This window comes from Neofelis nebulosa, chromosome 2 (genome assembly GCF_028018385.1).
Source record: "Neofelis nebulosa isolate mNeoNeb1 chromosome 2, mNeoNeb1.pri, whole genome shotgun sequence".
Taxonomy (NCBI): Eukaryota; Metazoa; Chordata; class Mammalia; order Carnivora; family Felidae; genus Neofelis; species Neofelis nebulosa.
This window is the reverse complement of record NC_080783.1, coordinates 208438842-208715777: the sequence shown is the minus strand read 5'-3', so window position 1 is coordinate 208715777 and position 276936 is coordinate 208438842. Positions and strand designations below refer to the sequence as shown.

The 276936-nt window shown below is 50.9% G+C and overlaps 2 protein-coding genes and 3 long non-coding RNA genes across 13 annotated transcripts in view; 1 reads left to right on the top strand and 4 right to left on the bottom strand.

Moving 5' to 3' along the window:
* Positions 1–41586, bottom strand: part of IFFO2 (intermediate filament family orphan 2) — a 50314-nt gene extending 8728 nt beyond the window's left edge. Inside the window, exons 1-5 of one of the 2 annotated variants that reach the window (XM_058718894.1) lie at positions 40660–41582; positions 7540–7600; positions 5981–6076; positions 4613–4753; positions 3319–3458 (exon numbers count right to left, since the gene is read on the bottom strand). In XM_058718894.1, coding sequence (XP_058574877.1) covers positions 3319–3458; positions 4613–4753; positions 5981–6076; positions 7540–7600; positions 40660–41321 — 1100 coding nt within the window. In that variant the 5' untranslated portion in view covers positions 41322–41582. Of the gene's footprint in view, positions 1–3318; positions 3459–4612; positions 4754–5980; positions 6077–7539; positions 7601–40659 lie in introns of both variants that reach the window. The other variant, XM_058718895.1, reaches the window with a different exon arrangement.
* Positions 41587–84768: 43182 nt separating this feature from the next.
* On the bottom strand, positions 84769–91793 carry LOC131505384 (uncharacterized). The gene is made up of 3 exons (XR_009258379.1): positions 91035–91793; positions 88095–88223; positions 84769–87487 (listed from the first exon to the last, which is right to left on the bottom strand). It is a non-coding gene; the product is annotated as an uncharacterized LOC131505384 (long non-coding RNA).
* Positions 91794–122692: 30899 nt separating this feature from the next.
* LOC131493670 (uncharacterized) lies at positions 122693–123865 on the bottom strand. The gene is made up of 2 exons (XR_009252794.1): positions 123520–123865; positions 122693–122999 (listed from the first exon to the last, which is right to left on the bottom strand). It is a non-coding gene; the product is annotated as an uncharacterized LOC131493670 (long non-coding RNA).
* A 16707-nt stretch (positions 123866–140572) lies between these two features.
* On the bottom strand, positions 140573–274671 carry UBR4 (ubiquitin protein ligase E3 component n-recognin 4). 8 transcript variants are annotated; one of them, XM_058718883.1, is made up of 108 exons: positions 274457–274671; positions 265882–265979; positions 264552–264655; positions 263658–263787; positions 263406–263545; positions 262799–262901; positions 262536–262677; positions 262255–262379; positions 258984–259108; positions 258326–258385; positions 258051–258241; positions 253916–254015; positions 253643–253780; positions 252486–252603; positions 251256–251443; positions 250148–250307; positions 249942–250027; positions 241812–241981; positions 240207–240489; positions 239406–239541; positions 238403–238482; positions 237812–237940; positions 236808–236990; positions 236533–236655; positions 236214–236443; positions 234128–234249; positions 232782–232879; positions 231636–231793; positions 230667–230876; positions 229503–229604; positions 229100–229200; positions 228660–228858; positions 228082–228270; positions 227378–227441; positions 225715–225906; positions 225086–225156; positions 224846–224993; positions 224166–224393; positions 223310–223480; positions 221410–221592; positions 220301–220459; positions 219581–219733; positions 218903–219130; positions 218450–218607; positions 217347–217518; positions 216864–217065; positions 215547–215710; positions 214889–215105; positions 213677–213893; positions 212884–212916; positions 211673–211736; positions 211101–211235; positions 209911–210085; positions 209123–209206; positions 208893–209033; positions 207898–208019; positions 207106–207217; positions 205207–205337; positions 204908–205085; positions 204340–204444; positions 202643–202780; positions 201622–201796; positions 193915–194011; positions 193148–193255; positions 192578–192694; positions 191464–191673; positions 189581–189730; positions 188137–188364; positions 187301–187379; positions 186543–186788; positions 185618–185786; positions 185022–185166; positions 184345–184430; positions 183556–183643; positions 183100–183293; positions 181204–181443; positions 180689–180827; positions 180065–180190; positions 179856–179984; positions 178716–179059; positions 177108–177198; positions 176716–176800; positions 176427–176554; positions 172708–172837; positions 172428–172585; positions 171361–171470; positions 170524–170665; positions 169820–169901; positions 169329–169502; positions 167118–167239; positions 166032–166229; positions 165237–165317; positions 163009–163096; positions 162377–162504; positions 161260–161367; positions 160656–160775; positions 159722–159912; positions 159127–159300; positions 158652–158751; positions 154821–155039; positions 153834–153947; positions 152805–152947; positions 152259–152384; positions 150567–150761; positions 147565–147789; positions 143761–143851; positions 142909–143071; positions 140573–140959 (listed from the first exon to the last, which is right to left on the bottom strand). In XM_058718883.1, exons 1-108 carry the CDS (start codon positions 274630–274632, stop codon positions 140895–140897), a joined length of 15663 nt encoding a protein of 5220 aa, XP_058574866.1. In that variant the 5' UTR covers positions 274633–274671; the 3' UTR covers positions 140573–140894. The 8 variants fall into 8 exon arrangements, with proteins under 8 accessions (XP_058574866.1, XP_058574871.1, XP_058574870.1 ...); XM_058718888.1 differs by having other exon boundaries at positions 167118–167233; XM_058718887.1 differs by having other exon boundaries at positions 172428–172579.
* A 79-nt stretch (positions 274672–274750) lies between these two features.
* Positions 274751–275623, top strand: LOC131505381 (uncharacterized). The gene is made up of 3 exons (XR_009258378.1): positions 274751–274947; positions 275271–275442; positions 275513–275623. It is a non-coding gene; the product is annotated as an uncharacterized LOC131505381 (long non-coding RNA).
* The last annotated feature ends 1313 nt before the right edge of the window (positions 275624–276936 follow it).

The window sequence follows — 276936 nt, the reverse complement described above, 5'->3', positions numbered from 1 at the left end:
ACTTGACTTCCTTTCTAGCGATTTGTATCCTCTTCTGCACAACTAGGAAAAGGTTGCTATTGTTCCCAATTTACAGATGAGGAAACTGCAGCTCAGAAAGAAAACCACACTTGTCCAAAGTCACACTGCTTGCTTGTAACAGACACTGGGGTTAAAAACCAGATGTTTCCCACAGCGTTTTCCTCCCCAGGAAAACACACCGAGCACCCATATGTGCCGGGCACGGAACGGGCCGCTACGCCTCTATTAAACTGCATTTCATTCCATCCTCACGACGTTCCTATGAAGCAAGCATAATTATTACTCCCATTTTACAGATGAGGACACTGAAGGCTGCAGGGATTAGGTAGACTTCTGGACCAACACACACTGGAAATCGGGTTTGCATTCAAAGCCCAAGTAATTTCAGAGCCTCCCTATTCACCGGGACTAGAAGTAGTAACAGACCATACAGGCTGGCCTGGGACTGAGGGGTTTCTGGAGATGCCCGGGCTCCTCCTGCTGGAGGGGACCTCAAAAATCAGATGGGAAGGCTGAGGTCTGTGGGGGTTAAATCATTTGATCCGTCGAATCAGGCACAGAAGAGAACCGTGAGTCCCGGGGCTCTCCTTCAACTCCTCCCTGGATTCTCCGGGACACTGCTCCCTATTTTCCCAAAGGATCAGGCTGGGGGCCACCAGGCTGGGCCCCAGAAGAACTTCCGGTTAAAAACTACCTAGAGCCCCCCCTGGAGCCAGGTTCCCCACCAAAATGCAGTTCCTGCTGGATCCTGTAGGTGGCTCCGTGGGTCCAGGGACCTGGGACCAGGGACCAGAGCCGGGACCAGGGCTGTGTCGGAAGGCAGTGCTGGCCTGGACTAGCTCCAAACGAGCCCCTGGGGTCCACCGGCACCGCAACACATACTCGACTGCTGACTTCACTTCCTTTCTAGCGTCTGGAATCTAAAGGAAACCCTGGCTGAGTAATGGGGAGCCAGAAAGGATGGGAAGATGGGCAAGAGAGGAGGGTCAGACGATCGAGAAGGCGGAGCCAAGGAGCTGGCCCCGGTGCAGGGAAAGTAGCAAATTCCTCCCCTTCTCCTTGGTCTGAAGCCCAAGCAACAGATTTTGATCAAAACAAAACAGCCCTGACACGGGCGCATTATTCAAAGACATCAGTGGAACCGGCCGGGGGGCAGCCTCTGGCTTGGGTCTCTGCCCAGTCCATAGCGAGGGGACACGGACATGTCAGTGGGAGGGCCCGGGGCCCTGCCGAGGGTGGGGTCAGCATGGCCTCGGCCAGGACTGCAAGGGTGGAGAGGGATCAGAGGATTTTTTTTTTTAATCTAGGCAACTGTACAACTGATAAATCTAATTAGATACTGAACCTAGTTCAGACCTGTCAACACCAGGCACCCGTTTTTGCATTGGAACCTCCTTTGTATACACAGTACTGCTTCTGGTGGAGCCCCCAGACCCAGCTCTTGGGACTGTCCCTTTCAGCTCACCCCATTCCTGGGCGGCCTAACTATCCCCTGGTGACTTTCTGAAAACGGGGACAAAGCCCCTGAATCCATGCGAATGAACCCAGCCTGGGCCTGGGGGGCGGACAATGCCCAGCCTAACATTCAGAACAACCGGATCCAACCAAGAGTTCTCTTCCAAAGCCTCTCTTGTCACCAAAAGATGAGAGTATGACATTTGGAGGGGACGTCAGAAGATGATATCAAGAGTCCAGGAGACTGTCACCCTCAAACAGCAAACCCCCAAAACACAGCCCACCTCAGTTCTGTGTCAAGAGAATGACAAGTACAAGGAAGTGGCAGGCAAACCCATCCCTGCTCGGTTCTGACTCCTGTCTCCCTGAGAGTCACCTGGCTCGGCCACAAAGGGACCAGGGCAGGGATGATGTTGCAGGAGGGCAGAGGGAGACATCTCTCTGAGCACAAAGACAGCCAGTCGGGGACAAAGCACTCGACCGAGAGTCAGGGACCGCGCTCTGTTCCAGCTCCTGGCAGGCCCCTCTCTTATCCTCGGTTTCCCCATCTGTACGTGAAGGGCTGGGCTGAGTGACCCTCGGACTCTGTAATGCTAAGCCAGCCCCGGAGCTTTGCAGGAAGCCATCAGGAGATGGCTGTGCCCTGGCTTCTGAGCTGAGTACAATGTCACAGGCAACTGCGAAAGACACGTGCCCCCTCTGGAGGGGTTCTGTGCGGTTTTTGCGATGGCTCAGGAGAGCCAAGAGCTCAAACGTAGCCCTGCTGTTGGAAACCCAGAGCCCTGGGGAAAAGCAGAGCTCTCAGGGCTCGGGTGCCCCACTGCGAAGGCCTCCAGAGAAACAGCAGCCAAGAGCAGGCCCGTGGGGCAGGAGGAAACGTGGGCCCCAGAGACCCTGTCCCAGCCCAGCCCTTTGACTCCAGGCCCATAGGAGGCCACAGCTGCAGCCTCCTCTCCCCTCCCCCTCCCCACTTTAGGGCACTACATGAGTCAGAGTTAAAGATGGATTTGGACTGAGAATATGGCACTGGGCAGGCCAAGGCCATACACAGTGTGTCCCTGCCCTAGGCGACTACGGCCGGTGGGGTTCTAGGAAACCAGCTTTCCACAGGGGAGGGGAGAGCAGCCCTGATGGAAAGTATTCGCCAGTTTCCCAGCAGGGCAGATTTGAAGCGACTTCCCTGTGCCGTCACTGAACATGGAGTGGGCAGACATGTGTGTGATCGCTTTCATGAGCTGGTACGAGCTGGCTCCAGCCCACCACTGACCACAGCCAGCCCCGGACTCTGCCACTGGCCCGCGGCATCTCACAGGTGACATGCCTGACTCTGGATCTCAGCTCCGCCACGTTATCCGTGGGGTAGTCTTGGCCAAGCGGCTTCCCTCCCGTGAGTGTCAGTTTCCTCGTGTACAAAAGGGGAAACGGGAATCCAACCCCCCTGGTCGACTGTCTGGAGTCCCCGAAGTCACACTTGGGAAGCACCTTACAGACACAGGATGCTCAGTGGACGTCGGGAGCCCTCCCCCGGCCAGCCTGGGGGGCCCTGGTGCGTGGATCGGCTTGGCTACCCTCCCCTCCCCGCCGCTGCCCTGCAAGGACAATGGTGGGAGCGGAAGGCTTGATCTGACAGGACCACCACTAACCACTTGGCCTCTTCTGAGAATGTGAAACTCCCCAAACTGTAAAGATTGAAAATAAATCTAAATTCTTTCAGAACACCGTGCCGGCCACACAAAACACATCTGCAGGCTGCTTTCAGCCCAGCAATCTGGGGAAACTGGAGAGGAGAGGAGCCCCCCCCCCCCCCGCCCCGGGGAGGGCTGGGGCAGTGGAGATACTCACAGCTGGTTAAACATGCGTTTCATCTCGTCCGTGATGTTCATGGAGCCGACCTCGTCATCTGAGAACCGGTTCACCTCCCCGTCCTGCTCGGAGATGTCATCGTCAGAGGCCACCTTACGCTCTTTCTTTTTGGGGACCACCTGACCCGGAAAGGAAGAGATCGAGGTAAGTGGGAGGCTCTGCTGGGATGGGCTGGGAAGGGAGCCGGCATCCCACGGGATGGATGGAGCGTGGCTGGGGTAGCCACTGCCAGGAAGGGTGCAGAGCTGAACTCCTCTAAGAAGCAGGCAGAGCTAGCAGGGAGCGTGAGGCGGAGACATGCAGGACAGAGGACAGACGGCCTGACCCTTCCCTCCCCTGGGGATGGGCCGGCCCGGCTCAGCCCTTCATCAGAGCAGTAGCCCCATGATCTGGGGGAGAGGGATGGGCCAGCCCGGGGCACAGAGTCACCCGGGATGTGTCAGAGCCAGCCAGAGATGGAGAAACCCCTCACAGGGGCCCAGAGGCCCCACACTCAGAGCCCTCCTGCTCGCACGCAAAGGTAACGGGCAGGCAGCCCGAGGTTCACCAAGCTTCCTCCACTCCAAGCAGACAAGACACGAGCAAACCAAACAAAGCCTGGAATGGCCACCCCTGCTCCCCAGCAGAGGCGGCAGCAAGAAGGCGCGGAGGTGGACGAGCCCGGATTTCTCCCGCTACGTCCGAAGTCACGCACTTAAAGCGACGACACACCGTATTGCCCTGGGCTCAAGCACAAAGCCAAACCACAACCCAAAATTCAAGAAGCAGCCTTTGGAGAATGACGCGTGCCCTCTGGGCAGCTGGACAAGCCCCCAGGGTACTGACAGAGGCTCTTCGGTGGAAGCGGAAAATAGAGACCAAAAGCCCCTCTTGGGAAATCTTAGACTCAACTGCCAGGGCTCCCACAGCCTGGCCAGGGCCCTCGACCTCGTCGATGGCGCCCCGTGGGCCGAGCCCTGAGGGGTGAGGAGACCTGAGATCCAGTCCCGGCACTTCCTTTCCCTCCCTGAGCCCGTCGCGTCACCCTGCCCCCCTCCGGGCCAAGTGGCCTCTTCAGCCGCAGGATGAAGCACTCCGCCTTGACGACACAGCCTGAGGGGCCTACGAGTGCCTGATTCTACCTCGTCCTGGGGAGGCCAGAGGGGTGGGTAAACGCTACCTCTGGGGTGAAGGGGAGTGGGCAGGGCTCGGGGGGAATAGGGCCATGCAGGGTGGAGGCCAGGCCCTCTGGGAGTGGGGAGTGGCAGCTGGTGAGCAGGGCGGCCCTATTCACCTGGAAGATCTTGGACACGTCTTCCGAGTTCCGCTGCTGTGCGACATCGCACAGCTTGGCCGTGATATCGATTCGACGGCAGATGTCCATGTCCACCTTCATGGCCTTTTCTTGGATCTTTGTGTCCAGGTCTGTCATGGGCTGCAGGGAGGACAGCAGGGGGGTTACGTGAGCGAGGGCTGGAGCAAGCACAGGGGGGCGGGGGAGTCGCTCCCAGGCTCCTGAGGGGGCGGAGGGGCGTGAGGCCCGGGGTCCAGAGTCCGAGGGGGCCGGGGAGCTTCTCCTGGGCGTCTGGGGTGGGGCCGGCGCTGCTCAGGTTAGGGGAGGGGAAGGGGGGGTCGTAGGAGCTAAAGGCTTTGGCGCTGAGTAGACAATGTGAGACCCTGTTTGGCGGCCTCCCTAAGGGCTGCTGGAAGGCATCCCCTCAAGAGACACGGTGTTTATTTGTTAGAGCAAAGGAAAAAGAAAGACAGCTCCCGCTGTTGAAAGACTTCCCTTCTTTCCCACCCCACGTGCCCCACCTGTCCCCCACAGAGGGTCCTGCCAAGTGGCACTCTCTCCCCAGGACCCCCCTCCCCACGGCTGACAGCAGGGCATCACCTAAGACAAGGCGGGGGGGGGGGTCCCCCAGGACCCCAGTGAGGGAAAGCCAGGTGGCCTTCACCTGCAGCCCCCAGAGGCTTCTTCCAGCCACACCCAGCTCCACACCCCTCAGGACTAGAAGCCACACCAGGCTGAGTCACCCGCGATCGGGGCTCCTTCTCCTTTCTGGCGGCCCTCCCTACGTACGGCCCGCTGCTTGAAGGTGGCGGGAAACCCGGGTCCCCAGCAGGAAGGAGGTCTTTGTTGCCAACAGCTCCCTGCACCCGTGGTCGCTCAGAAAGGTTCCAGTCGCCAAAAGGATGCACACACTGGCCTTCCCCAACATTACAAAGCAACCCTGCTGCAGGCCGCTGGCCTGGGGAGCCTCTCAGGCTGGCACGGGCCAGACCCGGGGCCTCCTGCAACCTGCCACTGGGCCCTCCCCGTGCCCAGACAGCGAGGCCCACGGCCACCACCTGCCCTCAACGTGGCGAGCTGGGACGAGTCGGAGCAAACGCAAACAGACCATCAGAGGAGCCCAGGGGAGGGCGGGATGGGTTAAGCAGCAGATTAATGCATCTCTACTCAGACCAAGGGAAGCAGAAGTGAGGGGTGGGGGCTGGTCTCCGATGCATCCGACATCCTCACGGGGCAAACGCAGCCAGCCAGGACTCTAACTAGAAGCCGAGCTCTGGAGCCTCGGAGTGAATGAAGCATTTTGCATGATGGGTGGGGGGGGGAAGTGGGGTTGTCATGACGCCTGGGGTGGCGGCCGGTGGCACTTACGTCACTCATGAGCCCCTTAAACACCACCAGCTCGGCCTTGAGCCGCTCAATTTTCTCGTTCATCTCCTCCTGGATGGCTTCAGCCTCCTGTGCCGCCTGTGGAGGACAGAGATGGGGACGGGCTTAGGGGGCCAGGCATCCTGAGGGCTAGGAAGGGCTGGGCACCTGGGTCTACAGCCCTGGACGCCTGACGTTCCACCAGGCCTGGCACCTGCATGCCAGGAAAAGGGTGCCGACGACCTCACCCCAGCCTGCCTTTCCTGAGCCCAGTTCACTTCAGGGCACCACTCGGCTTAAAACACTCCTCAAAGAAATAGTCATCGTATGGAAAAAGTCCCCGGCAGATATTAAGAGAAGAGCAGGTTAATATAACAAGAGATCCCAATAGGTTAAAATATGAGGTCGGTCCATGTGAGATTCCCAATGGTTAACCATCTCCCATCTCAAAAATGGCAACATCATGTGTGTTAACCTAATCAAACATATACGTCTAGAGTCGCTGTGTTTGCACAGAAAAGACCAGAAGGCCACATGGCAATTTGTTAACTATGCAGGTGTAGAACTGCAGGTGGGTTTTATTTTCTCCCTGTACTTCTCTGAATTTTCCAAATATGTGACCATGAACACGTTATGTTTGTAAATAAAAAGATTTCTGTTATAAAAGAAAGGGAGGGGGCAGCCATTCATCCTTTTCCTTCTACATATTGACATTATTTTATTCTATCTCTTATAAGATCAGTGCTTTAAATATCAGAAAGCAATTCCTTTTTAATGTTGGAAAGAACTTTTCCTTGCCTTCTCCTGGGGTCGCTATTCAAAGGCCAAGAAGGTGGAGTTTGCTGCCCAGGGTACCCAGCAGGTGGGTGAGAAGCAGAGCCACAGACACAGAGCCAGAACCGAAAGGGAACGTTCTCACCTGGTGACACGGCCACCCGCCCTCTCCGAGGCATTCCGCCCCAAGTCAGTTCCCTTAAGCTGGGGGCTGGGCAGTTCAAGAGACCATCCAGTACTGGGGCGCCTGCATGGCTCAGTCGGTTAAGCGTCCGACTCCTGATTTCGGCTCAGGTCAGGATCTCACGGTTCGTGAGATCGAGCCCCGCGTCAGGCTCTGCGCTGACAGCACGGAGCCTGCTTGGGATTCTCTCTCTCCATCTCTCTCTGCCCCTCCCCCACTTGTGTGTGTGTGTGCGCTCTCTCCCTCTCCCCCCCCCCCCAAAAAATAAATAAATAAGCATTTAAAAAAAGAGAGAGAGAGAAACCATCCAATCCTGAGCTCAGGTGGGGAGGAGGTGGGAAAGAGTTACTGGACCAACGTCACCCAGCAAGCAGGGGTCAGCACCGGGACTTAGACCCAGGTTTCCCAACTCCTGTCCCGGAGCTTTTCTGCAACACTATGCCAGTCCCTTCCTAGGTCTGAAGCAGGGGACAAGGCAACAGGAAACAGCACAGAGCAGGGGCTGAGCCAGGAATGGCCTCGGGCTTTGTGCCACCGCGACAGTGCCCCTTGGCCACACAGTTCCCGCGAGCCTCTCCCGGTCGGAACCTCCGAGGGCGCTCACCTCCTGCAGCGTGTCCACCACGGTCTGGAGGTTCATGCGCTTGGCAAGCTCTTCCTCCCACCTGCAAGAGTCGAGAAGGACAGGTGGTCAGAGGGTGGGCTCCCCGTGCCAGTCCAGCCCTCAGACACAATGCCAGCACCCACCCTGGGCCTGTTCCCAGGCCAGACAAGGAAGGGGCAGCAGTGAACCCATCCCGGCCTGCCCTCCAGGAGCTCCCAGTCTAGGGGTGGGGGGACGGCCCATAACCATATCAGACGGTGGTGACATGTGCCACGTGCTGGCACCAGCACCGCAGGGAGGTGCAGGCCGGAGGGACCACACTCTCTATTTCACACACGCTGTAAAGTGCCGTGCAAATGCCACTGTTCCTGCTATGGTTGCCTCACACGGGACAGCACGGGAGCCCGGCTGCAGCCAGCACCCGATAGGGGCTCTTTGCACCCGTCAGAAAGAAACTTTTATTGTACTGATCGTTGCGATCTTGGGTTCTTGTCGTGTAGCGACCTTCATCAGCAGAGAAGTCTCCTACACAGCGATCATCCCTAGCTCACAGATACGGAAACTGAGGCCCAGAGAGGTTAAATGTCTTACCCGGAGACGCTCAGCTAGCTGGCGGGTGGGGCTGGAATTCAAACCCAGGTCTGCTTGGTTACATTAAAACAAAAACAATAAATATAGCTCTCACTTATTCAGCGCTTATTATGCGCCAGGCGCTGTTCCAGGGCTTTCTGTGTATTGTCTCATTCGGGCACACATTAGTTAAAGCTGGACAGGAAAGAACAGAGGGCACCCAGGGGCTCCCAGTGTGCCCCCCAACATTAACTGGAGGCAGAATGGGATGTTAATAGTTATCACTGTAACGATCCCAGCTCAGCCTGAGTGCTTACTTGGTACCAGGCACAGTTCTATATGACATAATTCGGTCCTCTTAACAACCCTCCAGCACAGCCGTAGAGTCACCCCATGTTACGGATGGAGAAAGCAAGGCACAGAGTCAGGTGCCCAAGGTCAGGGTGAGGACAGGTGGAGCCAGGACTCTAACCCAGGCTGGAGGCTCCAGACCGAGTACTTGTAACCCTGCCAGGCCCCCTGTAGACCCAGGACCCACAGGAGCCGTAACTGGGCTCCCCACCCAGCTCCCCTCCCTCCCCAGAGGAAGCCTGGAAGAGGTCCCCTCCCTCCCGCCCTCCTGAGACACACCGATGAGCTTGTCTCTTTCCTCACCCTATGGCCGCCTCCCTACATGGCCTCAGAGCAGGCGAGTCTGGAAGCCTTTTAGGATGCTGTCGGGGCCGGCTAAAAATAGGCCAGAGGGGAAGAATGGATGAAGGGTAGGTTACGTCACTGGCTTTTGGAAACAAGAGAACACGGATACTGTTTGCACACACACAGGAAAATTCCTCCTCTCCCCTACATGCTCCCCTTCTCCCTCGCTCCCTCTGGTCTCTACCAACCCCCCTGGTGTTGGCAGGCAGGCCTAGCTCTGCCGGGTCCAGAGCCTGGAGGGCAGTGGGACTGGGGCTGGGGCTCCTGCCAGGGATGAAGGGCACCGAGAAAGCTAAGGAGAGGCAGGCAGAGAAGCTAAGGACCGACCCCAGGCCAGACCATCTCACCGAACCCCCCCACTGTACACATGAGGAACCCGAGGCCCACAGCACATAGGGAATTTGTCCAAGGTCAGCTGGTATGTCAGGAGCAAGGCCAGGAGTCCCGCCCCGGGCCCACCGTGGGAGACAGGAACCCAGGGTGGGGAGAAGTTCACAGGCTGCCCTCCACGCAGCATGGGGCTCCTGGGGCTTCTCTCAAGGGAGGCCAAGGCCCAGAACACGGGTCTGAGCTGAATCATCTCTCCTGGCCACGCTGCTCTCAGAGGGGCAGGGGGCTCAATTCCAAGCTGCCGAGCAGAGCAGGTGCAGGGAAGGGCCGCAGGCTGCCTTCTGCAAGCCGGCCTCGCTATCGCAAGGGCAGGAGTAGCAGAGAAGGGGGCCGCGAGGGGTGAAGAGGTGGGCACCCAGGGGCACCTCGCCCACACACATCCGCTTCTCAGACGGGCTCCTGGAGATGAGGCCTGGCCCCTCTCACTTTTCCTTTGAGCAACCTTTCGATGAGGGAAGTGACAGAGGGGTTAACAGACCCATCGCACAGAGAGGGCAAATGAGGCCCAGAGATTTGCCCCCAGTCGACCCAGAGCAAAGACACAAGCCAGGTCTCCGAAGCGACAACCACTGATGGGCCCGCACAGTCTGTGCCCCACGCACCGAGTTCAGTGCCTCATACACACGGGCTTCGGTGTGAATTTTTATTAACCTGCTCAATGCAAGAGCTGACGTTCAGAGAGGTGAGGGAACTCGTCTGAGGCCACCCAGCTGGTAAGCAGGGATGGGACTCGAGCCCGGACCGCGCTCTAGAGCAGCAAGAACCACGCTGCGATGTGCACAGGAATCACCCCGGGGACCTTGTTCGGACTCGGCAGGCGTGGGGCGGGGCGGGGCGGACACGAGGCATTTCTAACGGGCTCCCCTGCGCCACAGCACGCGGAGCGGCCCCACACCTCGCTGGGGTTTCTAAGCTGCATCCCGACATCGATGCCCTCGCACAGATGACTTCATGGGCCTTTTCATTTCCAAAGCCGGGCCGGGTGGGCAGCCGGCAGGCCTGCTCCCAGAAGACCCAGGGCAGACCCCGGCGTGTCAACAGCAGCTGGCTTGACAGACCAAATCTGCTGCCCACACCGCCACACCTCCCAGCTGCAGTGGGAAAACCTGGCTCTGGCGGGCTCCAGCGTTGACACTGCAGAAAAGCTTTGCCCTTCAGCCGCGCTGGCTGACGGGGGTGGAAGGACGTCGGTGATGTGCTTCTTAAGGGGCCCCAGATGCCCCGTGTTCTCTGCCGCTCGGCGCAGGAGGGAGCACGCAGCTTGACGGAACGCGGGTCAAGTTTTTTTTTTTAAGTTGTGGCCTCTGAAATGCCAACGCCTCTGTCCCGGGCACGGTCCCCTCCCCTGACCTGGATCTGCCCACGGGAATAAGGTTTCAGCAGGACGGGCGTTTCGGGCGGAGGCACCCGCATCAGCAAAGATGGGCAGCAGGGAGGCCAGGGAGTGGCCGCCACCACTGGGAAGGGGACCCACCTGCTAGGGGTCAGGGGCCAGTCCACTATCAAGTCTTTTAAGCCTTCGCCCTCCTGGCTGTCACGCCTGGCCCACCGCTGAGCAAGGGTGTTCACGTGGTACACTATAAAGCTGCAGAGAAACCTCTCCCCATTTTACGGGCGGAGAAAACAAAGGCCCGGAGCACAGAGATAACTCCAGCCGGGGCCGAGGTGGCCTGCGTCACTTTGAGCCACCCCTGCCTGCCCTGGCCCAATGGCTCATAAAACTTCCAGCTTTTCCTTCTTAAAGTGTGGGGTAAGAGAAGGGAGAGGAGGGACAGTTATTGGTCACCGTCTGGGTGGGGCTCACCAAGTTAGGCATTCATATACACGTAAAATATAAAATACCACCTAACCTTCCCCCCACCCCCCCACCGCCAAGGATTGTCCCCATTCTGCAGATGAGGATGGGTCTCAGGACCCCTGCCTCCCCCGCCACTTGGCCGTGGGACCTCATCACGCCTGGCTCTGACCCAGAGAGCCAGCCACGATGTCGGGGACCTCCAGAGAAAGTGCTCGGGGCCCAGCCCGGGCACCAGCTATGCTCCAACCACACACAGGGACCTGCTCTCGCCTCCCCACCCTGCAGACACCCTCGGACAGCAGTCTCTGAGGCCGGTTCCTCCGAGCGCTCCGATGTTCCCGACAGCCTCTGCGGCAGGCAAGGCAGACAACGATGGGGGAGGAGGAAGAGGGTAAGAACACTAGCAGAGCAGCTAATACAGACCAAGTGCACACGGTGGGCCAGGCACCCTTCTCAGGAGCTTCACGTGCATCACCTCATTTAAACAAGCCTCACACTAACCTCTAGGTACAGTTATTAAGTTTTTTTTTTTTTAACGTTTACTTATTTTGGAGACAACGCGAGAGACAGAGGGCAAGCAATGGAGGGGCACACAGAGGGAGACACAGAATCCGAAGCGGGCTCCAGGCTCCGAGCTGTCAGCCCAGAGCCCGACGTGGGGCTCGAACTCACGAACCGTGAGATCATGACCTGAGCCGAAGTCGGACGCCTAACCGACCGAGCCACTCAGGCGCCCCTAGGTACAGTTATGATCTCCATGTTACTGATGAAGAAGTTCAAGTCCAAGAGCATTACCCAAGATCGCACAGCTAGCAAAGTGGGATCGTTTCTATTTCACACCTGTACTCAGAGAACCTCCAAATGCGAAGGCCGAAAGGGACCAGCGTTCACCTCGTTCAAACCTCTGAGGGTACAGCTAAGGAAACTGAGGCCCAGGGTCACACAGGAAGCTGAAGGCAGAGTGCCCTCTGCTCTCTTAGCCTAGGCCCCAGCTCACAAGGATCAGGAGGCAGAGGGATGTGAGCCCGAACTCAGGCTCAGCCTCCCCCAGCACCCGTCTCCATCCCTCAGAGCCTGGGTCTCTCCACCGACACGTGACAGCATGGCCCCAACACACACCAGAGAACCATTCTGTTCCCACACTCTCTGAATGGTCATGCGACCAGCCCCCAGCTCCAGCTGGGCTGGACCTCAGGGTGCGTCTCCTGGCCACCCGCCTAGCCTCCTGCCCCCTGCGACTCAGTTATTCCAATCCTTCCAGAGGCCTGTGCTCAAACCCTCCCACTGCCTGGAGCCTGGAACTGACGGAGAAACCAAGATCCCGGCGAGGAAGGGGCTGATGTATGGCGCCCCTGGAGACCCTGGAGCCCAGCATGACCCACAGCACAGCGGCTGTACGGGATAGCAGACAAGGGCAGCGGCAGTCTGTGCCAATGCAAAAGACGGGCAGGGGCTCGAACCGTGCGGTGCACAAATCAGGACCCTGGATGTGCGTGCGGGCAGCATGGAGAAGCCCTCCGGCACCCATCTCAGAAGTCTTAGGTACCCTGTGCCCTGGCCTGATGGGGCACGAAGGAAAGATGAGTGAGATGCCTGTTCTAGGCGGGAAAAGAGGCTCAGAGGAGGGGTGCCGTCATACAAGTCAGCAGAGGAGTCGGGTCTAAAGCCGGGGGTCCGGCCCTTCCTCCAGTACAGAGAACTGGTTATAATTACCATGTCTGCACTCGGCGCTGCAAAACCCACCCGCACTTGGTCAGGAGCCAAACGGTTGCATGCATCTGTTGGTTGGATGGATGGATGGATGGATGGATGGATGGATGGATGGATCCAAGCTGCAATCACTCCTCAGCCCTCCTGCTCACCCCCTCCGCCCGGAACACCCTGAGCTTGCACCACCCCAGCCTCGGGGCTCCCAGGAGCAGAGTTCCCGGCAGTGCCCTCTGCTCAGCTCTGTCCACTCCAGGGAGAGGAAGGCCGGGGGGAGGGACCGCCAGGGCAGGAAGGGGGCAGGAAGAAGGAGAAAGCTTCCCTCTCCCACTTCCCACTGCCCTAGGGGCTGAAGAGGGGAGGCAGGGATGTCAGGACAAAGGACAAGGAGAGGAAATGACTCCACCAAAGGAAGCTGCAGCTGGGGCCTCGGCCACTACCTTAGCAGAAGAACACGCATGAGGCAAGGGGCCGGGACAGGAGGTGGCAGCACCCGCCCCAGCCTGATGTGGTCTCCCTGCATTCCGGAGGAGCCACCACTGCAACCACATGATGGAGGAGAAGCCTGGCGGGCCTCTGGGGGGAGGGGGTGGGCCGCTTCCCGGCCCGCCCCCTCCCCCAGCCCCTCATGATGACACACAGAGCCTCAGGAAAGGGGCCGACAAAGCCTGGCCTGCTGGGGGGCGGGAAGCCAAGCTGAAGTCACTGGCAGAGGGACTGACTCACAGATTTTTCACTTCCTGTGCCGTCAGAGAAAGAAGCCATGGGGCCCTAGCTCCAGAGGAAAGTGGGTACAGCCCCAGCCAAACAATTAAGGCTTCAGGGACAGCCCATGGGGCTGCCGGGGGGAAAGTCCTGGAGACTCCTAGGTTTGAATCCTGCCCCGGCCACTTCCCAGCTGTGTGGCCCTGGGCAAATCAATCACCCTCTCTGGGCCTCAGCTTCCTTATCTGCGAGAGGGGAAGCTCTCCATCCCCCTTGAGGGTGGTCGTGAGGACCGCTTGCGGTGGGCAGAACGGGTGAAAACACCCAGTCCCGCCCCCCGCATGGAGCAGACAATGAATAGGGGGCAGCTCCACGTGAACGGTGAATTGCCACCGCTGTGGCTCCGGCGCCCAGACCCCAGAGAGCTGGGAGGGTGCCACAGGAATGGTCCACACCTTTCCAGGGAAGGGAAGCAGCTGGCACACCCAGGCTGACTCACTCAGGTGATGGGAAGCCGGCTCAGGTGAGGATAGGCTGGAGCCATCGGTGGAAAAGCTCATTCTGAGCCAAGCGTGGGTCTGGCCTCTGGCGGAGGGCAGGTGGCAGAGACCGGTTTCCACCCGGACCCCGGGGAGCCCACCCCGCGGCAGCACAGCCGGGTGCAGGCCGCCGGGACGGCGGAGGGGGTGAGCCCACTCACAGACGCACAGAGGCGCTGCTCCCCTCCCCACACCCCTGGCCTCACTGCAGAGCTGGGGCCCAGACCAATACCCAAGCTGGGGGACAAGGTGGCAGGCCCGCAGGCAGACCAGGGGGACCCTTTGTGCAAGTGCAGTTTCACCCAAGCCCACGGGCAGGAGATCAGAGTGGGCACCTCAACAGAGGCCGAGCTGCAGGTGACGATCCGGAGCCCCTCACCCTCCTGGCTTCTGCTGAGCCCCCCAGAACTTCCCACGCCATAGCACCCCCTTGTCTGACAACGCGAACCTCTCCCGTGCTTTACTGTATCTTTGCTCTCCAGCAGAAGGAGGGCTGGGTCCCCCAGCCTGCGAGCAGAGGGGCTCCCCCTGCCCCTGAGCCCCGCTGTCACGGGTACCTCCAGGCACCGCCTCACTCGTGCTCCCCGTCCTCCTCCCCGCGGACTCTGGTGCTCCCATCTGCACTGAGCCCCCGATCCCAGGGAAGGGACCCCGTGCAGACGTGCCCACGACCAGCCCGGCTGCCCAGCTGTGCTCCGCTGCTCGGAAGGAAACACAAATTAAATGCCAACTGATTGTCTCCACGGAGGAGGTATTAATTTAATGTGTACACTTAACCAGGGCAGCCGATTCCATTACAGGCGGGCAGTAATGGCCCGGGCAGGCCGGAGCACGGGCTGTGAGCTGGTGATGGGCCGCGGCGAGCAGCCACCGTGCCTCGTGTGCACCCCTAGCTGGCAAGCTGCCATCACACGCGCACGCACGGGCCTGCTTGCAACCTGAAATGCAGCCCCGTCCAGGGAGCCCAGCCGACAAGGCTTTGCCATGAGGCGCCCAGGGCCTTCTAGAATCAAAGATGATAGGAGTCTCTACTGACCCCACTAAGAAGGGCATGGAAACGGAGGAAGCCTCCAGCTACTCTGTGATTCCTGGGGGCCTGCGTACCACTACCCAGGAGCCTCAGTTTCCTCCTCTGTCCTACCTTGCAGGGTTCACGGGCAGGTTAGACAAGCTCATGTGAGCGTCCACAGGCACCCCTGGCCATTCTTACAACTGGTGTCACCTGGGGGGGTGGGGAGGGAGAGACAGGGTGGTGTGCCCAGGACCACCTAATAAGCAGGGGCACTTCATCCTCCGACTCTGGGGATCTGGAAGCTACCGAGAGGGGTGGCACTGAAATTCAGTTGCCCGTGAGTTTCCCCAGCGAGGAGGTGAGACAAAAGCCAGCCCTGCCCATGAGCTGCATGGAATCATCCGCACTCTCCCTCCCTGTTTCTCAGTGGTCACGAGCACCCTTTGCCGGGCGGCTGGCAAGCCTCCGGGGCTCTCCGTGGGGGCCACCAGGCCTTGAAAGAGGTCGAAGGGGGAGACTGGCAAGCCCTTGACTGGACCCCGCTCCGTAGGCCCACATATCCTTAGGTAACACAGCAGCCAGGGTCATGCAAGAAACCCTGTATCTGGCCCGTCGGTCCCTAACTTGCCATGTGACCTCGGGCAAGTCCCTTCCCTCCTCAAGCATCACTTTCCCATTCTTAACGCAATGGTGTCCAGCTGGATAAATTCTAAGAGCCCAACCAGCCAGGCCAGAAAACGATTTCCACAGTCCCTAGGCAAAAACCCCATGCTGACCACAAAGCGATCTGATAAGCCTCAAAGTCTGAAGACATCTGAGACACCAGTCTTGGACCTCGAACCCAATGTGTGTAGTGAAGACAAGGGCAGGGGCTCTGGAGGGTGCTGGGATCAAACCCCAGCTATACGTCCTGTGGCTCTGTGACCTAGAGCAGGCTACTCACCCTCTCTGAGCCTTGGTAAGCCCACCTACCTCGCAGGGTTTTTTGCAAATATTCAGCGGACTCACATATGACAGGCACCTAGAACAGCGCCCGGCACACCATCATCCTCCTCACCCACGTGACTTCCCGAGGACAGATGGTCAGAGAGGTCCAGGGACTGAGAGAGCAGCCCTGGACCACACAGCGTAGGTGCCAGACTGGAACCCAGGACTGGCTGGCTCCAGAGCCCCTGTGCTGCCATAATCACCACAAAACCCAGCCAATGTCCTGTTTCTGCCCTCCATGCCCCCGGACATCCCCCAAGAATGAATGGGCACGTGCTCAGCCCTTTGTCTGTCCTGGCAAGGGCCACCGTGACGGCCAGAGAGACCAAGGCAGGAGAGGTCCCTCCAGCCAGAACCCAGCTGGTCTCACGGCGCAACCCCGACAGGCACGAGGCATCCTCACGGGCTCAGAGAAGCCCCTGGTCACCTGCCCCAATGCCAGTCTGAGGCGTGGGCTGCTTCTAGGGAGTCATCTGCTTCAGTCAGCCAGTGTCCCTGGCTGCCCAGATCCCCAGTGCCCTTTCCACCCTGCTGCCATGTACCGAAACAGGTATAGGGACCCGGGCGCTCTGGGGGTGCCTGTAATCCGGAGGCTGTATGCTGGGCAGCACCCTTCTTCCAGTGCCTCTGTCCAGAAACCACACCCAAGCGGGCACTGCCCCTCACAAACCAGATCACTTCTGAGAAGCAAAGTGTCTCAAAGGGCATCTCATGGCAAGGAGGAATCTGCACCCCAAATCGTAAACCACCATGAGGTTTCTGGGGCACCATTTCCAACTTCTTTGAGGCTTGCTACACCTTCAACACCTCCTCCAGGGAGCCTTTCCTGACTTCCCCAGGATGAGTCACTATGTCCATTGGAGGTTTCCAGTCCTGGCACATGTCCTCTTCATGGCATCCGTGAGCTGTCACTCCCCTGCCTCTCTCATCAGACTCGCTCTCCCAGGAGAAGGGGAAGGACCTACATTGCCCTGAAAATGCTTAGTACGTGCTGGCCTCGTCACTGTCCTCCCACCTAGGGTCCTCATGCCCGCTTCACCGACACGCAAACAGAGGTCCAGGTGCAAAGCCTGGTCCATCTGATTTCCAAGGCTGAGCAGCTTCTCAGCGCTAAGAGTGTCTTACCACCAGCTCCGTGAACCCCACTCTCCACCACGCCCTCCAGCACACCCCAGATTACCATCCCAGGGTCAGGTGCACAGATGTGGGTTCGCGGGGTCTCAGTCACTGACTTGGAAGAGAGCTGCTCAGCCAGGGTATTTGCTTTGCCTGTTTACTCACCTCCGAGGCCCCAGAGCTCAGGTGGACAAAGGCATTAGCATTCCACCTCCAGTGGCCAAGACCCATCTGCCTGCAACCTCGCCATCCCCCCGCCCGACAACCCACTGGGGCCAGCATGTGACCAGCAAAAGAGGCACTGGCTTTGGAGTCAGATCGAAATGGGTTCAAAGCCCAACATGACCAGCCATGTGCTTCCGGGCAAATGATTTCCTGCCCCTGAGCCTCCCTCTTTGGACATCGTGACACGGGGATCATAGAGGACCCTCCTCGGGGGCTGCTCTGGTCTGTGAAACAGGTGATAAGGTGCAGGCTCTGCACAAACGGAGGCTCTCCTTCCCTGCCCTATCCTGCTGCCACTAACTAGCTCTGAGGTCTCTCTGGGCCTCGGTTTCTTCATCTGTAAAATGGTCTCCGCTTCTTCTCGCTCTGCTGCCCTATGGAAAGCACGGGGAGAAGGCTGGCTGCAGTTTGCCATCAGGCCCCCAGGCACTGACGGCAGAGGCCTCACACCTTCCTTCCCCGGACCGGGATGTTGGGAAGGGCAGGGTTTTGCCTCTGGGCAAAGCACTTAACCTGCGCCCCAGCTTCCCCACCTTTAAGGCGGGTGCCAATGGAAGCTTTAGCTTACACTCAAGTGTATCGCGTCCGTGTGCGTTAAGCACTTAGCGTGCAGCCCAGCGCCTAGTAAACACTCAACTGACGGAAGCTCTGATTAGCCGGCCCCGCCACGGAGAACGGATGGCTCAGCTTGGGGTGACAGTCCGCTAAGTGAACTGGCCAGGGCCCCGGACACCACACCAGACAGGACGCACCTGGGTGCCAACCCAAAGCCCTGCTATCCGTGCCTGGTAACGCATGGAGCCATCGAACAAAGACACGGGAGCACCTCTCATCTCCCTGGTGTCCAAAATCCAGCACCACATCCCAGCACCCGGCACAAGACTGGGCACGAGGACGCCCCAGGGAATGAGAGTCGAGTGTCTCTGGGTCACCGAGCTCAGCAGCCTCCCAGCAGCCACTGCAGCCCAGCTCAGTCTGGCTGTCAGCTTGGATTCCGTCTTCTCTCCCCTGCGACAGTTTCAACAAACATTTCCCGAGTGCGCACTCGGGAGCCACGTGGCAGGCAGTGGCAAAGAAGTGGATGAAGAATGTCCCCCTCCCATTGAGAGAGGGAGGCCAGTCCCGGAGCTCTCTCCAAGCGGCACCTCTGGCTTCTTGACCCTCAAGTACTCAATCCCTCAACCCATAAGGCAGGAAGGTCTGGAAGCGGGGACGGAAGGGGCTGCTGATCCTGGGCTCTCAGGGCCGTGAGGCGTCTTTGCTCTGTCCACGAATGGACGGGAGCTGTCCCTGCCCGTCTGCACCCCCAGGGGCAGCGGGGAGGAAACCGAGAATCCATCACCACCCTGAAAACAGCAGTTGCTTCCAGAGAGAGAACCACGTGGCTAGGGGACAGGGTGGGTGGGAGGGAGGCTTGTCACTCTGTTTCCTGCTGTTCCTTTTTTTTTTTAAGTCAATAATAAGATACAAATACAAAATTTACCATCATAACCATTTTTTAACTTTTTTAATGTTTACTTATTCTTTGAGAGAGAGCGAGAGAGAGAGGCGGGGGGGGAGGGAGGGAGAGAGAGAGAGAGAGAGAGAGAGAGAGAGAGAGAGAGAGAGAATCCCAAGCAGGCTCCATGCTTTCAGTGCAGAACCCGATGCAAGGCTTAAACTCACGAACCGTGAGATCATGACCTGAGCCGAAACCAAGACTCGGATGCTCAACTGACTGAGCCACCCAGGCGCCCCCTTCCGCCATAACCATCTTTAAGTGTACCTCTCAGTGGCATTGAGCACGTTCACACTATCGTGCACCCATCACCACTGTCCATCTCTGGAACCCTTCACCATGCAAAACAGAAACTCTGCACCCATCAAATACTAACTCTCCATGCCCTCCTCCCCCAGCCCCTGGTGCCCACCTTGCTACTTTCTGTCTCTATGAAATGGACTATTCTAGGGATCTCACATAAGTGGAACCCTACAGTATTTACCCTTTTGTGACTGGCTTATTTCACTAATTATTAAACATAATGTCCTGGAGGCTCCCCCATGTTGCAGCCTGTGTGAGAGTTTCCTCTCTTGCATCTTTTTTAAATTTTGAATGATGTAATGTGTCAGCCAAAAAATCAAAACCACTCAGACTTTTAAGAGACAAAAATACCTGCTCACTTTCCCTTTGTTTTACGCTGCATGCGTATTTCACAAGGATTACACAAGAAATCAGGCAAGTGAAACAAAACCATTAAAACCCCACCCAATCCCCCCTCTCCAAGAGAATCACCTTCACGCTTCTCAGTGCTTCCTTATGAGAGTATATCTTTTAAAAGCGAAAATGGCGGGGCGCCTGGGTGGCTCAGTCCGTTGAGCGTCGGACTTCAGCTCAGGTCATAATCTCGCAGTTTGTGAGTTCAAGCCCCGCGTCAGGCTCTGTGCTGACAGCTCAGAGCCTGGAGCCTGCTTCTGATTCTGTGTCTCCCTCTCTCTCTGACCCTCCCCTGCTCACGCTCTGTCTCTCTCTGTCTCAAAAATAAATAAAACATTAAACAAATTTAAAAAAATAAAAATAAATAAAATAAATAAAAGCGAAAATGGGATGAGACTGTCTGCGGCATTCAAGCGTGCTTTCTCCGCTTAATGTATGGCAAGCATCCTTCTGGGCGGGTCACATGGCAGGTGGCCGTGCCACCGCTGATCTCACGGGTCCCGCACTGTCATTCCCAAGTCCTACCAATCTAAACAACACTGCAAAGAACATCCTGGTACATACACACATTTGCATATCTGTCCAGTTGTCCCAGCGGAGCGAGTGGCTGGGTCAAGGGTGCAGAAGAGGCTTTAGTGCCCCTCTGAAGTGCTGTGTGTGACAAGGGCATACTCCTGCGGGGTTCAGCAGCTGCTGGAGACTGGACGGCTGCTCAGGGAGCCCAGGAAGAGCAGGGTCCCGGGGTCCCCACCCTAGTTCGCGCAGCAACACTGTTTTGTGCCTCCGTTTTCCCACCGATCAAAAGGCTGGTGGAAGAGGACCCCGCCATGAATACCGCCCTTCCTCACCCTCACTGGGGTGACACCCCGCCCTCCCCAAGGAGCAAAGTGTTGGGAGATCGGGCTCATCTGAGCAGTGGGCCCGACACCTCTCTTCCAAAAGCGTGGAGGTTGACGAACCCTGGAGCAGGTGGCTCGTGGTAGCCTGGGGCAACATAAAACAGCATCCCCCGTGGTGCCCCCACCCCAGGTGTGCCAAGCTGCCTTACACCTCCAATGCGTGTGCTGCACACTCTGTCTAGAAGGCTCTGTTCTACACGCCCCTCCCCCCCCCCCCCCCCCCCCCGGGTCATACCTCTCTCTCCTCCTCATCTTATACCAACTTCAGGACCTAATTTATCTGCCTCTTCCTCCTCCCCCAGGAAGCCTTCCCTGTCAAGGTCTAGCACCCTACTTCTGTACTCCAAAGGCTTCACTCACTTGCTACTGAGGTTATCTGTTCCCCGGCCGGTCTCCCTACTGAACTCAACTCTTGCAAGGCCAGGCCCACCACCCCTGGCTCCCGGCTGCAACTCCGGAGCCCAGCACGGAGCCTGGAACACAGCAGGCACCAGATACATGTTTCCTGGAGAACAGGTGCCTCGAGCGTCACCTTCAGGGCCTTTCCTAGGACATCCAAGCCAGAGTCAGTGCAGCCCTGATCCACTGTGCGGCCTTGGGCATGACCTCCCGGCCTGCCCCTCCCCATCAGCCTCGGTTTCCCCAACCTCCACACTCCCTGCCAGCTCTGTTGCTCTCCTCCAGTCATCCTCTTCTGTCACCTGGTCACCCAGGCCCGCCTCCCATGGGACTGATGACGGGAAGGTGAGTTCACAGCCCTCCATCCCCAGGGCCTTGTCTTTCTGCTCAGGCCTGGCCAAGCCCCCAGAGACGCTCCCCCCCATCCCATCCCCAACATCAGGCGCTCTTAGCAGCTCTCAGACCCCGGGGCTCTCGCTGTCGCTCAACTCCAGAAGCCAGCAGGGGTTCTGGGCACCCAGGCCAAAAAGCAGGAGGCCCGGCAGGGTGGGGGTGTGGGGTGGGGTCTGTGCCCAGGAGGCTGGGGAGGCCCCACCCAGAGATATGTTTACAGCTTTGAGGGAAAACAGCAACTCCCAAGGCTATTTTGGAAACCTAATGTGCACTTTGGGTCTCCCGTTGTTTATTCCAAGTGACTGTGCCGCCCGGCAGGTAAATGCAAGGCACTGTGGGTCCGCAGCTCAGTGTAACCTCCCCATCAAAGCCACATCATTCACTGGGAGCACTTATGCACCCAAGCAGGCGTGGGCTCCCTGCCTCGGATTCCAAGTTTCCCTTAACAAATGTGCAGCCTGCACAAATAAGGGATCAAAGCCAAGGGGAGCCCGCCGGGAAGGAGGGGGCACACAGCCCACCCCGGATTTAAACCAAGGCCCTGCAGCCTTGAGCAAGTCCCCTCCCTAGGCCTTGATCTCCTCATCTGTGAAATGGGGGCAATGACCCCCACCTGGGTTATATGAGAGCAGGCAAACACAGCAGGCTCCGTGTGTGGACAAAAGAAAATCTCAGAACACGGGATCCCAGGATGTCCGAAGGGGATGCACAGGAGCCCGGGCCGTTTGTCAGTGGGAAGGCTGAAGCTCAGAGAGGTGACGTGACGTGCCCAAGGTCACACAGCCAGGCGGCAGCAGAGCAGGGACTGGAACACAGAGCCCATGTGCTTCCCGCCACACCACGGTAAGGGGAGGAGGACATTCCTGAGCAAATTACCGGGGAGGAAGGAGGGAAGGGTGACAAGGACCCAGGAAGCTAATTACACGCGGGGCTTGTGTAACTGAGAATGGGCCGGGGCAGGCACTGCTCGAGTGTGCAGCATCCTAATCCCCACAACTGGCCGGGAAGGCTCCAAGCATGGCCGGACAGGTGATTAGTCGGCGACTGTCTGCGCCAAGAGAGGGATTAGTGACTCAATACAGCTCAAGGGGACAGACTCACTGCTTAATACCAGCCTCCTGCCATCATGCGGGCCCAGCCAGTGAGGAAGGCACCGGGACACCCAACACACACACACACACACACACACACACACACACACACACACACAGAGTATCCCACCCACCCATCCTTGGTGCTGGGGCACCACTCTCAGAGGACAGAGAACCTGCTGTGACAGGAAGGCTTCCGGCAGAGACCTGACTGGAGCCTCGAGATTCCTCGTCCCCATTCTGCTGACAGGGAAGCTGAGGCTCACAGAGAGGAGGCGACTTATCCAGCATCACATAATCACAACAGCCAACGCCGTGAAGTGGTATCTGTGATGAGCACTGTTAACTCCTTCAGTCCTCACAACTGGCTTAGGAGGTAGATGCCATCATGAAGCCCATTTTACAGATGAGGAAACTGAGGCCCAGGGAAGGGTGGCAACTTGCGCAAGGTCACAGAGTTCGAAAGTGGCAGAGCCGGGACTTGAATCCAGGCCGTCTGGCCTCAGAGCCCAAGTTCATGACACCCGGCTCACCTGCCTCTGCTCCCCTGATGGTGTGACCGATGCTGGATTAGAACACAGTCTCTCACATCCCAAAGCCTTGGCTCCTTTCTCTGTGCCAGCTGGCCTCATAAGAGGAGGAAGAGGGGTCAGGAAGCGTGTACGTCAGCCTCCAGGGCTCAGAATGGACCCTGAGCCGCAACGCCTCCAAACCCCAAGAGCAAAGCGCTAAGGCTCCCCCGCTGACCTGCCACACTGAGCCCAGCGTGGCCCTGGCTGTGTGGCCCTTGAAGTGAGGTTCCTGTAGGCCCGGCCCAGCCTCTAGCACCCTCCAATGGGCAGGGAGTCTTTTAAAACCCAGATGGGGCGCCTGGGTGGCGCAGTCGGTTAAGCGTCCGACTTCAGCCAGGTCACGATCTCGCGGTCCGTGAGTTCGAGCCCCGCGTCAGGCTCTGGGCTGATGGCTCGGAGCCTGGAGCCTGTTTCCGATTCTGGGTCTCCCTCTCTCTCTGCCCCTCCCCCGTTCATGCTCTGTCTCTCTCTGTCCCAAAAATAAATAAAAAAACGTTGAAAAAAAAAAAAAAAAAATTAAAACCCAGAGATCATCCCAAGGGGGCCCCCAAGCACTGCCCGGATCCTGCCACAGAACCAGCATGGCGTCTCTTCTCAGGCTCAAGCCCCGCTGGGGCCTCTCTTCTCCCTGAGACGTGGCCCCCCCACCACACAACCCCCAGCCCAGGCTGAGCAAGAAGCCAGAAAAGGAGATGGTCCAAGACAGACAGACAAGCAGGAGCAGCCGGGGGGAAGGGATGAGGCCACTCACACAGCTCCCTCGTCCCTTACCTCAAAGTACTTTGTCATCAGACAGACAGACTCAGCCACTTCCCAAGCTGGTGACCTAGTAAAAGTGACTTCACCTCTTTCTGAGCCTCAGTTTCCTCATCCGTGAAATGGGACAGCAACAGTTCCTACCTCCTGGGTTGTGGGGATTGTACAAGATTAGGAACACTAAGCGTCATCTTAGCGAGGGGGACCCGCTTCCAGTTGCTGGGGGTGGCTTCAGGTCCAGGGTCCTGGGCTTGGCTGAGTCATGCCATTCTTCCCTGCAGGGGGTTTGTCCTCTGGGCTCCCCCTTCCCCACCCTGGGATGGGGGTGCCGTCTGGTATCCAGAGTCTCCCAAGTGCCCGGCGCATAGTAGGCCCTCAACCGGTATTCACTGGATAAATCTGCTTGTGAGCGGCCGCCCTGAGGCACAGCCGCGAGAAGGCCTGGGTACAAGTCCCGGCTGCCTGCACTGAGTCACTGCATGACCCTGGGCCTGTCCTAGCACCTCTCTGGACCCATCTGCAAGAGGAAGCTCTGACCACCCCCGGGGAGCTCAGGATCTCCCTCCTCTTGCCTCTGGGAAACTCCAGGGCAGCCTGCCCAGTGGTAGGCCCTTTCCCAACAGGCCCGGCTTCCTGGGGACAGACAGCCGAGTGCACGCCCACCCCTGCAAGCCCACAAAGGCAGCAGGCGGCCTCCTCCTGGTGACTTTGCTTTGGGACAGATGGAACACGGTGGTGTGGCTTCTGTCAAGCCAGATGGCCTGGTTGGCCTCGGGGGCCAGGACACCAGCTGGGTGTCCAGCCCCAGCAGGCAGAATTGCTTAACCCCTTCCTGCCCCAGCCACAGGAGTTGGCATCCCCTTGGCAACTTCTGTATATTCAGGCTTCCTGCCCTTGGAGATAAGTGGCCTCCCCCAGAGCCAAAAGGGAGTCCGGGAGGCAGCAGGGTGAGAGGGAGCCTTGGGGCAGGTAGGAGGGGGGGAGGTGAGGCCGCTGGGCTCTGAGGGCAGGCCTGGATCGCCAGGAATGTGCCATCCCAGAGGACAAGCAGGGGAGGGACTGATTCCTGGCTGGGGAGCCCCGTGGACCCGGCTGCTTTGCTTCCAGGACACCCATGTGGGGCTAGAAGGCCACCAGCTACCTTTATCGGGCTGGAAAACCCTCTCCCCGGCCCAAACCTCAGAATCAGCACGGCCCTGTGAACAAGGAGACCCAACTCCACCAGGCTGGCTGAATGGCCATAGTCGTGTTGCTCAACCTCCGTGGGCCTCAGTTTCCCCATCAGGAAAGATGGGGCCAGGGTGACCCTGGGTTCCAAGTCTACTTCCAGCTCAGAGGGTTCCATGACTCCAGAAGAAGGCATGTGCCTCCCTCCCAGGAACTGGTGGGGACCCAAAGGGACTGGCCAGATCCTTTCCACACAAACAGCATGCCCTAACAAGCACGCAGGAGTCAAGGGGAACTTTAGAAGGGAAGAGGGCGAGCTTAGGGGCTCAGAGGGGAGTGGAGCCGTCTTCCCCAGGCGGTGGTTGCCCACCCATTCCCCTACTCCATGGAAGGCTACACAAGATGATGCAGCCTATGGGATTATGGCTAGAGGCCAGGAAGCATTTTCCGATGGAAAGAGCTAGAAAGCACTTCCAGGGGAAGGCTCTGGAATGACCTTCCCAGGCAATAAGGTCTCTAAGCAGGATTTGCAAAGGTCCTAACCTCAAGGTGGAAGGAGGAACAGATAACCTCTGGAGACCCCTGGGGACAGCAAGCTGGCGTCTACAAGAAGTAAAGCAGGGCCTCAGGGTCTCTGCACACGGGTGCCCGGCCAACTGGTGTTCCAGACAGGGCATCATCTCAGGGCCGAGCATGGCCAGGCTCGGCTCCAGCTTAGGACCTGCACACTGGTCCAGCAGGCATCTCCGGGTGTCTCTCAGGACAGAGGCTGCAGAGGACTCCAGCAAAGCCCAAGAACACATCAAAATAGGCGAAGAGGCAAGGACTGGGTGAGAGGGCTGCCAGCCAGAAGTGGAGTCTTAGCGTGGCCGAGAGGCGAGAACGTGGGGCCGGGGGCCACACACCTGGCTGTGAGACCTAGCTCTGCCACCGAGTTGCTGTGCCACCTGGGGCAAGTCACTGCCCCTCTCTGATGTGTGTTGAGGGAGAAGCTAAACATCTGTCAGGACTCTTGCAGCTCTGATTTAAGAGTCATTTGGCAAGCTCAACTAGGAACAAGAGTCTGCCCGTGTGGTCCATGCAGCATCATCACCAGGGCCCAGGCTCAGGGCCTGAGTACAGGGGCCGTGAAAACAGATGGATGGATGGATGGATGGAGGGATGGATGGGTGGATGGATGGAAATGGTGGGTGGATGGATAGATGAGTGGATGGATGGATGGATGGATGGATGGATGGATGGATGGAAATGGTGGGTGGATGCATAGATGGGTGTATGGATGGATGGATGGATGGATGGGTGGATGGAAATGGTGGGTGGATGCATAGATGGGTGTATGGATGGATGGATGGATGGATGGATGGATGGATGGAAATGGTGGGTGGATGCATAGATGGGTGTATGGATGGATGGATGGATGGATGGGTGGATGGAAATGGTGGGTGGATGCATAGATGGGTGTATGGATGGATGGATGGATGGATGGGTGGATGGATGGATGGATGAATGGATGAAGGATGGATGGATGGATGGATGGGTGGATAGAAACGGTGGGTGGATGGATAGATGGGTGGATGGATGGATGGATGGATGGATGGATGGATGGATGAATGGATGAAGGATAGATGGATAGATGGGTGGATGGATGGATGATCAAGGATCATTTCAGGGATCATTCCTGAAAAAGAGGAACAGAAGGTCCTAGACGTCCACGGGGATGATTCCTTACCCTTGCCCACAAGGCCTCCTTGGAATCACATTCGCACAACTATAGACCCTTCAGCGCCCAATCGTCTTCTCTATCTTATACGTACGCGTGCACATACCTACCCATGCATACTTACATATGCAGCACACACTCCCAGCACGGTGGCCCAGCTCTGAATCTTGAGGACAGACGCTCTGGATCCCCAAAGCCATGAGATTTATCTGTTCCAGCCTTCCCCCCGGGTCTCTTGGCTTTCGGAAGTGTGCTCTCGAAGCTGGGTTTGAAATGAGACTCAACAGCGGTGGAACCCAGTGGAGGGTGATCTTTTAAGCCGCGGAGACCCCAGTTCACACGCCAGCTCTGCTACTTTCTAGCTATTCCAAGGAGCAGGTCACTTCACCTGCCAAGACTCTGTTTCCTCATCTGTACAATGGGCATGACGGCAGCCACCCTTCAAGAGTGCAGTGATTTCAAGAGAACACGTCCATGAAGTTTAGGACTGCGTCGGGTACGAGAGCTGCTCTTGGGAAACGGCGAGCTGAGTATTATGGGATAATGAGACCCTGGCTTCCTTCTTGGAGGAGCTGAAGGCAAGCCAAGCCTCCCAGGGCTTCTCTGCCTGGGCCCTGAAATCGTTCCATCTCCTTTCCCACCTTGGGGGGTGGGGGGTGATGTGCCTGGGCTTAAAGCAGGCAGAAGGCACAGAGCAGCCTTTGTCCCAGAGACGAAATTCTAAACCAGTTGCCCTGACGTCAACCCTGGAAAAACAATGAGAACGCGGCCTTCGACGTCACCTCTCTGCCCAAGGTCTGGGAACGCACACTTCACCCACAAGGCCTCATAGAGGCAAACTGGGGGCTGGACCAGAACCCAGAAGCCATCCTCCCATGGCGTTAGAGAGGCCCAGAAGGAGGAAGAGCTGCCCCCTTCCCCTCCCCCCAAGGGTCAGGGCCAGGAACACGCGGCCCACTGCTCCCCCTGGAACACGGACCCTGTGTGTGTGGCGAACAGTCCTCCGGGAGGGTCCGCCAGACCCAGGTTCAGATCCCAGCTCTGCCCCTGCTTCCTGAGCAGTGAGACCTCAGGCCAGGGATGGGACCTCCTGAGGCTGCCTCCACATCCATACAAGGAGTCTGGGACTTAGAGGGCCCCACCCCCCAGGCGGCAGGAACAGGGACACACTCCCCCATGCAGCAAGGCCACTGGAAGCCACAGCCTTGAATGCTAGGTCTTGCCCTACCACTGACCCTGCGCTGACAAACTGCTGGGGATGTGACCTCCTCCTTGCTGGTCAGGCAGGCAGCTCTGCTGGGGAAAGGAAGTGCCCTGAACACAAAAGGCCAGCCTGTAGCCGGAAGAGGGAGGGAGTAGGCACTTCTTACTGTATGGGGCCTGGGGGCTGGGGACGCTCGGACAGATGGGACAGAGCGGTAACAGCTGAGGGCTCAGCACCGCGCTGAGCACCTGGCATGCACGACTCCACCGGACCCTCCTTACGACGCCTTGAGCTCAGGATGGCATCCCCATTTTATAGATGAGAGAGTGGAGGCTCCGGGTGGCCTTGTTCAGGGTCAGAGCCCCACCTAAGTGAAAGCCCGTGTATTTATTACGCCTTAGGGCACGGAGAGGAACAACCTATGAGTTGGGGGACGTCCCCTGAACTTGCCAGTAGCCTGCTGAGCTAGAACCTCCGCTGGGCTAAGTCCTGGGGTTTTAAATGTTAGTATTTTCTCCGAAGGCAAGTGGAAAGCCAATCGCAACAGAGTATGAAGACTCTCCATAAAAAAACGCACAAATCCCGGGCGCCTGGGTGGCTCAGTCGGTTCAGCGTCTGACTCTTGATTTCGGCTCAGGTCATGATCTCACGGTTTGTTGAGTTCGAGACCCGTGTCAGGCTCTCTGCTGATGGTGCAGAGCCTGCTTGGGATTCTCCCTCTCCCCCTCTCTCTGCCCCTACCCTGCTCGTGCTCTTCCTGTCAAAATAAATAAATAAACTTAAAAAAAAAATAGTACAAATCCAAAAGTACGATTTGTCAGCCACAGCCCCAGACCGGGGATCTCTGTGGGGCTGGGGACCCGCCTTTCAGGTTCACACAACTCCAGCCTTCAAGGCAAAGTTCTCCGAACTTCACACTCTGGGGCCCACCCCAGAGGAAAGAGGATGGGACTGGTCCTCACTGGGTAAGGCTTATCGACAACGATGCCGGGGGTGGGGGGTGGGGGGGGTGTGTCATCATCCCATTTACACAAGAGGAAACTGAGGCACAGAGAAATGACACAGCAGAGCACACGGTGGAAGACAAGGATGGTCAGTCAGTCGGTCAACAACCCAAGGCTGCTGGCCTGAGGCCAGGGGAGGGCCTTTTGTTACAAGGTGACAAACCCACCAGGACCTCAGAGTCTCTTCTGTAGACGCAGAGGCTCATCCACGGCACAGGCACCTGGATGCTGGCTGGGGGGCGGGGTTCGGGTTCTGCAGACTCCACTTGAGGCTCTGAGGCCTCTTCACCCTAAGAGCTCCACCCTCGGCAGTTTTCAAAACCCCTCCTTAAATGGCCGTCAGACCCCAGAAGGATCCCTTAGCTCAGGGTTTCAAAGGAAACCCTACTCTGCTGTGTGACCTCAAGGGAGCTGCTCTGCTTCTCTGGGCCTGAGCTTTCTCATCTGGAAACAGTCATGGGTATGTGAGTCGGGGGGGAGAGGAAAACATAAATCACTGAGGGACGAACTCTCAGAAGGTCTTTTTTCAAAAGACACAGAGCACATCTACTCACCCGCAACGACAGGGGAATGATGCTGCCCGGAAGCAGGATCCGGATGGACTGACTGAGCTCGGACAGCCTCTCAAGCCCTCTGGGCCCAGCAGGGGTAAGATGAAGTCACAGGTGTGAGGGAGCAGGGGCAGGCAGGGTGGTCAGGCCGGGGAGGTAAGGTGAACAGCCTAGCCTCCCGGCCCCCGCACCCCTACCCATGTCTAATCCTAGGCTCATCTCTGATGGGGGCTGGGGGCCGAGGTCTCCCATGACCAGCATTGACCTCCAAGACCCAACAGCTATCACTCTCGCCAGGGAGCCTCCCCTGCCCCCAACGATGATGTACAAGGGGTGGTACAAAGGGACTGGGGTGGCCAAAGGCAGGGTCCTGACCCCGGGGGCTCCCAGTCTACAGGGTGTAGACCAAGGCTCCCAGACACACGCGTGCACACACAAAGGCTCACAAAGCCCCGGCAGCAGACAAAGAGCCCCCCGCAGCGGGCTGGCATTGGGTGGGCAGAGGGACAGGGAACAGGGCCCCCCTCACAGCCCTGCCCTGCCTCAGATGCGGGGGGGGATGGGAAGGTGAAAAAAAACAGCCATAAGGACTAAAGACCCAAACAAGAACGACGGAAAGCGGGACAGGAGGGAGGATGAGAGGCAGCAAAATGGAAGAAAGAGAGCCAAGAAGGCCGGGAGGAGGGAGGGAGGGTGAGAAGGGGAAGAAGAGTGAGCAGGCAGGCCAGGCCCGCACGTTGGCATGGCAACCTCACCACCAGGCCTTTGACCAAGCTGTTCCCTCTACCTGAAACACCCTTCCCTTCTCTTCCACTCTTACTGGACCACCGAGACACAACTCAGGCGACATCTCCTCCGGGAAGCCTTCCTTCACTGGCCCTAACCTGGCTCGGGTGCCTTCCAGAACCCCTGGGTTTCGGGCACTGCAGGGTCCCACCCAGAGCTCCAAGGCTCTCTGGTCCTGTGGTCTGACTTTGCAATAAGCTATTGCAGTCAGCCTCCCCACCCACCGCCCCAACATGGCCTTCTGCCCATTACCACAGGGGCAAAAAGGAGGTGCTGAGAGGCCCTGGGAAGATGTACCGACCCTGCCCTGAGAGGAGCCTGTCTGCCGGGGAATTTCACAAGGTCCACTTAGACCAGCAGTCTTCCCCTCCCCCAAGACGGCGAACAGGCGGCAGCCAGCCAAGTACCGTCTTAAATAACCCAAGTAATAAAAATGGCCAATTAAGAGGGCGGAAGGCAGTGTCTCCACTGCGGGGGCGTCTCTCCATCACGCAGCAGATGAGCGGGGGGCTGTGTGAACCGGGCGCATCCCAAAGTCGGAGCACGCAGGCCGGCCAGAATGCACTCAGCAAGCATCTCAGAGAAAGCTCCGAGACAGCCCCCGCCCGGGGCAGCCGAGCGGAGGGGCTCCTGCCCAGGCCGGGGTCCAACTGCCCTCCGACCCCCGCCCCTGCTCCTTTCCCCAGGACCCCCAGCCTCATTTAATAACAACGACGGCGGCTGCCAGCGTCTGAACACCACCATCCCACTGGCTTTCCCTGCCACCCACGCACAGGACTGTCCCCACTTCTCAGAGGAGCAAAGGACTCTCTCAAGTTCACATGGCTGATAAGCAGCAGAAACTCTCCCACTTCCTCTCCTCCCAGCTTCCAAGTGCCACACAAGCGCCCTTCCCCGAGCTATCTTGTTTTGCGGGCTTCTGTCCAACATCAACATCACGGCCCGTCTCGGGGATCCAGTGGGGGCGTGAATGCAAAGGCAAGGGAAGGATGGGACATCTCCTGGGGCCTCGAGGAGCCCCAGGCTGCCTGGGAAGCTGGGGAGGAAAGGGCAGAGTGTGTAGGCAGGACCCAGGCTTCTAATCATCCCCCCACGCCCCCAGGGCGAACACTCAACAGTTTATAAAGTGTTTCGGCACACATCACTTCATTTAACCTTCCAAACGGCCCAGGGAGGTCAGAGGTACTGTCCCCATTTCACAGGAGTGACAACTGAGGCTCAGAGCATGGAAGCTACTTGCAGTGGGCACACGTCCCTTCGTGGAGACAGCATAGAAGGTTGAATCTGGAGCCTGACTTCCTGAGTTGACATCCTGGCTTCCCACCTGCTACCTGTGTCTGGGCTCAGGTCCCTCAACGTCTCTGCAGCTCAGTTCCATCCTCTAAAACGGGGCTAATAACAGCACCTAATGCATAGGGTTAGGATGAGGTCACATGAACCAAAGGTTTGTAAACCGCTTTGAATGCAGCTTGACAAAGAGTAAATGGTAGATAAATATTTGTTTAATTAATGAATATTTATTGTGCCCTTACTATGCACAGGTACTATCTGAGCGGGTGCGTGTCAGGTGACATCATCACATTTGCCTGTGTCCCCAGACTCTGAGATCCCGAGGGCAGGGGCTACGTCTGCTTCCCCCCAGTGCCCAGCACGGGGCCTGGCGCACAGTGGGTGCCCAGCCACGGTCAGGAGAACAAAACCTCAGCTTCTCAGACACCCACACCCAGCGGGCTCATCTTCCCCAACGCGAGGCACGGAGTGGCTGTCACAAGTTCCCTGTACCCAGGCAAAGTTTATGGAACCAACCGAAAGCAAAAGTTAGGGAGACCCAAGCCCAGGGCGGAGGCCCGTTTCCCCGCAGTCACCAGAGTGCCGGCTGCTCTCTCCTGCTTGTCACCAAGTGACGAGAAACCCTGGCCCTTGCCCTGGGAGGGTGTAGGTGCCGGGTATGATCAAAGGAGCGTTAACTTCTTCTCTGAGACCCACATCCAGCCCCTGGCTTTGCTGTGTGGCTTAGAGGGAGTTACTCTTGTGCCCTGAGCCTGGGTTTCCCTCTGCAGAGATGGCACAAGGTTTAAATCAGGGGAGGAAAGAGCAGGGGAAAGTTCCAGACAGGTGATAATACGTGCCCCCTGACCCCCCCGCTCCTCCCCCTGCCAGGCCCACCGGCTCCACTGTGCCAGCCTCTGTGGCTGACCAGTAACTGCTCCCTGCCCAGAGTCCAGTCCCCGACCAGGATCACCTCCAAAGAGCAGGGGGGCTAGGCCGCCCTCGACGGTGGCCCAGGAGGCTCATCTGCCTGCCATTGCCAGTGACTCACTGGCTTCTTGAGAAGGGAAGACTTCCCAGCACAGCAGCCGCCTTCTGTTCTGCCACCCGTGGTGGCAATATTGTGACAGGCGCTGGGGAGACCCCACGCCTCAGCCTGCCTCCTCACCCCGGACCAGCCTTCCCCAGGGCGGCAGGAACCTGGCCAGCCCGTCCACCCCAAGGAAGAACGCTGAACTCGGGGTCTAGAGATGCAGACGGGACTTGCCACAACTGCCTCACCTGTCAGAACCTCTCACCTGCCAAATGGGCATAATTAATTCTCAGCTCTTGGGGTTGTCTAGTAACGAACTCTCACTTATTTAAAGAAGCCATCACAGGGGCACCTGGGTGGCTCTGTTGCTTAAGCATCCGACTCTCGGTTTTGGCTCGGGTCACCATCCCGGGGTCGTGGGATTGAGCCCCGCGTGGGGCTCTGTGCCGAGCATGGAGTCTGCTTAGGATTCTCTCTCTCTCCCTCTGTCCCTCTCCCCCACTCGCTCTTTCTCTAAAATGAAATTTTTGTTTGAATTTTAAAAAATAAAGACCTCATTACAGAGCCTAGCACATAATAGTTGCTCAATCAGCGGAGGCTATTAAGTCATTATGGCTTATTTTTTAAACCTCTTTCAGAACGTTCTACACTCCGTATTTGGGTTGATTTTTACAGCAACCCTGGAAAGCAGGACTCGTGAGAAAACTCCATTTTATGGAGTGACAAACTGAGGTGCCAAAGATTAAATGGTGTGCGGATCTGAAACCACTCCAACAAAGTTACAGAGAGACCAGGATTGGCAGTGCCCTGGGCCAGCCCATCCTCCCACCGCCCCCCTTCCCCAGTGGACAACCGGAAGCTCGGATCACAGCACAGCCAAGCCGGGACCACGACCCGGACTCCACGGGGCTCCGGCCGCCCCCTTGCCACCCGCCAGGGGACTCGGCCAGGCCACAGCCCCTTGAGGGAACCAGAGGCCTTCACCAGGTTTACTGCTGGGTGACAACTACCCTCTCTTGTACCAGGAACTAGGGCGAGAAACCACATCCTGCCCAGGAAGCCGAATGCCCCGTGCCCCCTGAAGGTGGGCGGGCACAGCTCTGGCGGGCAGGCGGGCAGCCTCACCAATCCTCACCAGCCTCCCGTCTGGCCCGCGCAACCCGCAATGCCCAGAGGTTACATGACACTCAGAGGCCGCTGGCGGGGACGCTGACCGCCCTCCCCCCAGCCTCCGGCCTGGCTCTTGACTTGGGCCCCCAAAGCCGGCACCACTCACTTCTCAGGGCACCCACGTTTCTGCCCCGTGAAATCCTGCTGTGGAACTCTTACAGAACTTCATTTAGACAGGGCTGGAGCTGCGTGAGCCCATTCACCCGGCCCACAACCTCGGCATAGCGATGAGGAGAAAGACCCAGAGAGGCAAAGTGACTAGGCCGATGTCACTCAGCTTTCAACCCCTGCGCCAGGAGCCCAGCATCTAGCACCGGGGGATGGGTGCCATTCAAATATGGTCCAACTGACGCGTGGGGCCGGGAGCGCGGGTCTCCCGACTCCAAACCAGCCCCTTCCCTCCACGAGCTGCGAGACCCCAGATATATAGTCTGTGGTGGCCACCGGCGTCATCTGGGCCTTGTGTCCCCTGGCCGCACCGGGGGCCTAGCACCACACAGCGGCCAGGCGCAGGGCCCTCCCTCACCGCAAAACGCTTGCTCAGCATGGACTCTGGCCAGACCCGGGTTGGGCTCGGCCAGTACACAGACCTGGAACCGGCCCCCACAAGCTTCCAGTCTGTGGGGGAGCAGACATCCCAGGCAATTGCGATTCAGGGTATGGGGTGCCGTGATGGGAGAGGTCGTGGGCGCTCAGGAACGCCTGATAGAAGAAAGTCAAGGAAAACCAATGCATCCCGGTCCTGAGCCGAGGAGACGACAGCGCCTCCTCCCCTGTCCCAGGCCTTCAGCCATCCATGACATGGGAAACAAGCAGAACACCAGCCGGGCTTCGCTTCCCCGATGTGATCAAAAGCCAGGACTCCAACTGCAAAGTCCACAGCCTCCGGTATCGTGGACACATGGCACCGTTTAAATCGATGCCCCTAGAAGTCAATGCATCTCCTTGCGGCAAGGAGCACGTTCAGATTCTGGGTCTACCCTTCTGTGTCCTTCAAATGCCGACACGTGTGCGGATGCGGGCCAAGAGCCTACAGAGACTGAGAGCGTGTGAGTCCGTGTGTGTGTGTGTGTGTGTGTGTGTGTGTGTGTGTGTGTGTGTATGCGTGTGTGCACTGGGGCGGGGGAGGGGGGCAGGGGCCTCGCATCCGGTGGCCAAGGCAAAAGCCCCGCCCCACATTCCTCAGGGAAGGAATCTTCAGCGTCAGCTGTCTCCAGGCTTCCTGCTTCCCTTTCTTTTCTGGGACCTCATTCCCCTCCCTCTGGCTTGAGGCTCTGAAAATCCCTCCCAACTGTGTTCCCAAAGAGAATGCCGGCACAGCCAAGAGACTCTAGGATACCCAGAAGCTGGATGGAGGGGGTTTGTGTGTTTCTTTCAATGAAGGTTAGAAGAAAGGGCGGGGGGGGGGGGGGGGGTGGCCAGAGATTTCCGGAGGCACAAATCAACCGCTAAGAGTAGGAAGAACACCCTCCTTAGATGCTGGACAAAGAAGTAGCCCTTTTTCCCTCCTCCCCCAACACCATGTCTGGCGCCTTCCACGGGACAGAGAGCTGCGACGCGTCCTGAAATGGGTGTGCTGGGCGGTCCAGCATTGTGTCGGGAAAGCCCTGTGAAATGAAGGGAACAGACATTGCGCGGGAGGTCAGAGAGGGGACCAACCCGGAACCTACCGAGCCCCAGGTGCCTTGTCACCGGGGCTCATTTATTCCTCCCCGATTCCTAGGGGAGCAACATTACTCCCCCTCTTTCACAGAAAGCGGTGGCTCAGGCAGCTCAGAGAGGTTAAGCAATTGCCCACAGTCACACAGAAAGTGGCAGAGCTGGGATTTCAACCTTCTTCCCACCATCCCAGGCTGCCTCCCGGAAAAACCAGAAATAAAGAATCCATATCGGTGGCAGCTTCAGAAATAACAGAAGTGGCAGGGAACGAAACCTTCCAACCAGCTTTCCGGGGCAGTCTTCTGGCTTTGGGGCACTCAAGGGACAGCAAACACCTGCTCAAGGGCCTTCCAGGGCGTGATGGGAAAAGGCAGGGGACACTCCAGCTGGCTCACCCACCAGCCCTTCTTGGAGCCCTTCATTCAGGCCCCCAGCCCAGCCCCTTCCGGCTCATGATCAGAAATAGCTGTGACAAAAGTCCCTCCCATCCCTGAAAGTAGCTTTTTAAAAAATGCCTAACGGCAGACACAGAAAGGTGGAGAGAACTCTCCCAACACCCAACCCCGGGCAGATGATGTGGGCATCACCTCAGCGTGGTGGGGAAAGCTTTGGACAGCAGGCTTCCCAACTCAGCTTTGTGGGTCAGCTCCCTCTGGGCCTCAGTTTCCCCACCTCAAAAATGAAAGTAACTCAGCTGAATCAGCAATTTCTCTTTTTTGTTTTTTCTAAGCCATAGAGCCCTGTTTTCCAATTGAATCCTCCTCAGAAGATCAATATGACAGTCACGGAAATGGAGCTTCTGTGGTTGATGAAAGCCAAACCCCAGGTGCTCAGCACCCCTGCTCACTGTCCCCAGAATTGCCCCAAGGCTCCGGGGATCCAGAGGGCCCATGTGGGAACCATCAGGATCCAATGATCACTGTGGTCCCTTCCTGACTCTCAAGGGAAGCTCCGATCACCCAAATACCAGGTTAAAACAAACCAAGCCCCTCATGCTGACTTGAGTCAGAGGCACAGACACTTAGCGACCTGCAGCGGGGAGGGAAGGAAACCAGACAGTTCCAAACCACACTGGGCCTGGGACAGGAGAGGGGGAGGCCAGGACTGCCATCCCATGAGGCAGGAAGGGCCCTGACCCGGACCCCTTGGAGTCACAGACCAAAGTGTAGAGTGAATTAGAAGGGAAACCCCTTCCTGTAAAGGTGGAGGGCCTAAGGCTCAGAGAGGGCGGCAATTGGCCCGAGGTCACACAGCGCCTAGTAGCAGAGCCAGACCTGGAGTCTGGGTCTCCTGGATGTGATGCAAAAAAACCCCCACGTGTTTAAAGTTCAGACAGATTCAGCAGGAATGTCCAGGGAAAAGCCCCCAGCCTGCAAACTCAGAACAGGATATTTTGGTGGCACTGGGTGGTGACAGGGCAGAGATGTTTGTTTTGGTTTCCAAATCAATGCTTGACAACCTTGTTGGCGTTACAGTTTCGGCAACCACATTTCACGGTAAAAAGCTCAGAGCTGGTTGGACCAAAGGGAAACTAAAAACCGTAGCGAACAGGCCAGGGGCTGTGGTTTGGGTTGCGTGTTTCCAAAGCATGGCTCCTATATCACCGATGGCACATGAGATGATCTGAGGCGGTTCACAAGTGACTCTTTGTGTTTAAAGTCTACCGACTACAGAGGTGAGAGAATAAACAAAATGTGGTCTGTCCGTACGGTAGAACGTTATTCGCCAATCTAAAGGAAGGTACTCCTGGAATTTGCTACAACATGGATGTACCTCAAAAACACTGAGTGAAAGAAGCCAGACACAAAAGACAATCTATGGTATGATTCCATTTCTATGAAGTGTCGAGAAGAGGCAAATCTATAGAAACAGAAAGCAGATCCGTGTTGCCTGGGCTGGGTGGGAATGGCGATTAACTGCAAATGGTCATGAAGGGGTGGTGATGGTTGCACAACTCTATGGATTTACTTAAAAAAAAAAAAAAAGAATCACTGAATTGTGCGCTTAAAATGAGAGGATTTTAGGATATGCAAATTCCACCGCAGTAAATCTGTTAAAGGATATTTTACACCAGGAATAATGTGGTGGTAGGAGGATATGGCCGCACATCCTGGACGGGGAACCCAAAGGCCCCCAGCTTAGACAATGCAGAGCTGCACATCCCAGGCTGCCCTCTGGGGAAGCAAGTGGGGGGTGTCCAAGGCTGTTCCTCTGGCGGGGGGGGACCAGAGGAAACCCGGGAACCTTTTCTTTCCTGGCACAGGTGCCTTCCAGTGCTCACGGCTTGGGGCTCCATGCTAGACATCCCGAAAGGATGTAAAGGCTTCAGTGGCCAACAGTGCAAGCAAACCCCGTGGTCCCATCCCTCAGACTGTGCCTTCTCTCATGGACAGGGGCCCAGAAGTGGGCCGGGAGTTCTAATGCAAGATTATACTTTGTCAAGACCTTCTGAGATCATCTAGCCCGGTGGTTTTTTAATTTTTTTTTAAGTTTATTTATTTTGAGAGAGAGAGAGAGAGCAGAGGTAGGGGCAAAGAGAGAGAGAGAGAGAGAGAGAATCCCAAGCAGCCTCTGCAGCACAGAGCCTCAACTGAGACGGGGCTCAGTCTCAAGAACCATGAGATCATGACCATGACCAATGCAGAGTCGGACGCCTAAGAGCCACCCAGGCACCCCTAACTTTTTTTTTTAAGTGGTTCAGATGCCTGCCCTCCTCCCAAGAGAAAATTCTTATGAGAAACCCAAATACAGAAACAGGTAAAAACAGAATGCTACTTGTATACATTTATATTGTAAGTTCAAATATAGATATTTCACATATAACCATTCTGAATTCAATCAGTGAAGTTGACGAGGCTATTTTGATTCATTAACACTTAGAACGGGGACTACAGATGACAGCACCACTTTCCATTTAATTCTGTTTCCAGTTTTGGCTGCAGAGTTTCACGAAAATCCTGACTCACACAGATAAGTAGCTACAAATGGGAATGGTTTTTAGCGGTTTGCTCTGCAATGTCAGAGTACTCTTCAGACAAATAGAGAAGGCAGGAGGGTGGCTCTAACTTAAGGCCAACTACTAATACGTTAGTGTGTCAGTGGACTTCAAGGAGTTAACGTGAACTTAAAAAGTGAGCACATGTTGGGGCGCCTGCGTGGCTCAGTGGGTTAAGCACCCGACTTCAGCTCAGGTCATGATCTGACTGTTCGTGACTTCAGGCCCCGCGTTGGGCTCTGGGCTGGCAGCTCGGAACCTGGAGCCTGCATCGGATTGTGTGTCTTCCTCTCTCTCTGCCCCTCCTCCCCCCCCCCCTCAAAAATAAATAAATGTGAAAAAAAATTTTTTTCAAGTGAGCACATGTTTATAACCATATTTAACATTTTAATATAATTTAAAATATTAAGTCTCATGTAATATTCAAGGACCGCCCCCCCCCCTCCCAATAGCATCTCTAAGGAAGCATGAGGCTTCAGAGAGCATGGTTCTAACCCACTCACCCCTCACTTTACAGATAGGGAAGCTGAGTCCCACAGAAGGGAGTATACTTGCTTTGGAAAAATCCAAAAACTTGAGCCCCGAATCAACTTCAGAAAAGATGCGCCTCCCTGGTTCACAAAAAAAAAAAAAAAAATGGAGGAAGGGAAGGTGCTCGTGCAGCCCAGAGGGTGGGAGGAAGGCACCCACACTCCACCTGCCTCGGCAGTGGCCATCTCATTCCAGGCCAACGCCAGAGGCTGACATCACACCCCACGCCCTGGGTGCAACTTGTACAGAGCATTGCTCAACGCCAACCTATCTCCCTTTGAGATTGGGCACGGTTTTTCCATCTCCTTAGTCGCCCGGTCCAAAAAAGCACACACAATAAAACAAACATGGCACAAGCCTGGGGCATGACGACACAATCAACAGTGGCAGACAGAAGGGCCCAGCCCTCCGTGTTTCACCATCGAGAGCAAGTGCCTGTTCCCCTACCCCACCCCGGCGAAGCTGCCCACAGAGGCAGAGGTAGCCTTCCCATGGCCCTGGCGGGCCACCAGGCCATTCTCAGGTCCTCAAGAGAAGACCAGCCCGGGAGAGGAGCTCGTTCCCCCAACGGGGTGTAAGACCTCCCCGCTGAGAGTCAGGCCCTGCCTGAGACAGACCTGAGACTTGGGCCTCTGCTCCACGCTGGCCTGACACAGTCTCTCGTCTTTAACATCAACGGATTACTTCTCCCCTTCTGCAGCCCCGGGTAGATTGTATTACGCCAGTCTCTCTAAATGAGCAAACGGGCTTCCAAATGGTTCAACAATCTCCCTGGCGGGTGATGGAGCCGGCATTTGAATCCAGCCCAGTGGAGGAAAAGGAAGGAGACCCACACCTAGCTCCCTGGGCAGACCTATGCGAGCCCCAGGACTCAAGGAGTGGAAGGAAAGATCCTTCTCGCAACATGCTCCAAACAGAGGCTCCCAATGTGGAGAGCTGCCCATGCCGGGGACAGCAGAGGGCCCTGCCCCCACCCAGGCCTGAGAAGCTACAGACAGACCCCTCTCCTCTTATTGGAAAGCTGAGCCATCAGTCCTGTAGGCCAGGCTGCAGGCAAGCAGGAAGCAGTGTCAGTGTCCCAGCTGGGGAATCGGGACCGGGCAGGAATGTGCAGGCTGGTCCTGCAGGCAGTGTGCCCCCCACACTAGCCAGAGATGGTGGTCTGGGTCCCTTCAATGTCTAGTTTTCAGCCCAAGGTCCTCGCCTCCTGTGGGCCTTTAGGGCTGAGTCTGTTGGGGCTCAGTAAGCCAGGACAGTAGTGGGGTGGGGAGAGGAGGGATGAAGAGAGGCATTTTTAAAAGCTCGTGGCCAGTCTGATGCAGGCCCCGCCACCTGGACCTTGCAGAGCCAGAGCAAAATGGCAGACTCCGGCCCTAGTGGGTAGGGACAAATCTACCCATTTTCAAACATATGGTCTCATTTAATTCAAGGAACAAAACAGTAGTTTGGTTGAGTTTTTTCTTTTCACCCGCAGAGGGAGAGGAGCCCACCCCCTACAGCCTTGGAAAATACCTAGAGCAGCAGACAAACTAGCCAAAAGTCTTTCAATTCACTAGTCGTTCAAATCCTGGTTTCACCACTATCAGCCAAGTCACCCTAGGCAAGTCACTTGCATCCCTGTGCCTCAGTTTCCTCATCTACAAATCGGGGATAAGAATGCTTTACACTCTGCGTTGGCGTGAGGATTAAATGAGATCACCTAAAACACCAGTGGTTATTATGTCACCTAGAAAGCAACCTGCCTCGACCAATGACAGCGCCGAGGTGTCCCCTATGGTAGTCAGCGCCAGCCCCCATTCTTGGAACTAGATAACTGAGTTTTCCAAGCGCGTGGAGGGCGCCAGGCAAACACAGCTCCCAGCCCACCTGCTAGGACCAGCTGGCCGCCCCCGGCCCCTCCCCAACGCACGCATTCCGCGGCCTTCGGGACCTGGACGCCCCCTCCCCGGGAGCTGCGCGGGGGAAGGGCAGTCTGCACTCACCTCCGCTTGTACTCGTCGCGCTCGCGCTTCACCTTGGCCAGCACGTTGTAGAGCGCGCGTATCTCCGGCGTGATGGTGTCGATCTGCACGCCCACGCCGTCGGGGTGCACCCACGACACGCCGGGGCCCTGCACCGTCTCCACGCCGCCGCCGCCCGTGCGCCGCACCTGCGTGTAGCTCCAGATGGTCCCGGGCAGGCGGCCGTAGTGCTGCGGGTGCGAGCCGCCGCCGGGGGGCAGGCCGCCCAGGGCCACGGCGTTGGCGTTGGCGCCGGCCGCCGCGCCGCTGCCGCTGCCGAGCCCGGCGCCGGCTGCGGGCGGCCGCAGAAGCTCGGGCCCGGTCTGCACGGCCTGCTCGCGGGAGAAGGTCTTGTAGCGCAGCCGCCGCTCGCGCTCGCTCTGCTGCTGTTCCAGCTGCTTCTCCAGCAGCCGGTTGCGCCGCTCCAGCTCGTGCACCTTGGCCAGGAAGCAGCGGAAGCGCACGTTGAGCCCCTTCAGGAGGTGGATGTTGGAGCCCAAGTCGTCCCGCAGCGCCGCCGTCACAGGCGACGGCCCCGGCCCGGCCCCGCCGCCGCCGCCCCCGCCAGGGCAGCTCCCGCCGCCGCCGCCCGGCGGGCAGCCGAAGGCCAAGGCCATCTCCCCGAACAGCAGCGAGTTCACCATGCGCCGGCTGCGTGGCTCAGGGCCCCGGGCCCGCGGCTCCAGATGCGGCTCCAGCTCCGGGCAGGGCTCCCGGCGCGGCCGGGCCAGGGCGGGCGCGGGCTCCAGCGCGGCCGGCCGGGCGGTTCCAGATGCGCGCCAGATGCGGCCTCCGCAGCGACGGCGGCCGGACCGCCCCCCGGATGTGGGCGCCGAGGCGAGGGACTGGACTCGGGGCCGCGGTGGAGGCCGCGAAGGCTGCGTGAGGTGGCGAGGGTCGCGGGTCCCAGCTCCGCGGCTGTCAGAGTCGGTGTGGAGGCTCCGCGGCAGCGGCGCGCAGAGGACTCTCGGCCGGCACTGCCCCTCTGCGGCGGGCCCCGCCCACTGCAGACATAGGCCCCGCTCCTGCCCTCGCCCCGCCCACCCCGCCTCCCTCTGCGGCGCTCCCCGAGACCGAGGCCCCGCCCCCGAGGCCCGCAGCGCCGGGCCCCGCCCAGGAGGCGGTGGCTCCGCCCACCCCCGCTCTAGGCTGCTTTCTGGGCTGGGTGGACCGGCTGTCTGCAGCTCTGGCTCCGCCTGGCTCCCGGCTGGACCACGCCCTCTCCCGCGCCGAGTCCCGCCGCCCGGCCCGGCTCCGATTCTTTGCCTGGGGACACGGACCGCAGAGCTGCACCAGGCCCGCGGTTAGCTGGAACCGCCGCAGAGCCAGCCCAGCCCCTTAAAGGGGCCGGCAGCCGGCGCAGCGCACGTTTCCCTGTTAGAGCGCCCCTGCCCCCACATCCTCTCACAAGGAGGCTCCGCTCCGGCTCCCTACTCGGATTCCCCCGGCCCCAAATTCCCACGGGGTGTCCCGGAAGGGCTGGGGAACCATAGGGTACGAAGGTGCATCCGCCCCCCACCCCCACTCCAACTTGGGGCGGCCTAGATCGACCTTCCCAGGATAAGGCAGCGCTTCCGCTGGCACGTACCCCACGCGGTGGACCAGGGCGGGCTTCTGCACCGCTTGCCCCCGCCTATGGGCGCGAGTTCGTCGTCCCAAGATCGACCTGGGCACTGGCGAGCTGCTGGTCCCCGGGTCCACTGGGGAGCCCAGCCGAGTGGGGGACGGCGGAGGTGGGGGAGGAGGCTGAGCGAAGACCCTCCCGGAAAATGACATCCGAAAGCTCAGCCTTGGGCTGCTGCTGTTTCCGGCCCTGAACGAGACCACCTTTCCACCTCTGCACACTCGCGCGCAGAGATGCAGGGGGCCCCACGCCTGGGGTGCATTTCATCCAACTGTTTAGGGGGCAGCAAGGGGGTGGAACCAGTGTGAAGGGCGGAGCCAACCCGAGAATTCAATTCATTCAGTCTTTTCTACCACCCTAAAGAACAAGCTCTCCAGCCTCCTGCTGTCTCTTGAACCAGTTTGCAAATATCTGTCATCATTTTCTTAATGCTAATAATGGCTCCCCTTATTGAGTGCTTCCTATATGTCAGGTGCCAAACTTAGTTATTATCTCCATTTTACAGAGAAGATCGCTGAGACCAGAGGAGCAACAAGCCATCCCCAAAAGCGCCTGCTGTAACCGGCAATCCTACCCTGCTGGGCTCCTGTGCATTTTCCCACTTGATCCTCTCCATAAACCTCAGAGGGGAGGTGGCCCACACCTTTGAACGCCTGTGGCTTGCACTGTGTACCAGACATGTGGCATGTTCCAGATTCTTCCAGCTGCATTTTTTGAATTGCAATTTAATTTTGTCTCATTAACTTTTGTATTTTGTCTCGTTGTGCATAAGCTTGAGGGCAGGTACCCTGTCTTACAGGGACAATGGTTTGGTGTCCTCAGCGACAAAAGAGACACAAAGGCGGCGCGGGCTTGTTCCGGGATGAGGTTGTGGCTGTTGTGTTAATCTGCTGCTTTTGATTTGGTCATAAGAGCAAAAACCCTCCCCACGTTTCCTTCCCTCAACCGCAGCTCCTTGCTCCCTGCCAAAATGGTCTCACCTTGACAACACTCAGCACCGAAACTCACCTGTCTTGAAACCTCTTTCTGCTTCACCCAACCCAGCGTGGTCAGTTTTCTTCGCTCTGTTCTCTCAGCTCTTGGTGATTTTGTTTATCTAATCAAAAGAATCAAGACCCCTTGGCCTTAAAGCAGGAGTTTGAGACCCCCTCCCCCAAGGAGGCTGTGGATAGAATTCATGACACTGGGATGGGCAAAAGTTGTATCTTTATTTTCATTAATCTCCAAATGGTATTTAGCATCTTCTTTGACCGTGAGTGCAGGCAACCAGTAGAAGTCCCTGTGATTTGTCACTAAGGGAAGTCAAAGATCTTTTCATATCGATATTACAGTTACTGTACATATTTCAAAATATGATTTAAGCTACCACAACTCTGAAAGGAAGATCACATTAGACCCACTGCTAAATCTTACTGGTGTGTTAGTGAAGAAGCACTATATCACAAACTGGTTCAAATTTTTTGTGATTGTATTTTAGTAAAAATTGTTTTATTATCCTAACGCCATTTTTTTTTTTTAAGTATTCTTAGGGCTTCTGGGTGGCTCAGTTGTTTGAGCATCCAACTCTTGATTTTGAGTCTTTTTTTTTTAATTTTTTTTTTAACGTTTATTTATTTTTGAGACAGAGAGAGACAGAGCATGAGCAGGGGAGGGTCAGAGAGAGAGGGAGACACAGAATCTGAAACGGGCTCCAGGATCTGAGCTGTCAGCACAGAGCCTGATGCGGGGCTCGAACTCACGGACCGTGAGATCATGACCTGAGCTGAAGTCAGCCGCTTAACCGACTGAGCCACCCAGGCGCCCTTTGATTTTGAGTCTTGATCTCAGGTCATGATCCCAGGGTCATGGGATCAAGCCCTGTGTCAGGCACACGGAGCCTGATTGGGATTCTGTCTCTCTCTTCCTCTGTCCCTCTCCCCTGCTCCTGCTCTCTGTCTCTCTGTCTCTCTAAAATAAAATTTAAAAAAATTATTCTGAAAAGAGGTCCATAGGCTTTACCAGATGCTCAAGGGGCCTGTGGAACGGAAAGGGTTAAAAAGCCACACCTGGGGAGTGGCTCCCTGCAGCCTGTTCCGGGAAGAATATGTCCTACCAGCAGCATTGTCCTGGAGTTGGGGTATCAGGGGTACCCAGCCCTGTCCTGGGCGCTGGAGAGATTCAGACATTCTATGATCATTAACTGAACCCTTGCGTCAGCACAGGCTCTCTGCTTATCAGAAGGCAAGAGTTTAAGGAATGCCGGGAAAGCTAATGAAGGCTACCAGAAAGACCCTCCTGAGGCATGGGAGGGGTGCGAGAAGGGACACTTGGACTGGAGGAGGTGGCTGAGTAGAGAACCAGAAGCTCTGAAGGAAATGGAGGAAATCGTACCCAGAGGGATTTCCAACTCAGCCGTAGAAATATACGTACAAACAAAATGGCTACAAAATGGTGCTGTGGCCATAAAGGAGCCAAAGTGAGATGTGTGTCTTGCTTTTTATGGGTAAGATGAGAGGGGAGGCTAACCTGATGTCCTTCCAGTAGAGTGACCAACTGTCTTCATTTGCCCAGGACCCAGGGTTCCCCTTGATGCAGGACTTTCAATGCTAAAACCAGAACGTTTCAGAGAAACCAAAACAAGCCCTTATAGCTCTGGTGACTTCTCAGGCCAGAAGTCTTGGTCATCAATGTCAGCCAGATGGGGCTCAGAAAGAAGCCAGCCTAGGGGTGCCTGTGTGGCTCAGTCGGTTGACTCAGGTCAAGATCTCACGGTTTGGGATGACAGCTCAGAGCCTGGAGCCTGCTTCAGATTCTGTGTCTCCCTCTCTCTCTCTCTGCCCCTCCCCTGCCCATGCTCTGTCTCTCTCTCTCTCTCTCTCTCTCAAAAATGAATCAATATTTTTTAAAAATTAAAAAAAAAGGGGGGGACCTGGGTGGCTCAGTCGGTTAAGCATCCGACTTCGGCTCAGGTCATGATCTCACAGTCTGTGAGTTCGAGCCCTGCATCGGGCTGTGTGCTGACAGCTCAGAGCCTGGAGCCTGCTTCAGATTCTGTGTCTCCCTCTCTCTCTACCCCTCCCCTGTTCCTGCTCTGTCTCTCTCTGTCTCAAAAACAAATAAGAACATTTAAAAAATTTCTTTTTAATTAAAAAAAAGAAAAGAAGCCAGTCCAGTGTTCCCAATTTACAGACAATAGCATCAAGGTCCAGAGAGGGGTAGGGACTAGCCCCAGGTCACCTGAAAAAAAATTGGTGGCAAAACCTGGCCTAGAATTCTGGTCCTACCCTCTGTCCAATGTTCAGCCCTCCCCCAAGCTTCTCAGTGAGGTCAGTGCTTCCATCCGTTCAACCCTGGACACCCTCACCTCACCATCCATCATCCAGAGAGAACACAGGTGACTCTTTACTGGGTGGGGGGGTCACCCAGACAGACAAAAGGAATATCCCCAAGAGGGATGCCAGCCTCCACTCTCTGAATTAGGATCGGTTTTCTCCTCAGTGAGGATGGGCATAACTTCACCCACGGGGCCCTTTTTGTAGTCTCTGCCTCCTTGTCACAGCCACCTTGCCTGCCCTGTCAAAGTGCTGGGGACACCTGATAGGCTCTCAATAAACAGTTGCTGAATGAACGAATGAATGAATGAACTGATAAATGAATGGACAAACAACTTCATTCTCCCCACCCCATTCCCTTGGCATTTCACCTGGTAACTATCCCTCATCCTTCAGATTCCAACCTCACGCACAAAACCTCTGTCCTCCCAGCACCCTCCGGGTCAGCAACCTTGAGCCAGGAACAAGTCAAATTCCCTATAGCCCCACACCCGGGCATGATGCCCAGCACATAATAGGTGCTTCACAGAGATGAGTTCAGGCAAGCAAATGTGCTGTTAATACGAGAGAAAACTCCCATCAGGTGCAGAGTAGGTGCTCAATAAATGTCAGATTTTTCTCACTTTAACTACAGTTCTTGGTTTTACAACCATCGAGCCATAGTTTACTTATATCATTTGCCCATTTCAATGGATTTTACTAACCTTACCAAGCTGCGTGACCATCACTATGAATCTGTTTTAGAATATTTCATCTCTCCCAGTAAGATCCCTGGTGCCCTCTTACTGGTATTCCCTGTTTCCACCCCCTGCTGAGGCCACGGCTGATCTACCTCCCGTCTCTGTGGACTGGCCTTTTCCGGTCATTTCATATAAATGGAAACATAAAATACATAGCCCTCGTGGATCATTCCTTGTTATTGACAATCTCTTTTTATTTTTGTTAATTTATTTTAACATTTATTTTTGAGAAACAGAGAGAGAGCGTGAGTGGGGGAAGGGGCAGAAAGAGAAGGAGACACAGAAGCCGAAGCAGTCTCCAAGATCCCAGCTGTCAGCACAGAGCCCGACATGGGGCTCAAACTCAGGAACTGTGAGATCACGACTGAGCTGAAGTCGGTCGCTTAACCAGATGCCCCGACAATCTCTTTTTAAATGCTGATAGTTGGGATTTTTCTTTACCTTGCTTACCGTTCTGCACTTCTGTTCCTCATCTGGAAATAGGACCAAGTAAGACTATCTCCCTCACAGGGAGGTTGTCAAGGTTAAATGACTGAATACGTGGGAAATCGGCATGTAGTACCTGCTCAATAAATATCAGCTATTAGCAGCGTGAATTTTCTCCCATCCTTTTGCTTATGCAAATATAGAAAGCCCAAAAATGTATAAAGAGGCAGGGGGGAGAAAGCATCGCCCGCAATCCCACACCCAGGGACCCCGTCTGGCGTCTCAGTCCGGCCCTGCTGCTGGGGGGAATAAGCTGCTCCCTCTCCCCTGCGTGTTCCCCTTCCCACCCTCAGCCTGTAGCTTCTAAAACATTCCCATGAGGTTGCTTCCCGGTAAAATGAAAGAGAGCAGCAGTAAAACACGATGGCACAGAAGAAAGGGAGTGGCTGCAAGCCCCACATGATGCTGCAGGTGAAGATTAATTCTCTGAGCAGCACAAAGTCTTGAGATGTTCCGTCTCTCTTCCCAGAAAATAACAATGACAACAACGACAGCCAAAAAAAAAAAAAAAAAAAAAAGATTTGGCAGCAGGGTGACTCTGGCTGGGCCCGTAGCATCAGCGCGTTGCTAGGCCTCAACCCTCCTGGGCACCTCCGGGCTTAGAAGCGGCTTAAGCTGCGTGTTGTCTCAACAATTATTCTGGGTGGGTTTGCCTTCCTCAGAAAGGGCGTGGGTTTCGCCACCGTCGGGCGCCTAAGTGTCCCACTGGCTGCCCAGACAGCGCTGATCTTGGTCAGCAGCCTTGGGGGAGCCCCAGCAGCCTTTGGGGTGCTTCCAGCGCCTTCTCCAGGCCCCCGCAGGCCTGTCTCATGAAGGCCAGCCCGGGCGGCTCTGTATAATCTGAGCAGGGGATCCAGAGCCAGCTTCCATCAATTAACCGTGTGACCGTGGGCAAGGCAGTCAACCGCTCTGTGCCTCCGTTTCCCGCTCTGTGAAATGGGAGGGTAGTGCTTCTCGAGGTTACTATGCATAAGCGCTGGCCATCACGAGCCAACATTCCTCGAACCCCTGCCAGGCACCATTCGAGCTGGTGATATGAGCTCCTTGTGACAAGAAATCAAAGCTGTGGGTTGCAGAGACCTAATGAGCGCCATGATGGATCACCCAGGGGGAGCCATGACTTCGGGCGGCCCTTGCTTCCAGGCTTTATCGACTGACTCCCACATGACAGCAACTGTTGAACAGCTTTCATCAAATCTTTTCACCAAAACTCCACGCGTTAAAGACCCCTCTACCCTCCTTACGGATGGGGAAACGGAGGCTTGAGGGGGCGAAGGGGCCCTTCCAAGAATAGGCGTTTCATGGCACAGTTGTGCTTTGGCTTTTTGTTTGTTTTGTTTTGTTTCTATTTTTTGAGAGAGAAAGTGCAAGCTGGGGAGGGGCAGAGAGAGAGGGAGAGAGAGAATCCTTCAGCAGCCTCCACACCCAGCGAGCAGGGAGCTCAATGTGGGACTCAGTCCCATGACCACAAGATCATGACGTGAGCTGAAATCAAGAGCCAGACACCTAACTGACTAAGCCACCCGGGCAGGCGTGCCCCCCGCCAGTTGCGCTTTGAACCCAGCTTTGAACCCCAAGTCCTGTCCATCCCTCTCTGGCTATAAAACTCAATGGTGGAACATGCAAATGCAGACTGGCAGAGTGAAGCTGTTTCTGCCAACCTGTTCCGCGGCAGACACCTTCAAATGAGTGGAAGGAGGCATGGAGAATGGAGGTGCAGGAGCATCATTCAAGGAGCCCAGAGCCAAGATGAGCAGCAACCCCATGCACTCCTGCCACTGGGCCTTTGCACATGCTGGTTGCCCCTCTGGGAACACTGTTCCCCTTTCCCACTGGCCAGTTCGTACTTATCCTTCAGATCTCAGCTTTGGTAGCCCTTCTCCTTCTTCATCTGTTGTCTTGTTTTGACTTGGCATGAGGTGTACCTTACGCTCGGTAAAGTATGCAAATATTACGTGTATGGCCCAGTGAATTTCCTCAGATGCACACGCCAATGTACTCACCACCCAGATCATTCCCCACACACCTGAAGGCTCCCGAAGGTAATCAGATTCTGACTTTCCTCACCATGGATTCCCTTCCAGCCTCGTGTAGATGGAATCATACAGGACGTTTTGGGCTTCTTTTGCTCAGTCTTTTTTTTTTTTTAAGTTTATTTACTTATTGAGAGAGAGAGAGGGGGGCAGATTGAGAGAGAATCCCAAACAGGCTCTGCACTGTCATTGCAGAGCCCGATGCCGGGCTCTGTCCCAGCAACCATGAGATCATGACCTGAGCTGAAGTCAAGAGTCAGCTGCTTGGGGATCCTGGGTGGCTCAGTCGGTGGAGCATCCGACTTCGGCTCAGGTCACGTGCTCATGGTTTGTGGGTTTGCGCCCCACATCGGGCTCTGTGCCGACAGCTCAGAGCCTGCAGCTGGCTTCAGATTCTGTGTCTCCCTCTCCCTCTGTTCCTCCCCCATTCATGCTCTGATTCTGAAAAATAAATAAACGCTAAAAAAAAATTAAAAAAAAAAAAAAAAGAGTCAGCTGCTTAACCGCCTGAGCCACCCGGGTGTCCCTTGTTTTGCTCAGTCTTATCTGTGGGAGATCCATACGTGAAACTGTGTGTAGCAGCTTTCTGTTCTTTCCCTTTGCTGCATAGTAGTAAACGGTACGGACATGTCACTATCCTTTCTACTGCGGGTGGACATCGGGGTGGCTTGTCGTTTGGGGCTTTTCAGTGTATTGTAGAGAACTCACAAACCTGAGATCAAGAGTCCCAAGCTCCACTGACTGAGCCAGCCAGGAGCCGTGGTCTTTTTTATTTTCAACTTTCTGGGAGTGTGAAAGGTAGCACCGCCTGGGGAAGCCAGAGTCTGCACCCCCAAACCGGATAAGGGGCCTCCTGTTCTCCCCCAGGGCGGATTCATTTCTCTGTGGCATTTCCAACCGTCACCCCCATCTCATGGAGGGACTGCTCGTTGAAATGCCATCTACTGAGTCCTGGGAAGGGTGCCTGGCAGGGGGTGGCTCTCTGAGGTCTAGATCCCGCAGCCCTCGCAGAGGAGACGCCTCTCCTGCCTCTCTTCTCATCTCACCCGAAAGCTCCATAAAGTGCCCAACGCGTCCATAAGGCGAAGCGTCCTTCTCTGCGCAAAGCGGCGGGTCCCTGATCTCGAGGGCTAACAGGTGCCGAGAGCCTTCTCCCTGGTCCCCGTAGGGCATCTCACTCATTCGTCCTGCTACCCACTCGGGTCCGCCCCAGCAGCTGCAGTCTGCGTGCGAGCCTGGTATGCTTCGTCTCATTCTACCCTAGCCTCATCAATTCAGGGGAAGGACCGCCGTTCCCCTTTTACAGATGGGGAAACTGAGGCTTGGAGAGGAGACGCTGGATTCTTGCCCCCTTTCCCGGGCCCAGAGATCGTAGGTCTGAAGCCTTAAGTCGGGTCCGGCGAGGACACCACATTGCCCACACCCACGTCAGGGAGCCCTGCAGCCTCATGGGGGACCAGGACGAGCAGATGGTTGCCAGGGAGGCCCTGGCAGGTCCAGAAGCCGCAAGGCAGGACCCCCGGGGGGCCCCTCCCGTGTTCCGCGCCTGCTGCTCTGCCCCCATTAGGAGGCAAGCGGGGTAAATCCGTACCCACCTCACTTCTGATTTCTGGTCTGCAAACGGCTACCTCCCATGTCAGGGAAAGTCCTCACAGTCGGGCAGGGCGGGCCCTCCGCAGCCTCGTGGCCCTATTTCTGCTGAAACAGATGTCCCTGCAATGGGGACACCTCCTGGGAAGTGACTGCAAGAGAGGGGTGGCTCACAGGCCTTCTTCCCGGAGGACTGCCTGCCCCTTCCAGCCATGAAGCAAGGAATGTGTCTGAGCTCATCCCAGGCCCCGGTGACGGGCCTGGCGCCCTAATTGTCCTTAGTGCAACTGTGAAATTACTCTCCACAGAAGTCGCCGTGTCAGCCTCGGGGACTTCCCCGATGGCTGTTACGTAACCGCAGGGCCTCAGCCAGCCGGAGGCCTCCTTGGTCTACACCTGCCCTGCCCCTTCCAGCCCAACTGGAGAGCAACAGGGGACAGACTAAAGTAAGTCACGGCACATCCGTAAGAAGAAACACCCCAACCATCCAGAGGACACTACACGCTGCTGTTTCTCGGCACAGGGAGGGGACCGCCATTTGCACCGAAGTGAAAAGACACACGATACACTATAAAACCCATCTTATTTATTTATTTTTTATTATTATTTTTTAATGTGATATATCTTTGAGAGAGAGAGAGAGAGAGACAGAGCGTGAGCAGGGAAGGGGCAGAGAGAGGGAGACGCCGAATCCACAGCAGGCTCCAGGCTCCGAGCTGTCATCACAGAGCCCGATGCAGGGCTCGAACTCACAGATTGTGAGATCATGACCTGAGCCGAAGTCGGACGCCCAACCGATGGAGCCACCCAGGCACCCCAAAACCCATTTTAAAAGTGTTTATCTTCTGTCCGTGGGGCTGCCTATGTGTAAATATAGAGAAAAAGTCTGTAAGGACATCCAGAAGGTCAGCAGATGTCTCTTCTTAAAAAATGCCATTTTGGGGGGCACCTGGGCGGCTCAGTGGGTTAAGTGTCCAGCTCAGGTCATGATCTTGAGATCTGTGAGTTCGAGCCCCGCATCGGGCTCTGGGCTGACGGCTCGGAGCCTGCAGCCTGCTTCGGATTCTGTGTCTCCCTCTCTCTCTGCCCCTCCGCTGCTCATGCTCTGTCTCTCTCTCAAAAATAAATAAACGTTAAAAGGTCGGAGCGCCCCAAGTGTCCAACAACAGATGAGCGGATAAATGAAATGCGGAATAAACCTGCAGTGGGATGTCAGTCAATCTTAAAAAAGAAGGAACTCCTGACGCTACGACAGTGTGGATGAACCTGGAAGACACATGCCAGGGAAATAAGAGAAAATAAACCAGTCACAAAAGGGTAAACACGTGAGGTGCCTAGAATAGGCGGATTCATGGAGACAGAAAGTGGAGCAAAGGTTACCAGGGGCTGCGGGGGGGGGGGGGGGGGGGGAAGGCAGGGCTGGGGGAATGGGAACTTACTGTTTCATGGGCACAGGGTTTCAGTTTAGGCTAATGAAAAAGTTCTGGAAATGGATAGTAGTACAGTCATGCGATATTATGAATGTACTTAAATACCAATGAATTGTACACTTAAAAATGGCAAATTTTATGTTATGCGTATTTTACCTCCATAATAAAAATGTTTTAATGTTTATTTATTTTGAGAGAGAGAGAGAGAGCGAGAGAGAGAGAGAGAGTTCACGAGCAGGGGAGGGACAGAGAGAGAGGGGGAGGGAGAGAGAATCCACTGAGCCCGACACAGGGCTCAAACTCAGAAACCTTGAGATCGTGACCTGAGCCAAGATCAAGAGTCAGGCGCTTAACTGACCCAGGCACCCCTAAAAAATTTTTTTTAATATCATCTGTAAAAAACCCATAGGAAGGTTACGTGAGACAAGATGTGAGTCCCCTTGTTCTAGCACATTCTCCGGCAAAAGAGATGCCCCTGCACGATTCCTTGCCAAGAAGGGGCAAGAGACCCACTGAAGTTCACCAACAACAGCCACGCACTCTGCTGAGCCCTGCGGCAGGCCTGAGGTGGGAGAGAGTTCGTCCACTCTCCACTGGACCCCTGCCCTCAAGGAGCCTCCACTGCCCGGTGGAGGGACCCAGCAGGCTGCCAGTGATGCCCACAGCAGATCGAAAGTGATGAGTGACGAGGTCCAGCGTGCTCTGGAAAGTCAAGGGTGTTCAGAGGTAGGAGTGAGTACACTGGGCTGGGGGGGGGGGGGGGCGGGAACAGGCGCAGGATGGACTATTGTCCCATAAACCAAAGCCTTGAGGAATTTGAAAGTAAGGACAAGAACCGTGGGGCTGCTGGGAATCTCGGGAGGCTTCCTGGAGGAGGTGGTTTTGAACTGGGTCTTGAAGGAGGCAGATGTGGGATGCTCCGGGGAGATCTCAGCTCTCTAGCAACCCCTCTGTTTAGGCCGGATGCAGAGAAGAATTATTTATGGAACTTCTACCGGTGCCTAGCTCATCCATGCCCAACAGTGACCCTGCAAGGCAGCTGTCATTGCGCCCGTGCCATCGATAGGGAGGCCGAGGCTCAAAAGGCTGAGCTACATGTCCAGAGTCGCAGTGTGAAGACCTACCTGACCCCCTAGCCCGTGCCACTCTCCAGTACAAAACTGCTCCCAAAGAGTTACGGCAGGTCCCACGCCCCAGCCCACCTCGAGATCTGGGCTCTGTCAGCTTTGCGCTTTGCTTGCTACGTCGCCTCGGGAAATGTACTCGAATTCTTTGATCCTTGGTTTCCTTATCTGAAAATACAGAGCATGAGAGTCCTTACTCAGAAGGACTTCAGGAAGATTAAATGGGATATTGTATCTGACATGCTCAATAGAGTCCCTGGCAGATTATAAATACCCAACTGTTGATAGCTACTTTATTATTATTATTATTATTACTTATGATGGTGGCAACTGTTGCCATTACTGTTAAGACAAAGAGCATCTCTAAAACAGGGATCACTCCTTCAAATGCCTGCCGAGGCCGAACAGGCAACATGAATCTTCGAACTGGGCGGTGCACGGGGGTTGGGGGGGGGGGGTCTGTGGCAAAGGGTGGTGTGCAGCCACAGGCTTAAACACAGTCTGTGGTGTAATAAAAAATAAATATTTGGTCTCTGTCCCTGGTTCCAGGTTCCGGGGACAGAGCTCCTAAAAACCTTGGAATTTTCTGTTTCATGTACACTAATGAGATGAGTCACGGGGAATAGGGGGACAAGGTAGCTTCGCGATGGGAGGCTGGTGGCCAGAAAGCCCAAGGTACGACTGGGAGGGTTGGGACCTTCAGCCTCCCCTCCCCAGGCTCCTGGGAAGGGAGAGAGGCCGGAGATCGACTTCAGTCACCAATGGCCGCTGATTTTACTCAATCATACCTACGTGACAAACCCTCATAAAACCCCTACACAACGCGATTCAGAGAGCTTCCGAGTCGGCGTGCACACAGAGGTGCTGGGAGGGTGTGGTGAACGCGAGGGGTCCCCCATGGATCTCTTCCATTCGTCCGTTCCTGAGTCGTGTCCTTTATAACAACCCAGTAAACACAAGGAAAGTGTCTTCCTAGTCCTGTGAGTTGTTCTAGTGAATTATCTAACCTAAGGCGGGGGGTCACGGGACCCCTCGATTTACAGCCAGTTGGTCAGAAGTACAGGCGGCCCCCAGGACTTGCCATTGATGTCTGAAGTAGGGGGCAGCCTTGAGAGACTGAGCCCTGAACTTGTGTGGTCTGTGCGAACTCCAAGGCCCTTAGTGTCAGAGCTGAGTTGGGTCCCTGGTGTCAGAGAATTGCAGAATTCATGTGGAAAACCCCCACACCATTTGGTGTCACAAATGGTAGCAGAAAAAGGACACCACGTCATGAAAAATTTTTTTAAAAGAATACAGTGTCGGGGCGCCTGGGTGGCTCGGTCGGTTAAGCATCCGACTTCGGCTCAGGTCATGATCTCGCGGTCCGTGAGTTCGAGCCCCATGTCGGGCTCTGTGCTGACGGCTCAGAGCCTGGAGCCTGTTTCAGATTCTGTGTCTCCCTCTCTCTGACCCTCCCCCGTTCATGCTCTGTCTCTCTCTGTCTCAAAAATAAAATAAACGTTAAAAAAAAAATACAGTGTCAAGTGATGGGAAGAGGCACGAGGGGTCTCTGGGGGCCCCCCATGCCATGCACTCTCTCTTGGCCCGGTTGCTGGTTACCCAGCCTGCTCACCATGTGACAGACCGCTGAGCTGACTGATTACGTATTGTGCATATTTCTATCTGTATGTCATACTTCATAATAGGTAATAAATCCCAAAAGTTGCTTTTTAAAATTTTTCTTTATTTTTATTTTGAGAGAGAGATAGAGAACAAGCCAGGGAGGGACAGGGAGAGGGAGACAGCTCTGAGCTGTCGGCACAGAGCCCGATGTGGGGCTCGAACTCACGAACTGTGACATGATGACCTGAGCCGAAGTAAGAGTCAGACGCTTAAACGGCTGAGCCACCCAGGCGCCCCCAAAAGTTGTTCTTTCAAATTTTAACGATCCCGGTTGAATAAACACAGCTAAGGGTCAGAGCTGGGCCCCGGGCAGCAAGTTTGGAGTGAGTGAGGTACGTTCACCCAGATGAAGAGGGCCCAGTCACCAGATGACGGGACACATCAGGGAAGAGCTGGTAGCACTTAGATGGGGCCTCACGAGCTCGTCTGGTCCAGCCCCTTCCTCCTGCACATAAAGTATTATTATCCCCATTTCTCAGATGAAGCCACAGAAGCCCAGAAACCTCCAACGAGAGGCCACTTGTCAGAAGCCACCATCTCACTCAGGGCCTTAAAAATTCCCCACATCCTGGGGCACCCGGGTGGCTCGGTCGGTAGGCATCCGACTTTGGCTCGGGTCATGATGACCTCACAGTTCGTGGGTTCGAGCCCCACGTCGGGCTCTGTGCTGACAGCTCGGAGCCTGGAGGCTGCTTCGGATTCTGTGTCTCCCTCTCCCTCTGCTCCTCCCCCACTCACACTCTCTCTCTCTCTCTCTCTCTCAAAAATAAATAAACATTAAAAAAAAATTTTTTTTTAAATGCCCCACAGCCTGACTGCTGTCTCCTCTCCATGAGCGTCCTGAAACCCGACTCGGCCTCTGCCTGGAAGGGGCCACGGGGGTCCCGAGGCTGTCCCCCTGGCTTTTTCAGCAGGCCTAAGTTGCTTTTATATCCTTGACCTACCTTTGTTGCGATTTTAATGATCATATTGGTGATGCTTTTAAAAGACGCTCTGAGGCCTTCGGGCACTAACATCTCATCAATAGAATTCACCCACCATTTCTGTGATTAGTATTTTATTAACAATAGTAATGCCTGCTCTGGACACCAGCTTGTCTTCAGATGATTCGAAACAGTTAGCAGAGGTTGACTCACGCCCTGGGCTGGTCAGAGGCAGCATCGTTTTCCTCCCCAGATAGTCAGTGACCTTGATAAGCACTCAGGACCCCAGCACCACAGCCGGCCACGATGCTAGACCCGTAGGAGATCACATCGGGCCCGGGCCGCACGAGGCGCTGCGGCAAAATAACGCTGGCTTCTAGAACGAGATACCCTCCTGTCCATTCCTTTTCCATTTTTGTCCTGAATTGGAGCCGGAGGACGTCCCAGTCTTGTCCTCATTTGTCCTTGACACCTCTCTAACAAAAGAGAGAACCGGCCCCAGGCTCGGACCCTTGGGCTGGACCTGGTGAAAACGCAATGATGCCAATTTGCTTGTTTATGCTATTTTTACAGTCACCTTCTATTTATGTTAAGGTGTGTTTGTGTGATGTGAAGTTTCCTGTTCATCAAAGGAAATAAGTAAGTAAATAAATTGAAGCAAGAAAAGGGCAAATCTAAAGAAAGTGTTAGAGAAATCATAGTCTGGGTCGGGGTCAGCAGACTGGGGCCCGCGGGCCAAATCTGGCCCACGATTGCTTTTGTATGGTTCACAAACCGGGAATGACTTTTACATTTTTAAGTGGCTGGTGGTGGGGTGGGGGGTGGGGGGGGTTCAAAAGCAGAATACATGATAAACCCCCGGGATTCAAATTTCAGTGTCCACACAGAGTTTCATTACCACGCGGGGATGCCCGTTCATTCACGTTTCGTCTGGCAAAACACTTCGTCTGCTTTGACACTACGACGGCAGAGTTGAGTAATTGCAACAGGGACCAAACTATTTTCACAGTGTCCAACATGTTTGTTATTTTGACCCTTCATGGAGAAATGTTGCCAGCCCCTGGTGGAGGTGTTTGGCTGATAGGGCGAAGATCTTTGCGATGGCACCAGACTGAGAGAAGCCCTCGTCTGAACTCTGGGAGGTAATAACCACTTGCTTCTACCCATTTTACAGATGAGAAGGAAACAGGCTCCGAGCGGGTTAGTGACTTGCCCAAGGTCTCACGGCTGCTCAGCAGCAAGTCGGGATTTGAACCCAGGTCAGGCGGCAAAGGGCTTTAGGTAGGCAGCGCTGAACGTAACACGCACTTCGCTGATCTCTCTTCCCACACCTCCTGCCCCGTCATCCTCTCCGTGTCCCCAGAGCACAGCTGGCACTTCTGCGCCTCAGCACCTTTGTTCATACACCTCTACCTCCCATTATTCACCCCCGACAAGACGGCGCCTCCTCCAGGAAGTCTTCCCCATGGCCCATCCCTCCCAGACCCGGGGCAGGCCTCCCTCCTCTGCCCTCCCCACACTTGTACCTACAAGGCTGAGGATTATTCACCATCATTCCTGATGACATGGCTCACCTCCCCAAGCTCAGGTAAGGCCCCTGGAGGGTGGGGACTGTGACTTATACAAAGAGCAAATGATTTAGCAGGACGGGGCAGGCCCTCCGTGCCTTGAACATGGTCTATAGCCTCACCTCGCCTCTCCCCTGCTTATGCTTTATGCTCCAGCGATATGGAAACCCATCCTGCTAACCTGGGCCTGTCTACCTACACACAGGCTGTTCCTTCTAGCAGACCACACTCTGTAGCCATTCTGCATCCAACTCCTATTCATCCTTCAAAGCCCCAATCAGGCATCAGTATGAAAACCGCTGTGTATCCCACTCCTACTCCCAGCAGAGCCGGCTCCCCGAGGCTGCCTCCATGCCACCGCTTCTGGTGAGGCTATAGAGGGGGAGGCTTAGCCTCCGGGCTCCGGAGCCAGACGGACTGGGTTCAAATCTGGATCTTCTCGGTTCTAGCTCTATCACTGGACAAGTGACTGAGCCTCGCCGTGCCTCAGCCATTTTGCCTGTAAAATGACGGCGGCAACAAACAGCAGGCTGTGCCTGGAGTCAGTGTCAGGACTGGGTGACAGGACGCCCGCGAAGCCCCTACATTCAGCAAGTGCTGAGAAAATGCTCGCCATTATGACTCCACTGTCCTTATAATTGGCAGTTTCTTGGTCCCCCACCCTGCAAGGGCCAGGGGTTCCATGGAGATGGGAAGTGGCTCTCAGTGCCTGATGCCGCAGCAGGTCTGGGCTAAGTACACAGTAAAAGCGGGGTCCCTCCCCCCTCTTCCTCCTGTCCTCCACCCCAACCCCTGCTCTCAGCCAAACAAAGTGAACTGGCCCGGGGGTAAGGAAGGGATGGGGTTGGGGCCCCACCCGCCCACGTACGGGTCTGTGTTCTCACGGGGGTCCCTGACCTGAAACCCAGGGCCATGCCAAAGGCTGACCTCACAGCAGCCCTTCCAAACCCAAGAACAGGACTCCATAAACACGGTTTATGGGTCGGGAAGCAGATTTAGAGGCTTGCCTTGTTCATGAGTCAGTGGGACCTCAAAGAAGACCACACGAGCGTCCTTGTTCCCCATCCAGTCCCCATCTCTCCCGAGAGTGGGTTCCCCCGCACCATAAATCTGTACAAACACAACCCAACCAAAGACACGCCTGGATGGTGTCCTTACCACTGGGCTCAGGGCCAACGCGGCAGCATACAGAGCAGAGCGGAACCTCGCCAGGAAGACCAGACTCCCGGGAAGTCTAAACGGAAAAAAGGTGGGTCGCTGTTTGACACGGCTCCGTGAAAGGCAGGCTGGTGCGGCGACGAAGCAGTCGGGCCCTGGTTTCGAATTCAGACATCACGGCTTAGGAGCTGTGTGGCCCGGGGCAGGTCACTTTACCTCTCTGAGCCCCCGCTTCCAACTCAGTCGACTGAGGCGCAGAGCCGCTGTGAGAATAATACCTGGGAGGTACTTTGCACACAGTGCCAGGCACCAAGCAAATCTTCAGTTCATCCAGTTCCGTCATCATCTGAAGAATCCTTGGGTCCTTCTCTTTCCCTCCCTGGGCCTCGGCTCCTTCCAGGGCAAGTCTTCCCTCCCTCAGAGCAGAGTAGAGGCTGGGGTCCCGAGCAAGACGGAGACAGGCCAGCTGGGGTCACGAGACTCGGCTCCATTAGGACCTGCCGTCCCAGCTAGTGCTTCGACCCAAAATAAGGGTTCGCTGCCTGAACCCATAGTTTATCGGAAAGGTGAGCCCAGGAAATGCCAGTAGGGGAGGGGGGACATGAGATGGAGAGGGAAGGCAGTCAGCTAAGCTCTGGGCAGGTGGAGCCCAATGCGGATGGGAAAAATCTGGGAGCCGGTGTAGAACCCAAGCTGGGCAGGCTGGGCTCTTTTTTTTTTTTTTTTTTTTAACATTTATTCATTTTTTGAGAGACAGAGAGAGTGTGTGTGAGCAGGGGAGGGGCGAAGAGAGAGGGAGACCCAGAATCTGAAGCAGGCTCCAGGCTCCGAGCTGTCAGCACAGAGCCCGACGCAGGGCTCGAACCCACGAACTGTGAGATCATGACCTGAGCTGAAGTCGGATGCCTAACTGACTGAGCCACCCAGGTGCCCCAAGGCTGTGTGTGTGTGTGTGGGGGGGGGGTCTTGATACACCAACTCCTGGTCACCATTGTGATGGCAGGAGGGGTTAATTCCCCAGCACTCCACCCCTGCTGTGGATGTGCATGATTTCTCAGTCTCCCAGCAGCCTTGCAAGGTGGACATCACTGTCTCCCTCCCCTTTTCTCTGTCTTTTAAAACATTTTTTGACTTTCAATAGATCCCAGTGAGGATCCCTCCCCTTTTAAATAGCTTTATCGAGGTATAATTTGCACGCCACAAAACTCACCCATTTTAAGTGTACAACTTAACATCTTAATGTATTTACAGAGTGGGACACGCCAGTGTAAGAACATTGCCCATTTATGGTGGCTCCCATTCCCCACCCCCCCCCTCAACACCCCCACCGGCCTTAGGCATTCACACCTCCATTTTCTGTCTCCACAGATTTTTCTCTTTGGACATTTCCTATAAAGGAAATCATACAAGGTGTGGTCATTTGGGTCTGGATTCTCTCATCCAGCGTGATGTTTCTGAGGTTCATCCATGTTGTAGATGTTTCAATAGTCCTCTTTTTTATTGTCAAATAGTATTCTGCTGAATGGATATACCACATTTTGCTTTTCCATTCACCAGCCAATGGACACTTGAACTGTTTCCATTTTTCGGCTATTATGAATAACGTTGCTATGAACATTCACGTACAAGTTTTTTGGGTGGAGGTATGCTTTCATTTTTCTCGAGTAGATACCTACTGGGTCCTATGCTAACTGTGTGTTTACCATTTTGAGAAAATGTTTTTCCAAAGAGACTGCACCACGTTGGGCATTCCCACCAGCAATGTGTAAAGAATGTGTAAAGGTTACAATTCCGGACTCTTGTCCAGTGGGTGCAAAGTCTTATCCCATTATGCTTTTGATTTGCATTTCCCTAATGACTAAAGATTGGCCGAGCGGTTCTCCTGTGCTTACTGGCCGTGTGCGTGATCTTCTTTGGATGTGGATCTATTCCAATCATTTGCTTGTTTATATTAATCAAAGGAGAGTTGACGTGCAATGTTTTAGTTTCAGGTGCACAACACAGTGATTCAACATTTACGTACATTACAAAATGCCCACCACCGTAAGGACAGTTACCACAATATTACTGACTATATTCCCCACGCTGTACTTTTCATTCACCCGTTTCACCCATCCCCCTATCCTTACCCCTTTGGCAACCACCAGTTCGTTGTCTGTATTTATGAGACTGTTTCTGGGGTTTTTTCTGTTTTGTTTTTTAGATTCCACATGTAAGTGAAATCATATGGTATTTGTCTTCCTCTGACTTATTTCACCGAACATAATGCCTCAGTCCATCCACGGTGTCACAAATTCCTTTGCCCATCTTTAATTAGGTTATATGTCTTCTTCATCATGGCCCATTTACAGACAAGAAATGTGGCTCAGGAAAACAGAGCTGTTGCGGGCGACAGGCTGCCTGAGCCCTGAGCTCTCCCCTTGGCACTATTCCAGGCTGCGTCCAGATGCCCATTGGACCTCGTTCCCCAAAGGCATGTTTGGAGGTGTTGGGAGTTGAACGCTTGGTTCTTTGGAAATGAAGGGTTGGGGGGCCCCACATCTCTCCGACCTTTAGAGACCCAAGATTCCCAGAGAGAAAGGTGCCTCGCTGTAGCTCCCGCCTCTCCCCAGCACAAGGACCAGGTGACAGCACAGAACCACTCCGCTCGTTGCACAGAGTCTGAAGATGTATGTCATGGACCATGAGGCTCCCGCCCGCCTGCTCCCCACTCGCTCCCTCAGCCTCCCCGCCCTCCTCCCTCTCAGCGCTGCTTGGGAGCATGGCCTGCTTTCTCCTGACCTCAGGCTTTGGCTCTGCTCCCTGGCTGCTGTTCTTGTCTCTTCTCCGCAGTCCACTGATCCCACTAATGGCCCTCTGGGTAACACCCCTGCTGGCCTGACCCAGCTCTCCTCTAGAAGCCATAAGTCAGTCCTCTCAGCAGACACTGTCTTCGCACCTGCTTGGTGCAGGATGCCAGGGACACAGAAAGGACAGGGTGCGGTCCGTGCCCTCAATGAGGTGGACAAGGCAGAACCAGAAACAACTGATAGCCAGTGAAGTTTTGTGGGAGCTGTAACAGATGAGAAGATTCTGTACAGGGAACCAGGGGGTGAGGGGCAGGAGGCGGGAGTGAAGCAGATTCCCTGGGCAGACTCTGTTGGAGGGGTGCTCGCTGTTGGGGGGTAGAGGCAGGGAAGGGCATTCTAGGCAGTGAACCGCAAGAGCCATCGCCGAGAAGTGTGAAATCTGCTGGATGAATCTCAAGTAGCTCTGAGCTGCTGGGGTGTAGAAGGGATCTAGCGGGGCTAAAGTCATGGTGACCCTTGAATGCCACGCGATGGAGTGTGCAGCAGGGGAGTGAATGAGGGTTTCAGGCAGGGGAGGGACATGGTCAGATCTGTGCTTTAGCAAAATACAACCATGCTGATCAGTCTCCCATTAACTTCGGTCCACTGGCATCCCGTGTGTTTTGTGCTGCCCGATAATCCATTCCATCCAAATTCCTACTCCCCTAGATGACCGTGTCACATCTTCTCTCTCTCGTGGCTCAGACACCTCCTCCCCATCCTCCTTCTCAGCTGGCGACCTTCCTTCCTATTTACCGAGGAAGCAAAGCAACCAGAAGAGATGTCCCATGCGTACCCGTCACCTCATTCCAGCCTGTGTGTCTGTCATTCTCCTGTTGCTACGAGGGAACTCTCCAGCAATACCTGAGTCCCGTTCCTCCCCTTGTGCATTGAGCCCCTTCTGCTCTCCCCCACACAAGGACATTGCCCCATGAAATGGCCCCCACCTTCTGGGTCATTGCCATTGTCATGTAAATTTCCACCTTTCCTGAAAGTGACTCATCATCGTCATCATCATCATCATCATCATCACTTTGACCTGACACCCCTCTCCAGCTACTGGCCCACGTCTCTGATCATTTCCACAGGAAAATTTCACAAAAGATCGGTGAACTGTTCTCCAGCCACATTCAACGTAAAGAACTGTATCGATTAAACAGAGAATCAAACTGAACAAGGAATAAGTGATTATAAAACTGACCATGGAGATTTGAAAAAGAACCAAATAGGGCGCCTGGGTGGCGCAGCCGGTTGAGCGTCCGACTTCAGCCAGGTCACGATCTCGCGGTCCGTGAGTCGAGCCCCGCGTCGGGCTCTGGGCTGATGGCTCGAAGCCTGGAGCCTGTTTCCGAGTCTGTGTCTCCCTCTCTCTGCCCCTCCCCCGTTCATGCTCTGTCTCTCTCTGTCCCAAAAATAAATTAAAAATGTTGAAAAAAAAATTAAAAAAAAAAAAAAAAGAAAAAGAACCAAATAGAACTTCTAGGAAAGGAAAACATATGAAGCAGAATTGTCAACATCAACGGCTGGATTAAACAGCAGATGACGACAGGGCTGAAAAGATCATTGGGGAAAATGGAAGCTATATCTGAGGGAACTATCAAGAACATAGCACAGAGGGATAATGTTATAAACTATGTAATAAAGACTAAAGGCACGGGGGCAGAGACAGGGTGTAAATACACATCTCACTGGAGTTCAGTGCGGGGGGCTGAAAAATGCCTCCCCAGCCCTCCCAAAGAGATTTCCACATCCTGATGCCTGGAACCTGTGAATGTTACCATATATGACAAAAAAGGGTCTTTGCAGGTGTAATTGAGTTAAGGGTCCTAGCTAGGATGGGGAGATTAGCCTGGATTAACCAGAGTCCCTAAATGCAACCATATGTGTCCTTCTAAGAGGGAGGCAGGGGAGATTTGACAACATACAGAAGAGAAGCCAATATGAAGACAAAAAAGAGAGAGGCTTGAAGATGCTCTATGCTGGAGCCTGGAGTATGCTGCTATAAGCCCAGGGGTGCCTCCACCACGAGCTGGAAGAGACAGGAGTGGATTCCCCCCTAGAGCCTCCAGAGCAAAGCATGACCCTTCTAACACCTAAATATCAGCCTAAATATACTGATTTAAGAGTTTGGGCCCCCAGAACAGTGAAAGAATGAATTTTTACTGTTTTGAGCCACCAAGTTTGTGGTACTTTGTTAGAGTAGCCACAAGAAATGTGTACAGTGGGAGAAAAGTAATAATCAAAAGGATAATGGCTATGAATTTTTCAAATTGGATGAAAGATGTGAATTGTCCCATTCAAAAATCACAGTAAATCTCAAGCAAGATAAAAGTTCAAATCCACATCCACATAGAACATAATGAAACTTCAGGAGAGCACGATCAAAGAGAAAATACAGTCAGAGAAAAAGAGATTTACCAATCAAAAAACCCCAAAAAAACAAAACAAGTGTTTGGAAACAGCTGACCTTTCAATTGTAACAACTGTAGCCAGAGACCAAGGGAAAATAACCATCAATTAGAATTGTATACCCAGCCAAACTATCTTCCAAGAACAAGGACAAAACTTTAAAACAAGCCAATATTGGGTGTGTTACCACCGATAAAGCTTCAACAAAGACACTTTTAAAGATGTGTCCCCGGGGCACCTGGGTGGCTCAGTCGGTTGGGTGGCCGACTTCGGCTCAGGTCATGATCTTGCGGTCCGTGAGTTCTAGCCCCGCGTCGGGCTCTGTGCTGACAGCTCAAAGCCTGGAGCCTGCTTCATATTCTGTGTCTCCCTCTCTCTGACCCTCCCTTGTTCATGCTCTGTCTCTCCCTGTCTCAAAAATGAATAAACGTTAAAAAATAATAAAATAAAATAAAATAAAATAAAATAAAATAAAATAAAATAATAAAGATGTGTCCCAGCGGGAGCCTGGATGGCTCAGTCGGTTAAGTGTCCAACTTCAGCTCAGGTCTGATCTCGCAGTTTGTGAATTCGAGCCCTGCATCAGGCTCTGTGCTCACAGCTCGGAGCCTGGAGCTTGCTTCTGATTCTGTGTCTCCCTCTCTCTCTGCCCCTTCCCCGCTCACTTTCCTTCTCTCAAAAAATAAACGTTAAAAAAAATTTTTTAAAGATGTGTCTCAGGAGGAAGGAAAACGATCTCAAATGTAAGGTCCAAAATGCAAGAAAGAAAAATGAGAATAAAAGAGACAACCACGCAGGTAAATGTGAATAAATATTAGCTATATGAAATACAATTTCCACACAAATTCATTTTCACTCAGTATGGTTCCAGATGAAATCCCCAAAAGGTGTTAATGAAATATGACAATCTCTTTCTATACTTTATAAGGAAGAGCAAAAAGAGTCGAGACATTCCTGAGGAATTACAAGGAGTAGACTTTGGCCTACCAGATACCAATATGCACGATAACAAATGATCATTAAGATCACTTTTGTTTCAAAGCGTTAGTAATTGGAGTTGCGTGGGTTTGGCTCACAATAGACCAGTGCATCCAACTAGAAAGCCTACAAGCAGACTCAAGCATAAACAGAAATGTGATCTAGAGAAGAGGTGGTTTTTGCAAAATAATGCAGAAAAGGAAGTATTCAATAGACAAAGCCAGGATGGCTGCTTGTCCACATGGAAAAAAACTGAAACTGGATCCTGTTTATACAAAATCAATTTCAGGTGGACCAAAAGACCTAAATGTGCAAGATGAAACTCTCAAAAGAAAATATAAGACATGATCTCTAAGACCTCAGGGGAGGGAGAGGTTTCTTTAAAAAGATACAAAAAGCACAGACCAGAAGGGATAACGTTGATACACTCTAATATGTTAAGAATAAGAGCTCTGGAACACCTGGATGGCTCAGTTGTTTGAGCATCCAACTCTTGATTTTGGATTGTGTCATGATCCCAGGGTCATGGGATCAGGCTCTGCGTTGGGTTCCACACTGGGTGTGGAGCTTGCTTAAGACTCTCTCTCTCTCTCTCTCTCTCTCATTCTCTCTCAAAAAAAAAAAAGTGAAAAGACAAGCCACAGATTGGGAAATGACACTTGGAATGCACATAATTTACAAAAGATTAGGATCCTAATATGTAAAGAGCTCCTAAGGGACCAATAAGAAAAACACAACAGGGGTGCCTGGGTGGCTGTCGGTTGAGCAGCTGACTTCAGCTCAGGTCATGATCTCACAACTTGTGAGTTCGAGCTCCACGTCAGGCTCTGTGCTGACAGCTCGGAGCCTGGATCCCCCAGATTGGCACCAGTGTTAAAATCTGACAACACCAAGTGTTGTTAGAGCCGTGGAACAACGCAAGCTCTTATACACTGCTGTAAGAGCGTAGATTCGTACAACCATTTTGGAAAGCAACTTGGCATCATCGGGTCAAGTTCAGAGGCACACACCTTACTACCCAGCACTTCTCTTCCTGTGTGCCTCACCTGGAAACTCTTCATCTCATCAAGAGATGTAATAAATGTGGATGGCAGCAACCCTATGTCCATAAACAGGAGAACGGATTGATGACTTGTGGTTTATTCATATAATATGGTGCGTTATGGCAGCCAAAACGAATGCACTATGGCTACACTCAACAACACGGATGAATGTCACAAACAAAATATGCAACAAACACACACTCGCTGTAGGAAAATGCACCCCGATGCTATTTCTCCAAAGGTCAAAGGCACACAAAGCTAGACAATATATTGTTCAAGACTGCATCCAACTGTGAAAAAAATATAAAGAAAAGGGTAAAGGGATGAAAAATACAAAATTCAGGGTAGTTATTGCCCCCAGATGGAAGGGAGAGGGAGAGCTGAGGAGGCACATGGGGAAGCCTCAGGATTTATCAGCTCTCCCAACTTGGAGGTAGGTACGTGAGTTTATCCATATTATCTTCATCATTACTATTAATATCCTGCATGCAAGGTATATTTTGCATGGGTGAAATGGTCTTAATTTCTCTTTTTATTTTTAAGATTTTATTTTTCAGAAATCTCCTACACCCAGCGTGGGGCTCGAACCTGCAACCCTGAGATCAAGAGTCTCACGCTCCACCGACTGAGGCAGTTGGGCGCCCCTGAAATGTTCTTAATTTCAAAACGGAAATGCACACCTAGGCACACATAGGCTGGCAGCCGTGAGGATGGTGTGGACTCCGGACTCCAAAGGACAGGGAGACCCACTGTGAGGCTGTTACCTGCCTGGGGTCTTGTGAACACAAACTGGAATCACCAATGTTACGGTGTCTAAAATACTAAGCTCCATACGAATCTTTGTTCTTATGGCGACGATGAGGGTGTGGCGGGGGTGATGGTAGGGGGTATAGAGGGAAAAGAAATATATTTGAAAGATCTTTGCCACTTACAGTGACTGCAAATGAGCAGGAGAGTCAGGAGTCGACAGTGATGTTATGATTTCATCGCGCTCAGGAATACACTTTACATTTGCAGAAAACCAAGCAGGGACCAGCAGAGGAGAAGCAGTTGGGGGCAGCAGGGGTGATGGGTGTTCTGGATGCATGTTTGGGTCGTGCGGATGGTTTGGGGTTGTTTCTTTTGTTTTATTGAGGTGTAATTGACATATGCCATTGTGTTAATTTCAGGTACACAACATAATGATTCGATATTTGTATAGACTGCAAAATGATCATGGGAACGGTTACTTTGTCAACATGTCACATGCACTAGACCGAAGAAAGTAGATGGGGAGCTTGTATGAAGAGTGGAGAATCGAGGATTTGCTGGAGAAGCTGTCCCCAAGCTGGTCCTGGAAGCCACATGCGGAATCCACAGCCGCTTCAGCCCTCTGGCAAACTCTGGAGAATTACTGGTCACGTCTTGGGCCCACCACAGAAGCCTTCTATCACATGACCTTGTCCTTACCTCTTAACAATGTCCGGCATCTCGTCTGGGGAGGCATACACGCTTTGTGGGGTGGCTACACTTGGAGAGACTCTGTGTTTGTGGGCCTCGAGGGAACTTGACTCCTGACCCGGGCCCTCTGAGGGCAGAGTCTTTGGAGATCCACCCAGGGGCTTTGGCACTCACAGCCAGGTGTCCAGGTTAACCTTGACACAGTTTCCATGATTTTTCTTCTTGTCAATGGAACCTCACATCCATTCTGGGAGGGGCTTCAGAGGTCACCAGGGTGGCTCTGCCTCTGAAGATCAACCTGGACAGTCTGACAACTCCTCCGTCTCCTGAGAACTTTTCTCCCTTTGGACAAGAAGCTCCTCTTGAGGGATGTCTGGGTGGCTCAGTCGGTTAAGCATCTGACGTCAGCTCAGGTCATGATCTCACAGTTTGTGGGTTTGAACCCCGTGTCGGGCTCTGGGCTGACAGCTTGGAGCCTGGAACCTGTTTTAGATTCTGTGTCCCTCCCCTGCTCGCGCTCTGTCTCTGTCTTTCAAAAATGAATACATGTTAAAAAAATTTTAATTAAAAATAAATTAAAAAAAAAAAAAAGCTCCTCTAGAAAAACCTTGAGGCAAAGGGGACATGTTGCCCTATTCAGTCTGCAATGGCTTCCCTTTCATGGAAGGCAACTGGGCATTGCATTCCAAGAGCTTCTGGGGGTGCCTGGCTAGCTCAGTTGGTGGACCATGCGACTCTTGATCTCAGGGTTGTAAGTTCGAGCCCCCTGTTGATCCAGAAAGCTTACTTAAAAAAAAAAAAAAAAGACCTACAAATTACCATAACCCACATAGTTTCCTAACAAAATTCTCCTAATAAAGGAAAATCAGAAATATGCTGTGTCAACCACAGAGGATTTAAATATGTAATGGTAAAACCCAGCAGCATAGGACATGGCATAAAAATTTTAAAAATTAAAAAAACTTGGCTTGGGAGATTATTTAATGACATGGAAAGATGTTCACAATGCAATACGAAGTGAAAGAAAAGCAGGTCATGAAACAGACTGTTTACTAGAGTCATATTTTTATGTCTTAAGCATGGGAAAATGCAGGAAAGATCTAGACACAAAGACCTTAATAATGGTTCTTTGGGAAGTAACATTGCGGGTATTTTTCTCCCTTTCATGTTGCAAGGCTGCATTTTCAGAGGGTTTGCAATGAATAGATGTTTCAGTTTGAACTTTTTAATTACACCAGTAATGCAGGAGAACGGACTCACGGTGAGGTATGCAAGCAAGATGCCTAAGGCCAGCATCATCTTTAAGCCCTGCCCCAGTGCCCATGCCCCACCCCCCCCACCCCTCCACCCCTCCACCACCCCCACCCCCTCAGTGACCACTGTTAGGAGTCTCATGTCATTCCTGTGAATCCTTTTCCCGCGCATTCTGCACAGATCTGTGTGGACATTTAGAAATATGCAGCATTCTCCAGGTTTTTTTCTCTTTTTTTTCCATAATTGGTCTCCTAACGTGTGTACTGTACGGATATATAACTTGCTTTTTCACTTACCCAGTGGCCTGAGAGATCTTTTCGTAAAGACATCTACTTCAATAATTTTAACTGTTACGTGGTTTCTACAGTACAGATGGACCGCAGTTTGTCTACCTATCCACAACCGATGAATATTCACCGTTGCTGATGAACGCAAACATCAGTGCAGTGAAAATCCCCGTCTACGCTTACACACGTGCAGGTACATACCCATTTCTTAGGAGGAGAGTCTAAGAAGTCAAATCTATGGTCATGCATACTTTAAATTTAAATAGGGCACCTGGGTGGCTCAGTCAGTTGAGTGTCCAACTCTTGATTTCAGCTCAGGTCACGATCCCAGGGTCGTGGATCGAACCCTACATTGGACTTTGCACTGAACGTGGAGCCTGCTTGAGATTCTCTCTCTCTCTCTCTCTCTCTCTCTCTCTCTCTCTCTCTCCCCCCCCACCCTTTCTGCTTCTTTCCCCCACTCGTGCTCGCTCACTCTCTAAAATAAAAAACAAAAAGATAACCTTGAAATACCCTCCAAAAATAAGATCTGCCTGTAGGTTTTCCCACTAATGGTATTCGAGATACCTGTTTCTCCAAGTCCTTGCCAACACGTGACATCATCAATCTTTTTACTTTTTTGTGTATTACTTCAAGGATAAGGAAGAAAACAGGGCTATCAAAGGTGCCCCATTTAACCCCTCCCCCTTGACTGGGACTATAACACCATCCAAGGGGTCCACCAGGCTTTCTTGCCCACCTCAAACCCCCAGGAACACAGTGTTGCGCCCAGTGCCCTGGGTGGCCGTTGTCATGCGTCATTGCCACATCTGAAGGTGGGGCCAGGAAGGCCGGTGGGGGTGTAGATAGGGGGAAAGTTCCAGAAGTGTAGGAATCCTCTTCCATCACCAGACGCTGTTCCAGCACGATCCACTTCGACCTCCAAAATAAATGTCAGATCTGTCCCCTTGCCTGCCACCATCGCCACTGCCCCGGACCCAGCCATCCCCATCCAACATGTGAACCCCGAAGTTGTCAGCCGTTGTCCCCCATTTCGATCCTCCGGTTCTCCCGCCACCAGCTGGAGAAGTCTTTCTTGCCGCGTAATTCAGACCACATGACTCCCAAGCTCAGAAGAGTCTTGGAGCTTCCTGCTGGGTTGGGAATCACGTCGCAGCCCCTTCCCCGGCGGTAGAGCCCTGTGCCATGTGACTCCGCCCACTCCGTGACGGCATCTCCTCTGGGGTCGCCCTTGCTCACTGCAGCCCAGGCAGCCTGGCTCCCATCTACTCTGCATAGACACACACACGCCCCCAGCTCTTCCCTGCCTCAGGGACCGTGCCTGTGTTGTGCCCTCGGCTCAGGACCTCCTTCCTTCTCCTTCTTCCCATGCTCATCTTTCAGGTCTTGGCTTCCACATCACCCAAACTAAGATGGGTCTTCCCATCTTGTTCTTACGTTCCAGCCTTTGCCTCCAGAGCTTCTGTCTCAATGGAAACTCAGAAGCCGATCTGTGTGGCTGTGTTGGGCACTTTGGGTCCATCTTCCCACCAGCCTGAGAGCCCATGAAGGCAGAGACTTCTTCCCTGTATCTCCAGCACCAAACAGGGTGCCTGGCATATGCTAGATGCTCAGGGAGGAATGAATAAGTGAATGAGTGAATGAATGAATGAATGAACGGGACACCCCTGGAAAGGTGGAGGAGAGACCCTGGGTAGCAGGGAGGAGGAATGGGGGAGAAGTTAGGAGGTACAGAACATGGAAGGAGGCTCCAAGGAAGCCTTGGTTGGGAAGGAGCCCTGGGAGGCAGTGGAGGCCCAGAGATAGCTGAGGAAGGGCGTCTGATGTCACTTTCCCATTGTTTGCTGTTCTGTGACGCCATTCTCTCCGCGACCCCAAATCTCGGTAAAAGCCCGTGCTGCTCAGGTGAGTGACACCTTGAGAAGGAGTTAAAGGAAAATGAGCTGCTCTTGAGTCCACATGGGGGTGGAGAGGACAAGGGCAGGGGGTGACTCAGACCCCGCCCTTCCCCAAGAATCCTTGCTGAATTGGGCCAGGTGGGGACACCACAGGTCCTCATGGCGGGGACTCACTGACAGGGAGAGTGGCCACATGGCTAGAGAAATCCGGTGATTCCATTTTTCTAGTAGATTCACCGTCTACAACTTCCGAGGAAAAGAGGATTAGAAAAAAAAAAAATCAGAAAGGACAAAATAAAGGAAGCTGACTCCTCTTGGCGGGAGAGGTAGGCAGGCAGAGGAACGAGTCCGAGCTTTGGACTCAGCAAAGTTTGGGGTTCAAGCACCAGGTATCCTCGGCATCTCCGTTTCCTCGTATGCAAAGCGGGCACCATAGTCATCGTCTACATCCAGATGTGGACGGATTGCAAGACATAACAAATCTCTAAAGCACTTGGCACTAGCCGCTGTCCTCACCAGCAGGGCCCTTGTGTGTGGTGCGCGTGGAAGGTTGGTTTCCCGGACTCAGGACTCAGGACCCGAGCAGTCGTGTAGGACTCTAACCTCTGGGCCCTGCACTTGATTAACACTCTGCTTTCATACCACCATCTTGATATTCTTTTTTCTTTGTGTTTATTTGTTTTTGAGAGAGAGAGTGCAAACGGGGAAGGGCCAGAGAGAGAGGGAGACACGGAATCTGAAGCAGGCTCCAGGCTCCGAGCTGTCAGCACAGAGCCCGGCGCGGGGCTCGAACTCACGAGCTGCGAGATCATGACCTGAGCCGAAGTCGGACGCTCAACCGACGGAGCCACCCGGGCGCCCCCTTGAAATTCTTAATCTTGGAACAAGGGACCCTGCATTTTCACAGTGCAGTGGGCTCCACAAATTAAATTATGTGGCCACGGTGTGTGTGTGTATGCGACAGAGAGAGAGAGAGAGAGAGAGAGAAGGAGAACACAATGGAGAATGGAAGAGAAGGATGCTACTGTGGGTTGCTCAGCGAAGAGGTGAAGAGACGTTCTCATCAACGAAGCAATGTTAACTGATGACACAGACACCCAGCCAGTTCCCACGCCATGGTCCCGAGCCAACCCCACACACCAAAGAGCTAAGACTTCACCTAACAATAGCCCCTCTCAGTTCCAAACATCAACACTCAAAACAACCCCTCCTAGCCTTGGGGCTGTCACCCAAACACCCCCACGCTCACAGGCCAAGGCCCAACACCCAGTAGCGCCAGGTGTGGGCTCCCTCTGGATTTTCCCAAGGACTCAACCAGCCCCGGCGGCTGCGGGTGGTTTCCACCCAAGAGGCACGCCATCTGCCCGCTCCCACAAGCACTTGCCCCCACGCCATCCTGTGCGCACCCTAAATGATGCGTTTACTACCCTGTCCCCCCTAGGCCGGATGGGGAGCCTCTTGAGGGCAGGAGCTGGGTCAGTCTCATCTCTGTGCCCCAAGCCTGGGTGCAGTGCTTAGAACACGGAGGTGTTCAATCGGCGCATGCTGTTTGCTGATGCATTTGTGCCCTCATTCCAAACACATTGATCATCCAGTGGCAGGGATGGTCACAGACAAGATTGACAGAAAATAAAGGAACACTCCTTACAAGAATTTGAGCCTCAGCAATATTTGGACTCCCACGACCTTTGTGCTGTTTTCCTGGTTGGTGCACAATGACCTGCTCAGAACAGGGCAGGTGTAAGGTGGAATGGAGAGGCCCTGACAGAGTCAGGAGACCTGGATTCTGCTCCCGCTCAGCTCAGTGCCCTTGGAGCGCCACTCCCCACCCTGGACGTCACTTCCCCCTCAGTCTGGCAGACATATTGGCTCAGGGCTGTGCTATTCAATATGGTAACCCCTCGCTTAAAAGGTGGTTAGTGAGATCGAGGCAGTGAATTTGAAATTGTATTTGTTTTTAATTAATCTGAATTTAAAAACGGATATACAGGTCTTTAATTATTGGAGAATTCTCAAGGACACCTTGAGAATTCGCAGCACCTTGGGTATGGGAACCTACTTTTTCCATTGTAAATTTGATAAAACCTAAACACAGATCAAGTATTTCTGGGGAAAATTTCGCTTTGGGGCTAAGACGTTCTATAAGGGGGGGGGGGGTGCCTGGCTGGCTCAGTTGGTAAAGCGTGCAACTTCCGTTCTTGGGGGTTGTGAGTTCAAGCCCCGCATAGGCTGTAGAGGTTAGTTAAAAATTTTTTTTCATTTTAATTTTTAAAAATGTTCTGTAAGTACAAAATACAGATTTTTTTTTTAATTTTTTTTTTCAATGTTTTTTATTTATTTTTGGGACAGAGAGACACAGAGCATGAACAGGGGAGGGGCAGAGAGAGAGGGAGACACAGAATTGGAAACAGGCTCCAGGCTCCGAGCTGTCAGCACAGAGCCCGACGCGGGGCTCGAACTCACAGACGCGAGATCGTGACCTGGCTGAAGTCGGCCACTTAACCGACTGCGCCACCCAGGCGCCCCCAAAATACAGATTTTGAAGACTTAACATGAAAAAAATAATGTAAAATATTAATGCTTTTTATATTGATCACCTTTCAATATGACACTTTAGACTCTAGGTTAAATAAAATATATTATTAAAATTAACTTCGCCTGTTTCTTTTTTTGTTGTTTGTAATGTGGGTACTAGAAAATTTATTTATTTTTTATTTTTTTTAACGTTTATTTTTTATTTTTTTTTTTAATTTTTTTTTTCAACGTTTTTTATTTATTTTTGGGACAGAGAGAGACAGAGCATGAACGGGGGAGGGGCAGAGAGAGAGGGAGACACAGAATCGGAAACAGGCTCCAGGCTCCGAGCCATCAGCCCAGAGCCTGACGCGGGGCTCGAACTCACGGACTGCGAGATCGTGACCTGGCTGAAGTCGGACGCTTAACCGACTGCGCCACCCAGGCGCCCCTAACGTTTATTTTTGAGACAGAGAGAGACAGAGCATGAATGGGGGAGGGTCAGAGAGAGAGAGGGAGACACAGAATCTGAAACAGGCTCCAGGCTCTGAGCTGTCAGCACAGAGCCGATGCAGGGCTCGAACTCACGGACCCCGCGAACGTGACCTGAGCCGAAGTTGGAGGCTTAACCGACTGAGCCACCCAGGCGCCCCAGGGTACTAGAAAATTTAAAGATACATTTGTGGCTCACATTCTACCTCTATTGGACAGCACTGGAATGGGGACTCTCTTTAGGTATTCCCTAAGGAATTTCACCCCTCCCCCCCTTTTTTAAATTTTTTTAATGTTTATTTTTTTTTAATTTTTTTTTTAATGTTTATTTATTTTTGAGACAGAGAGAGACAGAACATGAACGGGAGAGGGTCAGAGAGAGGGAGACACAGAATCGGAAGCAGGCTCCAGGCTCTGAGCTGTCAGCACAGAGCCCCACGCGGGGCTCGAACTCACGGACTGTGAGATCATGACCTGAGCCGAAGTCGGACGCCCAACCGACTGAGCTACCCAGGCGCCCCAATGTTTATTTATTTTTGAGAGAGACAGAGTGTGAGCTGGGGAAGGGATGGAGAGAGGGACCCACAGAATCCAAAGCAGGCTCCAGGCTCTGAGCTGTCAGCACAGAGCCTCCTCACCGCCCCCCCCCCCCCGCCCACCTTTTTAAATATTCTGATATTCTTGGGGCGCCTGGGTGGCTCCGCCGGTTGAGCCTCCAACTTCCGCTCAGGTCATGATCTCAGGGTTGGTGGGTTTGAGCCCCTGCATCTGGCTCTGTGCTGACAGCTCAGAGCCTGGAGCCTGCTTCGGATTCTGTGTCTCCCTCTCTCTCTGCCCCTCCCCCACTCGCGCTCTGTCTCCCTCTGTCTCAAAAATAAATAAACATAAAAAAAATTTTTTTTAAATATTCTGATATTCTACAAGTCTATGTCCTTCTAATGCTCGGTTATCATTAAATTCTGCAGGTTAGCTTGTCTGGCATTAGCACCTCCCCCAGCCCGCTCCCGAGTGGGCACTTTGATTATCCAATGGGAATTTACCTCCGGTGGACCCATCTTCACACCAGCTGGGGGATGGTCATATGACCCAGACCTGACCAATCAGAAGAGTGCCTTCCCTTTGCCCACAGTGATTGGGTCAGGGATGACACATGACCACCAGGCAGAACCAATGAGACTTCCCCAGTTGGAAGGCTCAGAAATGAATCCGGCCTTCCCGCTGAGATCAGGGAGCAGGAGGAAAGCCTTGATCTTGAGCCTCTGAGAGAGCAGACTGCCTGGCAAGGGAGCCAACGCAGACAGAAGGGGAACTAGGAGTGAAGAGAGAGTCCAAGTCGTGTATCTAAAGCGAGCATCTATCCGTGGACCTTTCAGTTACATGAGGGGAAAGGTCCTTTTTGTTTAAGCCAACTAGAATTGGAATTCTGTCCCCTGAACCCTGAGTGACACATGGACCCTTAGCCCCTTAACCCAGACCAGGTGATCATGTTCCGAACCCCAGGCTGCCCTCAGCCTCTCTCACTGCCTTCCCATTCACCCCAGCCTCATCTCTCCGGGCCACTCTCTTACCCTCCCCTCATCTGGAACAACTTGTAGCCACATGAACCAGCCCCACTTGACCTCTGGTGTTTCCACATGCTCTTCCCGATGCCTGGAAAACCCTTTCACTCTCCGCCCCCACCCTGCCCCCTACCTCACAGGACCTGACAAACTCCTCCTCTTTCAAGTCTCAACTACTCTTATCAAGGTCACCAGTGACCCCTGTGTTGCCAAACCCAATGGTCAGTTCCCTGTCCAGCTGTTATGTAACTTCTTGACAACATTTAACACAACTGACTGTTCTCACCTTCTTGAATCCTTTCTCCTTCTTTTGGCTTCCATGGTACCTGTCCTCCTCCTCCTATCTCATTACCCACCCCTTCCTAATTTCTTGATTCAGTTGTGTATTCTTCCACGTGTTCCTTCAACAAATATTTACCAAGAGCCTACTACTTGCTAAAGTCCTATTCTAGACACCAGGCAGTCAACAGAACAAAGCCCTGCTCTGTGGAGTTTACATTCTAGGGCATTCTTTATTGAATCTCCACCTCTGCTCAGCCTCTCAATGTTAGCATGTGCCAAGGCTCACCTGGGAGCCTCTTGTCTTTTCCATCTTATCCAGCAAATTCCATCCACACGTTGATGACTCCCGTATGTCTATCCCGAGCCCTGGCTGTTTCCCCTGAACTCAGCCTCATGGATCCAAATGCCTTATTTGATTTAACCACTTGGATATCCACAGGCTGTCTCAAGCTTATCATGTTGAAAACAAAAAGTATTTATTCCCCCTCTCTTAGCCTAAACCTGTTTCTCCGCCTGCCATTCTCCATCTCAGCCAATGGAACCAGCATCCACCCAGTCGCTCAGGCCAAAAACCCGAGAGTCATCCTGATTCCTATCTTTTCATCTTGCCCCACATCCAATCTATCAGCAGGTTCCGTCAGCGCTACCTCCAAAATGTATTCTGGAACTGTGCACTTTTCTCCATTGCCCCTCCTGCCACCCTCGTCCAGGCCACTATCATTCATTCCTGGACCACTGTGATGACCTTTTAACTGGCTTACCCACTTTCACTCATGCCCCTCCTCACTCTCTATTCTCCATACCATAGCTAGAGTGATCTTGAAAAATGTAAATCAGAACATGTTACTCCTCTCCTTAAAACCCTCCAGTAAACAGCGTGGGAGAAGAGGTTTGCGACATTTAGAAAAGACAATGGTTTAGTAACTCCAATATATAAGCAGCTTCCACCAATCAATTAGAAGGAGACAGCCTTGTGGGAAAATGGCAAGGGATGTGAACAGACAATTCACAAGAGAAGAAACTCCCAAGAGCCAGTAAATACAAAATTACATGTTTAACCTCACTAGTAATCATGGAAACACAAATTAAAGCGAGTTGCCGTTTTACACCCAAAACATTGTCAAAATCTTAAAAGGCTGAAACTATCAACTCCTGGCAATGACATAAAGAAATGGGGACTTCCAGACGCTGCCAGTGGGAATATAAATTAGCACCTGAACCTTAGAGAGCCATCTGGCAACTTCCCGTAAGGCTGAAAACGCGCACACCCTTCAACCCACTGATCTTCCATTTCAGAGTCAGATGTAATCGTAAAACAGGATACAGCCCAAATGCCCATCAATGAGAATGGATAAGTATACTCACCACGTAACTCTATACAGCAGTCGAAAATTAATTAATTCAACATCTCTCAAGCGTTGTCAACTAGAAAAAGGCGGCTGTGAACAGAAATGCACACACAGCTTCCATTTGCACACACTTAAGATTCAGAAACATGGCTTCCCATCACCCTGACGGCAATATCCTAATTCCTACCCTGGGCCACAAGACCTGTGTGACATGGCCCTTGCACGGCAACCTCACCCGTCTCATGCCACACTCATTAAGTTCCAGCCACACTAGCTTTCTTTCACGCATTCCTCAAGCCCTGTATTTTCATGGCCACCTCGGGACTTTTCCATTAACTGTTCCCTCTGCCTGGCACTTCCCCTGAAGCAGGCTCATCGTCCCCTCCACACACCCCTGTGTTCACCGATTTGTTTGTTAATTTTTGTTGTCGTTGTTGTGTCTCTCCCCACTAGACTGTAAGTGCCAGGAGAGGAGGAACCTTGCCTTTTTCTTCGGTTGCATATCACCAATGGATGACATTTCACAGGCTCGGGAAGTCTTTGTTGAATGAGTAGGTGAGACTTCCTCCGGGCAGTCTCTCCTGAATTCCTAGACCAAGGAGCATCCCTCAACTCTACACTTCTACAGCCCCCGGCTTGGCTGTCTCAGCAATTTCCCCGCTATGATTGAGGAACTCTCTTGACCTGAGGCTCTTGAATGGATGTCAGGGGGATCCAGAAACATGGTAAAATTGTAGGCAAAATTTCATGTGCGTGTGCTTATTACATTTCCTGGGAAGAAGTTTATTTTTGTCAGGTTCTTAAAGTGGTTATGCCACAAAGACACAAAAGAGTTGTTAAGGGGCATCTGGCTGGCTCAATCAGAAGAGCACGTGACACTTGATCTCGGGGTGGTGGGTTCGAGCCCCAGGTCGGATGTTGAGCTTACTTAAAATTAAAAAAAAAAAAAAAAAAAAAAAAAGACTCATCATAACACTGCTGTTTTAGCTGGGATATAATTTGACCAGGTCCTCCAGGTTGTGGGCTGCTTGAGGGCAAGTCTGCCATTGTTCCCCCAAACGCTAGTGCGGGAATCTCAGTGAGATCTGGAATGAATACATAAGTGAACGAATGCATGCTTTTGGAGCCCAGGTACCAGGCCCATATTCACGCTCAGACCCTTTGGCAGCCTGAGGCATCGGGAACCGGAACAGACTGGAACAGACAGGGAACAGAGCACTGGCCTCAGAGCCAGGAAGGCTAAGCGCCCAGGTGGGCAGGACCCTAGATGGGGCTCTCCTCTGGCTCATCTTGAGCCCAGCAATCCTCACCCGTTACAGGTTTTTGATCCAGGCCCAGTGCTGGCTGCGCCCTCCTCCCAGCTCCTCCCACACCGGAAGGGGAGCCGGCTTTGGTACTAGGGGTGTTGCAGCTGAGATCAACGCAATGTTCAAGCTCAGGCAGCCCCATGGAAACCCCACAACAAGGCACCAAAACAGAGACCAAACCCTTCCTGGAAACTCAAGGGGCAAGGAGGGGTGCCTCCTTCACCGGTACCTTAGGAATCTAGAAATTCCAGCAGGGCCAACTGGGAGACAGGTGTGGGACACTCATTCCACATAAAGAAATCCCAAGCTCCCAAATAAATCCCTATTTGCCATGTGGCCAGGGTCTTTCTCCAAGGCCATCCAGGGGCACATGCTTCCCTGAGAAGTTCCTGAATGAAGTCCTCAGGTACCACCGGGAATATTTAATAATACTACTGGCTACGATTGATTGAGGTCTACCACGTGCCAGGCCTTGGACTACATGATCTACATGTTTAAAAATTTAAACTTCACAATATCGCCATGAGTCCCATTAGACAGACGACAAAACTGAGGCAGGAAAGGCCAAGTGGCTCACCCAAGGCCCCTTGGCCAGCAAGTGGCAGAGCTGAAATTCGAACTGATCACCTGATTCCTACAACCTTAACCTCCACCCTAGAGCTGCCATTTTGGTCACTCAGGACAACACCAGATTGCCTTCAGGCCTCATAGCAACCTTGGCAGGGAAATCGCCATTACATTCCCCCATTTTACAGATGAGCCACCAGAGACTCTGAGAGGCTAAGCAACCTGCCCAAGATCACTCAGCGAGGAGAGTAATGGCAGAGACCCGTACCTGTCTGACTCCAACATGGTCACTCTTAATCCCAGCCCGGAATGGTTTTCCCCACGAGGGCTGGGCTGGTATGGCCACCCCCACCTCCCCGTCCAGAGTGTAATGAAATCATTCCCTAGGTAGAATTGCCAAGACAAAAACCAGAGGCAAAAACAATGGCTGGCAATGTATGAATGAATGAACAAATAAACTAACGAATGTTGAATGAATGAATGAATGAATGGACTTCTCCTGACTGCATTTTCCCCTGTCAGTAAGAGAGAGCCTTTAATTCCTGCCGGGGAGGCAGACCCAGGTGCCCATCAGACATTCTCCCCTGGGGGCGGGGGAACCCCTCTGTGGAGCGGTATAGGAAGAGGTGTTCCTGGAGAACTAACCCTGTTGTCTGCACCGTAATCACCAACCCTTAGTTCCCAGAACATGTCTGTACACATGTTCTCATGGATTTCTCCCCACAGCCACCGGGAGGGAGGCACCACTCTCCCGTGTTATAGGCTGACAAGCCTGCAGGACAGAGAGGGGATGTGAGTTGTCACACAGGAACAGGTGGCAGAGTGGGGGTCCCCTCTCCTCTGGCCTGTCCCTGTGGATCAGGATCTGGCTGTAAGGAGCCACGGGTCAGGGACAGGATTATGGGATTGCCAGAAGTCAGTCCCTGACCCACAGCCAACAGGTCCGGGAGAAGCATCTGGGTCCTCATTTAGAGGAAAATGAAAGGGAAACAATCCCACTTCCAGGGGATGTGCCCAGAGGTCCCAGTTAGACAGCATAACAGGCTCAGAGAACTTCAGAGAGCTGCATGGCGGACTCTCAGGTGAAGTCAGGCCAGAAACCAGGCAAACCAGGGCCACCACCCAGGGTTGACAAAACAAGTCCAAGCCCGGCCAGAGGTGGCCCCGGGAACCTGGGCAGAATTGGCAATGGGCCCCTGCCTGCCCTCTGCTCATCCCTCCTGGTAGGGCACATTGTCATCCTGGATAATGGGCGAGGAGGGCAAAACGTCCCTGTGGCATGGGCACAGTGTGGTGCTGCCCAGTGCCCTCATGCCCGCCCAGCCCAGCCTAGCCCAGCCAGGCCCTCACTAGACAGCCAAGCATGACAGCTCTCTCCCTCCGGCAGGAGAACAATTCAGCCCTTTCAGGCTGAGAGCCACCAGGCTGGCATCCCCTGCACCTGTTTCTCTCTGGCTCCTGCAAGTGAATCATTCAGATTAATGACCCTGGGAACAATGAATGAGGAGCAGGTCTGAGTTCTTGGGCAGATAGAAAGCTGGGTCCCAGGCACACCAGCACCACTGCTGCTGCTGATCAATGAGGTAAATGCTCCAGGGTCACAGAGCCACACAACAGTGTCACAGAATTGCTATTGACTGTGGCCATCAGAACTACAGAAGGTTAGGTTCACGGCATCGTGGATTACTCAAGAGCTATGGATTGTTCTAATCACAGAGCCACAAAAAGCCAACATCCCCATACCATCAGTTCTAAGCCTAGAATCACCAGCTAAAGGAATCACAGACTTCCAGGCAAGCCATCAGTTGCCAGAACCCAGCTCTTTAGAGCAGGAAAAGGCCTTAGAGACCAACCTGAGGCTTCGTTTGCAGGTGGGGAAACTGAGTCAGCTGATCGAGGTCACACAGCTAGGGCGAGGACCCAGACCTCGTCAGTGCCCATTCTTGCTCTATTTCCAGGGAAAAGTGGGCCAGAGCAGCAGCAGCATGAGTTCCTGGACACTCCAGGACTTGTCCCTTGGGGAATGGGCTGGCCTCACTCTGGGGGATCATGTGACACTGTCAGGGCACCTGTGGTCAAGCCCTTCCATTGTGTCAAGATCTGAAGGCTCTGTGAGCTCTAATGTCAGGATGATGTATTTGGCAAGTCTGGACAGGCTTGGATTCTTTTAACCAATTGCTTGGTCTCCTGCCTAATAAGGGAGAACTGTGCACCCTCGTGATTTTACCTGGGAGTATGCCTACTGTTGATCACACAGAGGAGAGAGCCGGTCCTCCTGGGTTTCAGCTTGGGATACCCGTGACCTCATCAGGGTCACTTCAGTTCACTGCCACACAAGGAAACTCAGCCTTGCTTCCCAAGGGCCTATCATGTACTATGCTCAGAGAAGCCACTAAGAGAGATCATGTGCTCACCTTCAAGGCCCCTATAGTCCATTGAGTCACATACATATGTGATTATAAGTCAAGGCAGAGTATGCTGGTAATAAACACAGATGAGATGGAAATTAAGAAAGGCTTTATGAGAGAGGGGTAGCATTTAAACGGAACCATTAGAGAGCTTTTCTTTATATCAATTCCTGGCTTCTGCTTCTGGTTGTGATAGAGTAATAAGGATTAAATTCATCTATCCACTGCCAGCAACTAGATAACCAAACAAGATATATGAAACGACTATTTTCAAACAATCAAAAACAATTAAAAGGCCTGAAAGGGTATGATCCCTAAGAGAAGAGAAACAAATGAGGGGAGCCATTGATTGTCCTGGTGTCTGCATGGAGTCATATTCCAGACCATGGTCCCAGGAGAGGGATTCCAAGAAGACAATAGTAACCTTGCTGAATTGAGGATTTGGAGATTGGAGTTCAGGTACCCAGTTAGAAGCTGTGTGGCAAAGTGCTAGAAAAGAGGGAGCTGTGCCCAAAAAAGAGCTTCAGAAATCTGGATCTGACCTTCTGGAGTTGTTGCTGAGGACTAGGGTGAAGCTCCATGACACTGGGCAAAGAAAAACTGGAATGTTGCAAGCTGGACAATTCCCAGAGCTCACACAGGACAGGAAGCATTTGAGTTGCGACCAGCCAGTGTGGTAAGAAGTCATTGAAAACCTAGAACATTCAGTGGAGATTTTGTAGATATCAGGCCTTAGCTGTAAGCTGAGCTATCCCTAGAGTGAGGGCTAGTCCAGACCAGTTATAGCAAAGCTTAAAAACAGGCTTCAAAGAGAGCAAGCTGATGTGTAAGTAACCTAGTTGCATGTTGCAACAAAACCTAGCATTCTTCAAAAGAAGACAATAAAATTGAAATCCTCAACCACATAACATCCATAATGTCTAGCATCTGGTCAGAAATTACTAGACATGCCAAGAAGCTGAAAAATGTGACCCATACCCAGAAGAAAAGTCAGTCAATAGAAACGGACCCAAAAGTGACAGAGATGATGAAGCTAGCATATAGAGACGGTCAAATAGTTATTATAACTATGTTGGAGTTGTTAAATAAAAACATGTGCATGATGAAGAGAGAAATGGAAGACATAAAAAAGAATCAAATGGAACTTCTAAAGATGAAAAATATAGTATCTAAAATTTTTAAAGTCATTAGATGAAGATAACAGCAGATTAGACACTGCAGAAGCACCGATCATTGACCTAGGAGATATAGCAATATTATCTATCTAAACTGAAGCACAAGGGGGAAAAATCTAAAAAAAAAAAAAAAAAAAAATGAACAGAGCTTAGTGACCTGTGATATGACATCATGTAGTCTAATATGTGTAATTGAAAGGACAGAGGAGAGAGAAAGAGGGAGTTGGAGAGAAACAGGAAATATGTTTGGAAAAATGATGTCTGCAAATTTTCTAAATTTGCTAAAAACTATGAACCCACAGATCCAAGAACTTCAATAAATCCCAAACAGAATAAACATAAAAACCTGACATGAACATTGAATTAAATTGCTGAAAACCAGTGATAACAAGAAAATCTTAAAAGCAAAGAGAGAGGGGCGCCTGGGTGGCTCAGCCAGTTAAGTGTCCGACTTTGGCTCAGGTCATGATCTCAGTTTGTGGGTTTGAGCCCTGTGTCTGGCTCTGTGCTGACAGCTCAGAGCCTAGAGCCTGCTTCAGATTCCGTGTCTCCCTCTCTCTCTCTCTCTCTGCCCCTGCTCACACTCTACCTCTCAAAAATAAAAATAAACATTTAAAAAATGTTAATAAAAAAATAATAGCAAAGAGAGAACAAACCATGTTACTTACTGAAGAACGATGATAAGAGTTAAAGACTTCTCATCAAAAACTATGCAAGCCAAGAGACAATGGAACCTCTCTGAATTACTGACAGAAAAAACTATCAACCTAAAATTCTGGGTTTCCAGCAACAATATCCTTTAAACAATGAAGGAGAAATAAAATCTTTTCCAGAAAAACAAAACCTGAGAGAATTGGTCACCAGCAGACCTTCACTGTCAGAAATACTAATGGAAATTCTTCAAGGGAAAGGAAAATTATACTAGATGGAAACTTGAGGCTACACAAAGCAATGAACACGTGAATAAATATAAAGGTCTTTTTCCCCTCAGTTGTCAATTTCTTTAGACGATAAAAAGAATATTAACACTGTTTGCTGAGGTTGACAATGTATAACAACAACAGCAGTGAAAGGACACAACGGGGAATAGAAATGTACTGCTGTTATAAAAGCTTCTTACATGATCTATTGTCGTAGATTTGTATTGTGTCAACTCAGCTAAGCTATTCTAGGACCTTTTTCCCCCCAGAATTCCTTTCCTTGTATAATTCCAAGTTAGTGTGGGTCACGAAAGACATTTTGTGCACATCTGGGAGGTGGAATAGAGCAGCGGCCACTTGCCTTTTTTGGATTGTCCTGTAAGTTTCTCTGATCCCTAGACTAGCTGTGTGTTCAGCTTTATGATGAAAAGCCCCAGTTTCTCCTACAGGTCATTCACATCATTGAAGTTGGCACCTTGGAGGAGACAGAGAACATCCGGGTGCTGGTTTGTTCCTGCTCTGACCCATTCTTTCCCCACATTAACTCGATCTCCCCTTCCCAAGTTCCTTCCCTTCACTGTCAGTAGTATCCCAGCACCTGACACGAAGAAAATGGCCTTTTATAAGTCGTTTAGCCAGCTCCATATAATTATATAAGGTCAAATTCCTGTAATAACTCCCACGTCCTAGATCCTTCCCAGTGGCTCTATTTCTCTGATGGGACCCTAATAAATATGTGAAGTGGCAAAACATTATGCAAAAATGAGGTGATAAGGTAAGGTGCGTTTAATTAACCCTAAAGTAGCCACTAAAAAACAAAACAAAGAGTGAAAATAAAATGGAATAATAAAAAATAATTAATCCAAAAGAAGCCAGGCAAAGGAAAATTGAGGAACAAAGAAGTGATGGGACACATAGAGCAAGTGGTAAGATAGTAGATTCTTTTTACAGTTTATTTAATTTTATTCAGATGAGTGTCCTCCATCATAATTTTTTTATTAAAATTTTTTAATGTCTATTTATTTTTGAGAGAGACAGAGCACAAGTTGGGGAGGGGCAGAGAGAGAGAAGGAGACACAGAATTGAAGCAGGCTCCAGGCTCTGAGCTGTCAGCACAGAGCCCGACGCGGGGCTCGAACTCACAAGCTGTGAGATCATGACCTGAGCCGAAGTCCGGCACTTAACCGAGTGAGCCACCCAGGTGGCCCTCCATTATAATTTTTTAAATTAAGTTTTAAATTTTAACTCAGTATTGTTAGCATGCAGTGTTATATTAGTGCGGGTGTACAATATAGTCACTCAACAATTCTATACATTACTCAGTACTCATCACGACAAGTGCACTCCTTAATCACTGTCACCTATTTCACCCCTCCCCCCACACTTCCTCTCTGGTAACCATCAGTTTGTTCTCTGTAGTTAAGTGTCTATTTTTTGATTTCTCTCTTTTTTTTCCTTTATTTGTTTTGTTTCTTTTTCTTTTATAAAAAAAAATTTTTTTAACATTTATTTATTTTTGAGAGACAGAGAGAGGCAGAGCATGAGCAGGGGAGGGGGGCAGAGAGAGAGAGACCCACAGAATCCCAAGGAGGCTCCAGGCTCTGAGCTGTTTGTTAGCCCAGAGCCCGACGCGGGGCCCGTAACTCACAAACTGCAAGACCATGACCTGAGCCGAAGTCAGACGCCCGACCTACTGAGCCACTCAGGTGCCCCTTATTTGTTTTGTTTCTTAAATTCCACATATGAGTGAACTCCTCTGCTTTTTGTCTTTCTCTGACTGACGTGTTTTGCGTAGCATTATAAGACAGTAGATTTAAACTACACCTTATTGATAATTACATTAAATGTAAATTGTCTAAACACTCCAGTTTACTTATTTTTTTAATTTTTTAATGTTTGTTTATTTTACGAGAGAGAGAGAGACAGAGCGCGAGCTGGGGAGGGGCAGAGAGAGAGGGAGACACAGAACCCGAAGCAGGCTCCAGGCTCCGAGCTGTCAGCACAGAGCCTAACTCGGGGCTTGAACTCACGACCCGCGAGATCATGACCTGAGCTGAAGTCGGACACTCATCCGACTGAGCCACCCAGGCGCCCCTGAACACTCCAATTTTTCAAAGGATTGAAATCACCCCTCTGATTCTAGAGGTGGGGGGGAAAGTGGTAAGAGGAGGCAGCCGTTTTTCTCAGCTGAAAGGGAGAGAAGAGAAAGTTTCTCTAGAATGCAAATGAGTCAGCTGCTGCTGCTTACACGTGATGGCAATGGATTACTGCCGTGTGTCTTAAAACTTAACTCCTTTCAAACTAGGCCATGAGTCAGAAAGGGACGTCCATGGGGCGTCTGGGTGGCTCAGTCGGTTAGGCATCCATCTTCGGCTCAGGTCATGATCTCGCTGTCCGTGGGTTCGAGCCCCGCGTCGGGCTCTGTGCCGACGGCTCGGAGCCTGGAGCCTGCTTCGGATTCTGTGTCTCCCTCTCTCTCTGCCCTCCCCTGCTTGCACTCTGTCTCTTTCTCTCTCAAACATAAGTAAAAATATTAAAGAAAAAAAGAAAGGGACGTCCAGGCCAGTAGAGCATATGTCATTGAATGCCTGGGCAACTTTTCAAAGGCCGAGTGCCGGTAATAATGGCTCGAGTCGAGAAACAGGCCTGTGTAGAGCTAGTTGCCTAAGCTCCAGCGATAAATCCGTCTCCCACATTTCCTCTCCCGTGTCCCACAAGGCACACCAGTGCGCCCAAAACCCAGCCAACGGAATAGTCCCAGCCCCTCCTCTTTGTCCCCCTTTCTCAAAACTGCCGCTTCTCCCGAGTTACCCATCTTGGGCAACAGCACCACTCAGCCAGAAGTCCCCTCTTATCCACAGTTGTGCCTTCCGAGGCTTCAGTTATCCACGATCAACTGCGGTCCAGAAGCAGGTGATCCTCCTTCTGATGTTTTATCAGAAGGTCGGCGGTAGCCTAAAGCGAGGTCGCGAGGTCACGAGGCCGACAGCCCTGACCTCACTCCACCCCCTCACGAGGGCATTTTATCGTCTCCCATCATCCCAAGAAGGGTGAGTACAGTTCAATCAGATGTTTTCCAGGAGAGAGGCCGCATTCCCATAACTTTTATTACAGTCTCTTGTTAAAATTGCTCTCTTGTATTAGCGTTGTTGCTAATCTCTTCCTCTGCCTAATTTACAAATTAAACGAACACCAGTATGCACGGAGAGGGAAGAAACATAGTATGAACGGGGCTCGGTTTCTGTCCCTGGGTTCAGGCATCCACTGGAGGCCTTGGAACATATCCCTCGTGGATAAGGAGGCGGAGGGGATCCCCTGCCTCTTCGGTTCCCATGGTTAACCGGCCGCTGAGTCCTACAGAGTCTTTCTCTCTCACTGATCTCTCGAACACGTCTCTTCTCCTCTCCCCCCCACCATGGCCAAATCCAAGTTCTCTCTCATTTCTTACCTTGTTCTCCAACATGCTCTAACTTGCCCCAGGACCTCTGCCTTATTCTGCCTCCCATCTGTGCTATGCCCTGCACGCTAATGGAGTCTCAACTTTCTTCTTTTCCAACTTTCTTCTTTTCACTTGCTTCTTTCCCACGCAATAATTGGGGCACCTGGGTCCGACTCGATTTCGGCTCAGGTCATGATCTCACAGTTCATGAGTTCCAGCCCCGAGTTGGGCTCTCCACTCACAGTGCAGAGCCTACTTGGGATTCTTTCTCTCCCTCTCTCTGCCCCTCCCCCCCAAAATAAATAAACTTTTGGGGCGCCTGGGTGGCTCAGTCGGTTGAGCATCTGACTTCGGCTCAACTCATGATCTCACAGTTTATGGGTTCGAGCCCCGCGTCCGGCTCTGTGCTGACAGCTCAGAGACTGGAGTCTGCTTCAGATTCTGTGTCTCCCTCTCTCTGCCCCTCACCCCCCCCCCAAAATAAATAAACATTAAAAAAATTAAATAACATATAACTATTCTTCATTTCAATGACTGCCGGGACACCAGCATGTATAAATGTCATGATGTCTTTTAAAGGTAAATATCCACTGTCTTCCACTCACCCTCCTTTGATGCAACCCACAGTAGTGAACGGCAAGCTGGCAAGGGAAGGAAGGATGCCTTCCAGGAAATGCACGAGAAGAGCCATCAGTTTGAGGGAGCAAAGGTACCAGAATTTCTATTTTATAATGCATTCTTTGTCCCGTGCTTTCTGTTTTCCTGTTGGGAAAACTGGACGGCCACATGCAGAAAAATGATGAAAAACTTGAACATAAGACCTGAAACCATGAATCTCCTAGAAGAAAAAACAGGCGGCGAGCTCCTTCATATCCGTCTCAGCGATGCTATTTTTGGATCTGATGCCAAAAGCAGAGGCAACCAAAGCAAAACTAAGCAAGTGGGCCTCCGTCAAACTAAAAAGCTTCTGCCCAGTGATGGAGACAAACCATCAACGCAATGACAAGGCAACCTGCAGAATGAGAGAAAATATTTGCAAACCATATATTTGTCAAGGGATTCGTATCCAAAATATCTAAGGAACTCATGCAATTCAAGAGAAGGAAAAAGCAAGCGATCCAATGAAGTTTTTCTATTAGTGTGTGTCTTATAATGCACACGGTGTATTTGCATGGTAGTACATGTGTATAATTTATTTATAAATAAATGTCCATGTAATGGAGATTTTGTTCTCTTTATTTCAGGCGTGATCCTAGAAGGTGGGGATAGCAGCCTAACTGATGAAATATTAGCTCGTTAGCGGTCCTGGAATCTTCAGCATAGTGAAATCTTTGCTTCCCCCTCCAGCTCCATCTACCACCTCCCCCACCCCCCAGCAAGCCATACCAAACCCTGTGTGTCCCCGGGCACCCATGTTCTCCCTCCAAGCCGATTCACTAGCTGTTCCCTCTGCCAGAGTGTCCAGGCACCCCGCCCCCTTCACTTCCCGGCTGATATGTGCATACCTGTGCCTCTACACCCAGATCAAGTGACACCTCTGCCAGAAAGCCTTCCTGGACGCACACCCCCACCCAGGCTGGGTGCCCCTCCTCTCTGTTCCCATAGCACCCTGAGCTTACCTGCACAACACTGACCACATGACTGCAATTGCCCGTTTATGCATCTGTGACCTCCACAAGGTTGGAGATCGTCCTTCAGATCCGAATCCCTGGTGGCCACCCAGCCCCGGGCCTGCCGTAGAGTTGTCTCTTAGCAATCGCTGAGGGAATAAATAAACAATAACAGCAAACGTGAATACTGCACCTCGTAACGGCCGGGCACTGGTTTAAGAACTTTACACACATGAACACATCGAACACAAAAACCACCCCACAAGGCAGGTATTTCTGTTGTCTCCATTTCACAGATGAAGAAAGAGAGGCACAGAGAAGTCATGTCACTTGCCGAGGACACATAACTAGTAAATGGCAGAGCCAGGGTTTGAACCCAAGCAAATCAGCTTCAGAATCCATGTAATCGGGGTGCCTGCGTGGTTCAGTCAGTTAAGCTCTGACTCATGACTTTGGCTCAGGTCATGATCTCGTGGTTCGTGGGTTCGAGCCCTGCATCGGGCTCTGCACTGACAGGGCGGAGCCTGCTTGGGATTCTCTCTCTCTTCCTCTCTCTCAGCCCCTCCCCTGCTCGCTTGCTCTCAAAATAAATAAACTTAAAAAGATTCCATGCTATCAATCACTACGTGCGGTCAAATGCTCTACCCCCGAGCTATGCCCCCTATCAATCACTATGTGAACCACTTAGTAAAAGAATGAACAGAGGGAAGAAGGAAGGAACAAAGGACTGAACGGGTAAACAAAGGAATATGAGTAAGCAAACCAAAGGCATCATGAGACAGTGCCCCGCTGGCTTTGCAGACGTCAACCACCTGCTCTATCTGTAAGATGCTCTTGTCATTTTCCAAACTTCAGTTCGTGTTCCAGATGCTGGCTCCTTCCTCCTCACCCTTTTCCTGGCACCAACCCATCTTTGCAGTCCTCAGTAGTTCCTTCCTAACAGCGTTCAGGGTAATGAGATCTGAAGCGTGAGATCACCGAGGGTTAGAGCTGGAAGGTATATTAGAGACCATGCCATCCAACTCTCCATTTTGTAGGTGGATAAACAGACCCGGAGTCCAAAGTGACCGCCCCAGGTCACCCAGCAAGCTAGTGGCAGAGTGGAGAGTGGGCCTAGCTTCCTGGTTTCCAGTCTGTGTCTCTTTCCCAACCTGCCTCCGTTCACTGCTTTAGACTTGTCCGTCAGAAGGCATTTTGGGGCACAGGCACAGCAGGCAAGTTTAATGATTTAATGCAGACACTACCCCAAACCTGCTTCTGCATTGGTTTCAAAAGGTTGTAGGAGTAAGGGAGATAAGAAATTCAAGGTCAGAGTCCTGTGATTTCCTCCAGGCAAAGAAATAAACACCTGAAGCCATACGGATGAGTCACCGTGCACTAGATGTTTCCTTGTATTACCCCATTCAATCCAACATTGACAATTGTCCCTGTTTTACAGATGAGCACATTGAGGCTCAGAGAGGCAAACAGAGGAACCAACCCGTCCCGATTTTCCTGGAGCAGTCCCTGTTTTACAACTGACAGTCCTTGTCTCGGGGACCCCTCCGTCCCAGCTAAACCGGGACAGCCGGTCACCTGAAGGACTGGATCCCAGAGACCCAGGCCCAGATACGGTGCCAATTCCCATGCCCTTTTGGACCACCTGGTAAATGGATAAGCCTGAGAGGGAGAAATAGACAGCTAAGCAAGCAAGGAGGGAAGGGGGCAGGGAGGGGGCAGGAGGAGGGTGGGCACAGAGGGGCAGCTGTGAAGTCAGGTCGGCCCGGGGCCCGGCAGCCAAGCCCATGGGTGTCTTGCCAAGGGAAGACAGGCTGTTCTGTTCTTCTCTTCCTCCCAGGAGCAGTCTGTTTACCATGATAACTGCCTTCTTATCTCAGCCAGGTCTCTGGTTTCTTGTCGGACAGTGCAGGGGTTAAGGTCTGAGCCTCTGACAAAACCAGTCTCCCTGGGACACTGGCAGGCTGCCCAGCCTTGCCTGGAAAGCCTGGTTGGGGGCAAGGGGGAGGCGTGTGGAACACTGCAGGGCAAGAGGCTTCCCTGCTGGTGAAGGCCACGGGGAGACCAGGACCCCGACGCTTGGACACTGGATTTCCGTGTTTCCTGGGAAAGGACTTCACAGTGGTCAGCCAGCTGCCGGACGCCAGACCACACACAGCCCTTTGGACCTTCCGCTTGCCCGAAGCACTCAAGATAGGACGTGTCGCCTCCACCTTGCAGAAGGGGAAGCTGAGGCCCAGAGAAGGCTGTCCCTCGCTGAGGTCACACAGCGTGTAGGTAAACCGACATGTTGATGGCAGAGCTGTGACTCCAACTCTCCCTGCCTCCCAAGCCTGGGCTCTCTCCTCCGCATGGGGCTGTAAAATCGCGACCTGGAGACGGACTGTGTCTTTAGTGCGTGTCCATGTGACTCTCGTTTGCCACAGCACACCTGCCTGGACACTGCCCTCGGCCTGCTCCACCCGGCTGATTCCCCCTCATCCCTGGACGCCGGCTCGAGGGCCCTCACGTGCAGTCAGCATACCTGACCCCTAGGCTGGGTCAGGGTCCCGTCCCGGAAGTCATGGCAGCCTGAGCTCCGAAGGGACAGGAAATGATCCCCCAACCCCCAGCACGGCCATGTTTGTCGATGGAACAAATAATTAAATAGATTAATTAACTGCCAGATAACCTTTAGCTCTGTCTCAAGCAGGTGGCATCCCAAAGGCAACAGCCCACTTTTGAGCAGGTGCCCCTGCTCTAACCCCTCCATCCCCTACAATCCCACTGACCTTCATCCCTCCCCTCACTACTCAAAGTCTAGCGTGGTCTCCGGATCAGAAGCACCAGTACCACCAAGAGCTTGTTAGAAATGCAGATTCCCGGCACTTAGCTAAGAGCCTGCTAAACGTTAGGTTTCACTATCACTATGCGCTATCGTATTTGAACTTTGCTACAAACCCCACTCGGTACCTGTGTCCTCATTCCTGTTACTACAGACGAAGCTGGGGCTCTGGCCGGGGTGGGGGGTGGAGGAGGGAATCCCTTTCTCCAGGTTGAACAACCAGGAAACGAGACCGGTGAGCTTCAGATCTAGGGTTCACCTAACCCCAGAGCTGATGAAAATTAACCCTGATGTTCCGTCTGGTGGGAGGGGATGGAAAGCCCGCATTTATGGAGCACGCCCTACATGCAAAACCCTTTCCCTGGTTTATCTCATGTAATCTTTTTGACCTCCTCGTAAAGAAGGGGATTTTACAATTCTTTTCACAGGTGAGAATACGAGGCTCAGAGGTAGAGGGGACTCTCCCAAGGTCCACAGCTAGAAAACCGCAGAAACGGGGTAGAATTCAGCTCTGTTTGCCTGATGTCAAAGCCACAGTCTGCTCCGGACACTGACTGCCAAGGGTTTGCTGAGTCACCGCTCTGGCTCCCACCCATCCAGACTCCCACCGGAGAGAGTCTATGGTCCCGGATCATAATCCACACTTCCCTTCCCCTTCCGAACCCTCAGCCTTTGGCTTAATCGTTATCCAATTCAGACCAAGCAGACCAAGCAGAAACACACATCGATCAGTGGGTCACCAACGTGTGACATAACCTGGCAACGATTTCTAACAGCTACAGCAGGTGCTAAGAATCCCAGGGATCACCTCCCTGCATTCTTCTTACTGTAGGTCCCACCCTACCTGATCCCAGATGTGAACCGCTGCAGCAGGCTGGGGTCACAGGAAATGCCGTATGCCCTGTTGATGGCCACAGGAAAGTGGGACCAAAGAGACCCATTCCCGTGCCACCCCTGTCCCTCCAGCTATGAGACCTTGGCAGATCTCCACCTCCCTGAGCCTCAGCTTCTCCATCTCTGAAATGGTGCGTGAAAACCCAACCTTCCAGGCCGTGAGAAGTCTGAGGGGTGCGTGGAAGTGACTGGGGGTCCCCACTGTTCTCACCCCGCCAAGATGAAAACACAGCTGGGGGCTGTGTGACGGGCCGGCCGGCAAGAATGGGCTGTGCACGGGCATGGGTTTGCTTGAGTGGCTCTCGGGTGGGGGCACGGGAGGGGAAGGGTCGTTTGAAAGAAGAGGCGGGAAGATGGGGCCGGGGCGGTGGCACAGGTGTGCGTGCCCTGGGAGGAGGTGCCCAGGCAGGGACAGGCAGTGCTGTCCACAGGGAGGACGGCGTGAACGGGGCAGTAAGAGTGGTCCTTTCCATCCTTCTGCCGAGAACGCAGCTCTGTGGGCCCAGAAATGGGGCGGTGCTGCGGGGGGGGGTGGCGCTTTGGGAAACGGCTCTTGGGATGAATTTCCACATTCCTACAGACAGCACTGGCCAGACCCCTTAAGTGACTTCAAGGGCAAAAGACATTGAGGAGGAGAAGGATGGCAAAAATAAAGGGCTGAAAGGAGAGGGGTTGAGCTCTCAGGACTCGGGAGGTACACTTGGGACTCCCAGCTTCTCCGGGGGGGGGGGGGGGGGCGGGCGGTCTGCTGGGGCCAGACGTCCTGAGGAGCAGCTCGCAGCCAGACCCACTGAAATCTGGGTGGGTGCTATTAACGTGAGCCTGCTCACACCCAGGGCAGGAGAGACGGGTTCCAGACAGAGGAGGAGGTGCGGGCCCCTGGACACAGAGCTGGCACAGCCGGGCCTGCGGGCCGTGAGCCCTACAAGCTGCACTCACCCTGCCTACCCTCTCCCAGACCTGGAGGCAGGGCGAGAGGCACACCCAGGGGGACCCCAAGAAAGTCCTTATAAAGTGAAAACTTCTCGTGAGTCAGCCAGAGCCCAGCGGCCCAGCTCATTCATGGCAAAGGTATTCTCTTTCAGCTCTATGTGCAAAGCCTCTCACTGCCTGAGGTGAAGTCATTGCTGGTAACCGCACTGCCTTCTGGTAAGTCTCCTCTGAACTTCTTGTTTCTGTTTAACCCACCAGACCTCGAGGGAAGCTGGCAGCCTGCAGGGGTGCAAAGGGCACCGGACTGAGTCAGAGGCCTGGGTTCCAAGCCCAGCTCTGGCCCTCCAGCGGCAGGATGCTGGCCAAGGCAAGTCATATCTCTGGACCTCAGTCTCTCCGTTTGTAAAACGGAGTCACTGCTGTCAGAAGGAGTCTAAAGAAATATACAGCACTACACAGTCATTCAACCAACAGATATTTATCGAGTGCTTAATATGTTCAAGCACTGTGCCCGGCACAATGGAGGTTATGGTAAGGAATCATACACACACACACACACACACACACACACACACACACACATGGTCCCCATTCCCTGTCTTTGGAAGAGTCACATTCTGCTGGGGAAGACAGACATGAATCAAATGATTCCATAAACAAACATTAAAATGTAGCCATGATTAGCACTGAGCTATATGGTGCTATGAAAGCCTGTGATGGGGGTTTGACCCGGCCTGGGGTGGGCAGGGGCAGGTCAGGGATGACCTTCCAGAGGAGTAATGACTGAGTGGAAGATGGGAGACACGGCAGGCAGAGAGAGGCTGTGAGCAAAGCCCTTGCAGAGAAGCAGAACCATGGGCCTTGAGTACAGGGGTGAGAGGCAAGGTGAGTGCGGACGTAATGGGGCTGCAGGTGCAGGGAGGTGGGCATCAGTACAGAGCCTACAGTCCCTGAGGGCAGTTTCCAGCTCTGATATTCCAGGCCAGCAGTCCGCGGGTGTCTTCAAGTGGCCTTGCAGAGAACAGTAGCAAATACCAACGGGTCAAACTTAATTCGGGGGGCTAAATCAGACACCCATCATATACCTGATCATGGTGTGAATGAAACACAGCAGGTGGGAGAAAACGTGTAACCGAAAATGTTCTATCCCTTACTTTAAGTGTTCTGTGATTTGAAAGAACACTATCACGATTTGATTTTGTGATAGAAAAACTTCAGCCCAGTGCACAGAGTAGCGGTTTTCCACGGGAGTCCAGTCGGATCCCAGCTAAACTCAGCACCTGCCTTCCACAGGGCACAGCCTGCAAGGGGCCACCAGGTGGTGGCTAAGGTGGGGCAGAGAGATCCTTGGGCGCCTGCCCCAAAGAGACCACACACTGGTGATGGTTCTCTCATTTCATTCTGAGAGCACAAGAAAATTCACATCCAGGAACCTGGCCATATTTGCCTTGTAAAGAATACGCTGCTGGGGCACCTGGGTGGCTCAGTTGGTTAAGCATCCGACTTCACCTCAGGTCAAGATCTCATGGTTTGTGGTTCGAGCCCTGTGACGGGCTCTGTGCTGACAGCTCAGAGCCTGGAGCCTGCTTCAAATTCTGTGTCTCCTCTCTCTGCCCCTCTCCTGCTCACATTCTGTCTCTCCTCTCTCTCTTAAAAATAAATAAACATAAAAAAAAAGAAAAAGAATATGCTGCTTGGAAGAAAACTTAAGGGGGTAAGCTCCTTAACACTGGTCTTGGCAATGATTTTTTGGGGGGATTTGACACCAAAAAAGCAAAGGCAACAAAAACAAGGATAAACGGGTGAGGTTACATCAAATTAAGAAGGTTCTGCACAGCAAAGAAAACCACCAACAAAATGAAAGGCAAATATATGGAACAGGAGGAAATGTTTGCAAATCGCATACCTGACAAAGGGTTAAGATCTAAAATACACAGGGCGCCTGGGTGGCTCAGTTGGTTAGGCATCTGACTTGGGCTCAGGTCATGATCTCGCGGTTCATGAGTTTGGGTAAGCCCCGCTTCTCTCGCTCTCTCTCTTTTTCCCTCTCTTTGGATTCTCTCTGCCTCTCTCTCTCCCTCAGTCTCTGGTCTCTGCCCCTCGCTCATTTACACTCTCTCTCTCAAAATGAATAAGTAAATAAATAAATACACAAAACTGAAGAGCAAAAAAAGGAAAAAAAAATCCCCAAACAATCCAATTAAAAAATGGCCAGAGGAACTGACTTGACATTTTCCTGAAGAAGACACAGAGATGGCCAGCAGGTACCTGAAAGGGTTCTTGGCATCGCTCATCATCAGGGAAATGCAAATCAAAACCACAGTGAGAGATCACCTCACACCGGTCAGAATGGCTACCGTCAAAGGGACGAGAAGGCACCAAGCACTGGCCAGGATACGGAGAAAAGGAACCCTCGCACACTGTCGGGGGGGGAATGTAAACTGGTGCGGCCACTGTGGAAAAATAGTGGATGGAGGCTTCTCAAACCATTATATATGCAGCTACCATACGATCGAGCAGTCGCACTTCTGGGTATTTACCCAAAGGAAATAGGATCAGGATCTCAAACAGGTATCTGCAATCCCGCGTTCACTGCAGCATCACGAACAGGAGCTGAGATACGAAAACCACCCACGAGTCCGCCGACAGAAGAGTGGAAAAGAAGGTGATACAGTGTACAATGCGCACCATGAAAAAAAAAAAAAAAAAGGAAATCCCACCATTTGGGACAACTCGGATGGCCCTTGGAGGCATGATGCTGAGTGAAACTGGCCAGAGAAAGACAAATGCCGCTTGGTACCCCTTACAGGTGGAATCTGAAAAAGACAGTGTCAAGCTCAGAGAAACGGTAAAAAAAGGAGTTGCCAGGTGCTGGGGGGTGAGGCAAATGGAGAGAGGTTGGTAAAAGGGCACATGCTTTGAGCTCTAAGATGAATGAGGTCTGAGAATCTAGTGCACAGCATGGGGAGTACAGCTGCTAACACCAGATTGTGTAGTTGAGGTTTGCTAAGAGACTAGTGTTCTCACAATAAACACACACACACACGCACACACCTAGCGATGGATGTGTTAATTAACTAGATGGGAGGAAACCTACCTACCTACATCAAATCATCACGTTTTACACTTTAAATATATTACCGTCTTATTTATTAATAAAGCAGAAAAACAATATGCTGAATAGCGACTTCATACTGGGCACTGTTTGACGGTTAGTGCCTATCATCTCGACCCGGAGAGGATTGCCAAGAAAACCAAGGCCATCTCCTCTGCCATGGCATTCCCAGCCCGGCATTTAGCACAGGGAGGCTGGGGCTGAAATTGCTCGATCCACTTCGTGAATATTAGATATTGAACTATCTAGAATTTTTATTGCCGTCTTTAAGATCGTGGCGGGTTTATAGAAGGGCGATCGCTCTGTCTCTAAAAAGCGTTGAACTACAGGAGTAGATAGAGGTGAAGACCTCTCTCCCTCCTCAATATATTTTCTTGAAACAAGTGTGGCCACCCAGTATCGTTCCTTCTAGGGCCGGAGAGACAGAGGAAGGAAGAAAAAGGAAAAGCAAAGCGCGTGTCCTGAAGCATCTCTGAGCATCCTCGCTGCGTCCGGCCCTGTGCTTAGCCTGGGCTACCCAGAGAATAGCCAAGTCAGGCATCCGGGTTCTGAGATAATAGTAAAGCAGGACAGGTGCACAGGCGAGGGCTCCACGCATGACTTTAGCAATCAGTGGTGCGGAAAGACTCTGAGCAAGGCGCGTGGTCCACAGATGACCCTCTGGGGCTGACATAAGGCAGTCCGGCCTCTGGACACAGGCGACTTGACTTCCAACCCTAGTTCTCCTGTTTTGTCATTTGGGCAAGTTCCCACTCTCTGAGCCTGTTTTCTTGGCTGGGAAATGGGTCACCAGTAGCTGTGAGTATTGAGTGAGATAAGGTATGCCAAGAACTCTACCCCCAGCGCAGCCCTCAGGGGTGGAGAGGCCAATGTGGGCTGTGGGCATCTGGGGAGGTTTCTCCCGTGGGGCTGGCACAAGTCCTTAGAAGTAAGGGCAGGGACTGAACAGGGGACGCCTGGTGACCACAGCAGGTGCTCTGTGTACACAGGTAAGGCCGGTTCTTTCGTCCCTGCTGATGGCAGTGGAGGTGGCTACTCCCTTTGAATGATTTATTTTGAAGGACAGCTGATCACAGACTTCACCACTTCCCGCCTCAGTTTATTCAAACTTCAGCCAAGCCCTGGTTTAAATAAAGGTCACCAGGAAATGATTTCACTCCCATTAGCTACATGTTTCACTGAAACCCATAGAGCAATTCATGCACCATTAGGGACGGGGGAAAGTAGCTAAATAAAGCCCTTACAGCACTGCGGACACTGGCCCCAGACTGGCCTCCAACCAAGGAATAAAATGGCGGGCAGATGCTGGCAGAGGCTGGGTCAACTCGTGCACTCAGTCACAGCCAGAAGCCGTAAAAGGCAAAGGTTGGCGGTGAAAATATACTGAATCTGTTGCAGGGACCCCCATCGCCTTTGCCTGGTGCTTAGAATCGTGGACATCTGCTGAAAGGGGCACAGATGTTGCCATTTGGAAGCTTCTACCCGCCACCCTCCTGTTCCAAGATGGCCAGAAATTTGACAACAGCTACCAGAAGACTTGTGAAAGCTCATGCCTTTTGACCCCATCATTTCCCCATTTTAGGCCTTTTGCCTAAAGAAGTCATCTGCAGATATAACATGGTGTAGATACAAAGAGCTTGGCAAGAGAGTTCTTTATATCAGCAACAATTGGAGGAAATTAAATGTCCAACAATAGAATGGTTCAACACAACTCAGCATGGACACAGTGTCGTGTTCCTGGTTTGGAAGGTTTTCTAATCATGACGTGGGGAATCTGTGACAAAAGCAGCTGGTGAGGGGAAATAATATACAACAGACACGAATTTGTGTTTTCAACACCTTTGCAAGGAGATTATTTCCTTCTGCCTTGTGTTACAATTAACTGGTTGCCTATTTGTCCCCCGACGGTAAGCTCCCAGAGGACCACAAGGGTGAACTTGTCAGTGGACTAGAAGAGCAGATGGCTGTGTGGATCATTGGAGTCTGAGTGGTTCATTTCAAAAGAGTGGTAACAGTTTACATTTATTGTGTATTTACTCTGTGCCAAATCCTGAGCCGAGTTCTTCACGAACTTACCACTTATTCCTCACTGTATTATGTGAAGATGATGTGGGTTGGTTAGGTCAGTGTTCCCAAACTGTGGTCCCTCGGAATCAACAGTTATCAGCCTCACCTAGGAATCTGCTAGAAATCCAACCTACTGAATCAGACCCACTGAACCAGAAACTCTGGGAGGTGCGGGCCACCAATCTGTGCTCTACCAAGCTCTCTGGGTGATTCCGACACGTCCTCAAGTTGGAGAAGCCCTGGGCATGCATCCCGTGTTTCTCGAGGACAGCCTTGGAATTGAGGCTCAGAAGTTGCATCCCAGCCCGATCAAGGCCAAGAACAAGCCCTAGTCTGACAAAGCCCGATTTGTCAACCCCATGCAATGAGGGAGAACCCACACTGAAGGAACCCAATAAAAGAAAAGACAGTTACTCTAGAACTTGGAAGAGGTGTGCAATTCAAAGGAAACAGTGGTTTTTGCCTCAACGCAAAGCAGGACCATGTTGAGAGGGATCCACGTCAAGTCTGCACTGAAGGTGGACCCAGAGTCCTGTCTCCTGGAAACGACAAGGTTAAGACCGATGTGGGGTGTTCAGAAATCCCTTATCTGAAGCCCTGCGCTTGGGTTGCAAAGAGGGATGTTTTCCATGTCAAAGTGACTCACACTTCGGGGCAAAGGTGGGATGTTTCATTCTTACTTTCCAGTCTCCCCCAAACCACCCCCCCCCAAATTCCTGCTGGTAAAATTTCAAGCAGCCAAGTTTCAGGGAGTCTATGATCTTAGCATTTTCTCAACGAGTCACCAAAAGCCGTGAGCTGTTACGACATTTTACAGCCGCAGAGCATCCTGCGGCAGGAGAATATTGTTTCCCGCTTCTCAGCAGCTGGCCTTCTCCACATCTGCCATTTCAGACAGACAAATGGCCAGAGATCTGTCCTTTCTCGGTCCCAGCTAATTTCACTTTCTCAGCTCCGAGGCATTAAACGAATGCACACTCTTAAAGCATTTGAGCAGTGCCTGGCAGATAATATAAACTATCATTTTATGTTACACAGATTATACATCAATATAAAAAGAATATAATACATAAGATACGTTATGTAATTAATATAACTACTAATTACTTGATTAAAGTAGTAAGGGTTTTGGTTAGCTGGAAAAAGGAGAAAGGGTGTTTCCCTTCTCTTCAAGTGAGACCACGGAGTCAGAAAGCATCTGAGGCCTCTGATTGCAGAAATAAGAGACCAGGTCAAGAAAGACCCCGGGTTCTAGTTCTAGGCTTGCCGAGATGGAAAAGGAGATGTGTTTACTGAATGTCTGTTTTGTGCTGGGTTCAGAGCTTCCCCGTTTGCCCTACAAATTGAGCACCATTACTGTCATCTTCCCCATGAAGGGAGGTTAAGGCAGTTACCGAAACTCATCTAGCTCACCAGCGGTGGAGCGAGGATACAAACCAAGTTGTAGCTCGGCATGTGACCATTCACAAACACTTGCACTGTGGGAGCCTTTGGTTTTCCATTTGTCAAATGGAGGAGAGACAACAACACAGTTTTTAAAGCTCCTTCTCACACCAAGGTTCTCTCTATAACTAAAACTCAGTGATGACTCTCCACCCCCAGAAAAAGGCTGCATGTAAACAGATAATGCTACAAGGATAGTCATCATACATTCTTCATCATCTCAAAAATGGGAAATAACCAAAATACTGAACAATTGGGTATGATTAAATACATTATAACATATCCATACCGTGGAGGACTATGCAACTATGACAAATGAAATCATTGAAGTAAATTATGAACATAAAAGATTGCACGGTATACTGTTCACATATTCATAATATTTTATGAAAAAAGATAGTTTTTTTAACATTTATTCATTTTTCAGAGACAGAGCATGAGTGGAGGAGGGGCAGAGATAGAGAGGGAGACACAGAATCCGAAGCAGGCTCCAGGCTCCGAGCTGCCAACACAGAGCCCGACGTGGGGCTCGAACTCATGGACCGCAAAATCTTGACCTGAGCTGAAGTTGGGCGCTTAAACGACTGAGTCATCCAGGTCCCCCATGATAAAAAGATAGTTTAAAAGCAGGGTATCTCATTGACACATTCAGTGGAATCCTTACCAAAAGCCCAGTAACATTTTTGCAGAAATAAAAACTCCATCCTATGTATTGCATATTTGAAAGTTGCTAAAAGAGTAGATCTTACAAGTCCTCCTCGCAAGAAAAAAATTTTTTTACGATGTGTGCTGTTGGCTGTTAACTAGCCTCACTGTGGTAGTCACTGTGCAATATGCACACATATTGAATCACGTTATACGCCTAAAAACGAATATGATGTCTTATGTCAACTTTACCGCAATTTTTAAAAAAAGAAAAATAAAAATCCATTTTAAGACTCATGCAAAGTTTTAAAGGACCTGAATCGCCAATCTTGAAAAAAAGAGTACAAAGTTGGAGGTCTCACACTTCTTGATTTCAAAACTTACTACCAAGCTAAGACAATCAATATGATACTGGCATAAAGACTGACGTATATTGGGGTGCCTGGGTGGCTCAGTCGGTTAAGCGGCCGACTTCGGCTCAGGTCATGATCTCGTGGTCTGGGAGTTCGAGCCCCACATCAGGCTCTGTGCTGACAGCTCGGAGCCTGGAGCCTGCTTCCGATTCTGTGTCTCCCTCTCTCTCTGCCCCTCCCCTGTTCATACTCTGTCTCTCCCTGTCTCAGAAATAAATAAAACGTTAAAAAAATTAAAAAAAAAAAAAAAAGACTGACATGTAGACCAGTGGAATGGAATGGAGAGCCCAGAAATAAACTGCCACCTATATGGTCAGATAATTTTCAGCAAAAGTGCCAAGACAGGGAAAGCACAATCTTTTCAGCAAATGGTACTGGGAAAACTGGACAACCACATGCAAAAAGTGATAATAATAAAGTTGAACCCTTGTTAAACACTATGTACAAAAATTAACTGGAAAATGGATCAAAGACTTCAATGGAAGAACCAAAATGATAAGACTCTGAGAAGAAAACATAGGGGAAAACCTTCACGACATTGGATTTGGGAATGATTTCTTGGATGTGACACCAAAGGCACAAGCAACCACAACAACAAAAGAACAGGTAAGTTACCCTTTGGCAAAATTAAGAACTTTGTGCATGAAAAGACACGATCGACAGAATGAAAGGTCAGTATGTGCAATGGGAGAAAATATTTGAAAATTATATAGCTGATGAGGGACTAATATCCAGAATATATAAAGAACTCCTATAACTCAACAACACAAAAATAAACCACCTGATTTTAAAGTGGGCAAAACAAGGGGCATCTGGGTGGCTCAGTCGGTTGAGCATCCGACTTCAGCTCAGGTCATAATCTCACGGTGAGATCCAGGGTTAGGGTTAGGGTTAGGGTTAGGGTTCCAGCCCCACATCGGGCTCTGTGCTGACAGTGCAAAGCCCGCTTCGGATCTTCTGTCCCCTTCTCTCTGCCCCTCCCCCACTTGTGCTCTCTTAAAAATAAATAAGCTTTAAAAAAGTGAATAAATAAAATAAAATGGGCAAAATGAGCAGACATTTCTCCAAAGAAGATATACAGATGGATAACGAGCTCATGAAAAGATGCTCAACATCACTAATCACTTGGGAAATGCACTCAAAACCAGATTAGATACCTTTGCATGACCATTAGGATTACTATCATCAAAAACCAAAACAGAGCAAGTGTCAGTGGGGATGTGGTGAAATGGGAACCCTAGTCCATTGTTGGTGCAGCTGCTATGGAAAGCAGTGTGGTGATTCCTAAAAAAAAAAAAAAAAAAATACACAGAATTACCATGTGTTCCAGAAATTCCACTTTGGGATATATACCCAAAAGAATTGAAACAGGTGTATGTAGGCCTATGTTCATAGCAGCATTATTCACAATAGCGAAAAGGTGGAAATAACCTCAGTGTGAAACAGTCCAAGATGGATACACAAAATGTGGTTTATACATATGATGGAATATTATTCAGACCTAAATATGAAGGAAGTTCCAGCACCTGCTACAATACGAATGAAGCTCGGGGTCATTGTGCTAAGTGAGACACACCAGTCACGAAAAGACAAGTCCTGTGTGATTCCGCTTACATGAGGTCCCTAGAGGAGTCAAATTCATAGAGACAGAAAGTAGGATCGTGGGTGCCAGGGGATGGGAGAGAGAAAAGTGTTGTTTAATGGGTACATAGTTTCAGTTGGGGTAGAAGAAAAAGTTCTGATGAAAAAGTTCTGGTGATGCATGCACAGCAATGTGAGTGTATTTAATGCCACAGAACTGTTTACTTAAAATGGTTAAAATGATAAAATTTATGTGTATTTTACCACAATAATAAAGTATACATCAAATTATCCCATTTAAAAACCGTTAATGTACGTGCTTAAATATACATGAAAGAATATATCTACGACGTTAAGGGCAATTCTCTCCTGGTAATAGATTAGGAGTGATTTGAGACAGTTATCTTGTGAATTGTCTAAATATTCGTGATGAGCTTGGTTTAGCTGTATAATAAAACAAAATCCTGAAAAAAAATGCAAACGGCAAGATCTCTAGTAATGTCAGTACGAGGCCTTAAACAGTTCTCCTCCATAGAAAACAAACAAGTATAAAACCGGACCAAATTATTTTGCTAACAAAGCACTGGAAATGACCCAAGGCAGGTAACAACTTGAGTAGTCTTTACTCGAGAAAAACTGCTACCGTGACCTTTCTGCCTTGGGGGTGTTTGGGTTTCTCCCAGCAAAGGGCGGCAGGAACCCACAGCTTCCTTGGCCAACGGTGGTACACATGGTTGGAGGGCTGCGAATGTAACAGATTTTGAAAGTGAAAGAGCCATCTGTGATAGCTAATTTATGCGTCAACTTGACCAGACTAAGGGATGTCCAGATAGCTAGTAAAACATTATTTCTGGGTGTGTCTGCAAGGGTGTTTCCAGAAGAGATTAGTGTTTCAATAGTTAGACTGAGTAAAGAAGATTGTTGTCCTCACATCATCCAATCTACTGAGAGTCTGAGTACAACAAGGAGGCAGAGGAAGGAAGAATTTGCTCTTTTCGCCTGAACTGGGACATCCGTCTTCCCCTGCTCTCAGACATTGGCGTTCCTGGTTCTTGGCCCTTCAGACTCCGACCAGAACTTACACCATCGGCCCCCTGATTCTCAGGCCTTTGGACTCAGACTTACACCATCAGCCCCCTGATTCTCAGGCCTTTGGACTCAGACTTACACCATCAGCTCCCCTGGTTCTCAGGCCTTCAGATGTGGACTGGACTGCACCACTGGCTTTCCTGTTCTCCAACTTGCAGATGGCAGATGGTGGGCTTTTTAGCCTCCATAATTTGGTGAGCCACGTCTCATAATAAGTCCTCCCTTATGTATCCATATCTATATAACCTGTTGTTCTATTTCTCTGGAGAAGCCTGACTAATACACCATAGGAGGGCAAAGACAACAAATTCTTCACACGTCTTGGGCCGAATGCTAAACTAAGCATAAGTGTGAAGAACCCAAAGAACTCAGAGGAAATTGACAGCCTGAGGACACTTGAACACTTTCTCCCTCTTCTTCTTAGCCTACCTGAAACTAGAACCTTTGAATGAGCTCCTCAACTCACCCAGAGCTCAGATGGCAAAGGGTTTAAATCCTCATTGGCTTGAGATGTCAGAGCACAACCTTTGTTCAATCCGTGGCTGACCTTGAACTATTCAAACACGGGAGAGAACCCAAGGGAGCCAACTGAAAATAGAAAAAATAAAAAAATATATGTATTATTTTAGCAGAAACATTAGCAGCTCCACACTATGGGAGAGATCGTTTGCAGTTGGAGTCCAGGTAACTTAATTGCCTAATAGTCGATGCGAGATAATAGAAGAGAGAATGGGGGCGCCTGGGTGGCTCAGTCGGTTAAGCATCCGACTTCGGCTCGGGTCATGATCTCACGGTCCGGTCGGTGAGTTCGAGCCCCGCATCAGGCTCTGTGCTGACGGCTCAGAGCCTGGAGCCTGTTTCAGATTCTGTGTCTCCCTCTCTCTCTGACCCTCCCCCGTTCATACTGTCTCTCCCTGTCTCAAAAATAAATAAACGTTAAAAAAAAAAAAAAAGAAGAAAGAATGAACTTGAAGATAAATCAGTAGAAATTATCCAGACGGAAAGCCACAGAGACAAAAGATGGAGGAAAAATCAACAGAATCTCAGAAATCTGCAAGTTGGTGTCACATATGTTTCATTATAGCCCAAGAAGGAGACAGACGACAGAAGTGGGCAGAGAGACATTTGACATATAATGGCCAAAACCTTCCGAAATTTAGTGAAAAACATTGACTAACAGATCCACGAAACTCAACAAGAAAGCTAAACACCAAGAGAGTCCAACCTAAACACATTGTAGTCCAATCACTGAAAGACAAAGACAAAATCTTGAAAGCAGCAAGACAAAAATGATGCATCACATATAAAGGATTAATAATATGAAAAGTAACTGGGTTCTCTCCAGAAATAACAGACACCAGAAGACATTGCAATAGCATATTCAAAGTGATGAAGGGAAAAAAAAATTGTCAACAAAGAATTTTCTATATGGCAAAACTACCCTTCAAACTTAGAGTGAGGTAAAGACACTTCTGGCTAAATAAAGACTGGGTAAGTGTGTTTCTGGCAGATCTGCATTACAATAAAAAATAAAGGAAAACTGAGTAAAAACTTTAAACAAAAGTTTAAAACCTTGATCAAAACCTGATCAAGATCCACAGGTTTGAATGAAGACCACTGAAATTGGTGATTATGTGGCATGTTTTTTTTCTTTTGTTTTCTTAATTTCACTAAATGATACATGGCTGTTTAAGGCAAAAAATATCACATTGGGTTTATAACAAATATACAGGTAATATATGAAAACAGTAGCTCAACGGAAGATGGATGCAAATATGCTAGTGCAAAGTTGGTGGAAGTTAGTCATTATTAATTTGAATTAGATTGTGATAAGGATGCATATTGCAATGCCCAAAATCACCAAAACCCCACAAACTATCAAAAAAAGAAAGAGAGAACTAAAATCATATGTTAAAAAAGAATTCTTTAACACAAATGAAGGAAGTATAGGAGAAACAACTAAGAGATGAGACAAGTAGAAAACAAACAGCAATATTGCAGACCAACTCTAGCCAGGTCAGTAATACATTAATTATGAATGGGTTAAACCTGCCAGATAAAAGGCAGAGATTCTTTAGACTGGGTTAAAAAGCAAGATCCAACTATATGCTGTGCACAAGAAAGTAAAATGATGGGAAAGGATGTCCCATGCAAACAGAAGCATGAGAGGGCTGGACTGACCATATCAATAACAGACAAAATAGGCTTTAAGACAAGAAGTACAAGATAGGAGGGAACAAAGAGACAAGCAGAGAAAATACAAGAGAAAGACATAAGAAAAACAATGAAACTAAAAGTTCATTCACAGTAAAAAAAAAAAAAAATCAGTAAAACGGATAAACCTTTAGCTAAACTGATCAACATGAAAGAGAAAGGAGTTTCAAATTGCCAATATCAATACCAAGCAATGAAATTGAATTGGTAGTTTAAAGTCTTCCCCCAAAGGAAAGACCAGGTCCAGATGCCTTCACTGGTGAATCCCACCCAATATTCAGGAGTAAATACTATCAATTTTACAGAAACAGAAAATACAGGAAGAAACATTTCCCAATTCATGTAATGAAGACACTATTATCCTAATAGCAAAGGCAGACAAAGAAATCACAAGAAGAAAAAACCACATCAATATCTCCCCATGAATATGGATACAAAAACCTTTGACAAGTATCAACAAATCAAATGCAGCAATATATACAAAGGATAATAATACATCAGACCCAAGTGAAGTTCATCCCATCAATGCAAGGTTAACATAACATCCCATAATCAATTCATGTATTACACCATGTTATCCAATAAAGGATAAAAAGCAAACAATCATCTCAACAGATGTAGGAAAAGCATTTGACAAAGTGTGACATTTATTCTCAATAAAATCTCTCAGCCAACTAGGAACAGAAGGGGGGCTTCCTCAACCTAATAGAGCATCTGGCAAAACCCCCCAGCCCATACCAGATTTAATGGTGAGAGGCTGAATGCTTGCCACCTAAAATCAGGAACAGAGCAAGGATGTCTGCTTCACCATTTCCATTCAACATTGTGCCACTGCGCACCCACCAGAATGGCTAAAATGAAAAACCAAACACTACACCTGACTATACCGAGTGTGGGTGAGGAAGTAAAGAAGCTGATACCCTGTGCATTTCTGGTGAGAATGCCTGTTGGTACAGGCGCTTTGAAAAACAGCTTGATGGGCTTCTTTTTTTATATATTTTTTCTTTCTTTCTTTCTTTTTTTAGGTTTTATTTGAGTATCTCCATACCCAACGTGGGGCTCGAACTCGTAACCCTGAGATCAAGAGTCACACACCCCTCCACCTGAGCCAGCCAGGCGCCCCCTGACAGGTTTCTTTAAAAGCACTTTACCTTATGATCTAGTAATTCTAGTCCTAAATATCTACCTAAGCGAATTAAGAACATCTATATCCGCGAAAAGATTTGTATGCTAATGATCACAGCCGTATTAGTCATAATATCCAAAACAAATTGATCCAACCCGAATGTCCTTTAACAGGAGAATGTTGAGCAAAATGCGATGCATCCCTGCGATGGAATACTACTCAGCAACGAAGAGGAACAAACCATGAATACAAACTACAAAGCGGGGTAACTCCAAAACATTATACTAAGCAAAGAAAGCCAGGCATCAAAGATCACATACTGTCTGGTTTCATTTATGTGAAATTCTAGGAAAAGCAAAACCACAGTGACAGAAGTCACACCAGTGTTTATCAGTATTTGCAGTGCTGATCTGCAAAAAGGTACGGGGGAAGTTGGGGGTGCTGGATGCATGCCGTAGTCGTGGACACACAACCATGCACGTTTACCCAAATTTGCCGAACCACGTGTTTAAAACGAGTGAAGCTTATGGAGTGTGAATTACACCTCAGTGGAGCTGTCAAAGAACATGGGGGCAGGGAGCAGTGCTCTGCGCCATATCCACATCTGGCTGGACACCGTGTGCCACACGCCGCCGGTAACCTTCTGGGTAGGGTGGCTGGGAAGATGAGGGTCATGGAGACGGTGCCCAGTCCAGTGGGGCAGAAAGGCATGTGACCCAGTCACTGCGAAGCAATGCAATGAAGCTTCGCCAGAGTTCCCAGTGCTGTGGGCACAGCAGGGAGGGAGCTGTCAACCGCTTCTGGGCGGGGACGTGCCTCCTTGGAGCCCAGACGGTGGGGACGGTGGGAACAGTGGGGACATAGGTCTGTTGGCTCCCCTTCCCACCCACCAAAGCACCAGAGGGCTGTCATTTCTCTTTTACTTAAAGTGAATTAAAATTGATCATGGGGCACCTGGGTGGTTCAGTCGGATAAGCGTCCGACTTTGGCTCAGGGCATGATCTCACGGTCTGTGAGTTCGAGCCCCGGGTCGGGCTCTGTGCTGACAGCTCAGAGCCTGGAGCCTGTTTCAGATTCTGTGTCACCCCCCCTCTCTCTGCCCCTCCCCTTCTTGCACTCTGCCTCTCTCTCTCTCTCTCAAAAATACATAAACATTAAAAAAAATTTTTTTTAACTAAAGTGAACTAAAATTAATCTTGCCTGGAGACTTTCCTGATAATCCTTTGGAATAATTAGGGTCTCCCCGGGGCGTTGCAAAGACTGGATTGGGCCTCTCCACCTAAACTCTGAGGGCAGTCCTGGTGACCCCAGTGGGGTGGAGGCAGGGAAGGTGGCAAGGAGGAGAGTGTAGCAGGTGGAGAGAATCACCTGTGCAAGGGCCCTGCAGTGAGACCTGGCGTGTCCAAGCAGCTGTCCCGAAGTCCTGTGTGACCGGAGCGTAGTTATAGCAATGACCTAAAGGAGTCACCGAAGTCTGGGGTGTAAATTACAGTTTCCAAAGTCTTGTGGTGTTATTCAGCTCCATTCGTGTACCTAATTGTCCCAAGGGCGTTGCTCTGCCCCAGTTCCACTGGCAACCCCTTGAGGGCAGGGCCTGCGCTTCCCTGGTTTCCTTATACGTCTGCAAAGGACGGAAGGAATGTTTATTGCAAGCCTGCTGCATACTTTATGGGCATTATAGCAGTCAGTCCTTATGTGGGAGGTTCTTTCTTCTTTAAAAAAAATTTATCTTTGAGAGAGAGAGCATGAGCACGAGCAGGGGAGGGGCAGAGACGGAGACAGAGAGAGAGAAAGAGAGAGAGAGAATCCCAAGCAGGCTTTGCAACATCAGCACGGAGCCCAACATGGGGCTCAAACCCACAAACCTAGAGATCACAACCTGAGCCAAAATCAAGAGTTCCACAGACGCCCCTCTTTTTTTTTTTTATTAATTAATTTTATTTATTTATTTTTTAGAGACAAGAGAGGGGGAGAGAGAGAATCCCGAGCAGGCTCTATGCTCAGCGCAGAGCTGTATGCGGGGCTCGATCTCAGGACCCCGATATCATGGCCTGAGCGGAAATCAAGAGTCAGGCGCTTAACCAAATGAGCCACCCAGGCGCCCCCTGGGAGGTTATTTCATTGTCCCTGTTTTAGGCTAAGGAAACTGAGGTCCAGAGAGGTGAAGTGACTTGCCGAAAGTCACACAGAGGCAGAGCTGGGATTCGAACCACGGTCTGCCCTGCTTGAGCCCCAGCACCACCTCTAGTCCTGTACCAAGAGCTAAGAGGTGTTCAGAAATCCTTGTAGCGTAAAGGCATGGCTGGGCCTGGCCTATTTATTGGGCTCATTCCTTGAATCCCAGCACCCAGGAGAGAGGGCAGTAGGTTCGCAGCCTGAGGTCAGAGCCTCCCTGCCCACATGGCTCCCTGCCTCAGTTCTCCTGGGTGCTAAGGAGGGGCACGATCATCTCAGGCGTGACTAAGGCTTGAAAAATGTACTGAAAGTAAGATCCAGTGACTAAGAGGAAGGAAGGGGTGTCCTCGGCTTACCCACCCCTGCCCCACACAGCCATTTCCCAATTCCCTCTACTGGTTTGACCGAGTTAATGGGAGAGAGGGCGGGAGGGTGGAGTGGGCCTGCAGGACCTGGCTACCAGAAGCTGGCTGGGCCACAGCCTCCCAGCCTCCCTGCCTCCTACCCTGCCCTGTACCACCCAGCCCAAGAGAGCCTGCCCCTCGGAGCTCCCCGTCGCACCCCAGGACGAAACCCAGCTCCTCAGCCTGGCATTTGGCTGCCCTGCTTTCCAGGCTTAGCCCCCACAAACTCCCACCTCACAACCTTCTGCTCCCCGCAAATGCCTTTCCCGGCCCCATTTCATTCGGTCTTTGGCCATGCAGGTCCCCTCACCATCCGCTCCTGTTTTCCATGTGTTGATGTTTGACTGTTAAAATCCTCAAACGAGCCCCTTTGGTCACCAAACTGATGTGGGGCACTCTGGCCCAGGCAGTCGGCATGTCGAATCACCTTGCAGGCAGCCCCACCTGGTTCCTGCGTGGTTGTGGCAAACCCGAAGCCAAGGCTTCCTTGGAATACCCCTCCCCATCCCAGGCAAAGCCGGTCCTCCCACCCCATGAAGTGTCACCACGAGGGACCCACAGACGCACCGAGGCACTCAGGCCCAAGAGTCACGGTGACTTGCCCCAGGGATCGTCTTCCCATCAGATTGTGAGCCGCTGGCACGAAGAAGGTGCTCAGGACACGTTTGGAAATGGAAGGGGGAGAGGAGAAGGGAGGAAGAGAAGGGGGAGGTGAGTCTATGTCCAACCCTTAGGTGTGTTATTGAAAAGAAACTGATTCTGAATGCCTCTATTTGGGAAGGGGAAATGCACCATATTACTAGATTTTACTAATTTACTAATTTCCTAAATTTCAGAAAAGAAACACTTTGGTGTCTTTACTATTCTAACAATGATACATGCTCATGGCTTTTCGTTTTGTCATTTTTTTCTCCTAGACCACAGGCTGGCAAATTTCTTCTGTAAAAGAGCCTAAATAACTTCGGTTTTGTGGACCACATATGTTCTCTATACTACGCTCTTCTGCTTTTTGTTTTTACCACCCCTTAAAAATGTAAAAACCACTCTCAGCTCATGGGCTGAGACTGCAATTGGCCCCACAGGCCACAGTTTGCCAAGCCCCATTCTATACAGCCCAGCGAGATGCAGATAAGAGAAGGAAAAAAAAACCGCCCATAAACCTTCATCCAAAAATAAATGCTCCCCACATTTTGGCATGTTTCACTCTGGACTCTTTCTGGGCATATATATTACGTGTATTTGACAAAATAGGATTGTATTCTACATACCGTTTAGTAACCGGATCTTTTCTTTTAACAAAATCATGCGCACCTAGCTCCATGCCGTTGAATACGGATCTAGGACACTCTTTTCATGGCTGTGTGGCTCTGCGTTGTGTGAGCCAAACGATTTCTTTGGCATATTTACTGAGGGCAGACGAGTTACTGCCTACAAGTCCTCGTTCACCGTATTAAGAGACAGAAAAAAGACAAACAAAGGGATGAATCTTAGCGACCTGGGGACAGGGCACCCCTTCCGCAGCAAACACAAAGCAATGCTTTTGGCTGATGGTTTTATCACATATTTCTTTGCACCCGCTTCTTTCCTGCAAGAGCTGGGCATAGCGGGTGGCTGACGGAACAAAGATGCAGCACAGAGGGGCACCTGCTTTGATCCCGAGGCCCGGTCCGGGAACAGATGCCGTCAGAATGAACAGGGAGCCTGCTTGATGGCAGGCGACAGAGCATCCCTCGGGCATAAAGCGACTCGACGGTCTCTCGGGCCAGAGGGCACTGGCTCAGCCTGGCACCAGACATCTGTCCCGCACTGGGGCTTTTAGAAACTCCTGGAGACGCGGGTCCTCCTCACCCTCCAGGTGGGCGTTAGGTGCCCTGGCGGTCGTGGTCTTGGTGGTCGGGAGATGCGAGTCTTGCACACACCCTAAGGTACTCAGATAATTGGAGGCAGGCAAGGGGAGACGGGAGGTTTTGTTCGTAATTATAATATATAGCCACACGTAACTGCATCCAGGCTTCATGCCATTGCGTTCAACTCTCACACAGGCCCAGCGACCAGCCTGCTTTGCAGGTGAGGGACTTCAAAGCACAGAGCAGTCAAGTTACCTGCCAAGGTCACACCGTCAGGGACGGAACCTGTGTGGTCTGACTCAGAAGCGGGTGCTCTCCCCGGTGGCACAGTGAAACCGGGATCCCTCTGAGAAGCAGAAGAGCTTAGGACGCTCCTTGGCCTCTGTTGGCCTGCACCTCGTGTCTCTTGTGGGTGCCTCCCACTCCCCTCCATCCTCAGGGCGCCGGAGGGAGACCCAGACGAGAAGGCGGGCCTGAACACTGGGTCGTGCGATGTACGTATGGGCCGGCACGTTGCCACAGCCGACTTACGGGGGACATCATGGACGATGGCACTGAGGCCAGAAACAACGGAAGGCCATTGTCAGCCAGGAAAAGCACCGGCTGTTTCCAGGGACCAGGGACCCATCGCCCCTTCTGCACCTGTGCCCCCCGGCCCAGGACCTCTCTCTTTCTCCCCTGGACGATCCCGACAGCTTCCGGCTAGGCTTCCTGCCACCTGCCTCCACCTGCCGTCCATCCACCCCATCTGCCATGAGCATCACTGCCCTAAAAACTGATCCTGGTCATGTCCCTCCGCGGCCTCAACTCCTCCTGAGCTCACCATGAAAACTGCTCATCTCCCCTAAACCCATCTCTAGGCCCTTGTACAGGCTTTCCCCCTGCTGATGCTGTTCCTCTGGTTAATATTCTCCCTCCCCTTTCTGGCAGCTTCCAGTACAACCTTCAAGACTCACGTCCAGCATCACCTTCCCTGACCTCCGGGGCAGTCGAGTGCTGCCCCCTCAGTGCATCCACTCGGCCACGCGCACACAGCCCCGCGTGTGGCAATCTTGGGGTGCGTGTTTCCCCTGGCCCAGGAGGGACCGGGCCTTCCTCATCCTCACACCCCGGTGCCCACATCGGAGCCCAGCCCGGAGCCAGCATCGGCCAACACCTCGGCTGACCACCTGCCCCGGGTCCGGGCCCACGCGACAACCGGGGTGGAGCCGGGGTGCCGGCGGGAACTGGGCAGGCCAGGCAAGAAGGTGCTTGTCTGAGAACCAAGCCAAGGGGTGACCTCACTGCTGACTCGGCCTCGCAAACACGAAGGTGGGGGCCGCCCTCCTAGGGAGGGGCGACGCCTGGGACAGCTTTAACAGGCAAGGTGCGGGCTCAGGGGCCAGAAAGCAAGGTGATGAGTCAGGGAAGGGGAGACGCCTTGCCCTAAAAAGGGAACAGTTGCCCTCCCGCAAGTCCCTACTGAGCATATTACACTCATTAAAAGAAAAAGAAAAGAAATAGGAGGGAAAAGGCCCGAACCCCATAGCTGGCGCGCTTCCTCGGAGGTAATTAACGATCGCTTGTTAAAGAGAGGATGACACCACCCCGGGTTCGAGCCAAAAAACAAGGGCCCCAGGTGCATGCCAGGTGGACGGCCCCGAACCCAGCCCGAGCCTCCTGTGCCAAGGACAGCACCCTGCCTTCCGGGCTCAGCCCTCGCCCCCCAGCCCGTCATTCCCCAAGCATCTGCCCCCCTCCTGGCCCCCAGGGGAAGGCGTTTGGGAGACGTCCACACCTCCGAGGCAAATTTTGGCTTTCCCACCAAGACAGCTGAAAATGGAGTTCAAATTGCTGCCTCTTACTGAGCCCCTGCAGCGTCCTGGGCTCTGCTGGCTGTTCTGAAACAGCAGAAGCACGAGGCAGGCCCTGGTGACCGGACTTTGCAGGTGGAAGGGGTGGGGGAGGGGATAGCTCAAGGTTAGTCGCTGGTGAGCGGCAGCACAGGAGACACAGGCCCTCTTTCAGCTGCACCACACAGCCCCACGGCATGACCCTTTGGGATAAGGGACAGCATCGGTTACCGTTCCCAGGCCGTGGCTGTTCCCCAGAGCCCCTCCCAGGACCCACAGTGAGGATACGGAGGCAGGCAGGTGTCTCAGCAGCAGAGTGGCCAGCCATCGGGTGATGGCGGGTTATGACATACCCAGAGGTAGTCAGGCTCTGTGTCCCCAAAGAAGCCACAGTGGGAACTCTGGCCCTCTAAGGCAGGGCAGAGGCCTGCCAGCCACCCCGTCCTGGGAGCCACCCTGCCTCCTTTGGAGGGTTGCATGGGGACAGGAAGGCACAGACAAGCATCTCTTAAGGTCCACCAGCTGAAGTGAACCAAAGAGGGCCTTTCAGCAGGGATTTACAGGTTGAATGGTGTCCCCCCTGCCCCCCAAAGCATGCTGAAGTCCTCACTTCCCGTATCTCAGAATATGACCTTCTCTGGATATAGGGTCTTTATGGAGGTGACCAAGTAAAACGGGGTCGTTAGGACATGACTGGAGGAAATGTGGACACAGAGGCAGACGTGCTCAGAGGAAAGACGACACGAGGGCCTCGGGGAGCAGACGGCGATGTGCAGGCAGAGATTGGGGGGAGGCTTCTACGGGCAAAGGACGCAGGCTGTCACACAGCACAGCGGCTGGGAGAGAGGTCTGGAGTAGACTGTCCCTCAGGGTGCTCAGAAGGAGCCCGCCCTGCTGACGCTTCTAGGCTCCAGGATGATGAGGCAACACATTTCTGGCATTCCAAGCCCCCTGGTTTGTTAACAGCAGTCCCAGGGGCGGAGCTCCCGGCCTCACGGGTGGGGACCTTGCACAGGACCCTGTGCTCAAAAGGGCCCCTGCTTGGTATAGCATTCTGTGTCCCCCATCCTAAATTCTTAATAACTTCTCAGCATGGGGCCCACATTTTCATTTGCACTGGGCCCGGCTAATTATGCAGCTGGCCATGTCTTCAGATGTCCCTGGTAGGACCCCCACCTGGTGCAGATACCCCCCGCAGTCAGGGTCCCCACTCGGCACTGGCCTGTGAACTTGATGGGCCCCAGCCAGGCATGGTGGGGGGCCTGGGGTCAGGGCCTCCTGGGCCTCCTGACAGCTCGCTTTTCCAAGGACCTGTGCAGGACCCCACCTAGCCCTTAAATCAGGACTCCTGCGTTCTCTTGCCAAATCGTCCCAGCGGTGAGCCGAAAGCAAGCTGAACCTTAGATTTTGCAAAGCAGGTGGTCACCAGGAGCCAAGACTTGGCCACACATCACAGCCCCCTCCCTACAGCACTGAGACGGCCGCCTGCTTTTCGCTAACTCGGGTCACATCAGCTGGCCTTTCCGGACCCCTCCCCAGAGTTTAGCACCGGGATTCTGCATGGAATACTCAGTGCCTTCTGGGAGCTAGCCCTAGCGTGTAAGAGTCAGTTTCTATTTATTTCTTGTTTCAAAAGCAAACAAACCATCCTGGGAGGCAGGTCACCTCACGATGGGTTTTATCAGCAGCCTCTGCAGAGAGCTGAGGGCTTTGTCCCTCATGCCCAGTTGAGCTGGGTCTGCCCCCTTGGCCTGGTGGCCAGGGGACGTCCCTGGCAGGGAGGAAAGGGGGACCGAGAAGGGAAAAGGGAGCTTATTTGTCTGGGGTACCTGGGTCCCGCCCAAAGCAATATCATAGATAATCACATTAACTCCCTGCAACAAAGCCTGGAAGAGATAGACAGATAAACTAAAGCCAGGATAATTGAGGCTCCCAGATAATCCCCACAGCCGACTTTGGCTCTGAATTTCACGGCACAGCAGCCTTTCACCGTGTTGGCTGGTGAGAATTCCCCTTCTCACCTTGCCCCGACCTGGTGACCTGCTACAGTGGCTCTGGGAGGAGGTAAGGGGCAGCGTGGAGGGGGAGGGGAGAGAATGACTCCCCATGGTGCTGGCAGCCAGGGAGCCAGCCCACAGCCCTGTGGTCTCCTGACCCAGACTGTCTTTCTCCTCTCCCTCCCTGGCCAACTCCTCCAAGCATGGCCTCCTCCAGGCTGTCTGCCCTGATATGGCCGTTGCCCGCCCCGCCCTGCCTGCTCCCCTGCCCCATTCCTTCACTTAACATATTTCACCTGGTTATTCATTTACCCGTCTTTTTTCCTGACCAGAGGATGCATTCTTTCAAGCTAGAACCTTGTTGATTTAATGTTTGGCCTCTGTGCTTTGTGTAGGACCTGGTGCTGAGGAGGAGATGTGCCCTGAAGCTTCCTGGGGGAGAACTGTCTAAGCGGGCAGGAGAGGCAACTGGGAACGTAGGGAGGAAGGCCAGACAAGAAAGTGCAGTCAGACATTGAATATATGCATGAATAAATGGATTGATGAAATAGAGGAAGATCTCGGGGCCCAGGGAAGACACAAGCCCAGACCCATCTGGGAGGTGGTGAAAGAGTTTGCAAGGGTGACCGTTTTTGTGGGCAGGTGACTTTGCCCTCTCCCCTTCTCCAGGACCACACGGATGTAGAGAGCAGCCATCAGATACTGACCTGTATCGGGTAACCCCTTTGGCTCTTTTCATCCACTTCCTGGCAGCAACCGGGAAGACACCCCCCCCCCCCCCCCCCCCCCGCCAACCACCACCACCTCCGGAAGAGCTCAGACCCACCGTGGCAGCCGAGGGAAGCTGGCAGGCAGTGCCTGGAGTAAGTTCCAGTGACTCTCAAGAAATTAATCGAACCCCGAGGGGACAGGCAGAGCCTGACAGTGGCAGGGGACAACCAGCAGATGTTGCACAAGAATGTGAAATTATGCAGGTCTGCTTTGTAATCAAGGCCACGCTCCGGAATTTTGGACACTACAGAGCAGTGGTCCTGTATCCCCCACTCCCAAGACACCTGCTGTTTTATTTGGGTGCATTTCCTTCCAGCTCTTTCTACGTGTGGTTTTCTGCACAACAGAGAGGCAAGGGACCCCCCACCCCAGAAAGCCACGAAGGAGGAAGCTGTCCCACCCCCCCCCCCACACACACACACAACCCCCATTGTCGGACCCCACATGATGCATGCTGAGAAGTGTTCGGTGTCCCTGTTTGCAGAACTGTGGCCCTTGTCTTGTGGCCTCTGGGCATAGTTTTACAAAGCTGCTGGGACAGTCCACACCTGCACAGGTGTGCGCGATCCATTGTGGGGTCAGTGAGCAGGGAGCATTGCCTCCCTGAGGGTCTGCCTGCAACCCCCCACTGCCCTATGCGTTCATTCACTCAGGTGGTCCATCAGTCGGTCGGCAAACCCGGGAATCCAAAGAAAACCAGCAGTAGAGTCCCCGTCCCTTAGGAGCTCTTGTTTGCACGAGACAACCAACCAAAGAGACAACTATACGCAGGCTAGCTAAAGGCACAGGGAGCTGCCGACCCCCCAGTGTCCAGGAGGCTCCCCGAGAACAGGGACTCTGCTGCTGCCCCCTCCCCCTCCAAGGACACTCAGTCACTGTGTCTCTCCCATCCGCCCAAGAATACTAGAGAGGAGAATTCTATAGAAAGTTCCCCAAGGGTGCAGGGACGGCCTACTCAAGCTGGTTCCCTGGCAGCTGGGACCATGTGTCCCCCTCATTAGACCATTCACTTAATGAGGGTGGTGGATATAAAAAAAAAAAAAAAACACTTTGTAAACCGGAAAACACTGGATGAAGCTGAGAGCTGAGATGGTCGTCCCAAACTGGCAGCTTCCTGAGGACAAGGGTTGGTCCTCCCCCATCAGACCAGGAGCCCCTGAGTCTGGGGTTAGGCCTCTCTCATCAAACTGGAGATTCCTGTTTTAATTCTGTGGTCCCAGAAAATTCTGCATCCAGGGTGTGTCTAGTGGACTCTTGAACCACTTACGTGGACGCCAATGGACCATTCATTCACCTTCACCTTCATGCTTAGCTGACTCATCTGAACACTTTCCGCTTTTTAGAAAGAAAATCCAGGGGCGCCTGGGTGGCTCAGTTGGTTAAGCGTCCGACTTCGGCTCAGGTCGTGATCTCGCGGTTCGTGAGTTCGAGCCACATGTCGGGCTTTGTGCTGACAGCTTGGAGCCTGGAGCCTGCTTCAGATTCTGTGTGTGTGTCTCTTTCTCTCTGCCCCTCCCCCGCTCACACTCTGTCTATCTCTGTCTCTCAAAAACAAATAAACGTTAAAAAAAAATTTTTTTAAAGAAAATCCAGCTGTCCTCCGACATCTGAGAACATTTCTTACACCATTTATTAAACTGCTTACTCTATATATCGCATAGTGTACGAGGTAACTTTGACTTAAAGTTACACAAAGTGTAAATGACTCTGTAACATATCCTTAGGATCTTGGAATCAGAAGGAATCTGGTGTTCTGTTCGCAAATGTGGCTGCACATGGGACCACCCGGAGCCCTTTGGCAAATGCCAATGCCCAGTCTGCACCACAAGCCAAAGAAGTCCAAATCCCCCAGGGTGAGATCCAAGCATCCATCCTTTATCAATTCCCCAGGGTTTCTGACACATAGCCCAGTGTCAGCAGGGTTCTAGAACTGCCTCCTTCCCAATGCAGGAATCACAGCTATTTATTTATTCCAGAGATACATATAAAGCACCTGTCCTGTTCCAGAAACCAAGATTATCTTTTTTTTTTTAATGATTTTATTTTTGAGAGAGAGAGACAGACAGAGTGCAAGCAGGGGAGGCACAGAGAGAGAGGGAGACAGACTCTGAAGCAGGCTCCAGGCTGTGAGCCATAAGCACAGAGCCTGACGCAGGACTCGAACTCACGAACCGCGAGATCCTGACCTGAGCCAAGGTCAGACACTTAACTGACTGAGCCACCCAGGTGCCCTGAAACCAGGAGTATGTTAACCTCTTCTACAACTCTGTTGGTTCTCCGGGGTTTTTGGTGGGGGGGGGGGGTGATATTTCCAGTAATGGGGAACTCACTGTCTCAACAGGGCAGATCTTTTCCCAAGAGCTGGTTTTTAGGGAGTACATGGGGAGGGGAGACGCATTGGGAAGGGCAAATAAGATCTCTTGGTCCCACCATGTGCCAGCAATGGTGTGGGGTGCTTCACACGCACCCTTCCTTTGAAGCTCGACACCCCCACCCAGTGAGGCAGAGAGGTCAAGCACAGGATTACAGAGGAGAAAACTGGGGCTCAGAAGCACGAGGGACCCTCCCCCCCACAAAATCACTGAGCTCGTGTGCGAGGAAGCCAGGTCTGCACCCCAGAGTGTTGCTTCCATAGAAAGTTGGGGCTGGCTGGCCAGGCATTATGTCTGGATATCCAGAAAGAACCTTCCAGGTCTCTCACTAGCTTCTTAACCCCCACATTCCAGGCACAATGTTCCCCCCAGTTTTCATTCCCTGTGCCCCTCAGGACTGCAAGAGTCTGACAAATTCATTGGTAGTGGGCACCCGAGCTGCTGCTCCTGCTGAAAGGACTCAGGCAGGGCAATTCTCAATCCAAAAGAGTGACTATCTAATGGTGAAACTTGAACACATCCATCCTAGGCAACCAGCCTTGGCTTCCCAAATCACAGCCCAGAGGCGATGGCCCACTCTCCCCACATCCAGGCAGCAATAACAGCAGTCACCTGCTTCTTGTGTTCCTACTGTATACCAGGTGCCTCCCTCCTTTCTTCCCAGTCCTTATACAACAGCCCCAAATGAAGGATTATGTTCCCTTTACAAACCAGAAACCAGGCACGGACAACTCTGTCTCCAGAGCCTGAGTTCTTGCCCGAGTAGACCAGCATTTTTCAATCTGCAGGTTCTTACTGGTGAGAGGGGTGTGAAATCAATTCAGCAGACTATGAGCAGCATTCAGAAAACAGAAGCAGGGGTGCCTGGGTGGCTCAGTCGGTTAAATGTCTGACTCCTGATTTCAGCTCAGGTCACAACCTCACGGTTCGTAGGTTCAAGCACCACATCGGGCTCTGTGCTGACAGCATGGAGCCTGCTGAGGATTCTCCATCTCTCTCTCTCTCTCTCTCTCTCCCTCCCTCCCTCCCTCCCTCAATCTCTGCCCCTCCCCTGCTCACTTGCTCTCTCTCACTCTCAAAAATAAATAAATAAACTTCAACAAAAAAAAATAGAATAATAAATAAATAAATAAATAAATAAAATAGAAGCAGGTAGAAAGGAGTAAAATTCTAGCGCGCATGGTAAGGGGAGGTTTGTTTCATAAGCAAGGTGTATGTGCGTTGTATGCAAGGTCGTGATGACAAAGACATTTTTTACTGTGAGTTATGATCAAATACTCAAAGGCCAATGCCCTACACTGTTGTCTGTGTGATGTTACTAGAAAGTGGATTCCGCGGATGGGATGACAATGGGCTTTCGGCACCCAGAAGCGAGGGCTCAGGAGACCGCAGGGTGAGATCACCCTGCTTAGGGAGGGAGGGGGACCCGGGAGTCACCAGCACTCACCCATCCAGACGTTCCGCGCTGTCCTTACATAACGCCACCCGTTCTTGAGAAAACCCTCGGGAGCCAGCCTAAGGGGAAGAGGCCCACACGGCAGCATGAGAGGCGTGGGTTAGGCACCAGGAAGACTGATGAGAGGGTGCGGGAGTCTGGAATGAGCCAAGTGAGAAGGGTGATCGAGCCTCCACCCCAGGACGTCTTTGAAAGCAGAGATGGGGTTTCTGTCGAGAACAGGGCGGCCAGTGTCTCCCTCCAGCAGACTAGGCTGGTCACCTGGCCAACTGGGTAGGGTGATTCTCTGACATCGTGGTCTGGGCTGTGAACATGGAGGTGTGAGGGTAGGGAAGGGGCGGCTGGCAAGGGACAGACAGAGCCACAGTGGCATGGAACAGAGCGTCCCGCGGCCAGTCTCCTTATCACGCGGGGCAGCCCCCCACCCCCTCCCGAAGCAATGGGGGTCCCTAGGAAGAGCCCTAGAAGGGGACTTGGAGGCCCAGCTCTGCCAATAGAAACCCTGGAACTAAAGCAAATCACACCTCTGAGCCTCATTTGCCTCATCTGTAAAATGGAATAGTGGCCTAGATCAGCACTGTCCAATGGAAATATAACCTGAGTCATATATGTTCTAGCAGCCGTATAAGGAATGGGTGGAGTTTATTTTCATAATATATGTTATTTGGGGGTGCCCGGGTGGCTCCGTCAGTTCAGTGTCCGAATCTTGATTTTGGCTCAGGTCATGATCTCACGGGCGTGGGACACGGCCCCATGTGGGGCTCCACGCTGAGGGGAGACCCCACTTAGGTCTCTCTCTCTCTCTCTCTCTCTCTCCCCCTCTGCCCTTCCCCGTTCGTGCTTCCTCTCTCTCTCTCAAAATACATAAACATTAAAAAATAATATATGTTACTTAGCCCAACATGTCCAAAATGTTACCATTCCGAAATGTAGTCGGTATGAAAAAGTAGCAAGGAGATGTTACGTTCTTTGCTCTACAACTAGCACATCTCAACTTGACCTAGCCACAGCCCCAGGGCCCCACAGCCACATGGCTAATGGCTACCATACTGGACAGCACAGACATGCATAATCTCAAAGGCCTCCTCTAAAATTATGTGACTGGACGAGAGGCCAGGCTAGAGTCCTCATACACGTCCCTCGGGTTGAACCCCAGGGCCCCGGCTGGTGCCAGCTGCAGAAAACCGTTCAGGTGACATATTGAGGGAGTTACCTCACGTGGCAATAAAATGGGTCATAGATTCTGGAAGGACACAGAAGTGGCTTACCTAGCGGTATGCTGTGGGGCAGGGAGCCTCAGTCTTGCCCTCTGTAAAACAGGTATCATGATGATGGCTAACGTCATACGGCACTGACCACGGGCCAGGCAGCGTTCTTCTAAGTCCTTTATGGGTATTAAGTTCTCATTCAAGAGTCTATCAGGCGGCATCCCAATTTTACAGGAGGAGAGATGAGGCACAGAGAGGTTAGGTAACTTGCCCAAGGCCACACGGCTAGCAAGTGGTACTGCTAGGATTCGAACCTGGGCAGCCTGGCTCCAGAATCCCTGTGCTAAACCCCAGGCCCACACTGCCGGCCTCCTGGGGAGACAATACGCCATCAAGCAAAGGACTGCCTCGCAAGTCCCCGGCATCGCGCCTGGCGCGCAGTAGGCAGGTAGCAAACCGTTGCTGCCACCCTCGACCGGGGCAGAGGGGTTTGTGGGAAGGGCCCCTGGGTGACCTCCAAGCACCTGGGGCACAGCTGGGTCATGACCCGCGGGGAGGCAGCCCCCCCTTCTGAGCTTTCCTTGTGCCGCCCCCGGTCGGAGGCTGAGCGGGGAATTCGGCTGGGAGGGCAACTTCCTCATAGCTCGGGTGCGGAGGCCTCTGCAGGTGGATGGTTCAGGGGCCGAAGCGCCCGGGGTGGCGGCTCTGGGGGTGGTGGGTGGGCGGAGGCGGGTGGCCTCCGTGAGAAAGTCAGCCCCACCAGTTCCAAGGGCTGAGTCAGGGGCCGGGCGTGGGCGCCGGGTCCCCGCCTGCGAGTCGGGAGATGGAAGCAACCTGGAGGAGGGGCTCAGAGGTCAAAGGGCCATGAGCCTGGAAGCGCCCAGCGGTCAAGGGAGCATCCCAGGCCTGGGACTAAACACCGCATTCGCAGGAAGATGCTTTCACTTACACGGCGGCGTAGTTCAACTAAAGATCTGGCCCGAACAATGGAGAAGCCAAAAGTCTGGTAGCAGGTGGGGCTGGATACAGCCGCTGTGAAAACCACCCCACGCCAACCTTTCTCCCCCCATCTAATCCCAGCCTGGGCGGAACTGAGCCCCTCACGAGGCCCCAGAGGCCCCTCCCCATCAATCCGGCTCAAGCCCTAAGGTTCACTCTGATTGGTCCTGCTTTGGTCACATGCCCTTGAGCCAACGCCAGTGGACGGAGAAATGGAACACACTGATTGGCTAGTTTGGATCACATGCTCCGCCGCTTCCCCCCCCCCCCCCCCCCCGCGGTGGGGGTCGCCCACCTGTAACACAAAAGGGGAAATCGATGCTTAGGGAAGCAGTGAGGTGATTTTAAACCTTGTTTTAGTTTAAAAGAAAACAAAAATTGTCGGAGTCTTTTGTAAATCAGATCCAAGTGGAGAGGCTGGGGGTGGGGGAGGCAGGACCCTCCCCCTCCAACCTGTTCCCCTCCCCCTCCCCACAAGGGCCCCGGGAGCCCCCATGGTTCCCTCCAGCTCTGGAAGCCCAAGCCACCTGAGTCAACACAGCACACCATCCGGGTGGGCGGACTGCCCAGTGACGTCCAGGGAAACCCGGACAAGGTGAGGTGGTAACGCGGGGTCTCCGTGTACAAAGGAGTCCTTACCCCGTGCCAAATGCCTTCCGTACATTCTCCCATGTCCCTCTCACAGTGATAGGGGTTGGGCACCACGGTGGTCCCTGTTCTCCAAGAGAACTCAGACAGGCGAGGCAGTCGGCTAGACGTAGCAGAGCCTGGACTTGAACCCAGGTCTGCAGCTCAAAACCACGTGAGGGGGCAGGTGACGCAACCGGAGCTGCTAATTGTACACAAGAGTAGGCTGGAGGGTCCCTGCCGCCGGCACATCCTTGAAGAGCAGAATGGAAGAGACGGATTGCGCGGGAATCCGGAGGAAGAACAACATCAAACACAGGGAGCCTCCGGGGGAGCAGATGACTGGACCTGAGAAGGAACGCTGTGACACTCAGAGGGACAAAGGAAAGGGCAGCCTGGGGAGGCGTGAGCGTTGGGTCACCCGGGGCGGGTCCAGTCTCAGCCCTGCCAACCCACCCCTGACCCTGCACGCTGGGTGAGCTTTCCAAAGCATCCACTGGGGTGCTCCCCGTGAAAGTCCTGTGGCATTTCACCACCTGCGCCAGCTACCAGTGCCGAGGAACAGAGTACCCGCAACCTAGGGCCATAACACAACCGCTTTATTAGGCTCAGAGCCTCTGGGCCAGGAACAGACTGGGCACATTGGGAATGGCTTCATTCCTCTCGGTGATGTTTGGGGCCTCGGCTGGGAAAACTTGAAGGCTGGGGAGACTGGATGGGTGGAGCTGGGAACCGTCTGGAGGAGTCTTTGCTCACGCGTCTGGCTGTGGATGCTGGCTGTCAGCAGGACCTTGGCAATGCTGGGGGCTGGACACCTACGCATCGTCTCTCCACGCGGACTGGTTTGGGCTTCCTCACAGCATGACGGCCAGGTTCAAAGAGCGACTGTCCCAAGAGAGCAAGATGGAGAGATATTTTCCTGACCTCGCCTTGGAGATCACGGGGTGTCAGACACAAAGCTCCACCCGGGTTCAAGGAAAGGGGACCTAGGCCCAGCGTTGGATGGGAGGAATGTCAAGGTCACGCTGGAAAAAGAGCCAGAGAGGGGCGCCTGGTGGCTCAGTCGCTTAAGCTCTGACTCGTGACTTCGGCTGGGGTCACGATCGTGGGTTTGAGCCGCACGTCGGGCTCTCTCTCCCTCTCTCTCTTCCCCTCCCCTGTGCATGCTCTATCTCAAAAGATAAACTTGGAAAAAAAAAAGAAAAAAGAGCAAGAGAGATGGGAAGTAGTGTCACAGCCACCTTTGGAAAACCCTAATGTACCACAGGTCACCCTTCAGTTGGGGTCCCGCCCCTCGGCACTGCTGATGAGGCTCACTGAGCCTTACACACGCTGTTCCTTCTGACCAGAAAACCCATCTGCCCAAGCTGCCTCCACCCCCTTCACCTGGCCCACCTTGACTTACCCTTCAGGGCTCCATGAAGGTGTCATCTCTTCCCAGGAAGCCTGCTCTGGCCCCCCTGCCCCACCCCAGCTGAGCTGGGGCCCCTCTTGTCCGCTACCACATTTACCCTCCGAGCGCCCTGTGAGCCCCGCAAGAGCCTGGGTGGAGTCCACCTGTCTATCTACCATTGTATCGCCAGCACCGGGCCAGATGCCAGCCCCTTTCTGGATCCTGCCACTGGACAACCGGCAGCCACCACCCCCAGGAAGACTCCCCAGATTGTCCTAGGCGGTGCCAGGCATCGCTCCTGCTCTCCCACAGCCCCCTGAGCAGGTGTTTGGGAATGCCGGGATGAAAGGAGAACCCTCCACCCCCTGTTCCCAAGCCAGAGCTTGTTAGTGCAGTAAAAGCAGCAGCAAATTGCCAGGCGGCTCCGAGCTGTAATGATTAAAATGAGGGTATTGTTCTTGGGGCTGCTAATTGCATACCTGAGGAGTGAGGCCCGCTCAGCCCACGGCTGTTAACCCAGACCTCAGCCACAATGCTGGGCCCAGCCTGGCAGGGAGTCAGACACAGAGGTGACAGGGGTTGGGGGGGGAGGGGGTGTCCAGGAGCTAGGTGACCGCAGCCACCTCACCTGGGGACATGTTGAAAATACAGACTCCCAGGCCCTGCCCACTAAATCTGTGTCTGGGGGTCCGAGGGCCCAAGAACATGAATTCTTGGTAAGCTCCCAAGGTGATTCTTAAGGCCAGTCCAAGCCTGGGGTTTCTAACTTGCCCCACCCTGAAGCCAGACAGAGCCCCACCCTTACCTGGCCCAGTTCACTCTGAGAATGTGGCAAGATCCAGAAAGCCACCTGGGGAGAGGACAGGAGAGGGAAAGTTCCCAGGAACTTGGGTCGAATCTCTTTGTTTTGCATAATTTACAAACGCAGAATATTTTTGTACCCTTTTCCTTAGAGTCCCCCTTAAATTGTGTAAGCCTTGGGCCCATCCTAAAAAATGAGAAAGTAATTTGGACCATCCCATGGTCCTCCCGGGGACCACCCCTTGGGGATGAACCGAGCACATGTACCCAAAGCTGCTGGCCCGATGCTGGACCAGGCTCCACAGAGAGAGCACGGCCTCTCACTGTAGCTACCTCATCACGATGTGCGAGCCTTAAACGAGCTAATGGGAGTAAGGTTCCCAGGTCAGTGCCTGGCACCTTGCAAGGATGTGTGGCTCCCGTCAGTGACAACTGTGGGAACCGGTGGGTGAGAAGCCAGAAAGCTGGGGAATGTACATGCCACACTTCTGCGAGGCAGCCTAGCCTACGGGATCGTGCGAGGATGTGTGCTTTGGAAACCCTGTTCCCTGGAATGTAGAAAACAGATAAGGCCCCCTTTTGCCAAGCCAGTGTCAGAAAGTCCCTGCTGAGAGGCAGGGGAATGGGCCCAATGAACCAGATTCGCTGTGACTCTGGGACAGGACAGGAAGGGCCTTGACCTTGAGGGGGTGATTTCTGGGAAGGCTTCTGCTCTGACGAAAGGGGCGGACACCCAGTCAGAGGATGCTGGAAATTTAGGGCAGGAGAAGAGCTTGGGGATGGGGGTTCATCCAGCCCAACCCCTTCCTATGCTTCCTGTGCTACCAGCAATTGTGAATTAAAACAAAGCAGGAGGCCGGGATCTGGGAGAGGCCAGGCAACCACAGTCATGGATACACATGACATTTTCATAAAGGACTTCCTGGAGGAGGTGACTTTTGAGCAGGGGAGGGAAGTGGCAGGGATGGGCAGAAAGAGAAGACAAGGCCAGGAGGTGCAGTAAGCCTGGCGGTCATCAGCGTAACTCTGGACATTAGGTGAGCACATACTATGTCACGGTTTGTCTGAGTGCCGCGCTCTGCCCGGCTCAGCGTTGGAATTCTTCTGTTGTCACTGACGTGTTTGCTTTTATACTAATAGATTTTAATTTTTTTTTTTAACGTTTATTCATTTTTGATAGAGACAGAGCGTGAGCGGGGGAGGGGCAGAGAGAGAGAGGGAGACACAGAATCCGAAGCCGGCTCCAGGCTCTGAACTGACAGCACAGGGCCCGACGGGGGGCTCGAACCCACGGACCGTGAGATGATGACCCGGGCCGCCGTTGGACGCCCAACCGACTGAGCCACCCAGGCGCCCCTATACTAATAGATTTTTAAAGCTTTGAAGCGATTGCAGACCGTGAGAAAATTTGCACATGCAATACTAAGATTTTTCTGGAACCACTGGAGAGGAAGTCCCTGAGTAAGGGAGTAAGTTGTTCCCGATATGCCAAAGTCTTTAGCGTTTACTTTCCACAAACAGCCACAGTAAGTTGGCATGACACCTTTTACCACCTTCTGCTCCCTGGCCTCATGCAAGTTTCACCAACCATCCCAGCAATGCCTTTTACAGCAAAAGCACCCAGGGCGGAATCTGGACCTATCAGGGCTTCTGTGTCCGGACCCCGTACTCACACTTCCTTTTGAAGGCATTCAGGTCCTTTATTTTGTAAAATGTGGGTTCGGCCGATGTCTCTTCATGGCTAGGTTCATCCCAGTGGGCCACCCACTTGGCTTTGAATTGGTTCCCTTACTGCTGATGTCAAATTGGGTCACTTGATTAAGGTGGAATCTGCCAGGTTTCCTTCCTGTCAAGTTACCCTTTCTTGCCTTGTAATTAACAAGCAATTTGTGAGGACAGACTTTGAGGCTTTGTAAAGAATCCTTTCTTCATCAACTTTTCAATGTATTCACTGACTGAGGTAGAATAGTATGGACACGTGGCTGCTTACTGTATCCAACAGCTTATAATCCATTATTACCATTGTTTGTGACAACAGACATAACCAGGGCCAGTGGTCGTCCCTTCAAGCGGCTCCTGGGGCATGGGAGTATGTCTCCGTGATTCTCTGAGCATCTCCTTGCTTTCTGGCAGAAGACATCCCAGCTTCATCTGGTACTTTCCCTTACAATCAGCCACGTCTGCAAAGAACCGTGGCTCTTTGCAGAGTGGAGAAGGGTACATAGAAGCCAACATCTGGGTGTCAAATGTGCTCACTGCCAGTGGGAAGTTGCTGCTCCCAGGCCCTCTCAGTAGGACAGAGGAGGGGTCGGGATGGGGGGAGGGGGCAGAAAATCTATCTATACAGACACACACACACACACACACACACACACACACACATATGCATGTATACAAATGTGTGTGTGTGGCGAGTACCTAATGCACACATGTAATTCTGTATTTGTGTACCTCTCTTACACTGAAAACCATGCACACAGACACCTCTAATTCCAATCCAACAACACAGGGTTCATTTTCCTCCTCTCCCTGTCTATACCTGCAGCTCTCTTCTCTGACACGAAAGTCTGGCTTCTTTTATCCTTAGCATATTTCCCAATCCGGTCAATCCCTTTGCATGTAACCAGTCTCCCTCTGCCGTCCCCCCATCCCACGCACACACAGGGGTGCCCTCCTCACCTCCCTTGGGCTCTGGCACCCCCTGTAGGCTTCTCCCCTGCGTGGACAACTTCCCAACCCTTTGGGCTCTGATACCCGCACCAGGCCAACCCTCCATGGGGCTGCCTTTTCCCCTTGCTTGGGCTCTGCCTTCTGGGTCCCTGTGACCCCCGTGGACACTCTCCTTACCAGAGCCGGTAAATAGTAAAGTGCAGATTCAAACCCAGGTCTCTCTGATGCAGACCCTAACCTCTTGATCACTGTGTTCTCTTGCAAGTCCTGGGAGGAGCACGCTGTGTCTCCAACCAGATTTCCCCAGCTGAAGTGCCAAGGGAATTGAGGACATTCCCAGCCTTAGCCAGGACAGGCTCTCCTGGATCCCCCGCCTCGAGCCTGCAGCAGGGCTCCAGGCCTTCCCGGGGATGAACTCGGGAATTTCGTCATCCGCCTGCCTGTGGCAGGTCATCAGAATGGCTCACCAGTTTTTCAGCACTTCACGGTTTACAAAGCCTTCTGTAAACTCGCTGAGTCCTCGCACCAGCCCTGGGAGGGCAGGCTCAGTAAACCCATTGGGCAGTCGGTGAAACCAAGGCTCAGACCGGGAAAGAAAGTTGACAGCTAGCAGGTGTCAGCCCGGGAATCTGCACCTCCCCTCCCCCAGCACCCCGCACTCTACTGCCCTCTCGGGGGATGGCTTGCCTCCCCCCTGAGCCCCTCCTGAGGACTCCCAAGTATGCGCTTCCGGTCACACCTGGCAGGGCTGGGCTGTTCTGTCCCTGCCCTCCAGAGCTCCCCTCTGGGACAGACATCACCGGTGGCCGAAATGCCAGCACAGGCTGTACTCATGGGCTCTCTTCCTAGAAGCCTGGCTGTCGAATGTCTTTAGCTGGACCAGCAAACTAAGGGATGGTCTGTGTGTTGTGTGGGCCTAGGCCTCACTTGTCCTGTTCTCCCCAGTGAATCCCATGGGCACCTAGGACAGACGTCCTCCTGAAAGGGCGGGCCCAGGCCCAGCGCAGGACAAAACCCCAAGTCAGCAGGCCCCGGGGCCAAGGCGTGAGGACAGTGAGGACCTGTGAGTGAGTGAGGACAGCTCCCCGAGCCCAGCACTTGGGGCTGCGCTCAGGCCTCATCACAGGCAGGAGGGGGAGGCAGGCAGGCCGGTGGCACTCTCGAGCCCGCACGTGTACAGGGCCCTGAGCCACTGGGCTGCCTCGTGGGAGCCCCAGGGAGGCCGGGCTCCTGCAGCCCGGGCGACTCCAGCGGGCCCCCGGGAGAGGCACCTGCGTGAGTCAGCCCCAAGCTGAGCTCAGCACAGGACCTCTTACCTGGCCTGCCAGGGACACCACTCCCCATGGTGGGAATTTTGTTCCCCAAATTCCACAGAAGGGGAACAGAGAGAACATGTGCTCCCAGCTATGTGGCCCCCGCTAAAGCCAGGGGATGAATGCCCACCACTCCTTCCAGCACCCTCAGGAAACTGAAAGGACGCCCTTGACCTCCCCCCAGACATCCTGCATTCTGGGGGGCCCACCCCTCTCCCCCAGGGTGGAGGAGAAAGTCACAGCCAGCTCCAGGGCCGGTGGAGGCAGTCTTTGGCCCTGAAGAGTCCTCTGTGGCCCCAGTAAAGGGAGGACCATGCACAAAGGCCTTCCACAGGCGGGCAGGGGAAACATGTTGGCCAGGGCATGGCTGGACAACCAGACGTGGGAGAAACCTATGGAGAGGTCCTTGGGTAGCGCTTCCAGGGCCCGTCACTCCCCTGTCATCGCTCCCCTGTCAGGCCTCAGTTTCCCATATGTAAAACAGGGCTGTTATTTCTGACCAATGGTAATTATTCTGTTCTCCATGCAGCTGTGGTCCACCTGTGTGTGTGTGGGTGGGGGGGGGGGTGGAGGGGCATTCCAATTAGATGGGACTCTAGCTCCCGCTGGGACAATGTCCCCAGAGCCGGGCCTAGGGCTTCTCTGCATATATGGGGAAGGGCTTTATTTAGAGTTTGGCTGGAAAAAAATAAGGTATACAAACCACTGACCCAGAGAAGCCTAGGAGCCCCCCACGTTCCAGGCTTCCTTCCCTCCTCCTTCCCATTAAGCTCGTTCAGCACTCAGACCGTAAGGACCCACCGTGAGCAGGGCCCCAGCCGGGCCCCGGGGCCTATTGAGGCACAACAAACCCCTGGTGCCTGTCCCAGGATAGTGGGCAGGTCCAGAAGATGGGGCTGGGGACAGAAATGGGTTGAGTTGCCTCAGTTTCCCTAAGGTGCTCGTCCTGGAAAGGTCAAACCAAATGCGAGGCTACTGGTGGAAATATTCTCAGGTGTCCCCAGTTCAATGCCAGGGGTACAGAGAGAACAGGATTGCATTCTTGCCCTCGGCGATCTCGGGTACCAGGGAGCCGATGCTTAAAGCGATAGTTACACCCAAGCCAGAGAGAGCTGTGACCAAGAGACAGCCAGAGAGGGGGCCAGCTGTTAACACACAACCAAGTGGATCCATATGGAAACTTCAGCACGGGACAGGTGCCACGAAGATAGTAAATCAGGGCGATGGGGTAGAGAGGATGGGGGGGCAGCACCGGACAGGTGTCTGGAAGAGGCGTCTCTGAGGAGATGCCACATGAACAAGCCCCGAGGGCCACAAAGGAGTCTATGAGACTCAGGAAGGAGCGTTCATCACGAGCAAAGGCCCTGAGGTTGGAAAGGGTTTGGCTTGTTGGAGGAACACAAAGGCCAGTGTGGAGGCAGCTGTTTCCTCACAGGCCAGGTGGTCCTAATGCCTTTGGGGGACACATGCCTGACGCCCCCATATCCCCATCCTCGCACTGAGGAACAGGCACCCAGGGAATTCTCTGTTTCTTCCATCTCCTGAGACTCAGCTGCCCTCAACCTTTGGATGCAGACTTACAGACAAGAAGTCCCGCCTCGTGGAGACCCGGCCCCAGGCCCTCAGGGGAGGACCCTGGCCTGCCCCAGGGCAGGCTGGGAAAATCCCAAGACAGGGGCCTCCAGATCCTGGCTGTGTGGCTGCCTCCCTGTCCCCCCGGCCCGCCTGGCTCAGGTGCCCAGACACGTGCCAGCCTCTACCCGGTGGAGGCCCCACCCTGGCAGACGAAGCGTGCCCAAGAGAAGATGATGTCACTGCCTCCTGGCCAGGGACCGGCTCTCTGGAGAGTGATGGGCAGCCTGTCCCGGCAGCGGGGCAGGAAGAGCAGGCTGGCCCCCTGACTCGCGGGAGGAAGGCAGGGTGAGATGTGTCACATGCTAGGTGATAGCTCCCAGCCCTCCGGCCCTCCCCGGGCCTGTCCGCAGACAGGGGTGGGGGGCTGTTTCGGGGCCTGAGTCCGCATCTGCCAGCAGGCCAGGAGCCAGGAAACCCTCGCGCTTTGCCAGCACGGCTTTCTCGAGGACGAGGTGGCGAGGGGGCTGAGCCAGGAGGGAGGGGGAGCACCTCCCTGAGCAGGTTTTACGATGCCTGGGCTGGCAGGCGCTCCACATAGAGATGTCACCGCGGAGATGGGGCGGAGGACCAGCGGTAGGCAGCTGAGTGGTTCCCGCCCTGGGAGGTGACTGTCTCAGCAACTCAGCCCAGCAGCCCCGCAGCCACCTTGGCAAGGGATGGCCAGGTGCGTCCAGCAGGGACCAAGGTCTCAGGGCGCCTGGCCGCTGCCTTTGGGCTGCACGTCCCTCCCGTGGGGGTGAACCTGCTGCTGCCCCAACACCCGCAGCCCTCACAGCCCCGTGCTGCTTCTGACCCTCCCGCCTTCCCCTCTGCCGCCTGGCCCGAAATGTCTTCCCCTGCTGTCCCTGCTGCCCCACCCGCCTGGGTCTCCGTCCTACTGGTTGTTTAGGACTCAGCCCAGGTGCCCCCTCCCTCGGCCCCGTGTTTGTCTGCTCGCTCCATCCTGACCTCCTTCCTCCAACGCAAACCATAGCTCCTGTCCACCCCTTGGCTCAGCCCACACCAAGAGGGACATGCCTAAGTCATGCCTGTGCCCCCGACCCCTGCTCCTGGCACAGAGAAAGTGCTCTGAAGACACCAGGCAAATGAGGGCATGACGTTCTCCAGGAGAGAGACATCGGTCAGCCGGGTGGTCCCGTGCTTGACCGAGCCATCAAATGGGGGCCCGAGTGGCCGGGCACCCGCCCATGAGGAGTTGGCAAACGAAGTCCCGAGGCTCACCCGCGCTTGCCAGGAAGTTGGAACAAGACCCCGATCGAGCCGTTAGACCTGACTTGCGGGTTACAGGACGTGACACAGGTAAAGGACCAGCTAAATGACCAGACAAGTCCAGACTGTAGAAGGTCCTCCAGCGCCACGCCGGCCTGAACTCTCCAGAAAGCCATCGCTGGGGGAGGGAAGGTGTGGGCGGGGGATGGAGCCCTCCTACGATAAAAAGACAACTGAAGGCTACATGTGAAGAAAAGAAAAGGGCACCCGTCTGTCTCTGGAAACTACTCGCTGAGCCCTGCCCTGAAGGCCCCTCTACCACCCCTAACCGGGCCTCAGCTTCCCCGTCTGTAAAATGGGGGAATAAGGCGACATGAGGCCACAGAAGAGCAGGCAGACAGCGGACGGATGGAGGGTTCCCGAAGAGGAGGGCTGGGGCTGGAATTCTGAAATGAGCCATTCAAATATGGGGCTTTGAGGGGCGCCTGGTGGCTCAGTCGGTTTAGTGTCCGACCTCAGCTCAGGTCACGATCTCACGGTTCTTGAGTTCAAGCCCTGCGTCCGGCTCTGTGCTGACAGTCAGAGCCTGGAGCCTGCTTCAGATTCTGTGTTTCCCTCTCTCTCTGCCCCTCCCCGTTCTCTCTCTCTCTCCCTCTCTTCTCTCTCAAAAAATAAACAAACATGAAAAAAAAAAAAAAAAACACCCAAATACGGGGCTTTGAAATCAGAGTAGGTATACTCCTGCCCTACCGCTTAACTGCTGTGTGACCCAGGGATGACACTTGCCTTCTCTGAGCCTGCGTTTTCTCATCCGTAAAGCGGGATGATACTAACACCCACTTTGAGGAGTTACTGTAGGGGTTAAGGAGTCCAGGCGTGCAGGTGACGTGGGCCCAGCACAGAGTGAGTGCTCGATGAACATCTGTCACCCCTGTCACCATCACCATCAGAAAATCAGAGTGGCCCGGCTGAGCCGCGAGATCCACCGGTCCTGGGTCTCCTGCTCTGGATGTTTCGGCGGCTGAGACAGTAGATTCCTCCAGCTGCTCAGGCCGGCTGGCACCGGGTCTCCGGGTGGCTCAGGCTGTAAGGGACGCTGGATGTGGGGGTCAGCCCCCAGGCTGCCTGGCTTCTGTGAGCCTCCAGATCCCCCATCTGAACCAGAGCTCGGCAAGCATGTTCTGCAAAGAGCCGGATGGTGGTATCTGGGGCTCTGCCAGCCACATACGGTCTCTGTTACACATTCTGCTTTGTTTTCCTTCCAACCTTTTAAAAATGCACAAACTATTCTTACTCTCGGTCTAAACAAAACGCGGGCCAGATGTGCCTCACCGCCCGAAAACCCTTCTCGAACTGATTTGCCACGTTCAGCCTCTGGAACACTAAGAAGTCCTTCGTGACTGCCCCCCATAGTCCCGGCCACTCGAGTCCAGATGTTTCCAAGACAGAGTCCAGCTGGGCCGAGGATGGAGACTGAGGTGGCAAAGGCATAAAGATTGTGGACTGAGGCCTTGGATGGACTCGGATTCAAATCTCTGCTCTGCTGCTTCTGACAGGGTGGCCTCAGTTTCCCCACCTGTGGAATGGGCACGAGAGTAGTGCCAGCTCACAGGGCGGCTGCGGGGATTAAACACCCTGTGAGCGCTTTCCCTGGAATGAAGCACATATTGGCTGGTTAGTATGAAGCCGGGGTGGCGGGGGGGGGGGGGGGAGGGCCGGTGGCCCCTCCTGTTCTGGGGCCTCCCGGGAACAGCACCTCTGCCAGCTTCTCGAGGACGCTGTGTGCCCCGTGGTGCCTGATACCCATGAGACTGTGCAAGTCCCACCCCTCTGGAGCCTCAGTTTCCCCAGAAGCTGCTAATTGGACAGATCTCTGCCCACCTTCCACCCTCCAGGAGTTGATAAAATGAAAGCGTCTGGGCACGTGTGTGCGTCCTGTTCTGGCAGCTTCCCCAGGTCGGGGGAACACAGTGCCCAGGTTGGGGGGCACTGAGGGCGGTCCGGCCTAGCACCCAACCTGCTGGTCAGGTTCACAGCTGCCTCAAAGCACAGAGCCCAGGCTCAGGCCCTGCAAGCCCTCCCGGGGGTGCTAGGGAGACCCCGGAGGCAGGGGTGGGGGCTCTCTCTTCCAATCCGAGGGTCCCCTTTGGAGCTGCTCTCGCCACAGCCCAGTCCCACCTGCTGGGGGACGGCCAGAGTAACCAGGGAGGGGATGGGTGGCTCCTGGCAGGGCCCCGTGAAAGGTTCTCAGAAGCCTCCGTTCCCACATCAGGGAGATGCTTCTTAGAACCCACAACTCTTTGGCACCCGCTCTGTGCTGAGCCCTTTGCAAACATGGTGACATTTACCCTGGAGGCAGCACCGCCTTCCCAGGGGACAGAACTGAGGGCTGCAGGGTGAGGCGGTTAGCCAAGGTCACAGAGCGTAGGGGGGGGTCAGAATTAGCACCCGGCACCGTCTGACTCCAAAGCCCTTGGACTTCTCACCTGCCACCCAGCCCTTACAGTTGGAAGTGCCCTTTGACATCGCTGTCCCCCAGGTGGTGTGTCGGTAGATGGGCCTCTGTCCGGATGCCTCCGATGACAGGAGACTCACTGCCCCCCCAGGACTGCTCATGTCACTGCGGGAGCCCTCCTGGCAGCTGCGTTTCCCTTCGATGGAACCCAAACCATGCCTGTGAAAGCTCCCTCCTGGGGGTGAGTCATTCATAACCCCAGCAACTCACGTTTCCTGAGCCTCCTCTGTGACCGGTGCTGTGCAAGCACCTTCTCGGTTAACCCGATGGATGAGGCATGTTCGTCTTACGCAGGAAGAAACTGAGGCCCCGAGAGGAGGAGAGCTTGGTCCCAGGCTGCAGAGCCAGCTGAACCCAAATCTGCCCCCAAAGCCGAGCAGCTCTGGTGGGGGCAGAGCAGGGTGGGTGTGCTGCAGAGGGACGTGCGCTGGGCCACAGGGGGCTCGGCGCAGTCCAGTGAAGGGGCGGCCACTGCAGAAAGGCCAGAGCTGAGGCTTCCGGCACCTGTCTGCCCTGCTCATCACTCTTCGGGCTCCACATGGCTCTCGGGATGAACCTCTTCACCAGCCCCAGGGCCCCCTCCCCTACGCTCCAGGCCTGTCCACCTGGAAGCCCCCCCAGACACACCAGGCTCTCTCCAGCCTGGAGGCTGGGCCACCTGCTGTTCCCTCAGCCCCCCACAGTGGGGAGTTGCATCTGGAACTTTCTCCCATAGAAGCGGACCGGCTCCCTCCAAATCGGGGCTTGAGTTTGTGCAAATCTGTGTGCTCAACAGCCACTTGAGCTAGCGTTACCAGGCTTAGCAAATGACGATGCGGGCCATGTGGTTCGACGTGAATTTCAGATAAACAAGGACTAATTACTTTAGTATAAGTAGGTCCCAGCCATCGCAGGGGATATACTTACACTAAAAACAAAAATTGTCCTCTGCAGTAGTGAGGAGATGTTTACACCAAGAATTATTTGTCATTTATCTGAAATTCAGATTTGGCTCGGCACCCAGGATTTCATCTGGCGATCCTTAGCGGGGTGCCTATTCTGGATGAGGCACCCCACCCTGCAGCCTCTGTTTCCTCATTTCAGCGGAACTAGAAATGCCGACCTCTGTGGGTGCGAGCATCAGAGACGTGAGCGTCGGGTATGGAGTGCGGCCCCGCACACAGCGGGCAGAGAGGGGGCTGCTGAGGCAGGGAAAGCGGAGGAAAGGGAAAGTGGAGGCTGGTGGGCCCGTTACCCGCAGCCCGGGACCGTCGCCTGTGAGTTCTCTCTTGAGGTGGCCGGAGCCCCTCAGGCCACCGGGAGCAGGGTAGGAGGGAGGGATTGGTGTCCTGTGCCGGGAAAACAATCTGCCCACCAGCAGCCACTTCCGGAGCCAGGAGAGGAAACAAAGTGGCGTTGTCCTGCTGTGTACAGTCACGTTCCATAGGGCTGTGACCTCGTCCCTGTGAACAAGCAGATTCCTGCCCTGTGCAGAGGCCGGGGCTGAGGGCAGCCATGTGACCGGGACGGGGCCACCGGCCACTCGCAGCTCCAAGCCCAGCACTCAGTCCCCACCGAACGAAAGCTACCTCCTAATTGCCCTGTTTGCCCTGGCATTAGGGCCAGTGGGGCCCACATATCTGCCCTGTCCTCCCAGCCAGGAGCTTGTTCCCAGGGCCTCGCGTTCTGTCTGTCCCGCCCTCTGCACGGTTCTGAGTGTGGCCGCCCTGTCTGCCTGCGGGCACGTGGCCAGGTCCTGCCTGGCTCCAAGAGCTGTGCCTTGTGTTGGGAGCTGGGCGGATCTGACCAAATCCATGCCCAGACCAGATGGGGAGCAGGCCCAGGTGGGTGAGCGGAGCTCCGGCTGGCTGCGTGGCGGCAGCATCCCCCTTACGGGCTGTGCAGCCTTAGGCAAGTGAATTCACCTCTCTGAGTGAAACAGAACAGCAGTAGCAAGGACAAGATCATGTCTGACACAATGCGCCTCAGCCCAGAGCAGGTGCTCAGTAAATATGAGTGTGTTGGGGTCCCCAGATATCTAAACCCGAGAACAGCCTGACGGGGGTCCAGCAGGAGCCCCCCTGTAGAGACCGAGCAGGCTGGGGGGTGGTTGGGGCAGATGGGGTGACAAGGATATTGGGCAAGATGGCAGAGGGACGTGAAGGGCAGGGTCCAAAGAGCAACAAGCAAGACCCTGGAATCCCCACCTCCTTCAATCCCACCCACGACCAGAGCGCTGGCCCCCGGCAGGGCGTTCTGGGCCCACTCGCTGATTCCCCTGTGAGCTGGTCACCCCGGGGCGGACTTGGGTCCTGCCCCTTGCCTGGGATGTCCCGAGTCCTCATCTCTCTTGCTCCCGAGGAGTCCGGCCACCCCCAACCCCCAGCCTCAGGTAGAAGCATGGGGCCCGCTCCAGATGCTGAAGTTCATGGTCTCTGCACCGACCACCGGCCACCTTCTCTTCCCCAAGAGAGATCCCCCTCCTCTGAGCCCTACACCAGTCCCTCTCTTCTCTGGCCAGTGTCAGCCAATACGTGGCAATCGTTCTTCATGCACTCAGGTGACAGGCCAGGAATGCCCCTGAGCCTGAATGCCCCAGACCCTGGGATGTGGGCCTCAGGCAGGCCCTCCTCTCTGTGCCCCACCGTCCCAGCCTAGAGTGACAGGGTCAGGGTGCACCTCCAAAGCCGGCAAAGGAGCAGAGGTGAGAGGTAGGAGGGCGTGAAGGGACAGGGTCCTCGGGTCGCATCGCAGAGGGCAGGCACCTCCCCTCAGAGGCCAGGCCGGTGCTCTGGAGGGTGGGGTCCAATGCAGCTCTGCGCCCGGCCATGCCTTGCCCAGTGGCTCCAGGCGTCAGGGGGGCCAAAGTGGGCAAGCTGGCGGCCCTCGAGGTCCCCAGATCAGGCGACAGACAAGGACCGGCAGGAAAGGGAGCAGTGCCCGGGGCGGGGGCTGTAGAGTAGCAGAGGCAGAAGTAACTCGGGAAGCAAACAGGAGTCACTGTGGAACGTGCAGACACGTGCATACGTGCACACGTGTCCCGGCTGAACATCTGTCCTCACAGCCATCACGTGAGGAGGGGGGGATTCCCAAAGGCTCCTGACCTCGGACAGTCTGTGATTCCCTTATGCGATAATATACGAAGGGGGCCTGTGCCCGGGCCCGTGCTGGGTTCTAGCACCTTCTACCGCATCACTTCACTTCCTGCTCACTCTCAGAGAGGAGAGTGGCCAGCACGCAGCAGAGCTGGGCCCTCTCTGGGCCCTGGCACGTCCCCACGACACCACACTGCCCACAGCCGATGGAGAACGGAGAGCTCAGAGCTCATGTAGTCTTGGGAGACGCTCTCTGCAGCTGCACCTGCAGGCAAAGACGCCTGGGGAGTCTCTCCAGCCTCGGGGACAGGAGAGAGCAAGGGTCACACCCCCAGACCCCTGAACACCCTCTTCCTCCTCTGCACCTCCCCCTCAGCATTAGTGCAACCAAGGGGCTTGGGAACCATCCAGATCTGGGTCCTCATCAGCAGGGCGGACCTAGGCTGTTAGCCTCTCTGCACCTCCCTCAGTTTCCCTTCTGGAGAAGGGTGCCACCTGCCACACGAGACGGCAACAGGGATTGACTGAGGCATGGCAGGCGAAGCGCCCGCTTCCAGGAAGCATTTGGGGAAGGCCGGTCCTTGTCCTCGTTCACAGCCCGAGGCTGCCCGGCTCCCTTCCTCTGCATCTGAGCCTCCCTAAACCAGTCTCGAGGCAGAAAGAGGGTCGAGGTGGCCTAGAGAAGCCTCGCCCCCCTGCCTGCTGTCCCCTCGGTGCTCTGGGACAGCAGGGGCACGTGTGGAGTAGCAGCAGGAGGAGGGATGGGAGGGGAGGCTGACGGCTGGGGGAGGAGCCTCGGTTCCATGGCAGCGGTGAATGTGTGAATTGGGAGAGTCTGAGTCGGGGTGCTCAGGGAACAGACTGCGGGGAGGGAGGGGGCAGAAAGACCCCTGAGGAGGCTCCGGAGACAAAGGTGCAGCAGTGGGGACAGGTGGCCAGCTGGGGACAGGTGAGCGTATCTGAAGCCAGAGAACAGAGTGAGTCTTCCTACCTAGCTGGTCCCCAGTCCCCGAAAGCGCTGGCCTGGCCAGAGCAGGAAATGCCAGGGAGCCAAACACACACCAGGTGTCCCACTGCGGTCTGAAGTGGGCGGGTTAGAGGGGGTTGGGCGCTGACCTGACCTCCCCATTAGGAAACTGCGTGGCGGTCACAGTCCCTCTGCCCCATACCGCCCCTCCCCTGACATCTTCACCTGCTACCGTCTAGCACCCCTCAGGGGAGCCCAGGCCCTACAAGGACACTGTGGACACACCGCCAGGCCCTCAGCACAGGGCCTGGGGCCGGGTGGACACAAAAGACTCGCACAGACGAGTCAGGTAAGGCAGCGGACGCATCTCAGGAGTCCCGCACACCCAGCAGCTCCTGAGCCCCGTGGGCAGTTACCTCAACTGCAAGGTGGGAACACGACCTAACTTGTAAGGTCCACGTGAGAATTACACGCAGAGGACCCGGCCCAGGCCCTGGTTCTCGGCAAACATAACCGGGGTCAGGGGAGGGGGCCTCAGGAAGGGGCCACCCAGCCTCCCATTTAGCCCCTAACCCAGAACTGAACTGGGAAAGCTGGCTGCCAGGAGAGACAGGACACAGACTGAGGACACCAGGGGCTCTAGAAATCCCAGGAGGGAAGATGCCGACATCCCTTCTCCAGCTTTAATGAACATAGGCTTCAGGGGCTTAAAAATTGCAGCCAATACCAGGCCTTGCCATTCTGGAATCATCTGAATTTCCCAAAGAGGGTTGCCAGTTGAGAAAGACAGAGGCCCAAGAAGCAACGAGCCCAGAAAATGGCTCGGGATAGGAAGGGACTGAGTGGCTCTCTGCCTGGTGTCCCTCATCACCATGTCGCTGATGTCATGGGGCAAGGGCCCGGGGAGGCAGGGTTCTCTCCGAGACCAGCTTCCTCTCCGGCCCAAGTTCTGCCTCAGGCACTACCTGGGACGGTCACAGACCCATGCAGTCACCACGACAGCAGCCTGTCTGGGACTGTGGCAGTCACCAGCAGGTAGCCCGTGCAGACACCAGGAAAGTTGTGGCTGTGAAAACAAGAAGCTGAGGCTTTTGGGCTGGGGCCAAAATTCCCCGAGGCCTTTGCAAGAAATACAAAAAGGGCAGAGGACAATAAACCGACACCTTGCAATGTGCTTTGGTGACCCCAGCTCCGTAGGCTGAAGGAACCAGGCTACGGACAAGCTTGTGAAAGTGCCCTGTCAACACTCCTGATGCCCTGCGGTGTCACCGCAAACGTGGCTCAGCCTATGATGGTGCCGAAACAGCAAGCCCGACACCTGGTAAGCAGGTGTAATCCGGCCGTTTACACTGGCACCCTCCCCACTCTCCCTTCTGGCTTTGCCGTCCCAGACAAAGCTGTTCCCATCCGTCCCTGCTGGGACGTTAGGTAATAGCAATTCTGTGCACGAGCGTGTACCTAGAATGGCCTCTCGGGAGACCACTGGCACGTGGGAGACGAGGGGTCTGAGAGGGCGTGACCTTGCTGCGGTCAGCGTGAGAAGCACGTGTCCCTGAGTCCAAGGTGCTTCATCCTCCTTCACTAAACACACTTGGAACTCAGCTGAGACGTGAAGTTTTGCTAAAGAGAAAGGCAAAATCACGGAGACTGAAAACGAGTTAACAGGAGCAGCCATTCCCTTCCCAGGTGGCAGACAGACCTGCCCACGTACACCTGGTAATGCCCTTGCCCGCGGTTGCTGATATGCCCATTTTACAGGTGAGGCTGCAGAGACACGAAAGGTGGCAGGGCTGGGATCTGAGGAGAGCCTGACACGCCCGTCAGCCCCCCGGAATGCCCCTCGCCCAGCACCAACACCGACGTGCACTTGTGCACCCGGACACACACACGCTCTCGCCTGCCGGGGCCTCCAGCCGTGCTCTTGCAACAAATCGCCTCTGTCTCTCTGGCGAAGTCCCAAGCAGGACACTCCCGCCTGCCTGTGGCCGCCCGGTCAGAGACTCTGAGGGAGGGATGTGGAAGTCTTCTAAAGGGGCCCGAGGAACGAGTCACATAAGCTGGGCATCGAGACAGAGGCGGCAGTCTTCAGAGCAGCAGTCGGCAGAAGAGCCCACAGGCGACCAAAGGAGATGGCTGTCACCAAGCTCTTCCTCCCCACGAGGCCACGTCTGGCGCAGCCCTGCCCGGGTCTGGGGAGAGGCCCCTGCGAGTCGTGCTGCCTCGCCAGCAACGGGGCCACTGCCCACGAACGTGGGAAAGCGGGTCTCGAGGCCCTCAAGGCAGCTGCCACCGCGGGGCAGGACAGCGCTTCAGGGGCACAGACTCACAGCTCTGGTGGCTACTGGTGGGGCAGCCCTGGGCAAATGATGCCCGTTCACAGGCCCTCTCCTGCAGGGCTGCTGGGAAGACTAGAAACACACACACACACACACACACACTCACACCGGCAAAGGGAAGGTCAGCAAAGGGAAGCTTCTCGTTACTCTGGCTCTAGGCCTGCCCCGGGCCCTCTCCTAACACAGCGACCCTGAAGCGAAGTCGCCACGGGGTCTCTGACGTGCAGCTAGCCTAATCGTCAAGCACCCTTGCTCCACTGAGCCCGCCTTCAGCCGAGGTCTACAGTCACCGGCTCCACGGGTCTCCGGGTTCCAGCTTGTAAGGCCGAAAAACTAAGGGAGGCCGAGGGGCCTGCCCTCAGGAAGCTCAGACTCAAAGGTGCTGCCCCAGCTCGCGGGCCGGGTGGACGGGCTCCACCAGGTACTGACAAGAACGGCGACGCGGATTCGTCTGTCTTCCCGCACTCATGCCAGCAAGAGCCACACGGCCAAGGACAGCGTCTGGCCAGGGACACTCGGGCTGGGTTTAAGCAGCAGGCGACACCTTCTGTTTCAGTGTGTGCTCAGTCACTCGTTTATTTGCCAAGATGTGCGCACGCGAGTGCGGAGTCAGCCAGGACAGCGCGTGGCGCCTAGGTACGCACAGGCCCTTCCACGGCTTGGGTTACAGACAACTTCATAGCTAGTGCACCGCACACACAAGACAGAACAGGAAGCCTAAAAACCCCAAGCCACTCCAAGACATGGGGGGGAGGAGTGGTGCCGCGCGTCCCGTGGGGGAGGGGATCGATGCACACGAGGGAAGAACACGGAGGATGGAAGGCAAGCTCGCTTCGGTCTCTGCTAACTGCAGTTTCCGTGTGATCTTCAGGGGATGGAGTTCAACAGGTCCTTTAGGAAGCTCTCAGGATCAGTGATTTCTGATAACAGACCTGGAAAACAGGGGCACGCAGGGGTGGGTTAGGCGCAGGCACGCACAGCCCCCAGCCCACTGAGTCACGGCTGCCGCATCCACGCAGAGAACACCATGTGCCCCGACAAGCTCCGACACGCTGCTCCCAGGCACACTGGCGATGACGGGGAGGCAGTCACTGAGCAAGCACTCTCGTTCTGGAAGAGGAACCGGTCACGTTCTGCAACCAGGCGCCACCGTGTGTTCCAAGGCATTAAAGTGGCAGAGACCAACCCTACGACCCCCAGGGCAGAGGTTCTAACTCAGGTCCACGAACCACCGCAGGGGAGCCTCTCGTCTGCTGAAACTCCGTGCAAAACAGAGGGGCCTTCTGGAGGGAGAGAGTCCACAGCATGCAGCATACTCTCGAAGGGGCCGGGGCCAAGGAAAAGCTAACACCAGTGCCCCCAAGGGCCACGAGGAACAGAGCACAGTACCAGGGCCCTGGGCTCAGCTGGGCTTCGTTCCAACCACTAGTCCCAGGATCTCGAGCGAGCTGCCAAAGCTCAGGAGCTCCATTTCTGCAACCATCAAACGGGGACAGTAACAAGTCCTACCTGGGTCACTGTAGGGATTAAATGAGGCCACGTGTGAATGTGCGAGTGCACAGAAGGGGGCTCTGTGGCCCCCAAGCAGGGTGCTCAAAGTTAACGGCCGCCAAGCTGTTAAGCCCGAGTCCTGGCGACATTCGCGCCCAAGTCCTCTCCCCAGCATCCGTGCTAACGGGGGAAAGGTTGGCACCGATCACCCCTTGTTGGTTTTGGAAGGTGGTTTTGCCCTTGCATCTGAGCAGGGTGTGTCTGGTATTCTGAAATTTTCTGCCAGTCTAAACGAAATAATAAAATCATGCCGTAAAAACCCGACCCTGGCGTGAGGCTACAGAGGCTCCCTGCCCAGCAGGTCCCGCTCTCCCCTGCTTCAGGCTGGCGACGACGCTGCAAGCTGCGGGATAGCTGGGACGCCATGAACCGAGGCGAACACCGTCCTTCCCCTGCCACCCCCTCCTCTCGTGCTCAGACCCTCCGTCCCCACCAACAGCCTCTGCTCACACGCTCCCCAGAGCCTGGCACCGAGGACACAAATACACGGGCCACCAGCTCTCGGGCAGGAATGGCTCCCGGGAAGGCGTGTGGCTCAGGGACAACGTCGAGGCTGCAAGTTAACAAAAACGCTGAGCTGAGCGATGTCAACTTGTGACCACCAGATAGCGGGGGTAGCACTGGGCCAACAAAGGTCCATGACGGTGCTCGGCTTCTGCCGAGGCCACCGCAAAGCACAGTCAAACCGGAAGCCCCCAGCACACAGGGACCTCTGTCAGCTGGCGCAGGGCTGGGAGGAAAGCAGAATTCTGTGAGCGTCGCTAGAGACCCCTGAGAGTGTAGCTCCCAGAGGGTGAAGACAGACAAGAAAAATACTAGTGGAGGCTTTCTCCTGATGGTGGGATCTGGGGAGAACGTTTTCTTTACACAGCAGGTCTCGATCTCAGGGTCAGGCCCTGAGCTGAGATCAAAAGTTGGACGCTTAACCAACTGAATGAGCCACCAGGTGCCCCATGTTTTTCAGGTTCTTTTTTTTTTTTTAGAGGCTCTACCAATTTTCCAGGTATGCCCCACTGGAAACTCCTCTAATCTTCACAGCCTCAGTTACCCCACCTATGAAGTGGGGGTAACCACAGTTCCCCCCCGAACACATGTACCCACTGAGCAGCACAGGGCGTGGGACGCAGTAAGTCCCCACATCCCAGCTGCTGTTCCTGCTCCCAGTGGCCTGGTGTTTACTTATCTCTCCCAGACCGTTTGGCAGTGACTGACAGGCTGGTTCTTGCTTGTGTTCCTTCTGCTGTGAAGACGGAAGCTAATACCGGCCCCTCTAAGACAGACGTGGGTTTTGCTGTAAAAGATTTTTGAGAGAGAAAATCCTGACACTGACCAGCCGCATCGAGGAACTCCGAGAAGGTCTCCACTGGCATGAACTCCTCCTGGAAGGTCTTCAGGGCTTTGTCAGCAGCTTCGTAGATGGGCATGTCGTTGTGGCGGATGTATTCCGCTAGAGAGCAGGACCAGCCTCCCTCCGTGTTGCTGGTAGGCACCTTCTACAAGAACCGACAGGAGACAGGCCCGGGGGTGGATTACTTAATGCCTCGAGTCAGTCAGCCCTTCTCGATGCCAAAAAGCAGCCCTCCCGTTTACACCCAAGTTCCCCTGGAGGACGTGTTTTGGTTCCAGGAACAACAAAGTCTCCTGACATTACTCCTGCAGCCCCTTTATTATGCACCGTGTCACTTACAGGCTACAAGTCGAGACCGCTACTCCTCCCTGCAGGTGTCACATCTGCATTTCCCCAGGAAAAGGGGATCTCACCATGCTTCACTCAGATTGTACAAGGAACCATCCCCAAACCCTCTGACTCTCTCAAGGCAGAGAGCAGTGTCCCTACCGGAAGCTAGGCTGGAGTAGGTCACACTCACACAAGGCAACGGACTTTACCCAAACGGAGGGGCCAAGGGCAAACAGAGGGTGACTCAGGAGGGAAGGTCTGCCTGGGGAAGTGAGTTTGCAGCAGGCCTGAGACCAGGTGACAGGAGCGGTCTGGGCTACAAACGGACGTCGCAGGTGAAAGGGTCTAAGCGACGGTGGAAATCCTTCCGCAGGGGAGGCAGCTCGCTTCCCAGCAGAGGCCAGAGGGGGAGCAGCCGCCCCGCTGCTGCGTGGGGTCAGAGCCAGCAGCACAAAAAGTTCAAACTCTTGCAGAAGGCAGTCGAGCTTCCGATGGCTTCCCTACCTTAAACATGTTGTAAATGAGATCGACGAGGGCCCAAAAGAGAAGGGAAGAGCGATAAGCAGAGTAGTCCTTCACTGCCTTGTCGGTCAGCCTGGAAAAGAAAATCGAATTGCATGTCCGTGAAGACGCTGGAGGGATACACGCGAGGATGGAGCGGAGCAAGTCAAGGATCCAGGAATCTACGCACGTCTCCACGTCAGCTACTTGCCTATCTTCTCGGGAAAAAGCAGCTGTGGGCAAGAACTGAAGCCTGGACCCAGGGGTTTACTTACTATAAAATGATCCATGAAATACTCATCCTTAGTACTGACTCTCTTCCGGATCAGGGTGAATCAGAATAGGGGGAACACCACGTGCAACGTGGCAACCAGAGGCCACTGCCATGAAGAGATGCCAGGGAGGCCCGCGCATCCCTGCTCTGTGGAGCCCCACACGAGCTCTCGGACTTGCCAGCACCTCATACGTGAAGGGGAAACAGGGCTCTACCTCAGCCTTGACATCCCCGCTGGGAGCCATTTCCACAAATACAGTCAGCAGACTAAACCAGCCAAACACAGGGAATTGTTAACCACGGGCTGTGTTAAAAACAAAAACAAAACGGCGAGCTGGTGGAAAACTGGCCCTGGGCAACGGTAACGTCCAGGATGGAAGATGCAACCGCCACCTCTAAATCCCGGGCTGTCCCAGAGCCACCGCCACAGTCCCGGTCTCTGCCCAGGACCAGCTCTACCCAACCTAACGACTCAGCGCAGGATTCAGGCCAGCGGGCTCTTGGAACAGCGGGGCGGTCCGGGACACCATCCTCTGCCCTCTCAGCAGGCACTCCTGGCTTGAGGAGCGAGGACACTAGATCACAGTGGTAAAGCCACTATGAAGCGCAGACAGAGCAGACACCCCTCTGCCATAGGATTCAGTTTCTACCGTCCGAGATCTACAAGACGTTTTGTTTGCGAACTGCCTTCGCATCTGCAGTAAATAAAAGCTAGATGAACCCTCGTCACAGAAATTCTGTCTTAAAACGCACTAGAACATAGTCCGTAACTAAGGGAACTAAAATTGAGTATTAGAGTATCTGGTATCTGTGTGTAGGTAAGAATCATAAAGTGAGACCGTCCCATATGGGCCTTAAGAGAAGGAACTGTGTGTGGCGGGGCGGGGGGTGAGGGGGGCTTGGGGGGCTCAGTCGGTTGAGCGTCCGACTTCAGCTCAGGTCACGATCTCACGGTCCGTGAGTTCGAGCCCCGCGTCGGGCTCTGTGCTGACAGCTCAGAGCCTGGAGGCTGCTTCGGATTCTGTGTCTCCCTCTCTCTCTGCCCCTCCCCTGCCCATGCTCTGTCTCTCTCTGTCTCAAAAATAAACAAAAACGTTTATTAAAAAAAAAAAAATTTTTTTTAAATAAATAAATAAAGTGTCTGTGTGTAGGTAAGAATCATAAAGTGAGACCATCCCATATGGGCCTTAAGAGAAGGAACTGTGTGGTGGGGCGGGGGGGGGGGGGGTGCTTGGGGGGCTCAGTCAGTTGAGCAACTGACTTCGGCTCAGGTCATAATCTGGCAGTTCGTGAGTTCGAGCCCCGCGTCGGGCTCTGTACTGACAGCTCAGAGCCTGGAGCCTGCTTCGGATTCTGTGTCTCCATCTCTCTGCCCCTTCCCCACTCTCATGTTCTGTCTCTCCAAAATGAATATACGTTAAAAAAAAAAAAAAGAGAGAGAGAAGGAACTGTGGGGCCCGGGATGGCATCCACACGTACACTCAGCAAAGGTAAATTCATTAACAAAATGAAGTCAGACAATTCTGTTTGCTACAATATTCTTCCCGTTCCCTCCCTGCACCCCCATATCCTCCAGGGCACCCGCTGTCTCCCACCTGCCCTGCGTGCGGACTCGGCAGCCCACAGCGAGGTCTGCTGCCAGGCCAGCCTGGGGGCAAGGGTGACACCCACTCGTCTGTGACTCTGCCTGCTGCCCACAGGACACCAGATAGGGCTCAGACGGAAGCCTAAGTCCCAGGCCTAACGACTTACAAGTTCCTGGCAGAGGAACCCTTCTTCCTGAATGTAAAACACGCACAAGAGGTCAACTTCTCTCGGTGCAAATTCCTAGATTTTTGTATCGGCTACTGCCTCCCACCCATCACAGACTCAGGACAAAGCCTGCTGCTGCCAGGGACACCGCCCAACCGCCAGAACGACGCCCTCTGAGTGTCCCTCCGGCACAGTCTCTCCTCAGAGAGTGTCCCAATACGGGGCTCACGCCCGGCACCTCCCCCAGCCTGTTTCAGGGGCTCCAACTCAGGCCTCCACCCCACGCCAGACTCGGTGGCTGCTGTGCTTTGGTAAGCAGGAATCGAGCGACCTGCCCAACTTAATTATTTGAGGCGAATTAATAAAGGTGAGTAAACTGCCACAAAGAAAATGGCAACCCGTGAGGGCAGCTCACACTGGATTTCCTAAGTGAGCTGTGACCAGATGGGCTTTTCCCCCACTGCCTGGGACAGCAGAGAGTTCTGGTCTCCTAACTGAAAGCAAAACGGCTCCTGTGGGTTCAAATCTCACAGCTGCCACCGAGGGCCAGTGCCCAGCAGACAGCCACCCTCACAGGGACAGGCTGAGCCTGGCTTACGAACAACCTGCTACCTTCCAGATCGAACTTCTGATTTCTAGCGGCTAGCTCAGCATGAATGCTCTGGACTCTGGGAAACACAGGACAGTGATACGTCTGAAAGGGGGCATGGGTTAGGTGCGAACTTGAATGAGACTCACCCCCTCCTCCTCTACACAGAGCAGCTAGTACTGGCAGGACTCAAGAGCAGAGCTCTGACCTAGTCCCTGAGGGTGGAGGGGCCTTTGACTGGCAACGCGGATAAACCAGAGCTGGTGGGGGTAAAAGGTACCAGGTGCCGATCCAGGCACATGGCTGTGCCCACTTGGTCTGTCATTATCAGGGGCTTGAAAGCCTGTAAATGTGGAAATGTTCCCTTGGATCCTAGCAAGGGCAGACAGACAAGAACAGATCTTCCAGACGTGAAGATTTCCCTGGAGTGCCAGAAGCAAGCTGACAAACCTACACCCTTCTCAAGCCCAGGAGAGGCAGACACAGCACATGGGCCACCATGAGCCGAGAGAGGAGTCCCGTGGAGTCCACGCAACGTGTGGCAACCCTGTGGTCATCTCAAAGGGCTTCTTGTTGTTTACAGCTGTTTTTCTCAAGATGCTGCCCATCTGACCCAAATCACAGCACAAGGTCATGAGAACAAAGACGCTTCCTTCCTTGAAAGATCGTTCTTTCTTTGGGACGTGTCCACACGAACAGGAGAAACAGAAGAAAGGCTCGTGGAACGTGGGGCAGACAGCACAGGAATGTGACCAGGGAGAGAGATAATGAGCTTTTCATGGTCAGAAAAGAAAATCCCCAGTGCAGCCATGCGGAAGCTTTCCCAGTTTATGGCCAGGCCAGCAAGACTGGGAAAACCCAGTCACCTGCCCTAGCTCCCTGCTGGCCCTCATCCTCCTCACCAGTAGTCTCACCCTGCGCCTGGCTGGCTGCTTCTCTGAAATCTTCCACAGACTCAAGCCTCACTCCACTTTTCCAGAGGCTGAACACGAGACCCACAGGTGGCCAAGGCACCTGCTGGCCATCGAGCCTAGACCCTTGGCACCACAAGGGACAGGGTCAATGACCGAGTCAAACGAGCAGGCCCTCACTTACCACACACGCTGCAAAGCAGCTTTTACACACAACGGGAAATATGTAATCCAGGCACCAGGCAGCCCAGAAGACGGGACTTCCTGAGGCAGAGACTGACCTGGTGGCTCCCCCTGGAGCCACTGCCCGGGCCTGAGAGGTCACCAGCAGCCTCCGCAGGATTTCCACGCGTGTGGCTCTCCACTTCTCGGGGGGCAGGATGTGGAGGGCCAGGACCGTGAAATAGTGGGGCCCGTCCACTTCAAAGGCACTCTCCACCCACTTCTCCTTGGGCTGCTCCAGAAAGCCCTGGAGGTTCTTCTCCTCTCGGGAAGTTGCTCGGGTTCTGGAACAAAAGGGACACAATGAAACCAGGGCAGAAGCAGGGTACCAGCAGCAAGAGGAGAGGAGGTTTGGTCAACATCTCGTCTTCTTTTAAGCTTTTGAACGCTTGGATCACGAAACATGGCCACCCACTCTTAAGGAGCCCTCCTACCCCCTCCCCAAGGACTGCTTCTTCCCTTCTAGAAAGCCCTACTTGGTGGCACTTTCCCTGCCCCCATCAACTCCTAGCTCAGCTCTGACACGATTCCAAACACCTACTGGCTCTTGAGCCCCCTGCATATGGCAGACAAGGTCACAAACACTCCACCAACAAAGTGACCGAACGACTCTGGAAGGTGACAGCTAGCACCTTCTTACCACGGTATCTGAAACCTAGAGAAGCGAAGTGACCTTCCCTAAGCCAGTGAGTCTGTAAGTGAAGAAGCTAATGTGTGTCCAGAACCTGACTCTGCAACCCAGCCCATGTTCTCGCTTGCCCCACGTAGTCCCCAGAGCTAGGCTGTTTGCATTGGTTCCCGTGTTGCACCCTCCATATCTCATGGTTTCCTTACGTGTGTGTGTTCTTCCTTCATTCGAACAGCTGCCTCCGAGCAAGCACTGCTTCCTGTTCTCTCTCCTGCCTAAACTGTGGGCACATGGTCCTGAACTTTACTACCAGGCACTGCTCTGGGAGCCCGAATGGATCATCTCACCTAATCGTGACAACGGCCCTAGGACACAGGTACCGGATCCACACCTATTTCACAGAAGAGGACACAACAGAGAAGACAGCTACCTTGCCCACAATCGCATGCTGGGGAGTGGAAGAATGAGGCTTTGAACCCTGGCAGTCTGGCTGCCAAGCTGGCCCTCCACGTTCTTGATCCACGCAAAGGCCCTTGCCCAGCACCACAGAGCTTCGGTGAGCGGCACTGGGGCGGCACAGAGACCCCACTGGAGGCCTTCCTGACCGCATATCCCTGACCCTATCACCTGGATGGCGCTCTCATGCCAAGAGCACCTACCGCCCTGTCCTTATCCCAAGGGGGGGGTGGGGGTTGCGGAGGAGAACAAAACACAACCCCAAAAGCCGTGACAGTCCAAGCCACCAGGCCCACAGACGGCACCGGCAAATGCCGGACTGTGGGAAGGCAGAAGGGGGCTGTGTGCAAGGACACCGTGCTTCCTTCTGCTGAGAATGGACAAGGATGGCACAGATGGGTGGACTCGACTGGACTTTCCAGAACTGGGAGTCAGAAGCGTTCTGCCACCGTAGGACCTGCCCCACTCCGCTCTGGCTCACAGCATGACCTCCTTGCCTGTATACACAAACGTGACCAGGCTCATGCCAAGGTGAAGCGACCAGCTGGGGGAGCAGTCTATGGCTGCGCAACAGCGCCTCTGCGTGAAGCTTCCACGTGAGGCTCTGACCAAGACACATCCGTGACATAGCCAACACCCTCCCTGGTCAAGGGGCTCGAGCCTGAGTTACCAGTACATGGCCCCTGAGAAACACAGGACACCTGTGGTCACCGGCTCTTCAGCCGGGCGAGTCACGCTGCCTCTCTGGGCGCCGCACACCCTGCCGGAGAGCAGGGCAGTCCGCTCTGCCGCACAGCTGCCAAGGGACAGGTCTCCGCAGAGCCAACGGCTCCGTCAAAGGCCGAACAAACACCGGCAGTTAGCACTGCCGGGGCCTGCAGCGATCTAGAGAGTGAGAACATCCGTGCCGTCGATGATGTGGGTGTCTGAGAGTCTCAGCAGTTTAGCAGAGGGTGTCACGCCCTGACAGAGACCTGCCCGTGCGTCTTGTTAAGGATGAGGCCTGCGTTCTGGAGCTCAGCCTTCTATCTCACCGGGAAATAGGAGGGAAGGAGAAAACAACATTGGTGAAGACAGAAGGCCAGAAAGGACAAGAGACAGACTGTCCTGTTGCCTAACCCAGACTGCAGCTGCCTTAGGCGGACCGTACCCAGTCTTTCAACAGCTGGCCAGTTCCCTGCCCGAAGCAGGTAGGAGACTCTTGTTGGAAAACAGGGCCAAAAAGCACAAAACTGTTCAAACCAGGAGCCAAAGTTTACTAAACCTTCTAACTGGCTTTTAACATCTGGGCTGATATGAACGAATGCCATTTGCTACCCTAACTGCTTCTTTAAAATTACGCTTTAGCTATCAGTCTAACTGCTCCGCGATGTATACACAGATAAAAATACAAACCCACTCTCCTCCTGGTTATCAGCCAACTTTTCCAATCTTCGACACTTCCTACTCTCAATGTGCCAGAAGCACTGCTCACCGGGGGAGAAACCAGGATCCAAGTCCAGTCTTCCATTTATGAAAACGGTCTTTGGTTCCGCCGCAGCCCCCAGTTATGAAACCTTCCCCTGTAACACCCTGTGTCCCCTTGACAGTGACTATGTGCGGTTCTGATCCATGGCCTCCCCACCCAAGAGCACCGAGTCTTATGGGTAGTGGAGGCAACATCGTAGTAGAAGCTAAGGAGGTTCTCTGGTGGGCTGGCCTCTCCCAGTTCCTGGTTCCCCTCTGGGCGGAGCGTCAGTCCAAGGACACAGCCTTCAACTGCCCACTCGGGGGAGACGGAACCGTTCTGGAAAGGAAGTCACCTTATTCTGTGTGACTCCGGAAAGCCGCAGAACTCGCGTGCTTCAGTAAAGGCTACCCGAGGCCAGCCATCTGCCCTGGAACTAACTCGGGCAGACATAGAAATGTTGACACCTTGCTGGGCAGAGGGGCACGGGGCGGGCCGGCCAGACGCCCACTGGGGAGCGAGATACTGACGTGTTCAGGACGTAAAGCACAGTGTGGACGATGTAGGGGATCAGGTGGATGTTGCTCTCCCGGCCGCCGCCGCCGGTGTCCGCGCTGAACGACTGCTCCATGGCAAAGCGCAGGAAGAGCAGCTTCATGTCATGGATGTTGAGCTGGTACGTGGGCTCCCGCTGGCCCGTACACTCCTGGAGGTAAGTGTTGTGCCTGCGGGGAAGCAGAATGAACGCTGTGAGCAAAGCGAGCTCCCCGGGGAAAGCCCAGTTTGGAAGGGAGAGCCCCCTCGGCACAGCCCGGTCCGATGGCTGCAAAGGTCACATAAGCAGATTGAGGAACGAAGGGGACGGCTGAGGACATGAACTGTGGCCTGTAGGAAGACAGGAGCAGATGACAACTCCATTTCTCCTATGACTGAATGTGATGCCCTCCAAGCTTTGAGAAGACCTCGCTAGTTCTGGGGGCCCTACTTCCTGAGAGACAAATGTCACAAAATGTATCACAGCCAAACCTAGCACACTTTAGAAGAAGAAACATGGGAAGTATTCATTCTTACAAGGTGATCTATTCATAAGAATGTTTTCTTTAACCTCCAAATGAAAGGGATTTTTCTATATTTTTTTAATATTTATTTTTGAGAGAGAGAGAGAGAGAGAGAGACAGAGCATGAGCAGGATAGGAGGAGAGAGAGAGGGAAACATGGCATCCGAAGCAGACTCCAGGCTCTGAGCTGTCAGCATAGAGCCCAATGCGGGGCTCGAACCCACGAACTGTGAGATCACGACCTGAGCTGAAGTCGGACGCTTAACCAACTGAGCCACCCAGGCACCCCGTATTTTTCTATTTTAAGAAAAGTGTATTTCAGAGAGAGCTTGCACGTGTACGCAAGTGCAGGAGGGGCAGAGAGAGATGGAGAGAGAATCCCAAGCAGGCTCCATGCTGTAAGCATGGCTCAATCCCATGAACCATGAACCGTGAGAGGATGACCTGAGCTGCAATCCAGAGTCGGATGCTCAACCTACTGAGCCACCCAGGTGCCCCTGAAAGATATTTTTCTATGTCAATACGTGCTACCATCAGCCTGGGCTCTATGTGACCTCAGGTATTTACTCAACCTCTCTGCCTCAAATTCCTCAACCAGAGAATGTGTGTAAGAGCCCGTGGTAAGCATTTTAATATGCTGCCCATCCTGATTACTGCCAGGTACCTTTCCATCCCCCAGCTTTACAACTGGACTCGGGGCGGGGCATCACTCCACCAAGCGGCAGCAAGAGCGAGGACCTCCTCAAAGCCTTAGTGACTCTAGTCTGCATTTTAGGACAAGGGAGGCTTGAAAGGAGCCCGATAATCCCCCTGGACTGAGCTATTTTCATTATTTAAATCTCAGAGGCACACACTGCAGAAGACAAATATGGGAAATTTTGGCTTTAAGGACCAAGTCAGGGTGGTGTGTCTTATGCCCTGAGATCAACAAGGGAGAAGAGGTAGCAACTAACTAGAAATTCCACGTGGTGCACCAGATGCTGAGGGTGCCGGTTTCTTGCAGCCGAGTTCCTCCCTGATCCAGATAGCTTCCCTGCCAGCACTCAAAGAAAGGGACCAGGGTTCTCAACGACAGTCACAGGCCTTCGGGCCAAGCTGATCACTGATTTTCCCCCATCTCCTGGGAACCCCGTCTTCCTATCATTCACGCTGCTCAACACTCACCTTGCCAAGCAGGTGGCAAAAGCTGATTCAGGGACGTGGGGCCCCCAGACCGGAAGGAGACCATTGCACTTAGTGTTGGCGTTCTGAAGGGCTGCGCTTTCCCACTCTTCCCGGCCACGAGCCAGCCTGGATTGGGAGAAGAGCAGGGACAAGTGACCACTGGAACTGATTTGGCAACCAGGCACCTGGGCACGTGGGGGCGGAGCAGAGTTTGCTAACACTAGGGAAAGAAGTTAGCCCATGCACCTGACTCCAGAGAGAATCAGCCCTTTGTATCATAATATGGTAAACGCCAGCTTCGCTGCTTCCGGGAAGCAAGGTTGCTTTCTCCAGCCTTAGGCCAAACGCCAAACGGATTTCTTAATCGCACAGCACAAATGGCTCTTGGCCTGTGTGATTTGACGTCAGACACCCTAATCCCCAGAGATGAAAACTTCAGGGTCGGCACCCTCCCCGCTCCCGGCACAGGGCCTTGGGCAAGGTGTCCACTGCTCTGAAGGGACACAGGCCTGGCTGAGGAGCCACTCTGCAGGAGCTAGGGCCTACCTGACGGCAGCCAGGTGGCAGTCGTAGTGCACGATGTTGAAGTGGGACACGGTGCTGTAGCCCTGCTGTTTCCGGGGCTTATTCTCCATCTCTTCCAAGGCTACCCGCTTGGTGAAGGTATAGATGCCCAGGACTTTTGTGGGCTGCAAAGACACCATGAAAAGGAGGAGCGGTGAGGCGAAGTCCAAGGCAGGCTCCGGGAGGAGGCGAAGCCGAAGACAGGGGAGCCGAGGGCCTCCCCTCCCAGGAAGGAATGCACTCAAGGAGGGGGGATGGTCAGCACCTTGGTCTCTCGGCTAAGCACTCGGCTGGGCACAGTCCCAGTGAGATGAGAAATGTGGGGAACGACCAAAATAAAGCAGATGCCGTGCAGACGGAAAGGCTAATACAGAAGCCTAAACTGACATCCTTCCCTTTTTGCTTCATTTATCTCAAAGGAAGAATAAAGTGCCTTCCTGCTAAGTCACCTGCTTTATAAAACTTATCAAGCAGTTCCCAGCAGCCTGTGCCACAGCAGGACCTACGAGCTGGAGGGGAAGAGGACGCCTTGTAGGCCTTTAGGGGAACAAGCAGGTCCCACGCTGTCCTGTTCCTGTCCGTCGTAAATCTAGGTGGATAGAGGTCCTGAGCTTCTCCCCAGGTATCCTGCTTAAGAGCAGCACGATGTGCTTTTAAAAGCCCCAGGTCTGGAGTCAGAGAAGCATGGGCTACAGTTCTGGCTCTGCTACGTGACCCTTGTTTTGCTTTGTTTTGTAGGTTTAAAAACAGAATTACCCAGTTTACATAAAGCTCTGGGCACAAGGACTGGCATATAGAAAGAATCCAACGGGTGATGATGCTGGGGGGGGGGGGGGCAGTGGTGATGAAGCCTCGTGTTCAGATCAGTCTGCCTTCCTCCCTTTAGAGAGGCAGCTGGCCCCGAGACACGCCTCAACCTCGGCCCACCTAAGAACAAAAAGGCCGGCGGGAGAAGGACGCCACCGGAGCAAGCGGCCAGGCTGCGCACCCCGCCCAGGGCGAGCGCTGTACCTGGAACTTGTACCCCTCCCTGCAGATGCAGCACGTGAGGCCCGGCTCCTCAATTAGCTCCTCCATCTGCTTCAGGAGCGCCGTCTTGGTCACGACCTGGCCCTTCTCGTTTGTCTGTAGGGGAAACCCAAGTGACACGTCAGAAGGGGATTTCCACCCGCCGCCCCCCAACCTAGCTTGGGGACACTCAGGAACAGGGCGGCCCTTCCACAGGCACCGGAAGGACAAGTCACAGAAAGGAAACCTCTGTAGGTGGCTTCCAGTGAGGGTAAAGACCCAGATTCTCCTACTCTCTTCCTCCAGGAACCACTGAAGCAGAGGAGACTAACCAGCTGGAAGCCTGGCTAGCTGCCACTTGCCCCCAAAAAAGCCCCCTTTCTTCGCGCTGGCAATCCCAAGTCCCAGCTGCCAAGGGCTGTCACATTAGGATTCGCTTCACGATTCCCACGGGAGTTTTAAAACTGCTGACGCCCAAGCTCGGCTGGTTTGGAGAAGGCTTTCCTAAGACTACGCTTCTTCTGACCCGGGGCAAGGAGAGCACAGGCCATCATGTCCAACCGACGTGGGTTCAAACTCTCGTCAACCCCTCATTAAGCATGAGCGTTGGCCTATTTCCTGTGCTTCTCAGCCTCTGTTACTCCAACCAGAGAAAGGGTATGGTAAGATCAGCCTCACTGTGTCACACAAGGGCTTAAATAAAACCTTACAAGCAAGGTGCCTAACTAAGCACAGTGCCTGGCAAGCAGTAAATCCCCTGGGAGCAGGAGTGATCATCCCCGTTCTCATGGTTTCTGTGAACTCGTTATGTCATTTAACCTCAGAGCCCCATCTGGGCGGTGGGACAACAGTCACACCTCTGAGGGGTTGTCAGGAAGGTGCACCTAGCTCCCTCCTTCTCCTCACCAGCCCAGCTCTGTCCCGAAGCATGGCTGCCTCTTCCCCAACAGTGTGGACGAGAACGTGGGGACTCCCAGAACGTGGCTTTACCGTCATGCCCAGGGTGCCCAGAGCCTTCTGCCTCATCGCCATGGCCATACGCTTCTTCTCCGCGCGGGTCTCCCTGCGGGCGGCATCGATCTTCTTGTTTACATCAGGGTGTTCCCGCAATGCCTCCAGCAGGTTCTCTGCTAGGGTCCCAATGCCCTCATCGCTGGACACCTGCTCCAGTTTATGTAGGTTGGTGATGGAGTCTGTTCCGATCAGAACCTACCAAGTGGAGACCAGAGAAATGTATGCTTCCAATTACGTGAATCAGCATGCTCTCCAGGAGCTGACAGATTGAGAAAATTCAGCAGAATGCACGCAAACTCACGTCATCTGTTCAGTTTCGATCAGACCTTTCGAACACATGCTTCAAAAGATTCTGACAAATGGAGGAGGGTTTGGCCCTGCCGCTGACCTCTGACCAGGCACTATGCTCTTTGGCTCCAGTGCCCTGGCCTATAAAGTGGTGATAATGTCAGGGTCGTGGTGAGGATTAAAACTTCATCACAGATAATTGGATGTAAAGCGGCCAGCACTGGGAGAGAGAAAGGGGCTCGGGTAAGATGCCCTAGAGAAGCAGCACCTGCGGAGGCCTGGGTGGTGGATTCAGTGACCACAGGGCAGAGCAGGCCGTGACATTCATAGCGACTGTGTTCGGTTCTTCCTCCAGAAGCCCTGTGTCCACCACACCTGGGAGCCCAGGATTCCCTCAACATAGGGGTATGAGAGGTGCGACTCCGAGTGGGAGTGGGGATGAGAAGACACTTTGTCTAGAGAACAGATATGACCGAGAAGCCCCCGTGCTCGAGAAGGCCGGCATTCGCTGCACCACAACACCGCACTGTCAACACGGGCGAAGGACAGAACACGCAGGCAGGGCTGACCCGACAAAGCCCTCCAGGTGAGCCGAGGAGGAGCGCCGTGCCACCCACAGCCCCCCGCCCCCTGCACAAGTGCATCCATGTCCACCGCTACTGTACGGATTTAACGATACGTGGAAAACAACAGAACCGACCTGCGACGTGAAATGAAAGCTCGGCACTCAACCCGGATCACCCACGGACTCATAAACCTGTCCTCAGAGCAGGTACGCTTCAAACTGGCCCGTCAGCAAAGCTACAGGTCAGCTCACGTCTCGTGCTCCTGGATGCCGAGCCCACAGTGTGGCTGCCTACTGAACTGCTGCACAGGTACCCCGACCTCCGCACGCTGGGTGTGAGCTGTGCGACTGCGTGCGTGCATCCGTGTGCGAAGCAGTGCTTTACGTGCTAGGGGAACAAAGACCCGGCCTTCTGAGGGTTACACTCTAACCGGGCGAGCAGACGCACAACAGCAGTAGCCTGACATGATGCCCCCGCCGCACCTCACTTCGAACCTCCTTGGGTTCTTCACCGCCTTCAAGGACACCACCACTCATCTGTCGCCCAACCCAGAAACAGCAGAGTTCTTGACTCGTCCGGCTTCCTCACCCACCACGGGCAACTGACCTCCAAATCCCCATTCACTCTGCCTCCCAGACGGCTGCTGAACCCACCCGCTGTCCACCTGGTGCGCCGCTCAGCTGCCATCACCTCTTACCTAGAGTATGATAAAAGCCAACCAACTATCTCTCCCGTCTGTCATCTCCTCTCCTGCCAATTCATGGCCGGGGGCACGGCCCTCAGGAGAAAACGCACACTCCTCTCTTTGGAGAATGCGCCCTGGACCCATGCTGCACCGGGACCAGCTCACGCCATGCCTCGCCCCCACTGTGCACTTCTAGTATCCTTTGGCCTCTAAGCCTCGGCAGGTGCCATACTTTCTTCTAAAAGCATCTTCTTTCCTTTGGCCCCTTTCACACTACACTTATGTCACTATTCAGCTATCAACGTGAATGTGACTCTATCTTCCCCCAGACAGTTCCCAGAGCACAGGCTATGACCGCCTTGGTTACCAATGTCGCCTGAGTCTAGCACAGCACAGGTACACAACAGGTGCTTAAAAAATGCGTTGCTAGGAAGAGAATGGCCTCAAGTGTGAACGCCACGTTCCTAACTAGATTAAGCCTTAGTCTAAAGAAACTAATTCGACTTAGTAACTACAAAGAAGCCTGGAAACCACCTGACCTGAGCTTGGCCACATCACAGCCGCACTCCTGGGTTCACCCACATAGAAGACACACGTTATAGGAACAGAGAAACCAATATACGTGAAGACTCCTTTGTAAGAAGAATGACCTCCACAAAGATGTGCTAATTATGACCATCTCTAATGAACTGAACAGAAGTCTGAAACCACTGAGACCGGGGTGAGACACAGGGAAGAATCTCTCCTGTAGCCAAGCTACCCTACTTTTGGGATGAGCTATGAGGACAGATCACCAAATGAGAGCGTGGAATGACATTCAATGCAAAAGACTATACACGGGAAAACCCAGCCCCGAGGACGCTCAAAACTCAACACTAAAAACATCCAATTAAAAGATGGGCAAAAGATATGAGCAGACAGGCTGCTGAAGCCACGCAGACGAAGCACATGGAAAGATGCGCAGCACCGCTAACCATCAGGGAAGCGCAAACTGAAATCACAGGGAGCTTATCACCATCCACCTGTCAGAGGGGCTCAACTAAAAGCCAGTGTCACCACTGGGTGGTGAGGAGGATGCAGAGGAAGATCATTCAGGCACTGCCGGTGGGAATGTAAAAGGGTGAAGCACTCTAGAAGACAGCTCAGCAGTTTCTACTGAAACTAAATATGCAGCTATGTACCCAGCAAGTGTATGCCTAGGCGTTCATCCCAGAGGAATGAAGAGCTCTACTCACGCACAAAACAACTGCATGTGAATGTTTATGGCAGTTTTATTTGTAACATCCCCAAACTGGAAACAGCCCGGATGTTCTTAACGGATGAACGGTTAAGCAACCTGGGGAACCCACACATCATGGACCACCACCGAGCAATAAAAAGGAACAGACTCTCAATACACACAACCTGGGAATCCCCCAGAAGATCATGCGGAGTGAAAAAAGCCAACCCCAAAAGGTTATATGCTGTCTGATGCCATTTACAGAACACTCTGCAAGCGACAAAACTGCAGCCATGGAGAGATCAGTAGTGGCCAGTGGTTAGTGGCGAGGTGGACAGAGCTCTCAAGAGGGCAACAAGAGGGATCCCTGTGATGACAAAGCTCCCCTGGATCCTGACTCCATCAACGTCAATATCCTGATTGTGATACTCTATGTGGTTTTGTAAGAGGTTACCATCAAGAAATGGGTATGTAGGATTTCTCTGTATTATTTAACAACTGCACGTAAACCTACAATTACCTCAAAATGAAGAGCTTGATTTAGAAAATCTCCAGCCTGGCCACCTGTCTGGGCCAGTCGGGATTTGGGAGGGGTAATGGATATTCCAGCCCAGGGGGGACAGATCAAGGATGAGCAGGGTGGGTCTCTCTGAGAACGAAGTTTCTAGCTGTCTGAACCAGGACAGAAAACAGCAATGATGGCACTATAAATGTCCCCAGAGACCCAAACGACTAAAGCCAGAAATTAAACTGTTTTAAACTCTGGCCAGCTACACCCTCCGTCCAGTTACTGCTCTGCTGACCCACGAGAAAATAAAGCCCCACGTAAGAAGGAGTCGAATGAGGAGAGCACAAGTAGACCTTACGCCTCTCCACACACACAGAGCTGAACGAGACAACCTCCGAGTCCCCCATACTCTGGGGCTCTTCCGTGCTAGGAGAAGTCACACCCTGAGGCTAATCGAGGCAGTCACGGCAGATGAGAAGAGGTGAAGGCGCTGTACATGCCCTGCCTCCAGAATTAAGTAGCATGCTGGCCACTCACTCACCTGGGTGGCAGGGTGCTGCACAGCCAGCCCCCGAAGAAGCCTCAAGATAAATGGCAGGGCCGGACGAGATAAGAACTTTTTCCAGATGTCAGCATCCAGACTGCAAAGGAAAAGAAGGCAGATGAGCAGGTCAGAGGGGCAAAACCTATCTGGAAACCAGCTGTTGACCTGTTCTGGCTTGTTTACCTGTGACCTTTCAAGGGGGCCATCAACAATCACAGAGGATCACCTAGCTCGGCCGGGCAGCCAGACAAAAAGCACTATTCCAAATAGAAAGCAATAAGCTGCCACCTGTTCCCCAGCCCCGAAGGGCTGTGCGGTGGCGGAGTGGTCACCCTGATGGTTTCCAAAAGAGGAGGGAGACTCCAAGGAGGACCAAGGGGGGAATACGTGAAGCTTTAAGCCACAACGATGAAGGAGAAAAGGACCCAGAAGAGGGAAGGAAAGCAGTCGCTTTGACAGAGCCGATTCTTACTTCTTGGCACTGGGAATGTGTTTCTGCATATAGTCCAGCGCACTCTGGGTGATTCCCTTCTGGAGAATCAGGTCCTTCAGCTGATGCCCGTTGCTGCTGCTCTTGATGCCGGCTGCGATCTTGCAGAAGCAGTCCAGGAAGACTTTATCGTCGCCACTGTGGTCTTCATCGTACCTGCGGGAGAGAGCAGAGCCTCAGGGGGTGAAGGGAACGACAAACGTGCACTGTGGCGCGCCCTCGGCTGACGACCTTCAACAGTCTACGGGGTCAAGTACGACGCGAGGATGCCGATCCGGTTCCCGCCACTCCCCGCTTCCCACCGTGTGCCGCACACTCTCCCAACGCTCTCTTGCGTCTTCACGCTTTTTGCACCCATGACTCTCTCCCTCCCGTCGCACCCCTGCCCCATCTCGCCAGCCTCTTTACCGTCTCTGCCTAGCCAACTTAACAGTACACTGAGCCCCCGGTTACGATGGGCCCCTCAAAGGCCAGACAGGCATGCGCGACCCCAGAACTTCAGACGAGTCTTCCCTAGGCCACAGGACGAGCCTGGGCGTTGGGAGGACCCTCCCGTGGCCGAGACGCGAGCACGTACTTGTCAAAGCTGCAGTACGGCTTGAAGCGCTCCACCAAGATCTGCATCTTCTCCACCTCGCCAAAGGACAGGTACGGGATGATGCGAAGCAGACCCTGGAGCACGCTAGGGTTGGAGCGAACGAAGGTGCTGTTGATCTGGTCCAAGAGCATCACAAGCTGATCCTTGTCGCCCGTCAGGAGGAGGTTGCCCTGCAGCGGGAAGGAGGACGGAGGGACCGGTAACAGGGTCAGGACTTCGGCCAGCCAACATCTGAACCCCAGAGGTCACCCACTTCCCTCAGAAGCAGCACTAGAAGAGCCGTCTTGGAGCTTCCTGGGTATGAGTTTCACTTGACACTAGTTTCTAAGTTTCTGTGCGGCTCTATTAATATGGTCTCACGTGGCCGAAAATGCTAACACAATCTCCCCTCCCCCGAGGGAACGCAGGCTGCCTGCTGCTCACTTGGTCCCACCTCTAGCCAAAGCATGAGTACCAACAGAGATGGGGGAAACATGAGTACCAAAAGGGATGGGGAAAGGCAAGGGCACAACAGAGAGACGCTGAACTGGGACTTGGGACACCTGGTTTCTCGGCCTGATTCTGCCAGCAGCCAACTACATAACACTGAACAGCTCACTTAGCTTCTCTGCGCTCGGAATTCCCTCAACTGGGCAATGAGGGGCTGGGCTAAGGCCCCTGTCTATGAGCTGGAACATGCTAGGATTCCATTAATGAGAGCTTCTGAGTGAACGAATACCCTTAGCAGCTTTGTTTCCTCCAAATCCACAGATTTCAGGCTCCAATGCCATCATGTCACCATTGCTTTGTGATTTCTATGACCTGAGCAGGTTCAACCATTTTTGGACACAACTAGACGCAAACAAGCCTGCTGCTGGCAACGAGACCGCATGTGCTCCCGACGTCTGCAGATGGACAGACTGGCCCCACGCACCTTGTCCTCACTCAGGGGCTCAGCATTGGATTCATCCAGAATGATCTCCATGATACTAAGCACCTGCTCGGCCACCGCCGCACCGCCACTGTCCTTGCTTTCTTGCTCAGCTACCAGGGCCTGTAGGAGGAGACCCAGTCAGTCTGGGGATAACACCACAACCACTCGTGCTGATGGGATCTGCTGCTCACCAATGCCTTCATGGCCTTACTTCCCAGATATCTGTGCGCGAGGGCGGGGGGAGGGGGACAAGCGTGTGGATGTTTGCACACAATGAAATTGTGATATTCCAGATGTCTATCTTGGCTGCCCCGAGGACAAGGGCATTACTCTTCTAGGCTATGTAGTCTGGACTGTGTTATAAACTTCCTCTTGTCTCTGGATTCAGGAAACAGACAAGGAAGTTCTCACGTGTCATGGCAGCAGCACAGGGGTGAGCCAGCAGGACAAGGGACGGTTTGAATGATCCGTGCCTCGGGCCAGTCAGCCAGACAGATGAAGAGTTTGAAAAGGCCACAAACCCTTCTCATCTGAGCCCGGATGCTCCTTCCCCGACCCAGGACTTCTGAGGCCCACTCTGTCTTCTGCAGCCCATACCCCTTACCAGGTTTAGGGTACCCAGCATGACATTCAAGGTGTTCATTTCCAGCTTGACCAGCTGCTGTCGGTTGACTTTCACCTTCACACAGTAACTGAACAATTTCAGGAGCACCTGACAAGAAAAGCCAGTCAAAACCTGTGAGGCTATCTGAGAGTGTAAGATGTGGGGACAAACAAGACAGAAATGTTTGAGAGCAGTCATGTACAATCAGGAAGTACTCTTCCTGAAGTACAGGGAACAGTAAGGAAAAGTGCTTCCTGAGGGGACATGGCGAGGCGGGGAAGATCTCAGATCAGGTTGGCATTTTAAATAGCAATGTTCTCCAGCAGTAGGTCATGTGGCCTCAGCATATCTCTACCATCTCATAAAATGGCAATGACACCAATTCCTAGTAGAATTCCCTGTTGTCTTAGGGAAATTCCGGTTGTAACTCCGAATCTAACAAATACTAACCAGAAAGATCCCAAGACTCATGGCCTGTGGGAACTCAGAACCATGTAGGTCGTTTATTTATTTTTCCTTAAGACACAGGTGGGTTTTCGTCTTTTATTAAGACATAAATGGCTCGTTTTTTACATTTTTAAAACTTTAACTACTTTTAGTTGCTTTTTCAATTCTAATTCTCCACATAGGTCACGTAGAACACAAATACTGTAATATGTGTTCTCATCTCCTCTGGAGCTGAAAATAATAAATAGAGTAATATTTGTGATCCTCTACTCCCTCAGGAGATGGTTGGATGAACTCCCGAACCAAATCCTACAAAAAAGCCCGAAAGGGTTACCCTATGAAATCAATTTAAAAAGCAAGAATAAGAGTAATTGACTCGAGTGCAGTTTTGTAGGGAAAGACAGGCACTGGTTCCACAGGTGGCTAAAGAGACACAGCGGGAGGCTGCCATCACCACTGCGGCTTCGGGGACAGCCAAGAAGCAGGGGAGTGGGGAGCTTCCAGAATCAAGAGCTCGGGGAAGCTGCCAGGCCCTCCACTGGCTTGCACTGGCCCAGGGCACCAAGCCGCCCTCTAGGGTTACGCGTGCCGGCACAGTGGCTGCAAGCTTCCCTCCACAGGGGCCTCTCTCAAAACAATGGACCGGTCCCACCTTGCCGCCCCAACTCACAGTTAGAAGGTGGCGTCCCTGCTTGAAGTCTTTGATCCCTGCCAGTCTGTTGAGCATGCACTCCAGGCCCCCACACTGTGCCATGACGCCAGCCATCTTATACACTTCTTCTTCATCTTCTTCTTCATCTGAGGGAGGAGGGAGGCCAAGCGGAAATGGAGGGAAAGATACAGATGGAAATAAAACAGATAATCCCCTTCCAGGCTGACAGCCAGTGCCCTTTCTCTTACCTCCGATAAAAGCGTAGCAACGAAAGGGGTCAATACTGGATATGAAACTATGAGACTGAAGCCAATTAAAATTATTTACTCAAGTATGTGAAAACACAAGCACCACCACCACCATTGGGGGCAGGGGAGGAACTAAGCTAAAAATCAATCTGAACTCAAGTTTGTTGCCAACTGCACTTTATTTCCCAAGTTTTGTTTGGCCTTGTTTTAAAACCCCTGAGGTGTGTGAACTGGGCCATAGATACGTGTACTCTTTCTCCATTGGGGAAGTAATCTCCCGTCAATTCTGATCAGAGGTACAGGAGAGTGTGTCCAGAACACCCGTAAATCCCAGGATGTGACCCGCTCACTGGCCCCAGACCTCTAATGCAATGTGCACCAGTGTCTGTGGGAAGGGCCTACCTGTGGTGGAGTCCAAGGACTCGATAAACTCCTCGGTGGCATCACCCAACAGCCCCCGCATGCGGTAAACGATCCTCATGGGCTCTCCCTGAGCAGAGACATGGGGAGAAAGGTGCTTGTAAACAGGTCCAGGAAATGAAAGGGACTCAACACCTGGCCTCGCTCCTGTTTCTCTACAAGGTCCTAATCACAACATCTGGAATCCACGTGCGCTGCAACTTACATCGGGGAAAGGAGGTTTATTTCATGTAGTGTCTACCACAGACCAGTTGTGTGAGCCTTTCACAACCACAATCTCATTTAATTGCTTCGAAATTGTGTGTAACAACCATAATCGCTATCATCTACTGATGCTTTACTCTGTGCTAAGTTCTGTGCTAATCAAGCACTTCAGATATCCTCTTAAACTAGGTTAAGCAGCTTTTTCAAAGTTATCCGATAACAAGCGCAGCCTAATTCCCAGCTTGTGCTTCCTTCAGGAGCACAAACTCTAACCAATGGGAACCACCACTCAAAGAATCCGGGCAAGTAAGACGAGATCAGTGAGATCAGAGCTTTGATTCAAGACTCCGGAATCAAAAGCAAGAGCATAAGCCAATCCTGAGGTCTTCACATAAATACAGCAAGAAAAGGGTTCTTCCAAAGTTACTCAAGTTAAAACCTCTAACCTGATGGAATGATTAAAAGTAAGTCTTTTGCAAATTAGAAGATTACAGCACTTTACTAAATTGGAGGATTGTGAGAGGTCACTATATACCGGGTACTAAGTTAGGCATTCTGCCATCGACATTATTCTCATTTCGGAGAGAAGAAACAGGGCTCTGAAGTCACACTGCACGAAATGAAGGTGACGAGCCAGCACCACAGTACCGCTTGCCTCTAAGCCCGTGCTCAGCTTCAGGACAAGAAACCCTCGTGGGACAGAAGTTGCCAGAAAGGCCAGTTGCAGAAGTGTTCCCAGCTACGGAAGCCCAGTGGGAACTAAGAGAATGGCCAGAGAACAAGGGCAGAAACAGAAAGAGACCTAGGAAACAGAACAGGCTCTAGTCAGTAGCTAAGGAGACAGGCTGTTTATCAGGGAAAAAGAGCGTAGAGTTAAAAAAAGGTGCCTGCACTTTGCCAGAAGAAGCCCTCAGTGGGCTGGGCAGTACTGTGAAGGGCAAGTGATCCTCCTTTCTATCCTGCCTCATGGTTCACAAGGGGAGACGCCCGTGTATGCTCTTTGGGTTCCAAACCACCATTTACAAGGGCAGCCACAGAAGCCTGATCTTAATTTTTGTGTGCCTCACAGATTAAATCTGTATCATTCTGTTCTGACGCTCAAGTGCCAACGACGGGATGCGCTGAAGGGGGGGCAATCTCCCGTGTGACCCTCTGCCAATGGGCAGCAGTACCCACGGACCAGGATTCCCGGCACAGAACAGAAAGGAGAGAAGCGAAAACATGTGACAGAATGAAGGCCAAGACGTACTAGCCAACACTACCAATTTAGCATCTGAAGCTCTCCAGAAACATCTGGGCCTAAATCCAGAGGAGTTTACTGTGCTTCACGGGCAACTAGTTTGCTGTACTCCAATTACTTCCTTGATTCGCTTACTAGAAGGTCCCCCTAATGAAAAGACGGGAAGGAAAGGGAAAGAAATGGAGGAGGAGGAAAGGAAGGGACAGGGGAGAGAGGTGAGCAGAAGAGGAGGGAGGAGGAAGCAGATTATCTGAGACTCTCAGTAGAGGTCGAGCAGCACCGAGGTGGCCCAAGGACCAGAGCGCCAGGCTTCCTTTCCTTCCGTCTCCCCCCCCTCAAGGACAACTGCTGTTTGCACCCCAGTCTCCCCTCCAGTAACACAGAAATCACACTCGCGCCTTGGCAGCGCCAGCGGCCATGCTCCGAGCGGGCAGGCCCCCGAAAGCAGAGGCTTCGTCTCGGTCCAGAGGTGCCGCACGCAGAGCGTTACGAGACAGCGCACACTCCCCACCGCACGCCTCCTCTGGCGCTGCCTCGCCGGCTGCACGGCCAGGAATGCCCATCCTCTCCTGAAGCTCTTCCACCTCTGGCCAGAGGCCTCAACAGGAGGACGACTGGTTTTGTCCACAACCACGAACAGGGAGGCACGGCCGTGTGAGCGCTATTTACAGCGAGGTAAGTGACGATGAGCGGCTCCTCCCGGTACCAGTCTGCACAAGTCAGGAAAGTGAAACCCCACCTCGAAGCAAGAAAACAAGCCGCGTACCTCATTTGTGGTGCACCAGACCTTCTTGTAAACCTCGGCCACAGGAAGATCCAAACTGATGATCTTATTGTTCACTAGAAGCTGGACAGAAGAGAAGATGAGGCCGTTGTTCCAAATAATTACAAGGCGAGTGCGTTTCAAGAACAAAGGGCACTTCACGGCAGTGGTTCATAACTCATCGGTTTTGCGTCCTGGATCTACAGACTCTCCCTCTCTAAAAAAACGGCACGTGTGTGCACAACACACAAAACGTGGGACGCAACTGCAGAAGCTACAAACACCCTTAACCCAAACCATGGACTCCAGGTTAAAAACCCCTGCTGAGGATTCCCTTTCAGGTTTTGCCAGAAAAAGCAATTACTCCATCTTACCCAACAAGCTTTTCGCCCCTCAGATGAGAAGGCCGGACCCTGGAGGCTGCCTGCCAGGAGGCATCAGACACAGGGCCAGAAATCTGCACAGGGGCCACCGTGCCAGTATTTAGGAGCTTAATTAACTTGGAATCCCTGGGAAATCTCTGCCAGAGCAACGGGAACAACAGAATCCTACTTGGTGACGAGCGATAGCCGCAAACCATTCGCTTCCTGCGTGCCAGACATCGGACAGAGCCCCGGACAGGTAATTAACCTTAACACCAGGTAAGGCAGGCAGGTGGGAATCACTGGCCCCATTTATAGATGAGGAAGCCGGAGCAAGCTACCTGCCCAAGGCTAACCAGCTACTAAGTAGGGAGGAACCTGGATGTGACCCCAGCCCGTGCTCTTCACCAGGGCAGCAATGTCCTAAGCTCGTTACCTCCATCCCGCTGTCGTCCTCCAGGAGAGCCACCAAGTCACAGTCCTGGCAAATCTTGTTCTTTATATCCCTCATAAGTGGCCCAATGCCTGGCTCATTGCTGCTATATGGGTTCCCGGGCATCCTGCCCTGTAGAAAGTCTTCTTGTTGAGGGTCCTTCTCCAGGGTCACAAAGAATTCAGTGACTTCATTCTCCTCCTGAAGGACACAGACAAGGACGCATCAGCAGGGATGGCATAAAGATACTCCAAGAGGGTCGGCAGAGGCACTTTCAGATTTAGAACATGCCACCTGGCTCCACGGACACTCTGGGGAAAGCTCATCCAGCCCCTTACACATTTTAAGACATAAGCGACAGGAAACACAGAGGTGATTCCAAACATACTTCAAAGAGCCTTCACTGTCAGCCATCTCCTCTGAAACTCAAGGGTGGAGGAGAGAAAGTCTACCAAAATAAGCACACAGGCAACATACGGAAGCTGTGTTATTGAAACAAGGGGAGGGGCTTCCTCGCCCTGCTCACCTCAAGTGACACGAACCAATCTGGAGCTGGATGACTCTGCCACTGAGAACCCCCGAGTCAAGAGGAGGGTCTATTACCTAACACTCAGGTGCGCCCACCCCAAAGACCTCTCACCGTTAACTGATGATACTGGTGGGGTCCCTGGACCACATCGTGCTCTCAGAGAGCTAGGCTAGGGAAACACACGCTCAGGTGTGTGTGCACAAAAACATGGGCCCGAAAAGAGGAAAGAGAGCAAGCATTTCTTCTTGCTCTGGCTCAACATTGTTTCTTTCACAGCATACTGAACTGGTAAGCAACAGGATTTGGGCAATGGGAGGTCAGACCCGGTTCTTGAGAAGACTGATCCAGACCTTCAATCTAGGAAATAAGACCAAGGAAGGTCATCTGATTTCCCACCATCAGGAGCAGGAAAACCATGAGACTGCTTTTGTGTTGTCAGTGGAGCTTTCTAAAATATGGCTCAACTGCCCCCAGCTGGCGAGACTGCCCACGACCAAGAGGCTTAGCGGCGGGATGGCGGCACGGACACCCCGAGAGGCAGGGGAAGACGCCCTGCTTACGGGATAAATGATGCTGCAGAGCCTCTCAAAGATGAAGACGGGGGTCCGGTAGTCGTCCAGGTTGTAGCGCTTGGCTGTCTCAATGCACACAGCCATGAAAGCCTTGGTTTCTGATTCTGTACCTGCCAGAAATCAAAGTGGCCACGTCAGTTAGGAGACAGCTTCGCACGTAAAAACCACCACGAGACTTTCCGTGAAGTACAGTCACCAACAGGTTCCTTCTTCCTGGTACATTTTTAAACGCACTACGTGACAGCATCGATGCTACAACTGGAAACCTGAGGCGGACTGATTTCGAGGCTCAGACCGCGCTGCATTTGAAAGTCCCAGCACCCAAGTCAACACAGCGCTTCCGGATCGGCTGTGTACACGTCTTGCTTCCTCTCAGAATTATAACCTCCTTAAGGAGAGGAACTATGCGTCATTCAACTAATGTCCTCTTGCCCAAAACAGGTACTCAAAAACGTCAAATAGTAATCCTAACTGTATTCCAGGCAAATTCCAGGGAAGGTATAACTTTAAGCTTTGGTCTGAAAGATTAGGTGGATGGCCTTCTACAAGCCAGACAGACGACTTCAAGTCACAGGAAAAGGAAGAAATATGCGTCAAAAAGGGTCCAACTGGCAAGGTCACAAAGCATCTCAGCACGGCATGATGAAAATGCATCACAAGGAGGGCCTCTACATCTGCCAATATGGCGGACTCCACTCCCTGACCTACCCCCGCTTCTCACCACTTAAAGGTAATGTAAAATCCTGAAAACATTTTTCAGTGAACTGCCACACTAGCAAAGATGAATCAAAAACCAAAAACTAAGAGAAATCAGGAACCTAGGGAGGTTAGCAAAACTCTGAAGCTGGTGTCTGCCTTGAGCTTTGGCTTCCACAACCTGCCAGGATTTGGGAGCCAGACACAAAGGCCCAGGTCTGCCAAGGTGGACAATCTAGTGGGAACCCCTCCCCCACCCACACAAAAGTCTGGTGTCCCCAAAGAGCTACCTACACCCATTGTATAAGGGTCAATGAGAAGGAACTCTACCTTTCCCCTAGGCAAGTCACTGAAACAAAATTGTCTTCCCTTACAATCTGGCACTGAGTAGAGGGGGGGAGGATCTCCCTTGAGAGAACCTGTAACATGCTGCCCCTCATAGGGGTTTGTGGCTCAAAATTCACACTACCGAAGAGGTCTGAAAAACCTGAAAAACTTGGTTTGAAGACAGCCCTATGATGCAGTGTCCCCAGATGCCTCACAGAAGCAGTTATAAATCCTCATTAGAGAAACCCGTATTTGACTTGGGTCCTAAAGAATTCCCACAGATTGGGGCGCCTGGGTGGCTCTGGCAGTTGGGCAGCCAACTCTTGACTTTGGCTCATGTCATGATCCCAGGGTCATGAGATCGAGCCCGTCAGGCTCCGTGCTAAGCATGGAGCCTACATGAGATTCTTTCTCTCTCTCTCTCTCTCTCTCTCTCTGCCCCTCCTCACTCGTACATGTGTGCATTCTCTCTCTAACAATAAAAAAAAAAAAAAAAAAAAAAGAATTCCCACAGAAAACCTCCAAAATGTGAGCTCAGAGTAAAAAATCATGAAATACAAAAAGATTTAAGGCAAGAGCTCAGAGCTAAGATTTAAAGAGCTGGAATAACATAGAGCAGAATCAGATCAATACACTTCAAATCTTAGAATTAACAGACACAGAAACGTCTGCTATGTTTGAAAACTTTTAAAAAAGGGGGGGAGCGTGAGTAAAAAAAGAAGAGATTATAAAATCTGTAAAGAAGCACAAGGACTCAACAAATAGATGAAAGAGCTAACTCAGCGAAGAAAAAACAAATGAACTAAATGAAAGAACCAAAGAGATCCTCCAGAATCAGCATAGAGAGATGGTGAGATGAACCCCATGACAGAGAGGCAGAGATGGATGAGAGACTGTGGGTTCCACAAGAATGAGGGAGAGACTGTAGCAAAGTCAACGGAGGAAACGATGGCTGAGAACGTGCCAGAACCAGCGAAAGACACCAATCTGAGAACACGTGACTTCCTTCTGTTCTGTGAACTTAATATAAAAAGTCCAAACGGACTGAGCCCAGCTCTGGAATTTTACAGCTCCAAGCACCAAAACTTCTTCCCCTCTTTCCTTGAGCGTGGAGAGACACTTGCCACCCCCTTCAGCAGGGACGGAGTCCCGGCTCCAGGCCACAGGCGGTGCTACCTGTGGTCATGTCCTCCAGCATCTCCAGCAGCATGTCCTGGGTCTCATCGATCAGCTTGGTCCTCTGCACCACCAGCTTTCGCAAGCACAGGTACCCATTCAGCACTGTGCCAACCAAGCGACTTTTGAAGTGTCTTTTGATGGACTCCACCTCGACAAAGGAGGAAAGAAGGCCTGTGGGGACAGGAAAAAAACTGCTGCAAGAGCTCTGAACGAGAACAGGAGCGAGAAGGTCCCTGTCTTCCAAAGGTAATGAGCAACTCCAAAGCAACTTCCAAGCACAGAGCTGGTGCTCAAGGAAGTGAACCAGTCCACAGCGAACAGGAGCTCAAATACGTAAAGCCACCAATGAAGAGAAAACTACGGAGCTTAAACATGCACTGAATCAACACAAGAGGGAAGAGAGTCAACCTCAGCACCCCAAGACCTAAGGGTCCGTCCCCACACTGTGCCCAGGGTGCCTAAAGGAAGGGCCTCTTGGCTGTCTCTACCTGTGAGACTTTTGAGGGCATAGCCCTGCTGCAGGTCAGTGCTCAGGGTGGCCTCCTCCAGGGCCAGCAGGCGGGCGATTTCCTACAAGGACCACAAGCACAGTTAGTGACGGCACCGCTGACGACATCGGCCCCCTCCACCTGCGGCGCCAGGAGCCAGCAACAGCAGCCAGGCGCTCCGCGGTCCCCCTTTTACTCCAACGACCTCTCGAGCTGCACTTTTTTTTTTTTTTTTTTTTTTAATTTTTTTTCAACGTTTTTTATTTATTTTTGGGACAGAGAGAGACAGAGCATGAACGGGGGAGGTGCAGAGAGAGGGAGACACAGAATCGGAAACAGGCTCCAGGCTCCGAGCCATCAGCCCAGAGCCTGACGCGGGGCTCGAACTCACAGACCGCGAGATCGTGACCTGGCTGAAGTCGGACGCTTAACCGACTGCGCCACCCAGGCGCCCCTCGAGCTGCACTTCTGCTGAACTCCTAAGCAGCCGAGGGCAGATGCAGTGATGTTAAGGGGTGGCTTAAAGACAGAGAAGAGCCGAAATGCCCCCAACGGGTTGCTGCTTCCTCATGCTACAGTCACAAAGATAATACTTTCGACAAATACTTCTTCTCAGCAAAAAAGGAATACCAGAAAGTTTACCCCAGTGGAGGGCCACGAAAGCCAAACGGGGGAAGGGCTCTCCTGGGCGGGGGGGCAGGTACCTTGGTGATGAGGTTGCCCACGTAGGGGAGGACACCCCGTGCGGCCAGGTAGACTTTCCAGTGGGCTGAAGTGATGAGCTTCTGGTAGAGAGCCAAGTACTCGGCCGCACACTCGCCCGCTATGCTCAGCTCGTCCAGGTAGCTGGCCCGCGACAAGACGGCACCGTGAGGACTCGGCTCCGATGGCTCCAACAGCCCCCTCCGCTCCTCCCACCTTCGTGTCCTCTGCTGCCCTTCGCTCCCCCTTCCTTCCAGCGGCTGGGGGAGGCACCTGAGAAAACCCCAAACTTCCCACTTGGGAACTCCCCACGCTCGGGGACAGCTCAGCGCACACGACAGGGAATGTGAGGCGGTAAACTAGACCCATTGGGAACAACAAGCGGCAAAATAGAACAGAGCTTCTCCGGACAGCAACCGTGGTTTTGAATGACTCACAGAGAAGGCCAGTGTACCGCAGAGTTTAGTAGCCGATGGCGTGGGCTTTGGAATTACACGGCCTGGATTCAAATCCTGCCTTCGGCAGACACGTTACTCAACCGCATCAATCCCAGGTTGCGGGGCAGGATCCAAGGAGCTCACACAGGGCCGAGCGTTTATATGCTCCTAAGACCTCAACTGACGTCGGTCGCTGCTGCTGCTGCTGCTCTATGACTACCCGCACCACCACCAGCAGCAGCACGACCACCCGGTTTTCTGGTTCTTTTCCGTTCCTGTGCCCCTCTCCGTAGCAGGCGATGGGTACAGGGCCTGGGTGTGCCTGCCGTCATCCTGACCTATAGATTCCCCCAGGAAGACGGGGAAGGCTGACCGCTCTCCCACGCCCCGCTCAAGTGGCACCTGGTGAGGAGGTCCAGGACCTGCTGCTTGCGGCTGGGAATGGTGGCGAGAGCTTCCACGATGGTGCAGGCTGCCTGGCGCGCGGCCTGTGTCGCCGGGGTGAAGAGCACCTGCAGGACACGGGAGAGAAGCCGTGACTCAGGTGACCGACACAGTGAAGTGGCACCTTCTGGAAGTCCTCCGGATGCACCTCCGGGGAAAGGGGAGAGGCGAAAACCACACTCAAGGCCAGATGCCACTGTGGCAGACTGGGAAAGAGGCTGCTCAGCAGCCCCCTTCTTCACGGAAGCTTCTCCATCAAGTAACCCGGACAGCACATCTAAAATCACTGAACTGGAGGGGCGCCTGGGTGGCTCAGCCGGTTCAGCGTCTGACTTCGGCCCGGGTCACGACCTTGTTCGTGGGTTCGAGCCCCGTGTCAGGCTCTGTGCTGACAGCTCAGGGCCTGGAGCCTGCTTTGGATTCTGTGTCTCCCTCTCTCTCTCTCTGCCCCTCCTTGCTCATGCTCTCTCCCTGTCTTTCAATAATAAATACACGTTAAAAAAAATTTTTTTTTAAATAAATAAAATAAAACCACTGAACTAGGAAGTAGGCAAGCAAGTCTTTTCCTCAGCACAGATTTCTGTAACCCTGCAACTCTATTTTGGAGGTACCTATATGCTCAATACTTACATTTGACTAAGTATTTCTTACTTTATACGTTAACAGACAAACGGATGCCTTTAATTACTTCAATCCTTTACAAGGCTAGCTAGAACGAACAGGGAGAGGGCAGCAGGAGGTGTAGACAACGGAAGGAGAAAAAGGGAGGGGTAGCACTGAGGCTTAGTTCCCATGAGTGGCCAGGAGGAGTAACAAGCACAGCAGCTTGATGAGAGGCACAGAAAAGTCCTCTCTCAACCAGTCTACCACACTGGTGGCTGCAACCCAGGACCTCCCCCTGCTTCCCGCCTGAAAGGAGGCAAGAGAGCAGAGCAGACGTGGGTGGGGGAGGGGGGGAGCAGAGAGGCGCTGCTTGGCATCTGGGGCAAGGGGAGTGGGAGGAGGGCCCGGAGGCGGTCACTCACTTGCCGCAGCCAGTTGTTGTGGCCCAGCTTGAGATCCAAGGGCGGGGTCCTCTTCCCCCGACGACTCAGGAACTGCTTCCACCTCCACACGTACTTCTCGGTCAAATAGAGGTGGCGGAGCTCCGACTTGCTGGGGGACTTCCCGTTGCCATCTGTCCCTGGCAGGCAGGGGGGTGGAGCGAGGGGTAAGGGAAAGGAAGTAACAGAAAAAGGGGCCGTAGGGCTGCCGGGACAGGGGTCGGAGGGACTGGCTTCCCCAGGCACGAAGACACAGACACACCTCTGATAGGAAGACACTTCTTCCAGGCTTCATAGGACGCTTTGGGGTCTCTCTTGAGCCACAGTTGAGCCTGGGCATGGATCTCATTGCAGTACGGCTTAACCGTGGTGAGGGCCTCAACGGGGACATCCTGCAGGGGGAAAGCGGAACAAGGCGGGAGCGTGAAAACACACCTGAGCCACGGCTCCAATGCGAGGGCTCCGATATGATGGCACCGATGCCCCAGGGGGACATACGCGAGGCAAGGTCCGAAGGGTCAACGGTCGTATCATTTCCGCCCAAGTGTATGTTCCTTCAAAGCCGTTTGACACAACTTAGCAGCGGCGTCTCCACACTGAGCTTAAGGTCGCCGTTCTGACCGTGCAGGACTAAGAGGTAGCGGGCTTCCTACAGACAGTCCTACAGCCACACCCTCCAATTCCTACCCCAAGGCTGATCCAGCTCCCCAAACATCACTCTTTAAGGAGCCACTGGGCAGTCTCCAGAATTTTGGGAGCCATTACCAAGCAGAACTAGCCTGCACAGCCAAGAGCCCCACACACACTCTAAACCAGATGTTCTCAAGCTTTTTGGCCTCAGGACTCCTTCACACTCTTAAAAAATTATTGAGGACCCGAAACTGTTTTGCATGTATGATTCTATCTATTGATATTTACAACATTAAAAGTTAAGCATGAGAGGGGCGCCTGGGTGGCTCAGTCGGTGGGGCGTCTGACTTCGGTTCAGGTCCTGATCTTGTGGTTCGTGAGTTCGAGCCCCGCGTCGGGCTCTGTGCTCACAGCTCAGAGCCTGGAGCCTGCTTCAGATTCTGTGTCACCCCCCTCTCTCTCTCTCTCAAAATTAAATAAACATTACCAAAAAAATTTTTTAATAAAAAATTTTAAAAATTAAAAAAAAGAACTTTAAAGTTAAGCATGAGAAATTCTTAAAATACTAACTACTTTCATTTAAAAACAAGAATGAGGGGCGCCTGGGTGGCTCAGTTGGTTAAGCGTCCAACTTCGGCTCAGGTCATGATCTCGCGGTCTGTGGGTTCGAGCCCCGCGTCGGGCTCTGTGCTGACAGCTCAGAGCCTGGAGCCTGTTTCAGATTCTATGCCTCCCTCTTGCTCTGACCCTCCTCTGTTCATGCTCTCTCTCTGTCTCAAAAATAAATAAATGTTAAAAAAAAATTTTTTTTAAATAAAAAAATAAAAACAAGAATGAATCCATTACTTATCTACCTAAATGATGTTTTTTGTATTTCCAGAATGAAAAAAACCTAAAGGAGCAGCACTGCTTCGTTTCTGAAAATTTGCTTAACGACCGATTTAATACAACAGCTGGACTCTCAGAGCTGCTTCTGTGTTCAAACTGTTGGCGTGTGTTGTTGGGGTTGCAGTACGAGAAAAGCACCCAGCTGCACAAAGATACGTAGCTGGAAAAAAGAGTATTTTTACAGCCTTTTCATGTAATTGCGGGTTTCTTTCTTGGATCTCACTTTCAATAAACGATACGTTGTTTTTTTTTAATAATTAATTTTTGGGGGAGTGCAATAAGTGATAGGTTCTTAAAGACTGGCTGTTATGTGGAATCTGAAATCGACTGATAAACTTTTCATATTCCACCACACTAACCCTCATCTTTACTAAACCCCGTGTGATTCTGTAGCACGTGTCGGTCATCTGGAAAATACTGGCTCTCTGAGTTATGTCAGTTCCTCTGGAGTGATGGGTTCACTTCCTTCATTTCTCAAGGAAATCTCTGCTGGGGCACCTGGGTGGCTCAGTCAGTTGAGCGTCCGACTTCAGCTCATATCATGATCTCACAGTTGGTGAGTTCGAGCCCCACATCAGGCTCTGTGCTGACAGCTCAGAGCCTGGAGCCTGCTTCAGATTCTGTGTCTCCCTCTCTCTACCCCTTCCCCATTCATGCTCTGTCTCTCAAAAATAAGCAAACATTAAAAAAAGGAAGGAAGGAAGGAAGGAAGGAAGGAAGGAAGGAAGGAAGGAAGGAAGGAAGGAAGGAAGGAAGGAAGGAAGGAAGTTGAAAATGTCTGCTAACACCCAATTCTGAATAAGCACACCTGGCCCGTCGCACACCCCTCCAAACACACAGGGTCCCACAAGAGGCAGCGGCTCACATGCACGCACCTGCCCCCGACAGCAAGCGCGGCGGCAATGGGGCGTGTGCAGCAGGAGCGCTTCCGGCGCGCTTCCACACGGTCACACCGAGTATTAAGAACACAAGTACCCAAGAAGGGAGATGTACTAACATTAACATGCACCATTTCATCGAGGACGCCCATGAGTGAGCACGCACTACCTTTCCCGCTGAGGCCCCGGTGGCCTCGCCACCAGGGACTGTGCACCACCAGCCCCGAGGTGCACAGACCACAAGGGGCAAGCAGGGCCGGAGGAGAGTTATGAAACAAATGTTGGCCTCACAGGGTCCCCGATGGTCCAGGGAACGCTCAGGCGCCGGGAGCCTAGTTTTGAGAACTGCTGCTTTCTCTAGGCTGAAACTAAGCACAGCGCAAACATCGACAATGGGCTCCCGCACTGAGAGAATGAACAACTCTGGAAATTTTTTGCCTCACTCTGGGAAAAATGATGGTCACGTGGGGATGACGTTCCTCTTTAATCAAGTACTGATTTTACTGGCCGACAATGAGCTCTGAGGGGAAATAAACCTTCGTCAAAGGGAAGGAAGATGGGTACCTCAGTCCTGCCTTTTCCGAGGACTGCCTAGGAAGACTGGGTCAAGGAAAATTTACTAAACTGTTCAATATCCAGCTTCCACCCTAGTGCTTACCACTCAGAAAGCAATCTTCCTGCAGTAATGAAGACTCTTCCCACCAAGCGCCCCACCAGGACGGAGCAGGAACCCAATGGCCCAAGGACCACAGAGAGACAGCCTCAGGCATGGCTGAGAGGAAGAACCGTGGCCCGTGTCTTCCACAAGTTGGTCCAAGCAGATCAATCTGGGGCTCAGCTATGGTTATGTTATCTTAGAACAAAAACTTGGCTTTCCTCATTCGCTTAATGATTTACTGAATGGCTAGCGTATGTTAAGTAGCATGCTCTGCACTGGACATAAAAAATACTACAAAACGGACATCCCTGGATTTGAGGTGCTCACAGCCAGCCCAGCAGAGAGCTGGATCTTCTAAGAGGCAGCTAACAAAGAAGGGGGCATCCTACACAGAGAAGATGACAGACAGCCGCAGCTAACATTTACTACGGAACTAACACAAGCCGGTGTTCCGAGCACATAATCTGTGTTAAGTGACTGATGCCTCCCAACAGTTCAATGTGTTGTATTCCCATTGCAGAGATGGGCAAACCAAGGAGCTGGAGTTAACAACTTGCCCAAAGTCACAAGGCTAGTAAAGAGAAGAGCTGGGATCGGAAATCAAGAAGTCTGCTTCAGAGCCTAGGATTTTCGCCCCTGCACAATACTGCATGCACAAAGGCACAGGGGTGGAAAAGAACACGTGCCTTCTGGGAGCTGTGACTCATCTGATATGACTGGAGAAAGAGCCAGACCTCTAGTAAACCAGCTCGTTCCACGCGTCTGCATTTTCATGTTTATGTGACTCTCGACTTCCCTCTGAGAAACGTTCCTTCTCAAAACTCCCAACTCCTGTCTGCTTAACTGAGGCAGAGGAAGCGCTGGTGCCCCGCCAGGGCAGGAAGGGGCTGCCGCCCTCCCTCCCCTCCTGGCCTCCCCGCCCGGTACCTTGTTCTTCTTGCTGGTAGGAGCAGGTGGTTTAATCAGCTTCTGCAAGATCCGCAGACACATGAGGGTAATGTTCTCCACAACCACGGGGGTCTTGATGTTCACCGCCATGAGGAAGAGGCTGAGAGCTGGGGGTAGGAGGGACAGGCTGAGCCGCGGTCACCGAGCACCAAGCCCCGGCTCCAGCAGGGCTGCCCGGGGCAGCCCCTGTCCCACCCCGTCTGTGGCCAGGATGGAGCCCAAAGCCCCACCCCCAAAGAGCCCCGAAGCAGACGGGCCCCCAGCTCACCACAGCGCAGCCGCAGCTCCCAGCAGCCGTCCTCCTTCGAGATGGAGTCTGTCAGCAACAGCATCTCATACTGCAGGCTGCTTGCCTAGAAGGCCAACGGGAGGAGACATGGGTAGAGGAGGGTCTGCAGGAGGGAGCCAGGACTGGGGCTTACGTCCAAACTCTGATCAGGGGACCCGCAACTAAAACGTCTGGTACGCGGTGGTGCCACGAGAGAGACAAAGGAGAGCTGGAGACCCCTGCTCCCCCTCTGGCCAACCACCCATTTCTCTTCTCCCTCTGAGGCTGGCTCTGACCTGGGACAGTCACCCCACAGAGACCGGTGGAAAGGAAAGCAAAGGAGCACAGAAGAACAGAGAGGGAGAGGTCAGAGGAGCGGCCGTCCTGCTCACCAGATCAGGATTGGCCCAGTGGCCCTTCAGGGCAGTGGAGACTTTGCCGATGATCAAGTCATTCATTTGCTGGGTGGCTTCTGGATTGTCTCTGAGGAAGCAAAGGCATGGGAGTCCTGTTACCCACCACTGGCCGTGTCCACCTCCCCACCTGAGGAGCTCAGAGAAAAGGCAATCGATGCCCACGGGCCTAAGAGATCAGCCCCACGAGGATCCCCGGGTCTGTAACAAAGAGCCCATCACAGCCGCCTGCCCCGCAGGGGTTACTGAGGGGAGCTTAGCACCAGCACCGAGATCTCCTCCGCGTCCACAGCCCAGGCTGCTGAGTCCCCAGGCTCCAGATCCAGGGGCTTCCTGCCAGGATGGGTCACAACACTTTCCTCGTTTTCTCCACGCACCTCTACTTCAGCTCCCACGAGGCACCCATGGTTCCCACCTACGCCCCACTGTAATGATGTCGACATTAGTCCTAACACCGTAAATTGTACCAGGTCCCTTTCTTGCTTCCTACCCCACTTTCAACAGAACTCAAAGCCCTTACGATAGCCTAGAAGACCCCCCGGGATCTGGCCCCCAGCCACCTCTGGTTCTCCTTCCCCTGCGGCCTCCTTTACTCCACCTGCAGGACCCCTGGCACACCCCGCCGCAGCAGAGACATCTGCGGGGCTTGTCCCCTTACTCCACACGTGTCTCCTCAATCGTCACCCCTCAACAGACCTACCCTAGCCACCTTCTTCCACGCAGCAATTCCTGCCACAGTCGGGGCGCCACTGCGGCTTTACCTCCCCTCACAACTGGAATTTCCTGATGCTATACTGTACAAGTATGCTTCTGCAGTTCCCCCGCCTAGACTGAGGGCTACGTGAGGGCAACATTTCCCACTGCACACCCAGAGTCCCAAACAGTGCCTGGCATTCAAAGACAAAGTACACCTGCTAAGTGGGTGAATAAATGATACAGCAAGAAATGGCTATCCATCACCTAACACGTTCCGGAACCCATGCCACACACTCCGTAGATAAACCACATGCAGCTCTGGTAACTCTTGTCGTCACAAGGTAGGCACTCAACAAACAGGAGTCACCGCCCACGTGAATTATTTCATTCCGTCCTCGCCACAAGCCTTCAAGATATTTACTCATCAGCATTTTTCAGACGAGGAAAACCTTGGCTCAAAGACGTTAGGTAAGCTGTCCGAGGCACAGAGCATCAGACACCGCATAATAAGCTCTCGTCACCAGGCTCCACTGCTCCACTGGCCTCCTCCATGGGAGTCTGGAGTCCAAATGCCCAGGCTCCCTTCTCCTCCCTCACCAGAACTCAGACACTCGTTTCCCCAGGGAACCTCACTGGAACCGACAACGTACAAGCCAAATATTCTATTTACAAGCTAACCTGGCCTCAAATGCTCGCAGAATTCGCTCACCAAGACCCTGGGCATCTCCCCCCTCTTCCTCCCTCACAAGTTAGCCAGCCTGTCCAGCAGCAACAAGGACCACCCTTTGCACCCCTGAGCTCCCAGCTTTGCTACTACCAGCGGCCACCAACACCCCTCCCCCCCACCACATTAGGAGTTACCGGGCCCACGATCACGCTGCAGGTTCTGACCGAGTTAGCAGGCACATGAGCTGGCGGACCTCCTCCCGCATGGCCGCAGAGCCTCGGCGAAGATTGTAATCAAAGAGCTCCCGGATAAGGCCCTGGGAGACGAGGATGTGCCTCAGGGCCGGATTGGTGGCCAGGGCCCGGAGCAGCGTGATACAATGTTCTGTGACGGCCGAGGCGCAGCCGTAGCACTTGGTGGAGGATGTGTGGCCACAGCCCAGGACGGATAAGGCGCGGTACTGGCTGGCAGTGAAGGTGGGCTGCACGGAGGTTCGGGACGATTTGGTGGCTGCTTCCCTCTGCTGCAGGTCGTATTCCAACAACTCTTTGCGTGAAGCAAAGACTTTCTAAGAGAAAAAAAGATGAAAAAGAAATAAAACAGCAATAAATAAGGAAGAAGAGAAAGTTAACCGGGAATTAGTTTTGGTTTGAAAAAACATTTCACGTGCATTATCCAATTTAACCTTTCTGATGACCCTACCGATTAGATACTTTATCCTCGTTTTACAGAGAAGGAAGCTGAAGCTTAGGAGGGTTAGCTTGTCCAAGGCAAGTGGCAGAGTCAGAACTCAGCCCCTGAACATGGCACAGGTCCTTAACTCCCACATAACGCTGTCTCATAAAGAACAAACACGAAGATCAGAGATGTCGGCCCATATAGCAGAGACGGCTGTGGATGGGCCAGAAACCGGCTTGTCTGCGTGCGGCCAGCCTCCCATTCCATGGACATTAGGTTGGTAACATTCCGTCATTTGCACGGCCCACCCTGGCTGACTGGAGTCGGTGAGCCCTGCCCTACCAGCCTGCACACGTGGCCTTTCAGAAAAGGGGGGAACAGAACCTTGACAGCTGGTTTTTTAAAACTAGCAACCCCTCTACTAAAAGATGGGCTCTAAATGGGCCAAGGAAAGCACATCTAATAATGTCACTCTCGATCTTCTGGAACAAACTCAGGTCTCTGCCAAGCACCAGAAACAACAACGGGAGAGAAGCTGAATGGTGCGGCCACTCGGGACCCTGCCTTTTCAGATCGGGCAAGGGCAATCCAAGACTCAAAGTGCCGGAGGGGGACAGCAGGACTGCTCTGAAAACCTCACTGGTAATGCTCCACGGAACACTCCAGAGGGGCTCCCGCTTCTCTACCTGGATGATTTTGGAGAGCTCGTCGAAAGAGTTCTTGCAGTCGCCACAGTACTCCTGGGCCAGCTGCAGGATGTACCGATTGACACTGGCGGAGGCAGAACTGATGCCCCCGGCCGTCCCCGAGTCATCCTGCAACCCAAGAGGCAAGTGGTCAGTCTTCTGCTTCTGCCCCGGAGCCCTCTCCAAATGCCCCTCTAGCTCAGGGTTACCTGCGGCTTCTCGGGGGCCGCCTCGTTCACTTTGCAGAGCAGGTTCTCCAGCTGCGGCCGATGTCCCATCAGCTGGTGATAGACTCGGTCGGCTTTGTCCAGAAGCGTATTGATGTTGGAAACAGCCTAGCAGGAAAAGACAGGGGCGGGCGTGAAGGCTTTTCCTTGACTAATCCCAATTGCTAACCGTTTTCTGAAACATTTCCTACAGGTCGGGTGCCGTTTCATGCACTCGTTATCTCTCTTCCTCCTAACAATCCGGAACCAGCCCCTGGACGCACTGCCACTGAGACCAGGCCAACAGCTGCAGTATGAAGGCGTCTGTGGAACGAACGCAAGGCACTCGTCTGACTTCTTTCTGCTTTTCCAAATCTGAAGCTGCTTGTCTGCTGGGACACTCTAGTTCACTACCAACCAACACTTCCCAGGAGTCACACGTAAACCACGTGTTCCAACGAACCGTACGCCTCTATCTGCTGCCACCCTAAAGCCGGGCCCCGCAGACAGTGCCTGAGCGGAGGAAGATTGGCGCCAGAAGGAAAAGCCCGCCGTCCTCCGCCAGCCCTGCTGCCCAAAGCTCAGAGCAAAGCCACTGCCTTGAGTCGAGGGCGGATGCAGCCTCACCTTCTTCCGGTCTTCTTCATTCTCGATGGGATCTACCGCACAGCAGGGCTTGGCATAGAGCATGAAATCGAAGCGAGCGTATTTGCAGAAACCACAGGCATTGCAGAGGAAGGGATCCTTTTCGTCGTAGTTGATGGACCTGAAGAACCAAGGCGTTCGGGTCAGGGGGCAGGAGAGGTTCAGTGGCAGGGGGTGGGGGGGCGACTGTGAGATGGACGGCGCCACCCGCGTACCCTGGAACCGTGCAGGGATGACGACAGCTGAGGGTGACTTACACAACCAGGTGACAAGAAAGGAAGACCTGCAACCAGACCCAGGGACCCCCGCTCCCCGCCTACCACAGGACAGGCGCGCGCGCACCTACACGCGCACCGCTCTTCCATCCCTGGACTCCACACGCCCACAGTCCCCTAATGATCACGAGGGCACCAGACACTGGAACCCTGCCCACACTGAGGCTCTTACAGGGAAATACAAGGAACGTACACGGCCCTGGCCCGGCAACACTCCCTCACCTGCATTTGTGACACTGGTAGACGTTCTCTCCACAGTTGCCGCAGACCCCCGGGTTGGCAGGGACCGAGGCGCTGCAGCGCGGGCACTGCAGGGTCTCTGTGGAGGCCTGGTAGTTTTCATAGAAGTCCGCAAACTCGATCATCAGGTTGGAGGCCACGATGGGCAAGGGCAGATCGATCTTCACCTCTGTCTGCCCGGGGGTCAGTTGAACCTTCTTGGCTTTGTGCCAGCGAGCCGGCCTACGAGAGATGCTGTCAGACAGAGGGGCAAGGGGCCTGAGAGCCGCCTGTTTACCCCTCAGAGATGGTCTGAGGAGACAAAGAGTAAGGCTGTCCCCATGTATTCTTCTAAGGCAGTGGTCACTCTAAGAAAAGGTGATCTGGAGAATAATAGCAACCAAATATAAAGAAAATCTTCCCACTGCTCTTTATAAAAAAGGATGTTAACACTCAAGTGCTTTAAGATGTTACACAGAATGACTTTTCAGATCCTAGAAAAACAACGAAGCACGCATCAGAGAGAGAGACTACTCTAAAATTACGCCACACTAAAGCCTAAGATCCCAAGAGGTACCATGAACTATGTGCCATGTGCCAAGCAGAGGGGGAAAAAAAAAAAAAAGGCACGTAGTAATTTAGGGTAATCACATTAACTACAGGTAACATTAAGCACTTCCTACGTGCTAGGCTCCATTCTCGGCAGTCTACATACACTAAACCAAACTACGCAACTGGTCCCACACCAGAAAGACAGACAGTAGAGCTGGGGTGCGAGCCCACGGTCTCATTGCGGGTTCTGAGCGCTTCACCGGCAGCTGCACGGACTCTACGCAACAGGAAATGAAACCCACCTCCTCCAGAAGGGGAGCGGGTCATCCGCATTAGCAGCTTTCACTTGCACGTGACCAATGTGAACTGCTCTCCAAAGGAAGAAAACTTCCTGTCGGCCAAGCTCCCCGTGGCCGTTTGCTGATGTGGTCCAGCCTAGCTTTGTTCTGCCCCTTAGAATAATACCAATACTTCCATTCCGTGCAGAACAGCCCTGCAAGTCTTCCTACTTAAGCAGCACCTCCCCATGTCCTCTGCCCAACAGCCACGCCAGAGATTTCAACAGATCTGTCTCTGTGGGTCAACACTGTAACCCACACCGGTGCCTTCTTTGGCCCACATATGACGTGCCCCGATTCAGACACCAGGACACATGAGCTAGAAAGACCAAACATAGGCAGATACAAAAGGAAGGTGTGGGGCGCCTGGGTGGCTCAGTCAGTTGAGCGTCCGACTTCGGCTCAGGTTACGATCTCACGGTTCGTGACTTTCAGCCCCGCGTCGGGCTCTGTGCTGACAGCTCAGGGCCTGGAGCCTGCTTCAGAGTCTGTGTTTCCCGCTCTCTGCTCCCTCCCTGCTCACACTCTGTCTGTCTCTCACAGACAAAATAAAGATTTAGGAAAAAAAAAAAAAAAAAAAAGGAAGGTGCAACATATCAATATAAGGCCTGCGTACTAGAGAAACTTCTTAAGGAATACTGCCTCTCTGTGAATAAGCAAACATCATCTTAATCCAAGAAACGACAAGTATTTCCCAGTATGGGTTTTAACCCCAGAACTGCCCTGATTAACACGGGTAGAAGCCTGCAGTCCCCTCACTCAGCTTGCTCTCTCAGAGGGCAGACTGCTCAATTGCTCCCTCAGACCCCAAGGGCTCCACTGGACGGGCCAAAGAACCTCTGTCGACATTAGGAAACAGTGTTTCCATTTGTCCCCAGCCCTGACTGAAGTGGAAAGAGAACATACCAGGCCTCTAGGGGATGTGCTGCTTCACCCTATTCCAGCAATCAAAAGCAACAGCTGGTGTTAAGCCTTACACGGCCCCTCCCCAAGACTGAAGAGCCCGTACTTGTTCTTCAACTCCACGATGGCCTGCACAGTCCGGTTGTTGTAATACAGGTTGACAGTCCGCACCATCTTTGTCCGTTTCAGATCCCCGATTTTCACCGTCACTTTGCTGATGGTGTGGCTGCCGATGAGCTTCACGACCTGCTGGGTGGTGGTGTACCGCGTGTCCACTTTGATGGAAGACAGCTTGATATACTAAACACAGGAGGACACAAAACAGTGTATCGGTTCAAGGCCACCGGCTCATCCTGCCTTCTTCAAAACTGATCACTGTAACCCACTCTTCGACCACAGATGACACTTCTATCTGAGGTGGTAAGCGTGGCAGGTAAGCATTCATACCACTGGTGACCAACCGTCGGGAGAGGAACACTTATGTGGCAACAATCAATCTCTGAACGAGAAACCCACTGGCCCTGCAAGCCTCACCACTGCCCACGTTAAAGACGGCACTTACACAAAACGGCACCTCTGGATTATTACACACCAGGCAGGGATCGCTCTCCAGGTAATAGCCATCAAATTCCACTAAGCCAGACAAGGTGCTAAGGAAGAAACCAGTCTCAGCATAAGGAAATTTTCATTTTAGAAAGCACCGAGCTTCACAAAGAAGCCATGAACGCGCCACGGCGACATTCCCTAAGGCGAGCCCCACCCTAGTAAGAACACAGGGAAATGCAAGAAATCCCAACAGGACTTAGACGTCACAGGAAGGACATGTCAACCAATCAGCCCTAGATGTTTCCTACTTCTGAGCCATCCTGAGGTCAGAGGAATCCTAAAAAGCTACATCAATATTTGACTCAAAGCAGAGTCACAATTAAATTGACCAAAAATCATTGAGTTGTATACTTTAAAATAGGTGAATTTCGTGGTATAGAAAGTATACCTCAATGAAGTTTAGAAGAAAAGAGAACAGTCGTTATTAAACCAGGGAAATAATAGCTGCTAGTTTAACTGATACTCTTTCAAAAGTTGTTTTAACCTAGCCATTTTCTGTACACTCATCTGATTTAGACTCAGACCCTCGAAGTAGGAAACATTCTCAAATTACTGCTTCCCAAAATCTAATCGAGCAGTTACATTTTGAGTGCCCTGGGTGTGCAAGGCTCCAGCTACGAGTAGGGATTCGAAGACCAACTAGACAGAGGCGTACTGATTCTTATGTAGGAGCTAACCAATGTGGAGACGGCAACTGGGCCTGATTGACGGAGCTTCGGTTAGGGAGAAGGCAGAAGGGGCCCACCTGTAAATGTTGGAGTTGGGGTGGTTGGTAAGAATATGGTTCTGAGTCCGCAGAATCTCCACAGCCTTCTGGGAATATTCCTTTAACTGAAACAGAAGTTAATAAAAGACCAGAGTTAAAGGCCAAGGGAAAGTCTTCCTGGAAAAGACTTCTGTCTCCTGCTATCTATCTAGTTGATACCGCCCAAGAAATACCAGGCTTTTCAGCCCCAGTGCAGAATCACACAAGGCTGGGCCTAATTCCTAGTCATTTAAAGGATTCTGTCTTCTCTATAAGTTTCCACAGACTTAAGGACAGTCACCTTTTCCGACCCTGTGGACAAAGACCGTTTTTATTCCCATGGAGAAGTCACGAAATGATTATCCAACTGCAGAGACACTTTTAGGGATGCCATCAGGACAGCCAGGAAAACGAGGGGGATACCTTCTTTCCTAAAACAACTTTAAATGGGTTGCATTTTCCTCCCCACCTGATCTCCTTCTGCTGGCTAAGCCAAATTCAGCCTGTGCTTATTTGCTAGTATATGTTATCTTGTGGCATACGTGTTGGGAGTGCTTAGCATAGATCTAAAGAGATTTTACAGGTGTGCCCCCCATGTGGGACGGTCAGAATGTTAACTCAAGGGAAAAAAGGTCAAACATGGCTAGATAGCCCCCTGACTATACATCAATTGTTACCTTCTTCTCCGTTTGTGGGGTTTTCAAGGAGAAATACCCTAGCAGGTCCACAAACTGGGCAGCCTTACGACCATAGGCTGGCAGTTCTGGCCATATGGACCACATCAGATCTAGCAGGAGCTCCTGTTGCGATTTGCTGGAGTTTCTGTAGATAAAGGACAGTTCGTATTACCAAGCAGCAGAAAACCCTGGAGTTCCTTTTATTTATCAACAATGCCCCGGTACTGTTTCTGTAGCTGTTATCTCCCTCCCCACAAGCAGGGGTTAAGTTCAAGCCATTCTGCTGTTCTTCTGACAGCAGATCCTAACAGGTGCATCTTCAGAAGGTGGCCTGAAGAGTCAAGCCTGGTCACTTTACAAACTCCAAAATATAGCCTTCTCAGAAAAAAACGCAAGCATCTCTTGCTTACGACATCAGTTTAATGGCTAAGAACGGCTAACCTCATGAAGACACCTGTAACAGTCAAGAGGATCCAGACCGATATAAATACCGAGACTGAAACCGTGAGCATGTAACGTGAAGCCAAGACAGAACCACATCGTCCACTCGGGTCCTGGACCCATGCAGACCACCAAAACCTAGCCCCGGACCCCACCTGTAGATATGCAGCGTCAGACAGTGCGCCTGCCAGCGCACTGAGGAAGAATTGGACTCTAACAGGAAGCAACGCAGGAACTGAACCAAGGTCTCCTTATCTGCGAATTTGTTCAGCTGGTTCACCAGAGCTGTGCACAGCTGGTCCTCCTGGCTGCCTGAGCTCTCACCTGCAAGATCAGGGCGGGACTGAGGACTGGAGACCAGGAAACATGGTCTAGGGTCCTACAGCCAGTGACACCAGATGGAGAGGGAGGGGATTCTGTCCATGTCTAAGAGTTTCAACTAAATGGTTTTAATTTGAGAACAACTTTCAGTTGTTTACTGGAGAACCAGAAGGCCAGCCCCAAATGAGACAGATGTGCAATAACGCCACCAAAAAGGCACAGGACAAAGGGCCGACGCAAGCCTGGCACCGAACAAACACGGCTACATCAGAGATCCGTTACCTAAAACATCTACCTGTATCATTAATTGGGAGAACGTAAACCACCTCCCCTGCTCTGCTGATCACCGGTCTCAGGCCTCCGAGAACCATGAAAAGCAGTGAAAACAGAAAGGCTTCTGCCTTTTCGATGGTAGGGAGTCCACTAAAACAGCTTCCATTTGTGGGGCATTTAACAGTTCACGAGGTGCATTTACGAGCATCATTTAACACTGACAACCTCCTCACACAGCAAGTGTGATTTATTATTTCATGGAAAAACAAACTTGGCTTACTAAAAACGTTCAGTGCCCTTTGGCCTTTCCTTGGTACGGAAGTCACAAGCTTAAGGTGTAAAGGAAAATAAAACCAAAACTAGACACTAGAGGGCATCTGAGTTTTAGGTCCCTAGCACCTCCGGGTGAAAGCCCTTCCTGAAAGGAGCATCAACAGTGTGCTCCAAGAGGAAGCAGAACACATCACCCTGGTCACAAACGCTTACCCTCTTTCTCCTTTTCCTTTTCTTCTTTCTTGCTCTTCTTCGTGGACGACTTGGACTGTGTCGTGGCTTGTCCAGAACTGGCAGCCACAGGCGCCGAGGCGGAGGAGGCAGTGGAGGGGCCCGCGGAGGCCGCCAGAGCGGCGAGGACTTTGCTGCCGCACAGGGCGCAGGACAGCAGCTGCAGCAGCACCGGAGACACCCCCTCGTCCACCAAGAAGCTGACTTGGAGGAGGAAGTACAGGACGGCTGTGGGCAGAGGAGACCGGGGCTCGGTTCTGAGACAATTAGCGCGGACTTCCCCATCACGGGAGCCGTGTCTGCAACCCAGCCAGGACCGGCCCCGTTCCCACCAGCTTGCTTTCCGAGGCTGCTCTGCCAGATGCCGCCCAGAACTCGTGCCCGCTGCAGAAATACCTCACAAATGTCCAAACGGCTACCTCGAGATCGACTCTCAGCCCCCACTTCTTCGAAGAAGACGACTCTCTAGACCCCACCGCCTCCTCTTTAGTTTTAGCTCTATAATCTGGAGGTCAGCTACTCCTACTCTGTGCCCCCAGAGCACCCCAAATTTTGTCTCTGACCCTGATCGCTCCTAAGTTTTGACTTTTCTTCTCAGCTAGGCAGAGTTCTAGCTACGTGTCTTGCTCACGGTTTCGTCTCCGGCATCCAGGCCGGTGCTTGGCACACAGCGGGCCTCACTACCTAGTTCTCAAAGGGACGACGGAGTAACAGCAGCCCGAAGGAGCTGCACTGCTTACAGTCGTCTTTGATGCAGAACTTCTGCCAGTTGACGGTGCGCTGGGCAGCAATTTCCGCACAAGCTTTCAGGTGCTCCATCTGAAATGGAAACCAATCCGCAGAGGTGAGCAGCCCCGCCAGACAGCCCGCACTTGAGGGGTCACCGCCCTGACTCCAGACTGCACACTGAGCACAGCCCTCTGTGCACGGCTGCTGACCCCATGCCCCGGCTTCCCCAAGTGCACACACTGCAGCTCTCGCGGAGCCTCCTCCGTGCTACACATTCCACACAGACACCCTTTGTTTACAGGGACCCTGCGGGCCGCTCAGTAACACAGCAGGAGAGAGAGACACCGTGACAGTAAACTACGACCCAGGTTACTTTGCCCTTTCTTTCCCGCACTCCCACCTTTTCTTTCGCTAAAAGCACCCCAGGAAGGACACTGGCTTAGAAATACAGAACACCGAAGACGTCCTCTTCTAGATGCTCCTATGCGGTTATTCAATTTGCTCCCCAAAGTCCAAAGCGCTTTCAGACAGTAACACATCCGTGTCTTTAGTGCTGAAGGACAGAACTCAGAGGTGTGCAAATTTCTGGTGGAGCCAGCGACACTGGTCATGACTGGTCACGCCACGACTCATGACATCAGGCGGGAGTGGGAACGGTGGTGGGGAAATCTCAGACCCTGACGCCAACTGCACCGGATGTACAGCACCGCGGATTCGCCCTGAGCTCAACTGTGGCCTTAACGTCCTCTAAATGCTTAAAAGCCCCGTTCTGCTCCATCCTGCCGCCTCGCTGGCCGAGCCGCATCACCCGCCCTGTCTGCCCCACCATGCCCCCTCACCCTCATACCAGGCTGATGAGCGTGTCGTACTGCAGGGCGGAGCCTGAGCTGGCTGTAACCACGCTTGCCCGGAGGAATATCCCCTGTTCCTCCAGCAGCTTCTTGATCCCACGCACATGGGAGTCCAGGGTGTGCAGATCCCGGAGCTGGCGGTACTTCTCCTTTGATCCGCAGATGAAGAGCAAAAGTTTGCGGACTTGGCGACGCACAAACGGAGTCTGCTGGATCATCAGGTACTTGAGGGGAAAAGCAACACAAAAAGTCGATGACTCAGGAACTGTGACAGCAGTGACACCCCAGGTGTTCATGAACCGTCATTAAAAATTGGTAAGAAACACAAGCTAAGCTACTTCCTCACGGCCAAGCCGGCCTCCAGTTAACCGCGGTATTCCTTACAGAAACCAGAAGAAAGGCAGGCATGGAAAGACAGACGTCAGAGAGGGGAAAACAGCCATATCCCCACTCCCCTACTGGAACCCTTTGGAATCTCCAGGGAAGCTGGCCCCCACTCCGGCCCACCCAGAGTGAAATGATCAAGAAAACATATTCAGAATCTGTCTTTCTGGTCAAAGAGGTGGGGAAACCTGAAATGGTCATCTGGGGTTTGCTAACAGGTCACTCTTCCCAGAGTTAATCTCAAGCTTGCTGTGATGGTGGCTAATCTTCAACTACCAAATCTCGGCGGTCCCAGACCTGCCCCACCACACACCGCCCTGCAATGGCCGGTCCAGAAGCACACTAACCACACTGCCTCTCTGCCAGCTGGCTCCCCCTCCGGTCCCGCCAAGAGGGAACAAAAAGGCACGACAGAGGGCAAGAGGAAAAAGCACAGGCTCCTTCCTGTCTGCCTGCTATCCTGGCAACAGCCCTTCACGCTGGCAGCCTCCGTCATTTCTTCAGTATCCAAGGACAAACCAACTACAGTTGGTTCTGATCATCAGCTTCTTTGTATACTTCCAGAATCGACCGCACCGCAGCCCCTCAGAGTTCCCAGGGCACCGGAAGCAGCACCCCCACCTCGGGCCCACCCAGCTGACTCCTCTTCACACGCCGGTTTCTGGTGGCTGCTTCCTATAGTCACTGTCTCTGGCTTCCCTTTTTTTCTTTTCTGGTTTTCCAATGGTGGTTCAAGCAATCCCCTATGTTAAAATCTCTCCGTAACTTAACTACTATATTCTCTATTTACCAGAATTCAAATTTTTAAACTTGTCTGTTCCTACCATACGCAGAAAGAGTTAAACGTATGGACTTAAAATCTAGAGCCACGGCTTGCTTTGACAGCCATCTTCCACAGCTTCACCACACGGGACACCCGGGGCAAGATCAACACAGTGTGAGCGGCGCTGCTGGGGGCAACGCCTCCTGGGAGCGAGGACAGAAGGGGGCCATAAAGGCTGTCACAGCCAGTATGTCCTCTCCTGGAATGGCACGCTGCCTGGGGCCTTCACTTACCTCTGAGAGAAAGTAAAACCAAGAATGATCAAAGACAGGAGGGGGGATTCGAGAGTTGGCATCGGCGATCTTCTTGATTTGGTAAGGAAGCCGCAAGACCATCTCTGTTAAAAGCTGAGTGTAGGCCTCAAACACATCAGCAGCATGACCCTGGAGGGAGAACACCTGTGTAAGAACCCGTGACGGGCGGTTTTCCATGACCACAACTAGGAAAAAGGCTGGCTTGCTGCTCGTTAGGTACAGCTTATGTTGGAATTAGCAAATGGCACCTTTCAAATGGGAACCATCGCTGTCTGACAGTTGAGTTTGAAACCCAGCAAGACCCCAGGCTCCTGGGGGCAACCTTGTTACATGCAAAGGTTGCAGGTACATCTGGACACAGATCTCGCTTGTCTTGAAAGTTCTAACATTTCACTCTGTGGGTTTTGATGCTGACTGGCTGTGCTCTGCTTGACACAAAAACTCAACTTCTAAAGGGAAAAAATGGAAAAAAACAGTGGTGAGGAAGGATTCCTGACTTCCTACGAGAGATGCACTCCATTCCCTAGATCCATAACCTTCTGCTATAACAAAAGACATTTCAGTAAAGCAAGGCAGCCAGATCACTAAACACACATCCCCTGGAGGCAGGGCAACTGAGGGCTGTGGGGATGGCGGAAGCGGCAGATACCCCGCGGGCTGTGTGTTTCTCTGGGCAGAGCCCGCAGGAGTCTGGGCCCAACGTGTCTCGTGTATTCAGTCGCCAGTTACTCATCGGTCCTTTGCCAAGCACAGGAGGTGCAAATAAGGGGAAGACTCCACATGTGTGTACAGGGTGCTCTGGGGACCCGGGGAAAGGCCATCTCCATCCGACCTGGTAGCAGGGAAGTGTGTGTCGGGGAGGTTGTTCCCAGGATCCAGCGCGTGAGAGCCAGGTCTTGAGTAAGGACTAGGAATTAGCTTAGAGGGAAAGGAAGCGACGCAAAGGGAAAGAAGTTCAGAAAGACAGCAGGTAGGAAAGTGGCGTGCCACATCTGGGAAAAGGCACAGGTCAGGGGGGCCACGTGCCAGGATGCATAGTGACGCAGCTGAAGAGTTAGGTAGATAGTTGGGTTCTCAGAGAACTTTTTGGCCTAAAAGTTATGGAAGACCAGCAAAGGGTTAAAGAGAAGGACACAATGAGGTTCACATTTTATGCCTATCCTATCCCTGAACTATTCAAAGCAGTTCGGCATGTGCAGTGGGGAGCACAGCGGGTGCCGACCGCAGAAGGCCACCGCCCAGATGCAGACGGACAGCAGTGGTCAAGATGATGAACAGAGAATGGGCACCAGTGTGCACTTGGCGCCGGGCTTTACTGTGTCACGCCACTCAGCGCTCACGACAACCCACACAGCTGACCCTACGCGGAGCGTCATTTCCCCGCGTGCAAACTGAGGCTCATTAAGGCCAGACGGAACCTGCCCGACCTTCGGGGCTGGGAAGTGGGAATGCTGGTTCCCAAACTCACCTGGCCAGAAGGCCCATCTTCTAAACAAGCCCGCTGAAGGGGCTCTGACAACCGCAGGGGGAGTCTGACACACACAGCAGGACACGGTCACTACCAACATTGCCCTGTGCCTTCTCACCTTTTTCTAAGGAGCTTCACGTGCAAGGACGCATCTGTCTGATTTCACTCAGTTCCCCGGCTTTACAAAGGGCAGGAGTCTGCACCCCAGTAGATCAGGAGGAGTGGTCGTTCACTAAATCATGCCGAGAGTAACCCCCTCCCCCCCGCCCCACACCCTCTCCGAGGAACACAGGCTGCCTCCAGCAGGCTCCCTGCCCTGGCTCCTTGGGCCCTACTCACAGACAGCAGAGAGGAGGAGGGCAGGAGCCGCTCTACATCCAGGGAGAGGCCTCACCTTCACGTACTGGCGGAGGAAGAACGGGCTCATGTCAGGTGGGGATGACGTCGTGTGTGGCTTCAGCAGCTGGCTGGTAGCCACGGGCTCCTCGTCGTTCTGCTGGCTCTTCCAATAGTCCAGCAGGGATCTGAGCACGTGTAGGCAGTAGTCCACAGCACCGGAGCTCAGCAGGGCCGCTGCCGTGGCACTGGAGATGAGGGAGGAGGACTGGGGAAAAGAGAGAAGAGGTCAGGGTGGCTCGTGAAGCAGCTGGAGGCAGTGGGGAGGAAACGACGGTGACGCTCTCAGAGTGGCAGTCCAGGGACTGAGCTCATCTCGGGCCAGAGGTCCCCCGACTAACTCAAACACCCCCCAGCTCTTCCCAACAACGGCAGGTTCCCAGCTCTACTCCCCCCACACCCCTGCCAGAGGCCAAGGGGGCACGGGCTAGGTAACCTCTCTACCGGGAAGGGTGGGTTTCCTTCTTCCCTGGGCAACGAGAAAAGCGGCCCATTTCAAGGGGAGGGAAAACTTTCCACCGTGAGCACCGGATAGCACCCCCACCCTCCCAGTAGGGGCTCTCTCTACAGAACCAGCTTCTAAAGGAGATGGGGTAAGTAATCACATGAATAAAAAAGCAGGGGAAAAGCCACTGTAAATAAAACCATTAGGAGAGCCTTGCAAATCCCAGCAAACCCCACAGCTCATAAGCTCATTAAGATTGGATGCAGTTCAGCCTCCATTTCCACCTTCTCTGCTTTGTGTTAATCTCCTTTCCACCACGCACACGCTGCTTTCTCTCCGCTTTATTACCATACCTCATAGCAACATACAGTAGGGGAATCCTCTTAGCCACCCTGCGCCGTGCAGAATAGCCCCCTCCTTTCAATAATGGAACTTCCAAACCCTGTAACCGCTCCACTTGGAAGGACTGTTGGCAAAGATCAGGACTTGGAAGGTATTCTGAACAAGGTGGAAGCTCTGCTCTTGGAGAGGTGACAGCTTAGAATCTGTCTCCTCTAGAATGACGATAGACAACGGCCTTATTCTAACTAACTGTGCCCTCAGCCCCAGCATCAACCCGACAATCCTCTTTCCTTTCCACACACCCATATGCTCAAAGCGACAGTACCTCGCATATGGAAGACTTGGATCCAGATTTGGTCCGGGACATGAAGACGCTCAGGAGTCTCATTACCACTAGATGGACTTCATTCAGGGTGCTGCGCTCATTCTTCCTGGACACGTCCTGCAGGCAGAAGCAGAGCCCAGAAGCCCCCGTTTACCTTAAGCCTGAAGCCTCCTCTCAACAAGACTCCTTCCAGCCTACGTGTTCTTCACATGGAGTCACAGTCAAAACAAGCTCCGATTATCGGCGGACCACACCTGGATCAGCTAGAGCCTGCTACGCTTAAGAGCCCACGTTCAGATACAAGTAACTAATTTCTTGTTTTCAGCTTGGGGCACTACAAAAGGTCTGTGGGGGCAGAGACTTGGTCTGTTCCTCATTTACGTCCAGACCTAACAGGAGGCCTGGGCCAACGCGGGCCTACTGCTTTTGTTGAATCACCGGAACCGGAGCCCTCCTGTTCAGGTGGTGCCCCCCGGAAATGAAGTGAAGGCTCCTCTAAGGGAAGGATGGCAGGCTGGAAGGACCTCAGCCCATGCCTGTTCCTGACACAGTGGGACTCTCCAATCTTACCTTTTTGTCCATGCCCAGTTCAGCAATTAGCTGGGAGAGCAGGTTGTCCAGGGCTCCCTTGTCTTTCTCATCTTCTCCATCCAGATCTGTAGTGAGCATCAGAATGACCTGGAAGTCAACAGAGAGGTAAAACGTGAGGACCAGTACCCTAGAGGACGACTCTAACACAAGGTGTTTCGGAAGAAACCCCGATCCTCCTGACGCCCCTGTCAGTCACAACTATGATCCACAAAAAGGTCCTAAATCTCGAGGTATCCGAAGGTGAAGTGTCCGGAGTTGGAAGAGTCGAATTTTGGTATACGCCACACGTGGCATCACAGAAGGCGTTTTGCAAACAGTCTGCAAAACAAATCAACTAAACTACGTTATAATCAACCAAAGTGGCTTGACAGGGGGCAGTGTGCTGTGCCCAAAGTAAAGAGCTCTCTGCCTAAGACGAAGGCAGTTAGTGGGAGAACAGCTAGCAGACCACATTCCAACACTGTGTTAATACAGACTCACATACACCGAGCATCTGTGGAGCAGACATTTGCTCCCAGCTCTGTCAGTAACTAGCTGGAGGACTTGCAGACATCTTTTTAAATTCTCCGGCCCCTGGCCTTTTCACCTATAGAATTTAGGGCTAAAACTTGCAGTTCAAAGCTGCATTCCATTATTCTATGACCTAACACCAAACAAGGCCTTACAGAGCCTCTAGGAGAGACACGTGAACACGCCGAAGGATGGTCCAACCACAACGTGACAGACCCGGGTGAACTGAGGGATACCTGCATGTACGGGATGGCCCGGACGCCTCCAACATTTCGTAACTGGGGCAAGGTCTGCAGTAGTCTCTCCAACAGCATCAGACGGACCATGTGCAGCCTAAAAGGCCAAGGAAAATACATGAAATGTGAGCTAGTTCACAACCACTAACCGGCCGAATATAGTTCTTTCCTCCTGCCACCAAGGTAAACAAGGAGCCTACTGCTTCGGAATGATCCTAGCATCAGCAAAATGTTCAGAGATGCCTGTTTGGTATACCAGCAACACAGGGGAAATCTCGCTCCATTAAAAGGAACAAACTATTCCAAAATACAACTGATGGCCCTGAAAACCTGCTACAGGAGAAGTTGCAAATATGTCTCAAGCAATCGGGCCCTAGTTGTTCTCAGTAGCAAAATCACACCTTCAGTATGGTGCACTCTATGGCTTTTTCCAACACATGGCCCCATTCTGCCTCCAGGCATTATCTTCTGGGATTCCTCCACCTGCAAAGTCTGCATCATCCAGTTGCACAGTGATCCAGGCCTTTCTTTTCCTTGCTTCTCAAGTCCTCAGGAAGGCCCAGCACCGCTTTACCTTCTCCACTCCCCCATCATTTTTCCTAGTGTAAAATTCAATTTCAACACCGCCCTTTCCACTGGACCCATGAGCTCTCCCACACATTCAGTTAGGCACTAACTAGCCTTCTTCATCTGCATACACGGCTGGGCTTCCCTATCATATGCGTACCTCTGGGTCTCTTGTGAATATGCTATTTCAAGACACGACCAAAATGAAAACTAATTTATTAGCATCTTATTAGACAGGCCGGTCGGCAGTCTCATCTAACACACAATCTTACACCGAATAAGAGTGCATCTGCTGAGTTAATGGATTCGCTCTCACAATACGTAAACTGATCTTGCTTCATTTTACTTTACAGACTGTGTATAACAAGCCGTATGCCTACATACACATAAAAAAGTGATTTTCAGGTATTAACATACCCCAAGAGATATCCAGAATATTTTCAAAGTAGTAAAAGTTTGAACCTAAGTATGGGGTCTTACTTGAATGATAAATGACCATGATTCCAAAAATAACTCAAAGGAATGAGCTAACAGTCCTTCAGAATACAGTTACACCCTAAAACCTCACTTATGCATCCGAGAACAAAGCAAGCTGTGTGGGGAGCACAAATGAGTAAGAACTGCTCAGGAATGTACAAGACATTGGGGCGCCTGGGTGGCGCAGTCGGTTAAGCGTCCGACTTCAGCCAGGTCACGATCTCGCGGTCCGTGAGTTCGAGCCCCGCGTCGGGCTCTGGGCTGATGGCTCGGAGCCTGGAGCCTGTTTCCGATTCTGTGTCTCCCTCTCTCTCTGCCCCTCCCCCGTTCATGCTCTGTCTCTCTCTGTCCCAAAAATAAATTAAAAACGTTGAAAAAAAAAATTAAAAAAAAAAAAAAAGGAATGTACAAGACATAGCAAAGAAAGTAAGATGACGGTAGCAGTTCAATACTTGCAGGATAAAACACAGCAAGCTTTGCGATGGGATTAAGATCTTCAGATACGCAGAACATACTTGTGAATACACATGTATGAAAGAAAAGTCAACAAAATGAGCAGAGTCTGGACCTGGACCAAGATGCTGTCAGACTTCTGGCTTTTCAAACTCTTAAATGGGAAGCCTAACAAACAAAGGGGGTGCCTGGGTGACTCAGTCAGTTAAGCATCTGACTCTTGATCTCAGCTCAGGTCTTGATCCCAGGTTCGTGGGTTCAAAGGCCCCCCCATGTTGGGATCTGTGCTGTGCATGGAGCTGACTTTAAAAAAAAACAACAAAAAACATCTAACCAAAAAAAAGTAAACTCTACACAAAAAATTGCAACTTCCTTTTCTTTAGTGGCTTAAAGTAACAACAATTCAGTTACTGGGGCGCCTGGGTAGCTCAGTTGGGTAAGTGTCTGACTTCGGCTCAGGTCATGATCTCGTGATTCGTGGGTTCGAGCCCCGCGTCGGGCTCTGTGCTGACGGCTCGGAGCCTGGAGTCTGCTTCGGATTCTGTATCTCCCTCTCTCTCCACCCCTTCCCTGCTCACGCACGTGCTCGCTCTCTCTCTCTCTCTCTCTCTCTCTCTCTCTCTTTCAAAGGTAAACGTTAAAAAAAAAAAAAACTAAAAAAAAAACCCAGTTATTAACATTATTTAAAACGGGTCACGGGTGCCTGGCTGGCTCAGTTGGTGGAGCATGCAACTTTTGATCTCGAGATTGTAGGTTCAAGCCCCACGCTGGGTGTAAAGATTACTTAAAACTAAAAAGTCTTTAAAAGAAAAGACTTTAACAATTGCTCGATTAAATTATCCCTGAAAAAGGGGCGCCTGGGTGGCTCAGTCGGTTAAGCGTCCGACTTCGGCTCAGGTCATGATCTCGCGGTCCGTGAGTTCGAGCCCCGCATCGGGCTCTGTGCTGACAGCTCAGAGCCCGGAGCCCGTTTCAGATTCTGTGTCTCCCTCTCTCTCTGACCCTCCCCCGTTCATGCTCTGTCTCTCTCTGTCTCAAAAATAAATAAACGTTAAAAAAAAATTTTTGAAAAAAATGAAGAAAAAAAAATTATCCCTGAAAAAAACAAAAGTTAACTTAAAACCACTTTAGATATTTCTATTACTAACATGGCTAGATTACCTAAAATGGCCTTCCTAAAGACGCTAAAGATATAAAAAGATAAAACATCATTTTAGAAGCAATGCTGAGGGGCACCTGGGTGGCTCAGTCGGTTGAGCGTCCGACTCGATTTTGGCTCACGTCATGACCTCGCAGTTGTGAGATCGAGCCTCACCTCAGGATTCTCTCTTTCCTTCTGCCCTTCTCCCCTGTTCCCGCTCACTCGCTCTTTCTCGGGATAAATAAACATTAAAAAGAAAAAAGCAACGTGGAGTCTCAAGAAATCTGAAAGGATTGAAATCACACAGCATGTTCCCAACCATGGTAAGTTAAATCGTAAATTAGTAACGGAAAAATAACGAGCAACATACTTCTAAATATCCTATGAAACAAAGATCCAATTACAATAGAACTTAAAAAACATTCTGAACTGAAGAGCAATGAAATACAATGCATCCAAATACATGGGATCTAGCTAAAGCAGAATTTAAAGGGAAGTTTAGAGAGAAATATATAGCTTCAAATATGTACTTAAAATGAAAGGTGGAACACCAATTATTTAAGCTTCCCATCTTTTTTTTTTTTTTTCCTCTGTATTTTAGAGAGAGAGCATGAGCAGGGGAGAGGGAAGAGGGAGGGAGGGAGGGAGAGAATCTTAGTGCTTGGTCCAACCCTAGGATCATGACCTGAGCTGAAATCAAGAGTTGGACGTTCAACCGAGCCCCCAGCTTCCATCTTAAGCTAGAAAAAGAACAAAAAATTAACCACCCCCCCCAAAAAATAAGCTACTACACCAACTTTAGTAAGCAGAAAAAAGAAACAGTAAGAGTGGTAATAAGGAGCACCTGAGTGGCTCAGTCGCTTCAGCGTCCAACTCTTGATTTCGGCTCATGTCATGATCTCACAGTTCATGGGTTTGAGCCCCAGATCGGGCTCCATGCAGACAGTGCAGAGCTTGCCTGAGATATTCTCTCTCTCTCTCTCTCTCTCTGCCCCTGCCCCGCTTGGCATACTCTTTCTCTCTCTCAAAATAAATAACTTAAAAAAAAATTTTTTTTTTTAAAAAGAGTGGAAATAAAATAGAAAGCAGACATAAAACAGGAAAATCAAAGGCAGAATTCAGTTCCTTATAAATAAAGTTGGTAACTCCAAGCAAAACTGACTTTTAAAAAAAGAACACGGGCACCTGGGTGGCTGGCTCAGTTGGTTAGGCTTCCGACTTCAGCTCAGGTCATGATCTCACAGTTTGGGAGTTCGAGGCCTGTGTCGGGTTCTATGCTGATAGCTCAGGGCCTGGAGCCTGCTTCAGATTCTGTGTCACCCTCTCTCTCTGTCCCTCCCCCATTTGCGCACGCTCCCTCTCATAAACATTTGTAAATATATAAAAAATAAAAACGTTGGGGCGCCTGGGTGGCGCAGTCGGTTAAGCGTCCGACTTCAGCCAGGTCACGATCTCGCGGTCCGTGAGTTCGAGCCCCGCGTCAGGCTCTGGGCTGATGGCTCGGAGCCTGGAGCCTGTTTCCGATTCTGTGTCTCCCTCTCTCTCTGCCCCTCCCCCGTTCATGCTCTGTCTCTCTCTGTCCCAAAAATAAATAAAAAACGTTGAAAAAAAAATTTAAAAAAAAAATAAATAAATAAAAACGTTAAGTTACCAATATTAGAAATGAAAAAAGGGGGGCGCCTGGGTGGCGCAGTCGGTTAAGCGTCCGACTTCAGCCAGGTCACGATCTTGCGGTCCGTGAGTTCGAGGCCCGCGTCGGGCTCTGGGCTGATGGCTCGGAGCCTGGAGCCTGTTTCCGATTCTGTGTCTCCCTCTCTCTCTGCCCCTCCCCCGTTCATGCTCTGTCTCTCTCTGTCCCAAAAATAAATAAAAAACGTTGAAAAAAAAAAAAAATTAAAAAAAAAAAATTAAAAAAGGTAATCACTACAGATCCTAAAGACATTAAAAGGATGATAAAAAAAAGTTTACGAACAGCTTTATGCCAACAGACATCTTTAAAAAATTAACAAATTATTTGAAAAGGACAACATACCAAAACTGACACATGAGGAAACATAAAAAATTCTGTATCATTTAAAAAATGAATCTGTAAACTTTTTTATTTAAGGGACAGAAAGAGCATGAGCGGGGGAGAGGCAGAGGAAGAGGGAGAGGGAGGGGGAGGGGGGGTGAGAGGGGGAGGGGGAGAGAGAGAGAGAGACAGAGAGAGAGACAGAGAGACAGAGAGACAGAGAGAGAGAGAGAATCCCAAGCGGGCTCCACACTGTCAACACAGAGACCAACAGGGAGCTTGATCCCATGAACTGTGAAATCATGACCTGAGCTGAAATTAAAAGACACTTAACCAACTGAACCACCTAGATGCCCCTGAATCTGTGATTTTAAATCTTCCCTTAAAGAAAGTCCAGACCAGATGAGTTCACTGCTAAATTTTTAGAAGAGAATTTATACATTATATAATGCCGTTCTCACATAAGCTCTTCTAAATGACAGCAAAAGGGGAAACATGTCCTCACTTTAGGAGGCCAGAATAATATAAATACCAATACCTGACAAAAACGTTTCAAACAAAAATTACAGGTCTAGATAAAATATTAGCAATTCAAATCCAGTGATGCAAAGGACCGGATATCACAAGCAAGTGTCCTCACAAGGTTGGTTTAATAACAGAAAAATCAATTAATGTGGTTTACAACTACAAACAGATGTAACAAAAACAACTGGAAAGCTTCAAACAGATCGTAAGAAACTATAAATTAAGCACGGGTGATATTTTTCAAAGAAAAAAAAAGCTATCACGAGAGATGGAAAAGAGAATATGATAGTAAAACATCTATTTTAAGTAGGCTCCCAGAAAGAAAAAAATGACAGAAAACGAGACAGAAGCAGTATCTGTTGAGCATAATAGGTGAGAATTGTCTAGAATAAAAAGACACTAACTCAAACATTCAACATTTCCAAAGACCGCTAAGTAGAAGAAATGCAAAGAAATCCATCCTAACCATATCCTAAAAACGATGATAAAATAAATATTTTATAAGCAGCAGTAAGAACACTATTTTCGAAGAAGCAGTAATTATGACAGCAGGTGACTTCTCACGGTAGGTATCGTTTTCAATTTGGGGGGAGAAAACTCTCAAAGAAAACTGTATACCCATCAAAAACATGTCTACAAAATGTGAGCTGAATAAAGACATTTTCAGACTGAGAAAATCTGAGATTTTGTAACCAGCCGCCCTCCCCTAAAGGAAAATCTAAATGACACACTTCAACAGAAAATGATCCCAGACAGGGGCGCCTGGGTGGCTCAGTCGGTTAAGCATCCGACTTCGGCTCAGGTCACGATCTCGCGGTCCGTGAGTTCGAGCCCCGCGTCGGGCTCTGTGCTGACAGCTCGGAGCCTGGAGCCTGTTTCAGGTTCTGTGTCTCCCTCTCTCTGACCCTCCCCCGTTCATGCTCTGTCTCTCTCTGTCTCAAAAATAAATAAACGTTTAAAAAAAAAAAGAAAAGAAAATGATCCCAGACAGAAGGTCTGACATGCACAAGAAAATGCCGAGCACAGGAAGAGGTAAACGTATAAGTAAATCTGAATAAACACCGACCACATAAACTATATAAAACAGTAACAATACCTTGAAAGCTTCCAAAGCCTTTTTTAAAAAGAAATTAAAGCACAGGAAAGTCACCGCTTAAGTTGATAAGAAGGGGCCAAGCCTTCTAAGGTCCTCTCTAGTATTCAGGCAGAAGATACAGCTCTTAGTTAACTCTGGTTTTGGAGAAGTTAAACGTACACACTGAAATGAGGAGGGTAACCACCAAGACACTGCAGTACCAAACATGGAGGGGGGGCAGGTAAAAGGAAAGAAAAAGGAATGAAAACATAGGAAATCAACCCAAAAGAGGACTGCAAAGACAAAAAGAGGCACCGAAACAGGCAAAACAAAGAAACAGCAGGAGGTGAACGGTAGGCATAAATTCAAATACATCAGTAATTAACACTAATCACAAATAAACTTAACCATTTTGATTAACAAGCAAAGGAAGACTGGATTAAAAAGGCTTTAAATAAATTTCAAAAAACAAGAAATCACAAAGACCACATTCTCTGGACACACAGAATTAACCCAGAGAGCACGTTAAGTGAGAAAAAAAAGATTAAGTAAAAAACCCCTTCGTGTTAAGTTAAAAAACAAACCCCATCAAAACATCATCAGCTGGGCCAGAGGTCACCTTCATCAGAGATGTTCCAAGAACTGAGGTTCAAGTGGTAGGAAACGGGGAGTAGGGGAGACACTCGCTGACGCCCTCTGAAAAGGTCTCTGATGCCTATCGGCTCCAGTGACCTTTTGTAGAAATCGTGGAGTTCAAAGTGCCAGTTACTATTTCTGCACTAATGTGATACCTGTGGGCAGTTATCTATCAACAAATCTAACAAACATTAGAACACAAATGTATCTCTCTAGTCACCTCTCGGTTCAGACTACCTTCACTCCAACAATCCAGCACCAAACACCACCACAACTTCTTGAGGGAGGCGGATTAGGATTTCACAGATCGCTTTCAATTTGCCAAGTGCCCTATCACTGGTATCTCCAGCTATAAACACGTATTTGCTGTCACCTTATAAACACGCTGAACACGGGGAGCTACTACTTCTGGCACATACCTAGCAGCTACAACTGTTGAGCCCAGAACAGTGCTGCTTGTAAAGAGAATGCTACAACATGGGCTCGTGGGTGATGAGGAAACAAGAAAGATTTGAGCGGGAAGATACACGGTTTTCCGAAAATCACTTTAGAGTGACTGAGGATATGAAATCCGGGGCCTTAAGAGAAAAACTCCTTCCTATTCTCTCTGCCATTAACCTACACTGATGTAATCCTAATTAGGGTAAAGAAGACAAACCTAGAAGGCTTCCTAAGACCTTAACCTGTTTCCTGAATTTATTGCCTTTGGTATTTCAAAAGAAATATACTGGTATCGTGACTCCACCTCCTGCAACTGGTCCATCATCCTGTTCCTGGAATCTTCTCCCACAGTCTCTTGACTGCAAATGACCAAGTCCTAACCTGTTGCTAGTATGGACATCTCCTTCTCCTTCCCCTTCTCCTTCGCCCTCAGAGCCGTCTCCTTCCTGGTGTCCGGTGGTGGTGCTGATGGCTCCAGTGCTTGAGCTGACACTTCCTGGTCCAGCTGGGTGCCCCTCCACCGTGGCATCACCATAAGCACTGCTCCGACCAGATACTAGAGGGAAAAGGTTACAAAAGTGTATATCGTCGCCGAAGCGTGGTGGAACCCAATGCATTCTGAAGTCCGCAATAGTTAGGAGATGACCAGTAGCTTTAGAACATTTTTTCTTCTGCGTGAAGAAGAAAAGAAATACGGAGTGAATGCAAGATTCTGGCCCCATAGCACTATGCTGAAAGACTCCCAGGGCACCAGTCACTCAACCTTCTACGGTACAGAAGATCCACCTACAAAAACAATCTTAATCTCTGTTGCTGATAAATTTCCATCTCGTAACCCAAAGGACACTCACATTGACTTGGGAATCTAGAAATTACCAGCTACTCTTAATCTCTTCTACAAAATATTTTCATATCAAATTTTTAACCACAGACTGGTTTACAAGGTCAAACCCAAATGGCATGCTTTCTCATTCTAGAGCCCTGCCCTTTCAGCCAGTAGACCATGGCCTGCCATGTTAACACATCAGATCATCAACAGGAGGACTGTCCAGAACAGCTTCCCCCAACAGAGGGGGACAAGAGCCACAGTACGATGGACTTTAAGGTCGTACCGTTAACTGTTTTAGATCAATCATGATTTGGGATTATGCACGTCACTGCTTTCTTCCAAAAAGAGACAATTAAAAGTGGCCTGTAAAATATCCCAATATTAACCATCTGGTGCTTAAGCTATTATCCCTGAACGTTTGAAACTCCAAAGTTGAGGTCAAATGAATTTCTCAAGGCTTTCAGCGAGCCCTCAAAACTTCCCTTGCCTGACACCAACCCCCAGAACCCGGGCAGAGACGCCTAGTGTGTTCCCGCCCCTGCCCAGGGAGATCGGGCCCCCCAGCCACACTACCACTGTGCTCGCCGGCCACCGAGTCCACGGCGCTCCCCCCGCTCTCCGAGCCCACGCTACCACCATGCTCAGCAGGGGAGGTCCGAAGGGTGGAGCCGTCAGTCGCCGCCGTGCTGCCCTCATCGTCCGAGGCTGGAGCTAAGAGAATAACGAGAGCTGTTACAGGTAAAAACCCCTCCTGGGGCGACAGCATCAAACCACATAGTGCAGAGGGGACACAATGCGGTTGATACATCCTGTCATCAAAGGAAAAAGGGAGAGATTTGCTTTGCTGGTTAATCACCAACAGGAACAAACACTGTACACGGTGCATTGCAAACAGTACTTAGACAGAAGTGAAACCCCAGTTCGCTGGGCATTTCCTTCGCTGCTATACTACAGCGAGTAGACAGTGCAGAGAGCCAACGAGAATCTGTGATGTGGACACTCCGTTTTCTAGTTAGAATGCTTCACAGTCACCACTGTCTAGGTGTTACTGACACCTGCTGAGATCAGAGACTACCCATTACCGTTCAAAGCACAGAACTCTGAATCTTAAGGAGATTTGTTTTGCAATCAGTTCATTTGTGCTTATGTGAGGAAACCACTTGTCGTGAGCTCTTGAATCAACCTTGTTTGTTTGTTTGGTCTGGTTTTTGATCAGGTGGTCCAGAGGGGAGTTCATTGGGAAATTTCACCCCTCCTAATCATCCTCGTCAGACGCTAAGAATGAAGCAAGGAAATTCCCCAGAGACAGCCACAGCATCCAGGATCAGGGCTGAGCTGAGACAGGAGGAAAACGCTGGATGAGATACAGGGGGGAAGAAAGCCAAGACAGCCACAGAGCACGGCAGAAACACAATCGGCACAGCACGACGGCCACCTCCGAGCCTGAGAGGACGGCAACGAACGAAACTGGAGAAAAGCGACACACACCACGGCAGCAAGGTGAGAGGGACAGCCAGTTTCTCCCCCTCTCTTCTATCCAGGGTTAAACTCCCAAGAGAAGAGAGAGAAAGAAAAGAAGGAAAAAAGAAATACAGGGAAGCAGCACTCTGGAAGACTCTAGATCAACCCTTACGTCACTCAGGGGTTGATTTTCTAGTGGATCACCCAGGGTCCCATCCTCCTCTATTTGTCCAACTCTCTGCTCAGGACATTTTGGTTTTTTCTTATCAGATCAGCAAAGAGGTGGAGTGCAAAGACAAAACGGGGGTCTGACGAGTTCCTCTGCACTTCCACCCCCACCTCCCGGGCTCACAGGCCCCTGCCGGTGAGCCTCACCGACCTGAAGCAGAACTCAGCTTCTTGCCGCTTCGCTTTTATTTGTAAATGAAGAGAAAACAGTTAATGGCATGAGCTCTAGCTACTCCTCGTCTCCCTTTCCATGTTGTCTAGAGCGTCAGGACTCTGGCGAAGAGCCCTGAAAGCTGTCACCGGAGCCCTACAGCTGACCACCCTGCAAGCCGCTCTCTCGGCCTTTCCCCGGGAGACCAGCGGGAGCCAGGCAGCATGCAAAGTGTCAGGAAGCAGAGCCACGAGCGCCTTTGCCGAGCTGCATCACCGTGCCCTCCACGCCCGCATTCCTAAAGCAAAGGCAGAAGCAGGAAGTCCAGAATGGCCTGTCAAAGCAGCTGCCCGTTCCACTCTCACAGCACCAGAAGCGAGGCCGGAGGGTCCTGGGGCCCCAAGCCGCGCTCCTTGCTGTGGACAGTTACCTGATGCTGTGGTGTCAGAGAGGGTTCCTGCGTCCAGAGAGGAAGAGCTGGGTGCCTGGCCGGACAGCCCCAGGCTCTGCAGGCCCAGGGCACTGCTGCTGCTGCCTGGGAAACAAGTGGAGAGTGAGCACAGCATTCCTTCCAGACCCCGTCCACAGCACTGCTTTGGCTGCCTGCTGCCCTCGGGAGTCTAAATTCACCGGCGTGTGACCCCCTCTGGCCTGGAGGAAGTTAATCAACAGCCGGTGCTGTCCACCCACCAAGTTTGGTTACAGACATGGTGGAAGGCTTCCTTCGGCTCAGGCAGGACACAGGCCGGAGGAATCTAACAGATTTGGGAGGAAATAATCCAAAAGACCAAACTAACGGAAATGAGGAGATTGGTTCCCAGACTGCAAATCCCACCACGACCCTGTCACTCTCCACCTGTGTCTCTGAACAGCTCTCACCCAGATCCACCTCTCCCCAAATCTGGGGACAAGCTAAGTCAGCCGGATATCAGTAACTGCCAGACCCTCTCTGCTGCTCAAGGCCGCTGGGCGGCTCTGCTCCCGGCACGGCCTTCTACCTTGTTGGTCCTGCTGCAGGCTCAGGGCAATGGCTAGTTCAACCATGGTCTCGTCATCTGCATCGGGCGGGATGTCCAGCATGGGGGGGAAGCCCTCTGCGCCTGCCAGCAGGGCCTCCAGGGGAGAGGGGTTGCCATTGTTGACATTTTCAGCTGTCTCCAGGACCATCGACTCAGACTGCAGAGAGAAAGCTCTGTCAGTGTCCCACAGTAAATGGCAGCTTTTGCAAGTCCACAGAATGAGAGCTAGAGGAGAGCTAAGAGACTCTTCCTCCCCTCTCCTGCTGCCAGAGACTCACCACCATCTCAAAATCTCCATGGTCCACCTCACTCTGTTCCTGGCTCTCCTGACGGATGTGACCAGCATTCGGAATCCCTGATGACTGCATTTTCTCATCTGCATCATCATCATCATCGTCATCCTTATCTCCTGAGCCAAAGAAACCCCAGTCACCCAACAGTGCCTGTTCTTTCCTCCCTTGGCGTGTGGTGTGCAGAGTCATGCAGCAGCGTAAACCCAAGACGAGCTACCAGCTAGAGCCCTATGCTTTAGAGGTAAGCAACAAGGACACCCCGGCCTTGTCTCTCACTCCCTGGGCCCAGCAGGATCTTGCCCCCTTAGGAGAAGACTTTCCCAGCTGATGAAGTGACAAAACAAAAAAAACCCCAAAACTGAAAACAAAACGAAACAAACAAACAAACAAACAAACAACCTGAATTCCACGGGCAGAAAAATCTAAGACCAGTAAGGCCCCAGGAGCTCCCACCAACTCCCACAAGACCTTGGGCAAGACTGGGGAAATAGTACAATTGAGATGTTTATCTGTGACATCACGGCAGCCTGGAGTATCATTTCACTCCTGTCCAAAACAGCTGTGTTGTGGGATTTTCATACTACATAACCATTACGAGAAGAACCAGAACTAAAATGTACAACCATCGAATAGAAACTGAGGCCACCGCTACAGGTCCTGCCCAGGCTGGCTTCTGTGTCAAGTGGGGAGCCCTTCTGATAACGGAGAAAGGAGTCCGGTTTAAACCCCTAATTGTCAGAAGAGGGTGGAGGCCTTCCTTGCCTTCCACTTACTGGGTTGTGAAAGCACGTGACAAAGGCCTGAACTGGAAACGTCAATTACCTGTATGGTAGTTTCTCACCCAAGAAAAGAGGCACAAACTGTTGCCTAACTCAAGCTTACATTAATAAATAACATCCAAAGAAGGTTATCCGAAGATCGTCAAGTTGCACACATTCCAATAAACCTGCAATTGTACCACAAGGTGGCCACCAGCCACGTGTAGCTGCAGAGCAATGAAAATGCAGCTAGTCCAAAGAGACATGTGGGATTAGTGTGAACGATGCACTACATTCTGAAAACGGTACAAAAAAATTTTTTAAATGGGAAGTATTTCATTAGCAAATTTTTATACTGAGTGCATGTTGAAATGGTATTCTTTACATACTGGACTTACTTCTTTTTGCTCTTTATAATGTAACTAGTGGAAAATTTAAAGTTACATATGGGACTTTCATTGGAAATTTACTTGTGAGCCAAAGGAAATAACCAGAGAGTTACATAATCGTGCTAATATTTAGACATTTTGTAGAACTGCTTTTACTAAAATGTTAAATGTCATGCCCTTGACTTGTGTCCAAGTGCATCAGGAGGGGTATCTCTTGTGGTATTTGCTAACAAACTTACTGTAGGTCAAGACCACTGGGGATACTACCCCTTAGGCAATAGAACGGGCCCTTAACGAAGAGTTCTTATGCTAGGAAAATATAGGTTTCCTGAAAAATGACTGTTTTTTGTCTTTACTCATTGTGACTTTTGTTAACTGTTCTTATTTTTGCTATAGCTCTCGGGAAGCTTTCAGCCGAATATAAAATCTTCATTTGTTAATAATGCAAGACACATGACAATCTCAGGACAGAAATTTTCTATATTCTTGGCTCACTTTTACCATTAACCTTTCTTTGTTTTCTTATGGCTTCAATTTTATTTTTATTCTATTTACTATATGCATCTTTAGGTGCCACCTTAAAATCTTTATGGAACAAAGCAGGGTGAGACACAGGATAGACAAACAAAGCTTCCAGGACCTTGGTCAACATGAGCAATACCTCCTAAGGCTGTACACCTCCCTCTCCCTGGCCCCATCACGTGCACACACAAGCCTAAACCCAGACTTCACATTACCCATTGGAGTGTTGCTTCGAGGGGAGGATGGCAATGTCACATGTCTCCGCTTGTTCCTGGGCCTTAGGACTCGAATTAGAGCTTGTTTACAAGAGAAGCTCACGGCAGGATCCTGAGATTAAAAAAAAAAAAAAAAACAAAAAAAAACCCAAAAAACTAGCATGCTTATTAGGTTTTATATTATTCACGAAATTGTCTATAAAAAAACTTTCCTTTCTTGGTCAGTCACTTACATACGTGTGAAAGACCTATCTGTCTACTCTCACCTGCAACCCTGCTGACCACATTCAGTAGTTAATCCCATCTCCAGACCTGGTATATGTTAAGACGCACTTCCTACCTGCCTGAATCTCAGTGCCTGGTAACAGACTGGCTGGTCACAGTGGCTCTCTACAAACGGATCTGGCTTTTCGTCAGATCGCAGGCTCATCCTCGCTCTGTGCTAAAATCAGTACTTCGAACATTGAGCTTCTATGACACAATCACTGGAACTGGATCTTGACGTTCATTCACACACTCATTTAACAGTAACTTAGCACAAACTATGTAGCAACCGCCGGTATATTCCCTGGGGACTTAGCACTGCACAAGAAAAACAAAATCCATCCCTGTTTCAAACCTTTCTATTCCACGAAATGAGTGAGATTATAAAGATTTCATTGATATTCAAGACCCCTACTTCCCATTACCTTCCTTTAAGTCTACCGTATTTCCTAACAAACTTACAGACAAAAAAACGTTTCCCAACATCCCAGGCCGGTACAAGGTATCTGGGGCTGGCCCGATACGTACGGGACACAGTAGCATCTGCATGTAGATCTTGGATGCTGCATTAATACAGTCCAGCTCACACGTGCAGTAACCATGGATAATGTCGACCAGGGCGTTGACGGTAGCTTCAATGTGAGTTAGGCCTAAAGGGGAGGAAAATACAGTAGAAAACCTTCCAGCTACTTGAAAATCTAACACGGAAGTACAAAGTCCCATCCCCACATAAAGGTCAAGCTAACAAAAGCCGGCAAGGGCTCACGCACTTGGCAGAACAAACAAAACACACACACAAAAGGTGGGTTATCAACATCATTTGTGATTTACTTTATTAACAGTCTCCTAATCTCTCAAACTGTCCTCGAAAGCCTTTCCAGATATCCTGCATCACTGAAGTAAGTAGGCGTCTACTCTTAGAAACCAAAAGAGAGGGTAGAAAAGTATGACGAGATGAGCAGATTGTACGTGTTCCCCATAATCCTCAGGTCTTACGTGATGATAAACTTGACCCTGACCCGCCTTTTAGGTTTACTGCCCATGCAGCCTGCAAACACAAATGAGCACCAGGGCTCACTCTACTTTCCAAGATTGCTACTCGGATCTTTACTTTTCCACGTACACTTTGGAGAGTGAGAAGTTAGATACCAAACACAGCAGCAACTCGGGAATAAAACATTCTCAAGCTGATGCTTCACTTCTCCCTTCTAAAGTGGCTTTGATCAAGCTCTCAAAAAATTTTTAGAACAATTATAACTGCCAGTAAGGATACAGAGATACACAAAAGTGCCCCTCTATGAGAAATATTCAACCCCAGGGGAGGAGATACGGTACGAGAAAATCCCGCTTCTCTGCCACACTGCTGAATTCCTGTATCAGAAAGAACGCACTGATCTCAAAGCCTTCTATTTCCTGACTATTAATTCTGGAAGAAATGGTTGGTGAAGGCCAAAGACTGAGGGCTCGATCTGTTCAAAGACAGAACTTCGATCAGGCCTCAAGTATCCCTTTTAACATGATACCTGGCAGGCAGGCAGGAGCCAAGAAGGCATTCTTGGGCTTGGACGCGTGGAGTTTCCAGAAGTGGTTCACCAGCTGGGTGATGAAACTGCAGCAGTCTCCTTCCAACTGCTTCTGAGGATCTCTCCCCTCATCCGCTCCTTCTAAGCAGGAGACAGAAAATGATTAACAACGGTAAATCTGACATGGAAGTTAATTTGTTTTAAGGTTAACTCAGGTCAAGGAAGCTTGCCTGGGGAGGGAGTTTCAAGTGGGGCCCCAATCAATATGCCAACTATCCCTAGACTCCAGCAGGCACATCTAGGAAAAAAACAGTCTGGGAAAGGAATATCACAGAAAACATTGTATGTTAGAATTAAGTAGAAAGGGGAGCATTCAGGATCTTTATAGCAGACTCAGAGATCTCAGGTCCAACTGCTCAACTTCTAAAAACTAGGGGAACACGTGAGATTTTCTGGAATGACTCCTGGATGAGAGTATTAGGAAGAGGAACCGGATGATGACAGCAGATGGGAGCATGTAAATAACACAGAATTGTAAAAACATCAATAAACTGTATTTGACAAAGCAAAACAAGTTAGGTACCCAGCCAACGTGAAGCGAAGGGAGGAAAACAGAATCAAGCATGGAGAAAGACCACTTCACATGTTGTTAATAAAACACTGGCAAAAAGAATAGCAGGAGAGCAAGATTTGACCCTATTACTTTAAAGCAACCAGGGCCCAAGCTTAGCTTTGCCCTAAAATCCTAAGAGGTAGTTACTTCAGACAGAGGTTATACCTGACATCCAGAGCACTAAATAAACTCAAGGATGATTGAAGGGCAAGCAATAGAAAGAATGTTCGCTTAAATGGTATAATCTGAACGTCAAAAGCCCTACAAGATACGAAGACAAGGGTAAAATCCCTGTCTCAAAGCATGCAGTCAGGCAGAGGCCAGAGATACGAAGAAGAGAGTGAAAGGCTATAGAAAGTGTTATTAAGCAGATTTCAGGATCACGACCAGGTAGGCCAAGTTCACCTGTTTCCATCGGGGGCAGCTTTGACTCCGTAAAGTGGACAAGGTTGTTAGGACGCATGATGGCAATGGAGCGAGCTGTGATCACCAGCCTCTGGAAGACCTCGGGGTCCAAATCCTTGCCTTCTTTGCTGGATGTGTTGAGACACTGCACAGCTTTGCTCAGCAAGGCCTGGTCCTATAACAAAAGTATCACAGAGGATGAACCAAAACTAAGGGCTGGGTAGGATACTCCACCAAAGAGGACAGAACAGCTGGCAGATCATCAGGATGGCTACCTCCTCTCGGGAAAACAGGTTAATTACCGCCAACTACCTGGAACAAGTTTTCAAAGCAGCCCAGTACAGGTAAACTTCTTCACACAGAAAACATTAAAGGCACAAAATTCAGAAGTCATGAAATAAGTATCCAAGTGTGACAGGAAAACGTGGACCCACCCGATTCTCCAGACCTGCAACATCCCCAATCACTTTGCTACAGTGGAAGAACCGTTTCTCTGCGAGTTCCTATCACAAAGAGTCTGTTTCTAAACTGCCTTTCCTCAAGAGATTCAGCAGGTGAAACCTGCATTTCTCGGTGTTCTGCGTTAGAGGCACCAATGCTAACCATGGCATCTGGCCTGTTGGCTTACCATGGCATCTGGCCTGTTGGCTTCTTCCTCCTTGATCTGTCACCTTTTCTGTCTATGGCAACTGCTCTCACTTACTGCCTTCCACCACCACTTACATTTATAGGTGAGACTCCCCCCTCTCTTCCCCCTGCGCACCCACCTCTGCCCCCAGATTCCCCCTCAGAGTCTCTCCAACAACCATTTGGCAATCTCCCCATAAGCAAGTACACCTAATCCAGGGTTGTGCCACAGCTGGAGGAGGATCTCCGCGATTCCCAAGTCCTCACACTTTTTCCAGGGAAAGCACCCCCAGTCTTTCTTAGATCTTGCTGATGCTATTAGTGGCCAAAAACTCAGTGCAAACCAGGGGCCCATCCGACAGCTTGTCACCAGTTTTGAGGGGTAGTCATTAATTTCCCAGGAGAGACTTTAGATGACGTGGGTCTCATCTCAATGGGGTCGTTTCCCCACCAGACTTCACACTCCCCTCCTCATTTTCCACGTGAAAAGTCAGCTCACTTGATTCCCCATCAGTACCACAACCTCCACTTCTGCAGAAGGCTTCCTGGGAGGGAATGAGTACCTTATGGCTGTGATAGGCCGAGCGGCTGGTGTGCAAGCTGGCCAGGAGGCTCTTGGACTGCTGCTGAACACTGGCAGGTGCCGGCAGGGACAGCAGCAAAGTGGCCAGCTCCTGGGCTGCATTCTTGTTTCTCTCCTGGTGCAGAAGACAGCAGAGTTCTCACTAACCCCACCAAGTCCATGCGGAATGAACGGTCTACGCTCTGCCCTCCCCCTTCCTCTTTCCAAGGCCACCGGTGCTAGGTTATGCTCTACGGACTGCTGAGAGCAAGATGAAGATTTTCAGAAATGACAATCCTCCCACAACACGGGAGCAGGAATCGAGTCCAAGCCTATGACTCCTGGAACAGCGTTCTTTCTACCAGCACTCATCCTACTCTATGAAATGCCCTTGCTATGGATCCCCCCAAAAGTAGGACAGAAGGCCTTAAGCCAAAGACTTCTCTGGAGCTTCTCTGCAAATCAAGATTATGCTATAAATATTCTTTAGCTGCAAGGCCTCGGGCCTCTGACAACTCCACTGACTTCCTGCCTCTTCAGAAAGCTCCCATACACTTTGAAAAAGTCACTTGCCTTCTCGATGATTGGGCCAACAGCAAAGCAGCTTTCCAGGGCTTCTAAAGAACTCACAACCAGCCTAGGGAGACAGAAAAGCTGGCTTGAGTACAACAACAACCCTTCTCTCCAGTTGTGCTTTAGCCTGTGCAAACTATAGACGGAGGGACCTTGGGGACAGCTAATGAATGCCAAATACAAAATCAAAGCACAATAAGACCTGCCACAGGCACCATGCATATCGTTTCCTTGTGTTACAGGCCAGAAGAAACCTGGCTCCTGCTTGGAGATCAACCTGAGGCCGTGTTCATAATCCGGAACTGAAAGACAGGGCTTTTCTTCCTCAAAGCGGGTAAGTGTGCTTCCTTCTGCTGCCTGTGGCAGGGATCACTGAGAGGGGCTTAACAGTCTTGCTGCAATGGGACCCGAAGCTCAGGTGCCCATACGTAGGTAGGCAAAGGGATACACAAAGGGAAAGGTTAAAGCCATCTTCTTACACTGGGAAGGTAAAGATAGTATTTTATTCACACCTCCATGAAAACGCACAAAGGCACTTCCTAGGAGTCCCTAAGTACGGGGAGAGAACGAACGGCGTTTTCAGGAGCATGCCAACTGCCAACATTCAAAGGGTGCAACAAAGCACCTTTAGAAAAGGGAGCCATTTTCTCCTGGGAAAAAGGAAACCCAACTGTGGAAGGGTACCCAGCAACATGCTCCCCAGGGCTTATTCCTGTGAGTTTAATGGAGCCTGGTAAAAAGACCGACATTCTGATGCTGAGGCTCCGGGCAGACAGGGAAAGGTATAGAGAAGGTAGCTGGAGGGGAAAAGGTCAAGGGGTAGAGGAAGGCAACAAAGAGCCGGGGAAGAGGGACCCGAGGCGTAAAACGCAGTTGGACAGAACAAGTTGTCCGCTGGCTTGTCAGACACTAGGGCTCTCCTACGGCCCGCCCCCGCCCCCTGCTCACCCACTGCGGAGAAGGAGCGGAGAGGAGCGGGGTACGGAAGAGCACACTAAAAGGTTCTGGAGAGGCCAACACCAAGTGTGCACGCACAACCCTCCACACACTCCACTCTTACACGGGATAGCTCGGCAGCCATGCAAGGACCGGAACAGAAAGAAGCAGGAGGACTCTTCCACAGAAGCAGGATCAACGCAAAGCCACACCATTGGTTACTGCTCTCTGGCACACACTCACCCGTGCAGAGAAAAGAAAGAGGGCATACTAACCGGTCCAGCTTGGTTAGGGACTCAGTTTCAGAACTTGGGGGAGAAGCAAAGGAAAAAAAAAAAAAGGAAAAAAATGTGAAGCTCAGAGAAACCTGGAAACACATCCTAAGCAAACAATATAAGAATAGGGGAGGGAGGGAAAAAAAACAAAAACAAAGAGAAAGAGAGAGAAAAGGGAGTGGGGAGGCTGGTGGTGGGAGGCAATGATTCCAAGCCAGGCTATTCTTTCCGACTTACGATGTAAGAAACTCAGCGTCTTACATCATGAGTCACTTGTCTACCGCGGCAAACCAGCGGCCCCTAGCACAAAGAAGCCAAGCGCAATGCTTAAGAAGGCCACTGGGGGGAGCGCCAGGAGGCTGTGAACTCCGCCGCAGGTGCAGCAGACCGCCCCTTGCCAGCAGCGCCATTACCACATAAGTTGGCTGCTGCAGAGAAAGAGAAGACGATGAAATCGGAATGAACCGGAAGATCTTCCCCTATAATGTCAGCAAGACTGGACCCACATCTCTAACACTGGCTTAAGCATCTTCTACTCAGCAGTCTCTCTGGCTACTCCAAAGGGCACCTGAGCATTAAGAGAAGGCACAGAAGCCCCCCCAGGCAGACTGGAGCCAGACGGCCCTGAGCAGGTTTCCAGGCTCCATTGGTACGCTAAGGGGGCACAGGGCTGTGTAACAACCTGAAACTCGCAGGCTGGACCCGGTAGTTCTGAGAGACTCTCTCGGGACAGGCTGTGCCGGGAGAGGGAAAAGTGGTGAGGACCGGAACCAACCCCTGCCGGTGCCGGTACCTCTCCAGGACAGTTCCACTGGTGGTGGCAGGGGCTGCAGAGTCACTGTCTCCAGTGCCATTGCTCTGGTTCAGGTTCGAAGGACAGATGTTGCTGACGGAGGCAGAAGGGAACTCTTCCGGGGGCTCGTCAGGCCAGCCGAACTGCTCCTTAGTCTTGCCATATATCTTTACAGCATCGATCATGGTGACACCTGCTGGATCCACCGAGGCCCCAACTGCAACAAGTAAGAGAAGCCTCTGGAACGCACATTCTCTAAAGGGCTAACGTGACCACCTCGCCTCCCAAGACCTGACAAGGCAGCAAATCCCATTGATTTTTGGTACGGAAGAACTCTGTCTCCTGAGACTTGAACAGCACCTTAACCCTGAGGAGACGGTGATGAAGCATGAAGCAGCCCCTCCATGTGACCGAAGGCCTAGAAGTCCACTTCTCAGAAGAGCCCCTGGGAAGCACCGCGGGAATCCTCTGGTGCTATAGGGATTCCAGCATCTGCCGCCCTCCACCTGCAGGGAGCTCTAAGCGCTCCCTTGGTTCAAAGCGCAGGTTGTCATCATTCATACCGATATCAACTATCTCTAGGAGCAAGAGGGGCCAGTAAATGGCACAGAAAAGTGCTAGACTTGTGAAAAGCTCACGGATTTGTACTCTGAGAGTTTAAAGTATTTGACAGCACAAGGCCAGGCATCTGTGCTTTAAGAGAGCCTGGTGAGGGTGCCTGGCTAGCTCAGTCAGTGAAGCACACAGCTCTTGATCTCAGGGCTGTGGGTTTGAGCCCCATGCTGGGTATAGAGATTACTTGATAAAATCTTAAGAAAGGAAGGGAGGGAGGGAGGGAGGGAGGGAGGGAGGGAGGGAGGGAGGGAGGAAGGAAGGAAGAAAAGAAAGGGAGAAAGAAAAGAAAGAAGAACGAACGAACAAACCTGGGGATTGTGTGTTCATCTTGCCTCCTCTCTGCCCACCCATGCAGGCAGCCGTTCCAGCAAGGCTGAGCCAGTCCCAACAGAAGCTAACCCTCCCCATTCTCATACATCCCTCTCCACCCCCTTGCCTCCTTTCCACTTCCAGTGAAGCTCAGGGTTTCAGGATGGCAGAGACCACTGAGAAGCAGAGAGCAGAGGGTTCCCAGAATACTAGAGAGCCACAGAGAAGTGGCCCCCAAGTCAGCAGCCAAGTGAGAAGGGTGGGCCGTGCCAGGAGCTGGCGACTCACTGAAGAGGTTCAGCTTCTTGTCAGCCTGCAGGGCTTCTTCTCTGGTGAAGGGGAAGTCAAACCAGCGTGAGCGACTCAGGTTAAGCTGCATGGTTCTGCCGAAAATCTCAATGTATGATGGGGCCCGTTCGATGGCCTGGGTCCCGATCTGGATCCGCATGCCTGTCATCACCATAGTGCTGTTGTTATTGCTGATTTCAATGGTGAAGCCGCCAGGCTAGAGGGAGGAAAGGCGCACATCAGAGAACGAACACGAGTTCTTGGGCGCAAACGTATAACCCTTCACCTACAGGTGCCAAAGCATGCGACCCCAGATGAGTCCTTTATCCTTCTGACGCCTTGGTAATGACTTGCTTACTTCCAAGGATAGAAAAATAGAAGCAAGGGAGTGGACAGTCTCCAACTGCAGGCTACTTTCTCATCACTAACCACCTCCTGCTGCCCTCTGCACAGTGACCCCGTGGCTAACGTTGGAACGGGAACCCTTCTGTGTGGAAGTGAAAATAGCCATTTATTCCAGGGACCACGTAACTGGAATCAAGGGTGACTGTAAGCGTATATTTTACACTCGCATCCTAAGAGAGGATGTGTCTTTGAGCCACACTGTTTATGAGGTCCCTCCACCCGGGCACTGTACTCAGCCCAGCACAGTCCTCACCTTGGTGTTGGCCACATACATGCCGGTGGAATTCAGCCGGTGCTTTATCTGCTGCGCATTGTAGACCTGTAGGAGGTCGTTACCACCAAACTCCACATCTGTCAGCTGCTGGTTGTGTTCAAAGAAGTCGATGGGGAAGGTCACCTGGCTGGACGTGCGGGTCGCTGTGGGGAGCAGCACCAGCGTGTGAGAGCATCAGTGCACACTCCCACCTCTGCACCCCCTCCATGAGTAAAGCCCCTCCTAGGCTGATTCCACACTCCAACACTCCAATCAATCTCTGCAGGACACCCGGGATCACGACGTGTGCCTCAGTACGATGCCTGCACAGGGCTAGCTGTCCAACAGTCGTCACCCCTAACCACAACACAACCCGGCGGGACAAAGAATTTGCATGTGGTATGGAGTACAGCTAGTAGCAACAGGCTCCCCTCGTGACTGGTTTATTTAAAGTAAACATGAGGCGCCTGGGTGGGCTCAGTCGGTTAAGCATCCGACTGTGGCTCAGGTCGTGATCTCACAGTTGGGGAGTTCGAGCCCCGCATTGGGCTCTGCTGTTGGTTCGGATCCTGGAGCCTGCTTTGGATTCTGTGTCTCCCTCTCTCTCTGCCCCTCTCCTACTCACGCTCTGTATCTCTTTGTCTCTCAAGAAATGGATAAACGTTAAAAACTAATAACAAATTAATTAATTAAATTGAAAATAATAATATAAAAAATAAAGCAAACAATAGAAACTACTTCTTTACAGGAGAAGGAGCTGCGTCGTCATCTCAAACATGGACTCTAGAACAAATTTCGGTAGCTCTGCTTAACCGGAGTCACTCACTCTGAGTTTGAGCCTTCACACCCTCAAGAGTCCTCTATCAGTCAGGAGTGAGACTCCCGGCTCAGAGATCTAGGATGGATTCGTCACTGCTTGGTAAGAAACGGACCAACGGAAGCAATCTATCCTCCATCAGTTCCACCCTCCACCTCACATCAGGCAGGCCATGTTCCCAAACCCAGAGAAAAAGCTCTCCAACAAGGTCCACAGGATCATTCTTTACCAGGCACCTAAGAAGGCTGGCCTGAAGTGGAGAGCCAGGGAGCGCTTGCCAGCTGCACGATGGGTCTCTAAAAGCCACAAAGAACACTGGTGGCCCTAGGAAACTTTATCCTGCCTTTGGGAAATCAGCTAGCACCTATCTCTACCTTCATACAACAGACAAGCGGAACAGTCACCATTTCCCCACGGATATTTATTGCGGTCTGTTTCGGGGCTCGTCTAGAACACTGCCAACCCCATTCCCCCACCAGTCTTTCCAGGAGGGGCCTTACTGATGGTAGCAGTCTTGCGCTTTCGCACAGGCTTCATGATGCTGACGACACTGCTGGGCTGCAGGGACGGCTGGAGCCAGTAGGAGGTGTTCTCCACGTTGGCCATGTAAATGCGCAGGCTGCCGTCCTCACACAGCAGGATCATGGTGGTCCGCTGCTGCTCGTTGCAGGCCGTGTGCCGAATGGCAACCATGTCTTGGATCTGGCGGAGGGGACAAAGGAGGGTGTGAGTTCCCACAGCTATAGATCAGAACCTACGGAAAAAAGGCAGAGAAGCAACTAGCTTTTGGGGGTGCGGAAGAGTAACAGTCATTTGGGGGTGCAGAAGAGTAACAAAGAAAAGGCATCTAGGAGAAAATAGGTGAAAATTCTTTGATAAACCGCTTCTACTGCAAGAGCTGGGGAAGTGACACAATATACAAATACAGAAACAGAAAATGAGACCAGGTTCACAGCCAAGTGGTGGAAGAATCTGGCACTGACCTTTGCTTTAGCAGGAAGAGTCTTAATCTCTTGGATAAGGAAAGTGTCTGGCTTCACCATAACTACCAGGGGCACACCTGTGGTTTGCTGGACACAACACACCAAGCCAGGGTGGTTCATCACCTCGGACCACTGGCAGAGGGCAGGAGACGTCTTACTGCCACCGTTGGAACTGCAGATGACAAAACCGGCCAGTCAGGGTACCAATCCTGACTTCCTTCTCTTGATTTATAGGCCATACTGACTAAATACCTGATTCCCAGAGCAATGTATTTGTCCAGGGACTCAAATTACCCACGAGCCTCAGTTTTATTCGAGCCATGTATATACTCTCATATACCCCACGGTGTACCTCCTGCAGGAGTCCTGATTTAAAAATCTCCCCTGCTAGGTTCCACTGTCTGAGGGAAGAGGTGGCCCCTGTGCCTAGAGGCTGTCAACTGCATAGGCCATGGAGCTGCCTAAGGCATGATCCTTGGTCCTAGTAAGAATCTCCAAGTACGTCAAGTTCTGTGTGAATGGCATCCATCTGCCTTCACCTCCAACCAGCTGATGTTTCACAAAACAGAGGACAGAAATGGTGCCTATGGCACTTCAATGGCTCTTCAAGGGCAGGCAGGAAAGACAGAGCCTAAGCCTCTTCTCCCTGCTCTCTACATAAACACTTGCCACCTTACGCACACCTCTATCATCAGGACACCTCATGCAAGCCTCTACGCCCTGAACCCCAACCATACTCCCACTGCTGACATCATGTTCTGTTTACTGATCAGTAACTACCCCAGCAAGGAAACTTAAAGGGCATTCTGGCAGCATGGGTGTCTGGAAGCAACTTACATTCCCGTTTCAAAACTTAGTCATCACAGATTTGCTGCCTCGACTACAGCTTTTCCCTTCTGAGTGACAGCGGTCCCCCAACTTCTTCTCATAGCTTGGGGTCTGCGTGGCAGAGGACAGAGCATGCCAACAGCCACCCTGCCAACACTAGGTGCCTCTTGCTCACAAAAGGGAAAGGCTTGCAGGAGGAAAGTAAGTTTCACCAGATCCCCAGCAGATGCCAGTACTGGGCCAGGGGAAGCTGAACACAAAGGGCTCCTTCCCACCTCTTGATGTTGATGGAGAAGAGCTGCAACACCTCCAGAGTCGTCCTGCTGATGGTAGCTGCAAACGATTTGCCTTGACAATAGCTGAAGAACAACATCTGCAGCACATGGGAGTAGTAGACGGACACACCACCACCTGCCACCTGGCTGTTACTGTCCTGCCAGGGCGAAGACACACAACACCTGCATTAACCTCTCATGGTGCCTCAGGGACCAGCATCCAGCTCTGCTGGTTACTAGCTTTAAATCATGATCACAGGTTCTCGTAATCTGAGTCCCTTGGGTAAATCTCAGCAGTACCACGAGAATCATGGAACTTGACGTTGAATCAGTTTGGTCCTAAAGGACAAGAGTTTCCGCTACTGGGGGAAAGGAGGCAAGAGGGAAAAGAACAACAGAGAAGCCGCTAGGCTAGCTAGATCTGGAAGAGGAGAGAGCAACATCCGCCCGAACCTTCAGGTCCTCATGGTTGATTTCCAGCACGTTGGTGACGTAGAAGGGGCCCTGCTGCGCACTACTGGCCTCTTCCATGAGCTGGGTATAGATGTAACCAGCTGAAGACATTATAACAATGATGTTCTTTCCCTCCTCATTGAAGAGGAAGGTAACATCTCTTATCTTGGAGCTCGGTAGGAGAAAGTAGAAGGTGGGGCTCAAGGCATCGACAGACAGGTCGTAAATCTGCAGGACAGAAAGAAGGAAGATCAAATAAGGGAGATCTATTTCAGCCCACCCCCAAATTATCCTGGAGAATCCAAAGACCTGCCGTTGGCAAGTAATGAGCATTCATTCTCCATCCCACAAGCATCTGTAAGTGTCAGGCACAGAACACACAAAGACAAACATCTTTCTACTCTCCCTCAGGGAATGACCAGGGAGAGACACATATCTACAAATTTTGTGATAAATACAGTAATAGTCATGCACTTGGTATAGGAGAAGAACCAGAATCGGTATCATAAAGCCTACAGATGGAAAGCTCTAGCTCAGCATCATAACAAAAGGCAACACAATGTTAGGGTCGCTCACCTTTAATTTCTGGGAGGAGCTAGCACATAATGGAGATCAGACATTCTGGATTTAAAAACCAAACCATTCCAGGACCACATCATCAACGAGCACTAACTATACCTTGACAAAGTCCGCAGTGACGATCGCTAACTCCGTCTGTGAACCAGGTAACCACACAGCTTTAATGATGAAGTTGCCCGTTGCCAACTGGGGGTGTAGCACCAAGTGATCCGAAACAGAGCCTGAGCTACTGAATGTCAGCACATGGCAGTCCTAGAGAGGGTTTAGGGAACAGACTGGTTAGAAGATGGTGGGAAGTAGGCTAACTCAAGTCTTCCCTAACGTTCCCTGCCTTCAGGTAGGGATAGATTCAGGTTTTGAAATGCACAAAAATCATTTCCGATACAAGAGAAATCTGAAAGATATTCAGGAAAAGATTTCTTCTACATTTGAAAGGCTTTTAAGTGTTAACCTTTTTTTTTTCTTTTTTTTTTTTTTTTAAAGGGCTCTCCCGCGCAAAACAGGAGAGTTCTTTTTAGTTTTATTTACTTGGTGACCAAGCGTGCACGCCAGAGGGGCAGAGAGAAAGGAAGAAAGAGAGAGAATCCCAAATAGGCTCCACATCATCAGCACAGAGCCCGACGTGGGGTTCAGTCCCACAAACTGTGAGATCATGACCTGAGCCTAGATCAAGAGCTGAACGCTCAATTGACCAAGCCACGCGGGTAACCCTAGGTTTTAATCTTGACAGTGAGTATGAGAAAGCGGTACTGACAACAGGGGAGAGAAGAGGAGTGGGATCAATAGCACGAAGTGGTCGAACCTGGACCCGATTCTTACCTTGAGCCCACAAACGGCAAGGTAGTCCTCCTTACAGGGATTGCCAGTGAGGCTCAGCACAGTAAAGGGGACAGGGGCGGAAGCCAGGCGGGTCAGAGTCAACTTCCTTTTGCTGGAATCCGCTTGCTTCAGGAGTGCAGAGAGCTGCAGAACGGTGATCTGCAAGGGAACAATCGCCAATGTATTCTTACCCCTGTCCTCTTAGAGGACGGAGAGCCCGATAAAAGCTCCTTCGATGGGTACCGGTCCGCAGTTAAGTGTCTCAGGAGAAGCCTACACCAGTATCAGCTTCTCTTTCTCTGGGATGATATGGCATGCCCTTCCTTGCCTCCTTCCAGTGATAACAGAAGAGAAGAGCAAAGAAACCAACTCCTCTTCGTATATTCGGGTCATGAAAAGAATTAACCACTTCCTACATACTAGCATCCTTTCTAGTTTTCTAAACAAGTTTGGGGTGTTTTTTTTTTTTTTTTTTTTAAAGTATTTTAGAGGGAACTTACAGACTATTCGGATTTCCAGTTTTTCACTTAAGTTAAAACAACTTTTCTGGTGATGAAGAAGCCAGAATACCAAAAAACAAAAACAAAAACAAAAACAAAACGCTGAGTTTGAGTTAAGATACCTACTACCCTTCCAACTTCTAACTTGTTCTATAAAACGACATAAACTTCCCTGTGTCGTCAGTGGGCCAGGAGGGCAGGCAAGAACTAAATAAAGAACACTGACTCTCTTCCCATGAAGACCTTTATCTCTTGGTTTGTGCCCTCCCTCCAGCAGGACCATACCAAGCCAAGAACAGGAGCCACGCTGGCCTAGGTAACAGCTAGTCATTACCTTTCTCTGAGAACTTGAAGGGTAGGTTTTGACAGGGAAACTACTCATCAGAAACAGCATCTCTGTTCTAGTCGTACTGCTTCTAAGTCTGATCAACGAACTCAGGGTTCGTGCTGATTGAGCTCTGTCCCCTAAAACACTACCGGACCCCAAAAGACTTTTTCCCAGATTGCCAATCGGAACATTTCCCAGAGGGCCAATTGGAGCAATCTGTTTTGCTTAAGCACTTAAGACAAACATGACCTAAAATGAGCGGGAAGGAACAGGAAACTCACCTTGCCTTTCTCATGGCTGACAGCCAAATGCTGGCGGCGCCCATGTGGGGAGGAGAGCACGCACATAGCCACCCGCCGGAGCACGTGGGCACTGATGAGCTGTCGAATAGTCTGGCCCTGGTCTCCACTGTAATTCATCCGAACGTTCTCAAAGGCGCCTTCCTGGGAGCCTAAGGTGGGAACCTGGCAGAGAAGGAAGCAGTAGTAAGGCAAAGAGATCAAATGGATTCACCCGCTATTCACGTGACCGAGTAACTGCACAATGCAGTCACTCAAAACTAGCGGGTTCCAGGCTCTAAGCTATGGACAAAATTATTGCCAATCCAGTAAGAACAAGACACTGAATGTTTCATAAGGCTAAATTTAATTAATACAAAATACTGCCTTCCAAAAATGTTAAAATGCCCCCCACCTTTTTTTTTTAAGTCAAAGGGTGGTGATAACGGATGAAATGTTTTTCATTGCTCTAACCTGGGAAAACTGGGTCAGCAACTTTATAGATCACCAACACAAACCCAATACTTTTTAACTTCACCTTTATTAGCTGAAAGTCTAAAAACCACGAGTGTAAAACTGACTCATTTTTAATAAGATACCAGAATATATGTGTATATATACCTGTGTGTATTTCCAAATGACTTGCGAGATCTATTCCTAGACCTCATTCATTTGTACGTTTCCCTTTCGAAAGCACACTTTACGCCGTTTTCATTACTTTACGCTGCTACTAAAGAGAACACGCAGAACACGCCAGAAATCCTAGACTCAGTGCTGAGCAGGTTTTAAAGTGGATAATAACTTACAACTTATAAGCCATTTCATATAAAGAAATAGAATTGCCTAAAGGGCTAGAAGCAGAAGATGACAAACACTATTTATGCAAGCCAGCAGAACCTTAGGGGAGAAAAGGTTTTCTACTTTGTTATACGGAAGAAACTTCTAACTACTATAATTGCCCCCAAATGTTATTCCTCATATCTTGGAGTTGATACATTTTTTTTTTAATTTTGTTTTTAATCTTTATTTATTTTTGAGAAAGAGAGAGAAAGCAAGGGAGCAACAGAGAGAGAAGGAGACACAGGATCCAAAGGAGGCTCCAGGCTCTGAGCCGTCAGCACAGAGCCCGACGTGGGGCTCAAACTCACGATCCATGAGTTCATGATCGGAGCCGAAGTTGGACGCTCAACCGACTGAGCCACCCAGGCGCCCCAGGGGTTGATACATTTTTATGAACTGAAAAGGGGACTTATTTACTGGGTTGGTCCAAATGACCTTTTGTGTCTTCTTTTAAGACACACTTCAGGAGCGCCTGGGTGGCTCGGTCAGTTGAGCGTCCAACCTCGGCTCAGGTCATGATCTCACACAGTTTGTGGGTTTGAGCCCCATGTTGGGCTCTGTGTTGACAGCTCAGAGCCTGGAGCCTGCTTTGGATTCTGTGTCTCCTTCTCTCTCTGCCCCTCCCCCACTTGTGCTCCGTCTCTCAAAAATAAATAAATCTATTAAAAAAAATTGTTTTTTATTTATTATTATTATTATTTTTTTAACGTTTATTTATCCTTGAGACAGAGAGAGACAGAGCATGAACAGGGGAGGGGCAGAGAGAGAGACACAGAACCCGAAACGGGCTCCAGGCTCTGAGCTGTCAGCACAGAGCCCGACGAGGGGCTCAAACTCACGGACCATGAGACCGTGACCTGAGCCGAAGTCGGACGGTCAACCGACTGAGCCACCCAGGTACTCCCAATTTTTTTTATTTATTTATTTATTTTTTTTAAAAAGACACACTTCACACGCCGATCTCCACACTGGATGGCTGGGGACTGACTGTCCTAAGGGCACTTCTGAGAGTACCCGGCATACCATGGCACGTCTGTAAATGTGCTGCTCTGGACACACTCACCATCAGCTGGTCTGTCATCTCAACCACCTTGTCCACTGTATGCAGCTCCCGGAGGGCTTGCTGAGCCCGGCTGCTGCTCCCCACCGCTGAAGCCTGCTGAAAGTTGGTCTGAATGGCATCCATGAGGAAACTGAGCATGTCTAACACGAGAGGAGCGAAGGAGAAATTGGCCTGAGAAAAATCCAAATACACAAGTGAAAAAAAAAAAACAAAAAAAACACACACAGAAAAATAATGGGTCATACTCATCATAATAATCTTGCCAGTAACTACCTCCAGAATCTAGAATCCAATTTCCTCACTTCCGATTCCATCTTCCAGCCATCTCTCTCTCTCTCTCTCTCTCTCTCTCTCTCTCTCTCTCTCTCTCTCTCTCTCCCCATCATACTGGATTTGTGCTACAAACTCTAGAGCCATCTTTCTAAACCAGGAGTCCCGTGTATACACCCTAATGCTAGAATGCATTCATCACCTATGATATCTTCTCTCTGGTACGTCTAGAATCGTTCTAGTTACATGCCATCCCTGAGAAAACTAAGAAAATAATCACTTAAATCACTTTCTGTATGCTCTGCTTCGGATGAGGAACCCTGGCCAAGAAAAGTGCTCTAGAGTATTACCCAACTAAAATTCACCCTCCCCCACACCCCCACAGTACCCCTCAGTCCTTAAATCCCTCCCTGTGAGGCAGGGGCTGACGACACGTCCTACTCACGCCTGTCCTGTGAAAATGAGTAAACTCAGAGAAAGGAGAAAGCAATTGTCGGCCCCACCAGGGAGCTGCCCGGCTTGCTCACGAACCCACCTGCCAGGCTCCGCACTCCGCCCACCGCACCGGGCACCACCAGATCCCCACCTGGTTCTGCAGCTCCTCCCGGCAGCCCTCCACCGTGCGGCACAGGCTACTCTTCTTGGGCTTGTCTTCGTCAGCAACCTTTCCGTCGCTGATGGTGACTTTGGCCTTGTCGGCTGGGGAGGTGCTGGTGTGGCGCACCAGACTCTCTGAAACCCTGGGCTCACTCTGAAATGCTGACTCCTTCATGGTGGAGCTCATGCCACTGCTGGGAGTCCGCTTCACCAGCGCCTGGGGACAGAAAACGTCAGAGGTTCTGAGCTCTACCCACAGAGCCGAAACACTGCTAAAGACCTTGGAGGAAAATCTGGACCCGGGGGAGAAACTGGCTAACCATTTAAATGATAACCAGATGCCTGAATTCTCATCTTCACCTAATATCTAACATCCAGCTGACAGGTATCCACCTAACTGGGTCCGTAACCCACTCACAGCAACAGGTCTCGGTTACAACTTCTGAAACTGTGGTAGGTCTTTGGGAAAAACCGCAAGCTGTTTAAGGACACTGCAAGGTCTAACGTTCTGAGCGAAGTGCTTAGGCCATGATCAGTGACAGAAGCAGAACATACTCCTAGACCTGGGCCACCATGAAGGTGACATGGGAATTACCCAGTCTGGCGTCAGCATTCCCGTGTCACTAACACGTCACCCTTTGTAGCCCAGCCAATGTTCCAAACTCTCACCAAACAGCTGCCATCTTCCTTGGCTCCACAGTCACAGAAGAAGGACCCATACTTGGCATAGGAAATCTCATGATCCTTGTGGCACACCTTGGCACACACCGTGCACACACCCACCCCGTCAACCATTTTGCAGGTGTGACAGTGGTACCTGCAAAGAACAAGAACCAGCAAATGAGCCCAGCAGTCCCAAGGCCAAGGCCCCGCAAATCCTCACCTTCTGAAAAAAAGAACCACTCTTACCAATGCTGGTTCATGAATTCTTTCTGAGTGATCGTGAAAGTGCAGAGTTTATTGCAAAGAGAATCTTCATCCTTCAAAGATAATAAATCTTTTTAATCAGAAATATACTCTTCCACACAGGCCCCCACAGAAATACATCCTATGGAGAATAAATGGTCCATTCAGAAATGACCAGTAAAATCTACCCCTGGAAATAATCTACAGCCTATAAATGTGCTACAATTCTGGGTGAGAGCTTATAGTTTTGTGGTTAGAAAAAAAATAAATAAATCTTATGTTTTCTGTCCAAGTGAGCTCACACCATCCCCATGAGGAATTCGTCTCTAAGACTGCAGTTAGGATACAAAAATTGAACGACTACAGGATAAGTGACTCTGGATGGAAAAAGCCATGTGCTTGTTAAATAGTCTTTTCCCCAAGAGATTAGATGCCTCCAGCCTGCTCTGCAGACTAGAAAATCAGTCTGGCGTTAGTCATGTAAACTGGGAGAAAGCAGGCAGGAGCAGGAGAGTTCTGAAGCTCACAGGGGCCAGAAAAGAAGGCCAAAAGCTTATTTAGCATGAGCTTTGTCAGTGCCCGTCACTGTTGTTAACCTTGCAGGGTGACCTGGATGGTTACGTGGTACTTACTGAATCCTCAGCCTGAGAGTCCTCCTCTTCCACGGCCAACTCCTCCACCCAGTCTGAATCCACCTCAATGGCTCGCTCCTCCCCATCCACCGAGAGGTGACTTGGGCCTTGACCATTACTCTGGCTCAGGGCATTGGTGACATCAGCCAAGTAAGACATAATGTGGCATGTGCACTCCAGGACTATCACATGCTAGAAGAGAAGACCACTACCCCGTCACAGAAACTTCAGTTCTCCATACCCGATTCTCAGACTTCTCCCAATAAAGCCCGCAATCAGAGAAATGGTATAAAAGCAGACAAGAAAATCCACATGCTTCAATTATCTACTTCCTCACCTCTGAGCACTGTGGCCACGTGTAGCCAGTCAATACACTGTACTGAATTAACGGGATTCACTCGTCCTTAAGCACAAAGACAACCCTTTACAAATTATGAAATGAAGTAAAACTGTCATCAGGAAAATAGAAAAAGAGAAGAAAATGATACAGAGAAGAGACTGGTGGTTGCCAGAGTCAGGGGAGCAGTGGGTGGAGAACGGATGAATGAGGTTCAAAAGACACAAACTTCCGGTTATAAAATAAGTAAGTCACAGGGATGTAAATAAAGCACAGCATGGCGACTACAACTAACAATGTATGACGTGTTGACAGTTGCTCAGTGAGCAGATCTCTAAATTCCTTACGAGGAAAACACGTTTTAGAACTACATATGGAGACAGACGGCAACTAGCCTTATTGTGGGGATCACTCCACAACACGCCCAAACAGTGAATCCCTGTGCTGTGCACCTGAAACGGATACGGTGTTACCTGTCAAGTATACCTCAATTTAAATGAAGAAAGGAAAAACAGACTAGATTCAAAGTATGAATAGGCTCTCGCTGGCTTTCTCCCTACCATTAGCAATTTTTTCTAACCATTAGCGAAAGACTTTTAAGTGAAAGCAGTAAGAGAGGAACGGCTTCGGAAATGAAGCCACAAGTTTTCCAGCAAACAGCTGCCAGCAGCTCATGCTTGCCTGAGGACCCAGCAGCCTGGCATCAAGGCCTCAGACTTCTGAGCTCTTCGCTCTGCAGCGACAGTTCAGACTCAGAGGGGAAAGACGAGCAAGAAAGGCTGAAATTACTGAAATTTAAATCATCTCATTACTGAGAAATAAACAGCGCTATGCTGCTGGGTCTCAGAGGCCGGTTACCCGCTCTCAGTGACCTACGGCAGGTCCGTGGTGGGGCGGGCGAACAACTGAACGTGGACTTTTGTCAGTTCAAAACCCTTCTCAGAGATGCCCTGAAACTTCAGGTAAATTAAAACTATTCTAGCAACCGGACTAGAGCTGAGAAGGCAGTCTGTAACCGCACAGAACACCTACTCAGAGCACACAGCTCCAGTTCCACAGCACACCAATAGCTAAAAATAGCAAGAATCCACCAGGTTTTATGAAGGATTCAGTTGGATACTGTTTCCCATATTATTTCCCTCCTATCATTCCTCGTCACTCAGCAAAGGCCCAAGGGCACACAGTTCGGAATTATACACTCCCAGGGCTTTGAAACTGTAGGCAGGCTGGCCAGGGACACAAGCCAGTAAGAAGCAGAGCCTTCTATGTGACCACAAAGGTAAGGATCATCACTCGCCGACTGCTGTCTCTCTGCATTTTGCTTACCTTTCCGTGCATTACATTGGCATTCAGTTTTTCAACCACATTCTTCTGTGACAGGTATTTCTTGCTGTCCCAAAGGGGAAAAAAAAGGGGATGGGGGGGAGACACAAAATCATCTAAGGAACCAAAGAAAAGGAAGTAGCTTCATGAATCCTGCGTCAGTTTGTAGACACTGGGAAGCCAAAGCATTCTTAGAAAAACACTGAGGTTTGGGGTGCTCCAGTCTTATCACTGACACTTATCACTTTCCCTAAGACTTCCCCCAGGGGTAACGAACAGGAAACCCTACCAGGGATATGACAAAGATTCAGTCTAAAGTGAACAGTTGCAGTCGGTTGAGCGTCCGACTTCGGCTCAGGTCATGATCTCATAGCTCCTAAGTTCAAGCCCCATGTCGGGCTCTGTGCTGACAGCTCAGAGCTTGAAGTCTGCTTCAGATTCTGTGTCTCCCTTTCTCTCTGCCCCTCCCCCGCTCTCTCCTCCTCTTTCTCAAAAATAAACATTAAAAAACAAAAAAAGCTTAGGAGCTGATGGATTTAAAAAAAAAAAGTGAACAGTTACAGGCTACTCCCTCGATCCCCAATAAAAATGTAGACTCAAGTTTCTTTTTATACTCACTGCAAGCTACAAAGAAAATACCTTGCAATTAATGATCTATTCCCCCTTTTCTCTAAGAGTGATGGGCTCCTCCAAATTCATCATCTTACCATCTACTCAGCCAGTCCACAGCAGCATTGTGAAGCTGAAGATGGCCAGCACCTTGACCTGCACTGGCCAGGGTGGCCATCACAACCATGAGTTCAGGGAAACCAGTCCCATCACCATTGGCCAACATCTCTGTCGCCATGGGGATCAGGGTGCCCAGAAGCACAGCACACACACCTTCCCCAACTTGGCTGGTAGAAAAGAAATAGCAAATTAGTTAAATAAAACAACAGGAGTCTGACTGTACTTCTCAATTTGTAAGAGTCGTTAAGAGACATTGCAAATTAAACATTAAATACGTGACTCTCTCCCCCTTGCCATATACATGCACCCAGTTTCGGACTTTGGCTAGTAGAGCACAAAACATTCGCCTATGCGATAACTGACAGGCCAAATCACTGCAAAAGTTTTTCCACGGGAAAAACCAAGGAGTTCCACTAGATTCCTTAAGTCTAGTGAGGGGAGCTGTGGAATCGTTCAAAACGTTAAGGACCAATGCCTGAAGGAAAGAAAGTAACAAATACTCTCAGCGTTCATCTGGGGCTCTTCGCGACACCTGACCTAAATGCGCGTGTTCTACCTGTTTTCCCGAACAATGTAAGTAGTCAGTAACTGCAAGAGCTGCCGGTTCTCCTGAATCACATCCAGCTGATCGGAATCTTTGGGGGGTGACGCAGTCATGCGCGTGAGCCAGGCCTGGAGACGCACAGGTTCCACACACGCCAGCTGCGCCAGAGAGCCACAGAGGTGCAGAAGGCTCGGGTTAGGGTTCTTCTCAGCTAGGGACAGACCGAGAGACTCGGTCAGTGAAGGAAGGGGGGGGGAAGGGGGAGAAGTGCAGACTGTGAGCCAGGAAAGAGGGAAGGAAAGGCTTCGAGCAAGTTTTCAACTTCCTTCCACACTTTCTCAGAGGGATTCTCTGCACTTGTTATGCGGTGCTTACACTCAGGCAGAAGATAGGCACAGTATTAGCCGGACATCAAAGTTCCCATAAGAAGATTACCAAAAGCTGTCACTCACTCAGCTGGAAGAGTTTGGTGAAGAATCTCAGAACCCGGTTGCAGAATTTAGCAGACAGGTTCTCATTGGCTGTTGCCATCATGATCTGCACCAGTTCCCCACTGGGAGGCAGAAGGGGGGAAAAATGGAAGAATCACATTAAGCCTCACATAAAAGGCATCCGCTTCTATGTCTTCACAATGTCATCTCTCCCGGGGGAACTGGCCACTTGCCAATGAACCACACTAGGTGTTCATGAAGTCAACCCCCTCATCAATAACCTGAAGGAGTCAGCAATGAATCTAAGTACAGACACTCAGTACAGACACTGAAGCAGGCCTTGGGTGCTCCCTGAGAAGAAATACCTACTACTTTCAGAAGGCATTCAAAAACTGTTCACTGAGGAAAACAAAATACAGCTCACCTGTCAGAGAAAAATTCCTCCATGGCTTTACGAGCCTGGCTGCTTTCCAGCTGCTTTTCCAAATACTGGAGACATTCCTCCAAGATGGATTCATCCAGTCCACTGAGAAGCACAAAGAAAAGTCAACTACCAGAAATAAAATCCGTGTCAATGCCTTCCTAGTATTAATTTTTAAAAACCCAAAGTTTATCACTAAACCTTAAGGGCAATATTCTGGGTTTTTTTTCCCCAAAACTTATTAGCATAAAGCCTGGCTGTGCAGTAGGAACTCGGTGCATGTTTAACAAGTTGAATTATAATAAAACTAAAAAGTTAATAAAACCTGAGATAACAGATGTACTCAATCTCTAAGAGTCCAAAGAAATCATTGCTGCTGTTTTAAATTATAAGGAAGAAAGGAAAGGAGAAGAGGAAAAAAGGGAGGAGAGGGAAAAAGGGAGGAGAGGGAAAAAGGGAGGGGAGGGAAAAAGGGAGGGGAGGGAAAAAGGGAGGAGAGGGAAAAAGGGAGGAGAGGGAAAAAGGGAGGAGAGGGAAAAAGGGAGGGGAGGGAAAAAGGAAGGGGAGGAAAAAAGGGAGGAGAGGGAAAAAAGGCAGGAAAGGGAGGAAGGGAGGAGAGGGAAGAAGGGAGGGAAAAGAAAAAAAAGAAAAAAAAAAAAAAGGAGCCCTTGGTGAAACCATGGATTCATCAACAACAAAAAGACCAGAAACCCCAGTACTGGACCCTTTATCTGTCCGCTTCTCAGTGGGACAAAACTGCAGCTTACTTTGCTGTTCCTCATGACTCATCTACATCACTAAGACCTAAACTACCAACGTCAGACAATGGTGACAGACCACCTAATTCCACACCACCCATCTCCGAAAGAAGCAGGGTTACAAAAATATTAGAAATTTTATGAAGGTCCTTTGTACGGTTCATTATATCTAATACAGTGCTTGATAAGCATGCATTCAATGACTTAAAGTTTCCAAATATGAACCATTTAAGCCTTCCATTTACTCAATGCTGATTCTTAAGAATTCATCATTAAGAGAAGACACATAAGCACAGAACTTTCGATTAAAAAGTACAAGTCATGAGTTAATGACATAAAGAAGCCAGTACATTTCACTGGAAACAGCAGGAGGTCACAGGAACCTGATGTCTGCTCAGATCAGGCTCACCTATTGGGATCTGCATGGTTGGCCAGAATGTTGTAACAACCAGTGATCAGTTTCTCATATACTCGAGCCAAGAACTCATCAGACTCCGCAGGGCCCAGGATGCGCTCCAAGGAGTTGCTACTGATCTCGGCGACGCTCTCAGTGCTCGACTCCAAAAGAAGGGGAAGCAGGGTCCGAATTACCTGTGGCGGGTTCATCTCATCGGACCAACTTCAAAGAAAATGGAACCATGTCAATGGATATACTCCCCCAAAATTAGCTGCAAAGGCGAGGACCGGGCAATTCAATCACTTATTGAGGGGTGAGAGCTTTTACCCCAGGCTTTTTTTCCCTTGGCAGTTATTTTTTTACATAGATGTAATCATACAACTTCAAAGTTTTCTTTTTCGTTATTCTATCAAAAACAAAAATCATTTCCATGTAAAAAGCCCATTTATTAAAATGTTAAATAATGTAAGGTGTATTTTATAGAGTATTCAGAAAAGAAAATGAACTGAAACCTAAACCAGAAACCCAGACAAGTCTTCTAGAACTACCAGGAATCCGGACCACGCTTAAGGCAGTATGATACGGGACTTCACCTGTAACCTATGTACTGGAAGACAGAGCATGCCTCCACTGGCCTGTCCCGGCCCCACAATAGCAGAGTCTAACTCCCGTGATGATTCTGGAGACACGTGATTTGAAATACATCACTGCCACCTTCAAATTCCGATCCGAAGCACCCCAAAATTACAATATGATTTGAAGCCTGCATGGCCTCTTCTGCAGGAGGGGAGGAGGTATCCTGCTGCCTTTCACATCGCATTCTAGATGAATGTTCACACTCTATTTACTCTGAAACAATACTCTCTCTGCTATCGAAGCATGCAGGAAAAGCGTCATTATACAGCCCTACATCCCGTCTTCCTTTAGTTACGACAGGACGCAGGCACAGCGAGCACCGAGGGCTGGGCAGTAGGTACTCACACAATAAGATCTCCAGTCAGCCTGACCAAGGAGAGAAGGGTGTGCTTCAGGGAAGCAGCCAGGGGCAGGCTTTGGCCACAAAGTGTCCCCAAGTGAGCAGCCTGCACAGCACTGATGTAACTCTCTGAAGGGATGGTGTCATTAGCAAAGGCATTGCGCTGGAAGGGAACAAAACAGACAAGAACAGAAAAAGCGTCTACCTATCTGGGATAAACTCTCGTGTGGGGGAAAAAAACCAACTGACATAAACTAAGACCTCCACCGAGGTTTCTAGACAACGGCTCTACTCAGTATATACTATTATTCATCCTGGAAAGCAACGTGGGGTGGAGCACTGAAAGCAGTTAACAAATTGTATTGAGTACAAAGTTAACTTAAAATTTCAAAAGTTAAGTTAAAATGTTAGTACAAAGTTAAGATACCCAATAGCAGGTTTCAAATCATTAGAATACATTATACTTCACATTAAGACTACTGTCTCTCATAATTAAGAAGGATCTGTATTTTGCAAAGCCCCAGAGCCTCCATTAAAATATCTTCATGATCCTTCTGCTATAGCTCCGGGTGATGTAAATAGGGGTCACGATTACAAAGCAGGACAACAAGATTATAATATTTGGCTTTTCCAAAGAACTGTGACAACAGAATTATCTGTTAATAGAGATAATTTGATTAGAGCATCCACAAAGGTCAAGTAAATGGACAGAAGATTCTACAGTCTTCTAAGAGCCTACAGAACCTAAAAGCTACTATATGAAATCATTACAAAAGGAGTAGGTGCCTGACATTTCTCCTAAAAAGAAAATGAAACAGTTTATATCTTCTGAGAATTCAGATGCTAGATCTTGTCAGCACTTTACACTTAATACGATTCATCTTCACATCCCAGTCTTAAGCAGACAAAAAAAACACACTCAGTAATAAGGTGGTCATCCACTTAACAGGGTAACCCAGACTTCCTAACAAAACGACCACCTGGGTACCACTTGGGTAATTCAAGGCTTTGATTATCGATTCAAATATCGATGATCATTAGCAAATATACTGCTGCATACCAAGACCTCGTGGCAGCTAGTTTCAGCCTAAGGAGCAAGAACAGAACACAGAATAGCCGGTGCTCCACATTTCTATTCCCAGAACACTCACCCAGGAGCCAATGTTGGGAAACTCGTTGGTGTTGATGTTATTCCAGGATTCACACACAGCCTGCACCCAGGATGGTAAATTCTGAACCAGTGTGGGACCTGGAGGCGACAGGAAGGATGAGAACTCATCACCAGAGGGAAAGAATGACACATAGTATTTTAAAGCCAAGCCCAAATGCAGAAAGAAACACCATTGCCCAAGCTGTCAAAATAATTACGAAGATCGCTTAGATGGGTGTTTCAATAGCAGTACTATGTCCAAGAGCTAACTAACTGCTTAATAGCTAACAATGTCGATTATAAGGTTTTCACTTCCCATCACATTCACTTTCTAATCTTGCAAATAAAGACGACAACTGAAAACAAGATGCGAAGTGGGGGCATGTCGCTACAAGTCAGGCTAAGACCGCTCTTCAGCCTCTGCTACACCCTCTGTGGACGGGTAGCACTCTGACCTCTTTTCTCCTTAAGACAAATCTGAGGACAGGGATTCTTAATCCACATCAAGAACGGTGTTTGATGAAGTAGTAGAATTTAATTTCTTCAAGTGAGACAGACTACCTGAACACTGAAAGGGCATTTAAAGCTTGCAATTCAGGAAAATACAAACGGCTATAAATTTAAAGGGTAACTACCGCCCTTCACTCCAGTCCTGCTCAAGTCCTTTTGCTTCCCCATCCTACATTTCTATCAGATCATTCCTAAAAAAGGGAAGAGGTTTGCCCAGCACAAAGGGACAGCTTGCTAATCTTCCTGATCTCTATAAATGACAAATAGAACAGGGGCGCCTGGGTGGCTCAGTCCATTAAGTGTCTGATTCTTGGTTTCAGCTCAGATCATGATCTCATGGTCGTGAGTTTGAGCCCCGCATTGGGCTCTGTGCCAACAGTGTGGAGCCTGCTTGGGATTCATTCTCTCTCTCTCTCTCTCTCTCTCTCTCTCTGCCTCTCCCTGCTCATGCTGTCTCTCAAAATAAATAAATAAACTAAAAAAAAAAAGAAAAAAGAAAACAAGAACAAAGATCTGTGCTAACAGCAACAGTTTAATGCTGTTGGTTTAATGATGTTGGTTTGGATCCCAGCCTCCACATATTGCAAGATGCAGGATTTCGGGCAAGTTAACTTTGAGGACTTAGTTTCCTAATGAGTAAAAGGGGACGGTAACACTTCACAGGGCTCCTGAGAGGACAGACACACACACACACACACCTGTGTCTGACACACAAAGGCCCCAGTGAGTGGTAAATGTCAGCAGGCAGGCAGATAAATGGTAGTACTCATTCTCAATGGTATTAATAGCATTATACTATTACTCAATGGTAGTAATAGCATTTTCAAATTCACTTACCCAGAGTGTTGGCCTTGCACCTACTAGAGCCAATAGCCAAAACAGCAGCAAAGCCATGCAATTTCTCCTGGGATGGTTTTTCAGTGGATCCTTCTTCATTAAAGTTCTGTAGCAAATAGGCTCTGAAGAAAAAACAGGGGGCTACATGAAAACTGAAGTAATCTACTCCCATCATAGGAGAAACTACCCTAGACAAATTGAAATACCTGTTATCTCAGTTTCCTAATCTATTAAATATAGTTGAGAGTACCTACCCATTTCTAATCTCCTACAAATTCCAATGGGCAACTGTTTCCAAAGAATATCCCATCCTCTGAAATGTTCCCAAAACATGATTCCAGGACAGATGAGCTTGGCGAACATTGAACACTATCCACCCACCTCTCCCCAGCCTTGGAAGTTTGGCAATGTATATACTGAAGGCTCTGAGAAGTACGGTTGACCTTTGAACGGCATTAAGTGTTAACTGCACAGGTACACTCACACATGGATCTTTGTCGGTAAATACCGTACAGTACTGTAAACATATTCTGTCTTCCTTGTGGTTTTCGTATGATGTTATCTTTTTATGTTTTACAAATAGCTTACTTAATTGTAAGAATACAGGATATGATACCTTTGTATACAAGATACGCGCTAATCGATCGTTTTGATGTTACCAGTAAGGCCTCCGATCAACAGCAGGCTATTAGTAGTTATGTTCTGGGGAGTCAAAAGTTCTCTGCGGATTTCTAACTGCACAGGGGGATTGGTGCCCCTAACCTATGCTGTTCAAGGATCAACTATACTATACTTTCTCGAAAGCTGTTCAATTATATTTACTCAGCACTTCCCAAACTTACTTGCCAGGAACATTTATTAACAGTATACAAACTGTTGGCATTAATTAATGGGTCAGATTAGAGCCCACAAGCTCTCAGAGGGAAGTGACTTGGTCACCTTTGACCCTGCGATATCCGCACTCACATTTCCTACTCACGCTTATGGCTCATATATTGTCAAAAATTGTGCCTCTAGCAATAGTCTCTGCTCTACTTACTCCAAGACACTCACACCCAGACACTAGTTAAACTTTGTAACAATCCGAGTCCCTTTCAGCACAAAAGTTCCAAAGAACAGGAGCTGAACAGTGAAATCCTACGGGCACCAGATAAAGTAAATGAGCATAAAGGGGCCCGGTGGGCAGAGCTACAAGGGGCAGCCACTCCTCAACTCCAGTGTGTTAATGTCACATGGGATGTCAAGCCCAGTTTTGCCAGCTCTTCCAATGTAAGAAAAGCCTGAAATCTTGTTTTGTGAACAAATTCCTAATTTTTATACACTGAAAACAAATTCCACAATATTTAAACATCACACAGAACAATTCTACAGGGCATGCAAATTGCAGTGTTTATTACTTAAGAAAGGACTGCATTTCAAAATACTCTCTAACTCATTAGGAAATTTTTTTCTCTAACTACCTACCATGAAATTCAAAAACATTTAAAGCTTTATCTTAGTGAGTAACAGAAATGACATGTCTGGAGAAATTGTGTTACCTTTCCTTATATCCTACAAGGTAAATGCTACAAAATATTTAAAGATTTATAGAAATCAAACTTCTCGACTTCCTGAACTATTTGAAAATTCCCTCATCAGGCAGTCTACAAAGAGAGGGGGAAAAAAGAAAAAACCTAAGCTGACAAAAATAAAAATAAAAAACGTGTACAATTCTGAGTCCTTTGGGATCTGCACAGTGAACAGTACCTAGAACCACAAAGTCTAGGGGCACCTAAGTGGCTCAGTTGGTTAAGTGCCAGACTCTTATTAATTTTGGGTCAGGTCACGATCTCATGGTTCTTGGGTTCAAGCCCCGCACTGGGCTCTACACTGACAGTGCAGAGCCTGCCTGGGACTCTCTCTCCCCTCCCTCTGCCCCTACAGCACTTGATCTCTCTCTCAAAATAAATACATAAACTTAAAAACAAAAACAAAAAAAACCACCACTAAGTCCAATGTGAAGAATTTTCAGGCCTCTAAGGAAAGCAAACCACCGAAGGATCTAAATTCCCCATCTTGACATCTGTGGGCAGGCAGCCCGTCACACCTAATGAATGACGCATAGGTGTCGATGAGTTGTAGCGTGGCTGGAAGCAGGTTCTTGGTGACCTCAGATGACTTATGAGGATCAGTCTCAGCGGCCATCTTAGAAAAATGCTCATCCAGAGAGACCTGGACCTTCGAGATGGCAGCATCGAGGGTGTAGATGGACTGCAGGCTTGGAATTTCATGAAGTTGCAAGATGGTGGTACAGTCAATGCTACAGAATGATGAGATCTTTAAAGATACCCAAGATACTAATTAGTTGTGGGGAAAGACTGCAGCAGAAGCTAAATCCTGTCATTATGGACCCAAAACTAACGTACCTGTCGAGCAAAGTATTCCTCTACAATTTCAACGTCATACTTCACTGAGCTGCACTTGGTGGATGCCAGTTCTAAGAGAGAACTGGCATGTTCAGCCTTCATGCCCTGTTTGATAAGGTGGTCCTATTTGGACAGCCAAGAAAACGTGTTCAGAAGGTTGACACAGACAGAATCTAAAGCTTTCATTACTCTTAAATTAACAAGTTCCCACAAGTACAGAGCACGGTGACTTTGGACAACCCTTTGGCAGCAAGGCCTGTGTCACACTGTGGTACCTTTATCCAGTTGACGTAGGAGCTGATGCGGAGACGGGAAGACCACCTCAGGGTGTGTAAGATGTCACATTCACTCATCTCAGGGGAATTCATGGCCAGCTGGTTCATGTAAGTCTTCGATGGTGGCAAAATCCCTAGGATCCTCCACAGTATCAAGAAGTAATACTGAAGGGCACAGGCCTCCTGGAAAAAGCAAAGAGCAATCACAGCAATAGCACTTGCTATCGCGTCGTGAGCTCCCTGACAGTGAGAACTGTTCCAAATACAGCATTTTTTTTTTAATATTTATTTTTGAAAGCAGACCGAGACAGAGCTCGAGTTGGGGGGGCGGGGGGGGGGAGGCAGAGAGAGAGGGAGATCCAGAATCCCAAGCAGGCTCCAGGCTCCAGCTCCGAACTGTTAGCACAAAGCCTGATGCAGGGCTCAAACTCACAAATGGTGAGACCATGACCGGAGCTGAAGCCGGATGCTCAACCCACTAAGCTACCCAGGCGCCCCCTGAATACATTTAGAGCAGACTGTGTAGAGTCCTGATTTTCAACTGAGATTTGGCTCTCAAGTCTGCTCCCCACATCTTTATAGAGAATACATCCAATAATAAAGCAGAACATGTTAGAACCCACATATAAATAATGTGCTCCACACTTGCACATCTCACAAGCCAAAATCACAGTTCTAAGACAACTTCGGCTCCCCAAGAATTTACCAAGTAACCAAAAGAGAGCAGGACATTCTGCCTCGCAGGCCCACAATCAGGTGCCCCTTTCTGTGGCTCTAATTGTTGTCATAACTTCTAGAGGTACAGAGACACATTCATGGGACCACAGGAAAAGCTCCAGTGGGAGACTTTCAATGTGACCTATCAACCACCATTCGCTGAAGGTAAGAAACAGATAATTCAATAACTGATTAGACCCCAGAAAGAAATTTCTGGTAGAACAGCTACCAAATCATCAAACACATCCCAAACTCTTCATCATCAGCCTGGGCTTCGGTGGTCTTACCAGGGCCGTTACGTTCTTGTTTTCCTTCCTCCGGACTGTGTCAAGCTGGGATCCAGCAGCAAGCAGTGATGTCAGTGCCGTATAAAGCTCATCATATTTGACAAGCTTGGAGAAAAGAACATCGCACGCCTAATATCGAGAGAAAGAAAATCATTCTGTCCTATTTTTTGAAATATTTTTCCTCCAACCCATACACTACCATTTAACCTCAGAACTGACAAAACAGCTCATTCAAATTATAGTTATGAATTTCTCACTGCAGCAAGATTCCCACTCAGGGACCTCTCCCAGCTGATGGGTTATGGTGCACACACAAGTGCAGGCTATAGAACGAGGCAACTATTTTTGTCCGTTAAAATATCGGCATGTGAACACGCCAACAAAGACAGGAAGAAGGGTCCCCTACAGCAAAAGTGGGGCCCAGCGAATAAATCTCAAAACAATATTTTCCTTCTAGAATAACCTCAAATCCTAATACAGGCCAAATTCCCTCATTACAAAAAGCAAGTGACTCCCTTTTCCCCTGCCAGACTGATTTTGGTGGAAACCATCTGACCCACATGTAAAATGGGGTTTTAAAATTCCTCGTACCACAGAATCAAGTCGGTTCAAATCATCCTCTGAGGCTTCTGGGGACAGGACACAGTAGAATCTGGGTTGTGGGACAGCATCTGAAAAACAATAAGCTCATTAGAAGAATGGTTTCATTCTCGATTCTGCTTAGTAAGTATAAAATGTAAAAATTAAGAAAACCCTTTGGACACTTGAAAACACAAACAACCTTGGCACTACGGACTTTTGTACCAGATAATTCCTTGCTGAGGGAGGGCTGTCCTGTGCACGACAGGATGTTTAGCACCCTTACAGTTTTGACAACCGAATAGGTCTCCAGACATTGCCAACTGTCCCTTCTGGGCATGGGGCCCAAGCATCCCTAGTTAAGAACCACTGCTCTAGGAGGTAACAGAGGTGCTCTGCAAACACCAAGTTAATCATCAAAATTGGACCCACAGACTAACTGCATTAAACTTAAATGGCTGTCTCCCCAATATCAACAGGACTAACTACTAGGAGATCCCAATGACAGGATCTAAGGTTTGAGGAGTTTCCACAAACTCCACTCAACAGCTTACACTCCTCAGGAAGTGTGCAAACACAAACGAAAGATAAACACAAGAGGCACTTCATCAAAAGAAGGGACACCCGCTCTATGAGAAACACTGCAGAGAATGTCATGGCTCCCATTGTTTTCTGAATAGACCCCACCATGACCCAAAAGGAAATTTAGCCTGTGGGTTAGAACCACATTCCTCTGAAAAATTAAATGTAATCACTCCAAGTGGCAAAAATCCAAATACTGTACTCTATGAGCATACACAAGAATTCCTAATTCTTACGTATCAATGGTTTTTTGCTTTTTGTTTTTAAATCAATGTGGGATATGCAACGGTCTATTTCTGAAAATGTTTTGAATCCACTGGTATCTGCCACCTATAAGGAATAGACTAAACCTTGAGGAGTCTCCAAATACCAAATTTAATCCCCCCAACGAGAGCCAATGAGTCAGCTTCTTACTGACCGTCTTTTTTCTGACCTGATGAAAAATGCTTAGACCAGTTTTCTTCTACTTCTTTGAACCCATGATAGAGAGGGGAAGTCGCCCGGCGGCTGCTGCTGTCCTGGGATCCACTTGCCCACCCAAAAGGAGGACTCAGCAAGTTATGCTGTACCTTTTAAAACACAAATACTCAAATTAAGAAAGATACACAGCCACATTCAGCATCTCACTGCAGGCATCACAACTGACCAACATATCAAAGACTGGGAAACTCACAAGCCAAAACAAAAGTTTTAGATTTTTCTGTGACTTTTTTGGGGAACAATCTTTTTTGCTGAAGTTTAATAGGAATAGCACTCAAGCAAACATTTTAGGAAATGCTGAATAATCCTTACCTGGACCTCCCATCCTCGTGTTGGATCCTTACAACAAAAGAATTTACTAATCCATAAAACCTACTGCTCAACCATCATTCCTCCACTAACAAATATTCACGGTGGGGAGTGGCGGGTTGGGGGGGAACCGATGCTCGGGGCGCAGAGCTAGACACAGGTATAAAGTGGGGTTATTCAAAGGATACCTGTGAACAGAGCCTATAATCCAATTTTCACAAATGCATCAAATCAAATAATCTACACTTACTGCTCCTGGCTAGGTACAAAGCGTGAGTGCACATCCAGAAGTCCAGTGGTATTCCCAAGGTTAATCATAAACCTACCACAACAAACACCTGAAACCTCAAGTAAGCAGGTCATTTTGCTTTGGATCACCACAATTCAAGAAGAGTGACACTCTCAATCACAGCCAGTAGAGCAAAAACAATGCGTTCATCTGTACCTGCTCGAACAGATACACAGGGGCTTTGGAGTACTGATGAAGCAGATAATCGAAGATCAAAAGGAGGCGAGCCAGGATGAGGGGCACGGAGCGCGCCTGGGCCTCCACGCTGGCACTCAATTCCTGGATGATCTGCACGAACAGGGTCAGTATGGCCCGCCGGCCTTTCTCGGTGAAGTTGTGGAAAATGAGGAGGAGCAGCTGCAGATGCTCAACGTTCAAATCTTCCGTCTCACTGGGCACCACCCCCTGCAGGGCGCTCTGCTTCATGGTCGATAAGAACCTACCGCGGAGAAAAGGAGAACGTGTCTGGTGGACAAAGTCAGAACACGTCCCCCACGAGTCACGGTGTCACGTGCTGGAAGAGTTAGGCTTTCTAAACCCAGGCATCAAGACAACAAATCAAGGAAGACAAGAATCTATGTGGAAAGAGAAGATTTAAGAACTCAATCCTGGCTACAAAAAAGCAAGACTCGACCACAAAACATTCTGTTGACTGTGGTGATAGTGTTAACACGCACTCCGCCATTTCTGACCATGAAAAGAACTGCAAGCCCCCAAAAGGGTGGCTTTTTTTTTTTTTTTTAAATTAATAAACCTGGACAGGTAGAGATAGTTCAATTACTTTCCCCTATCGTTTTGGCTCTATAGCTTATCTTGAGAGCTTAGCCCTACAGGTTAAATTCACTACATGGTAACAGTCCAAAATGAGTCGGTGCGGTAAAAAGCAATAAAAAGAAATTACACTATTCGGAGAACTTGTCAGAAGAGATTTTATGCAAAAAAGGAATGAATGTAGCCAACTATTTCCACTGCCTCTGGCTATTAGGAAAGAGATTTGTGTTTTAATAAAGGTTTCCCTCATCCCCGTCTCTTCCCCCGACAACCCCCCTCCCCATTTTTTTTTTTTTTTTTTGCAAGATTCCACCAGGAAAAAACACAGTGGGTCTTTGGCACTCAAGGAGGTTTAGGATTTCTCAAATCCAGCATTACAGCTATTTGATCACAGAATGAGGAAGAGAAAAGCAAAGCCTTTTAGGAAAACAAACTGCTTTGAAGGCTCCTAACCATGTAAACAAAAATGGCAAATATAGGTCCATCTAAAGAGGATTTCGATGATTAATCTGAGCTTCCCCCAAGTGAAGAAATTCTTTAAAAGTTGTCCAAAAAAAGACTGCAAGTCACTTGGAGTGGTTTCACGTTGAAAACAGAACAGCCAAAGACAGAGCTGGCTTTCCTGTTCCCCACCTTTCAATAAATCAGGACAGGACTCTTGAATCGGTTACATTCAGGAGTCAGGTTATGTCTCAAAACTGCAACCAAACCCCCCCAGGTGCCAACGGATGACTTTGTTCCCAGACCATAGTTTATGTATTTCTGTTTTTTATATTACTTATTTAATTAATTAGATAACTAATTTGGTGCTCCTGTTTTTTAAACAGCACCTCTTCCCCCAAGGCCACCGGAAACACACACTCGTCCGCCCTCACCAGTCTGTGCCATCAGCAGATACCACCTCAGAGCCACGGACTAACTACAAAGAAGTCAAACACATCAAAAAAGTCCATAACCTTCTCTGCAGGGCTTCACCTGGAGTTCTCTTACCTGTCCCAAACTTTAAGGCATTCAGGGACATCTGGATCACCTTGAGCACCGGCTTTATGTTGCCAGATGAGCAAAAGGCGTGAAAGCACAGAGAGGCTTTGTGGGTGAATGTACAAGGGCCAGGGGCCCTCAGAGAAAGGCGCTACTCCCAGCTGCTGCAACAGCGTGTTCTGCCAGGAAAAGACACACAGGAAACCATTAGGAAAATGACAGGGAATGAGGCCAAAGGTTACCAATGAGCCCTAAATGTTACCCTTTATGCTGGAGGAGTACTTTTTTTCTCTCTTCAAAAGTCACTTTTTTTTTTTTTTAATTTTTTTTTTTCAACGTTTTTTATTTATTTTTGGGACAGAGAGAGACAGAGCATGAACGGGGGAGGGGCAGAGAGAGAGGGAGACACAGAATCGGAAACAGGCTCCAGGCTCCGAGCCATCAGCCCAGAGCCCGACGCGGGGCTCGAACTCACGGACCGCGAGATCGTGACCTGGCTGAAGTCGGACGCTTAACCGACTGCGCCACCCAGGCGCCCCAAAAGTCACTTTTAATAAAAGAAACGACAAGCCACAGTATGAGAAACAGTATTTTGAAAACATTTATCTAACTAAGAACTTGTATCTAGAATTTACAAAGAACCTTTCAATTCAGTAAGGAAGGGACACACCATAATGGTTTAAATGGGAAAATTTTGAATAGGTAGCTCAGAAAATAAAATATATTGACTGCAAAGGAAAAACATAAAAAAAAAAAAAAAGTCAAGGGACACCTGGGTGGCTCAGTAGGTTGAACACCCGACTCTTGATTTCGGCGCCGAAGGAGTATTTTAAAGGGCACACAGAAATTCAGATTCAGACGCGGTTTGCAAAAGGTCACTTCGCTCAACAAACAGGAAAACTATCGAGGGAAAATTACTCATCTAGCCCCATTCACAACTACAGTTAATTGGTGTCAGAGATGGGGTCCTGAAAAAGGAGAAATGCAGAGATGCAAACTGAGACGGCAGAATCAGGACGATTTTCCAAACAGGCAGAACATGAAAAGTCTTCCCTTCAGAAGAAAACTTCCTGAATAATTTTAAACAGCTGACAGTTTTTCTTCGATAACCAGTTATATACAAGTAATACGCCAAGTGGGGAGGTCGGTCCCGCACCTGTGGGTCCACCCACTTGTACGAACGGTATTAGCAAGAGAAATCTGCCTGTAAGATGTCAAGGCACCTCCAATTAGTCAGGGCTGTGCCTCTGCCTCCAGTTGTAGCGTGTCTTTCAAATGAGCTTGACTTTGAGCTCAGTTATCTAAGCTGCAACTTATCTTCTCAAACACACACACAAACTGAGCAGGATGCCAATGGAACACCAGACAAAAGGCCAGTGTTCTCACTTGGCTTCAGAAAACACAAATCATAGTTACCTCAGGATACAGGATAAATTTCTAAGTCTGCCAAATTAAATTATGTTCTTAGGTAACACCCCAGAGGACCCCATTGCTGGGAAACAACCATTCAGAATGTCACAGATAATCAGGAGTAGTTCCCATGTGCTGGGCAGTTATCATGACTAAGTGCCGCACACCAACTGTCACAGGCAACGCTCTGGGCCACGATGTTACCTGGGTATGCGCTCCATTCTACTGATGCGGGAAACAGAGGTCAGAGTGGTTTAAAAACACACTAAGCCACAAGACTCCCAACTGCCCAAACCAGATTTATCTCTAAAATCTACATTCTCGGGGCACCTGGGTGGCTCAGTCAGTTAAGCGTCCGACTTCAGTTCAAGTCATGATCTCTCAGTTCGTGAGTTCGAGCCTCGTGTCGGGCTCTGTGCTGACAGTGCAGAGCCCGAGCCTGCTTCGGATTCTGTGTCTCCCTCACTCCCTGCCTCTCCCTTGCTTGCACTCTATGTGTGTGTGTGTCTCTCTCTCAAAAATAAACATTAGAAAAAAAATTTTTTTAAACTTAATGGAGTAATATTTGAAATAGTAAAACTTGAAAGAAGCAGAAAAAAAGAGATGAATTGATGTTCTGATTTTAACTGCAAAACTGTGCATCTATCTACACAGACAGGGACTACAAAGAAACATGGAAAAACATAAACCATGAATTTGGTGGAAGAATGTAACGTTACAATGTTATTTATAGGATTTTTTTTTTTTAAGAGAGGGTTTTTTTGTTTTGTGTCCGTTGTCTCTCGGGCCTCAGAGCCGCAAAAAATGACCAAGCCTTCCTCAGAGCCTGGATTAGCCCTAAGGAAGAGGGCTTCCTAAGAAGTAAAAGAGAGCCATAGCCCACCAACCAAGGCCTAGCCTGAAATGCCCCCTCCAGCCCAAGCACCCCCGTGCCCACCCTTGCTTAATGCCAGCTCTCCTGGGTTCCTGGCCCCAGCCCTCGCCGCTCGGGCCATCCCCCGCCCACCTTGCTGTTTCTCATTACTTCAACGACTGCCTCTTAGTGGATAATTCCCAAAACCACATTACCACTCTTAATTTAAGTTCTGAATTTCAGACTCACATTTCCAACTACTTTCTAGATGTCTTCATCCCACTGGCCCCTCAAAACGTCATCATATTTAAAGTGGCTTTTAATGGTAGTGGTAACCGTTTAACTAAAAAAGTTAATATATGCTACACAATTCTTACACACCAAATTCTTACATAGAATTCTCATATATAAAAACATACAAATTGTTTTTCTCATTGGATTGAAAGGGCTGTAAGATGCAACATTCTGACACAGGAAGCAACATAATCAATAATCACATCGGTAACGCCTACTTAACTGCTTTTAGCTTACTCCATTAAAGGAAAGCCTCGGGGAGCCTAGGCAGCTCACTGGGTTACACTCAGGTCATGATCTCACGGTTCTTCTCTTGAGTTCAGCGCAGAGCCACCCTCGGATCCTCTGTCCCCTTCACTCTCTGCCCCTCCCCTACTCACACTCTCTCTCTCAAAAATAAACATCTAAAAAAAATAAATAAATACCTGAAAAATTAAGGAGAGCCTAATGCTCAAGCTCTACTGCAGAATGGTTTCGAGGCTGGCTAACCACAACGGACGGCAAGACAGTTGGGCTGGTAAGGTGACACTGTTTTTAAAAACAAAAAGAGAAAATGGCAAACTGTGCCTCGTGTAGCTCAAGAACCCAAAGGACCATTCTGAGCAACCGTGCATAAATAAGCGATCCACGAGTACACACAACCTCTGAGCTGACTGAAACCCAGGAGCGCTCCCCGAGCACTCGGCACGGCTCCTCTACCACCAAACTAACCCTTCTCGCCGATGGCCGCTTTCTACGAAAGACAACAGCATCCTTCTGGTCTCATCCGGGTTGTAAACCCAGGCAACACCTTAGACTCTTTCCTATCCGTGTTCTTTACCCCGTTCAAATAGTTTCCCGTGATCTCTATCTACCATGGGCCCTTTATCCACATGATATCTCCTATCTCCCCCTTTTCTTAAGATGTCACACTAACTTGGGGCGCCTGGGTGGCGCAGTCGGTTAAGCTTCCGACTTCAGCCAGGTCACGATCTCGCGGTCCGTGAGTTCGAGCCCCGCGTCAGGCTCTGGGCTGATGGCTCGGAGCCTGGAGCCTGTTTCTGATTCTGTGTCTCCCTCTCTCTCTGCCCCTCCCCCGTTCATGCTCTGTCTCTCTCTGTCCCAAAAATAAATAAAAAACGTTGAAAAAAAAAAAAAAAAAAAAAAAAAGATGTCACACTAACTCAAATCATCTGGATCTCTCCAGTGCCTACACTACTTGGCATGCAGTAGGTGCTCCATGAATACTCTGTGAATGAATGAATGAACTCAGACCTCTACGGTAACGTTAAATTATTATAATTTTATACATAATAATAAATATAATAACTATAAACACAACATTAAATGGTAATAGTAACAAAGACAGCAGCTAATGTTGAGTAGGCACTAATACTATGTGCCAGGTATGATTCTCATTTTACTTTGTGATAAAAAACAACCGAAAACTGACCATTTTTTAAGTGCACAGTTCTGCGGCATTAAATACACACACACTGTGCAAACATCACTACCATCCATCTCCAGCACTTGTTTATTTTTCCGAACTGAAACCCGATACCTATTAAACACTAAGCCCCTGTGATCCCGGGATGTAAGAAGAAATGTATATTTGGTCTTTGTCTCATTCCTGGTACAGAGCTCCTAAAACTCTCATCATTTCCTGACAAGGGTGAGAAGAACGTGTTTTGTTATTCATAATAAGCCCCTTTCAGCATTACCTATGTTTATAATAAGGAGGCCCCTCGACAGCTTTAGGCCAGGGGCTGACTGCCAGGGGAACCAACCCTATGATTAGAGAGCTGGAACCTTCAGTGCCATCCCCAACAGGGCTAGAGACAGAGAGAATCCCCAATGGCCAGTAGAGCAGGACAATGAAAACCACACAAGGCCTGCTTTCTTGTTTGGTTTCAGAAGACACAAATCATCTTACTAGACTGCTCTAATAACAAATTTGAAAGAAAGAACAGAGAGGCCATGCCAACCAAGCACATGGCATTTCAACAGAAAGCCCTCTTCCCAAGATGTCATCTTGGGAAGTAAATAAGTAGGCTTCAATTTCTCCTAGAAGCAGGGAACAGGCCTACTGGTCTTACCAACTCGGAACCAGTTTTTATGACCTGATAGGTGAAAACAATTTTTGTGATGAAACTTCTATCTGCTTACTTTCACAGACTGAGCTACATTCTGCTAACCTACCTTAAGGACACCGTGTATGTCCTGCAATAGCACTCAGGTATCTTGATAAAGAGACAGGACTCTGTACATGATCCCAGAGAAACAATATGCAGGGCAGGGGAACTCAATAGCAGGTCGTTAAATTACACTAACCATCCTTTACTCTCTTCCATCATAGCAATGAAATTTGGGGGCAGAATTTAAAAGCCCATGTTTGGAGATGGAATGAGAAGGGAGTTTTGAGGATTTGTTCTACATAAAGTCAGTGGTTATGGGAAGACAAGTTGCATGTCCACACAAGGTCTGGAATTAGTTTTTTACATGCTATGAGGACAACATCATTACAGGAGTCTTAAGAACTCCTATTCTCTACAGAAAAATATTTCTTCCCCCATTATTTGGACAAGTTTCGGCAGGAAAAGGCCAAGTCTGTGAACTGTGAAACTTCCCTAAATAAACTTAAGATCTTAGTTATTCCCTAAATAAACTTAAGGAGCTCGTAACTTTGACACGACTTCCTGACCCTATACAGTCTGAGAAGGAGCTGCAGGCCATATACTGACCGAAGAATTTTCTTCTCTTCATCTTACGTCAACAACTTTACCACTCTGTTTATATTCCCTTTCCTGCCAAAAAAAACCCACTCTGTTTCATCTAACAATAGGTACATACAAATAGGTTTTATAGTTATCTTTTTTTTTTTTTTTTTTTTTTTTTTAAATTTTTCAACGTTTTTTATTTATTTTTGGGACAGAGAGAGACAGAGCATGAACGGGGGAGGGGCAGCGAGAGAGGGAGACACAGAATCGGAAACAGGCTCCAGGCTCCGAGCCATCAGCCCAGAGCCTGACGCAGGGCTCGAACTCACAGACCGCGAGATCGTGACCTGGCTGAAGTCGGACGCTTAACCGACTGCGCCACCCAGGCGCCCCTATAGTTATCTTTTTAAGCGATGAAATAAGCTCTTAAAATGTTAATTTTATTTTTGAGAGAGCGCTGGAGTGGGGGAGGGGCAGAGAGAGATGGGACAGAGCAGGCTTGGCACTGACAACACTGAGCCCAATGCAGCACTTAAGTCCAAAAAAACCAGAAGACCATGACCTGAGCCGAAGTCAGGTGCTCAAGAGACTGAGCCACCCAGGTGCCCCAACAAAGAAATGAATTTTTAAGAATTTCTCAAATAGGTCCACCTGGATGGTTCAGTAGGTTAAGTGTCTGACTCTTGGTTTCAGCTCAGGTCGTGATCTCACAGTTTGTGGGTTCAAGCCCCACACCGGCTCTGGGATGGCTGCATGGAGCCTGCCTGGGATTCGCACTCTCCCTCTCTCTGCCCTGCCCCCTCTGCATCACTCTGTCTCTCTCTGTCTCAAAATAAACTTTAAGTGGGGGGGGGGGAAAAAAAAAAAGAATTTCTCAAATAGCCTAGGATTTTAAGAATCAAATTTAACCTCTTGAAATTGCTTCCTAGATTTTGTCCCTTTGGGGCAAGTGCAATCTCTTCGATTGTGTCCCGATTCTGAGAATCCACTGAAATAACCATAAGAATAACAAAAAAAAATTTCAAAACAATCTTAGGGCAAACTACTGGAGATCTACCAAATTTAATTCTTCTAGGGGAGATGAAGGGTGGCCACAGCTAGGAATCTGCATTTTTTTAAACAAATTCCCCAGGGATCTTTATGTACACTAAAGAATGAGAACCACAAACTCTGACCGTGTTAAAAATAAGTTATTCTCAAAATATGACCTTGTCAAATGTTGGGAAAGTGAACCCACAAATCTCGAACACATTGCTGGTGATAGTAAATCTTGGTGCAGCTCCTGTGTTTGTTTGTTTGTTTATTTATTTATTTATTTAAAGTAATCTCTACACCTAATGTGGGGCTCAAACTCACAATCCTGAGATTAAGAGTCGCACGCTCCACCAACTGAGCCAGCCAGGTGCCCCACTGATGTAGCTACTTTAGAGACCAGTCTGGCATCACCTGCTTACAATCACATACTCCATATCCTGCCAATTCCACTCCTAGTTCTCTACCCAAGAGAACCCCTTGTTTTATCACAGAAGACTTCTACAACAAAGATCACAACAACAACTGGAATAGCAACAAAATCTGACACAATCCAAAGGTCCAACAGTGGGAGCAGAGGGGAGCTGGTATAGTCACAAATACAATGGGACAGCAGACAGCAGTCAAAGCAAGAACTTCAGAATTAGCAGTAATATAAATGAACCTGGGCAACATAGTGGTAAATAATATTAAGTGAAAAAAGAAAGCCTAAAAAGATTAGATATAGCATGGTATCATTACTATAATGCTTAAAACAATCAATTTAAAACTTTAAGGACTACGAATGTAAAAATAAATATATATAGGGGCACCTGGGTGGCTCAGTCGGTTAAGCATCTGACTCTGGCTCAGGTCATAATCTCATGGTAAATTCAAGCCCCGTGTTGGGCTCTGTGCTGACAGTTCAGAGCCTGGAGCCTGCTTCAGATTCTGTCTCCCTCTTTCTCTGTCCCTCCCCCCCCTCCAACTCTCTCTCTCCCTCAAAAATAAACTTCAAAAAAATTGTTAGTAAATAAAATACATACATACATATATATGTATATGTATGTATATATGTATACATACATGGATATATAATATATAAATAAAAATAACGAATGAAGGAATCTGAGATGCAGGATTCAGAACATCACCTACCAGCAGGGAGAGAAAACCCTAAGATTTCAAAACTTACAATCAAGATCCTAGGCTTTATTTTCGTGGTGAGTTTGCAAATAGCAGTCTATCTGAAAACACCTACTCCTGTAATTTGAATGATTATTTTTTTTTAAGCTTATTTATTTATTTTTAAGAGAGAGTGCGAAGAAAGTGCAAGCAGAGAAGGGGCAGAAAGAGAAGAAGAGAGAATGCCAAGCAGACTCTGTGCCGTCAGCACAGAGCCTAATGTGGGGCTCAAACTCACAAACCATGAGATCATCACCTGAGCCAAGATCAAGATGTTTAACCAACTGAGCTACCCAGGCGCCTGAAAGATTCTTTTAAAACACACATTTCAACATGTATTTCTTAGATTACTAATTAAGTTAAGCATCTCCTACGTTTGCTGGCCATGTGTATTTCCCTTTTTTATAAACCGCTCTCATCTATTTTGTCCACTTGCCTACTACGACAGTCCTCAGGAGCTGTTTTCATCATTTTTCCTTTTCAGTTTACTGAATGACTTGGGGATAAAGAACACATTTCCTCTTCCCTAAAATGATCCTCATCAGGGCAGTGGGACATAATAATCTCTCAACACTCTTTCCAGTGAGGGCGTCTCCAGGATAAACTATGTTCCTTTGAGACTGGAAGGCTACAGCCTACTGGGAGCTGACACAGACAGCGCTTGGCCAAAGGGTCACAGTGCACACAAACCTGCAGGTTGGGCGACTGAAGATCAGAAGTTACCAGAGAATGGTTGAAGTGATAGAGAGCAGCAGCAAACTCTTCATCTGATGAACCTTGGAGGCAAATAAGAAAGCCAATGACTCAAGCAGCCACTTGATGCATTACACCGCCCTGGCGACAGCCAAACCCCACCGGGGAAAAAAACCCGCCAGGCACCGATCCTGTCTACTGACCCTTGAGTCCATCTTTGTCCACCTCCTTAATGATACTGGCCAGGGTGGCCATGTGGTGTTCTGAAAGAGACACACTCAGGTAGTTTCGGATAAAATTATTCCGTGAGTTCAGCATGGAAGAGGTAATGAAGTTCAAAATGTTGGAAGCCAGACCTAAGAACTAAAGAGAGCACAGAGAAATTCATGTCAGGTTCATAAGCCCAGAGTGCCTCTAAATCCTCAATCTAAATAGAAATAAAACATGCCCATAGAGCTGATGGAACAAATGCAATGAATTCAAGTCAGAGTTTAAAGCCCCTACAGTGGGAGTGGGGCTAAGCTTAACTATGACAATCTTTCCCACATAATTCTTCCAGTTACAAAAAATGGCACCAGTTGAACACAACAGACTTCAGAAAACTCCGTGTGAAGACAGAGGCTTCTACACAGACTTGCTTCTTTCACTCCTCCAAGGCCCTGTATTTGTTCAGCCCGGGGACATTATTGGAATAAGGAATTCGGAAGCCTGTATGATCATTATACACACAGGGAATTCCCAGCTCCTTACTGCTCTCTCAAAATGAAACTGAATTATTGTGTAAATGTTTTATGTCCACAGCCTTGACTAGACTAAGCTGTATGAAAGTGAGGTCCGTATCTGACGTGTCTGCTTTAGAACAGGGCTGATAGTACATCATCTAGAAATACTGCTTGAACAAATAATTAGCGAGCATTTAACAACGTACCACACCTATGCTAAGGGCTCTTCACTTCTTTGCAACACCCTTAAAGGCAGGTACTATCACTCCCATATGACAGAAGACAACGCTGAGGCTCGGAGAAGTTTAGATTCTTGCCCACAGTCTCAAAGCCAGTGAGTGGTAAAAGCTAGATCCAAACTCACTTCTAACTCCAAAGGCTATGTTACTAACCCTCAATCAGAGAAGTAACACCAAGGGTACAAGTTATTTAATCAAATGCAATCAGCACACTCAGGCCCTAAGTAAAAATACCTTTAAACATGACAGTTAATTAACCAATCTACAAAATGTCTGAGTTCAAATGGTCTGCTCTTCACACCCCTTCTTCCCATTTCTCCCTCCCCTAAACCTCAGAAATCTACTCTTACCAACTCAGGATCTTTGCGACTAGCCAAAATGTTGCCCTTCTCACCGGGGGCCTGTTTACTGGGGCTTTTAACGCGAGGCGAGCTCTCCAGCGGAGGGGGCGGGGGAGGGGGTGGAGGTGCCACTTTCTCCTTACTGGGGGAGATGGTCTCCTCAAACCATTGCCCCAAAATAGGCTCACTGTCATCATCTGGAACAGAGAAAGAGAGAAGTAATAAAAATAACACAATGTAAAAATTTTTTTAGCACACCTGCTTTGTAAAACAGTCTACGTCAAAAGGAACACGAGGATTATCTGGACTCAGTGGGAGTAACGTGGTTTCATAAATTTGTCAATACTCCTCTAAGTGTGTAAGCAAACCAGAAGCGTTTTATGGCACATAAATTATACCTCAATAAAACTGGTATTTTTTTAAAGGAGCCCAATGAAGAAAGAACCACCTCACTTTACTGCCAACAAGCCAAATGTTTTGAAAAACAAATGTTTACTTGTCCATGGGTTATAAAACCCAAATTAAGACCTGGGTGGCCCAATCAGTTAAGCGTCTGACTCTTGATTCTGACTCATGTCATGATCTCGCAGTGGGTGTGGAGACTGCTTGAGACTCTCTCTCTCCATCTGACCCTCCCATGCTTGTGCACACACACACCTTCCCTCTCTCCCTCTCTCTCTCTCTCACAGATGAGAGACAGGGCACACACATGCTCACGCTCGCTCGCTCGCGCTCTCTCAGATACACAAATAAAACTGCACCTTTCACAATACTATACACCGCTCCCACAAACCCAATTATAATGAACTGGAGATATTTATCTCATTCCATCTCTCTCCAAACAAAGGCAGAAGGGAATGTTCACTTTGCCCTGTTGTTCACTGCAACAGAGTGGAGTTTGTCTCCCTACGCCTCCCCACACCACGCATCTATGACAACAGCCAAACCAATCACCTTACACACAAATGGGTTAATGCAGAAAGAAACGTGAAACGAGATGTATTTTGATCTTGGAGGGGAAAGGATGAAAAGCAATCTGGGCTTCACTGAGAGTAATTTCTACCATCCATTTTTCCACAGCTCAACTTACTCTTGAATAACATGTCACCTTTGAGGGCACAGAAAATCAGGATCCATGCTAGGCAGGGGAAAATGGCAAACAGGAAACTAACGGAAGCGAGCCAATGGAGAAACTTCCTGTTGCAACTATCTCCTGGGAGATGGAAAAGAGGCCTCTACCTTGGCTGCTGTCCTCCTCTGTGCTGCTGAAATCATCCTCATAGTAGGTGTTTGAGTCAGTAGAGGCACTGGCATCACTGCTCATGGAGCCCTTCCTCTGACGCTGCAGGACACAGGCCTAGGAAAACAGCAAGGTTTTGGAACCAATGGTCACAGAAATGGAGCCGCCCTACTTCACCTCATTCACCACGTAAGACATTTTCTCCGTGTCTTCTTTCTTCCTCTAAATCCAAGAAAATCTCTTGGGGTGCCTGGGTGGCTCAGTCTGTTAAGCTTCAGACTCTTAGTTTCGATCAGGTCACGATCTCACGTTTCATGAGATCGAGCCCCGCATCAGACTCTAGGCTGACAGCACGGAGCCTGCTTAGGATTCTCTCTCTTCCTCTCTGCCACTCCCCTGCTTGCACTCTCTTTCTCTCTTTTTCAAAATAAATAAACTTTTTTTTTTTTTTAATTAAAAAATGAAAATATGACCGCTGTCACAAAGAACCAAGTAGCCATGTGCATCACAAAGCTGACAATCAGGGGGCACCCGGGTGGCTCAGTTGGTTAAGCCTCCAACTTCGGCTCAGGTCATGATCTCGCAGTCTGTGAGTTCGAGCCCCGTGTCGGGCACTGCGCTGACAGCTCAGGGCCTGGAGCCCGCTTCGGATTCTGTGTCTCCCTCTCTCTCTGCCCCTCCCTTGCTCTTAGTCTCTCCCTCTCTCAAAAAAAAAAAATAATAATAATAATTTAAAAATAATTTAAAAATAATTTTTTTAGGGGCGCCTGGGTGGCTCAGTTGGTCCAGCGTCGACTTCGGCTCAGGTCACGATCTTGCAGTCCGTGAGTTCGAGCCCTGCATTGGGCTCTGTGCCGACAGCTCGGAGCCTGGAGCCTGCTTCAGATTCTGTGTCTCCTCTCTCTTTGCCTCTCTCTGACTCATGAGCACACACACGTGCTCGCTCTCTCTCTCTCTCTCTCTCTCAAAAATAAATAAACATAAAAAAAGCTGACAATCAGTAACGGATTCACGTGTGGAATCACTGAAGCTTTCCTCTCATCTTCAAAACATTACCATAAATTTTGAGTTTATGAAGGCCACGGCGTACAGCCTTTTTCCTCCTGAGAGGGTTACAAGAGATCCTGCAGATCATCCACGGCGTGACCCCACCCACCTTTCTGTAGGAGGTCGACAGCAGTGTCAACAGCAGGTTCGTCAGCGGGACAGAGTCGATCAGCCGCTGAATCCTCTGGATGGAGGTGCTCTGGGCCATGATGCTCAGGACTGCCGGGGAACCGTCTGTCTCCCAACCCTGAAGGGAAGCAGGCAGAAGAGAATTACGGACCCAACGGCGCAGGAAGGAGCCCCGTGATCAGACGGCTCAGGGCAGCCTCCCCAGGAGCGAAGCCAGCGTCGCCGTGCTGACCCCCTGCGCGCAGTCCCTCACCTTGTGCAGTGCTTCCACTTGCAGGTCTTGGAAGAGAGAGGTCAAGAGCGTGACAGCGTGGTTTGCCAGTATGACCGACAGCACCCCGAAGCCCTGGTGCCTATACAGAGAAGAGGAGAAACACAACTCACCACCTCGGCACAGGGGGTCTTGCCATGCGGGGGTCCCAGACCCCTTTCACAACCTATGAACCTTGCCCCAGAGGGAAGAAAACGCACACACAATGTGTGCATGTAATTTCAGAAGCTCGGTCTCCCTGAAGCCCACCCACGGCCCGCCTGAGGACCCACGAGCTTCAGGTGAAGCACCCCAAGAGGAAAAGAAAGACTTCCAAGTACACGGCACTTTGGAATTTAAACTCTCAGGTCCAATCGACCGGGTGATGTATAGATGCTGACGTTCAAAGGCTGCTAGGACACTTGAAGTCATTCTTTCGAGAAGAAAAAAGTTAAAAATTGCCAATTTCTGTAAAATATCTGGGCACAAACCAAAGAGAATAAAAACGAAGACTGACACACTGAATGTAAAACCTTCTTTCTGTCCAAATGGCCACATGACAAACAATTAGAATATCTAATATACAAAGAGTGCACGTAAATTAGTAAGAAAAAAGGACAAACAGCAAAGAGAAAACTGGGGCAAAGGACACAGGCAGTTGCAATGGCACTAATAAAGAAATACGAGTAAGAGAAATGTAATACCACCTTTCTCCTTTAACGCTGGGGCACCTGGGTGGCTCATTCAGTTCACCATCCAACTTCGGCTCAGGTCACGATCTCACAGCATCGGAGTTCGAGCCCCGCGTTGGGCTCTGCACCAACAGTTCAGAGCCTGGAGCCTGCTTCAGATTCTGTCCCCCTCTCTTTCTGTCCCTCCCCGACTTGTGTTCAAAAATAAACTTTCTCCTTTAACATTAGAAAACGTGAAACCTAACAATGCCCACTGTCAAAGATCTGTGTCTCCCTTTCTCTCTCTCTGTCCCTACCCCACTTGTGTTCGGTCTCAAAAATAAACTTCCTCCTTTAACGTTAGAAAATGTGAAAACGAACGATGCCCACTCCAAAGCGGACCTGGGGAAACGGGCACACGTGCACACACAGCTGCTAAGTAAGAATGCAATCAGAACAGTCTGACAAAACATTTCAAATTTTTACATAAGTGTGCCCTTTGTCCTAACATTCATACCTCTAGGTATTTACCCCAAGGGGATAATTAAGCAACTTCACAAAGATTTATGTTTTAGAAGATTTATCAAAGCACAGTTTATCAAAACCAGAAATTTCATACACCCTAAATAAGTGTTTCAATAAGGTGATTAGAGTCAACTATGGCCTATTTACATAGTGGAATGCTTAGATACAGTGATCCCTAATACGGGCACTGAGAAAACGTCTACGATGTTTTCTAACAGTGATCCTGCTTCTGTAAACGTATACATTTTGAATGCGTGCACAGAAAAACATCTGGAAGAATGTTTACCGATTTGGGTGGTAGAATTGGGGTGATTTTCCCCCCCTTTCTTATGGTTTGTAACTTACACAAGGAACAGGTTTTCTTAAATCTTAAGAAACAATAGCCATTTTTTAAACATAACTACTTTTTTTTAAGTTTTATTTACTTATTTTGAGAAAGAGAGAGAGAGAGAGCGAGCAGGGGAGGAGCAGAGAGGGGAGAGAGAGGATCCCAAGCAGGCGCCGCGCTGCCAGCACAGAGTGCGACGCAGGGCTCAAACTCATGAAGCATGAGCTCATGACTTGAGCCAAAAGCAAGAATCAGACGCTTAACCAACTGAGCCACCTGGGCGCCCCATAACTGTTACTTCTGTGGGCAGACCTTTTGGCATCCTCCCACGTCCCTTTACAATGAGTGCAGACACTCACAGAATTATCAACTACTGTTCTCTCTAATGTGCTTACCTCTCTTCTTTGCCTAGTGTCTACTGTCTACCATCCCAACGTCTATTTCAGATTTCAGTTCGCTTAACACCTCAAGGAAGCCTGCTTTGATTTCTCTGACCAGGCCAAACGCCCTTATTATAATACTCTCTAGATACAATTTGACATCTCCGTGTTTCTTGGAAGCGTGTCCTTTTTTTTTTTTTTTTTTTTTGGTACATCACAGCATTCCAGAAATGACACAGAGCCTGGGACAGAGAAGACAACTCAACTCAGTGAATAATTTGTTGACTGAGGTCCAGAATTTGACTCCCTCCTTGAACTCCAGATGCCCATGCCAACCGCCTCCTCTACACCTCACACAGAGAGATGTGACAGTCATCTCAGAGTCGGCATGGTGAAGATGACATTCTGTGTTTCTTCGCCTTCCTGCCACCCCAGCTACTCCTGAGCTGGTATTCCCAGTCTCCGTAAATCACACCATCCTCCGTAAATTACACAATTTTTTGTCTCCTGCCAAAAAATGTTGAGGTCCTATTTTTCACACTCAATATCCAAGCCATCGGCAAATCCTGTCAGCTGTACCTTCAAAACACATACCCCTTGGACCTCTTCTCTCTGCCTTTCCCACCAGCTCTGTCATTTGCAGAAATGCATCAGCTTCCTACCCGCCCTCCTTCCTGCCTTACACCCTGCAGTCTGTTCTCCTCACAGAAGCTGGCTTCTCACATCGCCAATAACTAGTAAGTCAGATCGGATCACTTTCCTGGGGAAAACCCTCCATGACTTACAGATTACACTTGGCCCTAGGAGATCTGGCCCCGGGCTACCTCTCTGATCTAATTTCCACGCTCCCTCCTGGACGGCTCCACTCCAGCCCACACGGACCTAACTGATCCTTAAAAATGCCAATCAAACCCCCATCTCCAAACCTGAACAATTCTACCCCCAAAATCTGCATGGCTCGCCCTGCCACCTCACATATGTTCTCTCCGTCTTGTCTTCAGAGCTTATTCTTCACCACCCTAACTAAAACACCAGCCCCTTACTAGCTTGCTAGCCCCTTACTCTGATTTATTTTTCTTTACAGGACTCCTACGATAAGTTATCATGAACGTATTAGTGTATCTCCTCACAGTCACTCCAGTTAGAAAAGAAGCTCCATTGGGGCGCCTGGGTGGCTCCGTCGGCTAAGCGTCCGACTTCGGCTTAGGTCATGATCTCGCAGTTTGTGGGTTCGATCCCCACATCGGGCTCTGTGCTGACAGCTCAGAGTCTGGAGCCTGCTTCGGATTCTGTGTCTCCCTCGCTCTCTGCCCCTCCCCTGCTCATGCTCTATCTCTCTCTGTCCCAAAAATTAAATAAATAGAAAAGAAAAGAAGCTCCATCAAAGCAAGGACACTGCTTTGAAGAGTGCTACGTCCTCCATGCCCAGAGACAGCCCAACACGTGGTAGGGACTGAATAGCAAACAAAACCCAGAAATGCCTAGGCTCAGAAAAGAAAACGTCAAGCCACATGGAAGTCATATGTCTAACTTCTCTCCTAGCAAGCAGGGCTTACTTCACCCAAACAGATGCAAACATTTTAGGAAGCAAGGCAGGGGGACCCGACAGAATCCTCTTTAGAGGTTAAACATGCAGTGAGCCATCAGCTGAAAGTTAAACAGGCCCATTACACAAAACAGAAGCACTGTTTTCTGATTTGACCCTCATAAAAACCCTGAAATAGGGGCACCTGGGTGCCTCGCTCGGCTGCCCTTCCGACTGTTGATTTTGCTTCAAGTCAGGATCTCACGTTTGTGAGTTCAAATGGGCTCGCAATGGGCTCTGCACCAATAACATGGAGCCCACCTGGGATTCTCTCTCTCTCCCTCTCTGCCCCTCCCCAGCTTGCGCACGCTCTCCCTCAAGATAAACAAACGTTAAAAAATAAATAAATAAATAAATAAATAAATAAATAAATAAATAAATAAATAAAACCCCTGAAATACGTTACACACACATTTCCCCCTCTTATAGATAAGGAAACAAGATCAGAATGAACGATTTATCCAAAATGACACAGCTATGATGTAGAGACAGTGGATGATGGTCATCACCTTAGTCATTAAATTCAACCAAGTATGAAGGCAAATGTTTCCATCGATGCGAAGACAAGAGGGGTTACACCAGCTCCCCATCAAGATAAAATGGCAGGCAAACAAAACAAAACATGAGTAGCAATCGAGTAGACACATACCCTTTTCCAGGCCCCAGTTTAGGAGAGCCCACTCCCTCTTTTGTGCGAGAAAGGATGTCTCTGACGCGGAGTGCGGCCAGTGGGTCTTTCTCTTTCCCCTTATCAGCCAAGGCAGTAGGGCTGAGGTTCAATATGAGGAAAAGACTGTTTAACAAACACCAGGCACCCAGCAGTTGGAAGTTCTGATAGTGCTGTTAAAAGGCACAAAAGCAAAGTATGAACACAGAGATCTTACCGGCTGTGAGACAGGAATGTAGCAGAGACACATTTCTTACCTCTCCACCGGCCCGGCGGGAATTGCTGATCGCTTGTCCGATCATGTCATATATTTCAAGCTGCACAACATCAAACATAACAAAAAGCTGAGCAAGCTGTCATATTTCATTACAAATGTTAATCCCACCCAAACTCATTTTGCTCATAAAATCAAATGTCCTCAAGGCACCTTCTAATGATACAATCCCATCACACTTTCCTTGACCTGCGCGTGGTGTTGACTACTCTCTATATCCAGCTCCTGTGTCACCTCTTCAGAGGTGTCCCCTGCCCCCAATCTAAAACAATACCCCAGGCCCACATCAGATCACGGCTTACCACACTGATTCATCCTACATGCTTGGCATTCTCTGCGGCTATCTCGTGCATCGTGTGTCTTCACTAAAAGCGCACTGACACACAGCACGCCTTCAACTACGTGTGCTGACTGAATGACTCCTCGCCCACAGGGTCCACTGCCAACACGAAGATGCAGTGTTTTCTGCAGAGTCAACCAAGCTGCCAAACACGCCAAACACCCAGCACTCAGACCTGTTACCCGAGCGGAAGGGTTGGAGAGCACTCCGTGTCCTTTGCTCTACCCGGGAAGAGAGGGGGGCCTGACCCTATCTCCTCACAGAACAATGGCAGTGCCTGGGTCCAGATGGCATGGCTTACACATTTCTGGACGATCGTAGCCGCATCGCTCTCGTAGTCATCTTCTTTGGAGCTCGTGGACCCCGTCCGCACCTGCTGGGCACTACCCACATGCAGGATGGCCATGCAAGTTGCCACACTCACGCCTGGAGGAAAAAAAGAAAGATGCACGGATTCGAATCATGGCAGTCCCACGAGCCCACCAAAACAGAACCATAAAACAACCTACCCAAAGGTAATTCCATGATTTGATCACAGACAGTAAAGTCCACAGGGCAAGACTAAACAGTGATACCATGCGATCCAGCAATCAACACTCCTAAGTACTTAGCTGAATGAGCTGAAAACTTCTATCCACATAAAAACCTGCACACAAATACTTATTGTAGCTTTATTCATGGTTGCCAACAACTGGAAGCAATCAAGATGCCCTTCGACAGGTGGATGCAGTACCACAAACTACGGCACACCCGTATGAGGAGTATTATTCGGCAATAACAAAAAACGAGCTATCAGGTCACAAAAAATCACAGAGGAAACTTAAATGCGGGATCCAAGCAGACTGCTTCTAACTTTAGGGCATTCTGGAAAAGCTAAAACTATGGAGACAGTGAAAAGATCAGTGATTTCTAGGGGGCAGGGGTAGGGGTAGGAGACAGGGATTCCTGGGTAGAGCACAAGGGACTGCAGAGCAGTGAAACTATTGTGTCACAGTGATGACGAATACACGACGTTATGCATTTGTCAAAAGCCACAGAACTGTCTGAAAGAGAAATCCATAATGTAAACAACAGACTTCTCAGATGTTAATAGTGTATCAACAGTGCATTCATCGATTATAACAAACGTACTGTTATTAATGCACTATGTTAATGATGAGGGAAACCGTACTGGGGACAGAAGGTAGATGGGCACTCTGTATCACCTGCTCAATTTTTCTGTAAACCTAAAACTGCTTTAGAAATAAGTATCTATTAACTTTAAAACTTTAAAGACATCACAAGATATCTTCAATTTTTTCAAGATTACAGGGAAAAACATTCCACTCTTGGTATTCCTCAAAGACATCAAATCCTTGTCTTTAAGTCAAATCCCAGGCCATCAAATTTCAACAAACCAACTCTAGGATTTTAATTCGACTAAAAATTTTTAAGGATTCTTTAACCATTACCAAGTATACTGACGGCCATGTAATATTCAAGAGATTCCCTAATAACTGAAACAAACCCCAACTTAAAAACTGCAAAAATCGGGGCGCCTGGGTGGCTTGGTCGGTTAAGCGTCCGACGTCGGCTCAGGTCAAGATCTCACAATCCGTGAGTTCGAGCCCCGCGTCGGGCTCTGTGCTGACAGCTCAGAGCCTGGAGCCTGTTTCAGATTCTGTGTCTCCCTCTCTCTCTGCCCCTCCCCTGTTCATGCTCTGTCTCTCTCTGTCTCAAAAATAAATAAACGTTAAAAAAAAAAAAACTGCAAAAATCCAAGGCAGAGAACAAGGAAATAAACACTGGAATTGGGCTGGGAGAGAACGTATCTTCACAGGTATCTTTAGCTTTCTATTCCTACTGCTGCTGCCCTAGCTTAGGCCCTTAATGTGTCTCACCTGAGTGACTATAAAAAAAATCCTAACAGAGCTTCCGGACTCCAAATTTCTCCATGCCAAAATGTCCTGTGTACTGCTACTTGAATGTTCTTCCTAAAATATAGCTCAGAATCTTCAATGGTTTCTCCTGTCTATAGGACACAAGCCAAATGAATTAGACTGCATTTCTCTCTCTTTTTTTTTTTTTTTAGAGACAGCACAAGCGGGGGAGAGGGACAGAGGGGGAGAGAGGGAGGGAGGGAATGAAGGAGGGGAGGGGGGAAGGGGGAGGGGGAGAATCTTAAGCAGGCTCCGTGCAGACACGGGACTTGAGCCTACAACCGTGGCATCATGACCTGAGCCGAAATCAAGAGTCGGATGCTCAACTAACTGAGCTACCCAAGTGCCCCTAGCCTGCATTTCTAAGACCTCTTTGATTGTGTCCTTTCTTTCCCACTGTACAATACCCACTAAGCACATATCCTCTCCCCCTGCCCCTCCTCTCCACACACACTGATACAGTATGTGCCCCCAGACTCCAGGACACTCTGAGTCCTGCTTCTGCCTCTGCCTAGGGATAGCCCTACTGAAAATCCACCTGCCCTGCAGGTACATCAACAGAACTTCTTCATTACTACTGCTTTACCCAATTCCTATTTGCATCCAGATGTTCAAAATAAAGCTGTTGGAAGAATATAGGGAGATGATCAACCTCAGCAATTTCATGATGGTCCCTAAGGTCAAGTTTCCAAGACTGTTCAAATCCTCACTCAGAGAGCCAAGTAAACAAAGGAAATTGTTATACCTTCCAAGACATACCAGGACTATGCTATTTGAAATCAAGGATCAGAGAACTGGGGTAAAAAGTCACTGTCATAACTTAAAAGTGAGTGAACGCCAGATGTCAGGCCCCACTTCCAAGGCAGCATGATCAACAGGAAGAGAGGAGATTTTGTGGGCGCATGAAGAATAATCAATATAAACAGATACCACCTGTTCCATGAAGGCTTCCTCAAACCTGCTCCCACAGCAAGACTCCCTCTCTCTCTACTTCGCACACCCAGCCGTGCTACACTCCTCTTACTGCTTTTTGTCATCTCCTGTTTTATGTCATACCCTGCAGTCCTAACTGTTCTCAGTGTAGGCTCCTTGAGGCCAAGGATCAGATACTGTTCATCTCAATATCCCAACAGCACTTGGCATTTTGCTTTACACAGACATTTACTATCTGCACATACTATAAAATCAAATATGCACATAATAACAACACCAGCAGTGGAACAACAAGATAATTTACAAGACTCCTATTGAGACCTCATTTCACCTAGATGAGACATTAGATGATCCTCAGGGGGAAGGGCACAAGTAAGGCGGGGAGAGCACTCAGAAGGATCTCATGGTTGGGACACCTGGGTGGCGCAGTCAGTTAAGCATCCGACTTCGGCCCAGGTCATGATCTCACAGCTCATGAGTTCGAGCTCCGCGCTGAGCTCTGTGTTGACAGCTCAGAGCCTAGAGCCTGCTTCCGATTCTGTGTCTCCCTCTCTCTCTCTGCCCCTCCCCTGCTCGTGCTGTCTCTCTCTGTCTCAAAAATAAAAAAACATTAAAAAAAAAAATTTAAAAAGCAAAAAGAAAAAAAAGGGATCTCATGGTTTCCAGAAAGCGTACTTGTACTTGACTGACAAAATGAGAACAGACATCATCACCTCTCACCTGCATAGAGACAACTTAGGCTGAGGACTGTCACATCTTGCAGACGAGAAGGATTGAGAGGCTCCAACACAGGTAGAGAGAGGGTATCCAATGCCATGGTAACATCAATCACCAGTGAATGAAAACTAGAACATAACAGAGGAGGAGGTTAACAAGAACGTCTCTGTGAATCCCTTGCTTATTCTGATCACTAAAGAAAGTCGGCATGCCACAGAAAGCTAACCGGTTTCTCTTTCCGAGGGCAGCACCAGAACGTAAAGCACACAGCCTGAGCCCCTTACCCGTTGCGAACAGCAGTGGCATCGGCTACTGTTGCAGGCATGATGAAGAAAGAATTGGCCAACACTGCATCTTGAAACCGATTGATGTAGCGCAGGAAATACGGTAGGTTCAAACACACACGCAGCAGCTTCTCTGAGCCACCTGAATCAACGACAAGGCTCAACCTTACAAACAGGCCTCTGTCTGCTGCTGGATTCTCTTCCACGTATGAAATTTTGGAAAGCAGAGAAACCGGCTTTCTGACGATGATTAAGAGTCTTACCAAGCTCTTGAAGACTAGCCACGTTCTGAGCTATAAACACATTCTTGGTTTTGACAGCAGAGGCTTGATCTGTGGATGACTGCTCCTCATTTTCTCCTTCAGCCTAAAGAGAAACAAAAGGCACGTGAAAGGCCTATCATGACACCACCACCTGCCGACTACAGCCCTGCAGTCAGAATCGAAACAAGCACCCAAACGAAGCAGCTCTACGGATACTCCTCAGACTCCCCAGTTAGTGAGGGGCAACTCCCCCTCTAATGTAGGCAAAATACAAGTCAGTTTCCCAAGAAGAGAAAAATATATAGCTTTAAAATATATATATTCTACAACCAGTATAGAGTGTGATACCTTTGACGGAAAAATGTACGTGCTCTTCACGTTTATTTGCACTGAGAAATTCAGAAGAATGACCATCCAAAGAGTAACAACAGTGGACAGAACGTTAGGGTAAGTTTTGCTTTTTTCTGGTTTGTATTCTTCTATTTCTTTCTATCATAGGCACTTAATCACTTTATGTCGCAAACAGAAGATGCATTTGTTACTTTTTTCTAGTATTCTCATCTTAACAACTTCCAAGGGGTGAGGACATTTGGCTGGAGTAACTCACCGGAGTCTGTGGACCTACGGGCGGCGATGCTACAGTTCTAGGGTTGAAAACTGACGTCAGCTGATTCAAAAAATTCATCTGTACCTCCTTCTGCCTCAGCTCTGGGCTTACTGGTGAGGCCAGCTCTTTCTGATCTTCCACTGTAAATATAAAACCAAAAACAGGATGAGCAGAGTACCGCTAGAAGGCAGAGCGGGAGAAAGTTGGCCAGGGAAGCAGCCAAGGAACTGGGTCTGGCAAACGAACGCTCACCATCTGAGAGCGTCTTCACTGTTTGTGGCAGCTTGGCGGATTTCATCATGGCTGTGAACGTGATAATTTCAGTCCTGTCTAGTCGGCTACAGCCAGTGCACAGGCCCTTGATTAGGAGAATCAAGTGTTTCTGAGAAGACAACAAATTCAAGTATGTCTTTTAGAAGATGCTACTCTTTTGGGACTTGTAACTGGCACAGGGCCAGATTGAGCTTGCTAGCAAGAATAGAAATGAGGAAAAACACTAAAGCAGAGATCACAAGCTGATGGTCCTCAGACCACAGCTGGCTTGCAAATTTGTCTCATTAGTCTCAAAGTGTTGCTGTTGGATTTTCAGTTTTTTATCTGAAGTTTTAGCTAACGTTTTAAAGCATGGAAGTTTTAGCATTCAAATCCAGATTTCTTATCTCTCTTGATAATCCCCAAGATAGAGCAACTGAGTCTCCACCCCTGCCTGGCAACAATGGGCTGGAGCCACACAGCGATTGGCCCTTAATAGCTGTGGCTGGCACACTTCACTGATTTTGTTACTGACCTGGTCCCTGGAAACGTGACACTCTGCAATCCTTGCAAAAGCCTGTGCAACCAGGAGGTTGGCAAACCACAGCCCCAATTCAGCCCACTGCCTATTTTTGTAAATAAAGTTTCCTGGACCACAGCTTCACTTGTTCATTTACGTATTGTCTGTGGCTGCTTTCACACTACAAAGGCAGAGTTTAGAAGATAGAGACTAGTTGCAACAGGGACTGAATGGTCAGCAAATTGTTTACTCTCTGGCCTATTACGGGAAATGTTCACCAACCCCTGCTCTCTGCCACCCCTTCTCCACCATTCCACTAGTCTGTCAAAGTCCTACTTCGAAAGAAGGGCCCCAGAAGAGCCCGACACTCTCACCTGGGACACAGCACAAGCCTCATCTGGATTCTCCAGACGTAGCAGAGAAAACTCAATCAGGACTTTGCAGGCTGCTGCCACGGACTGAAGCTGGTTCCGGGGAACTGAGAAAGCAAGTAAGCTTTACTTAACCTCAGACTGCTACAGCTTGCTTCAGCCTCACAGTCAGTACATCAAAACCAGACAACCATTGAGCTCCACATGTCCGACATTCCCGATGTCATTCTATGACAAGAATCATTCAGAACCAACAATCCAAGGCGCAAACAAAGGCATCCTGGCACTGACAGCCATCCACTGCTTTTAGATCAACCTATCTTATATTTACTGGAAATTAATAATAATAATAGGATATACATCACAATAAGTACCAAGCACTTCAAACATACTAATCCACTTAATCCTTAAACCAATTTTAAGAGGTAGCTATTATTGTTTCCCTCCCCCCTCCTTTTTCTAAACAGATAAGGAAATTACACCAGAGATGAAATGACTTGCCCAAAGTCACACAGCCACAAGCAAATCCAGGAAGTCTGACTCTGGAGTTCATGCTCTCAACTATTAGAACATACTACCTCTTCTTCCCCATAGGTTCTAAATGCCTTTTGCAAAGGGCTTCCTACACAAAATTTCTTCAAGCTAAAACTGATTCTTTCAACAGGAACAGCACCTATAATAAACAGCACTGGACACTTGAAGATTACTGAGCGACCCTATACCTTCCTTTCATTTTACATGTGTAGCAAACTATTTAAGTAAACAAATAATTACAATTCTTCAGAACTATCTTAGGATTTTTTTTAAAAAGAGAAATACAAAAATTCAGAAATAGTGGAAAATAAGGGTAAAAAAAAGTTTAAAAGAATGGGAACTGAAACTGAAATCCCTTGAGATACCAGAGAACACAAAAGGAGAATTTACTTTCTCACCAAACCAAATAAGGAATAATAGAGCCCTCGTCAGTGGCTGCTAACCCCAGGTCCGTATCCACCCATCCGCCTCGACTCCCAGAAATTAACACGCTAGTAATTACACGTGCATGTGTGAAATCAGTAAAATGCTTTTGATTAAGAACGGAAGGAAGGTTAACTTAATGGGTTATAAAGCAGATATCCAAACCAAGTGGTTTTTAAAGCCCCCTTGATTGGCCCAGGTAAAGAAACTTCCAGAGCCTTATCAGACTGACAGCAGTTTCCATCACTGGGTGAACAGGTTAAGAGTGCTAAAATACAACTTCATTAACAACCTGCTCAGACACCCTACAAAGAGGAGACACAATTCCCCTATTCCCAAGCCCTCGGGCAAGGAGTAACAAGAGTAGAATACTTACTGAGGCTGCAGACTGTTGTAATATAGTGTGTGGAAAGTGCAACAAAAGAGGAGTAGAAGGGCTCATACTGCTTCTCATGGTGCAGGATTTCGGATTCGCTGCAAAGAAAATAATTCAGCTAGCATTTATTTAGTGCTTCCTGTCTGCCAGATGCCCATCCCCTTTACAGGCATTGCCCTACTTCATCCTTACAGCAACCCTAGTTGAGAGGCACTGTTCCCATCCCTATATTCAAGATTGAGAAAGTGAAGCTTAGCAAATTAAAATCAAGCACCTTGCTCAAGGTGTCAGACTTAGTAAACAGCAATGGCTAAGAAGGAGGAAATATTTTCAAACTCACTTAGAATTTTAAAAACACAGGTAAAAACATAACAGGATGCCATTTTGTCCTGTATTACTGGTTGGCAAAGACCAAAACCTAATAATGGCATGTGTTGGCCAAAAGAGGGTAGACCAGCACACTCAAAATACTGTAGTGGGAACACAGGTCATGGTAACCCATTCTGAAGACCAAACAAGGCCAGTCCATAATACAAATAACTTAAAAAGAATAACAATGCAGGCAGAAATCACCTGATCAGTGCTAAAACCTAAAATTTACCAGGTCCAGAGTTCTCCTATCTCCACACCTCCCCACATCCCCAACCAGGACACAGCTAAATCACAACAAATTCAGGGATTTTAGCCACATCCCCTTATCTTTAGCTGAAGAAATATCCTCTTCTGTGAAAATCTAGGGTCCACCTAGGTCTTAAAGCCGTATACATTTATGTCATTCTATCAAATCAGATCCTAATCCACAACCCAAGAAACAAGAAGGCAATGAAAACAAAATAAAACAAAATGTTTCTTATTAAATGGAAAGAATAGAGGGCTGTGGCTAAACAGTTTTTTCAGTCAGTTAATTCTCCAATAAGAAGGATCACACTGGGAAGGGAAATGTACACAGTCAGGACTCTATCCACCTGCCAAATCAACACAGGAGCCAAAAAGACAAGTTCAACACTAGGGAGGTGCCAGGGCGAGTGATGAATCATCTCAAACAGCACTTAAGAGTCTGGCATTGCAAACACTCTATGTGGGGATTTATTGAGGATAAATGGTGATTTACCAAAGATCAGTTCCTTATCTTGGAATATCTTTCTTCACCAAGAAAAAATATTTATTGAGCACCTATGACGTGCAAGGATCTTCCTGCCCACCAAAGATCATTTCTATGATGGACAAAAAAAGAGGAAACAAAAACCTTTAAGCACCAAGTGACGCTCAAAGTTTCTGGTGACCATGACATTGGTACATGCTGGTATCCTACTCAGCATAAAACGCCCTACTAAATCCCCTACTTCTACCTCACATACTTAGTTCTTCCTTCATTTCCATCCTTACATTTTTTAAGTCATTGTTCTAAAGTTTTCCCACCCTGTAATTTGATGTATTTTACAGAGTCATTTACCCTCTCTGTTTTATTTCAAAAGTTCAGAGGTGTTCATCCCCATGTTTTTCAGCTGAGCGGGCTTACCAAAGCTAAAAGAAAAACTGCCCACCCAAAGGATGAACTTATTCTGTTTCTTTCATTCCCATTCAGATAAAGAAATAAATTCAATGGGGCGCCTGGGTGGCTCGGTCGGTTAAGCGTCCGACTTCGGCACAGGTCATGATCTCACGGTCCGTGAGTTCGAGCCCCGCGTCGGGCTCTGTGCTGACAGCTCAGAGCCTGGAGCCTGTTTCAGATTCTGTGTCTCCCTCTCTCTCTGCTTCTCCCCTGTTCATGCTCTGTCTCTCTCTGCCTCGAAAATAAATAAACGTTAAAAAAAAAAAAAAAATAGGGGCGCCTGGGTGGCTCAGTCGGTTGAGCGGCCGACTTCGGCTCAGGTCACGATCTCGTGGTCCGTGGGTTCGAGCCCCGTGTCAGGCTCTGTGCTGACAGCTCAGAGCCTGGAGCCTGTTTCAGATTCTGTGTCCCCCTCTCTCTGACCCTCCCCCGTTCATGCTCTGTCTCTCTCTGTGTCAAAAATAAATAAACGCTAAAAAAAAAAAAAAAAAAAAAAAGAAATTCAAAATAAGAGAATAAACTCGTATTTATTTAATTGCCTGGTTCAATGTTGCCCCATTGTGATTTAACCAACCTTCCTTCCTGCCCTAGAAATACACAACTGCCTTATTCCAATAAAGAAACAAGAATGCACTTTGAGGAAAGATGGACCCTGGCATAGAAAAAAATGGAGCACTCTCAAGCTCCGCTTACAATTTGCTTAGGGCAACTAAGGATAAACTAGGGGAAATTAATTTGAAAAGAAGAAGGGAGTAGACATGTGGACATGTGGCCCAAAGGACCATACCTCTTGATTTTAAAGAAACAAGTGTATACGAGTCACCTGATAAAGACTTGCTGCCTCCCTCATTCCCCAAGAATCTGAGACATCAAGACACCAGAGGATGCAAAGGAATGGAAAAAATGGAACAAAGGGCAAGAAGTTAGGTAGGAATGGGGAAGAATGAAGACCTGAACACAAATATAACAAAGAGAAAGAAAAATAAAATTATAGGTAAAAACATCTCTCTCCTCTGGGCCGTCAAGCTATCTTCCTGAAACATCTGCTTCTTCTAACAAACATTCCAACAGCAGCACTTGGGCTGAAAGACATGGAATGGGAAACATGTATATTCCATACAAAATAAATGTGAGGCAGAGTACAAAGGAAAACAGCAGCTACACAGCCAGGTCAGAGAAATCCAATTTGACATGTAAGTAAAAATGAACTGGCTTGGGTCTGGAAATATCTAGCTTTTTTTAGGAAAAGGTAGAAATCCAAGAGGACAAAATAAAAGACTAGGGATTCACCTCCCCTCTCCTAGATAACATACTATTTATATCTTTTTTGTAAACTCCCCAAACCCCTTTCCCTTCATCAGAATCATAAACCCCCAAGAACAGAATCCATTATGCTTGTTTATGACACTTACAATCAGGAAACAAATAAGCATAATGAATACATTGAAGAATAAAAACACTGGGGCACCTGGGTGGCTCAGTCTGTTGAAAGTCCGACTCTTTTTTTTTTTTTTTTTTTTTTCAACGTTTTTTATTTATTTTTGGGACAGAGAGAGACAGAGCATGAACGGGGGAGGGGCAGAGAGAGAGGGAGACACAGAATCGGAAACAGGCTCCAGGCTCCGAGCCATCAGCCCAGAGCCTGACGCGGGGCTCGAACTCACGGACCGCGAGATCGTGACCTGGCTGAAGTCGGACGCTTAACCGACTGCGCCACCCAGGCGCCCCTGAAGGTCCGACTCTTGATTCAGGCTCGGGTCATGATCCCAGAGTGATGGGATCCAGCCCCAGACCCCACGCTGAATGTGGAGCCTGCTTAAGATTCTCTGTCTCACTCCCTCTGCCCCCCTCCCCTGCTTGCACAAGCGTGCACAAGAAGTTTAAATTTCTTCAAAAAGAATAAAAGCATTAAAAAATATATGCTCACTGAACATCTGCTGTGTGTCACTAGTACTTAACACATGTTAACCAAAGAACTAAAAGCCTTCAGATACCTTCCTCACACTCTTGACAAACCTGTGGTGAATGTGACACTAAGACATGGAGACATTAACCAGCCATGAGGACTAATCGCACAATTTTGCTCTATCATTTGGTGGCAGGCTTTTTTTTCTCTCCCGTAGGTCAATCGTGAACTTCAGTCCTACTGCATGTAAATTCAAAAGATCATGACATTAATGTATCCTCTTCTCCCTTTCAAGATATTTAGGAAATGACAGAACATTATCTAATAGGGATGTTTGTAACAGCTTCTGCCTTCCCAAGTAGGTCTCTCTGGCCTAAATTTTATAGAACACCTGGGAGGCAGAGACAGAAAGAGATTTATCATTAAGGAGGCCAGAGGAGCCTAGGAAGGGCTGGCTCACGGGAAAGCGGCGTTTTCTTTTCTTTTCTTCTTCTTTTTTTTTTTTTGGTAATCAAGGGTCAGTGACAACTATGGTCACCAACATATCTTACACAGAGTTAAGAAAGGAATTCCGTATTTGATAGTACCTTAAAACATAAGGCTACATTCAGCAATTATCCTAATCAATCCCAAATATGGCATGTGTTCTAATGAGCCAGTTCTAGCTCCATTTCTGGTCTGGAAAAGTAAGAGCACTGAAAAGATTTTCAATCTTTACTACTAAAAGACATGCTAGCACAGACAGTAAAAATAAAAATCAACTCCTCTTTAAGTAAACTCAGATATGTTTTTCTTTTAAAAATCTAAGGATGCTTTTTTATAATTAAAAAAAAATTTTAACATTTATTTATTCTTGAGACAGAGAGAGACAGAGCATGAATGGGGAGTGTCAGAGAGAGAGGGAGACACAGAATCTGAAATAGGCTCCAGGCTCTGAGCTGTCAGCACAGAGCCCGACGCGGGGCTCGAACCCACGGACCGCGGGATCATGACCTGAGCTGAAGTCGGACGCTTGACCGAATGAGCCACCCAGGCGCCCCATATAACTTTTTAAATGTTTATTATTTTTGAAAGAGAGACAGAGTGTGAGTGGGGGGAGGGGCAGAGAGAGACACACACACAAAATGTGAAGCGGGGCTGCAGGCTGTCAGCACAGAACTGGACACAGGGTTGGAACTCAGCAACAGCGAGATCATGACCTGAGCCGAAGTCAGACACTCAATCGCCTGAGCCACCCAGGTACCCCTCAAAGGATACTTTTGAAAGTATGCTTCCAAGTTTACCCATGTGAATCTATTCCTCCTTTGTCTTACAGTTTGGCTACAAAATCAAACTTAATAAACAGGGCTAGACCTAGGAATTCTGTTTATCTTTTCTTCAAACCCAAAGTTCAAATGCAACTATAAAGGTATGAAAGAATAGAGACAACAAGTAGAATGGTAGGGCACAAAGGAGTCTCAGGGCAAGTTATCATCCCCAATGATCAAATGGGGAGGAATTCAATGAGCAGGCTGCCAGATAGGAAGGAAGAGCTGGCCTGATGGAGTCAGGACATCTAAAAGAGAAGCAGAGAGTAGCAGATTGCAACAGAAAAATAGAAGGTCCCCGGAGGCAAGGAAGAAAAACATGGCAGTCAAGACAATAGAAAGGGAACCACAGATGCAAGAGGCAAACCCAAAAGTAAAGTAGCAGCCTAGGCCGGTAAACCTTTGATTACCTACAAAACAAAGCCCACCACAGCATCTGTATGGTGCTGATCTGGTCCTATACTCGACAGCCGTAATCCTATATATAGGGAATACTTCCATAATTCTCTTTTTTTATTTTTTTAAAGTTTATTTATTTTTGAGAGAGAGAGACAGAGAGAGAGAGAGAGAGAGAGAGAGAGAGAGAGAGAGAGAACATGAGTAGGGAAGGTCAGAGAGAGAGGGAGACACAGAATCCGAAGCAGGCTCCAGGCTCCAAGCTGTCAGCACAGAGCCCGAGGCGGGGCTCAAACCCACAAACTGTGAGATCATGGCCTGAGCCGAAGTCAGACACTAAACTGACTGAGCCACCCAGGAGCCCCAATACTTCCATAATTCTTACATCTTCATTTCTTTTTTTTTTTTCTTGAGAGGTTAAAAAAAAAAAACTTTTGAGAAACAGAATAGCAAGGCACTAATTTTTGTGCTCTAAACCAGGGTTTGGCACTGTTTTCATAACAGCCCATATTTAAGAACGGTTTTTGCAATTTTTTTTATGACTGGGGAAAAAAATTTAAGGCTACTTTGTGACATGAAATATCATATGAAATGCACATTTCAGTGCCCATATATGAGATTTTGGAACACAGCCACACCCGTTCACTTACGTACTGTGTAAGGGTGCTTCTGCCATACAATGGCCGGGTTGACGACTCCACAGAGGAAATACAGCCTGCAAATATTTGCTCTCTGGCCCTTTACATAAAAAGTGTGTCAACCTCTGCTCTATACCAAACTGAACACTTGTACATTTGGTTGTTTTTTTAACTGTAAAGAACTTGTCAGCCAGGTATTTCTTCTGACAACTTTTCTTACGATCACAGGTTTCAAAATTAACCAAGCCACAAAAACCGGAACCAAGACTTCAGGGATCTTGCCTTACAATTAAAAATTCTGTTACTGGGGCGCCTGGGTGGCGCAGTCGGTTAAGCGTCCGACTTCAGCCAGGTCACGATCTCGCGGTCCGTGAGTTCGAGCCCCGCGTCAGGCTCTGGGCTGATGGCTCGGAGCCTGGAGCCTGTTTCCGATTCTGTGTCTCCCTCTCTCTCTGCCCCTCCCCCGTTCATGCTCTGTCTCTCTCTGTCCCAAAAATAAATAAAAAACGTTGGAAAAAAAAATTTGAAAAAAAAAAAAAAAAATTCTGTTACTAAAACGTCCATTAGTTTGGATTTGTTTTCTAAACCGTGAAGAGAGTTCTTACTAATGCCTACAAACACAGGCAACTCTAGGTCACCTTAGGGTGCAGGAGGGGGCCCTGTCCCTTATTTGGCAAAATTCAAACCCAGTTTGATATATTTGGTTTTGGCTCCTTCTACAAGCTGAACAGAGCTGTTAAACTGTTAGTTTCAAAAAGATGGGTCTGGAATACCGGATGAATGGGAGGGTGTCAACAAATGACTTTATAACCTACTCAACTCATGTTACAAAAACATAAAAGCAGGGGCGCCTGGCTGGCTCAGTGGGACACGCGACTGTGATCTCAGGGTTGTGAATTCAAGCCCCACATTGGGTGTGGAGATTACATAAAAATAAAATCTTTAAAAAACAAACAAACGGGGTGACTGGGTGGCTCAGTCGGTTAAGCATCCGACACTTGATCTTGGCTCAGGTCACGATCTCATGGTTCGGGAGTTCGAGCCCCCGGAAGGGCTCTGCACTGGCAATGCGAGGCCTGCCTGGGATTCTTTCTCTCCCTCTCTCTCTGCCCCTCCCCTGCTAGCACTCGCTCGCTCTCTCGCTCTCTCTCTCAAAATAAACATTTTTTAAAAATTAAAAAAAAAAAAAAAACACCATATGAAAAAAAGTTCTAAAGAGTAGAAACTTGTCCATTGTAAGTAACATTATGAGCATAATCAAGAAAAATGCTAACAAAGTAAATGTTTAAAACAGGTAAAAAAAGAAGCTATAGGAGTGCTTGGGTGACTCAGTTGGTTAAGCATTCGACTCTGGGTTTCAGCTCAGGTCATGAGCTCATGGTTCGTGAGTTCAAGCCCTGCATGGGGCTCTGTGCTGACAGTTCAAAGCCTGGAGCCTGTTTGGGATTCTAGGTCTCCCTCTCTCTCTGTGCCCCTCCCCCGCTCACGCCCTTGTGTTTCCTCTCTCTCTCTCTCTCTCTCTCTCTCTCTCTCTCTCTCTTTCAAACATAAATAAACATTAAAAAAAAAAAGAGGCTATATAACTTGAGAACAGTATCTTGATACTTGTTTACATCTTTAGAACATTCCTGGCTTAATAATTAGATAGGAAAATCCATCTGTAAAGTTAACTGTGAAATTACCAAACCCAGTCGCTATTTAAAAAACAAACAAGCAAACAAACAAAAAAAACCTGAGCCAAAAGCATCACAAACCTAACAACAGGCACTATAATAAACATTTTGTCAAGTCATGGGCCTCCCTTGAGTAATAAATAGCAATTTCTAACCTTCTGGGTCACAATAAGATATACCCTGGTTGGCAAGAAGCTAAAATGACCCAGTCAGCAACTGCAGATTGTTCTAGTAAGGTTTGGCTAGTAAAATAAAAGAAAGACTGCCTTTTTAAAAGCACGTCTACCATTAAACCAATGGAAGACTCCTCTGAACAAGGTTAAGTCAGGAAAACACAGGCATTCTGTTATCACGGCCTTGTACGAAGACAACTATCACGAACTAAGAACTTTGTACAAAATGACAAAACGATGTGATAAAGCAATACATAATCCCGTTTGTAATAAGGTCTGAAGATATTCTACTGCGAGAGCGCCCGCGCGAGAGCGAGGGCACTGTTTCCGTGGGAAAATGACCTCAGTCTAACCCAGAAATGTTTTCCATCAAAGACCGTTACGGTAGCAATACACAATAAGCGCAACCTGAAAAGAAAGTCATCAGTGGTCACTAGTGGCTTCAGTCACATTAACAGCACGTGCCCCCAGTGATTACAGCACCACGGAAAGACCGTTATTAAATCATGTGGCAGATCTCCAATTTAAACCCCAGGCTCCGCTCCGGCCCCGGGTAGGGGGATGAGGACGAGCTAGAAATGCAAACTCATCAGTGCTTTGACCTCAACACCTGGGGCAGCCCCGAGGACATTCCCCCAACAGCGCGAAACATCTCAAAGTCACTCCCAAACGGGTCCGACCACGCCCTCTCCAGAGGGCGTCCTCAAAAGTTTTGCTCGGAAGGGAAATCGAGGCACAGATAATTTACAAGGGCCGGCGGAAGGAGCCCTGGACAAGCCCTCATCTGCCTGGATCCGGGAGCCCCAAAGCCGCGGCTGGGGCGGGGGTCGCCAAGCTTCAAGAGGCGACCTGGGAAGCGGGTCCGGACGATCCGGCGCGTCCTCCCCTCCCCCTCCCGGCGCCCGCCTTGCCGGGGCCGCCGCCCGGTACCTCTCGATGACTGAGGCCACCAGCTGCGGCAACTCCTTCATCTCGAAGGCGGAATAGGACGCAGACAGCAGGGGCCGCACCGCCACCTCCCAGCCCGGGGTTGTGCTGGACCCCGTCGCCGGGGCCCCGGGCGCCGGCGCCGGCGCCGCCGCCTCATCGCCGCCGCTCGTCGCCATCTTCCGTCGTACTACTGCGGCTCCCTTCGGGGGCTTGCCACCGGCCCAGCGCCGCCTCCCGGGAGGGGGCGGAAATGACGCAATCGTCGCGTCAGACTGCGCGACGCAGTCGCCAGGCAAAACACGCGACGCGCAGGGCGGCCTCACTCTGCTCTCAGGAGAAGCTCGGCGCGGCGTGGAGGCGGGCTCGAGGAGCTGCGCCTGCGCAGGACGTACTGCTTTGAAGGAGGGCGGGGGAGCGTTAACCTCCGCGCCTGCGCGCTGGGAGTCGTTTCCCGAGGTAGGAGCAAGGCGGCTTCGCGGCATCCGGAAAAGGTGAGCTGGGGGTTTAGTTGAAGTTGGCAAGACCAGGGCAGCGCAGTAGACTATGCATCTGCGGATACGATGGTCCCGGCCCGAGATAGCTAAGGACCAGAGTCTAATCACTCACCCGCTTGCTCCCTCTCGAGTGACCCCCTTAATAGTGATACTACAGCACTTCGCACTCTAGACAACTTTCTACTCCCTACACCACGTCTCGCTATTGCAGTCACTAGTCTTACTTAATTCGCGCTCAGATCCCTTTTGCGTTCTGATTACCCTCACCAGTAGTATTACCAGCCAGCATTTACATCGGTCTTTGCAATTTGCCCCGGCAGGTTCTTTTTTCCTCATTTTTCTACTAGCAAACAAGGAACTTAAATTTTAATAACGGATTTTTGCCGATAGAGCTATCTGGGTTCAAGATCTAAGAGGGAAAAGCGGTTTGACCAGTTGGCTCCAGGAAAGGTATGCGTGCATTGAGGACATTCTTCGCGGGGGTGGAGGGGTGTCGGTGGACGGCATCGAGCTCTAGGCCCTGTGACCCACAGTCCGCCTAAATAAAGATCATCATCGCAAGAACTGTGGACGGTTTGAAGATCCTGAAGCCCTGAAATTCTTCCCCAAGTTTTGGAGGAGCTACTGTTGTTTTGGTGTAACTCTAGTAAATAAATTGGTACCTGATGATCAATCTGTACTTTCAGTAAGAAGGTAATTGATTGCATGTCAGGAAATAATAACAACAGCAGAGTTGGGTTTTTTTTTTTCTTTATTTTTGAGAGAGAGCACAAGCGGAGGTGGGGCAGAGAGAAAGAGGGAGAGAGGGAATTGCAAGCAGGCTCTGTGCAGACAGCATAGAGCCCCACACGGGGCTTGGTCCCACAAGTGGTGAGTTCATGACCTGAGCCAAAACCAAGGTGCCCCACAACAGCAGGTTTCTTAAACATAAAAATAAAAAAAAATAAAAAACAGAGAAAGAAACTTCTCCATAACATAGCAAATACTGCACTAGTTCAAGTTACTGAACCAGAGTCCTAAGGAAAAAGCTTGAAATTTTTTTTTCAGGCTTATTTACTTTTTTTTTTTTTTAACGTTTATTTATTTTTGAGACAGAGAGAGACTGAGCATGAACGGGGGAGGGTCAGAGAGAGGGAGACACAGAATCTGAAACGGGCTCCGGGCTCTGAGCTGTCAGCACAGAGCCCGACGTGGGGCTTGAACTCACGGACCGAGAGATCATGACCTGAGCCGAAGTCGGCCGCTTAACCGACTGAGCCACCCAGGCGCCCCTTATTTACTTATTTTGAGAGAGAGACAGCATGAGTAGGGGTGAGGGAGAGAGAGAGAGAGAGAGAGAAAATCCCAAGCAGGCTCCGCACCATCAGCACACAGCTCAACATGGGGTTCGAACCCATGAAACCTTGAGATCGTGACCCGAGCTGAAACCAAGAGTCAGACGCTTAACTGACTGAGCTATCCAGGTAGCTTGAAATTTTACCCCTTGGCTTGAAGTTTTAAAGTGGCTCTTGGGACATTAATTTCATTTTACCTGAAGTACAAAATTAACCTGCAGAGGTTCTCTTGGGGAGGTTTCAGGAAATAATAGAAGATCAAATGTTCCTGCTCTCCTCCTTCCCCCTCCAACTGCCGCTTGAAGGAGACATAGTAAAAAGATAAATGCAGACTATCACCGGGCAAGTTGCACCTGTACCTAAACTCACATTACTTTTTACTATCTCTGGCTCATCAATTTGGAGAAAGCACTCCAGTTTAAGATCTTTCTTTACAAGCAGCATATTAGTTTCAGTATTCAAGGTTTGTTCTTGTGTTGCTTCAAGGTTTGGAATGGCATCCACATTGTAAATTTAAGTAAGCTGTGCACCTAATGTGGGATTAAACTCAGGTCCGAGGGATCAAGAGTTGCTTGCTCTGCTAACCGAGCCAACCAGGTGCCCTTCCACATTCTAAATTTAGATAAGAAAGGAACACAGTAAATAGGGTACT

Bases quoted from the DNA above. Each gene is read 5' to 3' on its own strand.
- UBR4 (XM_058718883.1), bottom strand. From the start codon at position 274,632: ATGGCGACGAGCGGCGGCGATGAGGCGGCGGCGCCGGCGCCGGCGCCC. The intron at 172,586-172,707 runs GTGTGTCTGTGT...CCTGCCTGCCAG, and splicing joins GAAGTGTCTTCCTATCAGAG to GGACAGATGGCAACGGGAAG. The intron at 163,097-165,236 runs GTACGCGGCTTG...GTCTCTGCTCAG, and splicing joins TCTGGTGCACCACAAATGAG to GGAGAGCCCATGAGGATCGT.